Raw genomic sequence first — 247,361 nt, 5'->3', positions numbered from 1 at the left:
AAGGTCAGAAATGGATATTTCTTTATGAACATAGTTGCTTATTAATTAGCAATGAGACCATAAATGGGCTCTTATCAGTGACATGAATGTGTTCAAGATATTTCCATTGGCTTAAGTAATTTGAGAGACTCCCACAGCCTTGCATAATGAACAGGTGTGAGAATCTAGTGAGGCTGAAACTTGACCCCTAAAGAATGGCCCTCAAGGCTCCATCCCTAAATGATCCTATGACCAGCCACTGGTTAGGAAGATGTCTGGTTACATGATGCCATCTTAAAAGGTAACAGAATCCTGGCCTCTGGAATGTTTCCTTCTCTGCCTCAAGTGAACTTTTCATGTGAGGCTGTGGACAAAGCACTTAACAGGACAGACTGCTGGGATTATAGGACAGGCTAAACACTTTTGCTAATAAGTGTTTACTTAATTAACCTCTAGGTGCGTGGCAGAACTTGCTATGAGACTTACTTAATTATAATTTGGCGTCGAGGTTGTCAGAGCTTAGTTAACCTCACCACCTCAAACTTCTTGGGCAGCTAAGAACCTAATGATCAAATTGTCTTAGGTTAATTTGCAATAATCTGCAAATCACGTTTTTCTTTACCCTTTTCTACCTCTTCTCCCTCCAAAAGTCCAGAGTCTACTCCTGCAAAAGCTCTTTATTATGAAGGTCCACCATACTCTGCAATTCTGAACAGGCCAGTCTTCAAAATTGCCTTTTGTGCCTTCATGCCCAACCCACTAACCCAGACTCACAACAGACCCTCAACACATTTAGGAGTTATATACTAAAGATCATCTAAATGGGGAATACTAAAGTTTACACTACATTATCTGGAAAAAGAGGGAGAGGAGGTATGTGACATTCTTTCATCTCTGTTTGACTCCTTTTTCTTTTTCTCTTCCTCCCAGAAGTAGGATTCCTGAATTAGGATAGAGTGCAATGTATAGCTTTCCAAAGTTTCCCCATTTATGAATAGTATTGACACCAAGGTCTTACCTAAGCAAACTTGAGAAGCAGACAAAAGTTCCATGTCAAGGCTCTTATCATCTCTTTAAAAAATACTGCCCAGGTTCCTTCAGTTTACACCAATGCTGCAAAAGTCCTCCTTACCTTAGCGGCCTTTCATACTCCAAAATTATCCTCCCAGCCTCACACACAAGACATCCATTCTTTGAGAGATTAATGAAGGCTCAACTAGAGTTTAGATTAACAGATTAGTGAAATTTACACCAAAAGAGGGGTGGTGACAGTGTCTAAATCCCTCAAGGGATATAGACATGCAACAAAAGAAGCTGTTAGTCTAAACAAATTTCTTTCTCATGGAAAGTACTGGGACCTAATTTCAACATGCATGTATCAGAGGAGAACACCTGGAATTTTTTGTTTTTTGTTTCTGGTCATCAGCCATTCTTTCATCTCTTTAGCAAAAGGAAATCTCAGGCCTGCCAACTACAAGTGAAAAGAGGCTCTTAGAATGTAATCAAGTTTCTTGCCTGGCAGGATGGATAGAAGCCAAGATGTGATCTGTAGAAACCAGATCCCCTCAAAAGAATGGTACATTCCATGTTGACTGAATGGTACCTACCAAAAAAAACTATTATATAACAAAAACTAGAGGGCCCTAGATTAGTATACATGCTACTTTATGGCTTCTAGGAAGTGCTTCTTAATACTAAAATTCAAGAAACTGGCCGGGCGCGGTGGCTCACTCCTGTAATCCTAGCATTTGGGAGCCTGAGGCGGGCGGATCACTGAAGGTCAGGAGTTCGAAACCAGCCTGAGCAAGAGCGAGACCCCCGTCTCTACTATAAATGGAAAGAAATTAATTGGCCAACTAATATATATAGAAAAAATTAGCTGGCCATGGTGGCGCATGCCTGTTAGTCCCAGCTACTCGGGAGGCTGAGGCAGGAGGATTGCTTGAGCCCAGGAGTTTGAGGTTGCTGTGAGCTAGGCTGATGCCATGGCACTCACTCTAGCCTGGACAACAAAGTGAGACTCTGTCTAAAAATAAATAAATAAATAAATAAATAAAATTCAGGGAACTATATATTTCTGAATTTGAATCAATGTTTCATTAATCTGGGTTAAATTGAATTAAATTATTCCATTTTTAATGGAATAATTTTTAATTCCATTTTTAATTATGCTTTTCAACAAGCATAATTTTTTTTTTTTTGAGACAGAGTCTCACTTGGTTGCCCAGGCTAGAGTGAGTGCCATGGCGTCAGCCTAGCTCACAGCAACCTCAAACTCCTGGGCTCAAGCAATCCTCCTGCCTCAGCCTCCCAAGTAGCGGGGACTACAGGCATGCGCCGCCATGCCTGGCTAATTTTTTCTATATATATTAGTTGGCCAATTAATTTCTTTCTATTTATAGTAGAGACAGGGTCTTGCTCTTGCTCAGGCTGGTTTCGAACTCCTGACCTTGAGCAATCCGCCTGCCTCGGCCTCCCAGAGTGCTAGGATTACAGGCTAGAGCCACTGTGCCCAGCCTCAACAAGCATAATTTTAACTATCCATAAGACAGTTCCCAATCTTAAAATCTTTCAATAAAATCTTCACCTTTTCTCTATAACTGTCTTATACTTTGTTGTTACTTATTTCTAGGTACTTTTTATTTTTGATCTATTACAAATGGTAGATTTTTCTTTTACTTTTTTCTTTTTCCTTTAGTTAGTGGTGGATAAGGGCACAATGGTAGATTTTTTTTTTTTTTTTTTTTTTTTTTTTGAGACAGAGTCTCGCTTTCTTGCCCAGGCTAGAATGAGTGCCGTGGTGTCAGCCTAGCTCACAGCAACCTCAAACTCCTGGTCTCAAGCGATCCTCCTGCCTCAGCCTCCCGAGTAGCTGGGACTACAGGCACGAGCCACCATGCCTGGCTGATTTTTATATTATATATATCAGTTGGCCAATTAATTTCTATTTTTATGGTAGAGACGGGGTCTCGCTCAGGCTGGTTTTGAACTCCTGACCTTGAGCAATCCGCCCGCCTCGGCCTCCCAGAGTGCTAGGATTACAGGCGTGAGCCACTGTGCCCGGCCACAATGGTAGATTTTTAAGATTACATTTTCTGTTTGTTGCCAATGTTTAGTATAAATTGACCCTTGCACAGTGATTTTGTACACAGCAAACTTGCTAAATTACTTATTAATTCTAATAGCTTATCATATATTCTTTTGAGTTTCCTGTGTTCTCAAACTTATTTGCAACCAATAATGACAGTTTTTATCTTGCTTTCCAATTCTTATTTTTTTTATTTTTTATTTTTTTGAGACAGAGTCTCACTTTGTTGCCCAGGCTAGAGTGAGTGCCATGGAGTCAGCCTAGCTCACAGCAACCTGAAACTCTTGGGCTTAAGCAATCCTACTGCCTCAGCCTCCTAAGTAGCTGGAACTACAGGCATGTGCCACCATGCCCGGCTAAGTTTTTCTATGTATATTAGGTGGCCAATTAATTTCTTTCTATTTATAGTAGAGACGGGGCCTCACTCTTGCTCAGATTGGTTTTGAACTCCCAACCTCGAGCAATCCTCCCGCCTTGGCCTCCCAGAGTGCTAGGATTACAGGCTTGAGCCACCGCGCACGGCCTGCTTTCCAATTCTTATATCTTTTCTTTTTCTTACTGTACTAACTAGGATCTCTGATTTCAAATTTAAATCAAAGTGGTGGTATTGGGCATCTTTGTGTTTTTCTGATCCTTAAAGGAATGCCTTCAGTATTTCACCACTAAGCATGATTTCTTGCTGCAGGTTTTTGTAGCTACACTTTGTCAGATTAAAGGAGTTCACTCCTAATATACATTTTAAAATTATGAGTTGATATTTTTACTAAATGATTTTTTAATCTATGCAGATACCTGTATAATCTATTAGTACAGTGAATTACAGTGATTTTTAAATTTTACTAACCTTGCATAACCCTATTTGATTGGCATGTACTATCCTTTTTATATATTGCTAGATTTGGTGTGCTAACGATCTGTTTAATAATTGTGCATTTATAATTATGAATGAGATTGTCCTATAATTTTCTCCTTTAATTATTATTTGGTATAATGATTATGTCATGCTCATAATAGAATTTGGGGAATGTTTTCTATATTCTTGAATAGTTTGTGCAGGACTGGAATCGTTTTTTCTTGAATATTTGTAGAACTCATTGGTAGAACTACCATTGCTCTAAATTTCATCCAGGGAATGGGGAAGAACTAGCCCCATAAAATGGGTTAGGACAGAAGGAAACAAAAATAAATTTTCTTTGGTTGTACTCTTCAAGAACTGCTTCGTTTACATAAGATATTGGGGTCCCAATATCTAGAAGTAATGCACAGAGAAAGGTCTTGAAAGAAAGTAGTAACAGTTTCCCTTTGGGATAGGAACTTGGATTGGGATTGGGGAGTATTTCTTTTATCTGAATTGCTGATTTTTTAAATGAGAATGTATTTCTCTATTAACTATGTATTTGAACTTTTTTTTTTTTTTTTTTTGAGACAGAGCCTCACTCTGTTGCCCCAGCTAGAGTGCCTTGGCATCAGCTTAGCTCACAGCAACCTCAAACTCCTGGGTTCAAGCCATCCTTCTGCCTCAGCCTCCCGAGTAGCTGGGACTACAGGCATCAGCCACCATGTCTGGCTATTTTTTTCCATATATTTTTAGTTGGCCAATTAATTTCTATTTTTGGTAGAGAAGGGGTCTCACTCTTGGTCAGGCTGGTTTTTAACTCCTGAGCTCAAAGGATCCGCCTGCCTTGGCCTCCCAGAGCGCTAGGATTACAGGCGTGAGCCACTACGCTGGCCTGAACATTTTTTTTTAAAGACTATGGCCGGGCGTGGTGGCTCACGCCTGTAATCCTAGCACTTTGGGAGGCCGAGGCGGGCGGATTGCTCAAGGTCAGGAGTTCAAAACCAGCCTGAGCGAGACCCTGTCTCTACCAAAAATAGAAATAAGTTAATTGACCAACTAAAGATATATATACAAAAAATTAGCCGGGCATGGTGGTGCATGCCTGTAGTCCCAGCTACTCGGGAGGCTGAGGCAGTAGGATCGCTGAGCCCTGGAGATTGAGGTTGCTGTGAGCCAGGCTGATGCCACGGCACTCACTCTAGCCTGGGCAACAAAGTGAGACTCTGTCTCAAAAAAAAAAAAAAAAAAAAGACTATGATTACAGGGAGATGGGCTCTCTGGAGTGCTGGGAGGTGGGAGAGACACGTAGAATTGCTTTCTCCCCTGTGAGAATGTGGCTTTGCTGATACCGAGTTTGACCCCAAAACCAAAAGAACCCCATGTTTCTGAACAGTCACATTTTTACATTTGAGTTCTTCCAGAATGGTGGGAAAACCTGAGTATAACAGGACAATGATAAGAATTGGGCTTTTCACCTCTGGCAGGCTCTATCTTTGAGGAAAATGACAGTGGCAGCGGCGCCCCCTACAGGAAGCTCAGGGGCCAGGAACAGTCATGAAGGACCATTTGGTCAGGGTCATCTCCGCTCCTGCTCTGGGTGGCTGCCTTGCTTCAGTTACGCTAAATCAATCAATCACTTAATCAGGAATTTATAGCAGGTACTTGTGGTCCCCATCCCACTGATGGAGTACTAAATGTACAACACTGCCAGCTACATTTAAATTTTAGATATGGTTTCATAAACAATGCAAACAATTACATTTCCTCAAAATGAGACCTAGAGTGTTGAAAAGTTGTTTCTTACTAACTCAGAAGAGCTGAAGGGTAGCAGAAAGGCCAGAATTCTAGCTGGGTAATATTGAGCAAGATCTTTAACCACTCTGCCTTTTCCCCTCCTATCTAAAAGCAAGCATAGGCCGGGCGCAGTGGCTCACGCCTGTAATCCTAGCACTCTGGGAGGCCGAGGCAGGCGGATTGGATTGCTCGAGGTCAGGAGTTCGAAACCAGCCTGAGCAAGAGCGAGACCCCCCCCCCCCCGTCTCTACCATAAATAGAAATTAATTGGCCAACTGAAATACATAGAAAAAATTAGCCGGGCATGGTGCCACATGCCTGTAGTCCCAGCTACTCGGGAGGCTGAGGCAGGAGGATCGCCTGAGCCCAGGGGTTTGAGGTTGCTGTGAGCTAGGCTGACGCCATGGCACTCACTCTCTAGCCTGGACAACAAAGCGAGACTCTGTCTCAAAAGAAAAAAAAAAAAAAGTGAGCATAAGGCAGGGTGTGGTGACTCACACCTGTAATCCTAGCACTCTGGGAGGCCGAGGCAGGAGGATCACCTGAGATCAGGAGTTTGAGACCAGCCTGAGCAAGAGCAATATTCTGTCTATACGAAAATAGAAAAAATTAGCTAGATGTCATGGTGCACGCCTGTAGTCCCAGCTACTCTGGAGGATGGGGCAGGAGGATGGCCTGAGCCCAGGAGTGTGAGGCTGCAGTGAGCTATGATTGATGCCACTGTGTCCTGGATTGGAAGAATCAATACTGTTAAAATGCCCATACTCAGGGCCAGGTGTAGTGGCTCATGCCTGTAATTCTAGAACTCTGGGAGGCTGAGGCAGAAGGATCACCTAAGCTCAGGAATTTGAGACCAGTCTGAGCAAGAGTGAGATCCTGTCTGTACTAAAAATAGAAAGAAATTAATTGGCCAACTAAAAATATAGAAAAAAATTAGCTGGGCATGGTGGTGCATGCCTGTAGTCCCAGCTACTCGGGAGGCTGAGGCAGGAGGATCACTTGAGCCCAGGAGTTTGAGGTTACTGTGAGCTAGACTGATGCCAAGGCACTCTAGCCAGGGCAACAAGAGTAAGATTCTGTCTCCAAAAAAAAAAAAAAAAAAAACAGACATACAAATGACCAACAGGTATATGAAACAATGCTCCACATCATTAGCCATCAGAGAAATGCAAATCAAAACTACAATGAGATATCATCTCACCCCAGTTAAAATAGCTTTTATTAAAAAGACAGGCAACAACGAATGCTGGTGAGGATGTGGAGAAAGGTGAACCCTCTACACTAAATTAGTGAAACCCCTAAGGAGAACAGTATGAAGGTTCCTCAAAAAATAAAAATAGAACTACTATATAACTCAGCAATCCCACAGCTGGGCATATATCCAAAGGAGGGGAATTCAGTATATCAAAGAGATATCTGCACTCCCATATTTATTGCAGCACTACTCAAAATAGCCAAGATTTGGAATCAACCTAAGTGTCCATCAGTGGATAAATAAAGAAATTGTGGTACACATACACAATGGAATATTACATAGCCACAAAAGAATGAAATCCTGCCATTTGCAACAACATGGATGGAACTGGAGAACTTTATGTTAAGCGAAATAAGCCAAGCACAGAAAGCCAAATCTCTTATGTTCTCATCCATATGTGAGAGCTAAATATTAAAAATAATGTATCTCAAGGAGACAGAGAGTAGAATGATGGTTATTAGAGGCTGGGAAAGATAATGGGGAGGGAGTTAAAGATGGTTAATGGGTGCAAGAGTATAGTTAGTAAGATAGAATGAACAATATTTGACAGCACAACAAAGTGACTATAATCAACAATAAGGTCGACACTGATCTTGCTGGAAAACAGAAAAAAAGAAAGAAAAGGATAATAAAAAAAGAAAATTACAATTTTTAAAAAAAGAAAAAAAAAACAATAAGGATATACTTTAAAATAACAAAAAGAATAGAATTGTAATGTTCCTAACACAAAGAAATGATAAAAGCCTGAGGTGATGGATACCCCAATTATCCTGATTTCATTAATTCACATTGTATGCCTGTATCAAAACATCACAAAATACCTTATAAAGATATACAACTATTATGTAGTCATAATAATTTTTAAAAGCCCAGCTTTATGAATTCTCAAAAACTTCTATCAGGCCGGGCGCTGTGGCTCACGCCTGTAATCCTAGCTCTTGGGAGGCCGAGGCAGGCGGATTGCTCAAGGTCAGGAGTTCAAAACCAGCCTGAGCGAGACCCCGTCTCTACTATAAATAGAAAGAAATTAATTGGCCAACTGATATATATATAAAAAATTAGCCGGGCATGGTGGCGCATGCCTGTAGTCCCAGCTACTCGGGAGGCTGAGGCAGAAGGATCACTCGAGCCCAGGAGTTTGAGGTTGCTGTGAGCTAGGCTGACGCCACGGCACTCACTCTAGCCTGGGCAACAAAGCGAGACTCTGTCTCAAAAAAAAAAAAAAAAAAAAAAAAAAAAAAAAAAAAAAAAACTTCTATCAATGAGCACACTAGCTAAAGTCATCTTTTTTACATGAGAATCTCCTGGCTGAATTCAGTAAAAATTTAACAATTTGCCTGAATCTCTCAAGAGAAAGAGGAAAAGATTAGTATTGGAGCTATAACTAGTTTGTAGTTGAGAAATGCCAACATTACCTTCCCTTAGGACTCTTTTCATAGCATCTTCTCACAGTCAAACATGTATACCAGAGCCCAGAGATCAATGTGCAAAATTGCACATTATAAAACCTTTGTAAGGCCGGGCGCGGTGGCTCACGCCTGTAATCCTAGCTCTTGGGAGGCTGAGGCGGGCGGATTGCTCAAGGTCAGGAGTTCAAAACCAGCCTGAGCAAGAGCGAGACCCCGTCTCTACTATAAATAGAAAGAAATTAATTGGCCAACTGATATATATATAAAAAAAAAATTAGCCGGGCATGGTGGCTCATGCCTGTAGTCCCAGCTACTCGGGAGGCTGAGGCAGAAGAATCGCTCGAGCCCAGGAGTTTGAGGTTGCTGTGAGCTAGGCTGACGCCACGGCACTCACTCTAGCCTGGACAACAAAGCGAGACTCTGTCTCAAAAAAAAAAAAACAACAAAAAACCTTTGTAAACTAGTGAAGAAACTAAAAAGAGGCAAATAAGAGAACTAATGTACTATTCTTTTTCTGAAAGAGGAAAAACAGGGTACCTTTGCAATGCCTTAAGTCTGACTGCAGGTAGTCATGATAAGCCATGGAAAACTCAAGGGCAAGAAAACTAACTCTTGTTCAATGTCTGTTGTGAGGCATGCATCACTCAATACTGAGAGGTACGTACTCTTTGTACAGATGTGAAAACTACAGTCTCCAAGCATACCAGAAAGCTGAATCCATGTCAACTTCTGTCTGAAGACTGCTTTTTAGTTAAGGGGGGTTTCAGAGGCCACCTTCCTCAGTTCCTAGCCTCCTCATCCCACAGAAGTAGAAAATCATCTTGTTAATAACACAGAATTACACAACTGTTTAAACATTTTTATGTTGAGGAGCAGGAGAGCTTGTTGTATCATAGGGCTATCTTGTTTTATTTTTTTTTTATTTTTTATTTTTTTTTGAGACAGAGTCTCGCTTTCTTGCCCAGGCTAGAGTGAGTGCCGTGGCGTCAGCCTCGCTCACAGCAACCTCAGACTCCTGGGCTCAAGCAATCCTCCTGCTTCAGCCTCCCGAGTAGCTGGGACTACAGGCACGAGCCACCATGCCCGGCTGATTTTATATTATAGATATTAGTTGGCCAATTAATTTCTTTCTATTTTTATGGTAGAGACGGGGTCTCGCTCAGGCTGGTTTTGAACTCCTGACCTTGAGCAATCCGCCCGCCTCGGCCTCCCAGAGTGCTAGGATTACAGGCGTGAGCCACCGCGCCCGGCCTTGTTTTATTTTTTAAGAGCAATAATTTTTATTTTTATTTTTTATATAGAGTCTCGCTTTGTTGCCCAGGCTAGAGTGAGTGCCATGGCGTCAGCTTAGCTCACAGCAACCTCAAACTCCTGGGCTCAAGCAATCCTGGGCTCAGCCTCCCAAGTAGCTGGGACTACAGGCATGCACCACCATGCCTGGCTAATTTTTTCTATATATATTAGTTGGCCAATTAATTTCTTTCTATTTATAGTAGAGACAGGGTCTCGCTCTTGCTCAGGCTGGTGTTGAACTCCTGACCTTGAGCAATCCGCCTGCCTCGGCCTCCCAGAGTGCTAGGATTACAGGCGTGAGCCACTGCGCCCGGCCAGCAATAACTTTTTAAAAATTTTACTTGGATCGGACAGGGCCCAGATTGTTGAGGGGATTTTCAGCCATGCTTTTCAGCCATTTGAAGCAGGAGAGTGAATTGTATCTTAGAAAGATCACTCCCAACAGAAGTGCGGACAGGTTGAAGTATGGTGAGGGAAGAGTAGATATAAAGCTGATGACATAATTATTCACCTTAAAATGCCCACAGCCTGAACTAAAGCACAGAGAGGAGGAAGAGGCTCTAAGAGAGTATTAAGTAGGTAAAATCAATAGAGCTTGCTACTCACCAGATATAGGAGGCAAAAGAAAGGGCATAACCCAGGATGACTCCCAGCCATTGATCTTCTCATACAGAGTGAATGCTAGGACAGATAAGGGATGAGGTGGGACCAGTCTGAACTGTAGTTTGAAGCACCTGTGCTGATGAAGTGCAAGAAAGGTGTAGGCGGAAAATATGTTTGCAAGTCGTCAAGTGATAGACAAAATCATGAAAGTGGATGAGAAGATCCAAAGCCCATGCAAGCTGGGGAACAGCTAATTGGTGGAATCCACAGATGAGGCTGTGAAATGGCCAGAGATGCAAGAGGAAAGCCCAGAGAGAATGGTGCCATAGGAACTGAGGCTCACTTCAAGGAGGTAGTACTAGTGCCAAATGTTACAGAAGTCATTTGGAAGGAATAAAAAGGATCTAGTGAATTCAGTCACTAGAAAGTCATTGGTGATGCTGGCCAGGGTAGTTTCCATGACACATTGAGGGCAGAGGCAATGATGATGAAGAGAAAAAGTTAGTATATTCTCCTCTTTGCAGAAGTTTAGCTGAGAAAAATCAAAACAAGTTTGTTTTAAATGGAAGATTTGTGACCATGCTTTTGTTTTGCAGAGGGTTAGAGAGAAGAAGGAAACAGGAGGCAGGTACAGCAGAGCCAAGATAAGTCAAAGTGACCTGAAGGCCTGGGAGGTAGTGGAATACAGAGAGCAGGTTCCAGTGGGGTTAGCTGCTGAGAGGAAGAACATCTTCCACTGAGCCTGAAAGGACACAGCAAAAGTAGAATGCCAGAAAATTCTGGCAGTAGGGTGGAAGAAAGCTGTGTTGAGATGGTAGGATAAAGAGATCGGGAGTCATGAGGGGTTTGAAGAGAAAGGGAACAGAAACAAGACCTGGGAGCAAAATGAATGACTGCTGGATAGCACCAAGAGCTTAGGCGAGAATTAAGCAAAATCAATGAGTTAAATGAGTATTTGTTCAGTATTGCACTATACTACTGCTATTACATAAATAAAATTAATATGCAAGTATTTACCAAACATTTGTAAAAAGTCTTTGCATAAAAGATAGTTAAAAACAAATTAAGACAGAATCCAGAAAAAATACACATTCTAGAGATTAAAAAAAAATGGAAGAGAGACCTATGTGGCCTTAATGTGTTCCCATCAAATTCATAAGTTAAAGCCCTAACCTCCAGAGTGATGTCATTTGGAGATGGGGCCACCCATTCAATGGGGGCTTTTGGAGGTGAGGTCACGAGGGTGGGCCCTCAGATAGGATCAGTGTCCTTATAAGAGACGCTGGAGCTTGCCCACAAAGAGGTCCTGGGGGCACACAATGAGATGGTGGCCACCTACTAGCCAAGAGGCCTCAGAATGAACCTACTTTGCCAGCATTTTGATTGTAGACTTCCCAGCCTCCAGAATGTATTAAGAAATAAGTTTCTGTTGTTTAAACCACCCAGTCCATGATATTTTGTTATGGCAGACTGAACTAAGACAAGAGCCTTATAATTAATGCCTTAGGCAATGTATTGAAATAGGAACAGAAGGCTATGAAAGGCAGATCAGAAAATAAGAATCAGCTTTTAGAAACTTAGAATAGTCGCCTAGTACTATGGGAGACCAAGTTGGGAAGAATGCTTGAGCCTAGGAGTTCAAGGCTGTAGTGAGCCTTGCACCAATGCACTCCAGTCGAAGTGACAGAGACCCTGTTTCAAAAATAAAATAAAGTTAGATCCTTTGTTAAATACATCAGGATAGGGGCCGGCACAATGACTCATGCCTATAATCCCAGCACTTTGGGAGGTTGAGGCTGGGAGTTTGAGGTCAGCCTAGGCAATACTGAGACCCTATCTATTAAACAAACAAGCAAACAAAAAACTAGCTAGGTGTGGTGGCACACACCTATAGTCCCAGCTACTCAGGAGGCTGAGGTGAGGCAGGAGGATCGCATGAGCCCAGGAGTTTGAGGCTGCAGTGAGTTGTGATGATGCCACTGCAGTCAGAGCAAGAGTCTCAATTAAAACAAACAAAAAACAAAAACGAAATTCAAAAAGGGTCAGAGAGAAACAAAAGGAAATTCTCCCAGAAAGGTAAAAACAAAAGGCAAAGAGATGGAAAGCAAGGGGAAAAGATAAGAAACAAGGGAGATTAATGTGAGAATTCCAGAGAGAAGTAACAGAATAAAACACAAGCAGCAATTTTCAAAGAAATACAAGACAATTTCCCAGTACCGAAGCAAATGAGTCAGTAACCAAGAGTGCCTGCCAAATGGCCAAAGTCAATGAAAACATACACACTATTGCCAAGGTACTTCATGGTAAATTTTCAGAACAACAAAAGTTCCAGAGAGGCAGAAAAATGTGTCACATATAAAGATGTTATCAGAAATGACAGGCTATAAGGTAATGAAGAAATGACTTCAAAATTCTCAAAGATGATTTCCAACCTAAAATCCTATCTTATCAGTTAAACTCGAAACATTTTCAGATATGTACGTTCTTAAACTTTTTACCTCTCATGTATCCTTTTCTCAGGAAGCTAGTGGATAATGTAATTATCCAAAATGAGCGAATAAACTAAGAAAGAAGATAAGGTGTTGAGGAAACAAAGGATCTAACTCAAGAAACAGATAAAGTTGAGTCTTAGATGCCAGAGGTGCATGCAGAAGGCCAGGAGACCAACAGAACCCCAACAGGAGCCCCAACAAAATTTCAAGAAAGAAAAAGGAACGGTTATAAGCTGAGACATTTAATTGTATAGGAAATTGGCTTCAGAGAACTTTTGCAACTTTGTAGTAAGTCTGGAAATTTAATGATAGGAACATAGAAACTTTCAAATGAGGAAACAAAACACAAGAAAATTAACAGGAAAAGCAAAGAGTTGTACAATAAATGGCATGTAGTGATAAGCCACTTGATTCAAAAAAATAGTATTCCCACATAAGGTAAAAACTGATTACTAATCTAATAAACAATTGCCATCTTTTAATTCGGAGACTAAAAGGAGAGGAAATGGGAGAAAGGGATAGTACCCAAATTCTCAACAGCCACAGCAAGAAGTTACTAAAGCAAAAATATAGAAACATCAAGAATTACTTGTATACATATATAATTTAGAAATGTGAAAACATATGCTAAAAACAACTGAAAGAGTTAAAAGTAGATGCCTCAGTGAGAAAGGTTAAACATGGTGGCTGGCACTGTTTATTACAACTCTTTTAAGATTACTTTTTCTTTTTTTAAAAATACAATCTAACTCTGTCACCTGGGCTAGAGTGCAGTGGCATCATCATAGCTCCCTGCAACTTCAAACTCCTGGGCTCAAGTGATCTTTCTCCCTCAGTAGCTGAGACTACAGGTGCATGCCACCATGCCCAACTAATTTTTCTATTTTTTGTAGAGACAATTGCTAGGCTGACGCCATGGCACTCACTTTGGCCTGGGCAAAAAAGCGAGACTCTGTCTCAAAAAAAAAAAAAAAAAAAAGAAAGTCCAATACTGTTGGAATAGTAACCTCAAACCCTGCTGCTAATTCACACATTGGTTGAGATGGATTTGCTTCCACTACAACTTTCAGCTCATTGTTATTCACTGCGGTCTCAGGTCACCCACATGGCTCATTTTCAAAATTAAAATCACCACAATGGAACTTTTCAAACCATTAACATATTGTGCCTTCATTAGCCACATCCTTCTCAAACACTTCAGTAATATTTTGAGCTGTCTGCACTGTATTTGTTCCAAGATTGAATTCATAATTCAAAATTGCTCAAAAAAAAATGTGAAAGATAATCACAAGCAAAAATGTGCTGAGGATGTACCTTCACAACAGGAAAAAATCCAGGAAGTGTCAAAATGAAGTGTCAGAGACATCAATTGTCAAACTTAAAGAAAGAGGACATTTCATACTTAATGACCTAACATGTTACTTTGTTAAAAACCTAGAATAACCTGGCCTAAAATGTTCTCCTTCATTGTTATACTTCTCCTCCTCAAAAGATAAAGCCTATTACATAATTTACCATAAAAAATAATTCCTGAATTTTAAAACACTACAAACATTAAAATAGTATAAAACATGCACTAAGCCCTAGAAATAGAGCTTCTCAAATCAGTCATCTAGGCATTTTAGAACTTTTCTTAGGTAAATGCTTTTACCATTTGCTATAATTAAGGAAAGGTAAATGTTAGGATAGGACTACACAGCTGTATAGTATAAAAATACATGTAAAGCAAGCATTGCCTATACCTCTCACCCAGGCTAAAAAAATGTGTATTTTAGGCTTTTTTATAGTGAACTACTATTATGGCTGTTTTCCATGTTAGGGTACCCAATATTCCAAATTAAATTTGTATAATGAAGTGATACCTTAAAGTATTGTACTCTTGAAGGTTTCTTGGTGCATTTAACACAGAACTTCTCATTAGATTTTTATTATTCCAGCCAGGTAAGCATTAGAATTTCAAGCCAAATTATCGGAGCTGTTCAAACAAATCAGAAATGTTTCCCTGGGTCTGATATAGGAACATTTATAAGAAATTTATTCTGAACCTGATTTAGAAGAGGGAAAGCTCAACCTTACTACCTACAAATTTCCAGAAACTTTCCTAATTTGGACCTTTTAACACATTGAAAATGGTGCCATGACACCATTAAAAGGTTTAAAACATTAAAAAATTGTTGAGAATAAAACATTTATTCTTAAAAACAGAGTGCTCTTTGAAAGTCTAGTAGACATTTAAACACTTGTTCTTTTATGCTATGCTGATCAAAAGAAAGAATGGAAGTTTAGGAAAGGGAAAAATAAACATTAAAAAAAGTTTATTTCTAGCCCTGAAAGAACAAAATTATTGAACAAAGTCATCAAATACAGTAGTTAATGTCAATGTAACAATTAAATAATTGGATGGGATTAAATTAAAAATAAAAGGTATAAAATTTGAAGACAGAACAGAAAAGACAAGCTACTTTCACTTAATTCCATCTCTATCTATCAAAACAAGAAAAAGAAGCCAACACATTCCAACCAAAGATGTTGAATTCCAAATGTAATTGTTTTTCTTAACATAAAATTATAATTTGACAGAATTATCATATATTTCTTTCTGCCTCTTGTCTTGGCAACATTCTAGAATGGTGGAGAAAGACTTCAGTTCTTTCAAGGCCAGGCCAGTGCTTGATTCTTCTTTGTAACTCCATCATCTACCACAGCATCTTTGCCAGAGTGTTCAATAAGTGTGTTGAGTGAAGAAAAAAAATGTGTGTGTATATTTTTCTTACACACACACACACACACACACACACACACACACACACACTATGGAAAAACTGATGTAACTGTTTAAATATTATTCTCTACTGTGGGAGCAGTGGAGATAATTTGCTTTTTATATTACTATGAAATTTCACTTATAAAAAACCCAGAGTATTAATCTGGATTTTAGCTCTAATCTATAATATTTTGACATTTTACTCGATATGGATCTCAGTATATTTTAGTAATTTTAGATTTAAAAACTGATGCAAATTCTTTAAGCACCTATTTTTTCTAATTATAGCTATTACCTTATTACCTGATCAGATCTAAAATTATTCTGGCTAGAATACAGTGTACACAAACAAACATTAAGTGAGCCCTACAAAGAAATATTCATAGGTAGTTTAAAACTGCTTGTTAAAGGCACAGGCTCATTTAGGATTGGTGGTTACTAGGTAAATTTTAAACAGCTTAATATTTATTTGTATGTTGAAGGGAAGAGAATTCATACTATGTGCCAGGCACTCAACACATGAAGATAGAGTTGTGTTAGGCCTGGTATCTCATGCTTCACAATCATTCTACTTATTTACTATTCAGGTAGGATAAAATGCTCAATGTTTTCACGGTTTCCCAGTTTTTACTGTCCCTAAAAGCAGCAAAAGGAAAAAAAAAGGTAACTTTAAGACCACCAGAGAGTCTAAAATACAATAAATAAGTACTATAGTAATATTGTTCTAATAACAAGAGGACTACTAAGATAACTTTTAGATTTAAATGGGAATTTTCATCCTAAGATAAGATAAAAAGGGGGAATACAAAAGGCAACCATTTTAAAAAAATGAATCTTGATTCAGATATAATTGTTCTTTCAACAAGATCTAGACATTTTAATTTAAAATTAACTAATAAATCACAAATCTGTATTGCTTTTAAGATTATTTTGTTTAAAAATGACACATTTCAGAATTAACCAAAGTATATTTCTATTACAGGTTAGTTTGTCCAAGTAAGGAAAGAATAAACCACAGTGTAGCTCCCTTAACCTAGGAGTCGGGTTTTAATGACAAAGTCCGTTGCCAGCAATGGACGTGCAGGTAACCATCAAAGAAGTTGTAAATACAAATCCCAAACTGCTTCTATTAAACTGAAAAGCCCTTTGTTGAGTCACAAACATAAAATGGGGCATTGGCACATATTTAATGAATATGGTGTTTATATGGCCTTAGGATGAAAGTGCCTTCTCAAGTGGTCGTGATGATCAGTCTTATCATCTAGCTGGTTTTCTATTTCATTGGTAGCATCTTCTTTATCATAATCCATCCAGACAACTGTTTAGAAAGAATGTTGAAATCTGGAACTCAAGAGGCACTGTAGCTTTCCGCCAGAAATAAACCAGCTTGTTCCTGTAACTTAGTAATAGCTGTAGAAGGCCAATAGAGTCTAGAGAAAAAGGAAGTCAAGTATTGTACTGAAAGGAGACCATTAAGTGCTCTAAACATAAGTTTCATTAATTATTTTACTCATTTTTTGGAAAAATCTTCCTGTCTTATCCATAAAGAAACAGCCACTTCTCTCCTAATCTTGTATCTTAACACAGATATAATGGGAATAATAGGAAATAAAACCCTACTAATTTCCTCAATGTACTCCAAAATGGCAAAATTATTTTTATTCATGATTTGTACTATTGCAACAAGGCAAGCAGGAGTGAAGTTAATTGGGAGGGCATGGTGGGAATAAAATGCCAGAACCAAACCACACATATTTCTCTTTTATGTGGTTCCAGGTATGTCAGAAAGAACAATACCTACTCAAAAAGCAAAAAAACCCCAAAATAAGGAGAGAGGTAGAGGAAAGAAGTGGAGGGGAGAAAAAAGGGCACTCGAATAATTAATGCTACAGGTCACAGACCTTTTTTTAATCTTTAAAATAAAAAAAGTATTTCTTTCAACAAATACATTTCATCTTTCTTCTTTTCTCCAGTTTTTACATGAATATTCTCTACTTATTTGAGAAAAAAACCCCAGAAAACTAAAGTAACTCAACAGCTCTAATGACTCATGAATTCTTCAAGAAGTACTTAGTCATTTAAGTTCTCACAGATAGTAAAACATTGGTAATGGTTTGGGAGCAACATAACTTATGACGTATCTCTATGGTTTACTAGTCATAAGCTGTTTCTCTGTAATACTGACATTTCTCTTTCGTGAATATAATCTAATCTAGTTATTTTGGAGCTCACCAAGGTTTAAGTCTCTCACTTTGTCGCCGTTAGCCCCAAATATTTTTCTCTTTTAAATGGGATAAAAAAAGTTAACATTTAAATTCAGAAAATTCAATAGTTACTGTATTAGTTGCCACAGGGGGTAGAGATGGTGTGAAATGAGAGAAGGTTAATTAAAAACAAAACAAAAAAAAACCCTAAACCTAAAATTGCAACATATACAAAAATTTATTTCCGAAATGAAGGGGCTGGGTGGGGAAAGAGGGAAGGGAAAAGTCGTGGCACTAACCAAAGTCTTATAAAGCCCAAGTTGGAACAAGAACAAATCACTTTGGTTCCTGAAGCCAAATCTGAAGAGGAAATAGAAAGGAAGATAAAACTGTAACAATGTATATAGTCAATGGGATTCTTTTTCTACCTCAATGATTTAGTTAGTTATAAATATAGATTATTAGTCTTCTCTCTATACATGTAACAAATGCCAAACTCACTACCATGAAATTTCTAAAATTGACTTTTTCACATTTGTTAAAAAAGGTAAAAATCACATACTTTTTCTTCCCTTCCTTCAGGTCAAGTTCTGAACTAAAATATAACATAACAATAGCTGCTCCTAACTTCTATACAAAGTTAAACCATACTGAGCTCCTTTGCCAATATAAGGAGCTACATAATTTCTATCACACCTGTCTTGAATTTAGGCATGAGAAAAACTTCTCAGAGCAACTCAAAAGGAGCAAGTCAAGGAAAAGGAAAGCTAATGAAGGAGAGAAAAAGACGACTAGCAGATGAAACAAATACTCTGAAAAACTCGAATCTGCCATTCAAGTATTGAAAATATCCCAAAAGGGGACAATGAATGGTATCTGTAACAACAAAGTCAGCAAAATAAAATGCAAATCTCAAGCATGATAAATGGCCCTGATAGGTTGTCTGCTGAAAGACATAAGGCTAGTGATTCAGTCCACAATTCCTTTTGGACCCTAAAGAAGGGGTTCGTTTGAAAGTCATAATTTTCTTTTTGTAATTTTCTCCTTGTCCTCAGAGAATAGTAGCTTGCTTTTTTCCCTCCATGTTATGCAGACCATTTCTTTAAACCCCCAAAAGAGTAATAATTTTCATATATTAAAAGACTTCTTTTAGAAAATGGAAAAAAAAAAATGAGGCCAGGGCAATGATGTTAACGGTTACTCTTCATTGCTTCTTTAGCTGCCATGATCAGTGGTGTCAAGCTAGATAATGGTTTGGCCAGTTTCAGGAAGGGATGCTGCCAGAAAGAAGGGAAAAAATAAATGTATAAATGTCCTCAGTCAACTTGGAAACAAAACAATTTCTTTCAATTAAGTCCCAAAGACTACTTATAGATAATTTAATAAACTAAACATGCATCTTTCAATACTGTATAAAGCCAACATAATCAACACATACTTTTATAGTTGAAAACAGTTGTTTTAGTTCTTTTTTTTTTTGAGACAGAGTCTCACTCTGTTTTCTGGGCTAGAGTGCCGTGGCATCAGCCTAGCTCATAGCAACCTCAAACTCCTGGGCTCAAGCAATCCTCCTGCCTCAGCCTCCCAAGTAGCTGGGACTACAGGCATGCACCACTATGCCCAGCTAATTTTTTCTATATATTTTTAGTTGGCCAATTAATTTTTTTGTTGTTGTTTATTTTTCTTTTTTAATTTCTTTCTATTTTTAGTAGAGATGGGGGTCTTGCTCTTGCTCAGGCTGGTTTCGAACTCCTGACCTTGAGCGATCCTCCCATCTTGGCCTCCCAGAGCGCTAGGATTATAGGCGGGAGCCACCGTGCCAGGCCTGTTTTAGTTTTTGTAATATCATAAGATCTACACTTAAATAATCCACAGATATACACATGCCAGCCACAAACAGGTCTGAAAGTTGATAATATGCAAAAACTTAACATTATGGTATTATCAGAATTCTATTTCCAGTAGATGAAACCCTAAAATGCAGCAGCTGCCATACTGCTGGTGATTAATAGTGAAATATGATTATTAACCCTGTGATTGGTTAATAGGGTTACCGTTGATTACTCTAAAAAGTCAACTTTTTCCAAAAATGGAATCCCTCCAAATTTACCTGTAACAATTCTTTGGCTGAACCCCTTTTTTCCACATCCATTTCCAAACATCGATTTAAGAAATCTCGAAATATTGGGGAAAGTTTCTCTGGATTCTGAAGTTCTGGGGTTCCATTAGTTGCTATCAGGTATAAGGCCTAAATAATAGAAAAACACCTTTGACATACTCAAGGTAGAACAACAAAGTGAGAGAGGATTTTATAAAGTTTATGAAACTCTTACTTCTTTAAAGAAAATCAGTATAAATATGTAAATGAGGTTATCATTATCTCTACCCATTTAGATTTAATATTTCCTTTATTTTTAGATGTTACATTTTCCTAAGTTCTTTTTCCAAAATCAGCTCCACATTTTTGGGGTTGTAGTATAAATGCAATACATAATGCCTAAAAAACCAAACCAAGTATAATACTTAAAGGTATAAAGAAAAATGACCACAACCACCATCAACCATCTGGTTTACTGTTCTCAAGCATTTTTCAAGTCATATATATTACTCAAAACAATAGGATTTGTTGAAATATTTTAAAAAATTTATTATATCCCAGCCTCATCATTACTAATAATATCTACACAATTATTTTAATGGCTAACATACATACCATGTTTCCCCAAAAATAAGACCCATAAAATAAGCCCTAGCAGGATTTCTAAGCATTTGCCCAATATAAGCCCTGCCCCGAAAATAAGCCCTAGTGATGGGTGTGGCTACGCAGCATATCTGCACAACCCATGCATTTCATCTTGGAGGAGTAAAGAAGGCGAGCAGCCCTTCTCATCTGACCCATGAGAGCTCTATTGCTTGACATGGGAGATTGGGGCCAATGGTTCTAAAGGAAATAGAGTCGTAAGAAATTCAGGATGGAACTCGGGGTTTGGAGAGTTATGATGATGTTCCAGAAGATGACGACTTAGCTATATTTGAATAAATGTAGATTGTTGTACCGTACTTAAAAAAAAACACACCCTCCAAAAATAAGCCGTAGGGTATCTTCTTGAGGAAAAACAAATATGAGACCCTGTCTTATTTTCAGGGAAACATGGTAGTGCATTATATGGATGTTTCATAATTTAATAAATCCCCTTTAGAAAATCCTTATATTTCTGATTATTTCCTTTAAATTTCTAGAAATGGAATAATTTTTTAATTGACTTTTAAGAGGTTTGAGGTTTACAGAAAACTGAGCAGATTCAGAGTTCCAACAAAAACACCCCCAGTTTCCCTTATTATCAATATCTTACATTATACTATATGGTACACCTGTGACGAACCAATATTAACACATTTCTATTAAACTAAGCCCATAGTTTATATTATGGTTCATTCTTTGTATTACATACTTCTATGAGTTTTTTTGGGTTTTTTTGTTTTTTCTGAGAGGAAGATCTGGCTCTGTTGCCCAGGGTACAGTGTTACAATCATAGCTCATTGCAGCCTTGAACTCCTGGGCTCAAGTGATCCTCTTGCCTCAGCCTCCTGAGTAGCTGGGACTACAGGCTTGTGCCACTATGCCCAGCTACTCTATGGGTTTTGACAGTGAATTGTCATGTATCTACCATTTAATATCATACAAAATAATTTCACTGCCTTCAAGATCCCCAAATTCATCCTCTCCACAACCCACAACCACTGGTTTTTTTTACTCTCTTGAGTTGGAATCATATTAGCATGTAGCCTTTTTAGGCTGGATTCTTTTACTAAGCAATTTGCACTTTTTTTTTTTTTTGAGACAGTCTCACTCTGTTGCCCAGGCTAGAGTGCCGTGGTGTCAGCCTAGCTCACAGCAACCTCAAACTCCTGGGCTCAAGCCATCCTCCTGCCTCAGCCACCCGAGTAGCTGGGACTACAGGCATGCGCCACCATGCCCAGCTAATTTCTTCTACATATTTTTAGTTGGCCAATTAATTTCTTTCTATTTTTAGTAGAGACAGGATCTCACTCTTGCTCAGGCTGGTTCTGAACTCCTGACCTTGAGCAATCCGCCTGCCTTGGCCTCTCAGTGCTAGGATTACAGGCGTGAGCCACCATGCCTGGCCCGCAATTTGCATTTAAAGTTCTTCCAAATTGTGGCATGATAGCTTATTTCCTTTTGTCAATGAATAATATTCCATTGTATGCATGTGCCACAAGCCTATATATTCACTTTTTGAAGGCTATCTTGGTTACTTCTAGTTTTTGGCAATTATGAATAATGCTATAAACATTTGATGCTATAAACATTTGTGTGTAGGTTTTTATGAAGACATAAGTTTTCAACTCATTTAGGTAAATACTAGAAGCATGATTGCTAGGTCACATGGTAAGATTATGTTTAGTTTTGCAGGAAACTGCCAAATTTTCTTCCAGAGTGGTGCATTCTCGCTAGCAATAAATCAGAGTTTCTGTTGCTCCATATCCTTACCTGGCATTTGGTACTGTCAGTTTTTTGAAATTTGACCATTTTAATAGGGTGTGTGATAGTATTCATGGTTGTTTTGTTTTTTGTTTTTTTTGAGACAGAGTCTCACTCTGTTGCCTGGGCTAGAGTGACGTGGCATCAGCCTAGCTCACAGCAACCTCAAACTCCTGGGCTCAAGTGATCTTCCTGCCTCAGCCTCCCGAGTAGCTGGGATTACAGGCATGCATCACCATGCCTGGCTAATTTTTTCTACATATATTTTTAGTTGTACAGCTAATTTCTTCCTATTTTTTAGTAGAGACGGGGGTCTCGCTCTTGTTCAGACTGGTCTCGAACTCCTGAGCTCAAGCGATCCTCCCATCATGGCCTCCTAGAGTGCTAGGATTACAGGCATGAGCCACTACGCCCACCCCACTGCTGTTTTAATTTAGCAATTCCCTAATTACATGATGATGAGCTCTTTTCATATACTTATTTGCCAACTGTGCACCTTCTTTGGTGGGTTGTCTGCTCAGATCTTTTGCCCATTTTTTTTTTTTTTTTTTTTTTTTTTTGAGACAGAGTCTCGCTTTGTTGCCCAGGCTAGAGTGAGTGCCGTGGCATCAGCCTAGCTCACAGCAACCTCAAACTCCTGGGCTCAAGTGATCCTTCTGTCTCAGCCTCCCGGGTAGCTGGGACTACAGGCATGCGCCACCATGCCCGGCTAATTTTTTTATATATATATCAGTTGGCCAATTAATTTCTTTCTATTTATAGTAGAGACGGGGTCTCGCTCTTGCTCAGGCTGGTTTTGAACTCCTGACCTTGAGCAATCCGCCCGCCTCGGCCTCCCAAGAGCTAGGATTACAGGCGTGAGCCACAGCGCCCGGCCATCTTTTGCCCATTTTTAAATTGGGTTGTTTGTTTTACTGTTGAGCTTTAAGAGTTCTTTGTATATTTTGGATACAAGTACTTTTTATCATCTAGGTGTTTTTCAAATATTTTCTTGTAGTCTATGACTTGTCATCTCATTAACAAAGCAGAAGATTTTGACAAAGTCCAATTTATTCTTTCATGGATTATGCTTTTGGTTTTGTATCTAAAAACATCACCAAATTCAAGGTCCAAATTCAAGGTCAACTAGATTTTCTCCTGAATTATTTAAGGTTTCTGCTGCATTGCCAAAATGCCATAAAAAAGGATCCCAATTTACACACAAACAATAAGCGTTTAAGCGTGCCCATTTCCTTGTCACCTAAGTTAACTTCTCTTCACATATTTCTCCCAAATTTCTCATTTAAAAATTTCATTCTAAGAAACTGTCTCTGAGATGGCAGGCATTTCTTCATCCCTCTCCATTCTAACGCTCACAGGACTCTGTTCATTCGCCTTACTTTCATCTACAGTGCTCTCTAGCGGTGGCTTTCTTCTCTTCCACAACTCTGGGCCTGCAGATGAAATAAATGTCCTTTTGGCTCTTCACTGCTCTATGAAATCTCTCTCTCTTCTTCTGTAACTCCCAGCTTTCAAATGCATATCTACCTGTCCTTATTCCAAATAACTACCAAACCCGAGGTCCTCCCCTTACTCCTTCAAGAGAATAAACAGTTCCTTCCACATCCTTATCTCTAACATTACTCCTGTTATACTTTGTGGTGATTTCAATAGCTACATAGATACACATTACAGTTTCTTGACCTCCTCTTCTCTGATGCTCTTGTCTTTTAGCCACACAAACCCATGGTCACACCCTATACCTTGTCAGTAACAACAACCATTACCCTTAAATCTCAGTTGTACTCTACTTCCTATCCTTTTCGTTCCTAGTACCTTAACACCAGCAATTCTCTGACTCTACTGGGACCTAAATCCCATCCATCTTTCCAATGTCCGTCATTCCTTTCACATGATCACTTCCTTGATCCTCTCTCACCTCATAGCATTCACGTAGTTAAATGTGGCTAAAACTCTACCTACTCTTTGCTGGTTACCTATAATAGCTCAGTGGGAGAAAAACATATATCCATGCTAATTGGCATCACATAAAAATTCACATCTACTTATCTCACATGGGCCCTTGATGCTTTCAGCAATTATACTAGATTTCCCTATTTCATTCACTTTCCCATTCTTTTTCTATTCCAGGATACCACATTACATTTAGTTGTCATATCTCACTAGATTCCTCTTGGTTGTAACAATTTCTCAGACTTCCTGAGTATTTGATGACCTTGACAACTCTGACATACTGGTCAGATATTATGTTATATGTAGGATGCCCCTCTACTGGAATTTGATGCTTTTCTCACGATCAGACTGAGATGATGGGTTTTGGGGAGGAAGACCACAGAATTAAGAGTGCCATTTTCATTGCAAGGTATTTCATTGCAAGGATACATACTATCAACATGACTTATGACTGTTGATGATGACCTTACCACGTGGCTAAAGTGGTACCTGTCAGGTTTCTCCACTGTAAAGTTCCCCCCACACTCACCCCCAATACTGTACTCTTTGGAAAGGAGTCACTAGGTGCAGTTCCAAATTAAGGAGTGGGGAGTTAGTTATACTCAAAACTTTATTACACATATTAGAACATCTGAAGTTGTCTCACTGCTCACTGATGCTATTTCATTTTTTAAAATTTCACTGCTGTCCTTTCACTTTGATTTTGGATAGTGTTTATTGCTGCAATGTATAATCTGCCATTAATCCGATCTCAAACATTGGAGTTTCCATATGTAAATCTGCTTTAGGTTTTTAGAAATATACACTTTTCAAATGTCTCTATTTAACTGCTTCAACACCTGGAATGCAGTTGTAAAAAATTGTCTTAGTGGCCTTGTATGCTAATTATTTTATCTGTGTCAGTTCTGGGTTATTTGATTAGTTTTTCTCCTCATTATGGGCTGCAGTTTCCTGCTCCTTTGCCTCCTGGTAAACTTTGGATGCTTGCTGGGTCTTGGCTATTTCTGTATCCCTATAAATAATCTCCCCCCTCCCTCAGGCAGATAAAGTTTTGTTTTATTTGAACGACTGATCTACGTAATTGCCAAGGCTACTACATACAGACTAGAGAGGCAGAGTTTTATTTCTTTGTTTCTTCCTCTTTGGACAGAGTATCGATGACTTCTTCCTTTTTGGCCTTGGAGGCACTCTTCACGGAGCTTGTATACTTTCCTGGTCACAGACCTGTGAGACCCAGTCTGAGCTTCTTGCTGGACTTGTCAGCCTTCAGCTTTGGATATGTTTCCTGAGAATTTGTTTTTGAATACCTTCACCTTCAGGTACAGGTTCTGATATATGTGGTAGTAAATCTTCTTAGATTCACCAAATGTTCTTTTTTTTTTTTCCTTCTTTTTATCAAGAGATAAAGTCTTGCTCTGTCACCCAGGATATAGTGCAGTGGCACGATCACAGCTCAACACTTGAACTGGTGGACTCAAGTGATCCTCCTGTTATAGTCTCCTGAGTAGCTAGGACTATAGGCATGCATCATCATACCTGGCTAATTTTTCTTATTTTTTCAGAGATGAGGTCTTGTTACGTTGCCCAGGCTGGGCTCAAACTCCTAGCTTTGGGCAATTCTCCTGCCTCAGCCTCCTGAGTCACTGGGATTAAAGGCATGAGCCACTGTGTCCGGCAAAGTCATGGTATCTTCTGAGCAACAGAATTCTCATCCTCCTCACCCAGGTTACCTTTTCTGGCACTTGAACATTGGCAGTACCCTTTCACTTACCTATGCCCATAGGCCTGACCTTCCTGTGGGCCAAACTTTTTTTCTGGATTGAGCCTGGCAATGGACAGTCACAGATTGATCACAGATTAGCCCATTTCTGATCCACTTCTGGACCTGTTTGTTGATGGGAGCTGGCATTGGTGATTTCACTGGTCTCACTGGGGTTCAACCAGACCTTTTGCCACAACAGAGGACACTGCAGGTAAGCCTCTTCTGAAGCCTGAGCATACTCATGACTATAGCTGCAGTCCTATAAACATTCTTGAGCTTTGTTCACGGATACAGTTAAGTTACTTGGGAATAGTTCCCTTTGGGTCTTATTTTCTCTCTCACAGACACTCCTTTCAAAATATATCCAGAATCCCATCACTTTTTATCACCTCCACTGTTACTATCCTGGTTTAAACTACCATCATTTCTTGCCTGAATTATTACAACAGCCTCCTAACTGGTCTTCCTGCTTCTGTCTTTGCCTTCCTTGAGAATCTCTTCTCAACAAAGTAGCCAGATAAATCCTATTAAAATGTAAGTAACACCAATTTACTCCTGTGCTCAAACTCTCTAATGGTTTGTCCATTTTACCTAGCGTAAAAGCCAGAATCCTTCTACAGGCCTCACAGGCACTGCATACTTTGGCCTCATTTTTTCATTGATCTACCTTATTTCCTGCTGTTTGTTCAATGCATTCTAGTTGTGCTGGAATCCTTAATGATCTATGAATGCACCACTAATGCTCCTGCTTTGGGACTTTTGTACTTGCTATTTCTTCTGCTTGGAAGGTTCTTTCCCTAGGTAAGAATTACTCTCTTACCTCTTGTGCGCAAATGTTGCCTCAGCGAAGCAAGCACCCTTTTGAAAGCAAATACCCTGATTCTCTCCCTGCCTATCCGAGCACCAGCATTGTTTAATATACTACAAATTATTTATATCTGATTTATTTTATTTATTGTCTCTCTTCTCCCAATAGAATGTAAATTCTATGAGGGCAAGCATTTTTGTTGGTTATAGTGTCTGGCACATGGCAGGTACTCAAGTCAATATTGGCTAAATGACTGAAATTAGACAGTTTTAAAAATTGTTCTGAAAAGTGTTCCAAATTAATTATTACTATAAAAGTACTTTAACTGCTCACTTGAAATGGAAATCTTTGACAATGGGATGGAAAATATCAGGAAAAAGAGCATCAAAATTCAAAGCCATCTGTTGTCTGGTTTCTTTCACTTAGTGTAATACTTTCAAGCTTCAATGTCACAACATGTATCAGTACTTATTTCCTTTCTGTGCCCATATAGTATTCCACTGTTCATCAGGTGAAAAGACACTTGGGCTGGTTCCACATTTTAGCTATCATGAATAATGCTGCTATGAACATTCACGTGTAAGTTTTAATGTGGATGTATGCCTATAATTCTCTTCGATATGTACCGAGCATAGGAACTGCTAGGTCATATGGTAACTCAGTATTAACCTTTTGTGAAATTGTTTTCCAAACCAGCTGCACCATTTTTTATTCCTGCCAGAAATGTATAAGCGTTCCAATTTCTCCACATTCTCACCAACACTTATTATTTTCTTTTTAATTACAACTATTCTAGTAGGTGTGAAGTGGTATCTTGTGGTTTTGATTTGCATTTCTTTAATAACTAATAATGCTTAGCCATATATGGTCACTTAAAAGAAGAAGAAAAAGAGATTTAGAGAAAGAGAGCTAAAGCCAAACTTTATATTTAAAATAAGAAATCATACAGCTTACTTCTATTAACTCTTTACCTAACAAGTTTAACTCACTAACTTAGAAGGCAAATTATTTTTAGATGCAGAGTAAGGACGACAATAGGTTTTATCAACTTTTTCTACCTTAAATTCTTGGCCAGGGCCTGGAACAAGTAAGTCCTAACTAAATGTTTTAAAGAAAAGTATTTTTCTTACAATAGAGTTAGTGTTTAACTGATCTTACCCTCAAGGGATTTTCATTGAGGTATGGAGGCTCTCCTTCTACCATCTCAATAGCCATGATACCCAGAGACCATATGTCAACTTTAGGGCCATAAGCTTTCCGTGTAACCACCTCTGGTGCCATCCAATACGGCGTTCCAACCATGGTACTGCGTTTGCTCTGCTCAGGGGTGATCTGGGCACAGAAACCAAAGTCAGCTATAAAACAAAACAAAACAAAACATCTAGAGTTAAAGGTTTCCATGGATGGTTTTTATCAAGAGAATTCACTTCAGATGACATAATTATGTGTTGACTACTCAGCCTCTTGTTTTTAAGATTTTACTCATAAAATAAACTAGAATGGGGTTTAAAAAAATTTTTTGGCCAGGCGCGGTGGCTCACGCCTGTAATCCTAGCTCTCTGGGAGGCCGAGGCGGGCGGATTGCTCAAGGTCAGGAGTTCGAAACCAGCCTGAGCAAGAGCGAGACCCCGTCTCTACTATAAACAGAAAGAAATTAATTGGCCAACTAATATATATAGAAAAAATTAGCCGGGCATGGTGGTGCATGCCTGTAGTCCCAGCTACTTGGGAGGCTGAGGCAGCAGAATCGCTTGAGCCCAGGAGTTTGAGGTTGCTGTGAGCTAGGCTGACGCCATGGCACTCAATCTAGCCTGGGCAACAAAGTGAGACTCTGTCTCAAAAAAAAAAAAAAAAAAAGAAGACATATAAAAAAAAAAAAAATTTTTTTTAAGAGACAGAGTTTTGTTGTGTTGCCCAAGCTGGCCTTGAACTCCTGGGCTTAAGCTATTCTCCTGCCTCAGCTGGGACTATAGGTGTGCACTACCGTGCCTGACTGAGTGTAAAATATTTTGATGATGTTACATACTCTCACTTTTTTTTTTTTGTTTTTGAGACAGAGTCTCACTCTGTTGCCTGAGCTGGACTGCTGTGGTGTCAGCCTAGCTCATAGCAACCTCAAACTCATGGGCTTAAGCAATCCTGCTGCCTCAGCCTCCCGAGTAGCTAGGACTACAGGCACGCATCACCATCCCCGGCTAATTCTTTCTATATATTTTTGGTTAGCCAATTAATTTCTATTTTTAGTAGAGATGGGGAATCACTCTTGCTCAGGCTGGTTTCGAACTCCTGACCTTGAGGGATCCTCCCGCCTCAGCCTCCCAGAGTGCTAGGATTATAGGCGTGAGCCACCACCTCCAGCCTGGCATGGATCCCTTGTGTAGTATTCAATGTTAATTTGGAGGGAAAGTCAGGATTAGTATTTAGAATTTTTTCCTTCCTTCCACTATTAAACCCATTCTATTCCATATGTAACCACTGTTAACATCTAGATTTATAAACTTTAGACCTTCTGTTATGCATTTATATATGTATGAATAATATCTTTGAATTGTTTGTTTTGTTTTACCCAATTAGGCTATTTTGTAAACTGTTTTTAAAACTTGTTTATTTTTAGAGCTCTTTCCATATTAGTACATAATAATCTGTCTCATTTTAAAAACTGTAAGGCCAGGCGTGGGGCTCACGCCTATAATCCTAGCACTCTGGGAGGCAGAGGCGGGAGGATAGCTCCAGGTCAGGAGTTCGAAACCAGCCTGAGCGAGAGCAAGACCCCCGTCTCTACCAAAAATACAAAGAAATTAATTGGCCAACTAAAAATATATAGAGAAAAAATTAGTGGGGCATGGTGGTGCTTGTAGCCCAGCTACTCGGGAGGCTGAGGCAGGAGGATCACATGAGTCCAGGAGTTTCAAGTTGCTGTGAGCTAGGCTGATACCACGGCACTCTAGCCTGGGCAACAGAGTGAGACTCTGTCTCAAAAAACAAAAACAAAAAGAAAAACAAAAAAACTACAAAATATAAAAATATTTTAATTAACTATTCCCTTATTGCTTAACACTTAAGAAGGTTTTAGTTTTTCTTTACAATGTTGCAGAGAATAACCTTGTACTTACTGTAGTTTTATAAAAGTTCAGTATGTCTAGAGGACAGAATTCTAAAACAATAATTATTTGGTCAAATAATAATATTTATAGCTAAACTGAGTGCTTATAATAGGCCTGGCACTGTTCCAAGTGCCTTATAAGAATTAAGATATCTAATCCTCATTATAACCACATGAGATAGGTACATTATTATAATTATTACAATTTTACAAATGTGGAAACTGAGACATACATATATAAACAACTTAAAGATAACTTACTAAGGTCATACATCTATTAAGTGACAAAACCAGGAAAAAATGTTCAAAAAAGTCTAAATCAGTTTACATGTATATTCACCAAAAATGTATGAGAATTTGTCCACTAAGATTACTTAAAGATTACCAATCTTGGCCGGGTGCTGTGGCTCACCCCTGTAATCCTAGCACTCTGGGAGGCCGAGGTGGGCTAATTGCTTGAGGTCAGGAGGTCAAGACCAGCCTGAGCAAGAGTGAGACCCCGTTTCTACTAAAAATAAAAAGAAATTGGCCAACTTATATATAGAGAAAAAATTAGCCGGGCATGGTGGCGCATGCCTGTAGTCCCAGCTACTCGGGAGGCTGAGGCAGCAAGATTGCTTGAGCCCATGAGACTCTGTCTCAAAAAAAACCTGATTGAATAACTGTGGGAGGATGTAGTTTAAAAATAAAAGAGTTTTTGAAAAAGGAGCCAAATCCTCTAGTGGAACAGAAGAAAGTTTTTTGTTTCTTGATCTAAGAAATTTTTTGAATGTTGCAAAATTGGAGAACCCTCCATAAGGGTTGAGTTGAATCCTCCAGAGGGCATAGTTTGGAAGGAAGCAAGATTAAAGCCAGCAGAGAAAGAGTGGCTCAGGACTTTTTCATGACTCTACCATGTCTGATATAGAAGATAAACACAGAAAGTGGTTTACATGGAATTTTTTTCCTTGTCATCCCAGAAGTCAGGGTCATATAGCCCTCCTCTCATTAGGCCATGCTCTACAGAATTGAAAGGCTGAACAGCATGGTGAGAAGAACAACTTTAACAGATGGCAGAAACAAATTCAAGTTCATCTCTGTAAGACAGCATCAACATTACAATAGTCCCAGGCAGTGTTCCTTAGCACTTAAAAGTTTTAATCCTCCAAAGAGTTCTCTAAGATAGGTATTATTATTTTCCTTATTGAACAAATGAGAAATTAGACACAAAGAGATTAAATAACTTGCCCAAAATTATTCAGCAAGTGTTGTTCTACTATTTAAACCCAGGCTGTCTAGTTAAGAGTCCATATTCTTTACCACCAGATTCCCACCCCTTCATATATTAAATCATAAAAATATTAATAGTAGAAGAGTTTTTGAAAACAAAAGACAGAAAATTATAACAACAAATATTTGTTCATTTGTTACTCACTAAGTTTAACTGATCCTTCCATCCCCAAAAGCACATTGTCACTTTTGATGTCTCTGTGGATTACTTGATTAGCATGTAAAAACTCCAATGCCTGTAAACACTGAAGAGAAGAAAAACACCTATTAATTAAACAGTCCCTGAAAAGTCTAAGGGAGGTGCACATACAGTAGTTATGGCTTGAACACTACCTCTAGTATCCAGCAGAAGACCTTCTAATATTTATATTTATAAAGAAAAAAATCTTCTCATATGCAAAGTTGTGAAAATAAGATGCCTTAATTAGATGTATACCCACTCATCTTGTACATGTGCGATTTTGTTACAACCAGAGACATTATTAAGTAATGTCTTTTTAAAAAAATTTCAGCATATTATGGGAGTACAAAGTCTAGGTTACATCTATTGCTCTTGACCTCCCCCCCACCCAGTCAGAGCTTCGAGCGTGTCCATCCCCCAGACGCTGTGCATCGCACTCATTACGTATGTATCTAGTCTTTTCTCTGCCACTGAAAACTCTGAGAATACAACTCAGTCTTTAATAGTCTCACTTATAAAATGATGGATGGGTCTACATAATTTCTAGGCCTTTTCAGGTTTAAATGCCTAAAGATGTACAGCACTTGGTAAACATGCACAAGCTCTTCTTCTTCAGAAATTTTCTTCTTCAGAAATCATTTCAACAGTAATGAATAAACTTGTGATCATTACCACTTGAATCTGAGAAACTCAGAAGTCTAATTAATGTAAGCCACTGGGAAGTGGGTGAGATTCTGAGTGGCCTGGTTTCATTCAGCTGTTCATCAATGTGATATAAAATGTCTTCTCCATTTCATCTATGGTGGATTTTACATTAAGCTCTATTAACCACAACCTGGACACAAATAATGAAAGAATAATTTTCCTCTTATGCCACATTTCAGAAAGCACTGAGTCAAAAAGTGAGGATAAACTCATCCCTTTTTTAAATACAAGAATGAGATAACATTTCAAAAACCTGCTTGCCCTAGTGTTTTTTAATACAAACTGAGAGCATAAGTTGTAAACCTGGAAAAAGTTAGTTGTGCTTTTATTTCTTACTACCATGACAATACAGCAACTCCCATCAGACTAGAACAAATAAAGTCTGTACATTATTTAAAACAACTAAAAATCTCATTCAAGATCTTCTATTATTTATTAAGGGAAAAACAGATAAACTGGTGTTACTACATTACACTTACTGGCATTAAACAGATCCTTAAAAAGAACAAAGCCCCAGAAATATACTTGCACAAATAAACAAACTTGTCACAATTTAAAAATTTTGGCACATAGAAGAAAACCAAGCAAGTAGCAATTAGAAAATTCCCCAAATTAATTTTTATGTCAATTATAAAAAATGTATTAGAAAAATAAACTTATTATAAATAACTTCATTTATCAGCTTTTAAGTGATCAACATTCTTTGTTAAGAGATATCATATTAATAATTATTAAAGAGTTCTTCTTTCCTTCTTTCAACCAAAAAGGTACTAAAACCTTAGGCAGAACACAATTAACTTGGAATTAAAGTTTTCAAAGAATATTTAACATCTTAATGAAAGCTGAAAAATGAAAAGATATGTATTGTAACATGAACAAAGTTTTAATTCACTTATGTGTCACTGTAGAATTCTTGAAAGCCAAATCACAGAAAACATAACATAATCTGATAAACTTTTCTTTTCTTTTTTTTGCGACAGAGTCTCACTCTGTTGCCCGGGCTAGAGTGCCATGGTATCAGCGTAGCTCACAGAAACCTCAAACTCCTGGGCTCAAGCAATCCTCCTGCCTCAGCCTCCCGAGTAGCTGGGACTACAGGCACATGCCACCATGCCTGGCTAATTTTTTCTATATATTTTTAGTTGGCCAATTAATTTCTCTCTATTTTGGTAGAGACCGCGGTCTCGCTCTTGCTCAGGCTGGTCTCTAACTCCTGAGCTCAAGCAATCCTCCTGCCTCTGCCTCCCAGAGTGCTAGGATTACAGGCATGAGCCACTGCGCCCGGCCTGATAAACATTTATTTGCTTAGATTTGCCTTTTATTTGTTTTTTGTATGTTCATATTTAGGGAATACATGTGTAATTTTGTTACATGCAAAGACTGTGTAGTGGTCAAGTCAGGGCTTTTAGGATATCCATCACCTGATCTTATAAACTTTTAAATTAAACTATCTGCAGAAAAAGATTAGATATAGATAAAAGGGGCCAGGAACAGTTTCTTCAACAACAGTTGCTTCATGTCAGTAAACCCAATAAAGCCAGAAGCAGACTTATTGATACTTAAAGTGAATATGTGTCCTGCTTTTCCCCAAGATGCCCCTAGCCTCCATTGCTGAGTGGTGTATTTTTAATGTTATGCCCTTTTACGCCTGAAAGCGTCCTATTTGGATGGTAAACGATCATGATCACTCTACTAAAATTTACCTGTGAATTCAGCTCTTTAGAGGTCCATAATTCATTTCCAAATTATCTCACATTTGAAAGAAAGAGCTGAAACTCTCATGTAGAATGAAATGGTATGGAGATACAGTAACTTGCAGAGAATGTATACAGAGAAAGTATCTCACACAACAATATTAATAATTACCCTGTGCAGAAAAACTTTCCTTTTTTCACCTCCTGTTAACTATTCACCACTGTGACATATCAAAAGGAGAGCAAACCCACCTCTCTGCATACAGCAGCAATTTGTGCTTCATCCATGCAGGTTTCCGTCACAACATCAGTAAGGGACCCACCAGCAAGGTACTCCATTACCACAAACAATTCATCTCCCACCAGGTAACTAAAAATAGAGCATACAAAATATACTCACATTTTATTTTTTGTGAATGCATAGTATTCTATGTTGAAGAATTCAGATGTTAAACACCCTAATAATAAAACTAGAGAGCTGGTAGCCTGAGAGCTAAGAAGCAAAGTGAAAATGTGCTATGTAACAGCACAGAAAAATAAAACTGAGGGTCATTATGATGCTGAATCATCTTCAAATTAGTTTGCCCACAACTATAGTTTGGGTGTGTACTTAGGTTATTTCAATTAAAATAACCATACAAGGCAGACATTATTAGTCCTGTTATACAAATAAAGTGACAGAGGCTTGGAAAGGTTAAGTAACTCATCCAACTGACAGAACCCTAACCTCAAGCCAAGTATCAATGATTCCAAAGCCTATAGCTTATCCTAACCACCATGGCATACTGACTTGAAACACTATTTCACAAAGTAGGGACATGTACAAGAAAAGTTTATTTCTATAAACATGGTCCCTATAAGTAAAGCTTAAGTCTCAAAATATGTTATTTTCATTATTCTAAACAAATTTAAATACAGAAGCAAGAAAATCATCTATAATCCTCTATCTCCAATACAACCACTATTATTGTTTTCAACTAGTCAGTCATCTTTCATTCATATTATGTGACTGTTTTAAAAACACAGTTGTTTCCAGTAGAAGAGGAGGGTTAAAAATAATACAAATAAATAAATAAAAAATAAATAAAAACACAGTTGTTTTGGCCGGGCGCGGTGGCTCACGCCTGTAATCCTAGCTCTCTGGGAGGCCGAGGCGGGCGGATTGCTCAAGGTCAGGAGTTCAAAACCAGCCTGAGCAAGAGCGAGACCCCGTCTCTACTATAAATAGAAACAAATTAATTGGCCAACTGATATATATATATAAAAAATTAGCCAGGCATGGTGGCGCATGCCTGTAGTCCCAGCTACTCGGGAGGCTGAGGCAGAAGGATCGCTCGAGCCCAGGAATTTGACGTTGCTGTGAGCTAGGCTGACACCACGGCACTCACTCTAGCCTGGACAACAAAGCGAGACTCTGTCTCAAAAAAAAACAAAAAACAAAAAAAACCCACCACAGTTGTTTTGCTGAATTATTACATAAAAATAAATAAAAACACAGGTATAATAATACACATAATTTTCTATTCTGGTTTTTTGTTCCATTATTTAACATAAATTCCTAAGCTAAATGAGATTTTGATAGACATATACAATTTGCCCCTGAAATTGTATCCAAAATAAAAATTGATCTAAAAGTTTAAAAACTATGTGTCCAGTCACCTGTCAGTCAAGACATGAATCACAGCTGGCCATTCCTTAACGTTTTTGCTTTTGATCATTTGCAATGAATATAACATCATCAGCTAGTTCTTTAATTTTACTGCCTTCTCTCACTTGCCAAGTGGTATCTTTGTAGAGAAAGGACTTTCTAAAACTGTAATGTGCTATTTTTACCTCTTCTCTTCCTCCTTAAATTAATTTTACTTCTCAGCATTGTCATTTTACTATAAAGGGGCTAACCTCCCCAAACTGTAAGACTTAAAATTTCCACATTTTTAATCCCAATGTTTAAGAAATACTCATATTTACCTGTCTAAGAAGTTAACTATGTTGGGATTCTTTAATTCTTTCATCACTAGAATTTCATTAATAATCAATTCCTTCTTTGGCTGTTTCTGTAAATTAATCTGTTTGATTGCAACCTATAATGAAAACAGAATGGAAAAAAATCAGAACAGGTTTCCTAGAAAATTACAAACACCAATCAGTTAATAATTTAATTTATTGTACACATATTGTATCACACAGTGAGATTATCGGTACATATATTAATGCTTTGTAATACATAAAGCCTAAATATTTTTAGACTTTTTTTTTTTTGAGACAGTGTCTTGCTCTGCTGCCCAAGCTGGAGTACAGTGGTACGATCATAACTCACTACAACCTCAAATTCGTCATGCCCAGCTAATTTTTCTTATGTTTTATAGAGGTAGGATTTTGCTATGTTGCCCAGACTAGTTTTGAATTCCTGGCCTCAAGTGATCCTCCCAAAGTACAACCAGCCTAGAATTATACTGAAGTTGATTAACAAACCTAAGGTCAGTCCAGCACCAGGAACTAATCCTCTTTACATTTCAAGCTAGGAAAATAATTTTTTAATATTTGTGTATTTATGAAACTGAACTCATGCCTTCTTTGTTCCCTTTAATGAGAGAAGTCCTACAAAATTATATGGAACAATTCTTTCAACATGTTCAACCTAAAAAGAGATTTCTATTGATTATTCTCAGCTCTATCTAGTTTCCTCCTATATGAAAGGCTAATGGTAACATTCAGAAGTATGTAAAAGTAGCTACCTCTTGTCCCAACGCCACATCAGTAGCAGTGAAAACTGTACCAGAAGCCCTGGGAGGAAAAAGACACAACCAGATTTAAAGTTTCTAAATCACTGCAATTTATAATATTCAAAGACTTTATACTTAGAGCAATTGAAAAAGGATTAAGGAGCATTTATGACCTAACATCTTTAAAAGAAGTAAAAGCAAAAACAAAAGGAAATGGAAAAAAAGAAGAAAAAGAGGCAATCCTTGTGGCCAAAACTTATGTTTGAAATATTTCAGATTTACAAAAATATAGGGAAAAATAAGATAAAGAAAAGAAAAAAATATATAACATACACTCATGGATATATTTCCCTGCTAAAGAAACAAAGAACTACAAATAAATTTGAAGATTCTTGTTTGCCCTTTCTGATAGCATCCTCCTTTCTCCCAAAGGTAACCTGTATTTGATGTGTACACATTTCTTTATACTTTTAACTACAAAGGACATAGGTATATATCTCCATAAAATATACTTAGCCTAACTTTTAAACTTCATACAGTTTCATTTTATGTTTTTTTCTGCAATTTGTTTTTATTATTCAACACTGAATTTGTGATGGGCATCCATATGGATAGATATTATGCTTGTTCATTCACTATTATTATTCAGTATACAACTTATCCATTACCATGCTAAAAATTATTAAGATAGTTTTTAATTTTTTGTTATAAAACCAGTGCTGCAATTGAATTTAGCTATTAAAAAGAAATTCATATGAAGTCTTAAAAAAAGGCTTAAATTAAGCTTCCCCCTTTCTAAATTCACAGAAACTTTCCAGAGATTAATAACATTAAAAATTTAAGATGTTCATTTGCTTCCAAACAACAAAAAACGGTTTAGTTAGTGTAGTTTAAGAATATAAATTACTGGACAAAATCAGAAGATCAGTAGACTCAAAGATCAATACTCAATGATATGATTTAAATGCATGTTTTTATTGCCTATAATTCTGCAGCAAATATTCTTATTATCTTTTTTATGGACAATTTTTCCATCTACTGAATTCCTTATCACCAATGGAAAATGACATTTAAGAAACAATGATATAAAGTCATTGCTAACTAGCACAGTTTTTTTAACAGCATCCAGAAATAACTACATTATTTATTTACATAAATCCCCAAGGGTACCAGTCATAGAATACTGTAAGTGCTCAATGTCAGCATGCAAAAGAGATACCATGTTGTATACCTAGGAAGTACTGAATATTATGTTAATATAGTTACAAATACTTACCCCTGTCCAATTTTTTCATATCTTGTATATTTTTTCTTAGGGTCACCTATGCTCACAATAGTTCCTATTTTAAACAAAATCAATAAAAATTTAGAAGCTCAGTCAAACATTTTAAGTGCAAATTAATTTTGATATCACTATTCCTTTCAATAAACTCCAAAGATTTTAGAACAGTAATTTTCAAACATAATACTAAGTTTTGGGGATTTTTTAAAAATTTTTTTTGATACATATTAGTTGGCCAATTAATTCCTTTCTATTTATAGTAGAGATGGGGTCTTGCTCTTGCTCAGGCTGGTTTCGAACCCCTGACCTCGAGCAATCCGCCCGCCTCAGCCTCCCAGAGTGCTAGAATTACAGGTGTGAGCCACTGCGCTAAGTTTTAAAAATAATGTTTCAAACACAAAACACTAAAGAAACTTAAATACATAATAGAAGTTTAAAAGTATCAGAAGTAAGCAGACACATTATTTCCATTAGGTTACACCTTCTAACCACTTTTTCAAAAAAAAAGTGATCTAAAATGATCTAAATGATCTAAAATGATCACATTTTAGAAAGACTAAACTGTCATTCTGAGAGTAATTGGATTCTCAGATGTTCAGATTTAAAACTGGGCAATTCCAGGGTAAACAGCCAAATTGTTTACTTTTCTACTCTACTAAAATGTATTAAATTGGTGACGTTGGCCGGATGCAGTGGCTCATGCCTGCAATCCTAGCACTCTGGGAGGCCGAGGAGGGAGGATCCCTCAAGGTCAGGAGTTTGCAACCAGCCTGAGCAAGAGCGACACCCTGTCTCTACTAAAAATAGAAAGAAATTGGCCGGGCGCTGTGGCTCACGCCTGTAATCCTAGCTCTTGGGAGGCCGAGGCGGGCGGATTGCTCAAGGTCAAGAGTTCAAAACCAGCCTGAGCAAGAGCGAGACCCCGTCTCTACTATAAAAAACAGAAAGAAATTAATTGGCCAACTGATATATATATAAAAAAAAAAATTAGCCGGGCATAGTGGCGCATGCCTGTAGTCCCAGCTACTCGGGAGGCTGAAGCAGAAGGATCACTCGAGCCCAGGAGTTTGAGGTTGCTGTGAGCTAGGCTGACGCCACGGCACTCACTCTAGCCTGGACAACAAAGTAAGACTCTGTCTCAAAAAAAAAAAAAAAAAAAAAAAAAAAAAAAAAAAAAAAAAGAAAGAAATTAATTGATCAACTAAAAATATAGAAAAAAAAAAATTAGCCGGGCATGGTGGCACATGCATGTAGTCCCAGCTACTCGGGAGGCTGAGGCAGAAGGATTGCTTGAGCCTAGGAGTTTGAGGTTGCTATGAACTAGGCTCACGCCATGGCACTCTAGCCCGGGCGACAGAGTGAGACTCTGTCTCAAAAAAAAAAAAAAAAAAAATTGGTGACATTATCAAACTACTTACTATTAGAAAAAATAAATGAATGATATCCAAATGAATAACCCTAAATGGCTTTTCTGACTCTTCCAGTATATCTTCCATTTTTTAATATATTTACTTTACTCTAACAGGAACTAATCACATATCTGTTTTAGGAAAGTTCAAAGTTACAACTAAGAAATAGGTTTTAGAATTAAGAGATCGGACATAAAACTATAACTTATATTTTTGTTACCAGGAAGTCAAAACATAAGAAAAACCACACTGAATTTTCACTTGCTCAAGGTAAAAAAAGACAGGGACATATCAAGGAAATTAACATAAATAAGTTTACATAGGTACCCAACCTCAAGTCAACAAGCACAAGAACAGGATCAACAATAAGAGGCAAAAAGATACCAAAAAGATAAGAGATGTGATAGCTAAAGGTCACAACTGACTGATGAGAATCACTGTTTTAGTTTATTTTTAGTTTTTTTTATTTTGATACAGAGTCTGGCCCTGTTGTCTGGGCTAGAGTGCCATGGCGTCAGTCTAGCTCACAACAACCTCAAATTCCTGGGCTCAAGCTATCCGTCTGCCTCAGCCTCCTGAGTAGCTGCAACTACAGGCATGCGCCACCATGCCTGGCTAATTTTTTCTATATATTTTAGTTGGCCAATTAATTTTCTTTCTATTTTTAGTAGAGATGGGGTCTCGCTCTTGCTCAGGCTGGTTTTTTTTTTTTTTTTTTTTTTTGAGACAGAGTCTCGCTTTGTTGCCCAGGCTAGAGTGAGTGCCGTGGCGTCAGCCTAGCTCACAGCAACCTCAAACTCCTGGGCTCGAGTGATCCTTCTGCCTCAGCCTCCCGGGTAGCTGGGACTACAGGCATGCGCCACCATGCCCGGCTAATTTTTTTTTTTTTATATATATCAGTTGGCCAATTAATTTCTTTCTATTTATAGTAGAGACGGGGTCTCGCTCTTGCTCAGGCTGGTTTCGAACTCCTGACCTTGAGCAATCCGCCCGCCTCGGCCTCCCAAGAGCTAGGATTACAGGCGTGAGCCACAGCGCCCGGCCTGCTCAGGCTGGTTTTAAACCCCTGACCTTGAGCAATCTGCCTGCCTGGCCTCCCAGAGTGCTAGGAGTATAGGCATGAGCCACCTCGCTCAGCCAGTTATTTATTTATTTTTTAAGCAGCAGCTCCTCTACAAGAAGGAGTAGTATATATGTTGATAGAATACCAAAATAAAAACAGGTTTATACTTCAAAGCACTGAGAAATCAAGGGAAAAAAAAAAAACACAGAACATATAAATGTTTAAAACAACCCACCCTTAAAGTACTTTTCCTTTATCTCTCTAGGTCAATGTTCTTTATAACTATAGTTGCTGTAACTTGTGATCAGACATTGCTACCCTCTACACCTGGCACTGTTTATATTATTTCCAATACTTGACATAGGCCAATGATAGTTGACAGATTAAAAGGGAGAAGAGAAAAAAAAAATTTTCCCTGGAATAGATTTTAGGCCTACTATATTTATAGAGAAAAGTTGTTTTGTTTGCTTATTTAAGATGTTTCTGCAGGTTCATATTGAGAAGCTATAGGTATGTATAAATATGTACAAACATCCTTTGACAAGGTTTCCGAATATATCCTTTAGATTTTGCTTTTAGGAAAAAAGTATTGCCCCCAAAGATACTGATTATTGCAGAGACACTACTCATGAATCAACACATTTTTTTTTTTTTTTTTTTTTGAGACAGAGTCTCGCTTTGTTGCCCAGGCTAGAGTGAGTGCCGTGGCGTCAGCCTAGCTCACAGCAACCTCAAACTCCTGGCTCAAGCAATCCTCCTGCCTCAGCCTCCCAAGTAGCTGGGACTACAGGCATTCGCCACCATGCCCGGCTAATTTTTTTTTATATATATTAGTTGGCCAATTAATTTCTTTCTATTTATAGTAGAGACGGGGTCTCGCTCTTGCTCAGGCTGGTTTCGAACTCCTGACCTCGAGCAATCCGCCCACCTCGGCCTCCCAGAGAGCTAGGATTACAGGCGTGAGCCACCGCGCCCGGCCGAATCAACACATTATACCTTTCAAATGCACTAATCAACAGGTAAAGATGGGAATATTATTTTGACTTCACTAAATTTTTATTGAAGCCATTGTTCCTATATGAAAATAATATTCTTTATGCCTTAAGTCAAAATATAAGGTATAAATTAAAATACACATGGGTCAAATGTTTTAAGAACTGTTAATAATTTAAAAATAATGTAAAATGTAGGTAACATACTTAATTTCTCCATAATTTCTTCATCTGTCATCTTGGTCTTCTTTTTCTGTTTGTCTGAAGACTTGGCACCACCATCAACAGCGGAATCACCAACTGGTGCAGGAATAGGGTCAATTACAGACCGTGTGTAAATCTGCAGAGACAGTTCATTACTGAGATTTGAGGAATAATACTTTCAGATATTCTTACTGGTATGGTATTCAGTTCTTTTATTTATTATTATTTTTTAACAGAGATAGGGTTTTGCTCTGTCACCCAGGCTAGAGTTGAGTGGCATGATCATGATTCACTGCAGCCTTGAACTCCTGGGCTCAAACAATCCTCCTGCCTCAGCCTCCAGAGTTGCTGGGACTACAGACATGAGCCACTAAGCCCAGATCCTGATTTTTAACCAAAACTAAGCTGTCTCTTCCATTGTTCTAAACAATATTTTCAGACTGCAAAAGACATGTGACTAAGAAGAATAACCAGTAAACATTTTTCTTTGGCATAGCATGCATATATTTTTAAAGTCTGGCTGGATGCCATGGCTCATGTCTGTAATCCCAGCACTTTGGGAGCTAAAACACGAGGATCATTTGGGGTCAGGAGTTCCATACCAGCCTGGGCAACACTGTCTCTACAAAAAAAAAAAAAAAAATTAGCCAGGCATGGTGGAAAGGGCCTATAGTCCAAGCTACTTGGGAGGATGAGCAGGAGGATGGTTTGAGTCCAGCAGTTCAAGGCTGCAGTGAGCCATGATGGCACTACTGCACTCCACCCTGGGTGACAGACCGAGACTCTGTCTCTTAAGGAAATAAAAAAAAGGTCTGTCTAGCAAAATAGCAGGTTCATGAATGAAATTTGTGTGTGACCAGATCTAAAATGTAGCAAAAGCAGCACAGGTTAAAAATCATGATTTTGCTATTAATGATTAGAAATCTTAATGTTGAAATAACTGTATTAATTCCCATAAATTTTTTTAAACAATTACAATGGCTACCATTTCATTTCAAACAGCCAGTTCTAAGGGATAAAGAAAATAGAGATCATCAGACCAGGATCCATGGCACTCCTCAGGGCTCTGCCTACCAACTATGCTACCACACAGCACCTTCCCTATGCTCTACTTGTCTTAAAACAGGGAGGAGGATAGCAGTTATTGCAGTTATTCCTCTCTTTCAGGCTCCATCTAAGGTCGTAAGTATTGAAATTATCCCTTACCTCCTTAGGAATTTCATTCTCAACTGCCTCTTGAATGACATTAAGTCTTTGAGAGAAATGTAACATGCAAAAAAAATATTCGGTCATTAAATATGAAATGTCTGATCTCAAATCAAAAGCTTAGTTTATTGTATCTCAAACAAGAAGCAGTACAATTAATTAAAGTATGCACCTAAACTATGGACACAGTTTTGCCATTTTAATGGTAGCTTGCTTATGCCAGCAGTGAAGAAGCCTGGAGAGCAAGTGGCGATAAAATTGTGAAAGGCATTTTCCACAGCTTGTTGAGAATTGAATATTTTTCCTCACAAGAAGTGGTTGAAAGCCTGGAAGAAGTGGTAGTCAGTTGGTGCAAGGTCTGGTGAACACGGTAGATGACAGAGAGTTTCTAAGTCCAGCCTCTGTAGTTTGAACAGCATTATTTTTTGCGACATGTGTTCTTACAAGAAGATTGGCCTGTCTCTATTGACCGATCTCGGCTGCTTAATTGTAAGCATCTTCATAATTTCTTCCAACTGGTTGCAGTAGACATCTGCCATAATCAAATGACCAGGTTTCATAAAGCTATAGTGGATGATACCAGCGCTTGACCACCAGACACCAGTAGCTTTTTTGATGAATATCTGGTTTTGGACTGTGTTTCAGCACTTCATCTTTATCCAACCATTTTGCTGAATGCTTGCGATTGTTAAAAAAAAGAATCCACTTTTCATCACAGGTAACAATATGGTGTAGAAACGATTCACCTTTAAGTTATGACAGCAAAGAAAGGCAAGCTTCAAGATGATTTCTCTTTTTTGTGTCTGTGACAGAGTCTTGCTTTATTGCCCAGGCTAGAGTGAGTGCTGTGGCATCAGCCTAGCTCACAGCAACCTCAAACTCCTGGGCTGAAGCAATCCTCCTGCCTTAGCCTCCTGAGTAGCTGGGACTACAGGCATGCGCCACCATGTCCGCCTAATTTTTTCTATATGTACTAGTGGGCCAATTAATTTCTTTCTATTTATAGTAGAGACAGGGTCTCGCTCTTGCTCAGGCTGGTTTTGAACTCCTGACCTTGAGCAATCTGCCCCCCTCGGTCTCCCAGAGTGCTAGGATTACAGGCGTGAGCCACTGCGCCCAGCCTGATTTCTCTTTTGATGCTTGTTTAATTCATGCAGTATCCATCTATCCAGCTTCTTCACCTTGCCAATTTGTTTCAAATGGTCCAATATTGTTGGAAGAGTAACGTCAAACCTTGCTGCTAATGCACATGTAGGTTAAGATGGATTCACTTCCACTACAGCTTTCAGCTGATCATTATCCACCTTGATCTCAGGGCATCTGCATCGCTTATTTTCAAGATTAAAATCACCAGAATGAACTTCTCAAACAGTCAACGTACTGTGCATTCATTAGCCACCTCCTTGGCAAACACTTGATTGATATTTCAGGATGTCTATGCTGCATTAGTTCCACGACAGAACGCATATTCAGAAATAACACCAATTTTTGACTTATCCATGGTTTCACAAAAATTGCTCTAAAACAAATTTGAAAGATAATCACAAACCAAAATGTGCATTTGAAAGAAATGAGGATGTACCTTCACAATAAACAAAAGCACCAATAAGTGTCAAAGTGAAATGTCAGAGATTATCAACTGTCAAACTTAGTACTTAAGAAAATCAGACATTCCATACTTAATAACTTAATACATAATCTAGGTAAGAGGAAATATTTAAGTTTTAGATATAGTTGTTATCTACATTGAGATAAACAGAGAAAGCCAGAAAAATTGATAAATTCTCTGGAAAAGAGGATATAATATAGAAAGAAAAATCCCAGTAAGTATTTTAAGTTTTAATGAAGCTATTATTTTAATTTTTAAAAAAACTAGTTTCTGATGAGTGGTCTTTAGGTGACGATGTCTTAATTTTCTCCATATTGCAAAATTATAAAAATTCAAGGCTTTAAAAAATCAATCATTGTAAGTCCAATGCAGACTACTGTTTTTTAAAAATACACATGCACAGACACACACGGCTCAGTTCACTAATCAAACACTCACTGATTTTGTATGATCTGGTCGTGGGGCAATAACGGGAGGAGCAGTCTCTTCATCATCGTCATCTTCTTCTGTTACTACTGCTGATGTTTCTGAGCCCTTGGCATTCAGCTGCATTTATCACATTAGCAAAGTAAGGAAGACAAGTCAATAAAATAGGTTAAAATGTGACCATCTCTCTTTTTGATATACTTGAAAAAGTTAATTTCTTTAATAGCTCATTTCAAAACCATTAAACCCCACTTGTTCTAGTATAACCATTTAAAAAGTAAAGGTAATTCTATGAATTATGAGAAAGTTCATGAAATAAATGTACCTGTGAATATCAAATATTCTTCATACTTATTTATATGCTTTAAATTGTTGCACAAATGCAATACTCTCAAAGCAAATAATCAATTTGTTTGTTAAGACCAAGACCAAAGATCCTCTGGGCTTTGTATATGTCAGAGTCATTTTGGGACGTTTAAAATAACAAATTCACCAGAAAAAGCTATGGCAAATGAAGCAAAAGGAGAAGGAATTAACCCTTATACAGAGCTTTTTATGTAACAGGTATTTGGTAGGTAGGTATGTTTACATGTTATCTCATTTGGTCCTCATACAACTGAAACTGTTTCCCCCCCAGTTGAGGAAATGAAAATAAAACAGTAACTGTTTCCAGGAGGTAAATATGTTCACACAAAAACATAGACAAAGTTTTGACTCTGAAGAATCTGACAAGTTTCAATTGTTCAGTACATTTCCTTAGTCTACACTACTCAGTAGGAGTCCAGAAGGAGAATTTGGAGTAAGGGAGAAATATGCTAACAAGTTATTTGTATTCATGTTTGTATATGTAAATATTACCAAAAGTAGCTAACCTGTTCTGAAGGTCATTATAAATTTTAATTACTTTAAACATCATATTAAGGAATTTCTACTTACTTAATATATCTTCTTCAACTAATCAAGCGGCTAGCTAAAAACACATATCAAGTATTTATTTACCTCTGGTAGCCGAATTAATTTTAAAAAGCAAAATAAAAACTGAGATCTGTTCTGGGTAACCTAAATTAGAACAAGAGCTATAAGAAATGACATAATTAACTTACTGCTGGTGTTCCAGAAGGGAAGCCATCTTTCTCTGAATATGAAACAAACAAAAAATAATGTTAACAATTTAAGAAATAAAACTTTCATATGATAAAAGAAAAAAAAAGCAGAGCAAGTGAAATGTTCTTAAACTAATTTCATTTTATGTTGAATTAACTTAACTCTCAATAAAAATGACAATACCAGTATTCAAGGAAGAATTTGTAAAGATAGAGCTAATGAATCTCAAATCTTAATGAAACACTGTAAATTTACTTAAAAAATCATTTAATTTACTTATTTTATTATTTTAAAATTTTTTAAATGTTTAATGATTATGGGTACATATGGATTATATATTTTAAATGAGTAAATTTTATTGCATGTAAGTTATACCTCAATGAAGTTATTAAAATGTATTTTAAACTATATTTATCAATCTGTATTTATTAAAACAAAATAAATTTATTCATAAAGATACTTTTTCCAGAAAAGTGCCTACTGAGAAACTTAAGGCAATAATTCAGACAATGGCAACTGTACAAAGTAAAATCTTGGCATAGTTTTGTTTTTTCTTTTTAAAATACATTTTTATATATATATTTAATGGAGACTTTAATATATATTCATATATGTAAATATGATGAAAAAAGCTACTACTTTCTGGTCAAAAATTAATTTTTTTTAAAAAATTACTAATTTACACAGACTTATTAATTGACACAAAAGTTCTACAAACAAATTTGACCTTTTCCTAAGGCTGTACTAGATCTAAAGCAAAAAAGGTCAAGATCACTTGCAAAGAGGCCTTTATTTCTGTGAGGATGCAAACATATTAAGCACAATGAATCAAAACCACATGTATGATTGATTTAAGCTAAGTCATAGTTTTTAAAAAGTACATGTATGACTTCAAAGACAGAGAGACATATTAAATGACACCCTGAGAATGTAATTAGCAAAATCTAAACAGATGGAAACAGCACATATGATCTTGTTTCTTTAACAAATAAATTGCAAGAAAAAGCATAAGAACTAGCATACAGAAGGAGAAAGCTAAATATCAAGAGATTCTAAGAGATATCTACCAACTGTAATGTATGGACTTTATTCTGATCCTTATTTGAACATATAAACTATTTTTACAAATCCACTATATACCAATTCTTACCTGATGATATTCTAATTCTGAGGTATAAATTTTTTTAGTTGTAATCTTGTATTTATATATTTAATAAATTTCAATTTTTGAGTGGACTTAAATATGTTTTACTTCAAAGTCTGTACATTTATATAGAACAAGTTTCTTCCTATCCCACTAAAAATAAATGTATTTGTAGTATGAACATGTCTATAAATAAGCATCCTTCTATCACTGAAAGTTATTCAAAAGCAGTAAGGAGGAAAAAACCAAATAAACAAAAGTTCAAAACATTTATCATCTCCATTTCTGGCAAAGCTATGAAATTAATATAATCCCCAAATCCACATTATGCTTAAAAACTGCCCCATCAGTTTACAAAAGGCAGAATCTATGCAGGGAAAAAATTAGAGATGAAAACCATAGTTTAGCCTTTTATTTTTCCAGAAGTAATCTTTTTTATCTAGAAATGCTTCACATCTCTTCCATTTGATTCAGTCTTTTACCAGTATCTTACCAGGAGGAGTAAAGCTCAGATATTTCTGCTTCACTGTGTTGGAATCATAGAACTTTAAGACATCCAGTACAGCTTGAGGATTCTTCTTTTGCTCTAGTTTGGTGATATTGGAAGTCTGTAACAATCGAGCCCATTGTTCTGGCATGCCCTAACAAAAAGACATTCAGAAATTAGTTGTGGTTTATGCCAGGTGTGGTGGCTCATGCCTGTAATCCTATCACTCTGGGAGGCCAAGTCGGGAGGATTGCTTGAGCTCAGGAGTTCGAGACCAGCCTGAGAAAGAGCGAGACTCCATCTCTACTGTAAATAGAAAGAAATGAGCCAAACAACTAAAAATAGAAAAAATTAGCTGGGAATGGTGGCACGTGCCTGTAGTCCCAGCTACCTGGGAGAATGAGGCAGGAGGATCACTTGAGCTCAGGAGTTTGAGGTTGCTGTGAGCTAGGCTGATGCCACAGCACTCTAGCCCAGGCAAGAAAGTGAGACTCTGTCTCAAAAAAAAAGAAAAAGGAAAAAAGAAAGAAAGAAAAGAAATTAGTTGTGGTTAATAAAACCAATTTCCAGAGATAAATGACAAAATACATAAAACAAACCAATCTACACAATTGTAGGTTCCAGTAAATTTTAAAAAGTCTAGTTTTCAAAAGGTCTATTTTTCTAGATCTATTTTGCATAATTATTATTAATAGGCTCTGCTCTCTCGGAAAAAGAAATATCCAACCACTAATACTTATAAGAAGGGAAAAACAGCAAGAATTCACAGTGAACATATGGATAGAAAAGTTAACTTCAAATTTAATACTAAAGGAAAATGTTTGAGTACTGGTTTAATGTTATAAATGACCCCTGCTAGGATTAACAGACATCCTTATCTTATGTTAAAACATCCCAAGCCTTTATGGGACTGCAGACTAGTACAACCTCTATGAAAAGTAATGCGGAGATACCTCAAAGAGCTACAAGTAGAACTACCATTTGATCCAGCAATCCCATTACTGGGCATCTACCCAAAGGAACAAAAGGCAGTCTATAAAAAAAACATCTTCACTAGAATGCTTATAGCAGCACAATTCACAATTGCAAAGATGTGGAAACAACCCAAGTGCCCATCAATATGAGTGGATTAATAAAATGTAGTAAAAAAAATAAAATAAATGACCCCAACTAGGTAAACTTACAGTGAATTCTCCTGTAACAGCATCAAAACCAACATGGATGGTGTGCTCAAAATCAGATGGAGGAGAAATTTCTGGCCGTTCCTTTTCTTTCTTTTTACTTCCTAGAAGGCATTAAAAAAAAAAAAAAAGAATCAGCCTATTTAAATAAGATTAATATTTAGGCACTTACATGTTTATATTTTTCCTAACATAGATTAGGAACAAAGTTACTCTAGAAAAGTGATTTCCCCTAAAAACACACTGATAGAAAACATGTAAATGAAGTAAAATAACCTATTCTGCCATAAAGCAGGGGTGGGGACAACTGAACAGTGTCCTGACAAAGAGGCACAGGATTGACCAGCACCAAGCCTGAATAAAAGGGCACAAGCAGAAGAGAAATCCCCTTGGAGCACCAGTTCACTCATAAATAAAAGGCAACATCTCAGATACCAAACAATTTGGAAAACAATGCATGTCAAACCCAATTTTCATCTAGCTATATTCATACAGAAAATAAAATTTACATTATTATGACCATGTAGATAATATACACTGTAAAGATAAATAGTTTACAAAGGACAGGTATCTCTTTTCTTATGAAACCCTAATACTTCCTTTTTATTGGCATTATTAACTACTACGTTTAAGAACTATCCAGCTTTTCTAAGGTCTCTTTGTAAGTTATTTTTGCAGTGTTTGTGCCACACACCTATCGATAATATTCTTTGTAAATTCAAACACATCAGTCCCTTTCCCCTGGGCCACCTCCCTCTAGCTCCTCCTGCTCTAACTTGTTGCTGTCCTATAGCATCCTTCATCCTTGCCCTGTGCTAGAATCTATTTTCTGGATCCCATTTTCCTCCTCCTCTTGATTTTACCCCTTTGTTTTAATTGATAGTTCTTAACTATATATATATATATTTAGGTTAAAAATGTGTTTTTCCCCCATACAATTTCTAGGTTGCTATTTAAGAAGGCCAATGCCATTTTGATTCTTATTTTGAACCACTGTTAAAAATCAATTTTCTATTTATGTGAGGATCTATTTCTGGATGCTCTACTGTATTGCAGTGATTTGTTTGTCTACCTTTATACCAATACCAGACTGCCTTGATTATTGCTGCTTTATAATAGGCATTGAAACTACACAATGGAAATCATCTTGTCCTTTTTTCAAAGTTGTTTGGCTATTCCAGGTCTTTTCATATGATTTTATTACATATATATAAATATATATATATATATATTTTTTTACTTTTACCTTGAGACAGGGTCTCGCTCTGTCACCCAGGCTAGAGTGAAGTGGCCCTGTCATAGCTCACTGTAACTTCTACATCTTGGACTCAAGTAATCCTCCTGCCTCAGCCTCTTGAGTAGCTGGGACTACAGGTGTGTACCACCACACTAGCTACTTTTTAGTTTTTTGTAGAGAGAGGGTCTTGCTATGTTGCTCAGGCTGGTTTGAAACTCCTGGCCAATGATTCTCTTGCCGCAGCCCCCCAAAGTGCTAGGATTATAGGCATGAGCCATGGAACCCAGCCTGGTATCAATTTTAGAATAAGCTTGTTCATGTCTATAAAAAGCCTGCTGGATTTTGATGGGGATTGCAGATCTACAGATCAATTAAGGGGAAATTTACTTTTTGATTTCTTAAACAGTGAGTATTCTGATCTACAACTGTGAATCTCTCCATTTATTTAGGTCTTTAAAAATTTCTCTCAGCAACATTTGTAGTTGTCTTAGTCTGTTCTGTGCTGCTATAACAAAATACAGTTTATTTGGTGCGTGGTTCTGGATGCTGGGAAGTCTAAGATCAAGAGGCTGCAGCTGGTAAGGAGGGCCTTCTTGCTATATGATAACACAATGAAAGGCATTACATTGCACAAGAGGGCCAATCTTTCTTTTATTATAATAAACTCACTCCCATTATAATGACATTAACCCATTCATGAGGTCTTCATTACCTCTTCAACGTCTCACTTCTCAGTACTGTTGTACTGAGAGATTAAGTTTCCAACACATGAACTTTGGGGAACACATTCAAAATTACAGCAGTAAAATTATCAGTGTAAAGAGTACAGATCTGTCACTGCTTTTGTCAGATTTCTGCCTTAGTATTTCATAATTTTTGATGCTATTGCAAATGGCACAGTTTAAACCTTCAGTTTCAATCATTCATTGCTGGGATACAAAAACACAACTGACTCGTGAATACCGATCTTACATTCTACAAGCTTTTTGTACTTACTTCCAGTAGTATTTGTATAGATACCATAGGATTTTCTATAAAAATTCAATCATGTTGGTAAATAAAGTCAGGTTTACTTCTTCTCCAATCTGGATTCCTCTTTTTTTTTTGCACTGGCTTACTGCCTTACTCCAGGACATTGTTGAATAAAAATTAGTAAGAAGGGAAATGCTTGCATTTTCCCAGATCTAAGGGGAACAGTCATGCCTTTTACAATTAAAGTCAATGCCAGTGGTAGGTTTTTCAAAGATGTCCTTTATCAAGTTAAGGGCATTCCTTCTATTTCCAAATTTGCTGAACCCATTTAATAGAAACGGATATTGGATTCTGCCAAATGCTTTTTCTATAGTTATTGAGATGAACACATGGCTTATCCTTTTCATCTTGTTAATAGTAAATTACATTGATTGATTTTCAAATGTTAAATCAACCTTGCATTTTTAAACTGAAATCTACTTGGCAGGATGTATAAACCTTTTTGTATACTGTTGGATTCCAAATGCTAAAACATGCTAAGATTTTGCATTTAATGTTCATGAGGAATACTGATACATAGCTTTCATTTCTTATAATGTGTTTGGTTTGGGCATCCAGGTAATGTTGGTCTCATAAAATAAGTTGGGAAGCATTACCACCTATTCAAATTTGTGGAAGTTTGTAGAGAATTGGTAGTATTTCTTCCTTAAATATTTGACAGAATTCACCAGTGAGGCTATTTGTCTGACATTTTGTTGTTGTTGTTGAGAAGGCTTTTAGCTACAAACTAAATTCTAAGAGATACAGGATTTTTAGGTTATCTATTTCTTCTTAAGCTTTAGAAATTTCTCCCTTTTAAGAAAATTCTCCCTGTAATCCTAGCACTCTGGGAGGCTGAGCCAGGCGGATTGCTCGAGGTCAGGAGTTCGAAACCAACCTGAGCAAGAGCGAGACCCTGTCTCTACTATAAATACAAAGAAATTAATTGGCCAATTAATTAGTCGGGCATGGTGGCACATGCCTGTAGTCCCAGCTACTCGGGAGGCTGAGGCAGCAGGATTGCCTGAGCCCACGAGTTTGAGCTTGCTGTGAGCTAGGCTGACGCCATGGCACGCTAGCCAGGGCAACAGAGTGAGACTCTGTCTCAAAAAAAAAAAAGAAAATTCTTATCTGAGAGACCCTTTGTTTTGAAGAAAAAAAAAAAAAAAGAAAATTCTCCATTTTCTCTTACTTAATGGATATATTGGTGCATATTATTGTATTGGTGCATATTGGTGCATTTGTTCATAATATTACCATATCTTTTTAATATATGTAAAACCTGTAGAGATGCCACCTATCTCATTCTCAATATTAGTAATTTGTGTCTTCTCTCTTATTTTCCCAGTCTGGATACAAGTTTATCCATTTTATTGATATTCTCAATGAACCAGTTTTTGGTTTCATTGGCTTTTTTTTTTTTTTTTTTTTTTTTTTTTTGAGACAGTCTCTCTGTTGCCCAGGCTAGAGTGCCATGGCATCAGCCTCACAGCAACCTCCTGGGCTCAAGCAATCCTCCTGCCTCAGCTTCCTGAGTAGCTGGGATTACAGGCACGTGCCACCATGCCCGACTAATTTTTTCTCTATATGTTTTTAGTTGGCCAATTAATTTCTTTCTATTTTTAGTAGAGACAGGGTCTCACTCTTGCTCAGGCTGGTTTTGAACTATGACCTTGAGGGATCCACCCACCTCAGCCTATTAGAGTGCTAGGATTACAGGCAAACGATTACTGGGCTCAAATGATCCTCTCGCCTCACCCTCCCGAGTAGCAGATTACAGGCACAAGTTTCCGCACCCAGCCTTCTTTTCTAATATGGTGTTTAATACTATACATTTTCCTCTAAGTAATGCTTTGGCAGTATCCTACAAATATTGAAGTTTTAAATTTTCATTTAGCTTAATATACTTTCTAAGTATCCTTTTGATTTCTTCATTTATTTGGAAATGTTTTATTTACTTTCCAAATATTTCCAGAGACCTTCTTGTTATTGATTCTAATTTAATTACACCATGGTCACAGAATACCCTTTATATGATTTAAATCCTATGTTTATTAAGACTTTTATGCCCTAGAATATGATCTACCTAGAATATGATCTACCTAGGTAAATGTTTCATGAAAAAAGAATGTGCACTTGCTGTTTGGGTACAGTGTTTTATTATAAGGTAAATGTCCATTAGGTCAAGTTGGTTGATTGTTATGTTCAAATCTACTATATCTTTACCAATTTTCTGCCTACTTGTTCTATCAATTATTGAGAAGTGTACTGAAATTTCCAAATATAACTGGATTTATCTATTTCTCCTTGCAATCCTATTAGTTTTTGCTTCATATATTTTGAAGTTGTTAAGTACATAAATGTTAAGTTTTGTTATATTATCTTAATGAACCAGCTCTGTTATCATTATGAAATAAACTTCCTTATCCCTGATAATATTGTTTAGCCCTAAAATCTAGTTTGGTATTTACACAGCTAGTCCAGGTTTCTTTTCACTGTTAGCACATCTTTCTCTATACTTTTATTTTAACTTATTTTGTGGATTTATGTTCTAAAGATTTCTTACAGGCAGCATATAGTTAGGTCTGCTTTATTAATCTTTTCTGTCCTCTTGTGGATCAACTAAGTATTTTTTGTTATTATATTTTTCTATGTTTTTTTTTAAGCTATAACTCTTTTCATACCATTAAGTTCACCTATTTAAAATGTATGCTCCAATGGGTTTTATTGTAGTTTTATAACTATCACCACAATCATTTTTTATCATCCCCCAAAGAAACCTTGTACCCAATAGCAATCACTCTCCATTCCACTCCCTGCTCCACTCCAAGCCCAACCACTAATCTACTTTCTTTCTCCACAGATTTGCCTATTCTGGCCATTAATATTAATATAAATGAGATCATACAATATGTGGTCTTTTGTGAATGGCTTTCAAAAACTTAGTTTGTTTTTGAGATTCATCTATGTTATAGTGTATATCAGTACCTCATTCCTTAAAAACTCAAATTATCTTTAAAGAGATTTACACAAGAAAGAACATTTATAATCTCTAATGCTTTTCATTCCTTTGTATAGATCCAGATTTCCACCTGACATAATATTCCTTCTGCCTGAGGGACTTGGTTTAACATTTTTGTAGTAATGGGTCTGCTAGTGATAAGTTCTACCAGCTTTCACACATCTAAAAAAGTCTTTGTTTCCCCTTTCGGTTTTTTTTTTTTTTTTTTTTTTTGAGACAGTCTCACTGTGTTTCCTGGAGTAGAGTGCCATGGCATTAGCCTGGCTCACAGCAACCTCAAACTCCTGGGCTCAAGGGATCCTTTTGCCTCAGCTTCCCGAGTAGTTGAAACTACAGGCATGCGCCACCATGCCCGGCTAATTTTTTCTATATATTTTCAGTTGGCCAATTAATTTCTTCCTATTTTTAGTAGAGACGGGGTCTCACTCTTCCTCAGGCTGGTTTCGAACTCCTAACCTTGAGAGATCCTCCTGCCTTGGCCTCCCAGAGAGCTAGGATCCCTTTTCGTTTTTGAAAAATATTTTCACTAGTATAGCATTCTAGGCTGACAGATTTTTTGTTTTCTTTCAATACTTTAAAGATATTGTTCCTTGTCTTCTGGGTTGCACTGTTATTTATATAAAGTCTGCTGTCACTTTTTTTTTTTTTTGAGACAGAGTCTCACTCTGTTGCTCAGGCTAAAGTGCCGTGGCATCAGCCTAGCTCACAGCAAACTCAAACTCAAGCTGTCCTCTACCTTAGCATCCGGAGTAGCTGGGACTACAGGCATGTGCCACCATGCCTGGCTAATTTTTTCTATATATTTTTAGTTGTCCAGATAATTTCTTTCTATTTTTTTTAGTAGAGACGGGGTCTCGCTCTTGCTCAGGCTGATCTCCATCTTGAGCTCCAAGGATCCACCTGCCTCGGCCCCCCAGAATGCTAGGATTACAGGTGTAAGCCACCGTGCTCGGCCTTTCATTTTTATCTTTGACCTCTACATGTCATTTATTTTTCTGGCAGTTTTTAAGATTTTCTCTTTATCACTGATTTTAAACAGTTTGACTACTATATGCTTTGGTGTAGTTTACATGTTACCTGTGCTTGGAATTTGTTAAATTTCTTGAATCTGTGGGTTTATAGTTTTCATTAAATTTGGAAATTATTCAGCCATTTAAAAATATTCTTAAAGTTTCTCTTCTCCTATCTTTAAAGACTTCATCTATAAATACATCAGTCTACCTGAAATTGTCCCATAGCTGTTTACTTGTGTTTCACTCTTTTTTCTGAGTTTCATGTTTTCATGTCATGTTTTCAAATTCAATAATCTTTTCCTCTGCAATGTGTTATCTACTATTAATCCTGTAACTGTTTCTCAACTCAGAAAGATCATCAAATTCCCCCTCCCTGTGCAGCAGCCTAGAAACTCCCCCAGACAGTAAACTGGATCAACTACAGGACTCACCTCGTTTCTCCTCTCCTAGCAATCGTACATCATGTGATGTACAATGTCTTGAAAACTGTTATTTTATACATTCTTCCCCCTATTGTCTTAGTTTTTTCAGATGGGAGGGTAAATCCAATCCCTGTTACTGCATCTTGACAGGAAGTGTAACAGGTGTTACTGTCTTATCTGTGGTGTTACAAAATTTGAGAATGATATGGTCTTCATTAATTCATTTGTTGTACTGAGTACTCAGTGAGCCCCTTCTATATGGAAATCATATTCTTCAGGTCTAGGAAATTTTTTCTATTACTTCTTTGAGTATTTCCCCTACTTTAAAAATGTCATCCCACTCCTGGCCTGTATGGTTTCCGTTGAGAAGTCTGTTGACAGACAAATTGGAGCTCCTTTGTATGCTATGTGTCTCTTTTAGAAACCTCTCTTTGTCCTTGACCTTTCAGTTTATTATATGCCTTGTGGTAGTCTTAATAATAAGAGTCAAATCTGTTTGGGGTGCTCTCTGAGCTTTCTGTACCTGGATATTTATCTTTCTCAAGTTTTAGAAAGTTTTCTGTTATTTCTTTGAATGAGCTTTCTACCTCTTGTTCTTACTCAACTCCCTCTTGAACACCAGTAGTTCTTAGATCTGGTTTTTTGAGGTAATTTTCTATATCATATAGGCAATCTTCATTCCTTTTCTTTTTTTTCCCCATTTGACTGTATTTCCAAATAGTCTGTTTTCTAGCCTACTGATTCTTTCCTCTGTTTTACCCATTGTGCTTTTGAGAGCCTCTAATTTTTTAGTTGAGCAAAGGTATTTCTCAGTTCCAAGATTTCTGCTTGATATTATTATTTCAATCTCTTTTTGCTTTTTTGTGTTACCTTGGAAATTACCAAGCTTCCTTAAAACTGCAATGTTGAATTCTTGGTCAGAGAGTTCAAATATCACAGTAGGGTGAGTCAATGCTTCCTTGATTTGTCCATTTAGGAAGGTTGAGGTTCCCTGTTTGCTATTGTTTCTTGTGGACGTACACCTATGTATTTGCACTGAAGGATTAGTTATTTATAGTTATTTATTGCAGTCTTCTCTGTGTGACTTGTTTTGGTTTTTACTGATATGTTTGCTTAGAGGATGTTTGTAATTTAACTGCTGATTTTGATTTCTTCCCCTGCTAGGTTGTTGCCTCCATTTGACACTAGATGGCACCATAAGCTTAGCTTTGCCTCTGTTCTTGGTAAACAAACAGTGAAGCCCATCCTAAATCTGGGTAGTGCAGGAAGGCTGGTAAGGGGCTAGTGCCCAGGGTACCCATGGAATGAACCTCCCACATTGAGGTACTGCTGAACAGCCACTCTGATTTTGGTATTTCCTTTGGCCAAATTATAGAACAGTGTCTCCAGGGCTGGGGATGGTAGTCCTGTCTCCTCAGGGATGTTTCTCCCTTCAGGCACTCCCAACAGGTGAAGCAGGGACAAGCCTCCTGTCAGGGAACCAAAGATGGTAGTGAAGCTGGTTGTCTCCTTTGATCTCACTTTTTTGGTTGTTGTTGTTTTATTTTGAGACAGAGTTTCACTCTGTTGCCTGGGCTAGAGTGCTGTGGCGTCAGCCTGGCACACAGCAACCTTAATATCCTGGGCTCAAGCAATCCTGCTGCCTCAGCCTCCCAAGTAGCTGGGACTACAGGCATGCGCCACCATGCCCAGCTAATTTTTTCTATGTATTTTTAGTTGGCCAATTAATTTCTTTCTACTTTTAGTAGAGACGGGGTCTCACTCATGCTCAGGGTGATCGCGAACTCCTGACCTTGACTGATCCGCCGCCTCGGCCTTCCAGGGTGCTAGGATTACAGGTGTGAGCCACCGCGCCTGGCCTTGATCTCACTTTTTAAAGAGTAGAAATAGTGACTTGGGAGGGGGAGATTTTCTGCACACTTGGTGTTGGGCAGATTGGGGGAAGGGACATCATGGACTAGAAGCCCGATTCTCTTGTCTAAGCAGAGTTTTTCATTTCTCTGTGGCACCAGGAACTGTTTCCTCCTTCTATTTGCATTCTGGGATATTGCTGGTGATAATCTCGGTGCTATCGGTTTTGGTTTTCTGGGTAGGGTGAGGAGTGAAGCCAGCTTGTTTCTACGCTTCCATTTTGGAACTGTAAGACCCTTAGTTAAATCATTATTAGTTAAAACTTTTCTCTCAGATTTTCCATCTTTATATTTTTGCTTAAGTCTCTAGGGGAATTTTCTTAACTATCTTCTAATCCTCCTCCTATTGATATCTTTTGCTTGTTTTGGTAATTTTAAATGTTCATTTTCAAGAATTATTTCTCATTGTTCTGTGACTATTCTGAGAGCCCTTTTCTTGCTTCATGGATTCAATTTATCTTCTTTCTTTGAAGATTATATAGTGTTTGTGTATTTATAGGCTAGGGTTTTAGGTTTGTTTTCTCCTTACATTGTCTGTTTCTTCTATGTTCTTTTTTTTTTTTTGAGACTGGGTCTCACTGTCCCCTAGGCCCGAGTACAGTGGCATCATCATAGCTCACTGCAACCTCAAACTCCTGGGCTCAAGCCATCCTCTTCCCTTAGCCTCCCAAGTAGCTGGGACTACATGTGCACCTGGCTGATTTTTTTTTTTTCTTTCTTTTTTTTTAAGAGATGGAGGTCCGTCGCTATGTTGCTCAGGTTGGTCTCAAACTCCTGACCTCAAGCAATATTCCTACCTCGGCCTCTGAAAGTGCTAGGATTACAGGCAATGAGTCACCCAGCCTGGCCCTAAATTCCTTTTTTAATTCTCTGTTGTTTTTGGACTCTCTTATGTTTAAGGGTTTTTCACAAATGTCTGGTGATTCTTTGCTGTCTACTCATACAAAATATTAAAAAGTAAACTGGGAAATAAGTCAGTATTTCCACTAAACATGAGGATAGGGTACAGAGTACCTAAAGCACTCCCCCCCCACCCCTAGGCTATTCTTTTTATCCAGAGAAAAGTCTTCCAGTCTCTTGTCTAAGGGCTATGAGTCAGGCTGCAAGTATTCTGAAAGCAGAGCAGAGGAAAGAGTTTAGCGTGTTGACTTTCACTGACTCCATCTTTTTTATTCTGGTACTTCAACTTTTCCCGACTCCCTGACAAGAACAAGGCCCTCTTGGGTTCAATTTCTCCTGGAAATAAATGTAAATAGAGTTTGTTCTTTTTCCTTCTAGAGGATGGAGGTTATATTTCTATGGATGTATGGAGTAAAAGGAGTCCTAAAGGGCCTTTGATAACTTCCTACACAGTTTTTCAACTAATTCCTCGTTTCCAGCATGTGTATCACACCCCTACCACCACACACACAAACACGATATTGTGAGCCTCTAAATTAAAGCCTGCAGGATTTTTACAAGGGAAATTGATGCATTTTTCAGACATTCCCACCTGTAAACATTTAGGTTATGTGTCCCCTTCCTTTGCTTAGCCAGGGGCCACCTCTCCACTACTTCAGTCTTTCAATGTGTATTGAAACCTCTTGTACACTACTGTCTCCTCTCCTATTCTCTTTGCCCTTGTAATATTTTTTAAAAAAACTTACTTCTGTCATCTTAGTTGGGTCTTGGGGGTAGAATAAATAGAAGTATGTAGTTAATATGCTATGTTTAACCAGAAGATTCTCTTAATGTCATAGTTAAAAATCATGCTGTTTGATAGGTCTACACATATAAAGTTAGAAATGTTACTGTATGTCATTCTTTGTTTACAAAGATATACTAATCTAGCATTAGTGGGAAATACAATATTACTTTTTTGACTAGCCGTGACACATATGAGCTTAAATGTCCATCTCCTCTCAAGGCACATATAGCGCGTACTTATAAGATATGGCCATGGTAGGAGTGTAGGGCACACTGGTTGTGGAAAGGAGCCTAAAGTAGTGCAACTGTGAAGCCTGGGTTTCACATCTTTACTAAAACACACAATTACATCTATCTTAAATAACCTCTCATTTTCCACTAGACTTTGAGTAATCTGAGGTTGTGCCCTCTATTGTCTTTATATCTTATCTTCTATCTCAGTATCCTGCATGTAGGAGGAAATATTAGCCAACTGTAAACTAATAGTTTACAATTTCATGTACCATGAAAATATTTGTTTCTTCTTTTTTAAAAATCTGCTCAGCTTCTCATTTCTGAGAAAACTTTCCTCGGCCTTTCTCTATGCATAAAGTTGGGAAAGATATCAATTTCTTATATGACTATGATCAGAGATGACTGGTTCAAGGTGGGCATTTAATTCAAGCCAGGTCACCCAAAGCTCCCACAAACCCTTGGCCAATTGGTTTAGGAGTAAATACTTGAACTAAGCTGGACATGACACTCTGAGAATCAGTCTATCTCCAGCAACTGAAGTTATAAGAAATATAGCCCCAAACTATTGAGGGGTGTATTTCTTCACACACGGGGGGAAAAAAGTCTGAAATAAGAAAAAAATATGAAAACAGATACACAAAAAGGGGAGAGAGAAGGCACATAGCAAGAGAATCCCTGACGCCTGTCGTGTCTAAGGCCCATTCATATTCTTCCACTTGGGAATGTTAAGAGTCTAGAGAGGCCGGGCGCGGTGGCTCACGCCTGTAATCCTAGCACTCTGGGAGGCTGAGGCGGGCGGACTGCTCAAGGTCAGGAGTTCAAAACCAGCCTGAGCGAGACCCCGTCTCTATCATAAAAATAGAAAGAAATCAATTGGCCAACTAATATATATAATATAAAAATCAGCCGGGCATGGTGGCTCGTGCCTGTAGTCCCAGCTACTCGGGAGGCTGAGGCAGGAGGATCGCTTGAGCCCAGGAGTTTGAGGTTGCTGTGAGCTAGGCTGACACCACGGCACTCATTCTAGCCTAGGCAAGAAAGCGAGACTCTGTCTCAAAAAAAAAAAAAAAAAAAAAGAGTTTAGAGAAATACATTAAAAGAAGTTTCATATATGTTAGGGGTATAGAATAAAAAGTTAAAACGAAGAGACATGATACAGTTACATATATTAATCCACTCAAAAGAAAATTACTTGATATCCTAAAAATCTATTTAATTTCATTTGTTTTTACATAACACACACACACAAATACTTCTTATATTTTAGTAGTTCAGTAGGAGAAGAAAGGGATATTAGAAACTATCTAAAATAAAAAGATACTAAAGCATGTCTTAAATCGAACAATGCTAGAAAAATATGCTATATAAATAGAATGTCTTTAATATTGCTATAAAATTCTAGAAGCCAAGAATTAAGGGAATAACAAAAACAATTTTATGTAAACACTTTTGCTTTGGAGAAATCTGAAATCTTTTCATGTTTTATAAAATAGAAGTTCCCACTTCTGCTTTATCAAACACAATCATCTATAGGATGTCCACCAGGCAACTGAATCACTTAATGGAAGTAATGGACCAGGGAAAGAAACTTTTAAAATAAAATACACAACTTACTGGTGTCCTGGGGGAAAGAGATTCTTAGAATCACTTTCCAACTTCATTAGACAACAAAACAGCAAGCAGCAGGCAGGGAGCAACCTTCAGCCAAGAGGCAGAGACCCTGAGTCATACGTTGGCAAAATGTACTTAAAAGAATCCTAACTAGGCTACTGTCATATCCTTTAGGCCACATTTGAGCAACATTCTAAGGCTAAAAAAATCCCTATCTGTTTAAAAGGAATATTTTTCTGTTTCTAGTCTAACAATTAGTGATTACCCCGTTGTTCTTTTGACTTAGAATAGCTTACAATCAGTGAAACCATATTTGTTCCAGTACAAAGAAGGGCATTCTGTAGGAAACAGGCAGAGAAGTACGGGCTCCTGTTATTAATTTTAGAATTTTTAGATTAGAAAGGATGTTTAGGCTGGGCACAGTGGCTCACGCCTGTAATCCTAGTACTCTGGGAGGCCGAGGCGGGCGGATTGCTCGAGGTCAGGAGTTCGAAACCAGCCTGAGCAAGAGCAAGACCCCCGTCTCTACTATAAATAGAAAGAAATTAATGGGCCAACTAATATATATATATAGAAAACATGAGGCGGGCATGGTGGCACATGCCTGTAGTCCCCACTACTTGGGAGGCTGAAGCAGCAGGATTGCTTGAGCCCAGGGGTTTGAGGTTGCTGTGAGCTAGACTGACGCCATGGCACTCACTCTAGCCTGGGCAACAAAGCGAGACTCTGTCCCAAAAAAAAAAAATAGAAAGGATGTTTACAGATTTAAGTCATAACCAACCAGAAATGGATGTGGTTATAGGTTGAATAACTAGATGTGAAAACTGCTTTAGTTAAATAAATACTATACCACTCAACACTCATTATCTGAATAAAGTTTATAAAAATAAGCCAGGACAATGGCTTACTGCCATTTTCATTATTTTTATTTATTTTTATTTTTTTGAGACAGGCTCTCATTCTGTTGCCCAGGCTAGAGTGCCATGGCATCAGCCTAGCTCACAGCAACCTCAAACTCCTGGGCTCAAGCAATCCTTCTGCCTCAGCCTCTCGAGTAGCTGGTACTACAGGCATGTGCCACTATGCCCAGTTAATTTTATATATGTATTTTTAGTTGGCCACTTAATTTCTTTCTATTTTTAATAGAGACAGGGTCTCACTCTTGCTCAGGCTGGTTTTGAACTCCTGACCTTGAGCGATCCTTCTGCCTCTGCCTTCCAGAGAGCTAGGGTTACGGGTGTGAGCCACCACGCCCCGCCAAGGCAAGTGTTTTTTAAAGAGCTTGTAAAATTTTAAGATTAGCACTAAAAAGTTTTCAGATCTTAACTGTAAACGAAAGAAAACAAAGACTTCAGAAATCATCAACAAAAACTAAATGGATATTAATTACAGATATTAAGAACTGATAAACCTGAATGCAACTAAAGCCATCCCTAGGAAACCAGTACTCTCACCCTCCCTTTGTTATGGGGGGAGCTTGAGTTAGTTGTAGTTGATAATTCTGAGAGAAAGGAATGGAAAGAAGGGGTTTAGTAAAGGAGGATAAAACTGGAAGACCCTGAAAATGATCAGAGAGATGGGTATGTTCTTTTGCATTTATGTAAATGCATGTTCAATTTGCTCACAAATCGTTCCATTAACCAAAGTCAAGTACTAGACTGTCTTTTCTCTTTTGTTTTGTTCATTTTATCATCTTCTATTCCCCTTTCCAATGCTGTCCAGGTATATTTTATTCTATTTTAAGGATTCATCTATCTGACCTTGGACTCTGATTCTCCATAGGTAAGTAATTTCAATTCTTTTATCAAGTTCTTCTAGTACTAACCTTCATCATTTTTTTCTAACCTCCATAAGTTTAAATGTAGTGTTTACACTGCCATCTTTAGGTTTTCCCACTTGAAATACACTGATTTACTACTTTGGAAGATAATGGATTTGGTGTTCTCCAATACACTTGTTCACCTTCTTCTCATGCATAATTTTTGGTTTATTGTTTCATCTTCCCCTTTATCCTTTACGTGATCCAGTCCAAGTACATTTTTCATTCTCAGATATGCTAAATACACATCCTACTGCTTCTGTTTATAAATAAACTTTAAAAACATACTTCCATTAGGCTTTTCAGTTACAACTTCACATGAAATCTTAATAAAAGCAAAATTAGGCTCAGGCAGTGGCTCGCGCCTATAATCTAAGCACTTTGAGAGGCTCAGGTGGAAGGCCAGGAGTTTGAGAGCTGCCTGAGCAACATAGAAAGATGTCCATCTCTACAAAAAATAGAAATATTAGCCAGGCCTGGTGGCATGCCTGAGTCTAGGAGTTTGAGGCCACATACAATGAACTATGATTGCACCACTACACTCCAGCCTAGGTGACAGAGATGCTATCTCAAAAAAAAAGCATGAAATCACAAATAAGTGTATTTATTATACTAAAATAAATGAATAGGTTTTCAACTGTTCAATGACTATGTCCTGTCTATAAAATCTGAATTACCCAAGACTTGATTCATTATTAATACTAACCCAAATTTTCACTGATTATATATCATATAATCTCAAATTAAATGTGTATTAAGTATTATTATATACAAAGCACCATTCTTCTTCCACTTAGGTTTACCTTTTCATATAGGAGATATATCTTTATCTCCGCTTATACCTATTACCAGCTATCAGAATCATAATACTATGCTTAATGTGATTCAACAAATGAATTTCTTTTTTTTTTTTTTTTTTTTTTTGAGACAGAGTCTCGCTTGTTGCCCAGGCTTGAGTGAGTGCCGTGGCGTCAGCCTAGCTCACAGCAACCTCAAACTCCTGGGCTCAAGCAATCCTGCTGCCTCAGCCTCCCGAGTAGCTGGGACTACAGGCATGCGCCACCATGCCCGGCTAATTTTTATATATATATTAGTTGGCCAATTAATTTCTTTCTATTTATAGTAGAGACGGGGTCTCGCTCTTGCTCAGGCTGGTTTCGAACTCCTGACCTTGAGCAATCCGCCCGCCTCAGCCTCCCAAAGTGCTAGGATTACAGGCGTGAGCCACCGCGCCCGGCTTGAATTTCTTACTTATTGTAATATCTAATGGTGTTCAATCCCTTATCCAATTCTAAAAATCCAAAAAAATTTGAAAACCAATAGATTTGTCTATTGACACTAAAACTATTTTAGTGACTTCAACTTATACAAGACTATTTATAGTCTTTATCCCTCCTTTGTTTGAATACACTGGTGGTTCTTAACTGGGGGGTGATTTTGCCTCACAGGGGATATCTGGCAATGTCTGGAGACATTTTGGGTTTGTCACAACTGGGTGCAAGGTGCTACTGACATCTAGTGGGTAAAAGCTAGGAATGCTGTTGAATGTCCCATAATGCACAGGTACAACTCCCTGCAACAACAAATTATTTGGCCCCAAAATGTCAATAGTGGGCAGGGCCTGGTGGCTCAGGTCTATAATCCTAGCACTCTGGGAGGCTGAGGTCGGAGGATCGCTTAAGCCCGGGAGTTCAAGACCAGCCTGAGCAAGAGAGAGACCAAGTCTCTATTAAAAACAGAAAAAATTAGCTGGGCGTGGTGGCTAACGCCCACAGTCCCAGCTACTTGGGAGGCTGAGGCAGGAGGATCACCTGAGCCCAGGAATTTGAGGTTGCTCTGAGCTAAGGCACTGTAGCCTGGGTGACAGAGCAAGATTCTGTCTCAAAAAGTCAATAGTGCCGAGGCTGAGAAACCCCAGACTAGACAATATTTTGCTGAAGACACATCAATGTGTTGATTACTAAGGCTTCTTCAAATATGTCTGCAGGCATTATAGAATACAAGATAGAGACAGACAGTATTTATTACTCAAAAGTCAGAAAAAGTCTTAATTCTAAAATACAGCGGGCTCTAGGAATTTCAGACAGGAGACTGTGGATCCTCTATCACCATTCTATTTCATAATAACAGCAGGTCTTCCTCAAATATCTTGTGATTTGTATCCCATTAATGTCAGGAAGCCATAAACTATGACCAAGGTCTCAGAAAATAAAGGAGATGAATACAGAAATTCATTGGCCATAACAAGTAGGATGAGTAACAACTTTACAGTTTTATTCTTTTTTATCACAGTTTAAAATAAACTAGCCTTTTAAATAGTGCCTATATAGTAACATTAGTTATTTTCTTGATTATGTTTTATTGTTCTTACCATAAAAGATATCGACATGGGATACTGTAATATAATAAATCAATACTGGGACTCATAAAACTACAAGAGCTGTTTACCTTTCTCTGTGCCTGAGAATATGGAGATGATTTTATGCCTGGACTTTTTTTCCTCTGGAACAGATGGCAAAGGTTTCAAACTGTGATTGGCTGACAAAGGGTCTTTGCCTCCAGTGCTAAAAATGGTACTGCTCATTCGCACAGGAGGTGCCGGAGGCTTGTCTTCCAGTTCTCCGTTATCAGACATGATTCAGAACTAGGAAATGGCCTGAAACATATAGGCAAAAAAAAAAAAAAAATTAAAAATTAAAAAATACAATTAATAACAAAATAAAGAGTTACAAGCACAAAACAGTAGTAACTACCTCTTGCCACAACTCCAAATTAGAAAATGTTATCCATTTAGAGTAACTAACATTGACAAAATTTGGAAAAATCAATGTGAGATAGATGTAACTGGTTATCAACAAAGGTAAGCTACCCTAATAAAGATGGTAAATGGTTAGATGAGGGAATATTTGAAAAGCCAAGTGGAAAGCATGATCACCCTAATATAGCAAAAGCTATCCACGTAATCAATTGATTCTAAGAGACTGTTCCAACAAAAAGACAGTATAGTATCTTAAAATAAGAGAATTCCAAAGAGGAAGAGTATGTTCTGAGCAGTTAATCACAGGATATCTCTGTGAGGTTTATCTCTAGAGCAGAAATGGATGCCTGGCTGCTAAACCTATTAAACACCATCCCTCTGATTCCTTGCACACCAGCCTTCACATAATCTTTCCTAATGGATTCCTAAAAGAATGTGCTACCAATGCAATATTTGGTCTCTCTGAAAAGTTGACATTCTAATTTACACACATTAGTCTCTTTTGAATTTTGCAGTCATATGAAGCTTGATCAATCTAGGTACACTGACAAAATCAAATCCAGAGCATGGCTGAGAACCAGAGCATCACCACAACCCCCCAAGGTTCTGTGACACTGTAATTCCCTGACCAGGCAACTTCTCTTATCCACATGGTTAACTTAGTGGAAATTTTAACTTTGTTTATACATACTACTTATAGGTATATATTTTATGTCTTTAAAAAAAGTGGCCGGACGCGGTGGCGCGCGCCTGTAGTCCCAGCTACTCGGGAGGCTGAGATGGGAGGATCGCTTGAGCCCAGGAGTTCTGGGCTGTAGTGCGCTATGCCGATCGGGTGTCCGCACTAAGTTCGGCATCAATATGGTGACCTCCCGGGAGCGGGGGACCACCAGGTTGCCTAAGGAGGGGTGAACCGGCCCAGGTCGGAAACGGAGCAGGTCAAAACTCCCGTGCTGATCAGTAGTGGGATCGCGCCTGTGAATAGCCACTGCACTCCAGCCTGGGCAACATAGCGAGACCCCGTCTCTTTAAAAAAAAAAAAAAAAAATTAAAAAAAGTGGATCACCAGGCCAGCGCGGTGGGTCAGGCCTGTAATCCCAGCACTCTGGGAGGCCGAGGCGGGAGGATCGCTCAAGGTCAGGAGTTCGAAACCAGCCTGAGCAAGAGCGAGACCCCATCTCTACTAAAAACAGAAAGAAATTAGCTGGACAACTAAAAATATACATAGAAAAAATTAGCCGGGCATGGTGGCACATGCCTGTAGTCCCAGTTACTCGGGAGGCTGAGGCAGGAGGACCACTGGAGCCCAGGAGTTTGAGGTTGTTGTGAGCTAGGCTGATGCCACGGCACTCTAGCCAGGGCAACAGAGTGAGACTCTGTCTCCAAAAAAAAAAAAAAAAGGATTACCTACACTAAAATCAGTAGTAAAAGGGAGAAGATCCCTAACTTACACATTAGTTCTGATATAAAAGTAAATATATTAGGTAACAACACACTTCCCCACTAAACAACGTTTTGTTGTTTGTTGTTTTTTTCCTTTGAGACAGAGTCTCACTCTATTGCCCGGGTTGAGTGCTGTAGCATCATCACAGCCTCAAAGTGCTGACCTTAATCGATCCTCCTGCCTTGGCCTCCCTGAGTGCTAGGATTACAGGTGTGAGCCACCATGCCCAGCCCTAATCAAAATTTTGATGGGTAATTGTATCTTGATTTGATTATAAGGTTATTTAATGCATCGAAGTAAACAAAACTTTGTGTACATACAAAGAATGTCAACACTTTTTAGAGAAAATTAAATTTTTATTTTACTTTTTAGTTTGAATGCTAATACCTGAAGAAAAGCAGGCTCAATTTGAGAACTAAGGGATGAAGAAATTATTATACCTAATTCTACTCCAAATCTTATAGCTTTTGTTTTCCTCGGTAAGAGTATTTTTGTTATTTTTATTTTTGGTTTTTGGTTAGAGTATGTTATTAGAACTACTATATATTTTATCTGCCAAAATGACAATTATTTTTCAGTCTACAAGAGGAAGAATGAGAGACGGTAAAAGATGAAAAACATACATTTTGGGAGATAACTAGCTGGAAAAAAGCTGGGAAAGGGGAGTAAAAAAGATCTAGATCTGTGTGTGAGAAAGACTGCCTGGTCCAAGGAAGAAAAGAGGGTGGGATCTGAGGTGGTGTAGATAACATGCCATTAGCTGATTCTTCCTAACATCACAGGGGTTTGTTTTAGGGTGAGGTGCAAGCAAGATGCAACTGGCTATTCTTAAGTATGGGCTGCTATCAGTGTGCACTATGAGAGGGGACCTATCTTGCCACAGAAGGAAGAAAGATAAGGCTTAGTAACAATATTGCAAGCATTATTTCATCATTGGCTAAATCAAGACAAATGTTTAGGTGTTAATTGATCATAACACTAAGGCACAGTAGATTATCCCTGGAATAATTCACTTTCATCTTAATCACCAGTTACAACAGAAATTGAGTGCAAAGTTACAACGTTTGCTTTTCAGGTATACCATGAACACATATTAATACTCACTATTTATGTAAATAAGTGAAAAAAATCAGGATAATATAACAAAACTTCAAAATACATTTATAGCATTTATAGAAAAAAATGCATCAAAATATTTTTAAATTTATTTTTTACTCATGTTTTTCACATGAAAATATTTTTTTGCATATTTGTTTTCAGAGACAGAGTCTTGTTCTGTCACTGAGCTCGTGTGCCATGGTGTCACATGGTGTCAGCCTACTTCGCAGCAACCTCAAACTGCGGGGCTTCAGCAATCCTCCTGTCTCAGCCTCCCAAGTAGCTGGGACTACAAGTGTATGCCACCATGCCGGGCTCATTTTGTCTATTTTTAGTAGACACAGGGTCTCTCTCTTGCTCAGGCTGGTCTCGAACTTCTGACCTCAAGCAATACTCCCACCTTTGCCTCCCAGAGTGTCGCATCAGAATGTTAACAGTGGCTATCTGCAGCTAATAAGTAGTTTTTAACTTAATCATTACCATCAGAGAGCTGTGGCTAAAAGATATACATATTTAAAAACACAGTCAGGGCACAATAATTACTTAGTGTAAACAGACTACAAATTCTATCCTTAAGGCTTGCTCATACATAGAACATGACTAGAAACTGTCAATGCACCTTAAATCAAAACAAAACAAACAAAAAACTCAGCTACATGTTGTCCAGTTTTGTGGTTAACAGCATAAGGTCTGGAATCAGACTGCTTTCATTGGAATCCTGGTTCCAAGTGTGTAACTCTGGGCAAATTACTTAACTGTGCCTCAGGGTTCCTTGACTTACCCTTTAAGAAGTATCTGCCCAAACAAACCCAAATTTAATATTAAACACATGAGTCATAGATGTCCTAATGAAATTACTCAAGATGACAAATATGATAGCAACAATTCTAAGTAATATGCCACATAAGTGATAAGATCTTAATAAATATAAGCACAACCCTTGGTACAATACTGATGCCTCTGCCACCAGCTTAGCTGAAGACTTCATCACTTAATTTCAGGATTTCTCTTAGTCTCTTATATCTTCAGTTGTTGTTCAGAGGGAATTAGAATAAACTCTAGCTTCCTAAAGAGTTTCTATGTGTTCTCAGCTGTATCTACTGACTGTAGAAGTAAAAAAAAGAAAAAAGAAAAATTAATAAATTTATAATAAATATATTTTTTAAAAAAAGAGTTTCTATGTGCTCAGTTTTTTGTGTAGAGAAAGAAGTTAGAACTGGTTAAATACACTTTAATCATTATGCAGGAGTTGACTAAAAGTAACACATGATATCACTCTCCCTGGCTACATCTTCCTCAGCAGCTGCCCACAACCTATAGGCTGAGGACTAAACTCTGGCATTTAGGGCCATTTAACTACAAACTGCTGAATTAATCTGATCTCTCATGGATGTACCACACAAATCCTACGCTTCATATTGTCCAAATATACCATGGACTTTTCTGGCCTAAATAATTTTTGTGTATATATTACTACATTCTTAATTTTTCTTCATTCCTTTTATCTACTCAAGCAAATCTTTCAAGGCTCAGTAAAAATTATTTCTATGTAAGGTCATTCCTGTCTATCCCTGCTCAAAATGATCTCTCACATCCTCTGAACTCGAGTTACAAAGGAAAATAAATTTGGAGACTATTAAAATCACAAAGAATTAGAATTCATCTGGCCCATCTCCCTTATTTTATGTGTGAAAAAACGAACCCACTAAAAAGTAAGTGGTTTGCATGAAATCACACAAATCTATTTACAGAACTAAGACTAAAATTTAAGTTTCTAACAATCTCATGTCCTTTTTTCCTTATTTATGCTAATATACCAGACCATTCTTTGGCAATGAATTATAATTATACATCCTTAGTTATTTTATGTTTTTTCCTGCCCAAGACTTCAAGCAATTCAAAGGCAGGGACTATGCACGGATTAGACAACAATGTTTACTGATTCATGGTGCAAGACTGCCCCCAGATGAAATATTATTCTTCTTGAATCTATTAGTTATTTTAAATCAAACAGTATTTCACTAAAAACATACAAACTACCCGATGTTAACAAAAATATCTTTGGAAAGATTTATACTTTTCCCCCCTCACAGCTAAGTCATGGACTTCACTTCTCTTTTCCATAAAGCAGTACATTTTTTAGTGCACTGCTACTGACAGTGTCTAATGCCTGAAAACTGCCAAATGAGGTTGTGATAAGGTTCCTTACACTCACCTTATATTTTAGCCAAAACCAATAATTGAATATAAAACAATTCATGATAAAATACTCATTTACCTTGTTTTTGCTCCACCATTATTCAAAAATGTTTTATAAAAAAAAGAGCAAATGGTAAGTACTGACTCTCTCCAAATTTGTTCAAACACTTTGCTACTTTTCAGTGAAAAACAAGTAGGCGAAACAAAAAGTGTGACCCAAACACACTGTACTCTTCTATCAGGCCCATTGTTGAACTGTGACACGACTCAAACACAAACAATTCCTCAATTGTCTACTGAAGGAGACTAGGGGTAGCTAAAATATACAGCAGAAATGAAAAAAGTAGTGGTGTCTGGAACCAGTCAGCCCAATTAGTAGAAATTACTAAATTTATTACAATCTACTGGGATCAACTAGCAGTGCTCCCCAACCTCTTTGGCACCAAGGACTGGTTTCATGGAAGACAATTTTTCCATGGCGGGTGGGGGGAGCTCTACAGCCAGGCCGTGGACTGGTAAGGCAGCACAGGGGTTGGGGGACACAGAACTATGGTATTCTAAGTATAAACCATATATTACTGAAAAATATGATTAATAAAGCATAAGTTTCCTTTACATTTTATATAAATAACAAATGAGTCTTAATTTTTCAGTACATCATAAATGCTGTAACACAACACTAATTAATCAGACTTCTAACACTCTCTCAATAAGCTGCAAGAGCCCCAATACCAATGATACTCCCCCACATAAAAAGCCTTGAATACCTCTGAGAGCAAAACAACCAATGAAGACATCTCCAAATCACCTGAAGAAACAACATACACTATAAACATAAGGTTCAGAAATCAGAAGGAAAGGATCCCAGCTACCTGGGAGGCTGAGGCAGAAGGCTTGCTTGAGCCCAGGAGTTTGAGGCTGTAGTGAGCTACAATGATGCCATTGCATTCTACCCAGGGCAAGAGAGTGAGACGCTGTCTCAAAAAATATCAGAAGAAAAGTAGTGCTCTCATTTGGTGACAACAACTGTAACATCAGGCCCACTAACAAAGCCAGAAAGAAAAGAGGAAGAGGGCTAGGCGTGGTGGCTCATGCCTGTAATCTTAGCACTCTGGGAGGCTGAGGCAGGCAGATCGTTTGAGCTTAGTTCAAGATTTTAGCCTGAGCAAGAGCAAGACTCCGTCTCTACTAAAAATAGAAAGAAATTAGCTGGACAACTAAAAATATATAGAAAAAAATTAGCCAGGCATGGCGGTGCATGCCTGTAGTCCCAGCTATTCGGGAGGCTGAGGCAGTAGGATCGCTTGAGCCCAGGAGTTTGAGGTTGCTGTGAGCTAGGCTGATGCCATGGACTCTAGCCCAGGCAACAGAGTGAGACTGTGTCTCTCAAAATTTAAAAAAACAAAAGAGGAAGAGGAGGAAAAGAGATGCCGAAAACACAATCAGGGGACTGGTAAAAAATACACAAGGACAATATAATCTTGCTTCAAAGTCAAATAAATAAAGGACTAGATAACACATCAAATCTTTTAAAATGCATTAGGTGAGCTAGTAAAATGAGAGGGATGATTCCATAGAGCCCCAAAACAAAGTGAAATCAGAAACTCAAAAGAGTAAGCAATTTACTAATCCAGTTATTCTTGAAGGATTTTGACTAAATCCTGGAGACCTTATGCTTCTACTTTGTTGGCTGTCACAGAGGACAGGTGATACAACCCAGAGTCTGCCTACGCTGAAGTCTAATAGAAGTCCCTCCCACATGAGGCTAGGACCTAAAAGACTATACTATTTAAAGATAAATCAGGAATAAATCCCTCTGGACAGAAGAACAAGAAAATTTTGAGCTTGGTGATGGCAAGTGGGGAAAAATAAATCTCTGAGAAATCCTAACAACAAAATTTGTGTTTATGATCTGAATTCATGCCATCTAAGAGGTTCACAAAAACCCCAAAGAGATTTAACTAAATGTAGTCCCAAGTTGGTTATACTTTCTGATGAGTGACAGAAGCAAATATAAGGCCTCTATGGGAGAAATCAACTTCAACACAGGTCTCAAAGATAAAGTTCTAAGGGAAAGGAGCACTTCGTGGGTAAGGAAATAAACAAGGAAAACAAGGCACCATGATTAAGAACTAGCCAAAACAGACTGGTAAAATAGATACAGAATAATCTGACATAGAATACATGTAAGAAGCTAGAAAATAAAAGGAGAAAAGCGCAAATATGAAAAACACAATACAGAATTTTCAGTAAGAAAAAATATGATACCCAAAAACTCAACAGGTGAAGTAAAAAGCAGTACACAGTGGAAGAGAGAATTAGTGAACTGGGAGATATTTCTGAAGAAAGTTCCCAGAATATAACACAGAGAAACAAAGAGACAGGAAAAGAGGAAAGAGAAGATGGGTAAGTTGGACAGTCTAACACACATCTATTTGGGAGATTATAGAATGAAGGGACTTATTCACAGAGTAAATTAATAGCTGAGAAATTTCCAGAAATTATAATGAACATGAACATAGATCCATAAGTTAAAGAAGTGTAATGAATCAAAAGCAGGATAAAAAGTAATCTACAGGTAGACATATCACAGTGACTTTAGGAGCATCAAAGACAAGTTCCTAAAATCAGCCAAGGGAAAAAAAAAGACAGACTGCACAGAAACAGTAGTTGGACTGTCAGCTTACTTCTTAATTACAACAACAAAAGCAAGACAACAGTAGAATATCCTCAGCATGTTGAGAGAAAAAGCTGCCAACATAAACTGCAGATCCAACAAAAGTATCTTTCGAGAATGAGGTAAAATAGGCTGGGCACGGTGGCTCACTCCTGCAATCCCAGTGCCCCAGGAGGTAAAAGCAAGAGGATCCCGCGAGGCCAGGAATTCGAGACCAGCCTGGGCAACATAGTGAGACCTGCCTGCTACAAAATATTTTAAAAAATTATCTAGGCATGGTGGCTAATACCTATAATTTCAGCTACGTGGGAGACTGAGGCAGGAGGATCATTTATTCACAATTTAGAAAATCATGTCACCAAGAGTGCTGTGCTCATGCTGGCTGAGTCACTGACAGTGGTCCTACGTATGAGACTATACTCTAGCCAAGTCTATGCATAGATACAAGCCTCTGTCACTTCATAATGACAGTATAGTTGTGATCAGTATTTACAAATGGAAATATATAAATTGTTCTGCGTTTTATTTCTTCTTTCTTTCATAGTTAGGACATTATATTGATTTTTCCCCCCTGAAATTTTGTGAGGGTAGGTTTAATAGTCTGATTTTCATTTCATAGGAAAGTAGTGTAACATAGCATTTAAGAGTAGAGACCCTTTGAGTCAGATATCCTATTTCTTGTAATCTATTCCAAGGATACTCTGGCAAAAATACAAAAAGATATATGCACTAGGATTTTTTAAAAAATTCATATAAACATTAGTTTAGGCAGGTTGTTAGGCAGATTAGATAATCACATTAGACAAAAATCAAAACCAACACATGCCTCTTTAATGATATCTAGCTTATGTTTCTGCATATTTTGTACTAGTCAATTACTTGCAAATCAACTACACTAGTCAATGTGGAAAAAAGCTAAACAATCTTAGATCATCACCAGTCAACTTCATAGGCGCTGACTATATTTTCTTAATGTAGCCACCAACACTCAGCCCCTTTTGGAATTGGGGTCATAAGGCAGAGTAGTCTGTCACCTCTAACGGGGTGCTGTGAAAATTTGAATTTGTAACCAATTTCCATATGAAGTCTTTAATATTAAAATAGCAGACTTTTCTGTTTAAAGGGCAGTTTATAAAAAGTTGTCAAATATGCCCCAAATTTTTCTAGTCATGTGCCAAAGATTCAAACCCTTCAAAAAAGGAAGTCAGTTTACCACTCTTTGCTAATTAAAGGATGCACAATAAGTATTGTCAATGCCCAATAGTGAAGCACAGCTCCTCTTTTTTCCTATAGGAAAATAATGACTAGACTTCTACAAGGTTCTAAAATCAAATATATAAAGAAGATATATTCAGAGAAGTCTAGCTTTTAATTCATTCAGTCCTCTCAATTTTGTTCCCTCCCTCCCAGAGTAATCATAAAAAAAAATTATGGTTCCTCACTCCCCTGCCCTTCCCCCAGGATACAGACATATACACACAAATGGTAACTATGGGTGGTGGTGGATGTGTTAATTAATTTGATAGTGGTAATCATTATACAGTGTGTATGTATATCAAATCATTATGTTGTACACTTTGAATATACACACTTTTGTCAATTATACCTCAATAAAGCTGGGAAAAAATTTTATTTATCCTTCCATTTAAAAAGAATATATAAGCATGTGTATGTGTGCGTATTAATATATCTCCTTTTCCCTACCCCCTTAGGTAACTGGTGGTATGCCATACATATATTTTCCTCTCATCTTGCATTTTCACTTGGCATACCCTGGAGATCACTCCATGACAGTATATATTTTTTCTCATCAGTTTTTATAGCTTCATAATACTTCAATATGTGATGTACTATAGTTAATTCTGTCATTCCCCTATTTGTGGCCATTTGAGTTGCTTGCAGTCTTTTGCTGTTACAGATAATGCTACAATAACATCCTAGTGCATCTAGAGTGACCTGGAAGGTCACTCTACCCAGGCTCTGTCCAAGTGGCACAGGGAAGCATAGGGCTCTGCCCTGTGATGGACCTTTGCAGAATGAACAACACTGCTTGTAATAAAATACCAAAAAGGCCCAATCTAACAATCCATTGCTCACCACCAAAAAAAAAAAAATTCCTTAAACTGTTTACTTTGCAGATAACACATGAACCTCATTTAGCTTTACAATTAAACCAAATGAGACCAAAACACTGAACAGAACTGAGTGTAAACTGGCAGGGGTTGAAAATTCTCATTTTGTTCTATTCCTACATCTTTAGCGATTCAGATATCTACAATAGAAACTTTTTGTATAATATGTATTACACATTTAGCAAATACTCATTAACCAGATTATGACAATGCCTCTATTATTATCTACTATGTATGATGTATCATATTTTTTCTACTGAACTCTCTGCTTTGTGAAATCACAATTTTATAGTTCTTTTTATTCCCCAACAGCACCTAGCAAAGTGTTATATATACATCATGGAAACTCAAAATGTGTTTTTCAAATAAACAATGTTAGCCAGTTTAGGCAAAGAAACTACTGCCACTAATCAAGTTGCATATTGAAAGCCAAATCACTTTTCCTTTTATTTATTTATGTATTTATTTATTTATTTTTGAGACAGAGTCTCACCTTGTTGCCCAGGCTAGAGTGAGTGCCGTGGCGTCAGCCTGGCTCACAGCAACCTCAATCTCCAGGGCTCGAGCAATCCTTCTGCCTCAGCCTCCTGAGTAGCTGGGACTACAGGCATGTGCCACCATGCCTTGCTAATATTTTATATATATTTTTAGTTGGCCAATTAATATCTTCTATTTTTAATGTACAGACGGTGCACCTGCCATGACAAGAAAACATGAAAGATTTATTGCTCAGATAAAAAAATTATTAACAGATCCAGATGCTCTCATTTCTTTTCATTGTATTTTGCATTAGCAAACTCTTTGTGACACTTTGGAACAAGTTTTAAGTATTGTTAATTATATTCCTGCAAATATAACATGGCATAGTCAGTTTCCTAACAAGATGAAGTTGAACCATGAAGTATTCAGTGTGTTCTAAAGTGCTTCAGCTATTGTAGGGACAAGTGTTAGAACACAGAGTTAAATTTTATGAAGAACAGAATCAGCAACATGAATTATTGAAAGATTTATACAGGAATGCAGATCTCTTTGTGATATCATGTCAAATCAAAATGACTTGAATATTTCTTTCAAGGTAAAACTAAGTCTATATATGATACGTGGCCAAAAATCCAAGCATTTTGAAAAAAGATAGCTTTTTTCAAAACACTTCTTCTCCAAACGGAAATTTTAGATGAACATTTTTCCCAGGTAGCAAAGGTCACTGATGAGTAGGATAATGTATGAGAATCATCTGAAGAATACACAGCTGTTATAGACCTATTAATTAGAGAATACAATGAAAGGTTCACTGGCTTTGAGAATCATGACATCACACTCAAATTAGCATTTCAACCTCACCTAGTTGCTATCACTAAGGCACCTAAAGAACTAAAAATGAAATTGACTGAGCTCTCTGTAAATGACATTTTTTGAGACAGTCTTACTGTGTTGTCCGGGCTAGAGTGCCCTGGCATCAGCCTAGCTCACAGCAACCTCAAACTCCTGGGCTCGAGCAATCCTTCTGCCTCAGCCTCCTGAGTAGCTGGGACTACAGGCATGTGCCACCATGCCTTGCTAATATTTTATATATATTTTTAGTTGGCCAATTAATATTTTTCTATTTTTAGTAGAGACAGCATCTCACTCTTGCTAAGGGTGGTCTCAAACTCCTGACCTTGAGCAATCCTCCTGCCTTGGCCTCCCAGAGTGTTAGGATTACAGGCCTGAGCCACCACGCCCACCTGTAGATAACATAAAGTCACTGTTTGATGCAAAGAAACATCCAGTTTAAATATGGAAAACTGCAGTAGAATACCCATGCCTTTGGCAACATACCCAAAATATATTTTCTTGCTTTTCAACCACCTACGAATCTACATTCTCCTACCTAACCCAAATCAAGACGCCCTTAAGGTCACAAATGACTAATACCCAGCTAGAGGATCACCTAAAACTGAGAACCTCCATGCTGCAACCAAATATTCAAATATTTCCAACAAAAAGCAAAGACAACAAAGTCATTAAAAGGTTAGTTAACTTTAAAATTAGCAAATAGTTTTCGTTTTTTGAAATTATTAAGTACCTAGTAGTTAGATTTTTACAAAATAATGTACATTTTTAAGTATATGTAATTGAAGTTCTTGAATGTGGTCTCATTTGATTACAGTTAAATTAATGTGGCCTTCCAACATGAAAAGGCTCACCACCCTTTCTAGCAGATTCCATTTTACACCTTTTACTCTGGCAAAAATTAAGAAGGTTGACCAAAATCAAGTGTTAGCAAGGATGTGACACAAAGAGAATTCTCATACACTGCAGGTAGAGTGTAGACTGGTAAAACCACTTAAGAAAATTTGCTATCAGTTTGTAAAGCTGACAATCTATCTAACCAACATATCCTAAAATCTCAATGGCAACAAAGGCTTATTTCTAATGGATACTAAGCTTGAGGAAGTTAGCTCTTCTCCTTAAGGTGATTTAGGGATCAAGCCTGCTGCCATCTTAAAGTTCCACCATCTTAACACATCACCACCAAAATGTAAGAGAGTGACTGAGGAGGCATATGGGTTCTTTATTGTCTCAGTCCACAGGCCACATGTCTGATTTGCCCTCATAGATCAAAAGAACCTGGAGCATAGTAGACAATCAATACATACCTATTAAATGAATGTATGAGTACAGAGAAGTAAGAGATCACTTTTACCACATCAAAATGATGTGAAAGAACATGACTTTATAAATGACTTAAAGGATAGTTTCCACAGATAAAAAGTAAGTAAAAGGTACTAATTAAAGATCACAAATGGCAAGCAGGCTACTCAAACAGCTACCCTGAATGGTCCTAAGTGGGAGGCTGCCACATCATCCTGTATGCTGTGAAGAAAAAATTCTGAGATTGCATGCCACTTACGGGAGAGTATAAAATGAAATGAAATAATCTGGCAACGAGAGAGAAACAAACAAAAACCTCTCACTTAAAAAAAATATTTCTTTAAAAGGTGAGGAAAGTTTTAAAAATGGATATTCCTTTTTTAAACAGTATCAAATTGCACACAGAGGTTAAAAAAAAGTGAAGACAAAGGTTTCCCTTTACACCTCCTTCCCTCTCCCTTAATTCCAACTGTACTAGTTGCTAAAGACAACAACCATGCTTTATTAATCTTTGTATTTCCAGTACTCGGTACAGAGTTTGGCACACAGTATGTGTTTAACAAATGCTTACTAAAATGAACTGAGATCAGGTATGTAAGTTACAGAAACAAACATCAAGAGGTGTTATGCATTTTTAAAAGATGCCTTAAAAATTTTTCCAGTATCAAATTCAGATACTTTGGGAATACAGAGTGCTACCATGTAGGCAGGCCAATTCTATTTTTTTTTTCTGAGACAGAGTCTCACTCTGTTGCCCAGGCTAGAATGAGTGCCGTGGTGTCAGCCTGGCTCACAGCAACCTCAAACTCCTGGGCTCAAGCGATCCTTCTGCCTCAGCCTCCCGAGTAGCTGGGACTACAGGCATGCGCCACCATGCCCGGCTAATTTTATATATATATATATATATATATATATATATATATATATATATATACACACATTAGTTGGCCAATTAATTATTTTCTATTTATAGTAGAGATGGGGTCTCGCTCTTGCTCAGGTTGGTTTCGAACTCCTGAGCTCAAAGGATCCACCCGCCTCGGCCTCCCAGAGAGCTAGGATTACAGGCGTGAGCCACCGCGCCCGGCCAAGGCAGGCCAATTCTAAATAGGAATTTGCTTTTAAAGTCATTTTCAAATTATTTCTCTACTTTTTATTTCCTTACAAACATACCATTCTGTAACCTGTAGTATCTAACATGAGTGGCCATACTAACTATATATGGCTATTTAAATTACTATTAAATAAAAATAAAAATTCAGTTTCTTAGTTTTTTAAAAATTTTTCCTTTTATTTCATCATATTATGGAGGTACAAATATTGTTAGGGTTACAAATATCACCCCTGCCCCCCCTTCCTCCCCCCGATGTGTCCAATCCCCCAGTGGTGTGCATCACACATGTTATGGAAGCATACACCTCTTTCCTCCTACCCTCTCCTGCCTGCCCACCACCTGATAAAAAGTTTTGTTTTGTTTTACATTTTGGTTACATTGTATATCTTTGCCTCTCCCTAAGAAAGGTTAGAGTTATACCCTTCCCCTCCAAAATGCTCGCCACATCCCTAAGATTGGGCCCCCCCAATCCCTGGTGAGCATTGCCACCATTTGAAAACCATAGTTTTAATCAGTCAGTACCAATTTGATGTCGAGTAGATGTAGGCCCATTTTCCATGTCTTGTGTCGCCTCACTTTGGATAACGGGCTTAAGCTTAATCCAGGATAGCATAAACGGTGCTAGCTCACCGTCATTTCTTAGGATTGAGTAATATTCCATTGTGAGCATATACCACATACCATATATCACATTTCCATTGTGAGCATATACCACATATACCACATTACCTCATGAATTGTTGATGGGTACTTGGGTTGTTTCCATGACTGTGCAATAGTGAACTGTGCTGCTATAAACATTCGGGTGCAGATGTCTTTATAATAGAATGTCTTATGCTCTTTTGGGTAGATGCCGAACAATGGTATTGCAGGGTTGAATGGTATTTCTATTTCTAGCTGCTTGAGGTATCTCCAAATTCTTTTCCACAAAGGTTGCACTAATTTGCAAGTTTCTTAGTCTTATTAGCCACATTTCTAATGCTCAGTAGCCACATGCAGCTAGTGGCTACCATAGTGGACAGTACAGTTGAAGAGCATTTCAATCACTGCAACAAGTTCTAATTGGATAGCACTGCTGTATACGTTACCCAGGTTTCTACACAACTGCTCCTACATAGAGAGTTAGAGGAAGAAGAGTTATTCTTAAGTCAGATATTTCTTTTCTTTTTGTGGGGCAGGGAGGGAAATGGGGTCTCACTCTGTTGCCCAGGCTGCAGTGCAATGGCGCAATCACAGCTCAATGTGACCGTAGAACTCCTGGGCTCAAACGATCTTCCTGTCCTAGCCTCCAGAATAGCCAGGACTACAGCTGTGAGCTAACACTCTCGGTTTTTGTTTTTTTTTATTTCTTGTAGAGACGGGGTTTTGCTATGGTTGATCTTGAACTCCTGCCTTGAACTCCCAAAGTGCTGGGAATACAGATATGAGCCACCATGCCCAGCCTAAATCAGATATTGCTAAGTCAAAAATTGTATATAAACAGATTAAAAACTTACATAAAAGTTTTAATTTTTTCCTTAAATTTGTCAAAATAGGGAAGCAAACAATTCACTTCTGTATCAAGCTGGTTAAAAGGATAACAAGTCAACAAGAACTAGTCTAGATTTAGTAGTATCAGGTATTTCTCTGAAAATGGGCTTGCCATTACACATCCTAACCATTTATTATTTTTTTTCTTTTTTTTTTTTTCAGGGCTTCCTCTTCTTGGTAAATCCTAACCATTTATATAAACCCAGCTATGGGTTAACACCCAAGATTATTTGTTTTCAGCTGGGCATGGCGGCTAACGCCTGTAATCCTAGTACTCTGGGAGGCCAAGGCAGGCGGATCGCTCAAGTTCAGGAGTTTGAAACCAGCGTGAGCAAGAGCGAGACTCCGTCTCCACTATAAATAGAAAGAAATTAATTGGCCAACTAATATATATAGAAAAAATTAGCTGGGCATGGTGGCACATGCCGGTAGTCCCAGCTACTCAGGAGGCTAAGGCAGGAGCATCCCTTGAGCCCAGGAGTTTGAGGTTGCTGTGAGCTAGGCCGACACCACGGCACTCTAGCCCAGGCAACAGTGTGAGACTGTCTCAAAAAAAAAAAAGAGACTTGTTTTCATTCTCTAGAAGCACTATCCAATTTTTAAAATGTAAATGCCAAGAAATAATATGGCATTATAAAGTCTTTCTCTTTCATGAGAAACCTGAAGTCTTTGTTACCTGGAGAAGGATTAATCCCTATACCTAAACAAGGGCAAGATTCAGTTTCCAATTTGCTTTCCCACCCATATTGAGTCTGCCAGAACCCCGTTCCTAAGAGGAGTATCCATATAAAAATCTTTGGACAAAGAAAAGATGGACTCCCAAGATACAATGTACTATCAGAAAATCTTTACCTAAATGGTCACTTGAATAGAACCAAAATGTCTAGTATTGTCTATTTGACTAACTTGTTAAATAAGTTATGCAAATAAACTTCATATAGTTTAAATATCAAAGGTAGACAGTTCCTCAAAGTGTCTTAAAGGTTAGCATTATTACATCTCAAGGCCAATTTTTTCCTATAAACAAAGATATAAAAGCAGCAGCAAGCACTGTCATAGAAAGCTTCCCCTCCTTGCTATATCCACTCAGACATAATTTATCAGCCATTAACACTGGATGTCTTTGTAGACAACAAAAATGTCTATATTAATTATTCTAAAATGAACACGTGCTGTTTTGTAATAAGGAAAAACAGTTAAGTCATCTTCAATTTAAAAAAAAAACACCAAAAAACCTAGGCCAAGTCCAGTGGCTCACACTTGTAATCCTAGCACTCTGGGAGGTCAAGGCAAGAGTTCAAGAAGAGCCCGAGCAACAGCGAGACTCCATCTCTACCAAAAATACAAAAATTAGCCATGCACATTGGTGAGTGCCTGTGGTCCCAGATTCTCCGGAGGCTGAGGCAGAAGGATTGCTTGACCACAAGGGTTTGAGGTTGCAGTGAATCACAATGATGCCATTGCACTCTACTTAGGGCAATGTCTCAAAAAAAAAAAAAAAAAAATATATATATATATATATATATGTATACACACACACACACACACTCATATGCTCTCTCAAATACTACTTCTTCCTTTACTGTTAGAACCTGATAGGATCTCTACTCCTTCTCTAGCTCCTGGAGCAATTAATATAATTAATTCCCATGCTAGTTATTGATTTAGTATCCTCTTAATTTCATGCCTACTCAGGAAATGGAGCTGGGACCTTTAAGTATTTTTCCTTTGCCAGGGGTATGATGTGTTAAGCATTATCAATAGAGGGTGCTAGAGAGACATTATATTAATAGAAGAAAAGAATTTTGTGTCCTGGTTCCAGTTGTCAACCAACTCCTGATGGGTAGGTGGTTCCTCCAGCATCAGGCTCCTACAGGCAAGATAGCAGCAGCAATGGAGCAGCTCAAATTCTATTCCAGCAGCCAGCTGCTCCCCTATCCCCTTCTTGGGCAATTTTGCAGCAGAGTTAATAGCTGTCCCTGGCACCCTAGATGGCAGATCTAACAACTTTGGCCAAGAAATAACCATTATTGGCAATCTTTTCTGCCATTCAGTGATCAATAACCATGCTCTCTCCAACAAGGTCTGGATCTCAGCTCTAGAGGGAGGGAAAGCTTTTCCCTGGGCACTCTATCTCAGTTGCTCCCTACTAGTAATCCCTCATTACTCAATGTCCTTGTTAGTCAATTCTTTTCATGTTCAAACTACTGTATGGTTTCTCTCTCCTGACTGGACCCAGAATGATATAGTCCCATCCTCTGGCAGGGTACTTACACACTTCCTTGAACTCAGTCACTTGGCTTCTAACTTTATTTCTCTTTCTACAAGATTAAACACTGGCTGACAGCCTGGTGCGGTGGCTCACGCCTGTAATCCTAGCACTCTGGGAGGCCGAAGTGGGAAGATTACTTGAGCTCAGGAGTTCAAGACCAGCCTGAGCCAAGACCCTGTATTTTTAGCCAGGCGCTGTGAGGCACACCTGCACTCCCAGCTACTTGGGAGGCTGAGGCAGGAGGATCACTGGAGCCCAGAAGTTTGAGGTTACAGTGAGCTATAATGATGCCACTGCACTCTACCCAGGGAAACAGTGAGACTTTGTCTCAAAAAACAAACAAAAACTGGCGGGCAAGGAACACTTTCTATACCTCGCTGTTATCTATCTGATACTGTTTAACATCATGCCTTTAACACAGAGGTACCAACAAAAGCTTAAACTCCCACTTCAAATAATGATTCATAAATACTCTATATTCCTTCATTAGCTTAAGGCCACTATAAACAAATAAAAACACTTTCTAATGACCCATTTTGTTTCAGAATCTTCACCAGCAAAAAAATAAATAAATAATTTGGATAGCATAAGAATACATCCTTGAGGGTCCCTAGACTCTAAGGTTGAAAAGTCAGGAAACTGGTTGGGCATGGTGGCTCACTCCTGTAATCCCAGTGCTTTGGGGGGCCAAAGCAGGAGAACTGCTTGAGGCCCAGTGTTCAAGACCAGCCTGGGGAACAGAGTAAGACCCTGTCTCTACAACAAATATAAAGCTTAGCCATTATGTTAGCTGGCACTTGTACTACTAGCTACTTGGGAAGCTGAGGCAGGAAGACTGATTGAGCCTAGTAGTTCAAGGTTACAGTGCCACTGCACTCCAGCCTAAGAGACAAAGCAAGACTTTGTCTCTAAAACAAACAAAAGGTCAGAAAACGGGCACCCTTTTGGCTTCCTGGATGCTTAGACCTCCTCCACCTTGCAAAATAGGAGATAATGAACCATTCAGGTTCATAGACAAGTCATGGCTACAGGGTCATAATGGGGCATAAGAATGATGCCTACTTATTAATGGTATAAATGTGAACAATGAGGTAAGAAATTAAGAAATTATGGTCACAATAAGGTTGGCAAATTATTTGCAAACAAATAAGACAATTATGTTGGAGTTTCATGGTGATATGGTTGGAAGTGTTAAAGGCTTTATGGTAAGCCTCCACTCTGCTTTAAACTTTGCAGAAACCCTCCTTCAACAAGCACAATACTACCAACAATGAGAGTTATCACCTATGAGAAAAACAGGGATGCCTGAATGTACCAGAGGCTCCTAGAGCAATTCAAAAAGAAAAGTTCTAAAAATGATTTCAAGAAGAGAAACATCACTTTAATGATAACACAGCCTTCCAGTGGGACTACTTTGAAGGTGACAAAACCATTTAAAGTTATTGTTTTTAATATTTAATATTGTCAAGTTTGCTGTGTTTGGGAAAAGAATAATTTCTAGGACCTCAAAGCAACACCTCCTATATTCTATGCTATTATTCTTCACATCTGGGGGGGAAAAAGTTAATAGTCATCACTTAAAAAAAAAACAAACAAACCTGCTTATTATGAATTCTCTAATAAAATTTCTATCCAGTTGACAGAAAAATACAGAATAAAAATGTGTGGTTTCGCCGGGCGCGGTGGCTCATGCCTGTAATCCTAGCTCTCTGGGAGGCCGAGGCGGGTGGATCGCTCAAGGTCAGGAGTTCGATACCAGCCTGAGTGAGACCCCGTCTCTACTATAAATAGAAAGAAATTAATTGGCCAACTAATACATATAGAAAAAATTAGCCGGGCATGGTGGCGCATGCCTGTGGTCCCAGCTACTTGGGAGGCTGAGGCAGCAGGATTACTTGAGCCCAGGAGTTTGAGGTTGCTGTGAGCTAGGCTGATGCCACGGCACTCATTCTAGCCTGGGGACAAAGCGAGACTCTGTCTCAAAAAAAAAAAAAAAAAAGTGTGGTTTCTGCATTTTTAAGAAATTAATATTCTCAGAGGCAAATAAGTTTTAAAACTCATCTTTTTCAGGATTTCCCACCTGTATAATAATTCCCCAATTCCCAAAACAGCTTCCTCAAAATTTCCAAGTCACTCCAGCTTATGACTTAATTATTATTCTTTATTATCCCTAAGTTTATTCCAGGTCCCTCTCAGTATATCCTACATACCATAGGTAGCAACTTTTAAAAATATTAAACTATCACTTTATTCGCCTACGTAAAACCTTTCAATAGCTCTTAAGATAAAACCCAAAACACACACGCATGATCAGGCCCCTGTCTAACTTTTCAGACTCATCTCTTTTTAGTCTTTCCCTCTACAGATTTTAAGTTTTCCCACTCTTTCAGTTTCTCCAATAGCCATCTTAGGTCTTCACACACAATCTTCCTGGAAGGCTTTTTGTTTGGTGACTAACCACCCAGTTTGCCCAGGAACAAGGGTGTTCCTGCAACATGGGACTTTTAATGTTAAAACCAGGAAATCCTAGGCAAACTAAGGTAAGTTGATCATCCTACATTCTGTGGAACACTTCCACTTGGCAAACACCCACTTCAAGTATTAGCCTAAATGTCACTTTCTCAGGAAACCTCTTCTAACATCTCTTTATTCCCATCCCATGAACACTGGTTTATTTCCTTCTATCTTAACAATCATCACACTGGATTTGCTTTTTTAATGCCTGTCTTCCCTAACTACATTATAAAAACTCTACAAGGATGGATCCAGTGAGTATCTTGTTGACCATTGTATCACTAACACATTGGACATTGTATCTAGTCCAGAGTAGGCGATGAGTCATTATTTGTTGAATGAATAAATCCGTGAATGAAAGGATTTCATCTGTGATAGCATCAGAGTTAAGCAAATGTTTGGGTTTTTTTTCCTTTAGGCTAAGAGACCTGGGAAAAATTGAAGACAAATTCACTATTCTATTTTCTTTAAGGTCAGTAGAAAGCTAAGACAATTAAATGTTTCATTTATCTTGATCTTCATAACTGATAAAAGTGCTCCAGAAACCTCACACCTTAACCACTATATGTTCAGGATGAGAACTCCCAGGACATTAAATAGTCTAAACTCTCACTGCTTAATCTCTAACATTATTACTCAGTATTTACAACAGATCATATTCTTAACCAGAAGATGGAATTCTAAGTAACAGGAACAGTAATAAGTATGATATAACTCATGAGCTAGTAAGGAGATTAGAGGGCATATGGTAGCAAGAAGTGGGAAATAAGACTAGGTTGAGTAAGGCCAGAAAGTCACAGGTGCTGGACAGTAGGGAGCACCTGGATGTCTGAGGGGTTTGGTTTTAATTGTGTTTTTTATTCTTATAAAGTAGTACATGATCATTACAAAAACTTCAAATCAGAAAAAAAAGAGTATCCATAATTCTACTTCCCAGAGATACCTGTTTTTGCTACTTTCACGCTAAAAGTTACTAAGCAGAGAAATTACGAGGTTGGAAAAAAATAAAAATTTGGGGGGCCAGGCACAATAGCTCATGCCTGTAATCCTAGCACTCTGGGAGGCCAAGAGGATTGACTGAGCTCAGGAGTTCCAGACCAGCCTGAGCAAGAGTGACCATATCATATCTCTACTAAAAATAGAAAAATTAGCCAGGCATTGTGGCACACACCTGTAGTCCCAGCTACTTGAGAGGCTAAGGCAAGAGAATCAATTGAGCCCAGGAGTTTGAGGTTGCAGTGAGCTATGACGGATGACCACTGTACTCTAGCCAGGGCGACAGAGCAAGATACTGTGTCTCCAAAAATAAAAAAAGTAAAAAAAAATTCTTAATAAGTGTCTCCTAATTCATTTATTCGAACATTTATTTAGTGCCTAAAATGTGTCAGATCCTAGAGGTCAAAGATTTATTCTCTGTTTGGAGCTCACAAACTTTGAGTCAGTGGGAAAAAACTAACAGATGTCTACTCTGCAATAAATAAGAGCTGATAGGGTCCAATGGAATGCAGTGGAAAAAGAGGACCCACAGTTCCTATTTATGGGACAGTAATTAGGCAAAATATTCAGAATAGGCTTTTGAAGGATGAGAAGGAACTTGTCAGGCAGAGAAAAAGGTCCCTGCATACAGAGGAAACCGGGAGTATAATGAAATTTTGTTTCAGAGATAGGCTTTGTCTAAAATAAAAAAAGAAAAAGAAAAGAAAGTTTGTATTTCTTTCTTTTTTTCTTCTCCCTGGCTTCTACCCAATCACTTTAAATCACTTTACTAAAAAAGTGAAACAATGACTAAGCATTGTTGTAAAGTAGTTGAAGTAAAGTAGTAGTAAGACTCAGAAAATGCTTCAAAAATGCCTGTAAGGGCCGGGCGCTGTGGCTCACGCCTGTAATCCTAGCTCTTGGGAGGCCGAGGCGGGCGGATTCCTCAAGGTCAGGAGTTCAAAACCAGCCTGAGCAAGAGCGAGACCCCGTCTCTACTATAAATAGAAACAAATTAATTGGCCAACTGATATATACATAAAAAATTAGCCGGGCATGGTGGCGCATGCCTGTAGTCCCAGCTACTCGGGAGGCTGAGGCAGAAGGATCACTCAAGCCCAGGAGTTTGAGGTTGCTGTGAGCTAGGCTGACGCCACGGCACTCACTCTAGCCTGGACAACAAAGCGAGACTCTGTCTCAAAAAAAAAAAAAAAAAAAAAAATGCCTGTAAGGTAGGGAATGGGGAGAGAACACAAAAGCAACAACAAAGATTATGGAAAGTTTTCAACTTCACTAGATTTATTAAAGAGATACAAAAATGGAAACACTTTCCTACTATCAAAGTGATAATCCACCAATCTAAGGTAAAATTTTTTACAGAAAAATGAAGGTCAAGACTGATACTACTAAAGTGGTAGTTATCTAGGCTTTAAAAAATTGGAACAGGCTTATTCTAGTAAATAATGGTATCAATCAGAAGTCACCCATGCAGTCTGTCCCAAATCTCCATGAAAAAGATTTATATCAGATCTCTGAAGGATTTCCACTAGACTATAAATTCACTCAATATTAACTGAAAAAAGGTTCATGAACCAGGCATGCTCTGCCTCATAAAATGAGCTAGCTGCCTAAAGAAAATACGAAGACACCCTGTCCCTCTTCACTAGCCATCTCTCTTTTTTTTTTTTTGAGACAGAGTCTCACTTTGTTGCCCAGGCTAGAGTGAGTCCCATGGTGTCAGCCTAGCTCACAGCAACCTCAAACTCCTAGGCTCAAGCAATCCTCCTGCCTCAGCCTCCAAGTAGCTGGGACTACAGGCATGCGCCATCATGCACGGCTCATTTTTTCTATATATATTAGTTGGCCAATTAATTTCTTTCTATAGTAGAGACAGGGTCTTGCTCTTGCTCACACTGGTTTCGAACTCCTGACCTCGAGCAATCCACCCGCCTCTGCCTCCCAGAGTGCTAGGATTACAGCCATCTCTTTAATATTTAGAGACCCAGAGTCTACCTCAAAGAAACAAACTGGTCAGCCACCCCTTGCTATGCAGCAGCAGTTTTTGTGGCGGCCAGAGTTCTTTATCTTCTCCTCTGATCTTTCTACATACATTTAGGAGACTACCATGAAAGTTCCAGAAAACAAACAAGGAAGTGTCTATGTGCCTGTGTGTATGTAAGTTTCATTCGGGTGAAACTATAAAAGGGCAAAAGAACCTGAACTGACATATTGCTTCCCGGGAGGTATAGTCAATTAACAGGTAAAGTGTTATGTTGTGGGTAGAAGGTTGGAATCTGAAAAGCCCTAGCAGCACATGCTAGAAACAGGGCTGTTCCCATATTATATCAGCTCAGAGAGTTAAAACAGTAAACCAGGGTAGAATACCATCCCACTGCTCTAGCCCAGAACTACCACATTAAATGAATGTCTGTTAATCACTGGAAATCAGGCACAGAGATGTGTATTTATTCCTCAGCAACACACCTAGAGGTTTCAAACAGAATCTCAGTCAACAGTAGGGGCAAGGGCAATCCATAAAAATTTCTGACAAATGGACATCAGATTATATGTAACAGTTATTATTCAATCATGAATAAACAGAAAAAATTCCAACACTGATCCCAACAACAAGCACTAGAAAGAGGGAAGATTACCCTTCATATAGAAGCAGAGCTTCACTTACAAGGTAAATTACTTCAGGACACAGAATTAACTTGCAATCACTATTTTGCAAACTCTATGAAACAGGTATATACAGGCAGAAAGAACTAAAATGAAAAGAGAATAATTTAAGAAAAGAGAAGGGCACAGCGGCTCACACCCAACACTTGGGAGGCTAAGGTGGGAGGATCGCTTTAGGCCAGGAGTTGGAGAACAGCCTGAGCAAAAGTATGACCCCCTCCTCAAGCCCATCCTCACCTCTACAAAAAAAAAAAAAAAAAAAATAGAAAAAGGCAGCCAAGCAAGGAGCCCAGGAGTTTGAGGTTGCAGGGAGCTATGATGATGCCACTGCACTTTAGCCTGGGAGACAGAGCAAGACCCTGTCCCCCCAACAAAAAAAAAAAGAACAAAAACAAGAACAAGAAGAAAAGGAGCAAGGTCCTTTAAAAGGGTGCTAGAAATTAAGATTGCAAACAGCAGGCCGGGCGTGGTGGCTCACGCCTGTAATCCTAGCACTTTGGGAGGCCGAGGCGGGCGGATTGCTCAAGGTCAGGAGTTCAAAACCAGCCTGAGTGAGACCCCGTCTCTACCAAAAATAGAAATAAATTAATTGACCAACTAAAAATATATATACAAAAAATTAGCCGGGCATGGTGGCGCATGCCTGTAGTCCCAGCTACTCGGGAGGCTGAGGCAGTAGGATCGCTGAGCTCCGGAGATTGAGGTTGCTGTGAGCCAGGCTGACCGCCACGGCACTCACTCTAGCCTGGGCAACAAAGTGAGACTCTGTCTCAAAAAAAAAACAAACAAACAAACAAAAAAAAGATTGCAAACAGCAGAAATAAAGACAACATACGAGACGAAAAAATCAAATTAGTGATAAAAGGACAACATTTGAGTGGCTTACGCAGAGGACAGAAACGGTGAGCCAACCTAGTAACAAAACCCTTTCAAAAAGGAAAACAGAACAAGTACAACAAGAGTAATAACGGTATTTCCAGAAATAAAAAGCACCTAGTGTGCGAACCATAAGTAATGAAATGTTTCAGACAACATTGGTGAACACGTACGAGATATGATCTGTCAAAATATTTCAGTAAAAAGGAAAATTCCTTCCACTATCGTGGCACAGGAAAAATGGAAGGAGGGCAGGCAAGAGGTCTGAAATGCAGTGATTAATGGAAGACCACACAGAACAATATCGACAGAATTTCTGAGGAAGTTAGTTATCTAACAATCATTAAATGTGGTTTACAGTAATTCCTACTAAAAACATTAGCTAAAAATGTAAGCTAGATAACATACATGATGAATCAATTTAAATGTAAAATTGGAAAAACAATGAGCATTGAATTCATCTAAGTAAAGTTTAATAATTTGTGTTAACACTGAATGTAAGGAGCATGGTGGCTCACGCCTGTAATCCTAGCACTCTGCAAGGCTGAGGCCAGTGGATTGCTCAAGGTCAGGAGTTCGAAACCAGCCTGAGCAAGAGCGAGACCCCATCTCTACTAAAAACAGAAAGAAATTAGCTGGACAACTAAAAACATACATAGAAAAAATTAGCCGGGCATGGTGACGCATGCCTGTAGTCCCAGCTACTCGGGAGGCTGAGGCAGGAGGATCACTTGAGCCCAGGAGTTTGAGGTTGCCATGAGCTAGGCTGATGCCATGGCACTCTAGCCCTGGCAACAGAGTGAGATTATGACTCCAAAAAAAAAAAAAAAAATACTGAATGTAAGAAAAAAGTCTTGAAAGAAGGATAAAGTGAAAGTAAAGAGAAACATTACAGTCTTCAGATACAATGGAATCAAAACAATTTTCTTTTTCACACCGATAAATTAGAATTTTTTTTTTCCAATTTAGACTTAGACTTGAATGCACTTAATCTAGTGGACTTTAAAAACTGAATGTATACATTCCAAACATCTAAGATAAAAGTTGGCTGGGCATGGTGGCTCATGCCTGTAATCCTGGCACTTTGGGAAACCGTGGAGGGAGGACTGCTTGAGATCAGGAGTTCAAGACCTGCCTTAGTAAGAGCAAGACACTATCTCTACAAAAAAATAGAAAAGTTAGCTGGGCATGGTGGCATATACCTGTAGTCCCAGCTACTCAGGAGACTGAGGCAGAAGGATCGCCTGAGCCCAGGAGTTTGAGGTTGCAATGAGCTATGATGACACCACTGAACTCTAGCCAAGGTGACACAGGGAGACTTTGTCTCAAAAAAAAGAAAAAAAATGTAAAGCAAATAAAACTTATAAAGCAAAAAACAGAAAACATGCACAGATGAATAAATAAACAAAATGTGGTATGTCATATAATAGAATATTATTCAGCCTTAAAAAGGAATTAAGTATAACAAGTTGAGTATCTCATGTTTGGGCCCAGAAGTGTTTCATATTTTGGAATATTTGCATATATATAATGAGATATGAGACCCAAGTCTAAAAACAAAACTCATTTAATGTTTCATATACCTTACACATAGCCTGAAAGTAATTTCACGCAATATTTTAAATAATTTTATACATGCAACAAAGTTTGTGTTAAGTAGTTAAGTGTGGAGTTTTCCACTTGTGACATCATGTCAGGGCCCCCAAAATTTCAGATTGTGGAGCATTTCAGATTTTGGATTTATGGATTAGGGATACTCACCCTGTAATATATGCTACAACATAGATAACCCCCCAAAACATTATGCTAACGGAAATAATGAGCCAGACACAAAAGGACAAATAATATATGATTCTATTTATATGAAATATCTAGAAGAGGCAAATTCACAGAGACTGTACACTTAAGAATGGTAAAGATGATAATTTTATGTTACATATATTTTACAACAATTAAAAAATAAAAGGCCGGGCGCGGTGGCTGACGCCTGTAATCCTAGCACTCTGGGAGGCCGAGGCGGGCGGATTGCTTGAGGTCAGGAGTTCGAAACCAGCCTGAGCAAGAGCGAGACCCCGTCTCTACTATAAATAGAAAGAAATCAATTGGCCAACTAATATATATATATAAAAAAAAAAAATTAGCCGGGCATGGTGGCACATGCCTGTAGTCCCAGCTACTCGGGAGGCTGAGGCAGTAGGATCGCATGAGCCCAGGAGTTTGAGGTTGCTGTGAGCTAGGCTGACGTCACGGCACTCACTATAGCCTGGGCAACAAGTGAGACTCTGTCTCAAAAAAAAAAAAAAATAAAAATAAAAAAAAATAAAAGATGCAACAATGAATAATTAAAAGACAGAAAAGAAAGCAGGGTGCCTGGGCATGGTGGCTCACACCTGTAGCCCCAGCACTCTTGGAGGCCTGGACAAGAGTTCAAGACCAACCTGAGAAATACAGCTAGACGTCGACTCTACAAAAAAATAGAAAAATTAGCCAGGTGTGATAGCACATGCCTGTAGTCCCAGCTACTCAGAAGGCTGAGGCAGGAGAATTGCTTGAACCCAGGAGTCTGAGGTTGCTGTGAGCTATGATGATGCCACCGCACTCTAGCTTGGGCAACAGAGAAAGACCCTGTCTCAAAAAACAAAAATATCCCAGAAAGCATTAAATAACAGAAACACCAAGCATTCATTGTAACAATAAATGTTATGTTGTAAGCATTAATTTTAAAGTAAAAAAAAAAGCTACATGCAATTTGAATGAAACTACATGCAATTTAAAAGAGACAATGAAAACAAAACAGCAAAGAAAAGACAAAGTTGAATAATAATTTATTAAACAAAGAAAGTACAGATAGGAATTTAAGATGAGTAAAATTTAAGATGTAAAAATATTAAATAAGACAATCATTTTTACTGATGAGGTATAATTCATAATGAAGATCTTCAGCAGTGTAGAATTTACACATGCACCAAGTAATATTACATCAAAACACATGATAAAAATCATCAGAATGGTGAGAATGAGAAAAAAAGCCATAGACTGGGAGAAAATATTTACAAAAGAAATATCTTATATAACGGATTGTTACCCAAAATATTCAAGTCTTAAAATTCAACAATAGGAAAATGACCTAATTATAAAGTTGGCAAAAGATATGAAGAGAAAGTTCACCAAAGATGATATACAGATGGCAAAGAAACAAACATGTGAAAAGATGACGAGCATTATATATCCTCAAAGAACTGCAAACTAAAAAAACAATGAGATACCACTATACACCTATTAAATGGTTAGCATCCAAAGCAATGGTGACACCACATGCTGGCAAGGATGTGAGGCAACAGGAACTCTCTTTCATTGCTGGTGGGAATGAAAAGGCATATAGCCACTTTGGAAGACAGTTTAGCAGTTTCTTCCAAAACTAAATATACTCTTACCATAAAATCTAGTAATTATGTTCCTTGGTATTTACCCAAATTGGCTGAAAACTTACGTCCACACAAAAATCTACATGTGAAGACTTGAACACACATTTTTCAAAGAAGATATGTAAATGGACAATAAACACATGAAAAGATGTCAACATCACTAAGTCTTAGGGAAATGCAAATCAAAATTACAATGTGATAGTAGTTCACATCCATTAAGATGATTGATTACTAAAAAACAAAACAAAATAACAAGTGTTAGCAAGGATGTGGAGAAATCAGAACCCTATGCATTGTTTGTGAGAATGTAAAATGATATAGCCACTGTGGAAAACAGTATGGCAACTCTTCAATAAAATTAAAAATAGAATTAATTCCAGGGTTGAACGAGAAAAAAAAGAAAAAAAAATAGAATTACTGGCCAGGTGCAGTGGCTCACACCTGTAATCCCAGCACTCTGGGAGGTTGAGGCAAGAGGATTGCTTGAGGCCAGGAGGAATTTGAGACCAGCATGAGCAACCTAGCAAGACTCCATCTCTACAGAAAAATAAAAAATTAGATGGCCATAGTGGTATGGGAGGGAGGGAGGGAGGGAGGGAGGGAGGGAGGGAGGGAGGGAGGGAGGGAGGGAGGGAGGGAGGGAGGGAGGGAGGGAGGAAGGAAGGAAGGAAGGAAGGAAGGAAGGAAGGAAGGAAGGAAGGAAGGAAGGAAGGAAGGAAGGAAGGAAGGAAGGAAGGAAGGAAGGAAGGAAGGAAGGAAGGAAGGAAGGAAGGAAGGAAGGAAGGAAGGAAGGAAGGAAGGAAGGAAGGAAGGGAATTACCATATGATCCAGCAATTCCACTTCTGGATATATGCCCCCCCAAATTAAAAACATAGTCCCAAAGAGGTATTTGTACATCTATGTTCATTGTAGCATTATTTATAGGAGCTAAACCCAAGTGTCCACTTAAGGATAAATGGATAAGCAAAATATGGTATATATACACACAGAGGAATATTATTCAGCCTTGAAACATGAAAGAAATGCTCACATATGCTACAACATGGATGAATCTTTTTTTTTTTTTTTGAGACAGAGTCTCACTCTGTTGCCCGGGCTAGAGTGCTGTGGCGTCAACTTGGCTCACAGCAACCTCAAACTCTTGGGCTCAAGTAATCCTTCTGCCTCAGCCTCCTGAGTAGCTGGGACTACAGGCATGTGCCACCATGCCCGGCTAATTTATATATATATATATATAGTTTTAGGTGTCCAGCTAATTCCTTTTTATCTTTAGTAAAGACGGGGCCTCACTCTTGCTCAGGCTGGTTTCGAACTCCTCACCTTGAGCAATCCTCCCGCCTCAGCCTCCCAGAGTGCTAGGATTACAGGCGTTAGCCACCACGCCCAGCCAACATGGATGAATCTTAAAGACATAATACTAAGTGAAATAAGCCAGTTACAAAAAGGCAAATACTGCATGATTCCACTTACATTAGGTGCTTACAAATAGTCAAAATCATGCAGACAGACAGATGAATGGGGAGATATTGTTTATGGGCATAGAGTTTCACTTAATGGCAAAGAGTTTTAGAGACAGATGGTGATGGTTGCACAACATAATGTATTTAATATCACTGAACTGTATACTTAAAAACAGTTAAGACAAATTTTATGTGTATTTTACATAATAAAAATTGAAGGAAAAAAGACACTACACAGGAATATTTACAACAGCTTTATTCATAATCACCAAACCTGGGAGCAATCAAGATGTTCTTCAATAGATGAAATTAGTAAGTACACTTTGGTACATCCTGGAATATTATTCAGTGCTAAAATGAAATGAGCTACAGTGAAAGAAGCCAAGTTGCAAAGGCTATATACCATATGATTCCAATTATATGACATTCTACAAAAAGCAAAATGATAGAGTCAGTAAAAAGTTGGTTGTTGCCAGGGGTTAGGGGTAAGGGAGAGATGAATAGGCAGAGCAGAGAATTTTATGCCAAGGAAACTATTCTGTGTGATACTATAATAGTAGATACGTGTCCCTATACATTTATCAAAACCCACTGAATATATAACATCAAGAGTTAACTCTAATGTAAACTGTGGACTTTGGGTGGTAATGATGTGTCAATGTTGGTTCATCAATTGTACCAAATGTACTACACTGGTGCAGGATGTTGATGGTAGGAAGGTTTTAAGGGAGGAGGGAGAATAGGATATGTGGGAACTCTGTACTTTATGCTCACTTTTGGTATGAACCTAAAAGTACTATATAAAATAAAGTCCATTAATTAAATAAAAAATATTAAAAATAAAAGAAAGTGACATTCATTCCCCAACACATACTTATTTTACAGCTATTTGTTTGAAGCTCAGTGGAAGAGAATAGTATCAAAGAAATAAAGAAAACAAGTAAATGGAAAAAATAACTTCAGATGGAAGTACCATAAAGAAAATACATACAAGGACAAGAAGTTAGATACTGAGTGGAGGTAGGTAGAGGCTATTTAAGACAGGTGATGAGGGAAAACCTCTTTAAAATATGCCTCAGGCAGAATAAAAATGTAAAGGTCCCAAAGTGAGAATAAGCTTCTTAGTAATAAAGTTACCTCTTAGTTTTTGGCAGATTAAGAAGATTTAAAAGTTAATAAGAACTGACTATTAGTAAGGACTAAGTTCTATAATTAGTAAGAACTATTAGTAAGAAATAGTAACTCAAACAATCTGAATCATTACATGTAATTAATAGGTATATATAAAACTCAAATAATACATTATTAACAGAAAATGTTCTTTTAAGTTTTCACATAACATTTACCAAAATGGATTATCCTTTAAGTCACAAAGAAATTTGCAATAAATTTAAGAGATATTTTAAAGACTATTCACAGACCAAAACAAAATATAGGAGTGAATAGAAGTATCCTAAACACCTCTTGAGTCAAAGAGGAAATCACAACTAGAACTACCATTTGCAAAGTACTGAACAAGATTTATGTAAATTAAAGAATACAGCCAAAGGTGCACTCAAAGCCAAATTAAGAGCATTAAATGCTTTTATTACTAAAAGAAAAAAAGGAACTAAGATTCACTATGTTGGGGGGGGGGGACACCAGGACAGCAAACTACAAAGAAAAAGTAGAAATCAGGGATTCAGAAAACAAAAAAACTAACAGAATAAATAAATCTCGAAAGTAGGCTAGGCATGGTGCCTCATGCCTGTAATCCTACCACTTTGGGAGGCCAAGGCAGGACTGCTTTAGTCTAGGTGTTTGAAGTTACAGTAAGCTATCATTGCACCACTGAACTCCATCCACCATGGGCAATAGAGGGAGATCCTGTCTCTACTATAATAATAATAATAAATAAAAATCTCAAAACTGGTTAAACTAAGTAGACAAACTAAGTAGACAAACATTTGACAAATCAAGAGTAAACTCGCTAATAAAAGATGGAAATGGAAATGAATACCACAGACCTTAATGACAAAATATTATATATGTCTGTATAATAAATTTGAAAATCTAAAAGTATTGATCTAAAAAAATACAAATGGCCAGGCGAGGTGGCTCACGCCTGTAATCCTAGCTCTTTGGGAGGCCGAGGCAGGCGGATCGTTTGAGTTCAAGAGTTCAAAACTAACCTGAGCAAGAGCAAGACCCTGTCTCTACTATAAATAGAAAGAAATTAATTGGCCAACTAATGTATATAGAAAAAATTAGCCGGGCATGGTGGCGCATGCTTGTAGTCCCAGCTACTTGGGAGGCTGAGGCAGCAGGATTGATTGAGCCCAGGAGTTTGAGGTTTCTGTGAGCTAGGCTGACGCCATGGCACTCACTGTAGCCTGGGCAACAAAGTGAGACTCTGTCTCAAAAAAAAAAAAAAAAAAAAAAAGAAGAAGAAGAAAATACAAATGATGTATGATCTAAGAAAATACAAATTATCAAAAGTGACTTATGAATAAATAAGGATTCCTGAGTAGATCAGAAGTAACCACAGACATTACTATATGGTCTATTTGTATTAAACTAATTTATATGAGATTCTCATCTAACCCTTCAATAAATGCTATATACATGACTAATATGAGTGGGGTTTTTGATTCCTCACAATACATGCCTTATGATACCTTTGGTTAAAATCAAATTTACTATTATATATCCTTATCAATAGTTAAAAGAAAAAAATATTATCACCTAAATGGTACAAAAACATTTGAGAAAATTCAGAAGCCATTTCTACTTTTTGTAGAGTAGGAAAAGAATAAAATAATAAAGCAAGCATCTCTCTCTAAAATCAACAGCTGCCATAATTGTAAAAATAACAGAGGCAGGGCTGGGTGCGGTGGCTCACACCTGTAATCCTACCACTCTGGGAGGCCAAGGCACGAGGACTGCTTGAGCTCAGGAGTTAGAGATCAGCTTGAGCAAGAGCGAGACACTGTCTCTACCAAAAACAGAAATTAGCCAAACAACTAAAAATAAAAAAAATTAGCCAGGCACAGTGGCGCGGGCTTGTAGTCCCAGCTACCGGGGAGGCTGAGGCAGGAGGATCGCCTGAGTCCAGGAGTTTCGGGTTGCCTTGAGCCAGGCTGATGCTACAGCACTCTAGCCCAGAGGAGAGAGTGAGACTCTGTCTCAAAAAAATAAAAATAAAAAAATAACAGAGGCATTACAAGACACTGATCACCTCTTATTTAATCGAGTCTTAGAGTTTCAGGCCAATGTAATAAAGACCTAAAATAGAAATAAATACTGAACTGTTATAAATAAAAAGGAGGCTGAAGTTACTATTATTTTCAGATAAAACAATGAATCTGGAGAACAAAAGTAAATGGACTTTAATAACAGTGATCCAGCCTGGGCAACACAGCAAGACACTGTCCCTATCAAAAATTTAAATATTAGTCAGGGGTGGTGGCATGAGCCTATGGTGGGAGGCTGAGCTGAGGAAGGAGGCTCTCTTGAACCCAGGAGTTTGAGGCTGCAGTGAACTATGATCTTACCTGGGCAACAGAGCAAGACCCTGTCTCTTAAAAAAACCCAAACAAACAGTATACATGAAAATCTAGTTAACACAAAAATCTAGTTACTTCTGTGTATCAGTAGGAATAATGGAAATAAATCAAATCTATAAAAACAATTAGTAATAATGTAAAACATGTAAATTAAACCATATTTTTTGTTTGCCAAGGAATAAGCAAGTTTTAATAATTTCATTAAGAATGATGCTTGTTTTGATGAAGACAGCAATAAAACGCCATTAACATTACTAGTGATGGTACACATCAAAACCTTCTGAAGGGTTTTTAAATGTTTATATCCTTTGATTCAGTAATTCCACTTCTAGGAATCTATCCTAAAGTAATAATCAGACATAAACAGAACTTTACACAGAAAGATATTCACTATAGCATTATTTATATTAAAAACTGGAGGCCGGGCGCAGTGGCTCACGCCTGTAATCCTAGCACTCTGGGAGGCCGAGGTGGGCGGATTGCTCGAGGTCAGGAGTTTGAATCTAGCCTGAGCAAGAGCAAGACCCCGTCTCTACTATAAATAGAAAGAAATTAATTGGCCAACTAATATATATAGAAAAAATGAGCCTGGAGTGGTGGCACATGCCTGTAGTCCCAGCTACTCAGGAGGCTAAGGCAGGAGGATCGCTTGAACCCAGGAGTTTGGGGTTACTGTGAGCTAGGCTGATGCTACGGCACTCATTCTAGCCCGGGCAACAAAGTGAGACCCTGTCTCAAAAAAAAAACAACTGGAAAATAAATTACATATCCGCGATAGGAAAATAGCAAAACCACACCACAACAATGGAATGTTAGGCAAACATTAAAAATCATTTTTAAAAGAACTTTTAAGGAGAACAAATGGAAACATTCCAGATTTAATGTTAAGACAGCAAGTTATTCAGAGTATGATTCCAATTCTATAAAAATTAACTACACACACATACATAAAGAAGAAAAAGTACTAATAAGAAACATATCAAAATAACAGCAGTAGTTATCCATAGGTAATGGAATGAGGAGTGTTTTAAAAATTTTATTTTTTCAAACAAATATTTAACCAGGAGGGCAGAAAAGGTTTGGGGTAGAATTTATAATACGGATATCAAACATTTAGCTAATACTTCCACTATTAAGTCTGCCAATGTAACTTATTATTCTTTAATAATTTGCTCTTGAGAGCACCTGAAATTTTGTCTAAATGCTTTACCCATGTCTTATTACTCACACGTTTATTACATAACATTGTTGCTTTATTCATAAGCCTATAAATTACGAAATAATCTCAAAGTTAAAAGGAATAGGAATTTTTTAAAGCTGACATTATACTTTAAAATGTACTTTGGTGTCATGAAATAAATGTGAAACCCAAATTCTCTTGTGAGAATGTATGAAATATTTACATGAAAAATATTACCAATATGATATTCTGATCAGAAAGATGTAAGAAAGAACTCAGTAACACCAGCTGAAAATCCCCTGTATGACCCAGGCCCAGTGGCTCACACCTGTAATCCTAGCACTCTGGGAGGCCGAGGAGGAAAGATTGCTTGAGGTCAGTAGGAGTTCAAGACCAGCCTAAGCAAGAGTGAGACCCCATCTCTACTAAAAATAGAAAAAATTAGCCAGGCATGGCATGTGCCTGTAGTCCTGGAGCCCAGGAGTTTGAGGTTACTGTGAGCTAGGCCGATGGCATGGCACTAGGCACTCTGGTCACAGAGTGAGACTTTGTCTCAAAACAAACAAGCAAAAAGTAACCCATATGCATGTGTCACTTGTAACCGACACTACTGAATTCCTCCTTGCACCTCCCTCTATGATTAGTTTCAAATGACAAAAATTGAGGAATAATTCATTTCCAGATAAGTAGCTCATGCTTTCAGCATACTGCAAAGAAAGACTGTGGGTTAACATAGTAAGAGAATATATAAGAATATCTAAATCATGGTTAAGGATCAAGAAAGACTCCCAAATAAAGTTATACTCAAAAGCTGATATCTGAAAGATGAGTATGAATTAGGTAGATGACAAGTAGGGGTACAAGAGGGGCATTTATTTTCTTTTCAAATGTGATGCGTACAATCAAACCACTCGTATTTCCTCTCCCAATCCATATGTGACTAATTTTCATACCACCATCAAACTCTGAAAATATATATATATATATTTTTTGAGACAGAGTCTCGCTTTGTTGCCCAGGCTAGAGTGAGTGCCGTGGCATCAGCCTCGCTCACAGCAACCTCAAACTCCTGGGCTCAAGGGATCCTCCTGCCTCAGCCTCCCAAGTAGCTGGGACTACAGGCATGTGCCACCATGCCCGGCTAGTTTTTTCTATATATATTAGTTGGCCAATTAATTTCTTTCTATTTATAGTAGAGATGGGGTCTCGCTCTTGCTCAGGCTGGTCTCGAACTCCTGACCTCGAGCAATCCGCCCGCCTCGGCCTCCCAGAGTGCTAGGATTACAGGCGTGAGCCACCGCGCCCAGCCTGAAAATGTTTTTTTTTTACCTATATTTCTGCAGCAAATATTTTATATTTTAAAACTCTCTTACACCCACCAGGCACAAAAAGGATTAAGATTAAAACACAACAATCACAATAAGTACCAGAAGAAAATAAAGAAGAATGTTTATTAGGTCATTAAATATGAAATGTCCGATTTCGGGTCAAAAGCGTAGTTTATCATAGCTCAAAAAAGAAGCAGTACAATTAATCAAAGTATGCACCTAACCTATCGACACAGTTTTGCCTTAACAGTATCTTGTTTATGGTAACAGGAAGGAGTCTGGAGAGTGAGAGGCGATGAAATCTCCAAAGGCATTTTCCACATTTCCACAATTCATTTGAGAATTGAATATTTTTCCTTGCAAGAAGGGGTCCAAAGCCTGGAGCAAGTGGTAGTCAGTTGTGCAAGGTCTGGTGAATTGGGTGGATGACAGAGAGTTTCCAAGTCCAGCTTCTGTAGTTTGAGCAGCATTGTCTGTGTGACATGTGGTTGAGTATTGCCTTACAAAAGGATTGGCCTGTTTCTACTGACCAAATCTCAGCTGCTTAATCAGAAGCATCCTCATCATTTCATCCAACTGGTTGCAGTAGACATCTGCTGTAATTGATTGACCAGGTTTCATAAAGCTATAGTGGATAATAACAGCGTTGGACCACCAAACACACACCAGTAGCTTTTTCTGATGAACATTCGGTTTTGGACTGTGCTCTGGCACTTCATCTTCATCCAACCATTGTGCTGAAGACTTGTGATTGTCAAAAAGAATCCATTTTTCATCACATGTAACAATACAGTGTACAAATGGTTCCCCTGGATGTTGTGACAGCAAAGAAAGGCAAGCTTTGAGAGAATTTCTCTTCTGATGCTCATTTAGTCTATGCAGTACCCAACTATCCAGCTTCTTTTACCTTGCTGATTTGTTTCCAATGTTGCTGGAATAATAACATCAAACCTTGCTGCTAACTCATGCATACGTTGGGATGGATTTGCTTCCACTATAGCTTTCAGCTCATTATTATCCACTTTGGCCTCAGGTCACCCACATGGCTCTCTTTCAAGATTAAAATAACCAGAACAAAACTTACTGATGTACTGTGTGTTCCTTAGCCACATCCTTCCCAAACATTTCGTTGGTATTTCCAGCTGTCTGCACTGCATTGGTTCCACCATGGAACTCATTTTTGAAAATAACACAAATTTTTGATTTATCCATAGTTTCACAAAAATTGTTAAAAAAAAAAAAAATTGAAAAATAATCACAAGCCAAAACATGCATTTGAAAGAATGAGGATGTACCTTCACAATAAAAATAAAACAAGAATTGTCAAAGTGAAATGTCAGAAATATCAACTGTCAAACTTACTATAGAAATAGGACATTTCATACTTAATAACCCAATATTAAATGTGGAATAGGGATAGGGAGATCTTCCTAAACAGAAGGCAATTCATTTTTTTTTTTTGGAGACAGAGTCTCACTGTGTTGCCTGGGCCAGAGTGCCATGGCGTCAGCCTAGCCCACGGCAACCTCAAACTCCCAAGCTCAAGCGCTCCTACTGCCTCAGCCTCCCAAATAGCTGGGACTACAGGCATGCGCCACCATGCCCGGCTAATTTTTTCTATATATGTTTAGTTGTCCAGCTAATTTCTTTCTATTTTTAGTAGAGATGGGGTCTCGCTCTTGCTCAGGCTGGTTTCGAACTCCTGACCTCAAGTAATCCGCCTGTCTCGGCCTCCCAGAGTGCTAAGATTACAGGCGTGAGCCACCGCACTGCGCCCGGCCCTGGCAATGAATATCTATTATGTATAAAGAGCTTCCACAATTCAATAAGGAAATATAGACTGGTAAAGTCTTTTTGGAAAGCAATTTAGCATCTACCAAAATCTAAATGTACACTTAAAAATACTTCCTATGGAACTATTTATATAGATATGCATGTGCACAAAGACATACATATAAGGAAAAGCATTAAGGCTTTAGTTTTAGTTGTTCAAAACTAGGAATAACATAAATGGCCATGAATAATTAAAGTACTACCATTCAACATAATATTTCATGACTTAAAAAAAAAATACAGTGCTACTCTATGTACTGATATGGAAAACTAAATAATGATCAGATTTATTTTAAAATCAATGTATTCCTGTTCTGTATGTTTATGAAAAATAAAATAAAAAAAATAAAAAAAATAAAATCAATGTAAAAACTATAAAATACACAATTAAGTACTTATTTCTAATTCAATGAATAAAACTATTAATAGTGAGTAGATGCCACGAAGGAATGGGACTAGCAAGTAAGAAACGAGTACTTTTCACTTTTTACACTAATTTTTTTTTTGGAGACAAGTTCTTATGCTGTTGCCCAGGCTGGAGTATAGTGGCATGATGATAGCTCACTGCAGCCTCTAATTCCTGGGCTCAAGGGAATTCCTGCCACCTTAGTCTCCTCAGTAGCTAGGACTTTATAGGCCATGTACCACATCACCTGACTAATCTAAAAAATTTTTTAGAGACAGGGGTCTCACTATGTTGCCCAGGATGGTCTTGAACTCCTGGCCTCAAGAGATCCTCCCACTTCAGCCTCCCAAAGCCCTAGGATTACAGGTACAAGCCAACCACACCTGGCTCTAAGTATTTAATGAACTTATTTGAACCTTTTACAATAAGCATGACTGCTTTTAGAATTTAATTTCCCAAAATAAGGGGAAAAAACCCCACCCTTCCAGTCTGTTATGATGGCTATCTCGGCTGGCTGAAAGGTGATTTTTGTCTTAATAGTTTTCTCTACTTTCCAAATTTTCTATGATGAATATGCATACTTCTTAAATCTGAGAACCTGTATTCCAAAAATCTGTATTTTATTTCAGTAGTTAAAGTACTTTATTTTTTTCTCCTGAAAAATTCCATGGCAGACTATTAACTAATGTTTATTAAGCATTGCACTTGCTAAGTACTTTAGCTGCATTCTCTCTCATTTGATTTAAACAGCCTTACATAATTAGTATTATTGTTATTATTATCCCTATCTTACAGATGAGAAAACCTAGTCTTGAAAAGTCTTGTATCTTCCCCAGGGTAAAGGAGAAAAGCCAGAAATCAAACCCAGGACTCCAACTCCTAACCATCTGAGATACATGGAATAAGTACTATCGTACCTCAGAGATAACAGGCTAGACTTCTGAAAATCTGAATGCATTTTCAGACTGACTACTTTTAACCAGGTTGATAATCCTAAGTAAAAAGTAATAAAACTCAATTCTCATCACAGCAGAAAACAAGCAGTATTTCTTGAGGGCAATGGGGGGGCTATTTTATCCTTTACTTTTTTGTTGGGACAAGGCACAAGAAGGATAAAGGAAGAACTCTGAGGCACAATTTTCAAGTAACTTAACACGTTCCCTCTAATTACTCTGAAAATAGTTAACCCTCTAATAACTGGAAGGGCTTATGAGAACAAAGGGATCAAAACCCTGAAGACAACCCAGTTTCAAGTTTTAATCAAAAGAAAATTGAGAAAGACAAAAGAAATGTTATACTCAAATATTATTATAATAACCAATACTGATAGATTGAAGATACAAATAATTTAACAGTAGCTACTATAATTTAAAGTTTATCTTTAGCAACCTGAACAAGTTCTAAGTTCTCTCTTTTAAAAAGTATAATTTAAAAGAAATACAAACTGTTAACCACATTTACCTGGAAACCTGCCTATATCATAAAGATCAGAGAACCATAGGAACCCCTATTCATTTGTTTAGTAGATATATGTCAACTACAAATTTAGGTTACTTCATGAATTTGGGTTTCAGGGTTAGTATTAAATATCACTAAGTCCAGGAGAATAACTTTCTCTCTGAAAGATAGCAAACCATGAATCAAGCCCCTAAGAGATGTGAACTACCCAGGAACTCTTCCTTAATAAAAATATCTGCTTACTGAAAAACAGGCAGAGAAGCTGACATGGACAGACCAATGTTCATACTCCAGCATTTCTACACCTTAATCCCCAAGAGCAATAAGATATCCATTAAGTTAAGGACAATTGATACTACCAAATGATAGTATTGAAGCTGACTATGAAGCCATTTTTTTTTTAGAGCCTGCAGGAGAGAAAGGTAACAAAAAACTATTTAGTGAAAACACAAAATACATCGAATTAGGTCAACCTCCTTCACCAAAATCTAACAGTTGATTTAAGACCTACATATACTATAGGTAAAAAACATGAAGTTCATTTCTCATAATGTAAATGTAAATCAGTGTTCTTTGCTAAATAACAGCTAAATTTAAAAGCTGAAGATAACAAAGTGAAAGAGTTGCCTTAAATCAGTATCTCTAACAGAACATGAAAAAGATCTTCCATATCTATATATACATATATATGAACAAGATGTGTTTTACAAATGCCACAGAGCTTCTGGCAAAGTTGACAAGTTTTAACCTGCTTTAAAAATTACTATTCACTGCCTTCATCCCAATCTAACTTTACTGAATGTTATTCTTTTGGACAACTCTACAAAAACAAAACCCCTAGAGCAAATTCTTCTACATTTCAATATCCTGCCTACTTACAAGAGCGGAAGAGTCAAACACAGCAGGGGAAAAAACGTGACGTACACAACCGTGATCCAAAACACCGCTCTTCGTAATCTAATTTTAGGCCTAACCATTTTGTCTCTTTCTAAAGGTTAAAAAAGAAAAGTAAGAAACTACAGATAACTTGTGAAGTAGTACTGAGATAATATCAATGGGAGTTGGTTATTTATCAAGGGAGAAACAAATCACACTCACACTGTCCAGAGAATATTCCCATTAAAATTTCGATACAAGGATGGGCACAACCTCACACCAACTGACAATGACAATTACTCTGCACACCTCGGTTCCTGGATGACTTTACCTTTAAAAAATGTCAAAAAGTTGAGTCCACCGACGAGTCTGTGGCAACGTTTTGTGTGTATGTTTCAAAGAAAGCCAAACATGGTGAAAAACCAACCTTAAGTTCCCCTAAGTTACCTAAAGAAGCAAATATCCACCTCCTGGCTGAAGATCAAACAAGAACTACGAGAAGGTCTGAAGTTAGTTCTGTTCTTAAGCGGTGGCCCTCAACTCCCCGGAAAACTATACGTTTCTACTAATGCGGAATACGGAAAAGAGGTTACAGACTGGAGTTCAGAAAAGAGTTAAAGGTACTCGAGACTGGGGTGAACAGAAAGCTAGCTAGGAGAGGCTGAGAATCAGCGAAAGCAAAAATCAAGAAACGAAATCTAAGAGGTTTGGTCCGGCATTAAAGCAAACGGAGAAAAGCAAGAGGTTGAAACGCGAGGGAAGGGAAGACAGAGCGCACAGCCGGTGGCGCGGCACAGTTCAGGGCAGGGCTGGGTCCAGGAAGAGTTAGACCTCACCAGTCCAGCAAGCTTCCCATTTCGGGCTAAAGCCGGAGAAGAAAACAGCCCTAGGGAGCAGACAATGAGCCACCGCCCCAGGAGCCGCGGCTCCAAGCGCGCAGGTGGCGGCTTCCCGGCCCTGCGCCGAGTAGGTCGGCTGTTCCGGGCCGCTCCCGCCGGGCCAGGCCTCGGAGGAAAGAGGAAGGAGACGGCCCGCGTCCCGGACGAGCGGGCCTGTGATCATACTTACCCTAGACGAGGAAAGGTCCCCGCCCCAGCGAGGCGCCTGCGTCCGAGCTCCCGGCGGGCTGCGGAGCCGCCCCGGGCTAGCGCGCGGCGCAGGGAGGAGACGGGAGGGAAGGGGAAACGGGGCGGGAAGAGGAACCGCGCTGGAGCGCAGCCGCTGCTACCGCTAGGCCCAGCGGCAGCGGAGCCCTGCGGCCGCCAGGGAGGGGAAGGCAGGGAGCCTTCGGCAATGGCGACGGCCCGGCCGGAGGGGAAGCGGAACAACCGCCGCCGCTGCGCGTGGCCACAACCCTGGGGGAGGGCGACGGCGTGGAGCGGGCGGGGGCGGGGCCAGAACACCGCCCCTCCCCGCCCCAAGCCTGGAGCTCTCCGGGGCGGAGACGAGCACCTCTTCCCAATGGGCGGACTCGCGCACGGCCTGCTGGGAGTTGTAGTTAGTGGTGGGCACTGCTTTTCTTGGGTAGTCTTTGTATTGAGGACAGCCAGTTCCTCATATAATGCAGCATTGTCTCCAGTCAGGTTTTTGCAAACGAAAGATGCTGAGCGATGGCTGTTGTTATACATATCTGCTCCAGGACATTTGTTTCTGGAAATTCATCTATTATCCATTTCGCTTTTTACCTACAAAACTCTTACCATAATTTTGCTAAATTAAGTTCTCCTTGTAAATTAAGGCCTCCCTGTTTTAGCCACAGAGTTCATCAATGCATTCACTTATCTACAAATATTTGAGTGTCCAATATGTACCAAACACTTTTAGGTATCAGGGATACAAGGATGAACACAATTCACCTAGCCTTTGTAAAGCTTACAAATATGAAAACACATGATTTAAGTAGCGCTATGTGGTATCAGGAAAAAAACTGGGCAAGAGTACTTTTGGATAGAGTGGCCAGAGAAGGCCCCTTTAAGGAGGTAACATTTAAGCTAAGAATAGAAAAAAAGAGACTACAATGAGAAACATCCAGGAGAAAGCATTATAGGCAGGAAGAGGAAAAAAGGAGCTTGCTATGGTTAGTTAATAAGAAGGCCTGTGTAGCTGGGGCTTAGTGCAAGAAGGGAGTAACATAAGAAAACACTAGAGCAGACAAGATTCAGTCATGAAGGATCTTGAAATACTATGGTAAGAAAACTGCACTTTCTTTCTTTTTTTTTTGAGACAGAGTCTCACTTTCTTGCCCAAGCTAGAGTGAGTGCCATGGCATCAGCCTGGCTCACAGCAACCTCAATCTCCTGGGCTCAGCAATCCTACTGCCTCAGCCTCCCAAGTAAGTAGCTGAGACTACAGGCATGCACCACCATGCCTGGCTAATTTTTTGTATATATATTTTTTAGTTTGTCAATTAATTTCTTTCTATTTTTGGTAGAGATGGGGTCTCGCTCAGGCTGGTTTTGAACTCCTGACCTTGAGCGATCCTTCCGCCTCTGCCTCCCAGAGTGCTAGGATTACAGGTGTGAGCCACCGTGCCTGGCCTGCACTTTATTTCAAGAAGCCATTAAAGCAGTTTAAGCAGGGAAGTGATGTTACATGGTTTACACTTTGCTATGTGGAGTATGGAGTACAGAAATGCAAGAACAGAATGGAAATAAACTAGAGAGGTAGTAATCATGATGGATACTAGGGAGATAGCAGTGGAAATAAAGAGTTGGCCATATTGTGCTTATCTTTGGATATAGAGCAAAAACTCAATTGATATGGAGGGTATAGTAGAGAAAGGAATGAAGAAGCAATATGGCACATTATTAATCTGAAAAATGCTCCCATTATTAAACACATGTAAACACTGGATAGTTGGGCACAGTGGCTTACACCTGTAATCTCAGTGCTCTGTGAGGCCGAGGCAAGAGGATCGCCTGAGCTCAGGAGTTAGAGACCAGCCCAAGCAAGAGTGAGACCCTATCTCTACTAAAAAATAAAAAAGATTAGCCAGGCATGGTAGTGCATGCCTGTAGACCCAGCTACTCAGGAGGCTGAGACAGGAAGATTGCTTGAGCCCAGGAGTTTAAGGTTGCAGTGAGCTATGATGATGCTACTGCACTCTAGCCCACACAACAGAGATAGACCATATCTCAAAAAACAAAACAAAACAAAAAAAAACCCCACTGGATAAAATAGGACATCCTTTCAAAGGCATAACTAAGCTTGCGAGCACAAAAAGAGAATACCTCTGGTAGTCTTCCAAACTCCACCATCAACCCAAAGAAGCAGCAGAAAACAAGAGTGGCAAGCAGGGCAATGAAGCCATAATTGCATTGAGGGTACCTACTTATCTCAGAAATCTCTAGGCTTTTAATGGCTGCACAGGAGAGAGGAGACTGAAGATAAGGCCTTGGGCCTATAAAAGAAGTTGGGACTGTGATCCTGCATAGAACAGGAAACTCAAATGGCTATACATTCTCAACACTAGGAAAAAACATCCTCTGGAGTAGCCCAGGGAGACATACAGAACATTTGCCTATTCTAGCCTGACTTGGTGTGGAGGGTAAAAGAATTTCCCTTTAGAATTAGAACCTAATTATTAATTATTCTAATTAATAATTAGAATTAATAACCACAAATTTTCCCTCAGAAGGGTTTGAAAGTTCAAATTTGTCAAGGAAGCGGTTCTACTTTCTTGGTGGTACTTGGGGGCCTGGAAGAAACAAATACAAATCCTCACTGCACAGGTGCACCCTTAACCCAGGTCTCAAAGGATTACACAGATAAGCAGAATTCCCAAAGCCCAACATGAGCACTCAAAATATAATTATAATACATTACCTGAGGAAATAAGGCACCATGAGTGAGTCAACAGAAACTATAAAGAAAATAATGGAGCCCATATGGACTTTAAATATTGGAATTACTGGTTACAGAAAATACATTTATTTAAATGATTAAAGAAGACAGGAGCTAGAAAATAAGATATTATTTTTTTTAATGACCAAGACTGAGCATAGTGGCTCATGCCTATAATCCCAGTACTTTGGGAGGCTGAGGCAGGAGGATCCTGTTAGGCCAGGAGTTCAAGACCAGGCTGAGCGAGACCCCATCTCTACAAAAAACAGAAAAAGTAGCTGGGTGCCTACAGTCCTAGCTATTTGGGAGGCTGAGGTGGAAGGATCACTTGAGCCCAGGAGTTTGAGGCTGCAGTAAGCTATGATCTTGCCACTGCACCCTAGCCTGGGTTTTAAAATGGAATAATCAATTTTCATATTAATAATTTCCTAGCTGTTCTACTTTAATGATTTTCTTTGAAACTCTGGAAAAGTAGCTTTAATATTCTTATGAAATTTACATTTAAATAAAATTGATCTTCATCCAAATTATTTTATTCTTATTTATAATGGTGGTTTCAATTTTTAGCTTAAATTGAAAGCTTTCTATTCACAAAATAGGAATAATTTGTTTCCCAGTAAATAAAGAACTCATTTTTCTATCCCAAATGAAGATAAAATCAACTTCTCACAAAATATATATTAATTCAACAGAATTAAGTTTCCTCTATTGCCACTTGATGCTTCAGGATTATCAAGGGTCTACGCAACAGAGCACTAAATTTTGGAATTAGCTGAGAATGATCCAAAATTTCCTCTGGTAAACATAATTTCAGCCATAAATGAAGACAAAAGTAATAAGTAAATTCTAAAAGAACACCTGTAGTCACAAATGACTAGGTCTTATTTAGATTTATAGAAAGCACTTAACTGCATAAAACTTATAGGGAAAAATGGCCATATTTGAAAACAGCTACAAGGATCAAAGTAGAACACAGGATTGTAATGAGCAGAGTTACAGAACATACTAAAGAGGTATGTATGGTCAGTCCCACTGGAACCTGTAGAGTCACATTCTTATATACCTGTGGAGAGAAAGGGATAGAGAAGTTAGAAACATTTAAAATGCATGTCATAAGGTGAGACCACTATTTCCTTGACTTTTAATGTGATAACCTTCTTTCTTTTCTTTTTTTTTTTTAGAGACAAGATCTTCCTATGTTGCCCAGGCTGGTCTTGAACTCCTGGGCTCAAGCAATCCCTCCTGTGTCAGCCTCCCCAGTAGCTAGAATTATAGGTAAAAGCAACTGCACCCAGCTCTTTCTTTTAAATATCTTTTAGCCAATGTTATGCTACATTATTTCAGCCAATGTTACACTACATTATTGTTTGAATGACTCTTTTGTATCCAATATTTCATTTAATGTTACAGAATCAAACTCAATTCCCACTGTAATTCATTAATTCTCATTTGTTCTAACTTCTCCCTTTTACATAAAGTTAAGTATATTATTATAAGAAAAGCTACATCTGAGGCCAGGCGCGGTGGCTTCATGCCTGCAATCCCAGTACTTTGGGAAGCCAAGGCAAGAGGATCCTGTTAGGCCAGGAATTCGAGACCAGCCTGGGCAACATAGTGAGAACTGGCCTCTACAAAAAATTTTAAAAATTAGCCAGAAGTGTCCTAGCTACTTAGGAGGATAAGGCAGGAGAATAGCTAGGCCAAGAGTTTGAGGTTACAGTGAGCTATGATCACACCACTGCACTCCAGCCTGGGCAATATAGCAAGCAAGACCCTGTCAAACAGGAAAAGGGAAAGAGAAAGGGAAAAGGAAAGGGAGAAAAGAAGGGGAAGGGGAATATATAAGGAGGAAAGAAAAAAGGAGAAAAGGAAAAGCTATATCCCTGAGGTCCCCAACCCCCAGTCCCCTGGATTGGTCCAGTCTGTGGCCTCTTAGGAACCAGGCCATAAAGCTGGAGATGAGTAGTGGATGGGGGGAGGGGGGATGAGCGAGTGAAGAAGTGAAGCTTCATCTGTATTTATAGCAGCTCCCCATTGCTTGCATCACCACCTGAGCTCCGCCTCCTGTCAGATCTACAGCATTAGATTCTGCATTATAGTGAGTTGTATAATTATTTCATTATATATTGCAATGCAATAATATAGAAATAAAGTGCACAATAAATGTAATGTGCTTGAATCATCCCAAAACCATCCCTGCCCCCCGCCCTGTGGAAAAATTGTCTTTCATGAAACTGGCCCCTGGTGCCAAAAAGGTTGAGGACTGCTGCTACATTCTAATGTTACCTCTGTAATCAATATAAACATTTACTTCCTCTTACTATGTTTCAAACTCGAACATAGAATTCTAAGTTGAAGCCCTAGAGGAAAAACATTAAAACAATAATAAAACTAAGTTATCCTTTTATTCCTGTTTTGCGTTCTCTCCCCAAATAGCTTTTAAAAGCTTGTTACTCACAAATTGAACCACTGAATGTGACCTTTGCCATGACTAGCAACGCAATAGTTCCCTTATGTTCAACTTAGTTTCTATTTTCTATTTGGTTTTGAAGATAAAGGGGTTCAACTAGAAACTCTGGGAAAGTTTATGGTTTAAAAATAAGTTTTAAAAACATTAAAATTTAGGTAACTTGGGAATACTTTTATTTTTGGTTTCTTACTATAAATACTTGAATTATAATGTCACACCTCAAAAAATTAAAGTTACCAACCCAACCTGTAGCAAAGTGCTTTCTGAAAAACATCTTTCAAAAACTGACACCTTCAACAAACCTGAGCATAGAACACCACCTTAGTAATTGGTCACCTATTTTTCTGGTATATGTAAAGAATAAATATAATACAAAATTAAAAAATATATTTTAAGTGCCTTATCATGACCTCTTATTTCAAGTTACTTTTAAGGAAAGCTGAATTCAAAATGTTTTAATAGGGTCATTACTTATTTTGTAGCAATGTATATTACTAATTTTCTAAGTCAAGAAATCATAAACAAACACTAAGCATACTCTTCATTCACATACAAAAATCAAGTGCAGTTCTCCAGATGTATTTTAGAGTTTGAAAAAAATTCAGGTACCATATGGCAATGGCTACATTGCATAAGATATCTGCATAGTTATCCATCTTCCAACTGTCTGTTCAAAGAAGTCCTCCAATACAAAACAGTACTTTGTAGTAAGCACTGCTGTTGTTTTAAAGTTGTTGTTTTCTGAGCTAGCAGGTAGACATCTAAGCAATCACAAGGAAATTACTTTAAATCTAAATATCCACAATAGAACATGTGAATAAATCTGCCTTATGGTCATTTAATTGACAGCTATGGTGTCTACTGGTTTAAATTTTAAATTTATTCTATTTTTGTTGCAAACTCATTTGACTCCTTATAAAAGTAAGTTGTAAAAATGATGACACAGATTGTGCTGTTCAACCAAGGAAAGCAGGCCTTAAACAGAATTAGGAACAAGGAGAAACATATACAATAAACTACACACATCAGTTAAAAGGCAGCTCATAAAAGAGGAACAAGAGATAAAAAAGAGAGAGAGAGAAAGTGATACACTGTACAAAGACTTAGCACTCTGAAGAGAGGAAAGAAGTAGACTATATAAACTGAAGTATTAAATATTAATACTATACCCAATTTAATAACTGAAAACAAGCTGGGGAGATTAAAACTACTAAAATGGCCTGAAACAGCCTACATTTATATGTAAAATAGCAATACAGCTGTCTAGAAACTTTATCATAGTTGAAATGATACTTTTGAGTTTTATGTTCCTTTTCCCATTATATGTAATATAATGAAGTTTATTTTGTTGTTCAAAAATTAATGAAAAGCTCTAAATAAAAATAAAATTGTATTGATAAAGGAAAACTAGATGAACATGATACTGTTTTCCTTTGCCATTTCATACCTTTAAAAAGCATATCAGCTATATTTATGCTCTGGACCAATGAGGCATAGGACTAACCCTAAATCTCCAGCCCCAAAATTAAGTAATTCTGTGATTTTACCCAAATAAGGAAATACTGTTATCATCAGAAGCAAAGAAACATTAAAAACAAACAAAAAACAACTTTATATGTTAGAATATAAATGCTAATCCATTAAATGTGGCAAAAACATAGAAGGAGTTTTAAATGAGGCAGCATGATCTAAATGCAACATAAAATATTAGCTTACTGATTTATACTTCATATTGTTCCACTGGCAGATATCCCTATTCTTCAAAGCACAAGGAGCTGCCACTTCTGACTGTGCCCAGCATTTCAAAATTGGGAACTCTGAAAAAAGTGATAGAAAATGATGTTAGAAAACCTTTATTAGGACTCAAATCTAGGCTTCTATTAAATCTCAATAGGAGTCTTTTATGTTAGGATAAAAATATTCAAATATTTTAATATATTACATACATCATTTGGACCCATCTATCACATACTGTTATTTTAGCATCCTTTTTTAGTATATGCCTAAGAATTATAAAATTATAAAGGTTTTGCAGAAGTTGAACACAACTTCTTAACAAATCCCAGTATATTCAAATTAGGGGCTACTCTTCTAAAAATTTAATGTAAACTTTTTTGTGACATATAATATACATTCAGAAAAGTGAAAGACATCAATAAATTTCCATATGAAACAAACCCATAGAAGAGCATTCAAATAAAAAAACAGAACGATACCAAAACCCCTGATGTGCTCTCAGGTGGGTACCATTAATAGAAACAGAAAACTAGGTTGGATGAGCAAAGCTAATATAGCTAAACACTTTTTAGTTTTCTCATCATGGTGCTTGCTTCAGCAGCACATATACTAAAATTTTCTCATCATGAAAGGTACGATGGTAGCAAATGTACCAGTAAAAACTTCCCATCTCCAGGTTTTAGTAACAGTGCTACTAACTTTTATAAATATTCTAAGTCAGCCCAAATTTGGAGACAGAAAGAACCAAAATCTGAAAGGGGCTGTTTTTTGGGTTTTTTTGTATAATTTATTTCAGAGTTCTACTTGATGAAAGGGGCTTCTTAAACTAAAGAAAAAGTCTTGATTCTGAGAAGACTGCAAGGCAAAAATATAGTTTTTTTATATTTACCCCAATCCCCACATAAAAAGAGAAAGAACAATTATACAGCAAAACCAAAAACTCATAATAGATAAAATTTGCTATAACATCAGTGATAAAGTATCCACTCAAACACCAAAATACATGCAAATGGAAACAAAACGCCAAAACCACAAGTCCTGCAATACCAGAATGAAGAAGCAGCAGCAAAGGGGCAATGTAAATCAATGTTACAAAAAAAAAGCACATATTATATGACTACTTATATGACTACTGATAAAAGAACATAGCACCACCTATAGTCTTGTCAAAGGAATCAAACCTGAGTCTGATCATACCTCTGCAGTCAGCTGCCAATTTCAAGAAAATAAAGAAGTCAGAGGAACATGATCAACTGCATTGCATCATTAGTACAATCAGCAAAACCCCAACTATGAGAAACTCTACTTTCAATAGATTAGTTTTGAAGAAAGGAAAGAGATAGAGGGAAATCTGTAAATTAAAAGACTTAATGGAAATAACAGATTTTTATAAATGGAAAAGACTAAGGTAAAATATTTAAGAATGTCCATCTTTAACAAAAGTATAAAGAAACAAGGAAGTTATTAAAAGCCAGTATAGTGAATTAGTCTTAGAGGGAAGAAGGTGGTTGATTGGGACAGAATCCATGAAGTTGCTGCTAGAGTAGCTGGTAAAGTTCTATTTTTTTACCTTGGTGGTAGTTACAAAGGTATTTGCCTTATAATAATTCACTGAACTATGTATTTGTATAGTTTTTCTATATCTGTGCTTTATTTTACAATCAAAAAGTTAAAAAGAAAAAAGTAACATGCTTTTGCCATCCTTGTACTAAACTGCAGAATTGCCACCATACCTTTATTCTTATTTTCAACTCTCAGAAAAGACTTGTAACCCTCACCTTGGTCACAATACATCAACAAATCTGGGTTATTGACTATGACAAAGGTTTCTCCATCTTTACTATGTGGCCGATGATAGCGGTAGTGCACAGGCAAAAAGGCTTGGAAACAATCAATGCACTGTGAATCTTGTCTAGCATAAATGAGAACTTCAGTTTCCTTGGACAAATAATTAGGAGCTTCTATATTAAAATTTTCTGAAACCATCACTGCCTGTCAAAAAGAAAACAAATATTAATTTAAAAAAAGAAATGAATGAGGAAGATTAAAAAAACAAAACTAAAACCAGAAGACTGCTATACAGATACACCAAATTTACCTTCCTTATAAACAATCTCCATTCCCCTTCCATCCTCAATTTTAAAGTAGAAAACATAGGATCTCACCTGTATTTAATAAAAATTTGCTTACTAAAAAAAAACTAGGGAAATTATACTCTGGGGTGCTAAATTTCCCGATAATAAAAATTATTTCTGAGAAATTTCCTTATTAGTCTCTGTTTAAGTGACAAGAAAGGTACCAATACATTTTTTTGTGAATAAATATAGCATTATTCAGTAAGTATGAAAACTATTATGACAAAAACAGTTAAACTTATATTGAGTTAAAATGATTGGTATCATTTTGATAATTTCCTGTTCTTCAGAGAAGCAAGTGAGATGACAGTGAGTAAGATAGAGCACTGTGGTCAGGAAGTCAAAGCAAATGTCAGCACTCTATACAGTGAGTATAAAAAGTTAATGGAAAAAACAGTTAATGAGTTTTAAAAAAATAGTATTATAAAAACCATTTTAAAATAAGTACAGTATTTTACACCAAAAGTGAAAATACATATGGCAGAAATTAGTTCTGAGTTATAATGTGTGTATTTATTATACATATGTATCCATATATACATACATATTTATGTACACACATATATGTGTATATACATAAAGGCAGTATATAATCTATGTGTGCATGTATGGACATGCATATACACACACATACAACTGTCCTTTAGATTCTCTATGTGAAGCCCTGATATACCTTAGAGAAACAACCAGCATTAACTCCTTCCCATCACATCGAGCATCCTAATTTTCCTATCTGACAGTGACACCAAGTGCTACATTTTTTTTCACATGTTGTTCCTTTTCATTTAATCACCGGAGTAACAGACCTCACTGGCAAAAGTCAAGGAATTCTATAATCTCATGAGTCATAAGGACCTCAGCAGTAATTAAATTAAACCACTAACAAAGGTATTTTTCAGGTATCTAGTCACTGCTTGACTACTTTCAATAACTGTAGAGAGCTCATTACTTTGAGTCATCTCAATTTATCTACTTTTTTTTTTTTTTGAGACAGAGTCTCACTTTGTTGCTCAGGCTAGGGTGAGTGCTGTGGTGTCAGCCTCGCTCACAGAAACCTCAAACTCGTGGGCTCAGGCAATCCTGCTGCCTCAGCCTCCCAAGTAGCTGGGACTACAGACATGCGCCACCATGCCTGGCTAATTTTTTCTATATATATGTTAGTTGGCCAATTAATTTCTTTCTATTTATAGTAGAGATGGGGTCTCACTTTTGCTCAGGCTGGTTTCAAACTCCTGACCTCGAGCAATCTGCCCGCCTCGGCCTCCCAGAAGTGCTAGGATTACAGGCGTGAGCCACCACGCCTGGCCACAATCTATCTACTTTTAAAAGTTATTTATTTTTCATGAGTAGAAACTTTATGTGCTGGCCTATAACACTCACCACTTCTTGCTTACAATGTCTGCAACAAGTCTGTTGTTTATTCCATTAAAGGTCCTTCAACCATCAAAAGGCAACTATATTACCATCACTAAGTCTTCTCCTAACCAGGGAAATATTCATAGTTCTCTTGGTTTCTTATGACATGGTTTCCAAATCATTCATCATATTAGTTTCCTTTTAAAATACTCATATAGGCTGGGCACGGTGGCTCACGCCTGTAATCCTAGCACTCTGGGAAGCTGAGGTGGGAGGATTGCTCAAGGTCAGGAGTTCGAAACCAGCCTGAGCGAGACCCCGTCTCTATTAAAAATAGAAAGAAACTAATTGACCAACTAAAAACATATATACAAAAAATTAGCCGGCATGGTGGCGCATGCCTGTAGTCCCAGCTACTTGGGAGGTTGAGGCAGAAGGATTGCTTGAGCCCAGGAGATTGAGGTTGCTGTGAGCTAGGCTAACGCCTCGGCACTCACTCTAGCTGGGCAACAAAGTGAAACTCTGTCTCAAAAAAAATAAAAATAAATAAAATACTCATATAGTAGCAATACTACCTTCTTTAGGCAAAACTACAGTAGCTTTTTGGTAGCCTTATCTCAGTATGCTATCTATCTATATTTTTTAAATGAATAGACTAATTTTTAGGGCAGTTTTAGGTGTATAGAAAAACTGAGCAGTATGTTCACAGTTCTCATATACCTCCTCACCACTCCCCACATACATAGTTCCTCCTATTATTAACATCTTGTATTATTGTGATACATCTATTACTATTAATGAATCAATATTGACACATTATTAAAGTCTGTAGTTTACAATAGGGTTCACTTTTTATGTTGCTTATTCTATGGATTTTGACAAAGGTAAAATGACATGTATCCAACATTACAGTAACATACAGAATAGTTTAACCTAAAAACCCGGTGTTCCACCTATTCATTCCTATACTTTTCATTTGAACTTTTTGCAGAAAACTTTAAGTAACACTCATCCTATTTTTAAGTGATTGACTTTTTTATTAATTAAATTCAGGGCTTTGAATTTACCTCTATTAAATTTTAACTCTCTAGCTATAGTACATTTTTACAGGTTGTTGAGATTTTATTAAAATCCCAATCTGCCAACCAACAGCTATGTAACACTTATAAATTTGATAATCATGTCTTCTGTATTTTTATTTAAGCTCAAAATCCATTTATTTAAGGATAAAAACGTTAACCAGCAGGGTCAAGAGCAGAGTCCTAAGGAAGACTACTAGTGACCTTATGCTAGAAATATATCAATGAATTCACTTTGGGTATAATTAGATAAAAAACAAAATAATGTGTAGCCAATGTTTTCTTTTTTTTCTCCTTTTTTCTTTTATAGACAGGATCTTGCTATGTTGTCCAGGCTGGCCTCAAACTCCTGGGCTCAAGAGATACTCCTGCCTCAGCATCCCAAGTAGCTGGGACTACAGGCATGTGCCACTGAACTTGGCTAGTCCCAATTTTTCTCTCTCATAAACAGGTATGTGTGTGTGTATATATACATATATGACCTGGTACTAATAAAGGTACCTTTCTCTGAGCACCTACTATGTGCCAGGTATTTCACCAAGTGGTTTATAAACATTAACTCCTTTAACTTTTGTAAGAACCCTATCAGGTAGAACCAATATAGCCCCATTATATAACTGAGCAAACAAAGTAACAGAATAGTTAAACAATACAGCTAATAAGTGGAGGCGCCAAGATTCAAAGGCAGGTCAAACTGATTCCACTATTCAATTAGGTTAAATAATATAAAATAGACAATATTTGACCAGTTGAAAATTAAATATAAGTGAAACTAGCATAAAGTATATTCTTGATTGTGCTATTTAGAACTGATGATGAATTGTGATCTTCAATTTCTCTAATTATTGGGGGGTTTTTCGAGATGGGGTCTTGCTCTATCACCCAGACTGGAGTACAGTGGCACAATCATAACTCGCTGCAGCCTCAAACTCCTGGGCTCACGCATTCTCCCACCTCAGCTTCCCAAGTAGCTGGGACTACAGGTACATGCCACCAAACTTGGCTAATTTTTCTTATTTTTTGTAGAAATGAGATCTTACTGTGTCGCTCAGGTTGGTCTTGAACTCTTGGGCTCAAACAATCATCCAGCTCCGGCCTCCCAAAGTACTGGGATTACAAGTGGGAGCCACTGTACCTGGCCTTTTTTTTTTTTTTTTGGCCATAGAAATAAAAATATGGTAAAATTGAGAATACTGTTTTATATGAATTTAAACTGTGATATAATAAGGCAGGTAGAAACAGCAATTTGGCCTTCAGAGAGGGTTCTGATGACAAAAGAGTTATTTGGTGATGGTTCAAAAAATTTCACTTTGGGTACTGAATAAAAAATGAGCTTAGGCCGGGCGCTGTGGCTCACGCCTGTAATCCTAGCTCTTGGGAGGCCGAGGCGGGCGGATTGCTCAAGGTCAGGAGTTCAAAACCAGCCTGAGCAAGAGCGAGACCCCGTCTCTACTATAAATAGAAAGAAATTAATTGGCCAACTGATATATATATAAAAAAAAAATTAGCCGGGCATGGTGGCGCATGCCTGTAGTCCCAGCTACCCGGGAGGCTGAGGCAGAAGGATCACTGGAGCCCAGGAGTTTGAGGTTGCTGTGAGCTAGGCTGACGCCATGGCACTCACTCTAGCCTGGACAACAAAGCGAGACTCTGTCTCCAAAAAAAAAAAAAAAAAAAAAATGAGCTTAATAATCGGTTTCATTTAGAAATGGTGAAAATGGTGCTGGAATGAAACAGAATGATGGCTATCCAACTTTGTGAAGGTACTAAAAACTAACTAAATTGTACGCTTCAATAGGGTGATTTTTTTTTTTGAGAAAGAGTCTCACTCTATTGTTCAGAATGGAGTACAGTGGCACGATCATAGCTCACTGTGACCTCCAAAACTCCCGGGCTCATGTAATTCTTTTGCCTCTGCCTCAGTAGCTAGGACTACAGATACTCACCACCACACTCAGCTAATTTTTAAATCTTTTGTAGAGACAGGATCTCACTATATTGCCCAGGCTGTCTCAAACTCCTGGCCTCAAGCAACCCTACTGCCTCAGCCTCCCAAAGTGCTGGGATTGTATACAGGCATGAGGCACTGTTCTCACGCAGGGTGAATTTTATATGTAAACTATATATCAATTTTTAAATAAGAAAATTATTTTTATAAAATAAACATCAATGGAGACCCAAATTTATTTTAAAACAAGATCAATTAAGACCCAGCAGAAGCTAACCCACAAAAAGTTTCAGGTCTTTTAGCAGACTTAGGAGTTTCAGCAATGAGTTTCTTAAGACCTAGTTATGAAAAGGAAGAGAAAAATTTTTCAAGTGGGTACTACATCAATTGACAGACGATCAAAAAAGCTGAAGGTGTGCATATCACTTTAAATTTAAAACAACAGAAATACATTTTTTTTTTTTTTTGAGACAGAGTCTTGCTTTGTTGCCCAGGCTAGAGTGAGTGCCGTGGCATCAGCCTAGCTCACAGCAACGTCAAACTCTTGGGCTCAAGCAATCCTGCTGCCTCAGCCTCCTGAGTAGCTGGGACTACAGGCATGTGCCACCATGCCCGGCTAGTTTTTTCTATATATATTAGTTAGCCAATTAATTTCTTTCTATTTATAGTAGAGACGGGGTCTCCCTGTTGCTTAGGCCGGTTTCGAACTCCTAACCTCGAGCAATCCACCTGCCTCGGCCTCCCAGAGTGCTAGGATTACAGGCGTGAGCCACCGCGCCTGGCCCAGAAATGAATTTTTGAAGAGGATCATAACCTGACAATCAAAGTGATCTGGACAATAGCTAGATATTGGTTAATCTCCTAAACATGTACAAAACCATCAATTCAACCACAGAAAGTCCAGTGACTATACATGCTGATCTGTAAAAATTAATTCATTATACCATAGCTAAAACAATAGTTTATTATTAAGAAATTGAAATTATGCATCAAAAATTAATCTCAAAGCAACCTGCATTGGTTAACAGACATGGATCCCATATTTTTCCATGACAACATTCAACTACACATCACAAACAACCACAGCAAAGCTAAATGAATTAAGCTTTGAAATTGTGCCACATCTACATTTACCAGATCTTTCTCCCATGGACTAAAGCTCTTTCGAAAAACCAAAATATCTCCCAATTAAGACATAGTGATTGGTGCCTTTGAAGAATTTATACATTCTAAAAATGTAAAACTTCATAAAAATGAAATGTATATTATAAAACTTATCTCACACTAGGATGTTACTTCTAACGATAGATCCTTTTTAATGATCAGTCTGGCTAAAGATTTATCAATTTTATTCATCTCAAAGAAACAGCTTTTGGTTTCACTGGTTTTCCCTATGGTGTTTCTGTTTTCTATTCCATTGATTTCTGCTATAATCCTATTTCCATTCTACTTACTTTGGTTTTATATGCTCTTTATCTAGTTCTTAAGGAGGCTTAACTGAGGTCATTGATATGAGACCTTTCTTCTTTCTACTAGAGATATTTACTGCTATAAATTTCCTCCTAAGCATAGTTTTAGCAACATCCCAATAATATATTGTTTTCATTTTCATTCAATTCAAAATACTTTCTTATTTTCCTTTTGATTCCTTCTTTGACCCATAAACTACTGAGAAGTATGTTATTTAGTTCCCAAATATTTGAGGCTTTTCCAGAGATCTTTCTGTTATTGATTTCTAATTTAATTCTATTGTGGTCAAAGAATATACTTAGTAAAACTTGAATTCCTCTAAATTTACTGAGATTTGTTCTAAGGCCTAGAATATGATCGGTCTTTTCTTTTCTTTTTTTTTTTGAGACACAGTCTCACTCTGTTGTTCAGGCTAGAGTGCTGTGGCATCAGTCTAGCTCACAGCAACAAGCAATCCTTCTGCCTCAGCCTCCCGAGTAGCTGGGACTACAGGCATGTGCCACCATGCCCGGCTAATTTTTTCTATATATTTTTAGTTGCCCAGTTAGTTTCTTTCTATTTTTTTGGTACAGATGGGGTCTTGCTCTTGCTCAGGGTGGTCTCAAACTCCTGAGCTTAAATGATTCACCCACCTCGGCCTACCAGAGTGCTAGGATTAAGGCGTGAGCCACCGTGCATGACTCTAACTTGTATTTTTAAATTTAAAGTACACTTTTTATAAGAACATAGAATTTGGTCATGCTTTCTTATCCAATCTGATTTCTGTTTTTTTGTTTGTTTGTTTGTTTTTTGAGACAGAGTCTCACTTTTGTTGTCCTGGCTAGAGTGAGTGCCGTGGCGTCAGCCTAGCTCACAGCAACCTCAAACTCCTGGGCTCAAGCGATCCTCCTGCCTCAGCCTCCCGAGTAGCTGGGACTACAGGCATGCACCACCATGCTCGGCTAATTTTTTGTATATATATTTTTAGTTGGTCAATTAATTTCTTTCTATTTTTAGTAGAGACGGGGTCTCGCTCAGGATGGTTTCAAACTCCCAACCTCGAGCAATCCGCCCGCCTCGGCCTCCTAGAGTGCTAGGATTACAGGCGTGAGCCACCGCACCCGGTCTGATTTCTGTTTTTTAATGGCCTATTTAGACATTTCCACTTAATGCAATTACTGATATAGTTAAATTTATATCATCTTATCTGTTTTTTTTTTATTTATAACATCTGTAATTTGTTCCCTTTACCTTCTTTTTCTGCCTTCCATTGGATTAACTATTTTTTATAATTCCATTTTTATCTACTCTGCTGGTATATTAGCTATAACTTTTTATTATTTTTGTGGTTGTTTTAGGGTTTACATCTTTCACATATCATAGTCTACCTTCTAGTGCTGTATCTTCAATATATCAATATCTATATCTTCAATATCTTTGATATGCCATTAATCTCATCCAACATATTTTTTTTTTTATTTTTTTTTTGAGACAGAGTCTCGCTTTGTTGTCCAGGCTAGAGTGAGTGCCGTGGCGTCAGCCTAGCTCACAGCAACCTCAAACTCCTGGGCTTGAGTGATCCTTCTGCCTCAGCCTCCCGAGTAGCTGGGACTACAGGCATGCGCCACCATGCCTGGCTAATTTTTTATATGTATATCAGTTGGCCAATTAATTTCTTTCTATTTATAGTAGAGACGGGGTCTCGCTCTTGCTCAGGCTGGTTTTGAACTCCTGACCTTGAGCAATCCGCCCGCCTCAGCCTCCCAAGAGCTAGGATTACAGGCGTGAGCCACAGCGCCTGGCCTCATCCAACATATTTTTCATCTCACACACAGTAGTTTTAATCTTTAGAAGTTCGATGCTGACCTTTTTAATATCTTCCATGTCTCTACTTAACTTTTGAACATATGGCATACAATTATAATAACTGTCTTAATAGCCTGTTAGTTGTAACATCTGGGTCAATTCTGGGTTGATTTTAATTGATTGATTCATCTCCTCATTAGAGGTCATTTTCCTCTACATCCTTGCATACTTGCTAATTTTTTATTAGAGCCAAGACATTGTGAAGTTGCTGGATGTTTCTGTATTCCTATAAATATTCTTGAGCTTTATTTAGGATAAAGATAAGTCACCTGGAAACAGTCTGATTTTTTGAAGGTCTTACTTATAAGATTTGTTATGCAGGACTGAAGTAAGGTTCAGTTCAGGGCAAAGTATTCCCCACTACTGAGTAAAAGTTCTTCTGTTTACTCTAGCCACTTCACAATAAATTTTAAGGATTTTCTCAGCCTGGTTGGTGGGAAGAGGTACTACTCCTGGGCCTGTGTGAGTGCCAGAGAGTGTTACCTCTAATTTTGTCAGCTGGATCCTTCCCTGGCATCAGGTGGTTTCCTAAAATACATACACTGATCAATACTTAGCTACATACTTGAGGGGGACCTTCTGTGGATCTCTGGAGTTTTCTCCTCTATGAAGAAGTTCTCTCCTCTCTGCTATACTGTCTTGTGAATTCTCATGACCCTGGGCTCCCCATAATCTCAACTTTTTCTGCTTAACTCAAGTCTACCAGGCTCTGCTTGGGTTCCTCCTTCCTGCACTACAGCCTGAAAAATCTCTAGAGGAAATAAACTGGGACAATCTTTGAGCTCACCTTGCTTATTTCACTTCTCTCAATATCACTGCCCTTCACTGCCTATTTTATTTCACTTATTTTGTATATTTCTTGCTTGTTTCAAGCAGGAGACTAAATCTGTTACCTGTTCTCCAACTTGTCCAGAAACCAAAGTATTATCACTACATATTTTGATTGAATTAAACTTAAGGTTTCAAAAACATAATGTTTCAATTTTGATCTACAAAACAGCAATCTCCTATGTTTCAATCTATTATTACATGGTTTTTAAAGAATGTGAGAGACTTTTGATTTAAAAATCTAATAACTCTACCTAAAAAATGAAATGATGTTTATTCGGTGTGCCTTATCCTTGGTGATACTATTTAAGGCTTGTATTAATTTTCAAATTATTCACAAACCATTGCAAACTCCTTACAAAGCATTTTGTTGCCACACTACCCACTTGATTTGGACCCACAGTTCCATTTGCTGCAGCCAAAGATTTTATCTCCTGGAACAGAATTAAGATCTTTAATCCAGGTATATAAGCATCAATCAATCTCTACATATAAATTTCCTCCTACCCGGTTAAATTCGTCATATAATACACTTCTCATGACACAGTTTCTCTTTTTTTTTTCCCAAATGGAGTAATCTTTGTAAAACAAAATTTCTTTGCACAAGGAATGGGGCCACAGTCTCAACAGAGCTAGGCAGGAGGAAACAGCATCTAATATATCAAGAAATCAACTCGTGGCTGGGCGTGGTGGCTCACGCTTGTAATCCTAGCACTCTGGGAGGCCGAGGCGGGCGGATTGCTCAAGGTCAGGAGTTCAAAACCAGCCTGAGCAAGACCCTGTCTCTACTATAAAAATAGAAAGAAATTAATTGGCCAACTAATATATATATATAAAATTAGCCGGGCATGGTGGCGCATGCCTGTAGTCCCAGCTACTCGGGAGGCTGAGGCAGGAGGATCGCTTGAGCCCAGGAGTTGGAGGTTGCTGTGAGCTAGGCTGACACCACGGCACTCACTCTAGCCTGGGCAACAAGCGAGACTCTGTCTCAAAAAAAAAAAACAAAAAAAAAAAAACAAAAAAAAGAAATCAACTCGTGACTATCTTTATGTCATAAATGTGACACCTATTTTTGTAGAAATTTCTATCATCGTTTTTAATTCTAATTTTTATTTTTTTCTTCTTTATCTACAAGTTCCTTGGTGACATAGAAATTTCTAAAATAAGGAAATAAATACACTCGTAAGACTTATATTAATGATTAGGTTAGAAGATTAGGAAGCAGAAAATCAGTACCATAGCATGATGGTGGATGAAGCAAAAAAAGAAAAAGAAAAAAGAAAGAAAGAAAGAAAATCAGTATCAGTATATAAACTTGTCAATTAATCTATAATGGCAAACTTTACCTACCACCTGCTCTTGTAAAAGTCAACCCGCAAATATTCAAATATCATTCCAACCAAAGGTGTGATTTTTTGGGGGGGCGTACCTCTACCAAAAAAATTCTGTTTTCTTAGAACATGGTAGGGGATTTTATTAAGTAGATTTAAATATGATTCCAACCTTAGTCATTACAAGCCAAAAAATTATTGAAATTTGACACCTATTATTTTAAATTTGAAAAGTCTCAGAATTCATAATTCAGGTCAGGGACAGTGGCTCATGCCTGTAATCCTAGCACTCTGGGAGGCCATGGTGGGAGGATTGCTTGAGGTCAGGAGTTCGAGACCAGCCTGAGCAAAAGCGAGACCCCGTCTCTACCAAAAATAGAAAAATTAGCTGGGCATGGTGGTGCGTGCCTGTTGTCCCAGCTACTCGGGAGGCTGAGGCAGGAGAATACCTTGAGCCCAGGAGTTCGAGGTTGCCAGGGGCTATGATGACACCACTGCACTCTAGCCTAGGCAACAGAGTGAGACCCTGTCTCCAAAAAAAAAAGAATTCATAATTCAGTGAAGAAAAGAAACAAATGAGGTCCTTGCATAACTGTATGTGTTTCTAAACTGCCATATATACACAAAAAACTGAAAACACAAAAAGAAATTTGGTGACTATGGGTTGAGATAGGTGGAAGCTTATCACTATATACCTTTTTTATATTTCCTGAATTTTGAATCATGAAAATTATCTATTTAAAAATTAAAATAAATGAAACAAGAAACTGACTTAAACCACAATTAGAAATAAGCTACATAACAAATAACTATACTGTATCTATTTTACATTTTAAAAAATTCACATGTAGATTAATATTATGAACTAAGACAGTATCTTCCAAATTTTCTTTCTCTCTCTCTCTCTTTTTTTTTTAACCCAGGAGCGTAGATTCAAGGTGCCCTGAATATATAGTCCTCCAAAATGTCTTAATGAAATCATTTGGGTTGTTAAAAACAGATTTGGGAGCACAACCTAGACCTATAAAATCAAGTTTTCCCAGGAAGACAATAATCTGTATGAAAAGTATCCCCAGGTGAACCTTACCAAAATTGGGGAAACTCTTAACTAAGGGGTAATGTAAGGTTCACATCTGGGAAGAGCAATAACTTTGGAACTAGACAACCCTGGATTCATTTCTTGGCTCTACTATTTTCCTATATGATCTTGGATCAGTTACTTAGCCTCATTCTGCCTTACCTGTAAAATGAAGATACTACCTCCAGTATTGTTATAAAGTTTAATTTATGTAAAGGGTGTGGGACACAATCTTTCTTTAATGCTTAAGTTTACCTCGTTTCCTCTGAAAAAATGAAGATATCTGGCACATAGATATCTAATAAATAGACATCACATACCAAAATTATGCAGATGTCTATCCAATTAACAAAGTTGCTGCTGAGGCACTATCTACTAACCATTACTGTTCTCAAGACTTATACACACACACATAATTGTCTTAGTCACTAAACTATGAACCATCCTGCCAAAAAGCATTTAACTAACTCAATTTACTTGGCTTATGCCTGACAAGTATCACTTACTTGCTAAAGAATATTACCATTCTACCTCTAAAAATGTCACTTTATACACTTTAACAAAATGGAAAAAAAAATACTACAGTGTTGTCTTAGCTACTGTTTTTCCTTAATCTAAATTATGGCATCCTAAATTATTTTCTCTCAAAAAAATCCCCTAATAACTGTACCTCTGTTATGTTTCTCTCTCGTAATGAAGCCAACTCATATGGATCCACAAAAAGTCCTGCTGGGATGTACTGTTTAATTAAGAGTCGGCAGGTCTGTAAGTCCTCAATGCTTTCTCCAAATTTCACTTTGATTAAAAGGTCTCTGTAAGACAAGTACATTCACAGTAAATCTCTTTACTCAATTCTTAAATGAGATAATATAACATTATATTCATATTAGTGGAAACACTATATTTCACATTCATTTTCCAAAAGTAGATTATAAAGTCCAATGAAATATTTATAGTATGTCAGAATCAGCCATTAGATCTTTCATAAGTCATATCATTAGCCACAGTATAGCATTAGTGTGAAAATAGACAAAGATCAGTGGGAAGGAAGGAAGTCCAAAAATAGTCACAAATGTATTTTCAATAAAGGTAGCAACATAATTTAATGGGGAAAGGTTAGTCTTTTCAATAAATGATACTGGAACAACTGGATATTTATATAGACAAAAATAAACATTGATCTCTACCTCATCCCATATAAAAAAATCAATTTAAATAGGTAATAAACCTAAATGTATCACTGTCCCAGCCTTCCATCTGGAGGCAGATCTGAAACAGTGCAGGGAATGAGATGCAAAGCATAGCACAACGTTTTTGCTTATACAAGGAAACAGAGATACAAGTTTAGGAAGATTAAAGGCTTGTAAGTCAAAGTAGTAAATTCCAGAGAGAAACCTGTAGAAAAAAAATTCCAAAAATCCAAATAGAAATCCCTGGAGTTTCTGCTGAATACTAAGATAAGCATGAGTAAGGTATAACTCCATAAGAGTGGGCAAAAAATGACAAGGAAACTGGAAATTGAAAAATTCCAAAATTTCACATAAGATAGGAAGACATTCAAGTTCCAACCAACCAGAAGACACAGACTGAAGCACTCAGCAGAGACCACAATATAGTATAGCCTTGGTAGATAAATTAGCCTTAAAGGCCACTTTAACATTATTTTTTATTTATTTATTTATTTTTAGAGATGTTGCCCAGGCTAGAGTATAGTGGCATGATCATGATCATAGCTTACTGTGGTGTCAAACTCCTGGGCTCCAGGGATCCTCCTGCCTTGGCTTCCTAGAGTGCTGGGACTATAGGCATGAGCCACCACACCTAGCAACTTTAGAACTATACAAGAAAAGGTTAATAGGATCAAGCTGATAAAAAAAGACTGACATTTTTTAAAGAAAGATCACAAAATCTACCCTCAACAATGTTCATATTCAAAACACTCACAATGTTCAGCATCCAATCAAATGTTACTAAACATGAAAAGCAGGGAAATGTGACCAATAAAGAAGAAAATATCAGTCAACAGAAACCGACCTAGAAATGACAGAAGTGACAAAAATAACAAAAGACATTGAAACAGTCATTATAAATAAGTCAAACATGTTCAAGTATTTCAAGAAAAACTTGAACATTATAACGGAAAAAGAAGATTTTCTAAAAAACATAACTGTAACTTCAGGAGATGAAAAATATTATTTCTAAAATAAAAAGTTACCTAGATGTGATTAGAAGCAATTAGATACTGAAGAAGAAAAGAACAGTGATTGGAGGCAGAGCAAGAGAAACAAACCCCAAGCAGGATAAATCTAGAATTTTATATTCAGAAGGAAAATCCTTCAAAAATAAAAGCAAAATAAAGACTAAGATGAACACAAAGAGAATTTATCACTGCAAGAAATAGTAAAAGTTCAGGGAGAAAGAAAATGCTACCAGATGGAAACATAAATCTATAACAAAGATAGAAACAGAAGAGCATCACAGGCCGGGCACGGTGGCTCACGCTTGTAATCCTAGCACTCTGGGAGGCCGAGGCGGGCGGATTGCTCAAGGTCAGGAGTTCAAAACCAGCTTGAGCGAGACCCCGTCTCTACTATAAAAATAGAAAGAAATTAATTGGCCAACATATATATATATATATATATATATATAATTAGCCGGGCATGGTGGCTCGTGCCTGTAGTCCCAGCAACTTGGGAGGCTGAAGCAGTAGGATTGCTTAAGCCCAGGAGTTTGAGGTTGCTGTGAGCTAGGCTGACTCCACGGCACTCACTCTAGCCTAGGCAAGAAAGCGAGACTCTGTCGCAAAAAAAAAAAAAAAAAAAAGAGCATCACAGGGCAAGGTGTGGTGGCTCATGTCTGTGATCCTAGCACTCTGGGAGGTGGAGACGGGAGGATCACTTGAGATCTGGCATTCGAGATCAGTCTCAGCAAGAGCAAGATCCCTGTCTCTACTAAAAATGGAAAGAAATTAACTGGACAACTAAAAATAAAAAAAATCAGCCAGGCATGGTGGCACATGCATGTAGTCCCAGCTACTCGAGAGGCTGAGGCAGAAGGATTGCTTGAGCCTAGGAGTTTGAGGTTGCTGTGAGCTAGGCTGATGCCATGGCACTCTAGCCCAGGCAGCAGAGCGAGATGCTGTCTCAAAAAACAAACAGAAGAACATCAGAAATGGCTGGGAACAGTGGCTCATGCCTATAATCCTACCGCGTTAGGAAGCCAAGGCAGGAGGACTACTGGCACCCAGCAGTTTGAAGTTGCAGTGAGCTATGATTGCACTACTGCACTCCAGCCTGGGCAACATAGACCCTGTTGTGGGAGGAAAAAAGGTAAAGATATGGGTGAATATGAAAGACCTTTTTCTCATGTTTTATTTCTGACATATGCTACAACATGAATAAACTTTGAGAACATTATGCTACGTGAAATAAGAAAGTCACAAATAGGCCGGGCGCGGTGGCTCACGCCTGTAATCCTAGCTCTCTGGGAGGCCGAGGCGGGCGGATTGCTCGAGGTCGGGAGTTCAAAACCAGCCTGAGCAAGAGCGAGACCCCGTCTCTACTATAAATAGAAAGAAACTAATTGGCCAACTAATATATATAGAAAAAAATTAGCCGGGCATGGTGGCGCATGCCTGTAGTCCCAGCTACTTGGGAGGCTGAGACAGAAGGATCGCTTGAGCCCAGGAGTCTGAGGTTGCTGTGAGCTAGGCTGACGCCACGGCACTCACTCTAGCCTGGGGAACAAAGTGAGACTCTGTCTCAAAAAAAAAAAAAAAAAAAAAAAAGAAAGTCACAAATAGCATGTGATTCCACTTACATGAGCTATCTAGAATAGTCAAATTCATAGAGACAGAAAGTAGAATGGTGATTGCCAGGGGCCAGCAGGGAAGGGAGAATGTATAGTTATTGTTTAATATGTATAGAGTTTCCAGTTTACAAAACAAATAGAGTTCTATGAATGTACAGTGTTGATGGCAAAAGAACAATGTGAATGTCCTTAATGTCATCAAAGTATAGATGGTGAATTTCATATTATGGGTATTTTATCACAATTAAAATAAATTTTAAAAATCTGATTGTTTAAAGCAAAACTAATAACAATATATTCTGGGGTTTATAACACAAGTAAAATGTAAAGTAAAATGTATGACAATAATAGCATAAAAGAGAAGAGAAGGAAATGCAACTATTCTGATAAAAGATTCATATAGTATTTGGGATGTAGAATAATATTATTTGAAGGTACACTATGACAGGTAACAATTGCACATTATAAATCCTAAAGCAACCAATTAAAAAAGAAAGATAACAGTTAATAAGCCAAAAATGAAATGCTCAAAAAATACTCAACGTACTTAAAATAAGGCAAGAAAAAAGAGAAAAGACTAGATGGAACAAATAGAAAAAACATAGCAAGATGGATAGATTTAAATCAAACCAATCATATCAATAGTTACATTAAAAATTAATGGTCTAAGGCCGGGCGCTGTGGCTCACGCCTGTAATCCTAGCTCTTGGGAGGCCGAGGCGGGCGGATTGCTCAAGGTCAGGAGTTCAAAACCAGCCTGAGCAAGAGTGAGACCCCGTCTCTACTATAAATAGAAAGAAATTAATTGGTCAACTGATATATATATAAAAAATTAGCCGGGCATGGTGGCGCATGCCTGTAGTCCCAGCTACCCGGGAGGCTGAGGCAGAAGGATCACTTGAGCCCAGGAGTTTGAGGTTGCTGTGAGCTAGGCTGACGCCACGGCACTCACTCTAGCCTGGGCAACAAAGCGAGACTCTGTCTCAAAAAAAAAAAAAAAAAATTAATGGTCTAATCGCCCCAATTGGAATGCAGAGAATGACACACTGGATAAAATTGCAACACCTAACAATATGCTGTCTATAAGAAACATACTGAATATGAAAACACAGATAAAAGTGAAAAGAATGGAAAAGATATGCAAATCTTAATAATAATAAATATGAGATGGCTATATTAATATTAGAAAAACTAGACTTCAGGGAGAAATACAAGGATAAAAAGACAAATCCAGGCTGGGTGTGGTGGCTCATGCCTGTTATTCCAGCACTTTGGGAGGATAAGGCGGGAGGATCACTTGAGACCAGGAGTTGGACACCAGCCTGAGCAATATAATGAAACTCTGTCTCTACAAAAAATAGAAAAATTAACCAGGCATAGTGGCATGTGCCTATAGTCCCAGCTATGCAGGAGGCTGAGGCAGGAGGATCACTCAAGCCCAGGAGTTTGGGACTGCAGTGAGCTACGATTGGGCCATTGAACTCTATCTAGCCTGGGTGGCATAGAGAGACCCCATGTCTACAAAAAAATTTTTTTTTAAATTAGCCAGGTATGCTGGCATGCACCTGTAGTGCCAGCTACATGGGAGGCTGAGGCAGAAGGACTATTTGAGCCAAAGATTTGGAGGCTACAGTGAGCTATGATCATGCTACTACACTCTAGCCTGGGTGACTACAAGAGCCTGTCTACAAAAAAAAGAAAAGAAAATATACTGAAGTAAATGAAATGAAAACAAATATGGCATAATTTGCAGGATGCAGCTAAAGCCCTGCATCTTAGAGGGAAACTTATAGCTTTAAATGCAAATATATTTACATTAGAAAAGAAAAAAGTCTAAAAACCATCGATTTAAAAAAAACTAAAAAGAGGAAAGTAAATTCAGTAAAAAGGAAGAAAATAATAGAGCATAAATCCATGAAATAGAGTGGACAAATAACAGAGAAAAATCAATGAAATGCTTTCTTTGCAAAGATCAGTAAAATTGATAAATCTCTCAACTGATCACAAAAAAAAAGAGAAAAAGCACAGATTACCAATATCAAGAATGAAAAAGGTCAGCATCACCTTTCTTTCCAAAAAAAAAAAAAAAAAAAAAAAAAAAAAAAAAGAATGAAAAAGGAACATTACTATAAAACCTCTCCATAGGCCATAGGCCGGGCGCGGTGGCTCACGCCTGTAATCCTAGCTCTCTGGGAGGCCGAGGCGGGCGGATTGCTCAAGGTCAGGAGTTCAAAACCAGCCTGAGCAAGAGTGAGACCCTGTCTCTACTATAAATAGAAAGAAACTAATTGGCCAACTGATATATATATAAAAAAATTAGCCGGGCATGGTGGCACATGCCTGTAGTCCCAGCTACTTGGGAGGCTGAGGCAGAAGGATTGCTTGAGCCCTGGAGTTTGAGGTTGCTGTGAGCTAGGCTGACGCCATGGCACTCACTCTAGCCTGAGCAACAAAGCAAGACTCTGTCTCAAAAAAAAAAAAAAAAAAAAAACCTCTCCATATTAACAATGCAATAAGGGAATACTATGAATAATTTTATTCCAATTAAACAACTTAAATAAAATAGACAAATTCCTGGAAAGAAAAAATTACTAAAGTGACACAATAGAGTATCTGAATAGCTGTATATCTTGAATTTCTAATAAAAAATTTATCTTTGCTGTGAAATATAAAAATGTTTTAAAAACTAAAAAAATATTTAAAGCCTTACCATAAAGAAAACCTCAAGCTCAGATGGTTTCACTGTTGAATCTATTAAATACTTAAAGAATAAATAATACCAATGATATATAATATAATCAGAAAATAGAGGGGGAAATATTTCCCAACTTATTTTATAAAGCCAGCAATGCCCTGACACCAAAACCAGAATAAGACATCACAACAAAAGAAATGTATAGGCCGGGCTCACGCCTGTAATCCTAGCTCTCTGGGAGGCCAAGGCAGGCGGATTGCTCAAGGTCAGGAGTTCGAGACCAGCCTGAGCAAGAGCAAGACCCCGTCGCTACTATAAATAGAAAGAAATTAATTGGCCAACTAATATATATAGAAAAAATGAGCAGGGCATGGTGGCACATGCCTGTAGTCCCAGCTACTTGGGAGGCTGAGGCAGAAGGATTGCTTGAGCCCAGGAGTTTGAGGTTACTGTGAGCTAGGCTGACGCCATGGCACTCACTCTAGCCTAGGCAACAAAGCAAGACTCTGTCTCAAAAAAAAAAAAAAAAAAAAAGAAATGTATAGACCCAAAGCCCTCATGAACACAGAAGTAAAAATCCTTAACAAGTTATTAGCAAATCAAATCCACTAATATTTCAAGAAGATAATGTATCTTGATCAAGTCGTAGGTTTATTATTGGAAACATCAATGAGCTTCACCATATTAACAGAATAATTGATGATCTTCTCTTAATAGATGAAGAAAAGGTATTTGACAAAATTTAACAACCATGAAAAAAAACTCTCAGGAACTAGGGACATAAGAGAGTATCATCAACTGATAAAGGCTATCTGCAAAAAAAATACTAACACAAATATCATACTTCATGGTGAAAGACTTAGACTCTTCCCTTTAAGATTAGGAACAAGACAAGAATGTCTATTCTAACCACTTTTATTCAACATTGTATTAGAGAGCCTACCCAGTTAAAAAAGGTAAAAAAAGAAATAAAAATAGACAGATTGTCTTTACTTGCAAACCCATGATCATCTATGTGTACTATCCTAAGGAACTGACAAAAAATCTATAGGCATTGATAAGGGATTTCAGCAAAGACTCAGGGTCAATATACAAACGTCAATTGTATTTCTATTACTAGCAACAAACTAAAAATGAAATTTTTAAAACAATACCTCTTACATCAAAAAAGTATGGATTACATAGGAATACATTTAACAAAATACATGTAAGACCTATGCTCTGAAAGCTACACTGTTAAGATAAACTGGAAAAAAAACCTAAATAAATGGAGATGCCATATTCATGGATTAGAACACTCATTAATTAATATTAACATATCAATTCTCTCCAAACTGATCCAGAGTTTCAACAATCTCAGTCAAAATTTCATGAAGCATTTTTAAAGAAATCATCAAGCTGATTCTAAAATTTAGGTAGAAATGCAAAGGATCTAGAATAACCAAAACAATTTTGAAAAAAACCCAAAGTTGGTGGATTCATACTTCCTGGTTTCAAGACAAACTACCAAGCTACAGTTATCAAGATAGTATAGATATACAAGTGGCCAATAAGCACATGAAAAGATGCTCAATATTAGCCATCAGAGAAATGTTATTATTGGCCTATGGATAGATGTATATAGATCAGGGGTTGGCAAACTTTTTCTACAAAGAGCTTGACAGTAACTATTTTAGGTTTTGCACACCACATAAAGTCTCTGTTGCATATTTTTCTTTGCTTTTGATTTTTAACCTTTAAAAATATAAAAGTTGTTTTTAGCTTAAATCCATATAAAACAAGGCCATTTGGCCTGTAAGCCGTAGTTTGAATAAAAAGCAGAAATACATCCACGCATATATGGTAATTAATTTTCAACAAATATGTCAAGGTAATTTGCTCAGAAAAAAAAAACAGTCCTTTTAACAAATGATGCTGGATCAACTGGACATCCATATGGAAAAAATTAACTTCAACCTTTACTAAAAATATATACAAAAATTAATTCACAATGGATCATATCCCATATAACACTTATAAAAGAAAATTTCCATGATCTTGAAATAGGCATAGATTTCTTACACAGGACGTAAAAACAATGACCCATAAAAGAAAAATGTAATAAATAGGACTCCAACAAAATTAGAAATTTCTACTCTTTGAAAGATATCAGTAAGAAAATGAAATGGCAAGCCATAGACTAGGAGAAAATATTCTCAATGCATGTATCTGCCAAAGGACTTATATCAAAAGTATATATATAAAGAACTCTTACATTTGCTTCCTGAATTATAGTGAAAGGAAAGTAGAAAATTATATGAAAAAAAATTTTCTTAAGATTAAATTGTTTCTTTCTTTCTTTCTTTTTTTTTTTTTTTGAGACAGAGTCTCACTTTGTTGCCCAGGCTAGAGTGAGTGCCATGCCGTCAGCCTAGCTCACAGCAACCTCAAACTCCTGGGCTCAAGCAATCCTTCTGCCTCAGCCTCCCAGAGTGCTAGGATTACAGGCGTGAGCCACCACACCCGGCCTAAATTGTTTTAATATATATAAAAAAAGAACTCTTGCAATAACCCACTTTAAAAATAGATGAAACATTTAAGCAGACACTTCACAAAGAAAGATATACAATGGCAATAAGCTCATGAAAAGAGGCTCAACATTATTAGTCATCAGAGAAACGCAAATTAAAACCACAAGGAGGCCGGGCGCGGTGGCTCACACCTGTAATCCTAGCTCTCTGGGAGGCTGAGGCGGGTGGATTGCTCGAGGTCAGGAGTTCGAAACCAGCCTGAGCAAGAGCGAGACCCCGTCTCTACTATAAATAGAAAGAAACTAATAGGCCAACTAATATATACAGAAAAATTAGCCGGGCATAGTGGCTCATGCCTGTAGTCCCAGCTACTCAGGAGGCTGAGACAGAAGGATCGCTTGAGCCCAGGAGTTTGAGGTTGCTGTGAGCTAGGCTGACGCCATGGCACTCACTCTAGCCTAGGCAACAAAGCGAGACTCTGTCTCAAAAAAAAAAAAACCACAAGGAGATACCACTACATAGCCATTAAAATGTCTAAAATTAAAAAGACTAACCATACCAAGAGTTGTCAAGGAAGTGGCAGAAACAGAACTCTCATACACTGCTGGTGGAAATTTAAAATAGTATAACCACTTTGGAAAACAGTATGGCAGTTTCTTAAAAGGTTCAACATATATCTATCATATATCCAGCAATTCTACTCATCAATATCTATCCAAGAGAAATGGAAACATGTTCACACAAAGACTTGTACACAGATGTTCATTGCAGCTTTATTTAAAATAATAGCCCAACACTGGAAACAACGCTAAACAAATTTTAGTACTTATCAACAAAAAAGAACTACTGCTACACAGAACATGGATCAATCTCAATGATACAACGCTGAGTGAAAGAAGCCAGATATTAAAAAAGCACATATTGTATGATTTCATTCACATAAAATTCTAGAATATCTATGATGTCAGAAAGCAGATCAGTGGATGGATGAAGTGGGTAGCACATGAGTGATTTTAATGATGATAAAATGTTCTATATTTTGATTGTGGTAGTAGTTACATGGGTGTATATATTTGTCAAAACTGAATGAAGATTTTTTTTAAACTATGAACTAGTACTATTAAGTTCTATTTTACTTGTAAGAAAACCAAAGCGCTGAGAGGATAAGTAACTTATCCAAGAGCTAAGATTAAAATTCTGGTAGTTTTACTCTAAAGCCCACATTTCTAGCCACTATTTCACTATGCCTCTATAAAGGTGGACTACATCTATAATCTCTTCTCTTTTGGACACTATATATGCATTTATGAACAGGTAATACTTTTATAATCAGAAAAAAAATAACTTTTAAAAGACAGAAACTCTTTAGGAACTCCAAGATGACATTCGATCCGTTAATCACAACATGGGTGTATATGTTTTTGTTTTTTTGAGACAGAGTCTCACTTGGTTGCCTGGGCTAGAGTGCCATGGCATTAGCCTAGCTCACAGCAACCTCAAATTCCTGGGCTCAAGCAATCCTCCTGCCTCAGCCTCCCAAGTAGCTGGGACTACAGGCATACACCACCATGCCCAGCTAATTTTTTGTATATATATTTTTTAGTTGGTCAATTAATTTCTTTCTATTTTTGGTAGAGACGGTGTCTCGCTCAGGCTGGTTTCACACTCCTGACCTTGAGCGATCCGCCTGCCTCGGCCTCCCAGGATGCTAGGATTACAGGCGTGAGCCACCACGCCCGGCCCCAGCTGATTTTTTATACATATGTTTTTAGTTGGCCAATTAATTTCTTTCTATTTATAGTAGAGACGGGGTCTTGCTCTCGCTCAGGCTGGTTTAGAACTCCAGACCTTGAGCAATCCTCCTGCCTAGGCCTCCCAGAGTGCTAGGATTACAGACATGAGCACCGGGCCTGGCCATGGGTTTATATGTTAATTTTTATGAAGTCATTTATTTACCTGTATTATCTTCCAGTCCACATTTCTTCATCTTGTTCACAAATATAACATGTGAAACTTCATCAAAAGTCTTCCAGAAAATCAGATATACTATAACTATAGAATTTCCCTGATTCACCTATCAAGTAACTCTACACAGGAAATATTTGTAATAAATTCATGCCAGTTTCCAGAGACCACCACTTCTGTGTTCACATACCATCCTTTTAATAATGTGGTCTAGAATTTTGCCTGGAATCTACATCAACATCAATATTCTATAGTTCTCCCTAACTCCCAGGTCATCCAAAGACTGCAACCACTAGCTTAGCAATCTTTCTCCTACTGTAATGAGATATAGTTCACCAGGGAGGGGAGATCCTGAACTCATTTACAGTACTTAGGCCCTTTTGTATAATTCCTTTACATATTCTGCACTTCAGCTCCCTCCTACCATTATTTTCGTGGACCTTCCCAGAGTGAAGTAACTCAAATAAGAGGAGCTAGAGCTCTACTTTCCATTATCTGTTAAATCCTTTATCCTCCCCAGCAGCAAGACTAACTACACCTGCTCTAAACACAACTAAAAAAAAGCCTTTTTAAAAAAATGATTACTGGCATTTTCTGAAGGTCTCAAACAATTCTGGGATTTCTATTTTCTGAAGATGTTCTTATAGGTTTTGTCACTCTTTGTTTTTAAGAGACAAGGTCTCACTGTCACCCAGGCTGGAATGCAATGCCACAATCATAGCTCACGGCAGCCTTGAACTCCTAAGCTCAAGGGATTCTCCTTCCTCAGCCTCCTGAGTAAAAGGTAATTTCTTTTTGGAAACAGCTTGGTCATTTGGAACCAAGTCTAGTAAATAAGAAACAGTGATTTAGAGTACTGTATCATAGTACTTCAGAGCATGACTTTGAAGTATAACGGTATTAAATTTGAACCAGAGCTCTATCACCGAATTTCTACCAAATTATTTAAATTCTCTGAAACCTAGAATCCTCATCAGAAAAGTAATAAAGATATCATCCATTTCACAACCATTGTGAAGATTAAATGGAATACTGTATATATAGCTGCTAGCTATATATATAAAATATATACCATACATGAGAGTATGTGCATAGGTTATATACAAATACTACACCATTTAATATAAGGGACTGGAGCATCTGAGGATTTTGGTTTCCTCAGGGGGTCCTGGAACCAATTCCCTTCAGATAGCAAAGGATGACTACACATGGGGAACAATATGTTTGTTTTCTTCTTCTTTTCTCCACTTAGTGATTATAACCATTACTTCAAAGTGTGAACCACATATACTAAATCTGTCACTGGTAAACTTTAAGAAGGCAAGTGATTTTTCAGTTTATCCATGGTTCAACTACTCACATTTTGCTTCAAATTATTGAAGACTTTTTTTTTTTGAGACAAGGTCTCTCTCTGTCACCCAGACTAGTGTGCATGATCATAGCCTCAAACTCAAGCAAGACAGTATTTTAATGTAAGTAGAAATCAATGGGCAACTTACCTATGGAATCCATCTTTCAAAACTTCTTGCCTCAAAATAATTTCAGAACAAGTGGCCCTTATGCCTGTAAGAACCGAAAAATCTTTCTTTAAAAGCACTCAATGAAATGATATTTAAATAATTAGAAAATAATTATTTCAATAGGCTTTACTTGCCTGGAAAATCTAATCAACTTAAAAACTTTTAAAATTTAAACAATTTGAGCTACATATAAATCTATTTCCAGTATAGCATAGTGGTTAAGAACGTTGACTTAGGAGTTAGATTGTCTGATTTCAAATCACAGTTTGTCACTTAATAGCTCTGTGGCTTTGGACAACATAGTTTCTCTGCTAGCTGTCACAAGGATTTAATACATGTAGAAGCACACAGTAAGTACTTCACATAAATGTTTGTTATTATTAATAATATTACTTTATTCAGGTGATAAAGGATATCCAGGACACCAAAAAGGAACAGAATGACTAAAGAGCCAGGAAATCTGAGTTTTAATCCTAGCTCACCAAAACTGTGTATCAGATACATACCGGCAACTTCTATATTCTAATATCCATGCCTACAAAATAGGAAGATGGTATATTTATGCCTTGTGGAGGTATTGGGAGAGATAAAAAAAAAAAAAAAAAGCAAAACTAGAGGCACTTAAAGGTTCAAAGGGGACCTTTATAAATTTACTTTAGAACAACTGAAAACCTCACCATATTGACTCCGTGCAGAATTAAGACATCAAAATTATTACTCAATGTAAGAATCCTAAGACTACAAATTCTGACCACCAACTCTACCAGGCACCTTGCTAGAGAACTTTGCCCCATTTCAAAAGCTGTAAGCCTATGGGAAGAACATTAAAACAAACAGAAAACCATAAATTATTGATGTTGCTGAATCCATTAGATATATTCCTAAAAAGATGAATTAAGAAAAATAACATGAAGGTGAAAACACTTGAAGGAAAAAAAGAATAGAAAAAAATGACATTTGTTAAATAATATCTGTATGCCAGATCCTCTACTTGGGGCTTTCATATGTGTTTTAACTTTCACAACCTAGCAAAATAGGCAAAATTACTGCCCTTTGTACACAGGCAAAAACACAGACTTACAAGGATTAGTAACTGGCTCAGGATCATAAAAGTAAGTAAGTGACTGTCTAGAAGCAAAGTTTGCCTGGCTTTTAAAGCCTAAGCCTACTTCCACTCACCCAGCTATTTGAAGAAATCATATTTGAAGAAGCATATAGTATTTTCCCAAATAAACATATATGTATGTATCTCTTGTACAAATCCAGATTTTTCTTCATTTTTAATTTTAATGGGGGTAGAATGGGGAATAAGGGCTAATAGCTAGCTATAAATTAAATTACAACAAAAAAATCAGATTAATAGTCTCAACATCATTAGTCATCTGAGAAATGCAAAGCAAAACTACAAAGAGATGTCATCTCACTCCACTTAAAATGGCTTTTATCAAAAAAACAGGCAATAATGAATGCTGGTGAGGATGTGGAGAAAGGGGAACCCTTGTACACTATTGGTGGGAATGTAAATTAGCACAACCACTGTGGAAAACAGTATGGAGATTCCTTAAAAAACTACCATATGACCCCGAAATCCACTGCTGGGTATATATCCAAACGAGGGGAAATCAATATATCAAAAAGATATCTGCACTCCCATGTTTACTGCAACACTATTCACATTAGCCAAGATTTGGAATCAACTGAAGTGTCCATCAACAGATGAACAGATAAACAGAGTGGTACAAATACACGACAGCATATTATATAGCCACAAAAGAATGAAGTCCTGTCATTTGCAACATGGATGGAACCAGAGAACATTATGCTAACTGAAATACGCCCAGTACAGAAGGACAAATCTTACACATTCTGACTCATATGTAGGAGTTAAACATTAAAAACAATTGATCTCATGGAGACAGAGAGTAGAATGGTTATCAGAAACTGGGAAGGGTAGCAGGAAGGAGGGGATATAGTGGGGATGGTTAACAGGTGCAAAACTATAGTCAGATAGATAGAATGAACAATATTCAATAAAGTAACAAAGTAAAAAAATTAGGCTTACATTCTATTGTAATGTACACTAGAGAGTACTAAGTCACTTATCTTCGGATGGTAGAAAAGCTACTTTACAAACAGTACAGCACATACTAGATTATTTATGACTTTTAGGGCAAAAGTACCATTTTCAAAAAGAATTTGTTGTATCTGAATTCACCTTTAAGATTTTTCCTCTTAAATATTACTTTATTTGTCTACCACAGTGCCTCACACCTGTAATCCTAGCACTTTGGGAGGCCCACGCTGGAGGGGAGGATCGCTAGAGCCCAGGAGATTCAGGCTGCAGTGAGCTATGCGGATGACACCACTACACTCTAGCCCAGGCAGCATAGCCAGCCCTGTCTCAAAAAAAAAAAAAAAATTTACTTTATTTGATTGTGGTGGCCTGAACTGGCTCTGGATATCAACCCCTTTTTAATTATAAAATGCCAATGGAAGACCCTTTAGAGATCACCAAGTCCAGCTATTAAAAAAAATTTTTTGGCCTCATAAATGCTTTCTTAAAATGAATCTGGAGGCCGGGCACGGTGGCTCACGCCTAAAATCCTAGCTCTCTGGGAGGCCGAGGCGGGCGGACTGCTAGAGGTCAGGAGTTGGAAACCAGCCTGAGCAAGAGTGAGACCCTGTCTCTACTATAAATAGAAAGAAATTAATTGGCCAACTAATTTATATAGAAAAAATTAGCCGGGCATGGTGGCGCTTGCCTGTAGTCCCAGCTACGTGGGAGGCTGAGGCAGGAGGATTGCTTGAGCCCAGGAGTTTGAGGTTGCTGTGAGCTAGCCTGACGCCACGGCACTCACCCTAGCCAACAAAGCGAGACTCTGTCTCAAAAAATAAATAAATAAATAAAATGAATCTGGAAACCTAATATGTAAGCACAAAAACAGCACTGACTGACAGATACTGGTCTGACATCCTCATTTTACAGTTGGAGAAAGTCACCGGGTTTGTACTGACTTTCCTTCCCCTATCAAACGTTATCACATTATTTTAATCTCTCCTGCACGCGTCTGTTTCCCTCACTACATCACAAGTTCCACCGCGGCGGGGGCCGCGTCTGGCTCTGGGCCGGATCCACAGCGCTTCGCTTGCCCAACCCAGAGTCACTAAAAAAAAAACAACTCAGCCCAATCTGGTCTATTATCAAAGGTATAGATAAAACTAGTCGTTTCCCCAGTCTGTATATTCAGTTTGGGGATTCTCACACTTCATAGAGCGCCAAGGCCTCCCTTACTGGCCCCTTGGTGGTCAGAAGCTTCATGCACTACAAGATCATCCTAAGACACTTCACGGCTGTACTTCCTTTTCAATACTTTAGTAACAGTACGGCCAGTCTCGCCTCGACCAACAAAGCCCGACTCTCCAGAAACCCAGGATCGGCCACAAGCGAAGACACCGGAGGGAAGGCGGGAAGGAGGAGGAAAGCACGCGGCCTTTGTTTTTAACCTCCTCCAGAGCACCCTACCATTCCAGGGTCCCATGCTGGTTACCCGAAAGCCCTCTGCAACCCTCGGAGCTGGAGGGGACCCGGGAGTCCGGGCTGCTCCCCACCCCCGGGGCCCCCAAACCCCGCCTGCACTCGCGCAGCCCCGCCCCTCCCTTTACCAGGGTCAGAAGGGGCGGTGAAAGCCGTGGCGGGCCAGCGGGTGCGCCCAGTCACCGCCCAGAGGAGCAGCCAGGCTACTGCCCGGACAGCCACGGCGCAAGCAGCCAGGACGCCGGCGTGCGGGGACCAGATGCGGACGCAGAAGGGGGCCTGCACACGCTTCCCGCCGCTCCTAGAGCGCGCTGCCGCGGTCTTAGGGACTGGGGCCGAGGGCTCTGTGCGTGCCCCGCCGTACCCCCTCTACCTGCAGCCCTGGTCAGCAAAAGTTCCGGCGCCGCGTGAGGCGGCAGGCCGCGTCCCCTCGCCGCCCCGCCCCTCGCCGTCCAGGCCGGGGGCGGGGCGAGGAGCGGCGCAAGCGCGGTGGCGTGCGCCCGGGCTGTTGCTGTGGGAACCGCTCGACAAGCGCCCTGCGGGAATGTGAGCCCCGGCACCCTGTTGTGGGTGCCGGCTTGTTGACACCTGATCCGGCCTCCACTTCCGCTTCCAGGTGTTTGCGGAGTTCAGGCCTCCTGCTGAGGAGTTCGCTCCACAGTCACGTCTGCTGGGCTGTGGCTGTCGCCTCTTCCTGCAGCGCCTGTCGACCGCCCTCAGTCGACTTAAGTGCTCCTCTATGCGCTGCGGTTGGATGGAAACAACCCCCTCCCGGCGGTTTAGACGTTGGCCTGCGGGAGAAGATGCACTTTCTGTATTTCTCTAAGGGTAAGAAAGTCAGCCTTGGACTACTGGGATTGTGGGTGGGAAAAGGATCATCTAGCCCCGGGGGAACTCCGTATCCTCCTTAGGTGCTGTGGGGGATAATTACGATTATGGGCAGTCCCTTATCTCTGGGAAAAGTGTATTCAAATCCAGCAAGAATAATTAGGTAAATGGACTGTGGGTCTTTCTGAACTGAATGGAATCTGTAAGCAGGCCTAGAGAGTATCCAGTGCAGATTGAAGCAGAACAGAGGGCTCTAAGGGCCTCAAAGTGAGTGTCTCAAAAAGGAAAGAGAATGTATGTCAAAAATACTGTCTAAAATTGAGAATAGCAGTATACTCATGTTGTTAAGAAATACAGAGATAAATTTTGGAAGACATAGCTTTAAAAATTGAAACTGGTTCCCTATGAAAAGTAGGGCAGAGAACAATAGTTTTTTGTTCTCTCATAGAATTATTTTACATTCCAAACAGAGTACAAAAGTGTTTTAGTAAAAATTAAATTTTAAAAAGAAAGGATTCTGTAGTCAAACTACGTTTTGAGTATCAGTTGCATACATCATTCACGAGTACAGCCATTTGCTTGAATGTGTGGAGTTTATATTGTGCTCTATGGGATCTCCTAGAAAGTTTACTAACAGAATTTTAGCCAGGTGAACTGGGAGTAGTGTTGATTTAAAAAAAAAAAAAAAGACAGAAAAGAAAAGGAAGTAGAGTGGGGGAGGATCAACGCATCAATTTCCAGGCTGTGAACTAAAATAAAATTTTAAGGCTCACCCCCCCACCGGCTGACTAAATGGACCCCCCTTGTGGCCAAAGGAATGTCCTAAAACTAAATTGCCTGCCAGGAGGAAGGAGGTCAGACTTGCTTTGTCATGCCCCTCTCCCTTCTAGGGGACATCCTTTGTAACCCATTAACAAGCCTAAGGGTATGCAAGACAAACCTGCAGTTCCTCAATTTACACGCAAATCTATGTCCGGTGGCTTTTGTTGAAACATTCCAAGCCTCTAGACAAAGGTCAGGTCTTTAGCCAATTACAAGTCAAAGAATTTTTAGACCCACCTATAACCTGTAAGCCCCTCCTTTGAGATGGCCCACCTTTTCCAGCCAAACCTATGTATTCCTCCCTTGTGTTGATTTATGACTTTACCTGTAACCCCTGTCTCCCTGACATGTATAAAACCAAACTGTAACCCAACCATAACGAGTCCACTTACTCAAGGCTTCTTGGAGTGGCTCCGGGTCATGGTCCTCAAATTTGGCTCAGAGTAAATCTCTTTCAAATTATTTTACAGAGTTTGGCTTTTTTTTTCCGTTGACAAAGCAGCGCACAAGAATTTGAAAAAGCAGTTCTTTATATATTTTAATTTCATAAGAGTAAACATTCTCATGTCCAACAATAAGTGGTGACTAATACAGATTATGGTACATTCATAAAACAAAACACTTGGCAGTCATAAAATATTGCATTTTAGTAAAATATTTAATGACAAAATAACCACATAGGTTGTTAAATTTAAGTCGGGAAATAGTATGTATGATATTAAAAAATGTTATACTTTAAAAATATATATATACCTAGTAAAAGAGTGGAAGTAATCAAGGGTGATTATTTTATATATGTTTCCTAACCCCCTCCTTTGCCCCAGTTTTCTACAATGAACATGTATAATCACTGTTAAGTATTTTTAAAATGGCTATGTTCCTATAGTGATTCTTAATAGAACTGAATTTATGAAGATATCTCACACTAAGCCACTTTACCTCAGATGTTTCTCCCCTCCCCTTCCCTATTGTTTTTTTAAGAGACAGGGTCTGGCTCTGTCTCCCAGGCTAGAGTGCAGTGGTACTGTCTTAGCTCATTGCAGCCTAGAACTCCTGGGCTCAAGCAATCATCCTACCTCAGCCTCCCTAGTAGCTGGAACTGCAGGAACACACCACCATGCCTAATTTTTTAAAAAGTTTTTTTGTAGAGATAAGGTCTCCCTCTGTTCCCAGGCTGGTCTTGAACTTTTGGGCTCAAGTGATCTTCCTACCTCAGCCTGCCAAAGTGCTGGGATTACAGTTCTAGCCACCATGCCCAGCACTTCAAGGTTTCTTAACATTTGCAATCTTGAGAATGTCATAGCCACATCTAAAGCAGTTCACATAATTAAGTGTCTTTTGGCATTGAGGGTAGAGAAGAGAGAATAAAAATATAAACAATCAAATAGCTATGTTTCTTATAACTGGAAAAATACCATATAGTGAAACAAATAAGCTGAAATAAAAGCCATGTAGGCCAGGCGCAGTGGCTCATGCCTGTAATCCTAGCAGTCTGGGGGGCCAAGGTGGGAGGATCGCTGAAGGTCAGGAGTTCGAAACCAGCCTGAGCAAGAGCAAGACCCTGTCTCTACTAAAAATAGAAAGAAATTAGATGACTAAAAATATATGGAAAAGATTAGCTGGGCATGGTGGCGCATGCCTGTAGTCCCAGCTACTCAGGAGGCTGAGGCAGGAGGATCGCTTGAGCCCAGGAGTTTGAGGTTGCTGTGAGCTAGGCTGATGCCACGGCACTCTGGCCTGGGCAACAGAGTGAGATTATTGTTTTGTATGTGAAGAGACTAATTCTGTGTCAGGTCTGCCTTTTTTTTTTTTGTTTTGTTTTTTTTTTGTTTTTTCCATCCTAGTTTGTCCTATGGTCTGCCTTTTTGATCAGACTTCCAGACTGTAAATACTTAGAGGATATACAGGGGCTATCTTATATTAACACATAGCATTAAACAAATATTTATGAAATGCCTACTAAGTTCCAGGTATTGTGCTGAGATGTGAAAAATGGATATGCTCCCCACTTTCAAGTAGCATATAGAGTAGAAGGAAAGATAGATGATCAAATAAGTAATTGGAAAAAGCTCAATGAGTAAAATAATTGGAAAAATACAAGGTAGGCAGCTTTGGTCTAATGAATCACTCAGGACAAAAAACTCATAGTACCTTGAGGGTGCTTGATACATACTTTTTTGTTTGTTTCAGCATATTATGGAGGTATAAATGTTAAGGTTATGTATATTGCCCTTACTCCCCCTCCCCCCTCGAGTCAGAGCTTCAAGCGTGTCTGTCCCCCAGAGGGTGCACATCAGCACTCATTATGATACATACTTTCTTAATTGATAAATAGTAAAGACCCTACCATTCAGTTGTTGGGCTGACTCAGAGGTTCATGTACAGTCTTTGATAAGAGTGCAGGACACTTAGAGTTCCAAACTGAATTGCAATCCCAGGCTCACATGTGAACCAACTTACATCCTTCAATGAACCAGAGAATCTTAGGGATCCAACAGACTGAAGCTACTAACCCAAGGTAAAACTGACCTTTCAGGCCCTTGAAGGAGTGAGCTTCATAGGCTGAGCATATGTCTCCAGAACTGGACTAGAGCCAGATCAACCAGGGAGGAGAGAGGAGGGCAGTGAGATTTATCTAATACCTAATTGTTTTTTTTCCTTTTTCCTTTAGCAGGAAGTCATTATGCAACTAACACATTTTCATCAGATTTCCTCTGATTTACCCTGAAGTGTATGTGAGAATAATGTACACTGCCAAGAAATGTGGGATTAAATTCCAGCCTCCAGCTATTATCTTAATCTATGAGAATGAAATCAAGGGGAAAAGTCGCCAGCGAATTATGCCAGTCCGAAACTTTTCAAAGTTTTCAGGTACCTCATGTTTTATCTTGCCTCCTTTTTAAAATATTCTCTAAATCACTTAACAAGAATAATTTGAGTCACATGCAATGGAGTGACATGGCTTTTAGAGTTAGACAGAGCTAGGTTCAAATCACAGCACAGGAACTAGCTGTATGACACTGGCTAAATTACTATCAGTGCGCTTCCATTTCCTAATCTGTAGAAGGAAATTGATAATTTTTTTCCAGTTTTATAATTGATAATTTAATCCTTTGGGGATTATTATATGGGTTGAAGGAGATAGCATTATTCCATAATATTAATTCCCTTCTCTTACTCCAAATGTTTATTTAGAATCTTGATTTTTATTAGTATCACTACTGCTATCTAAAAGCTATGATACCACTTTTTCTTCTTATTTTCTCCAGTTGAAAGTATTTAACATCTCCACAAAATGATTTTAAGTTGAGGAGGTAAAAAATACATCCTTCCCCCACCATATTCAAAGTTCAATGTAAAGAATGGTTGTATATAATAATTCATTCTTATAAAGCCATGTAGCTACTTGGCTATAATGGAGATAATGCTTTCAGGGTTCTGAGTTTTTTGTTCTGTTTTGGCTCTTGAAGTAGTTTGTAGTGCATCAGTTGTTTGTGTATATATGATGTATGTAGTATACAGGGTTTTTTCTCCCTCCTAGATTGCTCCAGAGCTGCTGAACAATTAAAGAATAATCCACGACACAAGAGTTACCTGGAACAAGTATCCCTGAGGCAGCTGGAGAAATTATTCAGCCTTTTACGAGGTTACTTGTGGGGACAGAGTTTGGCAGAAACAATGGAACAAATTCGACGGGAAACAACCATTGATCCTGAGGAAGACCTGAACAAACTAGATGACAAGGAACTTGCCAAAAGGAAGAGCATCATGGATGAACTTTTTGAGAAAAATCAGAAGAAGAAGGATGATCCAAATTTTGTTTATGATGTTGAGGTTGAGTTCCCACAGGATGAACAACTGCAGTCCTGTAGCTGGGACACAGAGTCAGCTGATGAATTCTGATACCAGACACTCAAAAAAGTTACTGGGCTAGCCAAATATCCATATTTATACAAAGTACATAAATTGATTCTAGAAAAAAATCTTTAAAGAACACTAAATGTATATGTTGGTCATAATTAGAATGACCATGTTACTTTTCAAAACCAGGATATTTAGAACATCTACTATGTAGGTGCACGAGAAATATAGGAAAAAGAGAATAAAGGAATCTGCCTTTGAGGAGCTTACAGTTTAATTGGAAGATAAGTCAAAAACCTGTGAAAAGCTAATTTACAGTATTAGGCAGTGAAAAGATTAGAGCCAGATGCTTAAATAAAGGCTAAAAAAGGTTAGAGCCTAGATTATCATAGGGTAGAATAGTAGGGGAAGACTTTGTCCTTTAGTGGGAAGACAGGACTTTGCATAGTCCTTGAAATGGTAATATTTGGATAGAAGCTTGTGTAGGATTCCAGATGAGAACAACTAGAAAGAAGAGTGGAGGGGAGAAGGTAGTAAAACAACAAGAAATAGAAATTTGTATTTGATTAGCATCTGAAGTGGGCAGAAAAAAAAGAAATTTGTATTTGAGAAACAGTAAGCAAATTATAGTTTGACAAGATTGGAGGGCATATATGGTATAGGGAATTATCCTGTATGCATTGTCTTTATATGTGTTTGACTATAGTGGAAGAGTGCCCTGTAAAATGCCCTGCAGCTGCAAGTAGATGTCATTTGATGGACAACAGGGGAATTCTGCCCCTCTGGTATCATATCAGGAAATATATACCAAAGATATTCTGAAACCCTGAAACTCTTCCCATAAGAGGTTTGTTTATAAAATGGGAAATCCACCCATAATAAATGAACAATAAGTGCTGCCAGTTTAGACCTATTCATGATTTGGATCTACAAGAGAGGATCTTTGTTTAACAAGGTTGTCTGTGTATAGATACATTTATTACTAAAATATTATTTAGATGATAGAAATTCCATGTTTTCTATGAGGAAATTAGTATTCATTAAATAAAACTGTAAAAATAATTATTCACTTCTTCTACTTGTCCATCACTAACTAGTCTCTTTACCATTAAATGCCCCATTAATGGAATCATTCTTGTAGTGTTATCATCAGGATCTTAAGATAGTCATCTCTCATATGTATATTTGCCAAAGGTAGCAAAAGAATTTTCAGAATTAGATCTGAAATCAGAACAGATCTTTCTGTATCTACTGTATCATAGTATTCAATTTATTCCATTGTGTAGATGTAGTTAATTTATTTTTAAAGTTGACCTTGAGTGGTCTTCTTTCATTACTACATACAGTGCTACAGCCAATAACCTTGTACATTCTCCATTTTGCACATGTGTGATGTGAGCATATCTATAGGATAAATGCCTAAAGAGAAATTGCTGGGTATGTGCAATCTAACATTTAATAGATACTGTTAAGTGGTCCTCTGTAGAGGTTCACTCATTCAGTATTTGTACTTAATGAGCACCTACTACATTCTAAGCACATACTATTCTAGGTTTGGGAATACAGCAGTATACATAACAAAGTCCTTGCTTTTAAAGCATTTATAGTCTAGTTGGAGAATAGAGACAATGAACATAAATACATAGAATAATGTCAGATGATAGATACTGTGAAGAAAAAGCAGGGTAAAAGAATGGTAGAACAGGTGGGAGCAATTGTTTTAGATCAGGTAACTGAAGAAGTAATGTTTGAACAAAGGCCTGAAGGAGGTAAGGAAAAATTGATATGTATTTCAGCATTAGTGGTAAAAGGCAAGTGCACAGGCCCTGGGGCTGGAGTGTACATATTTCAGGAAACACAGAAGGTCAATATAGCTAATATAGATTGGGCAAAAGAGAAAATGGTAGGAGATAAAGTTGGAGTGTATTTTACCATTACATAGATAGTACTTATCGTGAATGTTGTACCAACTTAAACTGTCAGCAATACATGAGAGTATACCTTTTCCCTATATTTATCAATAGAGTGTTAATCAAGCTATAAATATATACATATATATATATATATATATATATATATATATATATATACATTTTTTTTTTGAGACAGGGTCTCCTGCTGCCCAGGCTAGAATGCAGTGTCATCATAGCTCACTGTAACCTCGAACAAAGTTCAAGCAATCCTCCTGCCTCAGCCTTCTGAGTAGCTAAGACTAGAGGCGCATGCCACCTACCTGGTTAATTTTTTTAAATTTTGTATAGAGACGAGATCTCACTATTGCCCAGGCTGGTCTCGAACTCCTGGCCTCAAATAATGTTCCTGCATCAACGTCCCAAAGTGCTAGGATTACAGGTGTGAGCCACCATGCCTGGCCAAATTTTATAATTTAAATGTGGTACCTCACAGTTTGTGTTTCTCTTATTTGAGTGGGACTGAGTATTATCACATATTTAAGAGCCATTTTTTTGTGTGAAATAACTGTTATGTCCTTTTCTCATTTTGCTATTGGGTTGCTAGTCTTTTTCTTACAGATTTATAAAAGTTATTTATTAAGGAAATTAGTCCTTGGTCTATGATGAACTGCAAGTATTTCCTTCCACCTTGTCAATATTTTAAAAATTTTTTTATAATTTTCTAGCCAGAATTTTTTAAATGTGATTAAATTTAATCATATTTTTTCTATACTTCTACATTTCCAGTCATATAGAAAGGCATTCCTCACTCCAAGATTATTTTTTAAAAAATTTTTTCTATATATGAGTTTATTTTGCTCTAAGATGTGAAGTGAAACATGAATCCAACTTGATTTTTCTCCAGATGCCCATCCAATTGTCCCACACCACTATCTATTAAATTATGTATCTTTACCCCATTGATTTGAAATGTCACCTTTATCATATACTAAATTCCCATATGTAGCAGAATATTTATCTTTTGATGATAATGTCATCTGTAGCACACTTCCCAATTCACGTTTTTTGATGTTTATTGAGCACATCTCATTTGTCTTCTAGGTTAGAAGTTTTAGAAAGATACAAAATAGTCCATAACTTTTGCCTTTGAGATGTTACATGTTTAGCCAAAGCAACAAAATTAGCACATATGCAATAGAGGTACTGACTATAACTAGAGCAGAAGGGGGAGATCATGTGAGTTGAGCAGTTTGGGGGATCTTTTCTCCATGTGTCTTGTTCTGTCCAAAGTTAATTTCTCTGCTGAGCTCTTTGAAATGTTTTTTCCATTTTAAAATTAATACATATTCATTATTTTAAAAATTTAAACAATTACCAGAGTATAAAAGTAAAATGGGATAGTTCTCCCCCCACTTTCTCCCCCACAATTCCTACTCTGCAGAGAAATTGGTTACCTTAAGTGCTCTGGATCCTTCCTCTTGTGACCTTGCTTCATCAATTATTCTTTCTCTGTGTCCCCTTCTCTCTCATTTTCAGCTTCATTCTTTTGCTAGCTCATTCTGTGCAGTCTGTAAACATATGCAAGCCTCTTCCATATTAAAACATAAAACACTTGACTTTGCCTTAAGTCTTTCTGTACCTAATATTGTATCTAACCAAAGTCTAATTCATCTCAATATTACAGAACTCTAACATTCCCTCTAACCTCCACTTTTTAGAGCAGATCTAGCTATAGTCCAGTTCTGGAGACACATGGTCAGCCTACAAAGCTCAATCCTTCAAGGACTGCCCTGAAAGTTCAGTTTTGCCTTAGGTTATCCTCAGTCTGTTGAGTCCTAAGATTCCCTGCTTCATTGAAGGGTATAAATTTGTTCACATGTGAGCCTGGGATTCCAATTCCATTTGGACTTCTAAGTGTCCTGCATTCTTACCAGAGACTGTATATGAACCCCTGAGTCAGCCCAACAACTGACCTACAGAATCTTTTCTATTTATCAATTAAGAAAGTATATATCAAGTACCCTCTGTGTCAAGGTACAGTGAGTTTTTTAACCTTAAATATTTTGTCCTGGGAGATTCACAAGACCAGATCTGTCTACCTGTACTTTCCCAATTATTTTACTCATTAAGGTTTTGTCATTATTTAATCACCTATCTAATATTTTTACAAAAGTAGTAATGGATGAAAATTGAGGAAAAGCCACTAGATTTGGCAACTAGGTCTCTGTTAATATTCAGTAATGAAGCTTGAAATATTCAATAATGAAGCTTGAAGGGAGTGATTAGGATAGAAATTGCAAGATAATAAAAAGGAAACAGGATCATAGACTTAAATGAAGAAGTTAAAACTACAACTTTTAGAAGAAAATAAAGGAAAAAAATCTTCATAATCTTAGGTTAGGCAAAGAGTTCTTAGAATTGGCACCAGAAATACAATCTATAGAAGAAAAAATTGATATATTGGATTTCATTAAAATTTTTAAATCTTGCACTTCCAAGATAACATTGAGAACATAAAAAGTCAATCCACAGACTAAGAGGAAACATCTGCAAACCAAATATCTGAAAAAGGACTTATACCCAGCATATATAAAGGACACTTACAACTCAAGAAGAGAAAGAACACAATTTAAAAATGGTCAAAAGATTTACATAGATATTTCACCAAAGAAATACGCCATGTGCATGCAAAGCACATGAATGGATGTTGAACAGCATGAGCAATTGGGGAAAGGCAAATTAAAGCCACAATAAGATACTACTTCATACCCACTAGAATGTCCATAAAAAAAAAAAAAGACATAATAACAAGTGTTGATGAGGATGTGGAGAAACTGGAACCTTCATACATTGCTAGTGGTAACGTAAAATGTTAGAGCAACTTTGGAAAACAGTTTGGCAATTTCTTAAAAGTTACACAGAAACTCATTACACAGGTTCACAGCATCCCAAATCTGAAAATTTGAAATCTGAAATGCTCCAAAATCCAAAACTTTTTGAGTGCCAACATGATGCTAAAAGGAAATAATCATTGGAACATTTCAGATTTTGGATTTTTGGATTAGGGTTGCTGAACTAGTAAGTATAAGGCAAAAATTTCAAAATTTTTTCAAAATCCAAAATTTGATACACTTCTGGTCCCAAGCATTTAGGGTAGGCGTCCTCAAACTACGGCCCCGGGGCCACATAAGGGTATTTTTGCCCATTTGTTTTTTTACTTCAAAAAACGATATGTGGAGTGTGCATAGGAATTTGTTCATAGTTTTTTTTAAACTATAGTCTGGCCCTCCAATGGTCTGAGGGACAGTGAACTGGTTCCCCCTGCCTAAAAAGTTTGAGGACCCCTGATTTAGGGTAAGGAATACTCAAACTGTACCACCCAGAAATTCCACCCATAGAATTCTACCTAAGAGAAATGAAAGTATTTGTCATGCAAACACTTGTATGTAACTGTTCATAACAGCATTATTCATAATAGCCAAAAAGTGAAAATGATACAAATGTCCATCAATTGCTGGATGCAGAAACAAAATGTGGAATATCCATAAAATAGAATATAATGCAGCAATAAAAAGAAACTAAGTAGTGTAGTGATGCATGCTACAAAGGATGATCCTTGAACACATAATGAGAGAAGCCAGATAGTAAAGACTACATATTATGTGGCCTATTTAATGAAATATTTTTTAAATGAAATATTTTTTAAAAGGCAACCTTATAGAGACAGAATGCAGATTATCACTTGCCCAGGGCTGAGGCTAAGGAATGGGAATTGACTGTAAATGGGTATAAGAGAGATTTTAGGGGTGATGGAAACACTTTAAAACTGTATTGTGTTTTGTTTAAACAATTCTATAAATTCACTAAAAATCATTGATCTGTGCACTTAAAAACAGGTGAATTATATGGTATTAATATATATTGAAGTATATAAATTATATCTCAATAAAGCTGTTAGAAAATAAGAAGAAAATGTCTGCAGACCGGTGTTCTAAGACCAAGCAAGAAGGGCCAAAGATACGTATAAAACTTCCTTGGCCCTGCATAGAGGTGGAGATGGAAAAAGATTGGAGAGGCCGGGCGTGGTGGCTCATGCCTGTAATCCTAGCACTCTGAGAGGCCGAGGCAGGAGGATCCCTCAAGGTCAGGAGTTCAAGACCAGCCTGAGCAAGAGTGAGACCTTATCTCTACTAAAAATAGAAAGAAATTAGCTGGACAACTAGACATATATAGAAAAAATTAGCTGGGCATGGTGGGACATGCCTGTAGTCCCAGCTACATGGGAGGCTGAGGCAGGAGGATCACTTGAGCCCAGGAGTTTGAGGTTGCTGTGAGCTAGGCTGATGCCACGGCAACAGAGCAAGACTCTGTCTCAAAAAAAAAAAAAAAAAGATTGGAGAAGGGACAGAATAAATACATTCATTCAATAAAGCACTTTTTGAGTATTTATTCTGTGGAAACTCCCCAGGATGTCTAGAAATAAACAGCTTTAAAGGAGAGGGAAGAAGAAGACAGAAGACTGATGTAGGCCAGTTATGATGCCAGGGGCTCAGTGAGGTTAATAGTTTCAGTTTTCTCTTTAATGGACTAAGCAGAGACATGTTATTAGAGTGACACTGGGGAGGAGCAATGGGAAAGAATGAGTCATAAGGGTGAAAATGGGAGGTGACCAGAAGACCTTTTTTCAGGTAGAAAGCTGAGGTTGAATGTGTTCGACATAGATGGAGATAGTAGATTGTGGGAAGGGGGGGTCAAACAAAAATGAATAATCCATCTCTCCCCAAAAAACAAAATAGCTTCCCATGGTCAAATCTACAAGAAGAGAATGTTAATGGTTTAATTAACAATCAACCTTCAAACTCAAAAATGTTTACTTTTATGGTTATAAAGCCCTTGTCTCAATGGTTCACCATTTCACACTATAGCAGATACTGTAGGGATTTTTTTGTTTGTTTGTTTTTTGGTGAGACAGGGTCTTGCTCTGTCTCCCCGGCTAGAGTGCAGTGGCATCATCATACCTCACTGCGACCTCAAACTCCCAGGCTCAAGTGATCCTCTTGTCTCAGACTCCCAAATAGCTGGGACTACAGGCACTTGGCACCACGCCAGGCTAATTTTTCTATATTTTGTAGAGATGGGAGTCTCGCTCTTACTCAGGCTAGTCTTGAACTCCTGGCCTCAAGCAATCCTCCTGCCTCAGCCTCCCAAAGTGCTAGGATTACAGGCATGAGCCACTGTGCCCAGTCACAGATACTATTAATTACCTATTCAACATCCTTAATCTCCTTCATTGCCAGCAGAGGCCCAATTTTGTTTGTTCTGGTATAAGCGTCCCACACAAGTCTCAGATCCAAAGACAAATCCTGATTGGTCTAAATAAATGCCAGTCCTCTCATTCCAGCGTTTATGATTTGTTTAGAGATGGCCATGTTACCTCCTGGTTCTGACCAATGAGATGTGAAGGGGAGGTCTATCGGGACTTATGAGAAAGGTGTTATATATTTATTGGAGAAAAGAAAAGGCCCTCCATTTCTCTAAACACGGTTGTGTCTGAATGTGATATCTGGAAATACTGTAGTCATTTTGTGGCCAGCCTGAGCATGACATTAACCATTGATGAGGGCAGAACAAACAGAATCACAGAAAGACGGACCCAGATCCGTGAAATATTGCTCCTGGAGACTACCCTACCTTTCGACATATTGCTAAATGAAACGATAAATTGCCAATTTTAGGGCGGGGTATGGTGGCTCATACCCGGTTTGTAATCTCAGTGTTTGTAATCTTGTAATCTCAGTGCTTTGGGAGGCTGAGGTGGGAGGATAACTTGAGGCCAGAAGTTTGAGACCAGCCTGAGTAACATAGTGAGATGCTCCCATACCTCTACCCACCTGCCACAAAAAATTTAAAAAGTAGCCCAGCATGGTGGCATGTACCTGTTGTCCTAGCTACTTGAGAGGCTGAGGTGTGAAGCTGAGGCAGGAGTTCAAGGCTGCAGTAAGCTATGATCATGCCACTGTGCTCCAGCCTTAGTGACAGAGTAAAACCCTGTCTCTAAAAAAAGTAAATAAAATAAAAAATAAATTTCCCATTTAAAATGGTTTTTCAGTTTCTTGCAGCCAAAAACTCCTGTTAACAAAAGAACAAGCCTCCTCCATTTTTGGATCCCAAAGGGCCATCTGTGTCTCAGAGGCCTCTGGGAAGAGATTGATACAGTGAACTGAGCAGGAATAAGGGACTCAGGAATTGGCAGGGGTGGAACAAAGCAGCAGACCTTGGAATCTAAGCCTGGTGGAGTCCTGTGCAGCCAGCAGGCAGCTGAGTAAAATGGGAGGGGCTGAGCAATCAAGAGTACCAGGAAGGAGCACCAGGGCAGGGTTAGCAAGTTGGGGCAGGTAAGCTTGGGAGAAAACAGATAAAGCAATAGAGTCAGAGAAGGGGAATGCTGAGTTAAGAGATTAAAGAAGTTTAACAAATTCTGGCACTAATAAGATCCAGCATCTGCAGGGTCCAGACCAAGACAAATAGAGAGGGAAGTCCATAAAATCAAGAAAGTTATGGAGTCTTGTGAAATCAAGGAGTCTGAGGGAGCAACAGCTCAGATGTTGAAAGATCTTAGGAACACTGATGAGGAACAAAAGGGAGAAGAGAATCAGCTGGACCTTAAAGTCATTTGGGTAGGTATAAAATGCTTACTATGGTTTTGGCAACTGTACCAATAATTTGAAGAAGAAAATGTAAAAAGGTGGAATTATATAGTAGATGTTTAGGAAAGGGGAAAGAAAAAGTGCAGAAGACAGAAGTGATGAAAAATTAGGGGGGTTTGATTTAAATATGTATAGTTTTAAAATGTATAATCAGAATATAAATACATATGTGTATATGTAGATATCAGAAAAATATTTCTATACATGCTCTACCAAAAGCAAATAAACCAAAAAACAAAAATCCCCAAAAGTTGGTAGTATGTGTTCAAGACAGACAGGGTATTCTTCAAATTGAATGAACGCTCCTTGTTCCTAACTTAAACATAGACATCTGATCTAGGAACCTTTCAATTTCTAGTGAGAGAATCTTAGGTCAGAAAATTCCATTAGGGCTGCATTCTTCACCACCTTTGATCTTGTTAATTGTAGTCTTGTGTAGTTGGGCCAGCAAGATTACCATATGCCTCTCTCCTTAGAAGGAAATGTTAACCTGAGCCAAGAGATGTCATCACTAGTATTATATTAAATATTTCTTGATTTCATTGTCTCTCTTCCCTGTTATTATATACTGGATACTAGATAACTTTCACATTTTTGTTCAGATGCATTCTCTATCCTCAGGAAACTTAAAGTTGTCTGTTACTTCTGATAATGAATCACAGAAATAGAATGAATAAATTAAAATCCATTAAGGTTTATTTTATCAAAAACTTTTAATCTCTTCCCTCACTTTTCCTGTTTTCTCCCCATCCTGAAATTAGAATTATCAACTAATAGCAAAAGAATTTTTGAGAAATTTATATTTTCTCTCTCTTATATCTGCTATTCACTATTTGAGAAGTAATAACACACTCCAAAACAGGGAAAGACTAAAAGAAGAAGATAAGACCTTGAAAAATAGCTAAGTATGTTTATTATCCAAAACCTACAAATAAGGCAAAGGATGAAGGCCACACATGTTTTCAATGTCATATTGTGGCATTGTTTAAAAGCTTGCCCAAGGATTATTTAAATTTCTAGAACAATGTAACTGTGTTTGACTTTGCTGTTTATTAGTTGATTAAAGCCTAAACACTGTGTAGTTACATGTTAACTTGAAGATTTCTGTCTAGTAAAAAAGATAACCATGAAAGTTATGGTTTATTTCCCTATACAACATTAATCACTTTTGTATCTAACCTAGCAATTTTATTTTAACATCCCCTTGTGTGAATGCCTGCAAATTCTTAGTTCTTCAAAATACTCTTTGAACCAGCTTTACCATCTTAGTGGTCCCCTACGCCAGTGAGTTAATAAGTCTTAAACATATATGCAGTTTATAGTTATGTGAGAATTATGTTTCTTAAATTTTAAAAATTATACTTTGACACAGATAGCCCATACGATAAAGAGATTAACATCTTTTTAGCCTTTTGATGCAATGGGCTAACATACTTTACTTAGATTTTCTACATTTCCAACTATGAGAGGAGCTGAGAACAGGAAGCAAGCAAGAGCAGAAACCTGGAGGCAAAAAAGGAAAGAGGCCAAGTTGAGAAGCCAGACATATAAAGGACAATTGCCATATTAAGGGTCACCCCCCTCTAGGTCACCCCAGATGGCTCATGCAAGCAAAGTTGTGTCACTATTGTCCTGACAGCATTTCTGCACAGGCCAACCCTAGCACAGCCAAGTTAACCAATAGGAAGCTAGAATTTCTATATAAGAGAGGCTGGTGGGGCAGCAATCTAGTTGGAAAAGTTGGAGTGTGGGTGTAGGCTAGGAGAATTATATTGAATGTATATAGCAAGCACATTGTGCATATTAAACCCCCTCCCAATGGCTCTGCCATTGCATGAAGTTGTAGGTTGATTTTAAGGAAACCAGGATGTTTATTGCTGCTGAAATTAAAAATAGGGGAAAAAAAGAAAACCCTGTACCATCAGAGGGCAGTATTTGTTCTTTAGATTATGAAAAGGTAGCTTTGGCTTGGCAAAAGATGTTAGCAGTATTTTCTTTTTCTTTTTTTTTTTTTTTTTTTGAGACAGAGTCTCGCTTTGTTGTCCAGGCTAGAGTGAGTGCCATGCCGTCAGCCTAGCTCACAGCAACCTCAAACTCCTGGGCTCGAGCGATCCTTCCGCCTCAGCCTCCCGAGTAGCTGGGACTACAGGCATGCGCCACCATGCCCAGCTAATTTTATATATATATATCAGTTGACCAATTAATTTCTTTCTATTTATAGTAGAGACGGGGTCTCGCTCTTGCTCAGGCTGGTTTTGAACTCCTGACCTTGAGCAATCCGCCTGCCTCAGCCTCCCAGAGAGCTAGGATTACAGGCGTGAGCCACGGCGCCCGGCCAGTATTTTCTTAAAATGTAAGCTGTGTGCCTATATCCAGGGTGAACCTTGCTCAGCCTTTATATTGCTTTTAAACCTTGTGTGTGAGAGAGAGTGTGTGTGTGTGTGTGTGTGTGCATGAGAGAGAGAGAGAGAGAGAGAGAGAGAGAGAGAGAGAGAGAAATGATCCTTTATTGAAATATTTTCCTTTGTACTTCTTAGCTAGCTGGGCATTCCACTGCACCACTGTTGATGTCATCTATGATGTCACGAGGGTGGTGGCTATCAATATTGATTGCAGCCCACAGACTGGGCAGACCCAGGATCTCTTTAATGGTTCCAGAGAGTTCTCTGGCTTTAATATCGGTGCCGCATCTGTCTGGCAATGTTGACAATCTCATCAAAATTGATATTTCCAGAGTGTTTAATGTTTTTCTGTTTCTTTTTGTCTCTTGGTGGTTCCTTGAGGGCTTCGATGATCAGGGCAGAGGCAGAAGGTACCACTTCAATCTGGGCCTGTCTGTTCTGAATAGTCAGTTTCACCGTAATCCTCAGACCCTTCCAGTCTGTGGTCCCCAAACCCCAGGCCAAGGCCCAGTACCAGTGGCCTGTTAGGAACTAGGAACCGGCTGCCGCATCACCGTGGCCTGAGCTCCGTCTCGCCCATCCCCCCCCCGGGAAAAATTGTCTTCCAGACTGCACAGAAGGAGGTGAGCGGTGGCTCAGCAAAGGAAGCTTGATCTGTATGTATTTACAGCCACTCCCCATCGTTTGCATGACCACCTGAGCTCCGCCTTCCCCTCCTCCTCGTGTCCCCTCACTCCTGTGTGTGGAAAAAATTGTCTTCCATGAAAAGGGTCCCTGGTGCCAAAAAGGATGGGGGCCCTTGCTTCCAGTCACCAATTGCCTTGGCAATGTCATCACCAATCTTTTTTGGAACAGGGGGTCGATCTTGGGGACCAGGGCAGACGTGGCACCAACTTCGCCACTAGTGCACCTCAGGAACATGATTTTTATCTCGTTGAGGTTGAACTTAGGCGGCATGGTGGAGGTGGCTGGTGTCTGATGAACCCGAAGAAAGTTGCACCTTGGCTTCCTCCAAGCCAAAACCGCAATGTTAAGTCTTTTTAAAATGTAGATTGTGTATGCCATATTTACAGTCATTATTTGTTCATCTAAGGTATGTCATGCATTTAATGTATGCCAGGTACTATTCTAGGGAATAGGGATACAGAGGAGAACAAGGCAGCCAGGACTTTGCTCTCACGGAGCTCATAACTCAATGGGGGAGAAATAATCAATAAGAAAAATATCAAATGGTCATGAATGCTGTGCAGATAAAGTAGGGTCGTGTGGGCTTAACCCTTCACTTAATCATCATTCCCTCCTGTAGAACCTAAACAGGAAATCAAGGAAAAACAATTATATTAGTCTGATAAAGCCACTATGCAACTTCCAACATCATGTAACAGATACCTGTATGACCAAGTCACATTTTATAGCATTATTTACCAATAAGCTTTATTTTTAAAATCCAGCTTTATCTGTATTTATTTATCGTCCATTCCTACACCTGACCTCACTTTCTTGAAAAGGTTGAAAAGATGTCACCCTACAGAGAAGGAAGGAGGAGTAAGTTTTCTTCTGTTCTCTCTCCCTCCCATTCGAGGCTTTCATCCACTGGTGGGGCTCAAATGGCTGCAGGTGTAGGAACATCTGCATGCTCAGTCATCACTGAGACTGACAGCCGAAACCCCTCAGAGAACAGGATACCCTTATCTTTGTCCCTTCCTCTCAGTTTCCTCATTTGTAAAATAGGATATTAATACCTGTTTTCACTGGGCTAGTATAAGGATGAAATAAGACAGTGTACGCATAGCACAGTAGCTGACATGGAGTAAGTACCTAATATGTGGAAATTTTTTTTAAAATCTCTTGCCTCCACCTCTCCTGAGCTCCAGATATGTCGTCTTCCAAGTGTACAGAATTAATGTTTATTAGAATTCGAGACAACTAAGCCTGGGAAGTAATTGAAAAACAAGGTCAAGCTTATATAATATTTTGAGTGACTGGACTAACACTAACAGGATGAGATATTATGGAGATAAAAGTAAAGTCCAGCACTTACATTAAGAAATATCAGGCCGGGCGCTGTGGCTCACGCCTGTAATCCTAGCTCTTGGGAGGCCGAGGCGGGCGGATAGCTCAAGGTCAGGAGTTCAAAACCAGCCTGAGCAAGAGCGAGAACCCGTCTCTACTATAAATAGAAAGAAATTAATTGGCCAACTGATATATATATAAAAAATTAGCCGGGCAAGGTGGCGCATGCCTGTAGTCCCAGCTACTCGGGAGGCTGAGGCAGAAGGATCACTCAAGCCCAGGAGTTTGAGGTTGCTGTGAGCTAGGCTGACGCCACGGCACTCACTCTAGCCTGGACAACAAAGCGAGACTCTGTCTCAAAAAAAAAAAAAAAAAAAAAAAAAAAAAAAAAAAAGAAATATCAACCGCAAAAGCACAGGATAGGAAAGAATTAACTTAATAGCAATTGATGGGAAACACACAGAGGGCGTTTAATTGACAGCAGATGCAATAAGAACACACTGTGGAGTGGCTGCCAAGGAAGCTTATGCAAACCTACGCTGCCCTAATTGAGCTTCAGTGTCCAGATCAAGGAAAAGAATGGCTCCATTTTACAGGGTGGGATCTAGGAATCTTATTCGTAACAAGCTTACTCAGGGGACTCCTTTTGGGAGCCACTGGTCCCTATCGCTCACATTGGCAGTGAGGCCATCTTATCTTGTATAACTATTGCCTTATTTATGCATTCTGTTTTCTCTTAAAAGACCACATGTCACTTGGATTTGTTTCCCTATTTCCTGCTGCCTAGTCCAGAATCCAGCAGGTGCTCAATAATATTTGTAGCTGACTTGGATGCAGCAAGAGCAACACCTGCAGCCCTCTCTACTTGCTTTCTTCACACCTTCTGTGACTTGTGGTTGCTAAAGTCTCTACTTTGCTGGAGATCCAAACTCAGAGTCTGTACTCAAACTGGTGGTTCTCAGACTTCAAGGTGCATCGAAGTCTCCTGCAGGATTCATTTTAACACAGATTGCTGGACTCCACACCTAGACTTTCTGATTCAGTAGGTCTGGGGTGGGACCCAAGAATTTGCATTTCTAACAAGCCCCCCAGACCACACTTTGAGAAATATTATGCTAGATTTTTGCTTTCCTTCTTTTTTTGTTGTGGGTGTTGTGCTTTCCAACCTGTAAGTCCCTTTTGTTTATATTAACTCCAATATGTTCCATTGTGTCTCTGTTTATAGGTCACTTATAGTAACTTTATTTCTATGGAATTTAGGTAGATTGTGGTCTTCTATTTTAAACCTTCTGCAACCACTGGCTCTGTGGTCCAGGGGTTCATCCTTACCCAGAGGCTATGCACTTAGAAGGCATTCTTGTCGAAGAAATTCAGCAGAGGGAAGAGTTAGTGTCGGCTGGAGCAACTGGGAAAGCTTCACAAAAGGGGTTGGATTTGATTGCATCCTCAAAGGGAGATTTGTTTATTTAGAAGGGAGAAGAAAGAACATTCCCAACAAGGGAATCATATGCACAGTGACCCCTGAGCACAGGAGTATGTACTGGGATGACACTGAGGCACAGAGTCACACTGGAGCACACATCTCTGCAGTGAGGGGGTGAAATCACTGTGAGAAGGAACCTGTCTGTTGCCAGAACTATTATGCCCTATTAAGTGCCATCAGCCACGCTGGAGCCAAAGTGATGTTGATTTTGTTGTAGCAGGTTATTAAGCTGTCCTGGAGCCTCAGGGGCAGGGTGCTGTGTGGGCAGCACTATCGCGGGACTGGGTGTGTTTACTCCTAAGGCCCAGGACAGATCATTCTACTTCTTCTTTCTGTAGAAAAAGCTCCCACCCCTGCAGGGTGTAGCAAGAGCTGACCTGAGGAAGAAGCTTTGCTCAATAGGAAATGAGCTACCATGGTGAAATAAGGAAGCCCTGCTGGGCTTCAGCTTGATGGTTTTGAATTATGAAAAGAATACATAAAAAGTGAACATGATAGCAGAAAACTGGAAACAACCCCAATACCCATCAACAAGACATTGGTGAAATAAACTGTGGAATATGCTGTAGCATATTATGAAGCCCATAGGAAAAAGTGGGTAGAACTAGATGTAGTGACCCAGAAATTACTCCTAGTTACAGGGTTAAGTGAGAAAAACAAGCTGGTAGAATACGGAGTATATTATATTTCCATGATTCTAAAAATAAATCATGGGGGATGGACATGCTTGAAGCTCTGACTGGGGGGGGTGCAAGGGCAACATATGTACCCTAAACATTTGTACCCCCATAATATGCAGAAATTAAAAAAAATAAATCAGTTAAAAACTCTTGAAGGATGTTTACAAGGTGACTGCTAACAGTTGGCCAGTGGAAAGGGGAGTGAGGTTAAAGTGGGAGGTAGAGGGCTTAAGTGGAGTTTTTTTAGTTTTAAAATTAAATTTCTGAATGATTTAAATTTTTTCAAGCATGCAATTGTAATAAATCCTAGCTAATGCTTACTAAGTGCCAGACACTATTCCAAGTGTTTTAGACCCATTAACTTATTTATTCAATCCTCCCAACAAATCTCTGTAGATACTATTAATTTCCCCTATTTTACAGATAAGGAAACTGAGGCCCAGAACAGTTCAATAGCCTGCTCAAGGACACACAGGTAATAAATGGAAGAGCTGGGATTTGAACCCAAGTCATCTGGCTTAAGAATTTTTACATTTTCTCTCACTGGTATGTCTCTCAGTGGACCACGTTGGTCCACTGGATGCTGTGACTGTAATATGATTCCAGTTTTTTAAAAAACCTTTGTGCATAGAAGAAAAAAATGGAAGTCTCTAAAGCTGTCCCTTTAAAACATTGATCCAAAGTTTCACACTGAATTCCGCTCAGATGGGATAATTCAGACATTAAATACAGTGGAAAGCCTTGCTTCTCTCTCCTACCCCAAACTGTCAGTTAACATTTCTTGAACAAGGACTAAATCTTTTTACCACCCAAATAGAGATGACACTTAATATGCAAATATCTCGCTCAGAGCAGGGGGCCTGAAGAATGGCTCTTCTGTTTACAACACACCCAACAGGAATCTCGGGACACTGTCATGAGGGACACAAAACTTGTGGCCTCCCTATGAACAAATGCCCTACATGTGAAGAAAAGAAAAAATATATATATATGCAAATATCTCTGGACAAATTGTAATTATCTCAGATTTAACCATATAAATCTCTGATTTAATATCATTATACTAAGGTGTAGATAGCGGTTATATACAAAGAGCAGCTTGTGATAGGAGAGGGGAAAGACAGGGAGGAGGGAGCCTGAGAGCACCATAGGCTTCACATGGGGAAGGCTGGAGGCAGCAGGTTGTCATGCACTGGTTATCAGTGACACCCCCTTATGGTGATACAAGCCTTACCTTTCATAAGCACTTGCCCACATATTTACACATTTGATCTTTACAACTTTTTATGAGCTCGAGAAGACAGACATATCCATTTTATAGATAAGGAAAGCAAGGATCCAGGAGGCTGATGACTTGGTAAATTACTAAGCTGGAACCCAAAACTCCTTCCAGAATTCTTGATTCGCACCCAGACACCTCAGCCGCATCACAACCTTGCCCAGGGCTGGGCCTGAGGTAGCATCAGTGGAACAATGTGTGTAGCAGGTAGAAGCTCCACATGTGAAGGGTGGGGATGGGACTCTGGCCAGGACACACTGAAGGATTTCCAGGTGGGACAACAGAGCAAGAGCCTGCTCAACCTAGAGGCAACAAGAAGCTGCCAAGGCCACAGATTGTGGGAAAGACCCTACTGCGGACACCAAGCCGCTAAGGAACAGGGCAAGAGTTTTGATTTTAGCATCTGTATGCCAGGACTTTGCTCCCATCCCTTCCCCTAAATTGTCCCCATTTCTAGAATCTTCCTCGTACTTCTTTCCCTTCACTCTTTTTTCCCCTCTTCCACTCCAACTCCAAACTCACAGTTACAGTTGTGAAAAGGGGGGAAATGCGTGATTTTTTAAAGTGAAAGTTGTCTTACCAATGGGCTTTCGTTTGTAATCCTATTCCCTTGAGTTCAATTCAATTTTGCATATCTCTGATGGCTTGTTTTGACTCTGTGATAACATCTCCTGAAAAGGTCATGCTAATGACATGAAAACATGGATGTGCTCCACAAATCCATGCTCTCTAGAGGAAAAAGAAAATTAAAAATGAAAACAAATACTGTATACAATTCCTCTGGGGAAAGTGGATGACTCCTGAAACTTCCTGCAGTGTGTGTTTGGACTACTGAGAGTAATAGGAGGGAGAGAGGAGGCAGGAAAATTAATTCAAATGCTGCTGTGCATTACAAGGAAGGCAACTCATGGTTTTTGCTTTACAGCTTCCACATTTTATTTTTGCTTTCCCCACGGCCCACATAGTTCTGAAAATTGCCACCAGGGGGCAGGAGTGTGCCAATGTCAGGTGTCTGCCAGGTTTGGGCTTTCAGTTTCCTCACAGAGGCATTTCTGATCCTATTGTACACATTAAGAAACTAAGGTGAGCAGTGAAGTAAATAGTAGGCAACCTAGCATTTTGTGAGCGGCAGAGGTAGGATTCAACACTAGTTTGGGTAATCCATGGGCTGAACTCTCTTATAGCTATGATTTCCACATTTAAAAAATGTTTTCAACCCCCTTTTATGAAAAGCAATACATTAAGAAAGTTTCAAGCACCATTACTGTAACTCTTTTTTTTTCATGACCCCCACCCAACTTATTCCTAATTTTTTTCATTCATAATCCTTTCATCTCCGTTCCAGTTGTCAAAGAGAGAGCCTCATCCCCTTTCACCAACCTTGACTTTGTATCCCTCTGTTGGGAAGTCATTTCTGTGACGGCTTCTGTTTTACTGTCTGTAGTTTAAAAGACTTCAGCAGAATGACCTCTAACATAAACATGTGTCACCAAGATTGGCTCTACAAGCTAGGGCTGGCTAGAAGCCCTGTGCCGGAGCACCCACTAGGCGTGGTTAGCAAAGCCCCCACCAAGGGCTTCAGATGGCTGTGTCCAGTCACATGGGAGGATTCGTTAACCAGCACCATGGATGTTAGAGGGGTTTCACTGGCAAAGTCAGTTTCCCAGATGTGTAGAATCTTGGAAATATTGAAGAGCATTCCTTGCCATTGAGGCAGGGGCAGCCACACAGGCCCCGTGGCCCACACCCTGTAGAACAACACTCTCAGCTTGACTCCTAAATGGTCCTCTGATCTCTTCAGAGAAGAAACTTGGGCAAGTTGAGTCTGACAAGATGGTAGCTGAATCCTCATGGGAGACGAACCTTTCATTTGTTTCCTGTGAAATGGAGTAGTACCTAAAAGGACAGAGACCTGGGTCTTCCTCGAGTCTACAGAGAAGTTCCAAGACTCTGTACCTGCCTAATAAACCTTATGTGTGTGTGGCTGAATTTGGGCTAAGATTTGCTTTCACTGTGGCCATGATGTGGGTCAGGAGACCTGTAGACCTTATCTGTTATCTACCAAATAGATGCTAATAATTACAAACAGACAAATTCCCTTGGTTTGGTTGGTTCATAATATCTTTTTTTTTTTTTTTTTTTTTGAGACAGAGTCTCACTTTGTTGTCCAGGCTAGAGTGAGTGCCGTGGCGTCAGCCTAGCTCACAGCAACCTCAATCTCCTGGGCTTGAGTGATCCTTCTGCCTCAGCCTCCCGAGTAGCTGGGACTACAGGCATGCGCCACCATGCCCGGCTAATTTTTTTATATATATATCAGTTGGCCAATTAATTTCTTTCTATTTATAGTAGAGACGGGGTCTCACTCTTGCTCAGGCTGGTTTTGAACTCCTGACCTTGAGCAATCCGCCCGCCTCGGCCTCCCAAGAGCTAGGATTACAGGCGTGAGCCACAGCGCCCGGCCCATAATATCTTTTTTATTCACACAAAATCCCCTCAGCAAATATATCTGCATCTCTTTCCTTTTTCCATGAGGGAAAAGACCAGGGTGGGGAGGATGAGGGGAAGGATAGTCACCTACATTCTCTCTCCATGTGTTGCCTACTGGCTGGAGGAAGCATATTTCTCTCCTTTCTGTTATTTACAAGCTTGTTTCCTGCAGCTCCTTTTTTGCTTTCTCACAGGGAGTAGCATGTTTTCTACACAATGTGTGTTCATTAATTAACAAGCCCTTTGGCAAGTTTTTCTAAGCTAGGTTGTAACACTTCAGCAATTTACTTTTAAAAAACTGTTTATATCAAATGTTTAAAGCAACAGTGTCCTTTAAAATATAACCTATTAATAAAATTGCAGAAAAAATAAATTTATTTTATCATTACACTTATCTTTCCTTCCAAGGAGATGTCTTTGTTGATTCTAAGTCCTGAAGAGTCCATCTCAGAAACCACGACCCACTCTGCCACACACAGGCTCCCATTTCCACATTTATTGCTTTGGTCCAGGCTTTTATCATCTGTTGTCTTTGTTGTTATCATTGTCTAGATTGGTTACTATTGTTCCATAGTTCGTTTTATTTAATGGAGGTAAAGTTCACCAATTTAAAATGTACAGTTCAATGAATGTTTACATGTGTATACACCCCTGTGATCACCAGCCAGATAGAGGTACACCACATCTCCTGCACCCCTGAAAGGCTCATCCCCTTCCTTGTCAATCCCGAATCCCCAAAAACTAACAACTAACTACTTCCATCACAGATTATTTTCATCTTTTTTTTTTTTTTTTTCTGTATCTCTGTCACTCAGGGTACAGTGAGTGCAGTGGCTCAATCATAGCTACACTGCAACCTCAAACTCCTGGGCTCAAGCAATCCCCCTGCTCAGCCTCCCAATAGCTGGGGCTACAAGTGCATGCCACTATACACTATGCCTGGCTATTTTTTTTTTTTTTTTTTGGTAGAGACAGGATCTCATTATATTTCCCAGCTGGTCTTGAACTCCTGGCCTCAAGTGATCCTTCCGCCTCAGCCTCCCCAATTGCTGGGATTACAGGCATAAGCTACCTTGCCCAGCACATCTTTTCTTGAACATAATTGAATCAAACAGTATATACTCTTTGGTATCTGGTGTCTTTTTTTCTTTTTTCATCATTTTTCTTTATTCTCTTATCCTTCAACTTTCCCAAGGCATTGGTTTCTTTGCTAAACGTCGAGCAATGAGATTTATTCCCTGTGTGGCATGCAACAGTAATTTACGCTTTTATATTGCTGTGTGGCATTCCATTATATGAATATATCACAATTTGGTTATCCAGCTATGCATTGATGGATTTTTAGGTTGTTGCCAGGTTTTGGTTATTGTGAATAAAGCTGTTAAAAATGTTCTTATACATGTCTTTTGGTAGACTCATTTTCCTCGAATGGAATTCCTAGGAATGGAATTGCTGGGTTATAGGAGACACATATGATTAGCTTTTGTAGATACTATGCTACAATTTCTCAAATTTGTATCATTGTACATTCCTACCGGCAATGGATAGAGTTCAGTTGTTCTATATCCTCATCCACAGTTGGTATTATCAGTAATTTTAAGATGAGCCATTCTGGTAGATGTGTATTAGTAAATTATTATGGTTTTAATTTGCATTTTTCTGATTTGAGCACCCTATTTATGTGCTTATTTATCCATTTGGATATCCTTTTGTGAAACACTATGATTTACCCATTTTTCAAATTTAGGTTGTTCTTCTTTTTCCTATTGATTTGTAAAATTTCTTTATATATTCAGATAATAAGTCTTTTGTTGGATACACATATTATGAAAATCTCCCAATATAAGACTTGTCTTTTCATTCTCTTAATAGTGACTTTGATAAATAATTTGCATTTTAACCCATCTAACTCATCATTTTTTCCCTTTTGTGTATGGCCTATGTGTCATGCCTAAATAATCTTTGTGTATCCTAATGTCATGAAGATATGCTCTTATTTTCTTCTAGAAACTTTGTTTTAACAATTAGGTTTATGATCCATTTCAAATGAAATTTTGAGTATGATGAGAAGTGAAGGATCAAGGTTCTTTTTTTTCTCCATAAGAATATCAAGTTGGGCCAAATGCGGTGTCTCATGCCTGTAATGCTAGCACTCTGGGAGGCCAAGGCAGGAGGATCACTTCAGGTCAAGAGTCTGAGACCAGCCTGAGCAAAAGCGAGACCCCCATCTCTACTAAAAAATAGAAAAACTAGTCGGGCAACTAAAAAAAATAGAAAAAATTAGCGGGGTGTGGTGGGACATGCCTGTAGTCCCAGCTACTTGGGAGGCTGAGGCAGAAGGATCTCTTGAGCCCAGGAGTTTGAGGTTGCTGTGAGCTAGACTGACGCCATAGTACTCTTGCCCTGGCAACTCACTGAGACTCTGTCTCAAAAAATCAAAAAATATATCGAGTTACTCTAACCCTACCTATTGACAAGACTATCTTTTTTCCCATTGAATTTCAGTGGTGTGCCTTTGTCATGCATACATCCAGTGATTATATGTGTGTTGAGTTTATTTCTGAACTCTCTATCCTCTTCCATGTATATATTTGTCTGTCTTTACCCATTTATAATGCTGTCTGAATCATAGCTTTATACTAAGTCTTGAAAACTGGTAGTGTAACTCCTCCAACTTTGTTCTTGAAGATGTCTTGACTCTCATCCTTTGCATTTCCATATAAATCTTAGAATTCTCTTATCAATTTCTACAAAAAACTTTGCTGGAATCTTGTTTGGGATTGCACTGAATCTACAGATCAATTTGTGAGATTTGACATCTTAGCAATACTAACTCTTTCCATGAACATGATATGTTTCTCTATTTATATTTTCTTTAATTTCTCTTAGCAATGTTTTATAGTTTTCAGTGTAGGGCTCTTGTACATCCTTCATTATTAGATTTATTCTAAGACGTTCAATGGGTTTTTCATGTTATTATAAATGGTGTTTTACAGATTTTTATTTGCTAATTGACTGTAGAAGCATATAGAAATACAGTTGGTTTTTGTATATTGACTTCCTATCTACTGGTAACAACCTTGCTAAATTCATTTACGGGTTCTAATAGTTAATTTGCAGATTCATCAGATTTTCTACATGTGTCATCATGTAATCTCTGAATAATGACCATTTTTGTTTTTATTTCCAATTTGTATTCCTTTTCTCTCTTGCTTTATACTAATGGCTAGAATCTCCAGTACACTGTTGAGTATTGGTAATGATAGTGTATATCACTGTCATGTTTCTGATGTTAGTGTTCAATGTTTCAACATTAAGTTTGATGACACCTATAGGTTTTTTGTAGGTGGATACCATTTATTGGATTAAAGAAATTTTTCTCTATTGTTAGTTTTCTGAGTGTTATTATATTAACAACTTTTGAATTCTGTCAAATGCTTTTTTTGTATATTGAGATGATTATATGTTATTATCCTTTAGTCTGCAAATGTAAGATTCATGTCGATTGATCTTCAAATGTTATATTAGTCTTGTATTACTGGTTTAAACCTGGCATTACTGATAAAGATAGGATGTCTTTTTCTGTATATTGTTGGGGTTTATTAATATTTTGTTTAGATATTTATATCCAATCTTATTAAAGATATTATCCAATAATTTTCTCCTTTTGCATTGTCTTTTTCAGGTCTTGATATCAGGATTATGCTGGCCTCATAAAATAAGTTGAAAAGTATTCTCTTTTTCCCTATTTTTAAAAATTATTTGAAGATTTTTAAAATATATTTTATTTTATTTTTATTTATCTATTGTTTTAGAGACACTATGCTGCCCAGGCTGGACTTGAACTCCTGGGCTCAAGTGATTCACCTCAGCCTCTCAATTTGAAGAATATTAATATTTTTCTTTCTTAAACATTTTTAGTAATTCACTGTTAAAGCCATCTAGACATGGAGTTTTCTTTGTGGGAAGGTTCCTGTTATAGATTCAATTTATAGGACTATTTATATTTTTTTCTTTATTCTTGTATCAGTTGTATTTACTTGTATTTTCCAAATAATTTGCTAATTTAATCTAAATTGTTCAACTTATTACACAAAGATAGTTATAGCATTTTACTATCTTATTAATGTTGCAGGATCTGTAGCAATGGTCTCTTTTTTATTCCTAATATTGGTAATTCATGTTTTTTCCTTTTGATAATGTTGCTAGGAATTTTTTTAAATAGCCATTTTACTTTGGAATAATTTTAGCATTATAGAAAAGTTGCGAAAGTAGTATAGAAAGTTCCCATATACCTTTCACCCAATTTGTTTAACTAGGAAACCAACGCTGATATGTTACTATTAATTAAACTCCAGACTTTACTCATATTTCACCAGATATCCTCATTAATGATCTTTTTCTATTCTAGGAGCTAATCCAGAATACTACATTGTATTTAGTTATTAGTTTTTCAGTCTTTCCTTATTTTTCATGATCTTGACAGTTTTGAGGAGTACTGGTCAGATGCTTTGTAGAATATACCTCAGATTGGGTTTGTCTTATGATTGGACTAGGGTTATGGGTTTTTCAAAGGAATACCACAGAGACGATGGGCCCATCTCATCACATTGTATCAAGGGGTATATGATATTCTCATGATATCATTGGTAATATTCACCTTGATCGCTTAAAGTGGTATCTGCCAGGTTGCTTCACTGTAAAGTTACTGTTTTTCACTCTATATTTTAGTGTTTGCAAGTGAGTCACTAAGTTGGGGGAAAGAGAGGGAGGAGGTTAAGCTTCATCTCCTAGAGTGAAGAGTATCTACATGCATTATTTGGAATTCTTCTTCAACAAAGATTTATCTCTTTTTCCCCAGTTATTTATTTCTTCAATCATTTATTTATATAGGCATGGGTGGATCCAGAGCAAAGCAGGGAAGGGTGAAGAACAGATCTTAAAGTAAAGGGACAGTTGACTGTCACCAGGGCTAAGCCAATATTACTTAATATTACTTGATTTCCACTTTCTTTGAGATTCTGAGATCAGAGTCTGGACTAATATGTCTGTTGGATAATTGGATCTTTGGCAAATTGATGTTCTCTGTCACCCAGCTTTGGAACCAAGAATAGAAAGGGACTATTGTGTTGTATTATGTGGCAAACGTGTGGTTAACACAGGAACAGAAACTGATTCCCTTTTTGGGAGCACATTAAATTACGAAAACTGAAGACACAGAAAAGAGCTTATATTACACACCCTGCTTGCCACTGCCCAAATATAGCACGGAGTACCTTGGCCCAGTACTAACCAGAGTAGTTCAGTACTCAGCTCTCAAGGATACAGAGGAGAGTCGAGAGACTGGGAGATGGACGTACAAAAAGTACTTTATCTTCAAAACCAGCCTGAGCAAGAGCGAGACCCCGTTTCTACTATAAATAGAAAGAAATTAATTGGCCAACTGATATATATATAAAAACAATTAGCCGGGCATGGTGGCGCATGCCTGTAGTCCCAGCTACCCGGGAGGCTGAGGCAGAAGGATCACTCGAGCCCAGGAGTTTGAGGTTGCTGTGAGCTAGGCTGACGCCACGGCACTCACTCTAGCCTGGACAACAAAGCGAGACTCTGTCTCAAAAAAAAAAAAAAAAAAAAAAAAAAAGTACTTTATCAATGACAACCAATGAGAACAAAAAATAGCTTTGTATGTAACCCCAGAGCTGAGTAGTACCTGGCACAGATCAGGAGCTCAATGAATATTTGCTGAATGAATAAATGTCTTAGAGATTTGTGCCCATTTCCTCACTGTAGAACACAGAGGGGCATAGGATAAGGAGTAAGATTTCTGTGCATTTGGACTTGAAATAAACCCCAAGCAAATAAAAGCACATTCCTAAACATTAACAGACTTAAAAGGTTTATGATGTTGAAAGCACAGGGAAGACACTTAGTTGCAATTCCCTGGTTAGGGCATCAGATTTGAGGTTGGGGGTGGGGTGGAGCGATGAAGCTGTTTCTTTAAAGCTCTAGTGACTGATACCAAGAAACCCGTGGGCAGTTCTCCAGCAGAGTACCCTCTGCCATGCTCAGTCATTTCTAACCTTCCTCTTGCCATGTCGCCTCAGTTGCTCTCAAATGGTTTGGGGGGGGGGGATTCCAACCTATTCTAGGGGCATTAAGAGGGAGATTCCTGGTCAGTATCCCAAAAGCAGATCCTGAAACCTGGCTGAGAAAGGTAGAGCTGAGACATACCAGTCTCAGAGGGTTACTGGACTTTTCAGATATGAGTTATCTAAGACCCTTATGGACAATAAACAAAAAAATCCACATACGTGTTCTTGCAGATCTAGAAGCTCACAGTTACACACAATAAGATAAAAGTGGCTGGGAAGGAAAGACTGCTTCATGATCATCTTTGGGCAATTGCAAGCCAAACACCTCTGCATTGCTTCGTTTCTTTTCTTTTTCTTTTTCTTTTTCTTTTTTTTTTTTTTTTTTTTTGAGACAGAGTCTCACTTTGTTGCCCAGGCTAGAGTGAGTGCCATTCCTTCAGCCTAGCTCACAGCAACCTCAATCTCCTGGGCTCAAGCAATTCTTCTGCCTCAGCCTCTCGAGTAGCTGGGACTACAGGCATGCACCACCATGCCCTGTTAACTTTTTCTATATATATTAGTTGGCCAATTAATTTCTTTCTATTTATAGTAGAGACGGGGTCTCGCTCTTGCTCAGGCTGGTTTCAAACTCCTGACCTTGGGCAATCCGCCTGCCTCGGCCTCCCAGAAGTGCTAGGATTACAGGTGTGAGCCACCCCACCCAGCCTGCTCCGTTTCTTAACTAAGCTTACTCCTCCCATTCTTTCTAATTTTGTTTATAATAGATATTTTATTTATAATATTTGCCTAATTCACCCAGATAATCTAACAGGAAGCTCTTAGAATCGCAGAGTGTTAGATTTGCAGGAAACTGTAGAAATTGTCTAGTTCTACCTCCTTATTTTGTAGGCGGGGAAAGTGAAGTCCAGAAGGGCAATGCCTGCTGAAGGGTACACATCTAGTTAGAAGCCAATCTCGGACTGTAACCTCAGCCATAACTCCCAGTCAAAGGCTCTTTCTGCTGTACTGGTGTTGCTCCTCTACCTTGAGTCAACTCAGAGTGGATTCAAAAGCCAGACCCAAGACTATCCTTTCTCTCTACCATTCCCTCACTGTAGCACTACAAAGGACATGGAACAAGGAGTGAGATTTCTGTGCACTGGGGCTTGAAATAAGCCCCAATCAGGAAGTGACAGTGGAAAAATTTATCACCAAATGGTTGATTTTTAAAAAAATCATCTTTCAAGAAAAGGGCTGCTTGGGATTAGGAAAAACAATATGTTTCATTAAAAGATGGAAATTGTTAGCCGCCGATGACACAGAGGGTTGGTACCGTTTAACCAGGGACACTCCTTCACTTGATACAAGTCCCCAAAAGAGGCTATACTCAATCATCCCCAAAACGGTGATGAGCGCTGTCATCCACTACCAGAAATTAAGCAGGATCTAGAATGTAATATTGAAACCCAGTAATATGGCAACCTAGTAGTTTCAGCTAGCAATTCAAAATTAAAGTGTCCTCTGAGAAAGAACAAACCTCACAATGTCAAAGTCCGGGTACCACTTGAGTCTTAACAAATAAGCCATGGAGGTCACCATCTTAGTTACCATGCGACAGGAATACAGCTCCTTATGTGATACAGTGATTGAAACAACAAACAAACTACAAAAGTAAACAGTAAGTGCAAAAACATTCTGGAAGGGCTACAGAGACATTCACCAGCAAATAAATCAACACTGGAAAACTAAGCTCCCCCAAAAGAAATAAAATATGGTCGTGAACTCACAGAAGTATACCAGGGAAGAGCGCCTGAAAGTGAAATTAAAAGGTAGTTACTGGATGCAAATTGGGGGAGAAAAAGATTAAATAAATCAGGAAGGGTGAAGATGGTAAGTTCAGGGTGAGCCAATTGGATTCCATGCCAGGCACCAGAGGCTGAGCTTCTCAGAGAAGTACTAATATTGTCTCTTTTCTTCCTTTGAAGCCTGAGAAATAAATTATACCTATTTACAAGATTTTAAATGCCATAAAGTGGGAAGTACTCAAGTTAATAGCATGCAGAAGAAAAGAAAGTCAAGTTGTTAAAAGGGTTCACTGTTGGTCAGAGTAAACTTCAAAAGTTTACTCAGAACAGTGATGTTCTACCTCCCGGGTGCTGGGGCTGGGCTGGGAAGGAGGGGAGCGGGAGACCCAAAAACCCATAGGAAGTTGAATAGCTGCAGAACTACACCCTCCATGGGAACCACAGTAAAAGCACCAGTGGTCAAAAGTAAATAAAGTACATTTTAAAAAGACTTTGTATTTTCCTTCCTTTCACACACAGTATTATATTTCAGACACTGAATTCATAAAAGTCAATCTCTTGTTTGCTTCCACACATCCTTTGTGGAAGCAGTTCTTTCATTTCTAAATGTAACTGTCTTTACAAACAAATATTTTTACTTTTTACCTTTTTTTCTATTATATAATATGCCCTATTGACAATATATCTACTGAACTATTTCATACTTTTCTATATTTTGAATTTCCACTGTACTACTAAGCTTTTATTTTAAAAATGATGGGACATGTTTGGACAATTTTTTTAAATGTGTGATTTGTCTTTCATTTATGCTTACATACATACCCAAACACCATTAATATTCATGTGAAACTGGAAATTAGGGAAGGGTCTATATTTCTTTGCCTTATGCTGAGCAATTATTTTCTCTAGATCCATTAACCAGTTCCATTCTCTAGATCCATTAAATAGATTGATTTTCCTTAGCCATATGACATGCCTCCTATGGCGCATAGTGCTTTCATTTCCACTCAATCCACATAATGTTAAATCTGTTGCTGTATCATGGTCATTTTCAACTCCTCAGTTATATCTGTGTGGTCTCCCTTTCTTAATGAACATTTGCATTGTATCTGATCTAATTAATACCAAAATAGAATTTGTAAGCATTTTTGTAACTAGTGACAGGTTTGTTGTTGTTTTTTCTCCAATAGCAAAAAGGAAAAAAGAAAACTTAATTCAAATCTGCATCACTATGTTCCCCACTACCAAGAGTGCCAGCTGATAGGGGCAAGCAGCTCTCTCCATAGACCTCCTGCACTTCGGGTTGTTACTAGACACAAATGTAAAGTCATTCCTCTGGGATCCGATACATATTGTGGAATATCTGAAAATCTTACATAAAAAGAAAACATGGTTGGAACTTATGGCAAAGAAGAGTAGGAAAACATTATCTTTAGAAACAAACCTGGATGTAATTAAAAAACAAACCAAGCTAAGGTTACGACAGCAACAAAGGTGGCTGAGCCTCTTTGCTTTTGTCCCCACCCGCGGGGCAGTCTGTACTTGCCTGTTAGGAAAATTGTAGGAAATGGAATTGGGGAAGCATTTCAAAAGGCAAGCATGACATTTTTAATAAGTCAGAAAATTGGGGGGAGTTTCGTTTTCTAATCAACCATTATGATCAAAGTGGAATTTTTGTTGTTGTTATCTCTCTTTCAGAGGAAGGATGTTCTATGAAGTGAAACACAGGCAATAGAGGAAGATGATATTATTTAAGAACTCTAGTTCAAGAAAGTCAGGGTTGGCTTGACAATTTAAGCAAGAAGTTTCTTGCATAATCTCAAGATTTTAGAAGAAGTGGCATTAGCAGGTGGCAGTTTGAAAACAGTCCTCCCCACAGATCTCCCGAAGACTTTATCTAAGATGAGGGCATGGCGAACACACATGGCCAAACAAACTTTTAATGGGGATAATATTGGCTTTTTGAAGAACAGAAAAAAAAAGTTTGTCAGTAAAACGCAAGCCAACGAGAGGCTATATTTTGGTGAATGGTAAGCTGTATGGTTGTACTAAAAATAAATTTATTTATATGGATTATGGTGATATAAATAAATAAATATATAAATACACAGTGACCTGTCAGCACCACCTGCATACTCCACCCTGGAAGCCAAGATGTCATTCCCACTAAATCTCACAAAGTATTGTGTAGCAGCAAAACAATAAAACAAAATCTGATATTAAAATGATCCTCTCAAACCCTGCAAAACTTTGGGGTAAAGACTCACAGGATGGGAAGATTTTAAGGGCATTAAGCAGAGAATAGGTGTATTTCTTTGGCAGTATACATATCTCCTTATTCTTCCTTTTAAGATCTTCAACTTTGTTGTCTATTATGTTGTTTTTCAAAATATCTTTTTTATATAGACATTATTTTCTGGATTTAATTGATTTGAGAAACAACCAACATCTGAGATGTACCTCTTCCTGTATGTCTCCAGGAAAAAGTGAGCCGAGTTTCCTCCTAAAGGCTGGCATTCCTGAGCCAGCCAGGAGAACTTCCTATTTTTTTTTCCCTTTTCCTCTTTTTTCTTTATTTCTATCTTGCATTTTGCAGCACTGGTAAGATAACAGGAAACGCTGGGCTTCCTCTCCAGGGCATGAAGCTGAAGGGATGTGCTCACCCCATTGAAAACAGTAGCCGGAAAAGAGACACCCACCCTGCAGAAAGCATGACCTTCTCCCCGTCCTCATCACGGCCCGGCCCCACTCCCCCCTCGGAGCCTGGGAGGGCCCAGTGGGGCTGCGCTGCTCCAGCCACTCCAGTGTTCATGCCCGCTCTCTCTCCATTGGAATTTGGTTTGGCCATGTACCTTCCCCACCCCCTCCTCTTAGACAAAGTTTTTTGGAGATCTGTGGTAAAGACTGTTTTCAAACTGTGATCTGCTAACATCATCTATCTCTCTTAAGATTTTGAGATGATGCAAGAAACATCTCTCAGTGTCAGCAACGTGTAAGATACTGTTTCGTAAAGTTGCTAAAGGTCAGTCATTGGGACACAGACTCCTTTGGTGTCAGAATCTGCATGTTCTTATATGTAAAATGGTTTATTGTGTTACCCTTTATAAGCTAAAAATGTTTTAAATAAGCAAAGGGTTGTTTGTTTATTATTGGTTACAAATTCATTGTGTCCAGGGGTAAGAGTTTTAAATATGATGGAAGTTTGGAATCTAGTTTTCATATTTACATATGAAGGGATTTGGAGGTAGTAGGAGTGCAGGACTGAGTGCCTGAAGAATGATCACAGGACCAAGCGCAGCCAAAAGGCTGCTGAGGATGGTCATTGCACCTGCATGAAGATGGGACAATTAAAAGCCATGTCTAGGATGAGTGAAAGACATGGTGGCTCTGGGGAGCAATCACTAAAGAAGACTGTTTTTATTTTTTTATTTTTTCCATTTTATTTATTTTTGAGATAGAGTTTTGCTCTGTCACCCCGGCTAGAGTGCAGTGGCATTATCATAGCTCTCTGCAACCTCAAACTCCTGGGCTCAAGTGATCCTCCTGCCTCAGCCTCTTGAGTAGCTGGGACTAAAGGGGCACACTACCACGCTCAGCTAATTTTTTCCTGTTTTTTGCAACAGAGATGGGGTCTCACTCTTACTCAGGCTGGTTTCAAACTCCTGAGCTCAAGCGATCCTCCCGCCTTGGCCTCCCACACTAGGATTATAGGCGTGAGACACCACACCCAGCCAGAAGACTGTTTTTAAAGAGCCCTGAAAAGTATAATTTGAGAGAGAGCCCATCTGGGGTGTCAAGACCTGTGCATTGCAACCCTCCTCAAGCCTTTCCTGGGGTTAGCCAGCCCTCATCTGACATCTACCATCCTTGGTAATGCTGAGAACCAAGAACTAACTGTCTGAGCACTCAGAGATCCTGGAGTCAATGGGTCAGTGTTTTACCAACTCTAGTTTCTGAGTAAGTATTCTGTCTACTGGTATTTAACCTAATCTTTCTTCTCTGAGAAATCACACCTACCAAAGTTGGGTTCTACATTAAAAAATCTTGGATCAAGTGACTATCCCAGAAACAATCTTCTCCCTGGCAAGATGGTTTCCCTAATCAGTGGCCATGCCCACAACGAACCTTTAAAATTATGGCAAAAACCAGAGTACTCTTATGTCAGCCTTTTGTCCTGATTGTTCAGCAGGAAGATGTTGCACAGCTGAAGGAGGAAGGAACGGAGTGAGATTCCTCAATTGTATTAATAAATTACTTCCAAACCGTGCTGCTGCCTGCCGAACAGCTTCGTTTGAAGTGAATGATCTTCACCCACTCTGGGCTTCCTCACCTTTGCCCCATATGAACCTTCTCCAGGTTTGCCATTTAATCAGAAAATATGTGCCGTTCAGCAACCACTAACCACCCATCAGCTGACAGTTTGATAGACTTGATAAGATGGCAATTTGCTGGAGCTGCTTTTTCTTCTGTAGTATAATGCTCACAGCTTCACGGCAGTTCTATGTGACCTTAGGAAATGCAAACTGCTTTCAGCCTAGGGATTTCCCTGAGATTAAGTGAAATTATCCATATAAAGCACTTAGCACAAAATAAGTGCTTGGTAATTATTGATGAGGATAGAGTAGAAGATGACTGGTTAGTGAGGAATAGAGGAATATATTTTTATAACACTTTTTTCTTCCTACCATCATCTGTTTGCGTTGGCCATTACAACACCTACACTCCTTTAAAGAAGGTCTCCAGGGCTGGAAACTTCTCCCATTCTAATTTGGGTAAAATATGACGACATTTGTCATACAATGAGGTACGCCATCTTCCTCACGTCCACCGCCTCCCTCACGTCCTCCCACAGTGAGTCAGAGGGATGCTGCCTTCCGGGCACGTGCTTCCCTAGCCCTGGTGCACCCAGCATCCTGTGGCTCCCTGATACCAGTGTCACTATGTGGACAACAACTGCATCACTCAGGGTCCCCACAGGAAGCAAACGGCACATTAAACAAGGACAACTCAAGGAGGTTTTACAAAGGGACTGTTTACAAAGGGGTGGGGAGGGAAAGGCAAACCACAGGACAGCACAATTACATGGGGCTGGTGAGGCAGAGCTGTCACCCATCCCAGGCTCAGAGCAGAGGGACCTGTGGAGTGAATAGTTCCTAGAACCCCAAGGCACAGATTTGTGTGTGAAGGGCCACCTTGAAAAGAGCAAAAGGAGCGTGACCTTTGGTTAATAAGTGCAGCCAGTTTGAGATAAAGCCACAGGGAGGAGTCTGGAGAATAAATAGTTGGACCTCATTCTCCTCTTCCTTTCTAACTTGCCAAGGCTTCTTCTCAGCCAAATACAACTGGAAGCCAAGGGGCAAGGGAGCCCACTGAGGTCTGCCTCCTGGGGCAGGGCGGAAAAGGGTGGAAAGTGGATCGGGAGGGGCAAATGGAAGTTGCCTGGCACATCAATAAATTAAGTGGGCCATGCATGCATCAGTGAGGACCAAAGGAGACCAGAGATACGAACCAAGGATTAGTTTGTCCAATTACTTGCAACTGGGGTCCTTTAAAAAAAGTCAGTTGACTCCTAAGTTATATTCCTCTAGAAAAACCTTACACTTTTGTTTTATGACTGGATTTTCAAAATCTGAATTACTGTTAACTCATGTTCATAGACTAGTCTGTGACATTATTTATCTGTGATTCTGAATATTCTCCTGTCTGAATATTCTGGCATGTGGTAACTGAGGGTGGCCCCCCCACTTCCTACCCACTGAGGGAGAACCACTTGGGGCCCAGTTGGGCTGTATGGGAGATCTTAGGCAGATAGCATATCTGGTCCCCCCAGCGAACTCTGGTAGCAGGCTCTGTGGTTCCTTCCTTCTCCAGTACTCTTTGAGTGGACACTAGAGTGGACCTGCAGGTAGAGGTAGGGGGAAGTAGGGTAAGAGTACAGAATTTGCTGGAGAATCCATAGCTCAGGACTGGAGGCAGAAAGCTACCTGTCCTATCTAACCTCCCACCATACTGAAAAAAAAACCTAGGAGATCACCTTTGGATCCTAGCACTGGCACAAACTGGTAAAGAAGCCCACAGTCTTCTGAAGTTGCTGCCACAGGCAGGGCTAGGGCTCTGTCTTAGCTTCTCAATTTGTCCTTCTGCCAGGCCGGACCCTAAGAACAGGAAGAATGGCAGCTGTAACTTGCTGTAACTTGAGGGGCTTCAAAAGGCATGCTGGATCCCAAACTGTTTCCCCTGCTGGCCTGAGGTTCTGTCTGGAGTTGCCATCATTCAAGTCATTCATTTATGCTAAGAATTTGCTTCCAGAAGTCATCTGCTAAAATGTGCGTGCTGTCTAAAAGGGCATGGTACTTACTTAACATTCTTCTTGTCTGCTCAGCGTGTCACTTCCCTTCCTACATTTTGAAAACTCTGCCCCTTATGAGTATTTGGAGGAAACAGAGCCTGTCTTCTGCCACAGGCACCTCACCAAAAGGCACAGCATTTGCTTTCCCAGTCCTGCTTGTGGCCAGGACAGGACACAGGACCGAAGGTCAACCAGCCATGCACTTGCTCCAGACTGTGAATCAGGAGCCAGTGGCAGAATTGGGGGAGTGTTTTCTTCAGCAGTGGTGGCAGCAGTGGCAGTGATCCCATGGCAGTGTCAGCAGTGCCACATGATATCCCGTATTAAGGGGTGGCTGCATTCATGTTCTCACAGTAGTTCATGGCATGGTTTGGGCCGTGGTCCCAACTGCTGTATAGTATCCCTGTTTCTTTTTTTTTTATTTATTTTTCTTTCCTTTTCTTTTCTATTTTTCTCTTTTCTTTCTTTCTTTCTTTCTTTTTTTTTTTTTTTTGAGACAGAGTCTTCTCTGTTGCCCAGGCTAGAGTGTCATAGCATCAGCCTAGCTCACAGCAACCTCAAACTCCTGGGCTCAAGGGATCCTCCTGCCTCAGCCTCCCAAGTAGCTGGGACTACAGGTGTGTGCTACCATGCTCAGCTAATTTTTTCTATTTTTTAGTTGCCTAGCTCATTTTTTTTCTATTTTTGGTAGAGATGGAGTTTGCTCTAGCTCAGGCTAGGCTTCCCATTTTCCAAGCCTGTTTTTCAGCCTTCCCAGAGAGTCTAGAGCTTCCCAATATCCTTTTCTAAATTCTCATGATGTTTAAATCAGACAGAATTATGTTCAGTTGCAAGAAACTAAGGATACTGACCAATACACAGGTGAGACATGAACTCAAGAGAAGCCATAAATGTACCAGCCACAGATAGGTCCATTTGTCTAATTGGGAAGCAGGAGGATCCCAGGGAAAGGTTTTGTTGATGGAGAGGGGAAATCAGGAGACTCTGGTCTGATGGGCATCAGCTGTTTGGGCTTGCCCAGAAGGACTAGACAGAGGTTTCAAGGCAATCTGAGAGACATCCCAGGCACTAGGTGGGAGCAGTGTGGAAAAGTGGGGTTATAATAAGGGCAAAATCTAACATGGCCTGCTATTAATGCTACCAAATGTGGAGCCTCACTGAAATGGCCTTTTCATACCCCTGTAGAGCATCCAAGGGAAGTTTCTGCTTTGTCAAAGTAAGACCACTGATTTTATCTCTTTGATTTGCCTAACATTTCTGCTGACATTTAGTCTGCATGGTAATAGCAATCAGTTGGTTGGATTTCCAGCCTCTCTCCACTCTCCTCCCACCCCCAACGCATTTAATCCCTTTTTATGATTTAGTAAGCAGGGATAAAAAGTTCAAAGAGTGTAAATTCTAAACTACCAAAGGACAGGGGCAGAGTCTTTGTTACCTGTTCCCCCAGAGAGGAGCACAGAAATTGCTGACTACTCATCGAGGGAGAAAGGAAACTGGACTCTAGTGAATACAGACACTGAACATCGGCTAAGAAGTTGTGATTTCTTTGTGAAGAGTTAGGAGGGTCCACAAGTTAGCAGAATTCACTCCTCTCTGCCTTCCTCTTTACTCTCCCTTGGAAAATGGCTGCATCTGGTTTTTACTGAATGGATAAACTCAGGGCCCAGTTATTGTTCTCTTAGTTTTTCCATGGATGAGTCATGTCTGTCTGCCAGAGACTCCAGGTATGGATCCAGGGCACCTAGAGAGGGCTCCGCCACAGGCCCATCCTGACTGCGGTGGCAATGCAGGCCAGCCAGGCAGGAGGGGAGAGACAGTGACACTCACCTCCCTGGGACATGCTCTTGGAGTATTTTTTGCTGTAGGCTAGCACTGAACTTTAGCTCCACCCTTTTAGCTCCATGGATGTCACCAAGAGTAGGACCCTAAAAAGCAATCTAAGTGCAACCACTAATAAACATTAAAAAAAGAAAAGACACAAACTGCGTTTGATTTAAAAAATATTTATGAGATATGTTGTCTTTTATTTTTAAAGACTGTCACTTAATAAATATTTTACCAGGATGATGAGGAGAACTCACAATGATGGAGGAAGGACTTGGGGGTGGCTAAGGGATGGAAACATTTCAAATTTTAATTTAAACTTCAATTCATCAGACTAGGCCTCTGCATAAGATCTTGAAATGTAGCCAAGAAAGTGTCCTTATGCAGATCAAATTTCTAACCTTGGCACACAGCCACGTCAGTATATGGAGGACCAGTGGCAACGGCTCTTGATGACCTGAAGCAAAGGCTTCTTGAAAGTGAGGAAGATGATGGTGCAGGCCACCAGCAGGGTGAGGCAGCTGGGGAGAATGAGCACGAGGTAGAGCAGGCCCATGTCCAGCCGCTCCCACTTACAGTCCTGTGGCACGCCCCCAGGCAGCTCCATCACACGGATGACCTTGGAGGAGAGGTTGCAGGTGACCGAGGCCCAGTCGGCCACGGACTGCAGACGCTGCAGGTCCCCCCAGCCCTCCACCCCGCAGCAGTCGTATGGATTCTGACTGAGGTAGATGGTCCGCAGACCTCTCAAGAGCTGCTCAGACACGGCCCTCTGGGGAAGGGCCGTGAGCGAGTTTCTGCGGAGGTCCAGGGTCTTCAGGGCCAGGCCGTCCCTGAACCTTGGGAAGCTGGTCAAGGAATTTCCTGACAGATCCAGGTCCCTCAGATTCCCAAACCCAGAGAAGTCCAACTCCATAAAGCTGGAACGGAGGCCCACGTTCCTGAGAGAAAGGACCTGTAACATGGGGGCAATGTCTTGGAGAGGGGCGATGCTTCCGTTCAGAACGCCCCAGTTGCTGGACAGGTCTAAGTGAGTGAGGGAGGTGCCCTGGAACGGGCAGTCTGGTAAAGCCACCAGCCCACAGCCCTCCAGAGAGAGGCTCCTCAAAGACGCCATATTCCTGAAATCCACACAGCTGGGGGCGCCCACCTCCTCCGAGGGAGCTGGCTGGGGACAAAGTGAGATCTGGTTGTGGCTCATGTCAAGTGTAGTGATATTACTGGCGTTGGCGAGGAGGCCGGAGGGGACACCTAGAAGCTGGTTGGAGCTCAGGTTGAACAAGCGGAGGCTCCGCAGGCAGCCGGTGAGCCCCGGAGCCAAGTGCAGCTCCGACAGCTGGTTGTGGCTCAGGTCCAGCTCCGTGAGCGCCCCTGGGGGCTCGTGCTCCCGGATGTGGAGCGTCATCAGGCAGTTCTGGTTGAGGTTCAGGTGGGAGAGGGACGGCATTTTCTTCAGGAAGCCGTCTGGCAGGTACTGGAACTGGTTCTGGCTCATGTCCAGGAAGTGGAGATCTGAGAGGTCGCTAGAGGAAAACTCTTCCCAGAGGTTGACAGTGGTGATGTTGGTCACGTTGCCGTCCACAAGGAGGAACTGGGCCACCATCTCCCGCGGTGAGGAGGCATTGTACAGGTCCCTGTAGAAGCCCATGTTGTTGTCCCGCAGCAGGAGGGTACGCAGCTTGCTGTACTGGGGCAGGAGCGGGAAGAACAGCAGCTGATTGTGAGACAGGTCCAGAGTCTCCAGCTCAAAGACAGCCTCTCCCCCAGACGCCAGGAACCACTCCAGGTCGTTGTAGCTGATGTTGAGAAACCGCAGCTGTGTGAGGCCGAAGTCCACAATGCAGGGGAGGTTGTTATAGGCCAGGTTGAGGTGTCTCAGCTCAGTCAAGCTGTCAAAAGCACCACCCTCAATCTCAAAGATGTAGTTCCTCTGCAAATCCAGCTCCCTGAGGTGCTCCAGGCCCTCAAAGACAGAGTCATCCAGCCTCATGACAATGTTCCTGGCCAGGGACACAGACTCGAGTGAGGAGAGGTTCTGGAGCATGAGGGCCACCATGTCCTCCGTCAAGGAGTTTCCGGACAAGTCCAGCCTCTGCAGACCTCGCAGGGTGTGGAGAGCAGCTGCCGTCTCCTTGTAGTTCTCCGAGAGGCGGTTGTCAGCCAGGGCCAGGCTGCGCAGGTGGCCTTGCTCCTGGAAGGCGCCGAGGCCGATGCGTTCCAGGTGGCAGCTGTGCAGGCTGAGGCTCTCCAGGAGAGGGTAAGGCTGCAGGGAATGATTCCACAGGGTCTTGAGAGGGTTGGCATCCAGGATGAGCATCCGGGAGTGGGGTGGGAGGCTGCTGGGCACGGAGGAAAGGCTCTGCCCTCGGCAGTCAGCGGCTCCACCCACCTAGGTCCAAAAACACACTGGTCAGCCGGGAGGAGGCCCTGAGGCAGAACTTTATGCACAGAAATTTAGTCCATCCATTGGACTGTCCATGTAACCACTGGAAATGGCGCTAGAGACTATACTTTTAAAATGGGATAGGAAAATGTTCTTTACTGTCACACTTAAATAGTCAGCTGGCAGCCAAGTTCCAGGCCTCCCTTAAAACACATTTATTTCCTATGTGACCTTGGGCAAATAATTTAGTCTAAGTCTGTTATTTCCTATGAAAAATGGAGATAAGAACAGTACCTACTTTGAAGGATTGTTGTGAAATTAAACCAGCAGCTGCTCTTGAAGAACTTAGAACAGTACGTGGCAGGCAGTCGGTGCTTGGTAAATTGTCACCATTACATTGTTATCACTATTGCATAACACCTGGGTGTCTGACAGAGCCACTGACAATCGACAATACTGTGGCATCTTCATTTCACCTAAAGTAATTTTGCATGGGAGGCACCCCTATATTCTGGATTGATAAATATTACCACTTAAAAGGACTTGGGAGCTCATCACTGCTCTGAATTGTACAAAAAGTCAGGTGAGTCTGCAGGGAGCAGTGAGGAGCCAAGGAAGTGCTGGGGCCCAAGCCCAGGGCTCTGAATGCCCAAGTCAGTGCAGTGTACAGAGGCAGAGGGAGAGGCGACCCTGGTCTCGCTGCAAAGATCACACAAGCCAGGATACTTTAATTCAGACCTATGTTTTGCAAAATTGGCAAAAAACAACCAACTGTAGGATGTCAGTTAGGTATCCAGGAAAAATGTTTTAAGTGACAAGACAGAAGAGCAATGTCATTCCTTCCTACAGGTTGGTCAGTAGACAAGGCCAGTGATTACCTAAAATTGTCCAATCCTAGTGGACAAATAGAGTAGTGGGTCAGAGGAGGAAAATCCTAAGAGAGGAACCAGCACAGATTTGGAAAGACAACAGACTCCAGTCTGAATCTCGTCTCTGCCACTTATTAGCTTTGGACCCCGGGTGGGGAACTAACCTCTTAAAGCCTCAAGTTCTTTATCTGATCATTACAATAAAACCGTCCAATAATTAAAAATTTATACTGTATTGACATATAGAAAACCAAAGTCTTCAGTAATCTCAGACTTCCAGAAAAACGCCACTAACCTTTTGCCAGATCTCCTTCGGGTTTTTTCCTAATATATTACGTACCTCTTTCTCTTAAAAATGAAACCATACTCTACAAACTGTTTAGTAACCTACGTTTTTCCCCTCAATGATGTGCGATAGACATATTGCCTTGGCAGTAAAAATAAATTTGGTCACATCCTTTTTAGGAACTCTATCATTTCACTGCATGAATAGCACAGTGGTTAAAAGCGAGAGTTCTAGGGCCGGCCTATCTTGGTTCTGTTTTTTATCAAATGGGTGATGTTGGGCTGGTTACCTAACCAGAGGAGACCTCCATTACCCTGCCTGTAAAATGGAAATTATACTTGTAATTTTTTCATGGGTTTTTTTTTTTTGAGGATTAAGTGTGATTATTTACATAAAACACATTTATTATGCTTAATAAATGTTAGCTAGAAATTATTATTATGATCTAATTAATCAATATCCTATTACTGAGCATTTAAGTTGTTCTAATTTCAGATGAACATTACAAATGAATGTCAAATTCCTTCCACATGTCCCTTCCCCAAAAAAAGTCTTAGGAATTTTGATTGAGATTGCATTACAAACATGAATTAATTTTGAGGAGAACTTACATCTTTACAAAATTGGATCTCCCTATCCGGAGACAAGGTGTATTTCTTTATTTGAGCAAGTGTTGGTCTCCCCCCTCCACAGGGACTCTCTGGAGACTGTTGTGGTTAGGGGATTTCCTCAAACTCTGAGACCCTATTCCACACAACTATGCAGTCACGGGGTGGGGGGGAGGTGGGGGGGTCACACCTCTGCAATTCCCCGTGGCCCCACTGAAGTGCTGCAAAAGGACCATGTGGCCACATCAGAGCCCCAGACAACCTTCCCACATCCATCAAATGGCTGAAGTAATGAGGGGCAATGGAGGGTAGCTGGCACTGGAACTCTCAGTCTTCGATTCCCACAGGAAACCCACTCTTTGTGCTCCCTGGCAGGCTACCCCTGCCTCAAGGCCAGAGAGGGTCAGGCAGGGCGTCTAGCCTAAACTCTGAAAGGCTGTCAAAGAATTCACGTTTATCCCTTCCTCTTTGTGGGCCGGGTAACTCCTGAGGAGCAACTGTGAGTTGATCTGTTACTGCCTCTGTCCTCTGTAAGGGAATGGTGGAGGGCATATGTAGCTGAGATTAACAATAATAAAATTAATGATAATAGAACACATGGCATTAACTATACACCAGGCACTGTCCTGAGTGCTTTACATGTATTAACTCATTTAATCATCACAACAACTCAGTGTTATGGTATTATTAGTAGATATTATTATCACCACTATATTTTACAGATGAGGGAACTTTGGCACAGGGTGGCCCCAGTGTCACCAGCTAATGGGTGGTGGGGCTGGGTTTTAAACCTGGTCGGTCTGGCTCGTAACCCCTACACCATATTGGAGTACACGCTAGTATAGTGGTTAGAGGTTACTGAAGTGGTTAAGAATGATGACAGCTGGGTTTGTAAGATTAATCAGCTTTAAGAACACATTCTTAAATGTAAGTATTAGCCTGACATCCAATTCGCCTTCCCAGTACCTAAAATGTAATAGGGCTCAAGGAATATTTATTAAATGTGTGTTTCCTGAGCAGATTTTTGATACCATTGAGTTATAGGCAAAGGAGAATATTGCTAGAAATGTGCTCAATTGTGATGCACATCTGTTTACATATACAGGCTAAAAGCCCCAGAGAGGACAACCATCCAGGTTCAGGTAACCACCTTCTGGGTCTTCTTAAGCCTCAGGGAGATTAAAGATGTGGTTCTGCAGTGCAGCACGGCAGCATGCTCTGCAAGGCTGCGGAAGCCTTTGCTGTTGGCTCATACAGAAGCTCCAAGCAGGGCTTCTCCAGCTTTAACGTGCCTCACGCAGAGATCCTAATACCATTAGTGGATTAAACCATACAGATGTTTAACAAGGTATTCTTCTTCCAGGATGCTGATCTAGGCCTGTCTCTGGGACCTCCCGTCTTCAGCAGGTATGAAAAGGCTTTTCCCAGGCATCATCTTAAAAACCTGTGGTTAAAGAGCAGCTTGCACGTGGCATTGAGCTTGGCAGGCACAGAGTAATTCAGACTCATTCATTCCCTGCCCTTCTTTATTGACAATACATCCGCTTTCCAGAAGGACTCATACTGGTCAGGACAGGAGCAACAGACAAAGTTCAAGGGAAAACTCACCAATTTGCATCCTGCTTGGGCAGCTGCTGTGGCCGTTCCACTTCCGTTCCTCCACTCCACTGTCAGGAGGTGAAAACCCAGGCAGAGCCAAAGGGGCAGCAGCTCCATCTCAAGCGCAGCCCTGCGGAGAAGGCAGGTGTGAGAAGGACAGCCCCGAGCGCTGCTTTGCATGCTCGGTGGAAGGACCCAGTCCCCCGTTATGTCTGGTCTTGGGGGCCCACAGCTCCTCTACAGAGGTGGAACGCACGGGTTATTCAAATCCTTAATTTATCCAACCCTGTCACCTTTCGCTAAAACTGTTGAAAAAGACTCATTTTTGTTTGCCTCTACCATCTGATGGACAGGACGGCTGAACGCTAAATTTGAATGAGTCCAGCACAGCAGGCAGAAGCAAAGGGTTTGAGAAACCAGGTCTCAAGTCACCTGGAGTTTCCGGGGTGTTGCAGTTCTGCTGAAATCCCCCCCCCCTTGCAGCTCAAATCTGCCCGATGCATCACATGAGCTCAATAAATATTTGCTGAGAGAATGAGTGAACAAATGAAGGGCAAGCTGGGATTGAAATGCTAATTGCAGCCTGTCCTCCCCTAGAGTTACTAAGTGTCTTGCTGACTTGAGGCTTTTAGAAAAGTCTCTGTTTCATTGGTTAACTCATTTGAATATAGCCCTTTGAAAAGTGTTTTGATGGTTTGCCTGGATAGGGGTAAACACTGAGGGGAAAATGGAAAAGCAATCTTCAGATGTAATAAAGATCATTGATAAAGAGTGCTAACCGGCCCTCTTGCCTGGCCAGTGTACACAAAACGGCAGTCATGAGAAGGCTTGAAATTAGGCATATACCAATAGAATTTTAGAATTTAGAGGAACCATGAAGAACTGTAATATATCCCACCCCCTGGAATTTGTCAGATGAACAAAGGTCCAGGGATCGTAATGGCTTATTCATGGCTCCAGATCGCCTCAGTGGCAGGGCTCAGACCAGCCCCCAGGTCTCCCTCCCTGAGCTCCAGGATAAGTCACCAGGGGCATTCCTCCCCCGCCAGAGGTGCTGCACAGACTGCGGCTCTGCCTGGAGAGTTCAAGCCCAGTGGCATGCCCTCCCAGCTCTGCGTCCCCCAGAATCAAAGGAAGGGTCTAGCCCCAGCGTGGCAGCTGCCCCGCACTTGACACCGACCTGGGAAAGCCCCAGCGTCTGCCTTCCTGTCTTCTGGGCCAGCGGCACCAAAGCTCACATGTGCCTCCTCACCTGTTCCAGCCACTCACTGACCTTTCTGCCTGACACATCTAGACGCTCTTTCACTCCTGCCTCCTCACTTACTTCAAATGAGTTTACACATCTCAAAGGCTAAGTTTAAGTTTGTGGTCAGATTTGAATGCTCACCCGCTAAGTGAGACCAGGTAAATCAGCATTAACCTTCACTTCAGGCCAGGCCCACTCTCCTCACCACAGAGAGAACCTCCAATTCAATTCACCAGTACTTGGCGGACACTGGGACTCCTTCCAGCCCCTGCTGCTGCTTCTGCACCTGTGCAGGAATTACTACCTGATGGCCTGCACAGGCACAGATGGCGCGAGCAGAGCCATATGGGTTCCTGTCCTCGGTATCCTCCCTCGCCCTTCCCCCACCCCCGCCCCTGAAACCTTGAGAGAAGTTTGCAGAATTTGTCAGATTTAGCAAATTACAAGACACCATTTGAATGTCAGATACATACTTATACTGACCAATTGTTTATCTGACGTTCAAGTTTCACTGGGTGTCCTTTGCTTTACTGGGGAGAGATGGAGAGATGAGAACAGTGGACATACTCCCTCCCTATCTTCATCTCTCCCTTCTTCTGTCATCGGTACATGGTGCTGTGATTCTGATCTTTCTAGAACAGCCAGCCCTGCATATTGAAATTCTGAATCTCGATGTGTAAAGGGCAAGAGTACAGTCTCTTCAGGGAGATTGTAATTCTTCAGACCGGAATGCTAGATGGGCCAGGTATCACACCGAAGAGTAAAATTTTAATTTCTAGGTCACCAAGAATTGTGCAAGTTTAAAATGTACCATCTTCTTCCTTCTATACTCACCCAACTAGCCCAGAAAAACTCTCGCTGTGCCCCCCAGGCAACTCCTTCTGGCAGGAAGCAGCAGAAGATCATGGGGAAATTACGGAATTTGGAACCAGACAGCCCGAAGTTTGCATTCTGCCTCTGTTGGTTGTTTTCTGTCCTTGAGCAATTCACATAAAATCTCCAAAACTCAGATAATCCTTCTATAAAATGGGAATAATAATGACTATTTACAGAATTTTATCAGAATAAAATAGTACCATGTATGTGAAAGTGCTTCATTAACTGTGAAGGTAGTTATTAATAATAACATAATTATTATTTATGAGTTTAAAACACCAATGAGCTGGTGGAGCACTTGTTAATCCTATGTGTAATCTCCAAGGTAATTCAACAGCTCACAAAGCAGGAAAAAAGGAGTGAATAACCTGGCTGGAAGGATGAATATATTATTATCATAATATTATCTAAATGTGTAAAAGGTGTGCAGCAAAGTTGAATTAAAAATCCTACATTAATAGGCACAGTGGCTCACGCCTGTAATCCTAGCGCTCTGGGAGGCCAAGGCGGGTGGATTGCTCAAGGTCAGGAGTTCGAAACCAGCCTGAGCAAGAGTGAGACCCCATCTCTCCTATAAATAGAAAGAAATTAATTGGCCAACTAATATATATATTTAAAAAAACATTAGCCAGGCATGGTGGCACATGCCTGTGGTCCCAGCTACTTGGGAGGCTGAGACAGGAGGATTGCTTGAGTCTTGGAGTTTGAGGTTGCTGTGAGCTAGGCTGACCCCACGGCACTCACTCTAGCCTGGGCAACAAAGCGAGACTCTGTTTCAAAAAAAAAAAATCTACATTAATAAATGCCAGAACAAGGCTAATCCCAGGAACAGACTTATTGGTTGAGATCTGCTTGTCCTCAGAGCCATGCCTTCCCTTCCCTGCTCTGCCCTGGATGGCAGGGGGCAGACTTCTGAAGGCTGTTTCCCAAGCTCTGTTGGCCCGCAGCTGGTTTGCCAATGGGCGGCACTACAGGGAGGTTAGAGGCTGGTGGAAAGAATCCAGGGTATCTCTGTCTTGGACAGAGACATCCTTGTTCTTCTGATGAGCCCATATCTCTAGTAACACCACCTGCTCCTTTTAGCTCCTGAAGTTGCTAATCCATGGGCTGACTGTTTCTTTCTTGTTTGGCAGCTCAGCGTCTTCTATCACGCGTTGCCAATTTCCTCCTTTACGTGTCCTCTGTTTTAAATAATCTGGGTGGTTTCTGTTTCCTGGTCAGACCCTGATACAATGATTTGAGAATGGCCATGAAGCAGCAATAAATTTTAAAAGTCTGCAATGACCCTGAAAAGAAATTAAGACTCTCACAATAATAACCTTCAGGTGAGAAACACTTCCTAGAGTGTGTAGCCGTGGAAGCTTTCTCAGAGCCATGGCACTACAAACAGTCTAATTGTCTGGATGCCATATCTCACTGGAAAATTCCATGCCTCTCCCTTGTGTGCACACAACGCCTTCCCCTCCCCCCACCTTACCCTCAGTGGGTGAGGGCCGCTCAGCAGTGCCTCCAGCTGTAAGATGCTGTCCTACGCTTGAGTGTGCCCAGAATGCAGAAACAAATGCCATAGCCCAGCAGCTTCCTGAGGGGGCTGTGAGTCGGTGAGTGCTCCTGGGCCCCCAAGCTGCCTGTTGCTCCTGTCTTGACAAGGTTTGTCCCATTTGGAAAGCTGATGCACTCTAATTGGTATCATGAAAACCTGTGATTCAACCCCTAGCCATCCCTTGTCTATTAAGAGTTGGTGTTCCCTTTTAGGCAGAACAACAACAGCTTTTGGCCTGTCTTTCTCCCCCTAGACCTGGTCCTAATAAATAAGTGGTGCGAACAGATCCATTCATGACAACAACACGAATCGAGACTGTATTCTGAAACAGGAAAACACGACCAATGAGGAAGAAGAATGTACACCAGCTGTGAAGATTCCCTTTTGTTGTAGAAATTGTGCTTGTTTGCCATTTCCACAAAATAATAGGGTTTGCCTCAATGACCCAAGTAGGGTAAAAGAGTATGATCAGATGGCCCCATGGACTGTGTGAAACAAGAGAAGGGATGGGGACATTTACCCCTTTGGGAAAGGGCATCCCTGATCCTGTTGGCTTGGCCGCAAGCTGGGGCAACACTTCCATTCCCATCCCCACGATCATGTCATATTGGGGCTCAAGATTGCTTGGACGGATGAACATGGCCACATGCAGGCCAAGGAGTGGCTTCAGTGCAGGGGACGTATGGATGCTGCTTACTTTTGCAGTGGACAGGAAATAAAGGATGTGTGAAATCTTCCAAATGGTCTCTGTTTCTTGAAGTCCTCAAGTGTCCCTGTCATCCCTAAAATCACAATGGTTCAGAAGCAGAGCAGCATCACTGTTTTGTCAGTCTCTCTGACACTTACATATGTATATGACTTTTTTTCCAATAGAGGTCAATTTTCCCATATTAATGAAATATGCCTTTTCTTTTTTAAAGGTTATTAATTCTATTAATAAGCAGCTTTATATTGTTATCTAATGTCTTAATCAGCTGATAATAGAGCACAGCTGCCATCAAGTGGGGGCCAATCTGCTGGTATTTTTGACCATAAAAAAGCCTCCTCATACTCAAAAGTATGGGAATACTATGGACTAACTCAGACCTGAGCTTTCTTGTTGTGTTGTTTGTTTTGTTTCTAGGAAAGGATGCTGGATTTCTAATATTTGGGGCACCCTGGATATCAGAAATATTCAGGCCAGAGCAGTTGGCTCTTCTTGCTCGGGCTGCTCTAGACCCCTCCCCACGCCCCAGTTCCCACCCCACCCCTCTGCTACTACAGAGCAGCCGCTGCCAGAGCTGGGACCGTAACCTCTTTGCTAAAGGAACTGTTAGCAAGCGTTGTACATATATTGCCACGTAATTGAAAATTTCCTCCTCAAAATAATGACAGAAGCTGAAAAAGCTTTAAAGAATGAGGTCTGATGGAGAAAGTGGGCATCACAGGCATTCTGTGCTAGAAACACATATTTCCAGACGGGTCTGGAGGAGGGAACGGGTGGGTGTGCAGACGAGTGACAGAGAGCCCATGACACACACAGGGCACTGGGCGGCCAATGGCAGGCTCCACAGGACAGGGAGTCTGCCTTTGTGCACAAGGGAAGGAGCCAATCCCATGTGGGACCTGGGAGAATGGGAAGGGCAGCTGATGACGGGCACAGAGAACAGATGACACAGAACAGAACCTCCAGCCTGTGGCCACTTCACATGGTTCCTTCCACCAGGAAGCATTTGAGGGCCTCAGGCAAGCTGCTTTGGTCTCTCTGATTCTTAACACAAAATCAGGGTGACCTCAACCTTCACCAAATGTTCAAACTTGGCATCCCCTATAGTGGGTCCTCTTGACATTCTAAGCCTCTGAGTGTGACGGGTTGGGAATCACAGATACCATCCCGGTGGACCCCTTGCCAAGATGTTTGCCCCGAATCCAGTCGTGAGGAGACAATCTGACAGACCTAGGCTGCAAGAGGTCCTGCAAGGTAGCTGGCTCGGACTCTTCAAGGGTCAATGTCTTCTGAAACAAAGAAAGGCTGGGGTGGGTGTGGGCGTGGGTGTGGTGTCTGGTTTAGATCACAAGTAACTAAGAAGCATAATAACCAGGTGCAATACATGAACCTTGAGTGGATCTGGGATTTTTAAAAGTCACTAAAGGAAAAATTTTAGACAATTGGAGAAATTTAAATATGTTCTAAATGATGTGTTTTCAGATGTACAGGTGATATGATCAGACTATTGATAATTTTCGTAGCTATGATAATGATGCTGTGGTTATATAGGAAAGTGCCCTCGTTTTGGGGAAATGCATGCTGAAGTATTCAGGGGAGAAGTTTCATGATGTCTATAACTTATGTAACCTACCTTCAAATGCCTCAATGGAGAGAGTGAAATATCAGCAATTGGTAAATCTAGCATTGTAATTTCTTCTAGCTTTTCTGTAAATTTCAAAATTTTCAAAATTAAAAAAATGAGGAAATAAAATAAATGCTGAAGTTTCTAAAGGGGAAGGCAAAATTATGGTAACCTTTTTGTTCCAAAATTCCCAGGAATTTTTATCACACCTATTTCAAACATTCTTCTCAGAAAGGTGCTCAGTGAATACTTGTTAAGTTAAAAATGCATATACACACAAACCTTAAAACATCCTGAAAATCCCAAAATTTTGACATTCAAACTAGAGCTGCCAGATTATTTCTCATATCTGAGAGGAGCACAGAAGTGATAGCTCACGCATCCCGACTGTAGTTCAGGACATAAGGCCGATGTGCTAACAACTTCCAGGTCCAAGCTGTGTCCACCACACCCACAGCCCCCTGGAGGGCAGCCCTTGGGAGAATCCCACGACCTCATCACTGCCTGCACCACCAGCAAACTGACGGAATCTGGGGGAAGTACCTGACCAACGGGGGTCAGTCCTTACATGCTGCCAGCGCCATGTGGGTGATCCTGGTGTGGAGACAGGGAGAGAATGAGGTAATTAGCTGTGCACATTGGAGCTACAAGGCACACAGAGAGAAGGCACAGATGAATTCTTTAGGGATCTCACCATGGGGAAGCAGCAGCTAAGATGAGGACAGCAAGGCACATGAACAGAAAAGAATAGAACACTCAACAGAGGGCAGGGATCAGAGAAGTTGGAATAGGGTGGACCAAGCAGGCTGAGAGAGGGTGGAGAGAATGGGCTCTAAGGCTGCCTCTCATGGTTCCTGATGGCCCAGCAGGGGTCCTCAAACTACAGCCCACGGGCCACATGCAGCCCGCCTAGGACATTTATCCAGCCCACTGGGTGTTTTTGCCACCGCTACCTGTCCTGCTTAGCAGCTGACTCATCCCGGGCCCACAGTGCGCATATGTGGAATGTGCGCTGCACTCTCCAATGGCCCTCCAACAGTGAACTGGCCCCCTGTTTAAAAAGTTTGAGGACCCCTGGCCTAAAAATGCTCTCACCAAGGCCAAGTCTGTTTCCAAGGTTCACGTTTTCTTATAACCATCGTCTGCGCCCCCCCCCCCCCACAGCCACTCCTAGTGGCTGGCTCAGATGTTACATCTTGGCAACAAAAGAACCTAACTAAAACAGGGCTTGGGCTCTTTAACAGACCTAAAGGCAAAGGACAAAACTGTACACATTAAGAAATATTTCCAAGAACACAAGCTATCTTTATAATGCTACCTTAAAATTTAGAGAAAGTGGCTTAAATGTGTTCCAGGAATGTCTTTTTTAAGTGTATCCTGCAGATAAGTATCATCAAGAGATGCAAGAAATTAAAAAAAAAAAAGTCAAAATTTGTTGGGAAACAACATATTAATATTGTTTTAAAGTATCTCCCTACAAGTTACTTTTTAATTTTACAAAGGCCAAAATGGCAACTTTATAGTGGAAAAAACAGCAGATTCCTCAACCAAATGACCAAATTATTATGACGGACATTACCGGAGCACTTCTGAATATTTTCAAAATTTGATTTTGAATATTTCACCTGGGCAAAAGCTGAATACAGACTGGGAAAGAAATACTAGTGTTGAATCAATGTTAACTTTCCAGATTTACAATCATTGTTCTTACAAAATACACACTGAAAAAATTATATACACATGTATGTGTGCCTATATATACATAGAGAGACAGAAAGCAAAACTGACACAAAATGTCAACGATTGTTAAATTGGGGGAAAAGTTTATGGGAATCACTTGTATTATTTTGGTAACTTTTCTATAAGTATGAAATTTCATTTTTAAAAAGTTAACACACTGGCTGGGGGAGGTGGCTCATGCCTGTAATCCTAGCACTCTGGGAGGCTGAGGCAGGAGGATCGTTTAAACTCAGGAGTTCAACACCAGCCTGAGCAAGAGCGAGATCCCATTTCTACTAAAAAATTAAAAAATTAGCTGGGCATCATGGCATGGGTCTGTAGTCCCTGCTACTTGGTAGGCTGAAGCAAGAAGATCATTTAAGCCCAGGAATTTGAGGTTGCAGTGAACTACGATGATGCCACTGCACTCTACCTAGGGTGACAGAGTGAGACTCTGTCTTAAAAAAAAAAAAATTAAAATTAAACACAAAGAACAAACTGTTTTTCAAAATGTATTCTAATACTAATTAGATTTATGTAACATAGGAAAAATGACTTGAATATTGACAAATTATTATGTTTTTAAGAATCTATGCATAAAACTATTTTTACTTGCAAGCAATTTTGCTTGAAGAAATCATACTTACACCAAACAAATAGTTTAGCAAATACATTTATTGCTTAAAACATTACCTGGTAAAGGTAAAGAATGAAGACAGGGGAGGATGGAGGAGAAAGGCAGAGTGGCATTTTTGCCCAAACTTTAAATTTAATATGATAACTATTCAACTTTTGATAAGTAAATTTAGGATTACTTCAATAACTAGCTATCGAATCTAAGGGAGATGTTTAAAACTTTTAAAAAGATACCACACATTCCCTTTCCCTTAATATAAGCTATGTATATACTTTTTAAAAATTGAGATATAATTATGATTTTGAAATTACATGTAAAAGAAAATGAAGAACAGTTTTAAAAGCAAAGAATTGGTTGCATGTTTTAGTGAATTAACACATTCTTGGCCGGGTGCGGTGGCTCACACCTATAATCCTAGCACTCTGGGAGGCCAAGGCAGGTGGATTGCTCGAGGTCAGGAGTCCAAAACCAGCCTGAGCAAGAGCGAGACCCTGTCTCTACTATAAAAATAGAAAGAAATTAATTGGCCAACTAATATATATAGAAAAAAGTAGCTGGGCATGGTGGTGCATGCCTGTAGTCCCAGCTACTCGGGAGGCTGAGGCAGGAGGATTGCTTGAGCCCAGGAGATTGAGGTTGCTGTGAGCTAGGCTGACGCCATGGCACTCACTCTAGCCTGGGCAACAAAGTGAGACTCTGTCTCAAAAAAACCCGCACTCTTATATTTTGAAAAAAATCAATATTCAAATGGTGGGTGCATTAGAAAAGAACTTGCAAATTGAGGATTGGGGCAACAGAGCATTTAGGATTGTGATGTATGAATTCAGATCTCCAGATTTCCTTCTCTGGCTTCTCTTAATAATGAATTTGTTAAAATATAGGCAACGCAATGGCTTTTTTGTTTCTTCTCCTCTTAGAACTGTCTCATACCCTCCAGGTGGAGGAGCAAATTGGCACACTTTTTCTGAAGGACAATTTAGCACAATTTATCAAAGACCTTGAAAGCATTGGGTTTTTATGATTCAATGATTCCATTTCTAGGAATTTTTCCTATGGAATTACAATGTATATTAAAAATTTTAAAGGAATATTCATCCAACATTAGTAATAATAATGAAAAGTGGATATCCTCAAAAGTCCAACAATGGAAGAATTGGTTAAATAAATTGTGATACAACTATGTAATACAAACAATGTGTGGCAATAAAAAATGCTTTGGGAGCAATATATTTATTGACATGGAAGGATATTCATAATAAAATAACATTAAAGAAAAAAAGAAAGTCCAAAGCAGAACATATAGTATAATCCTCAAGTCTGTTAAAAGAATATGCATGCATCTGTATGTGCATACAAAATACTTGAAAGCGTACACATCAGAATTTCAATGGGGGGAGAAATACACCCTGATATTTACTTTCTCTATATCTATATTTTTGCTTCTTTGTGTTTTCTAATTTTCCAAAAATCAACTTCAATTGCTGTACTAAGTCAAGTTTTGAAAGGATAGAATCAATCTATTATAACTTCAAAATTAAAATATACATCATAATCAGAGCCTGATAAATATCACTGAAATAGAGAATTTCTTATAGGTACTTAGAATTGAAATTATTGTGATTGTGCTTTAAATGATCATGTCTGGAATTCATGGGGAAAATATTATTGACTAATAATTAAAATAAGTTTCATTATGGACATCACCTTTCTTTTTCATGGCCAAGGGAATTTAGATTTGTGGTTGCATGTTCATAGCCCAGGCCCAGGAATGGTGGCTGTAAGGGGTGAAAGAAGAGCCCAGGCTAAAGGGACAGATGGACAGATTCAAAGCCTAGCTCTGACCTTGGGCCTCACTTTCCTCCCCAGTAAAATGGGAATTAATAATGCCTGTTTTGTGGGCTGCTACTGTATTAAGAAAAGTTTTACAAGAATATTCAAAAAGTATTCTTTTTTTTTTTTTTTTTTGAGACAGAGTCTCGCTTGTTGCCCAGGCTAGAGTGAGTGCCGTGGCGTCAGCCTAGCTCACAGCAACCTCAAACTCCTGGGCTCAAGCAATCCTTCTGCCTCAGCCTCCCGAGTAGCTGGGACTACAGGCATGCGCCACCATGCCCGGCTAATTTTATATATATATATACATTAGTTGGCCAATTAATTTCTTTCTATTTATAGTAGAGACGGGGTCTTGCTCTTGCTCAGGCTGGTTTCGAACTCCTGACCTCGAGCAATCCGCCCGCCTCAGCCTCCCAGAGTGCTAGGATTACAGGCGTGAGCCACCGCGCCTGGCTCAAAAAGTATTCTTCATCATCATTACAATGTCCCTGCACGTTGTCAACCTCCCAGGGTGGGAGATCACTCCTTTGTAAGCAGTTGATTGTACTACTGGGAGGCCCCTTCACATTGGCCTCTAGGACTTGGGTCCCCCTCTAAGCCTAGACAAATTAAGTGAGGAGCTGTAGCATTAGAATTGGTTGCAGTTCTTGAATGTGTGGTCCTGAGAATGTGTGTGAGAGAGGACAGTTCTGTTGCATGTGACTCTTATGGCAAATGTACAGATTCAAATTTAGTACTGACCACCCTTCTGAGAAGAACTACAGCATTTCTGAAGGGACTCCCCACCCACCGCCATTTGGAGGTGAGAACACTCAGCCAGGGAGATGAAATTATATGGACAAGCAGCTCAGGAGTGAGTGCAGCGGTTCCCAAGCACTGTTGAAATACAGATCCCTGGTTCCCACCCAGCCTTGCACTTCTGGTCAGCCAAGCCTCCACCAGTGCTTGTGAGAAGAGACTTTCTCTAGGAATGAGTGAGGCTCTGCTTCTACCTGGAGGGAGGTTTAAAGGCCACTCAACCCTTCTTTTGGGCTCTTCCTGGGGCGACTCCAGGCAATGTGTGTGTGGAGCCCACTTTGAGCACTTCCTACTCAGACTTTATTTCCTCAGGGCCACAAATGATTCAACTGGCTTCCCTATGTGGTCAGCGTCAGCCCATTAGAACCAACAGAGGTCAGTTCACTCTGTCCTGTTCCATGGCCATGGGCTGCATCGGGCCACAGGTATTTAAAAAAATGCAAATCTGCTCCCACTGTAAGATAACACCTTCCTCTTGCATGTCTGGTGGTGGCTTGTCAGGGTCACCTTTGTATATGAGAGACTCACACAATCTCTGTGGATAGACACCCAACCCCTAATGTTGCAGCATCTCAGTTCCTTTCAGTATCCCAGGTTTGTTCTCTCTGGTCACTTCTGCGGGTGTGACTACCTGCCACCATCCTCGGTAAGAGGAAGCAGGTGAGACCTGTGTAGAGGAAAGGACCCTGGACTGGGCCGAAGTCCGGGCCGTGCACACTGGTGGGGACCATGGTGACAGCACCTGCCTTGCTGACTTCACAGAATCATGTCAAGACTGAACATGAGAATGTGTGTGAAAAAGCTTTGTTGACACAAGAGAATGTTGTGGACTTCATTTCAAGTTCAGGAGGGGGACCCTCACCAATTCCTGCAAGGCCTGCAGGAGGACACCCCCACGCCCAGGGCAGACCTTTTCTGTAGTGAGACAAGGCAGTGTCGGTGTGAAAGGGAAAGCAGAGTTCCTCTGTGCAAACGGGGAGCTGGTGTTGAAATAAACACAAGGAAGGAGTTGCAGTACCTTCTCCCGTCCATGTGAGTGGCAGAGTGTGGCCCTTGGGACATCAGGGGAGGTGAGACCACCCAGTGTCTGTGGGAGACTCTGGGCAGGGATTGTAGGCGATAACAGAGATTTAGCGCCCAGAATGGAATGAAAATGAAAACTTCCCCCCTCCCCACTTGGTTTCCTAGAGAAAGAATACAACTGCTGGATGAGATGTTACGGATTCCTGACAATTGACCAATTCAATGGGACCGTATTCAAGGTCTGCATAACAGCCCCCAGATTCCTTCCGGGTTCTTAGCTGTCATAGCTCACGTTATTTGAGTTCTCACCTTGGATTAAGTGATATGCAAAATGCTTTAATATAATAATTATCACAAAATCGTAGTATGTAAATGTTATCATCCCCATTTTACACATGGTAAATGGAGGCTCACGAAGGTTTAGGCCATACAGCTAGAGAGTGTTAGAGCTGCAATTCAAACCAGGTCTGTGACTGCTGTATCAACTCAACCTCAATACCACACGCCCCAGCCATCCTGGGACACTTGTTATCCTTGACTAAATCACACATGTTCACATGCTGTTTCCTCTGTGGGAAAGATACCTTCTCAGATCTTCTTCACTTGCCAAACTCCTATTTATCCCGCAAGGCCCAGTGCATGTGTCATCTCTTTATCACGGCCTAATAGTTCAGCTGAGTAATAATCTAATAACCCATATAAAATAGTTGCATATTGCAGGTAGTTATGGCTCCTGTGGAAGCTTTTGGGTTTTTTATTATAGGATTTTTATATTTATGAAAAGGAATGTGAATAATTACTAGGTATTGTTAGTAATTTAACTTTTTCACAACATTTCATTATGAAAAAATTTTAACATGCAGAAAAATAGAAAACATTGGACAGTGATCATTGGTATATGCACCACCTAGATGCTGCCCTTAACATTTTACTATACTTGCTTTATCATATAATCATCCATCTATCCTTCCATCCATCCTTTAATTCATCTTATTTTTTGATGTATTTCAAAATAGATTGCAGTCACCAGTACACTTTCCTCTAAATACTTCAGAATTCACATCAAGTGATTTAACTTTGAAGAAAAATTTCTTCTACTTTTTTAATCTTCTGGGTCATTTCAATTGAAGGGCATCCTGAGATTGCAAAGTCAGATATTATATTAATATTTGGGAAAAATATTTCTATATTGTTAAAAAAGAAAAAAATTGATAACCACTGCCTTATATTCCTAACACACCATAAAGTGTGAATAACTGATATCCTCTATAATGCACTGCTTTTCTTTCTTTTTTTAATAGGCAGGTTCTTGCTCTGTCACTCCAGATAGAGTGCAAATGGCACAATCATAGCTCATTGCAACCTCGAGCTCATTGGCTCAACCGATCCTCCCACCTCAGCCTCTTGAACAGCTGGGAATACAGACTCATGCCAGCATGCCTGGCTAATTATTTTTTGTAGAGATGGGGATCTCACTCTGTTGCCCAGGCTGGTCTTGAACTCCTGGCCTCAAGTGATCCTTCTGCCTCGGCTTTCCGAAGTGCTGGGGTTACTGGCATGAGCCGCTACACCCCACCTGCATTGCTCTTTAATGGGTATTTTTATATGTAATGATGAAAAATAATAAAGTTTTCATGGTGTAGTTTCAAGATTATGAGGGAGATCATTTTGTCCTTTTCAAAATCTTCCAAATAATACTGGCAAGCTGTTCTAAGCTGATTTTTTTTTTCATTAGAACTTATTTGAATTCACAGAGGAATAGGAGTAATGTGATTTTTATAAAATTCCCTCCCTAAAAAATAAAAATGATTTTTAGGGAATTCTTGGATGAAGCCAAGAAAATTGGATTATAACTTAATGATCTTGGTCAATAATAATACTAGCACTTGAGGTTGCAAAGGCTTCTTACAGACATTTGACCTCATTTAATATTGTGCTATTTAATAGGCATTATTTCCATTATGTATTACGATAAAATGTAAATGAAATTTACCATTTTAACCCTTTTTGAATGTGCAATTCAGTAACATTTAGTAAATTCACATTGTTGCATAACCAACTTTTCTGTCCCAAAGACAGAAAGTGAGTCTCTGTACCTTAAACAATCACTGCCGTTCCGCCTCCTCCCCAGCCCCTCTGGGGACCACTGTTCTTTCTTTCTCTATGAATTCACCTATTCTAAGTATTCATATAAGTGGAATTATGTAATATTTGTCCTTTTGTGTCTGGCTTATTTCACTTAACTAACGTTTTCAAGGTTCATCCATGTCATAGCATGTATCAGAATCTCATTCCTTTTTTAAACTGAATAATATTCCATTACACATACATACCACATTTTGTTTATCCACTCATCCCTTGATGGGCATTTAGTTTGTTTCCACCTTTTGGTTATTAGTGTGTCTTGGTGTGCAAGTACCTGTTCAAGTCCCTGCTTATTAATTTCCATTTTACAGATAAGAAATCCAAGACTCAAAAAGGCCAAAGTGAATTGCTCAAGTCACACAGCTTGTATTCAGTGAAACCAAACCAGAACTGAGTTCAGGCCCAGGTAGGAGGTACTGGGTGTTCACCTGCCTGGGAGAAGTGTGTCAGGTGAGTGGTCACCTGGGGTGCACAGGTATGTATTTGTTGGTAAATAGGTATCCCATGAGCCCCCACCCCAGCTGCCTGCCCCCTCTCTTGGTACTCCCCGGGCCCCCACCATGCTTCAGCAGCCAAAGAGGTAACACCTGAGCCAGCAGAGCCCCCTCAGCCCCTCCTCCTAATGACAATGTCGTTCTGATTGGTCAGTGCCTGTGCCATGTGCTGTTTGATATTCTGAATAGCACCCCTGAGTGTGTCATGGGGTCATGGCCTTCTGTGGGGATGGGTAAGATGTGGGCCTGTTAGATGTCTTCAAAAGTAGCTAGGGAGCCTAGAAAAAACTGAAGACTTAGAAGGAGATAAGAAGCCAAATGAAAGCTCCAGTGTAAGGACCTGAGGCAGGGCCCAATCACCCAGAACAAGAGAAAGGCCACTGGGGAGTCCCGTGAAGTGGTCTCGGTACCAGGCTGGGCAGTAATAGGGAGACCTGAAGGAGGTGGCCCAGGGCCAGAGAGAGAAAGACTGATGCCCCACTGACCCTGCAGGCTGAGAGCTCAGCCTTGGGTCCCAGTGGGACCATGGAGAGGAGACCCTGGAAAGGCAGGAGGGATCCCAGAGATGGGGGCTGGACCAGAAGAAGAGTGAGTGACAGCAGGGGGTCAAGAGGCCAGAGTGTCCAGGCTGGCATCCTAAATGGAGTGACATGAGGCTACTGGGAGGACATGGTGTGCACCCCAAGATGAGTGATGAGCCCCTGCCAGCACTGCAGGTGCTGGGCTGCCTCAGACACTGGTCCTGGTTGGGCAGAGCCAGGGTGAAAAGACAGAGCCTCTAGGCTGGCCGTGGTGGCTCACGCCTGTAATCCTAGCACTCTGGGAGGCTCAAGGTCAGGAGTTTGAAACCAGCCTGAGCAACAGTGAGACCCCGTCTCTACTATAATTAGAAAGAAATTAATTGGCCAACTAAAAACATATAGAAAAAATTAGCTGGGCATGGTGGCGCATGCCTGTAGTCCCAGCTACTCGGGAGGCTGAGGCAGAAGGATCGCTTGAGCCCAGGAGTTTGAGGTTACTGTGAGCAAGGCTGACACCAGGGCACTCTAGCCCAGGTGACAGAGTGATACTCTGTCTCAAAAAAAAGAAAGAAAGAAAAGACAGAGCCCCCAGGGCTATGTCCTGAGTAGAAATCCCCTCCGAATTCTTATCTTTCCTAGAGGTGGCAGCAGAAAGTTGCTTGGGGCACATGGCCCAGCACCTGACCTAGGCGAGCTTTAGGCGTGGGGCTGGAGGGAGTCCCCTGACCTCACCCGGCTTTACGGCCACCCTCACTGCGCCCATGACTGGTACCAGCCCTGCTCCTCACACCCACCTCGCCGTGAGAACCATGGCAGAGTCTGCTTCCTCCTTCAGTCCCTCTGTGGATTCTGAAGTCACTCACACATCAAAGTGAGAAAAGACACGTGGTTGGTCTCAGCACCTGACTCCATTTGCTCTCAAAATTGGTTGGTTTTGCCTACCCACATTCCTTTCTCCTGGTAACCATTTCTCCTCAATTTCTCTTTGAGAAAACCACCCCCTTTATTTCTTTTAAAAAATTTTAATTGTGGTTAAAGTACACGTAACATATAAGTTATCACAGTATACTTCACTGTTTTTAAGTGTACAGTTCAGTAGTGTTAACTACATTTACATTGCTGCACAACCAACCCCTTCCTTTCTTAAAAAGTCCATGTTTTTTGGGTCTGATCCCAACTCCTGGTTCCAGGGTGGGGCCTGTGAATAAGGCTGGCCCATCAGAGCACCCCATTTCCCTAACTGCAGTGACCGGATTACAACAGGCACGTCCCAGAAGCCAAGCCCGTGAGAATCAATGCAAAGATAGTTACTAGAAGTAACGGGAAAGAGGCTTTCTCTTTCTGCTTCAGAGGCCACACTGGTGCCACCAACAGCCATCTCTGCCACCAACTCAGGACCTGCTTGCGGGTGACGCCTACACAGGAGAAAGCAGAGCTGAGGTGGAGGCAGATGGATTCCTGGCAATGCTGCTCAAACATTTGGACCCAGCCATGCCTGACGCTATTGCCCACAGACTTTTCAGTTATTTGAAATAATAAATCTTCTTTTTTAGCTGAAGCCAATTTGAGCTGGGTTTTGTCATTTGCAACTAAAAGAATCCTACCTAATAATCTGATCCCTACACTCAGGTTAAGAGTTGTGCGTGAGGCTTTAGAAGATCCACAGGTCAGTATCCTTTTTGCTTCTTCTCACTTCTCTGAGATTTCAGAAATCATCACCCAACCTACCTCAGAGCACCCCTCAAACAGAGCATATGACACTCATTCCATGATAAAGTTAAGAAGAATGGTGGGGCAGGGGGAGGGATGAGTATAATAAAGAAGCTCTACCAAGTCAAAAAAACAATATATAAACATTCGTCACTGATGAGCAATGACACATCAATGAGTACCAGTGAGCAGAGACACCTGTAAGTATGTTACAGACAAGCGTGTCCTGAGAAAGTGTTTTTCAGTCATGCTTGAAAGCCCACCCTCCCCTAACTTATGTGGCCACCAAGCGGATCTGAGCATGACATAAGGCCCATTAGTTGTCCGTACAAGAGTCCAGTCTACACGTGGCAGCGTGGACGCAGTGGTGATCGGTGGTGCCCGCAGTGCTCTTCCAAACCAGTCAGCAAGGCCGGAGACAGACAGGCCAATGCATTCCTAATGCAGACCTCAGAACAGAGACAACAGAGCCTGCTCTCTGGGAAGTGCCTGCTCTTGGATGATGGGCTTACAGACCATGGAGGATCATATTTATACCGGTTTTCATGAAGTTTCCATGAGGGCAACAATTAGATGAAAGCTGGGTTTTTGTTTTTTTAACCTAAAGGCAGGTATTGTTTTTTCCTGGGCCCTGTTCTATAAACCCCTCTAGGAACTCTCAGGCATACATATAGCTATGGGTGTGTGAGGAAAATAAATAAGTCTCAGAGCTATAAAGTCCAGCAACCAGCACCGTCCATGGGAACAGACTGTGTCACAGCCAACAGGTAAAATGGGCATAGGAGATCGTGGCGGGCCAGCTCTGTAAACTCTGTTTCTACCATGCAGACTCCGGGCTGTACCCTGATGGGAGAAACCTCCAGTGAGGTCCCCTCTCTGCCCTGGGAGCGGACACCCCGCGGCCAGCCCTGTCCGGAGCCTCCATGCTTGGGACCCTGCCTCAGCCTCCTCTAGTCCCAGCCATGACGGGGCACGTGTCCACCTTCCCTCAGGGGTGAAGCAGAGCTGCAGCCAGTTCTGGGGGCAGCATGGAGCCACACTAGCAGCTCCTGGCTTTTTGCTGTCCAGTCTCTGGGTACGTGAGGATATATGTTGACCCCTTCGGAATCCCGCCCACATGTAGAGGCCATGAGGGCTTCGCAAGAGCACTGGGCAAGGGGTCAGAAGGGCCTGAGCTCTAGCCTCCCTCTGCCACTTACTAGCTGTGGATCCAAGTGACAGAAACCTAGTGCATCTCCCAGGGAAAAATGCTTTGTGGGATAAGGGGCTCTGCACGTCTCCTTTATAGCTGTCTCCGGGCCATGGGCACCCTGGCACGTGGAAGACATCCATAACATATGCATAAATATAGCTGCCATTAACAAGTCTCAGTATCTCCATCTATGAGAGTGATTCTCCCTCCATGCTGTTGGGTAGGAAAGGAGATCCAAGTGCCCAGCATGGTGAGTGTTCACAGTGTAGTCTCATTATATCCAGTCACCCAGCCCACGGAAGGAACATTATTGCTCCCATTTTGCAGATGAGAAAAACCAAGGCTCAGAAATGTTTACTGACTGCTCACATTCTCCCTGTAGAACCAGGAATCAAACCCACGACTGATTCTGAAGCTCTCGTTGTTCCCACTACACCACACCACCGTTTTCAGCTCTAAGTGCTCTTACAGGGAGTTATTTCCACCTGTCCCCAGACCTGTGGCCTCCAAACCCAGCGCAGAGGCGGCAAAGCTTCGATGCAGCAGGCCACAGCTTCCCCTGTCAGCCCTGAGCTACAGACCACGGTCGCTGACCTCCTACCACCCAACCTCGCCCCAGCCCACCCACCTCGAGAAGGGCCGCAGCTGCCCACGGGGAGGCCCCGCGCAGGAAATACTCACGGCTCCCGCAGGCCCAGGCGGCTCCGTGGGGCGCATCCTCTCCAGGGACTCTGGCCTCCTCGAGAGCAGCCAAACGCGGGGCTGGGCTGCCTCCTTTCTCTGGGGCATCAGATTATTTTAGCACTTGCGGAAGGAACAGACGGAAACTGAAGTCACATGGAGAGCGAGCTGCTCAGCGACTCAGCACTCAGGCGCACACAGATAGGCATCTTAGAGGGAACTGCAGCGCGCTGGCGCGGGGGATGGGAGCAGGCCTGGCGCGAAAGCAGTGGCCCCTTGGAATACCTGCCAGGTTTAGCCACGGAAGAGGTGGGATGCTTTAATGATCTCCGGAAATGGTTACCAAGCTCCCCACGCTTTCTTGCCATTTGAGGGTTGGGGGTTGGGGCGGGCAGCTGGGGGTTCTTGCCTGTGAGGTCTGCTGACCCAGAAACTCTTCAACATCCTATCCAAGGACCAAGCTGGCAGGCTTCGGGAATGGGCAACAAATGCTTTCCAATTGTAAAGGGGGAGAATCTACCCCTTTGGGGTAAATGACCCATATGGAAGGGTCATCCATTCAACTAGTCTGTTTTTATCCACTTAACTAGCTGTTATTAATAATCTCCTTTTATGGGCCGAGCACTGTGCAAAGAAAAAGAGAAAAAGAAAAAGAAATTGCTTTGTGGCAGACTGTCAGAGAGTGCCATGAGATTCTTGGTCATAGACTGCATGGATAGGTTTTTTTGTTTGTTTGTTTTTTGAGACAGAGTCTCACTCTGTTGCCCATGCTAGAGTGCCATAGTGTCAGCCTAGCTCACAGCAACCTCAAACTCCTGGGCTCAAGTGATCCTCCTGCCTCAGCCTCCCAAGTAGCTGGGAGTACAGGCATGCGCCACTGTGCCCAGCTAATTTTTTCTATATATTTTTAGTTGTCCAGCTAATTTCTTTCTATTTTTAGTAGAGACAGGGTCTCGCTCTTGCTCAGGCTGATCTTGAACTCCTGAGCTCAAACGATCCTCCCGCCTTGGCCTCCCAGAGTGCTAGGATTACAGGCATGAGCCACCGCGCCCGGCCTGGATAGATTTTTTAATACCTCACGTGTACAAAGTTCCTTGCTAGCTGTTGCCAAGAATTCGAAAGAATAAGGAGAATTAACCAGAGAGCCACCACTGAAGAGGTGCCAGGCACTGTGCAAGGAGCTTTATGGCATTATCTCAAAACTCCTGTACTCAAGGGCTCCCCGTCTAGTGGAGAAGGCAGAACATTTAGTGTCTGCTGCAATCCTGAGCGAGTAGTGTGGACCACCATACTAGGCTCAGAGAAGGGGCCTCCAGTTCTGATCTCTCATTTCCCATCAAATCTGGAGAGTCGAAGTGTCCCGCAGGGTGGGGTCACCTCTCTTGTAGCCTGGTGACTTATGATGCTGGATAGCATTATTATCCTTGACATGTCTGCCCTATGAGAACAGAAGCAGGTCCTTTCTGCTCCAAACATCCAGCAAATTGCTGCTGCTCTCTGAAATATTCACATGTAATTACAATGAAATCAATGAAAAAACTAAATAAAGATCAAGTTGTTACAAATCAAAATTTCCAATTCAGGCCTTTTTCTTCTCACTTATATGCACATTCTCTGCCCCATGTCTTCTGTGCCTACCAATATGTTGATTTCTCCCAAATTTTAATTTTAGTTCCAACATTCTCTTCCGAGAGAAGATTCAGACCTGTATTTTTAACTGTCTACCAGTCAGTCAACTCCTAGATGACCCAGAGTTACCGTAACACAATGTATCCCAAACTGAACTCACTTCCTTTGTCGCAGCTAATCTCCCTCCCTGTGTGGCTGTCACCATTTATGGCATGCTTCAACCCAGGCAGTCCAGCACTCATAGACTCCACCCTTCATACCCAACTGTCACCAATTCCTGCTGATTCTAACTTGGAAATGTTTCTTGAATCCAACCCTACTCTTCATCCTTGGGCCAGTGCCCTGGGCCTAGACCTCATCAACTTCCATCTGGCATTTTAATAGCCTCCTTAAACTGGCTCCCTGTTCCTAATCTTGTCCCTCTCCAATGTAGACTCCATCTAGCAGCCACGGGGATCTTTCTAAAATGTATATTGGATTGTCTCACTTCCTGTATAAAGCCCTTTAATGGCTGGCCCTAGCATCCTTTACCTGGGTCGGTAGTTTAAAACCAGGTCCGGCAGGTTCAGGGATTCCTCACTAAGAACTGGATGCCTGAGGACTGGCTGGGTGGGACTCCAGGTACTCCATCCCCTCTTTGCCCCAAGAATTTCCACTTTTAAATGTTTTATATGTTGGGGTTCTCTATAGGATTTCTTTTGAGAAAGGAAGCTGCTATGCCTCAAAATATTTAGTAAAACAATGGTCTTGATGGCCAACAAGCCAGCTGGTTGGCAAGTAATGCCAACAGCTATCCTCTAGTCTAGCAGCAAGCTGGCTCAGCAGGTGGGACGGTGAGACTTCCAGCTGAAACTAAAGCAGATTAGCAGCTGAAAACAGAGCATTCCTCATGCCAGCAAGGCTCTAAGCCTGACCCCACAGCTCAGCGTTCTCCAACTTGGTTGGATGCTCTGTGCTCCCGCCCAACTATGCTGTTCAAGGCAGAGGGGACTAAAGCACTTCCTTTCAAACACAGCCATGGTGCATTCAGCCCCACCTGTCCTGGCCAACCACACCCCTCTACCCAATGGTGACAGTCTTAGAGACTATGTGCTTCTTTCTTTTTTCTTTTCTTTTTCTTTTTTTTAGAGACAGGGTCTTGCTCCATTCCCCTGGCTGGAGTGCAGTGGCGTGAGCCTAGCTCACTGCCACCTTGAACTCCAGGGCTCAAGTGATCCTCCTGCCTCAGCCTCCTGAGTAGCTAGGGCTATAGGCGTGCACCACCATGCCCAGCTATTTTTAAAATTTTTTGCAGAGATGGGGAAATCACTATGTTTCCCAGGCTGATCTCAAACTCCTGGCCTCAAGCAATCCTCCTGCCTTGGCTTCCTAAAGCACTGGGATTATAGATGTGAGCCACCATGCGTGGTTAGTGTCTCTTTCTTTGCACCTGCTCCCTGTATTGTGGTGTTTGTACCTGCTCCCTGCTCGACAGTAATAAAGCAAGTTTAGTAACAAGCAGCACACCTGGATCTCTGAGAGATCTGAGGTAAAAGCAAGAAAGCAGGCAGTTTCCAGCCGGAGGAGAAAGTCCAGATGCCTCATTCGGCCTGAGCCTGCCTCCAGCCTCTCTTCACGATTACCACCCACGCATAACACATGGTCTGCGAGGGGCTTTCACCCAGTCTGGGCAGCTCACTATTCCCCTAAAGACAGAAAAATGCTCCCCAACTCTGTACTCTGTCAGAGAGTTTCCTTGCTTGGAATGGCCTCTCCTCTGCCCACCTCAAGCCTCCTCATCCCAAAGGCACAGCTTGGGCTCCCCCTCCTCCAGGAAGCCTTCCCCACTGCAACTCCCACCTCTTCCTCAGAACATACAGTACCCACGACATACAGTGTCCACAACAGCCAGTGGACATCTCTTGTCATGATTTCATATTTTGGATTTCTGTCTTATTTCCCCAACTACACTATGAACCTTTGAGGGCAGGGCTCATGTGTCATTCTAGAAAATACACTGTCGAATGCACATGAAAGGGCTTGGTAAAGAGTTGCTCAAAGAAGGAAGGAGGAAAGGAAGGAACAGAGAAAAAGAAGAAATTAAAGCAATAAACCTACCATGTCTGTAAGTCTCTAGCTATTGCCTTCTGAGGGTTTGGGATTTTTTTTCTTTCTTAAACTAAGCTTCATATGAGTTTGGCACTTGAGAGACTAGTTAGTGTCCTGAAGAGATCAAAGGGAACTTTGGCTTCTTCCCTCCCCTCCTGCTGCTTCCCCAGGTGATAACCAGACACTGTTGGGGGTCAGGGGTTGGGGGTGACAGCAGAGACCATGAAGGGAGACTCCTCCGACGAGGGGCAGACGGTGCCAGGGATGCAGCGGGAGAAACAGGGCTTCCCTCCTCCAGCGGCCCTGAGGGCGCGGCCCCGGGGCCTTGCACACAGCGATGGCAGAGCGTAGGGAAGCAGGGCCGGCAACTCCCGCAGGCAAGATCGTGGTCCTCTTGCTCTTGCTTCTGGCGTTGCCACAGCCAGGGCAGCCCTTCCGTCCTGCTCTTCCCCTTGGTGACCAGGCCCGGCCGGCAGTGAGCTGGTCCTTCCCCTCTTCTCCTGGCCTCAGCACATGACAGGGAGGGGGTTTCCTTTCGGGCCTTAACTGGGAATTGTTCTCCTGCCCAGTGTCAGCTGGCTGCGGGGGAAGATTCTTCAGTAGTTTCATTTCCCTCATTTGGAATGAAGTTTTTAAGAACCAAAAATGAAAACCGGAAGGAGGAGAGGCCACCGCCCACATTGGTACCACTCAACCCCTAATGACGTTGGTCCTGGAAACGCTTAGGGGTCAAGGCAAAGACTGAGTGCACTGTGTGTGTGGGGGGGGGGCACAGGGGGTGGGTGGCCGAGGGCCCTTCCTGGCATGGTTTAATCATGGGGGATCTCAGACCCTGGTGTCAGCTCCTCTTGCTCCTGCTGCCCACAGCCTGCCTTGGTGACCAACTCTAGTGACTGACCCCTGCGGAGGGACACTGCCTCTTCCTTTTCTGGAAACACCGGCAGTATCAATATAGGGCCAAAGGTTTCATGCTGTGCAAAGGTAACAAGATGCGAGGGGAGCTACCTGTCAGTGCCCAAGTGTGGCTGGCAGCAGGAAAGCCAGGAGAAGGGGCACATGCAACAGGACAGCCAGGAGAAGGGGCACATGCAGCAGGACAGCCAGGAGAAGGGGCACATGCAGCAGGACAACCAGGAGAAGGGGCACATGCAGCAGGACAGCCAGGAGAAGGGGCACATGCAGCAGGACAGCCAGGAGAAGGGGCACATGCAGCAGGACAGCCAGGAGAAGGGGCACATGCAGCAGGACAGCCAGGAGAAGGGGCACATGCAGCAGGACAGCCAGGAGAAGGGGCACATGCAATGGATCATGGTTCAGTCAGGGACAACAGTAACCGGGTGCTGGACGGTCATGGGAGGAAGTAAGCGCAAAGGGCACAACTGCTGGGAGGATCTGAATGGGACCCTCACAGGACTGGACTGGGCATGGGGTTGGACACTGAATAAGAGATAAGGAAGACGATGGGTCGAGATGAGACCAGTCAAGGAGGAGACAGTAGGAAAGATGGTGGCATCTCTCTGTGCCTCCAAAGGATGGTGTTCGTGGCTCTGTGCAGTGCCTCCCGTGGGGCAGCATGCTCAGCTGTGACAGTTCTGCCTGTCCCTGGGCAGTGAGCTCTGGTGGGCAGAGACTAGGGTTTGTTCCCAAGCAATACTCAGCCTAGCATCTTGTAGGTGCTCAGCAAAGGTTTTATAAATGAATGAAAGTTAAAGTGTCATTTGCTCTAGAGCAGCTGGAGAGGTTGAGGACTTGGAAAGTCATTTGTTGGTCATCGAGAAGTCCTTTTTCATCATTCACAAACATAAATCCCAGAGTCCTTACCATGGGTTCAAGACCCTGCATGATTCAGTCCCCTGTCCACTGCTTCTGACTCCACGCCCTCCCACCCTGCACTCAAGCATGAAGTTCTGCGGCTGCTTGTTCAGGCCAAGCAGACTTCTGTCTCAGGGCTCTCCTCATTGCTATCTCCTAGGTCTGGAATGTTACGCTCTGCCCCCAGATACCCAAACAAAGGTAAAACATGTGGTGGTAGATTCCTGGAAAAGGGCCAGGTGTGGTGGCTCACACCTGTAATCCTAGCACTCTGGGAGGCCAGGGTGGGAGGATTGCTTGAGGTCAGGAGATCGAGACCAGCATGAGCAAGAGTGAGACCCCCCCATCTCTACTTTAAAAAATAGAAAAAACAAAAAGAAGATGCCTGGAAAAGAGAGGGTTTGGGCTTAGGGGTCAGCTGCAGGGTCCTGAGAAGTGTAGGAATGCACAGGAGAGGAGGAAGTGTCCGTGACAGACAACAGGGACTTGGCAGTGCTGCAAGGTGCAAACTGCCACAAAGCGGGGTCCAAAGCTCTCCAGTTCATTTCATACCCACCTACCCCCAGAAGGTCTACATGCCAAGGATAAGACCACCAGAGGGGTCCCTACTGGGCCTGCTGAGACCTGGAGAGGAAGCAGGGCGGAAGGCTTAGAAGCAGCTCGCTTGGGAGGGTCACACCCTTGTTGATTTCATGGAGGCCTGGGGCGATGGGCCTGTTCTTCCTGTGTCAAGTGTGGTTTGCTGTCAAGTGGTAGCAGGTTCAGCCACAGGGGAGGTGGGAAGGAGAGGCCCCCCGAGAGACAGCCGCCCTGCAGTGGATGCCCTGAATCTGGAAGGTGATTTGCTAGAGCCACTTTCAGCTGCGGAGCAGAATGAATGGCGGGGCCTGGGTCTCTGCGTGGTACGAGGCATGCTGGGAAGTGTGGGTTTGAGCTGGCAGTTGGGCAGTTTAGCCACAAGCTGGGGCAGGGTGGGGCCAGCAGAGGAGGGGAGGCTGGTGAGGCGGAAACAGGGAGGAGTAATTTTTTTTTTTCACACCGCAAACAGAGGAAGATTAACCTACCAGAACCAATTATCATCAGCCCAGTACTGCGCTAAAAGGCTGAATGTAGACCCTTTGCCCTCTGATGAAGACCCTTCCTCTTCATTGCTTCTCACCATAGTTTACGAAGGATGCATTTCCCATTCATCCTGCAAATTCCCTTCTGAAGACCTAGTGTTCAGACGCCCCTCGCTGCTCCCCTCCCTTGGAATCTCTCCTCTCTGCCAGGTCCTTACCATTGCTTTGAAAATTTTACTAAAGACTCACTTCCCCAAAACCTGCCCCAATTAGTCCCACCCTATTCAACATACTATTTCTATGTATGAACAAGACTAACTAATTCTTCCAGAAATCAGATTCCTGGCAACTACAATTAACTAAAACACTGCAGAAAACTGTCTCAAATCCCAGGCACCTCATTCATGGGAGAAGCTGAGTTACCCCTTGGCCCTTGGCCTTTACCTAGGGCGACAGTAAATATTTAGAGCTGTGAGAACAAGTGATGATAGCCAAGAGAGAGGAAGAAAAAAGATATGCACAAGTATATGAGGACTTACCTTTATAACTGCTTCTCTGTTCTCCCTGACAGCATCGCGTTGTTGAATATAGGGCACCCTGCCAAGGCTCCATGAGAGCCCCTCTGTGTCACTGTGAACCTGTCACTGAAGCTCAAAAGAAGACTCTATGTCATCAAGGACAGCCTAACTTCTATAAAGAATTCTTACAACTCAATAATAAACAAATAACCCCATTTTGGAATGGGCAAAGGATGTTAACACACGTCTGCAGCATGTATACAAATGGCCAATTAGCACATGAAAAGATGCTCAACATCATTCGTTATCAGGGAAATGCAAATCAAAATTATAATGAGATACTGCTTTGTATTTACTAGGATGGCTAGAATCAAAAAGTCAGATAATAACAAGTACTGGCAAAGATGTGGGGAAATTGGGACCCTTATATGCTGCCAGTGGGAAAGTAAGATGATGCAGAACTTTGGAAAACAGAGTCTGTTTAACCTCGAAAGTTAAACATCACGTTATCATATGACTCACCAATTCCATTTCTAGGGACCCAAAAGAAATGAAAATGTATATCTATACAAAACCCTGTACATGGATATTCACAGCAGCATTATTTACGATAGCCAAAAAAGTGGAAACAACCCAGATGTACATCAGCTGACAAATGGATACAATACAGTATATCCATGCAATGGAATATTATCCAGCCATGAAAAGAATGAAGTACTGCTACACGCTACGACATGGACAAACTGACAACACTATGCTAAATGAAGAAAGTCAGCCACAAAAGATCACGTATTATATGATTCCATTTGTATGAATTGTCCAGAATAGGCAAATATATAGTGACAGAAAGATCAGTGGCTCCCTAGGTCTGGGGGTTGGGGAAAAAATGGAGAGTGACAGCTAATGGGTATGGCGTTTCCTTTTGAGGTGATGAAAATGCTCTAAAATTGTGGTGATGGTTTCACAACTCTGTGAATATGCTTAAAAAATTGCCTTGCTCACTTTAAATGTGTGAACTGTATGGTATGTGAGTTATATCTCGATAAAGCTGTCATATAAAAATAAATAAAATAAAACCAGAAAAAAAGAATAGACTCACATAGACTCAGTGTCATGAATATAAGAAAGGGAAGTGTATGATTTGTTTAAAAAATTTTTTTAAATCAGAATGAAAAATATTAGTGTTTAAATCGATACTCTCCAGTTATCTGGAAAACACATTTATGTGAAACATCTTGTTTCCTATTATAATCCAAATTAGATGGGGTATTAGAGCAACTAACAACATCTTAAAGCTAGTTGAACAGAATGACAGCATTTTAACTATACTATTTTAAAGTGCAGAGTTTCTCTTGGTATAATTGCTGCTGCGTGTTTCATGAATATATATTTGGCATCTGAAAGTAAAAATATTTCACTGCTTGGCTGGGTGCGGTGGCTCACACCTGTAATCCTAGCACTCTGGGGGACTGAGGCAGGAGGATTGCTTGAGCCCAGGAGTTTGAGGCCAGCCTAAGCAAGAGCAAGACCCCATCTCTAGAAAAAATAGAAAAATTAGCCGGGTGTTGTGGCATGCACCTCAGGAGGCTGAGGCAGGAGGATCACTGGAGCCCAGGACTTTGAGGTTGCTGTGAGCTAGGCTGATGCCACTGCACTCTAGATGGGCGACACAGTGAGACTCTGTTTCAAAAAAAAAAAAAAAATACTGTTATTGAACTCTCCCTTTAACATCTGGTTTTTTTTTTTTTGAGACAGAGTCTCACTTTGTTGCCCAGGCTAGAGTGCCATGGCATCAGCCTAGCTCACAGCAACCTCAAACTCCTGGGCTCAAGCGATCCTACTGCCTCAGCCTCCCAAGTAGCTGGGACTACAGGCATGCCCACCATGCCTGGCTAATTTTTTGTATGTATATTTTTAGTTGGTCAATTAATTTCTTTCTATTTTTAGTAGAGACAGGGTCCCTCTCAGGCTGGTTTTGGACTCCTGACCTCGAGCAATCCGCCCACCTCGCCCTCCCAGAGTGCTGGGATTACAGGTGTGAGCCACCATGCCCGGCCCAACATCTGTTTAAATGTTTTTTTTTTTTTTTTTTTGAGACAGAGTCTCGCTTTGTGCCCAGGCTAGAGTGAGTGCCGTGGCGTCAGCCTAGCTCACAGCAACCTCAAACTCCTGGGCTCCAGTGATCCTTCTGCCTCAGCCTCCCAAGTAGCTGGGACTACAGGCATGCGCCACCATGCCCGGCTAATTTTTTATATATATATCAATTGGCCAATTAATTTCTTTCTATTTATAGTAGAGACGGGGTCTCGCTCTTGCTCAGGCTGGTTTTGAACTCCTGACCTTGAGCAATCCGCCCGCCTCGGCCTCCCAAGAGCTAGGATTACAGGCGTGAGCCACAGCGCCCGGCCTGTTTAAATGTTTTTAAATGTTATGTTTTGAAGATTTTTAAAGCCAAGATTTCTTATTTAAAATATAATTATCCTAAATCCTATATTGGAGATGATTACTAAGAAGATTATGAATATACATGAATTATATTATATTAATAAACTATATTATATTAGTATAATATATTAAATATAATTATATAAAGGCAATAAATATAAATACAAACATATTTACAAATTTAAATGATTTAAGTATAGAAATAAATTGTATATTATTATAGATCAGAAAAGTGCGGGAAGTTGATATTCCTTATTAAGGACCAAGGGGCACTCATCATTTTGAGAGCAGAAATGACTCCATTCTATTGGGAGTAAGAGGATTATGCATCTCAGGCTGGGATGTAGAATAGTCGATATTTGTGGGGGCTGTTTTTGAGGAGTACTCAGCATCTAAACCCTTCTCCTGTTAAGGGGAACCTTACCTTCTGTAGTCTTGCTTGGAAACAGAACCCTATCCCTTGGAAGTTAGAGTGTGGTTTGTGATCCAGGCTCAACCACCTGAATGTGTGCCGAGAACCATGGGTCTGGAGCAAGTGACATGAAGAAGCTGCCTGGCTCCAGAGATGACAGCAGTAGCCTCTGATGTCTCAGGCAGTGGTGGCAGCAGTGGCAGGGAAAGTGTTCAGCAGCCACAGCGATAGAGCCTTCCAACCATGGAGCGACCATGGCTGTGGGTACAGCCACCCACTGCCCTTGGTACGTATGCCAGTTGCTATCTGCATTTCTAGCCTTTACATCGACATCTACCCGCTATCCTTCCAATCAATTCCTCTCCCGCTCAAGTGAGCCAGAATCAGTTTCTATTGTTTCCAGTCGAGAACCCTGACCATTCTCCAAGAAGGGAAAAAAATACAAATAAACCCCCTCCAAGTTGAGAGAAGTGATGGGGGAAGGAGAGGAGATGAAGGAAGAAAGAAGGTACTGGGATTAAGAAAGGTAAAATAATGTTTTTCCTGCAATTAGCAGAAAGCAATGATAGCTACAAGTCTTGCTAGAGTAAAACCACACTCTCTGCAGCTACGTGCACAGCTGCTGGATTCCCAGGGAAACTGGCGCTGAGATTCAGTCAGCAAAGGTCAAAAATGACAGTCCTCCACCCTACAGGGAACTGAGGCACTTGAGGAATAGAGTGATAGGATTGTTTTCAGAGACAGTAGTGTCTGATACTCTGAAATGGTGTTTCTTGGTGGTTGTACTTTAGGGTAAGTTAGGCCTCGTACATCTAAAAGAACAGGAGTTAAATGTTAGCCAAAACTGCATAATAATATAGAAAGAACTGAAATATTTGAAACATGCTTAATGTTTCTGTTAGCAGAAACATTAATAGACAATAAATATACATACGTAAAGTAATCTCAGACCAAACTTAAACATAATAATTGGTAGAACTGACTTACAATTGGTTATGTGCTAGGAATATTGCAGCTTGGGCTATAATTACTATTTAAGCTATTCTGAAATTACAAATCTGTATCATTATAATAACAGCCATGATAATTGGAATTATTGATAGGAAAAGAATACTTTCTAAGTTTATAGTGGTTTATAGGCTAAATTTGGTAACACTGAATTTAAAATCATTTCATTGAAATGATACTTCTTTCCATCTAGGATCCCCTCAATCACATGGATTGGCTGAAAATTATTAATAGAAAGTTTGTATAAGAAACATTCATATAGACTTTTCTATTTTAGGCCCAAACTGGATGATTATCAGAGAAATGACCTGCTCTGTAGTTGTGTGGCCTTCCTGTCTGTGCCTCAGTTTCCACATTTGTAAAACATTGATAATAATAGCACCTACTTCTTAGAATTGTTGTGAAAAATTAAATGTTACTACTGTAAGCCCTAAGAACAGCGCCTGACACATATTAAGAGCTCAATTAGTGTCAGTCATCCTTATTATGATGGGGGGAGGTTATTACTGGGGTAAAGTGAGACGTGCTCTCAATGACTGGAAGGGAAAGCAGCCTTGGGCAGGAATTTGGCTGAAACACAATTATTTGGCCGGTGCAGTGGCTCACACCTGTAATCCCAGCACTTTGGGAGACCAAAGCAGAAGGATTGCTTGAGGCTGGGAGTTCGAGACCGCACTGAGATTTGGTCGTGTCACTAAACTCCAGCCTGGGCAACAGAGCAAGACTTTCTCTCTTAAAGAAAAAAAAAATTACTTAAGAAACTCAAGAATTGGCTGGGCGTGGTGGCTCACGCCTATAATCCTAGCACTCTGGGAGGCCAAGGCAGACGGATTGCTCAAGGTCAGGAGTTTGAATCTAGCCTGAGCAAGAGCAAGACCCCGTCTCTACTATAAATAGAAAGAAATTAATTGGCCAACTAATATATAGAGAAAAAAAATTAGCCGGGCATGGTGGCGCATGCCTGTAGTCCCAGCTACTCAGGAGGCTGAGGCTGTAGGATTGCTTGAGCCCAGGAGTTTGAGGTTTCTGTGAGCTAGGCTGACGCCACGGCACTCACTCTAGCCTGGGCAACAAAGTGAGACACTGTCTCAAAAAAAAAAAAGAAAAAAGAAAAAGAAAAGAAACTCAAGAATTGTGACATTCCCAAAACTTATCAAAATTTAGGGGAGGAAAAGCAGAACCTTTTAGAGAGGGATCCATACAGAATAACCGTTCTACTTGGGAACCTACCTCTAATCAACCGGTCCCCAGAGGTGCGCCACCTTTGTCTTTCTGCCTGCCGTGTCTGTAATGAATGCAAGAAGGTCCATGGGCAGGAGGGAACAAAGGTGTTTAAGAAAAGCCTTTCTGCATGAATTGCCAGGGGAGAAAATGAAAACATCCAGCGAAGTAACCAAGGAAACCCTGTTGGGAGTGGAGGGTGTGCGGGTTGTGGGTCACAGGATAGAAAGCTGAGGGTGGAAGGAGAAGAGAGGTCCCAGCGGGATGCTGCGGTGGGAATTCCCACAGCTCCCACAGCGGGACGCAGGAAAGGGACCTCGGCCCCTCCATATCACAAAGGGGGCCCAGAGGCAGGGAGACGCTGATGGGAGGCCACCTGGAAGTCCACCCAGCTGACACCAGACCATATGACAGGCACCTACGGCAAAAGGCAGGACTTGGGCTCTGCTGTCAGAGCCTGGTTCTGGCGCCCACGCTCCAGCCAGACGGATGAACTTGAGCAAGACACTTCGCTTCTCTGTGCTGCCGTCTCCTCATAGTAAAGGCGCCTTTCACACAGTAAGAACTCAAGAGATGTAGATATTATTGCTTGCTGACAATTTTATCTTCCAAGGAGTAGAGGAAGTAATAAGGGGAACTGCCACCCTGAACCTAAATTTGGCCAAAAGGAGGAATTGGTTGGCAGAGTGGAAATGACAGGAAGCTTGGGAGAAAGGAACTGTGTCTTCTGCAAGTTTGTGATAGTAGGAGAAATGGCAGGCACAGTTAGATGTGTTCCCTAGATTTTAACAATTAAAACAAAACACCATTGCTTGAGATGTTAAAAGATTCTCAAGAACTTAGTAACTTAAGAACATTCATGGCCGGGTGCAGCAGCTCACGCCTGTATCCTCGCACTCTGGGAGGCTGAGGAGGGAGGCCTGCTTATGTCCACAGGTGAATGGAATAAGTGAAATGTCTAATGTACCTCTGAGAAAGTGAAAGCTTCACATGAATTGAGGCCTGTAAAAGGCTCCATAAAGTCATATTCAGGCCAGGCGCGGTGGCTCACGCCTGTAATCCTAGCACGCTGGGAAGCCGAGGTGGGAGGATCTCTTGAGCTCAGGAGTCCCAGACCAGCCTGAGCAAGAGCGAGACCCTGTCTCTACTAAAAATAGAAAAATTAGCCAGACATGGTGGCACGTGCCTGTAGTTCCAGTTACTTGGGAGGCTGAGGCAGGAGGATCGCTTGAGCCCAGGAGTTTGAGGTTGCTGTGAGCTAGGCTGATGCCAGGGCACTCTAGCCCATGCAACAGAGCAAGACTGTCTCAAAAAAAAAAAAAAAAAAAAAAAAGTCATATTCAAAGCAAAAAAGGGATACGTTGTTTGTGGTCAATGTTGTCATGTTGGTGGGTGACAAAGAGAAAGCAGAACTCCTCAGTTTGTATTTTGCTTCTGTTTTCTCTGTCAAAGGGAATGTTCTTAGAGTCGAAACGCCCAAAGGAAACGTTAACCCAAGATGGGAGAAAAAATTGCAAGAGACTCCTCCAGTGTCAGGGCTATAGTTTCAGCACTTCCAGAGGCTGAGGCAGGAGGACCCCTTGAGGCCAGGAGTTTGGAACCAGCCTTGGCAACATAGTGAGACCCCGATCTCTACAAAAAAGTTAGCCGGGCATTGTGGCACATGCCTATAGTTCCCAGCTACTGGGGAGGCTGAGGCAGGAGGATCACTTGAGCTCAGGAGTTGGAGGCTGCCGTGAGCTATGATGATGCCTAGGTGACAGAGTGAGAACTTGTCTTAAAAAAAAAAATTTTTGGCCGGGCGTGGTGGCTCACGCCTGTAATCCTAGTACTCTGGGAGGCCAACGTGGGCGGATTGCTTGAGGTCAGGCGTTCGAAACCAGCCTGAGCAAGAGCAAGACCCCGTCTCTACTATAAATCGAAAGAAATTAATTGGCCAACTAATATATATAGAAAAAATTAGCCGGGCATGGTGGCGCATGTCTGTAGTCTCAGCTACTCGGGAGGCTGAGGCAGGAGGATTGCTTGAGCCCAGGAGTCTGAGGTTGCTGTGAGCAAGGCTGATGCCATGGCACTCACTCTAGCCTGGGCAACAAAGCGAGACTCTGTCTCAAAAAAAGATTTTACTTTTTTTAATTTTTAGCTAAAAACAAATTTTAAAATATTTTAGTTTAAGTGGTTGTCAGTTTTATTTTCTGTTGATTATGTCTACCAAGGATATTCATTATGAATTAGATTAAAAGACTAAAGATAGTTAATGACTATTTCTTGGCTAATCCATGAGGATATTATGATGTATTAATGAGCAGACAGAAAGGGGAGAGAGACTGTTGTAGGCACAATTTAAGAACTAAATGCAGGAAGGGAGGGTGAGCTCAAAACACCAGTGGGAGTGAGACATAGTGTTTGGGGTTGGGCATAGACTAGGTAACTATTCAGAACTTCAGAACCCCCCAACGCTGAGGCTTTCATTATGCAAAGGTTAAATTGCACCGTGAACCATCTGGGGAAGGATTAGCTACTAGGTAGGCAGCATCACCAGCGCCCCGCTATGCGATGCCTGTGTGTGAGACAGAAAAGGCGCCCCTCCAGCCGGACGCAGCCCACAGGCACAGGGTGTGGTGAGTAAAATAGAAGCTAAGTTTCAGCCTCCACTTCTGCCCTCTGCTGAGAGCTCTTGTGCAAGGATCCAGCACAACTGTATGATGTGGTCCTCAGCTTGGCAGATGCTTGGCCCCTGGGCCGAGTGACTAGGAGCCCAAGCTGAGGGATCCAAAGTCTTGAGGTCCACCAGTCTGGGCTGAGAAGGGTTACATACTGAGGACAAAGCAATGACAGGTGGAGTGGGCTGGCTCAGGGCTGTGTAGCTTCTGAAGTGCGGGGTAAGGGTGAAGAGGCCCAGGCATCGTCAGTCTGATGGTCCCAGGTGTGTCCAGTGCTACAGAATGGGATCCGAAAATGGAACCAAGGACACAGTCATGTTAGAGCAAGCAAGGAAGGGAAGTGACTACGGTGCTCTGCCCAGAAGACAGCTCCCATAGCTCATCCTTCCTAACCAGGCCCTTGGCATGTGAAGGCCCCTTACTAGTTTCTGACCCAGTTCTGTCCTTGGTGTCCTCTGCAACCAGACCAAGGACTAGGAAGTGCCCTGGTAACCAGGATTCTTGCAAGAGTTTGAGGCCAGGCAGAGCCCTTCTCTGTTACACACTGGGAAACCCAGATGGCTGGTTCGGTCCACAAGGGAATCTTAGACCCTGTGCCACACACCCCTCTGGTGGTCTGGCAAAGCCTTTGGACTCCTCAGAACCATGTTTGTAAATGTAAAAAATGAAATATATAGGAGTATAGAGGAAATAAACTATATTGAAACATAACTGCGCACAGACCCCTTGAGTCCATGGACCCTGGGTTCAAAAGTCTTGAGGAGGCCGGGCGCGGTGGCTCACGCCTGTAATCCTAGCACTCTGGGAGGCCGAGGCGGGCGGATCGCTCAAGGTCAGGAGTTCAAAACCAGCCTGAGCGAGACCCCGTCTCTACCATAAAAATAGAAAGAAATTAATTGGCCAACTAATATATATAATATAAAAATCAGCCGGGCATGGTGGCTCGTGCCTGTAGTCCCAGCTACTCGGGAGGCTGGGGCAGGAGGATCGCTTGAGCCCGGGAGTTTGAGGTTGCTGTGAGCTAGGCTGACACCACGGCACTCACTCTAGCCTGGGCAAGAAAGCGAGACTCTGTCTCAAAAAAACAAACAAACAAACAAACAAACAAACAAAAAAAAAAACAAAAGTCTTGAGGAAACAGTAGATAGTAGTTTAGAATTCAAACAAAAGGATTAAGTGTGTTATATAAGATATATGTTTTCAGAAAGGTCTACTAAGGTGGAAAATGAAAAGCCCTCTTCGGACTAAGTTTTGTTTATGTTCAAAATTTTATTTTACTATTAGACATAAGAATTGTCTGGTCAGCTCTGTTTCAGCCAGCCCATTTCCCTTTCTCTCATCTTGATATTAACCTCAAAATTCAAGTTTTCCTTGGTGACTTGAAATTCCTTCATTTGGGCCAGGTGCGGTGGCTCATGCCTGTAATCCTAGCACTCTGGGAGGCCGAAGCAGGTGGATCGTTTGAGCTCAGGAGTTCGAGACCAATGTGAGCAAGAGCGAGACCCCGTCTCTACTAAAAAAAAAAATAGAAAGAAATTAGTTAGACAATTAAAAATACATAGAAAAAATTAGTCAGACTTGGTGGCAGTCCCAGCTACTTGGGATGCTGAGGCAGGATAGCTTGAGTCCAGGAGTTAGAGGTTGCTGTGAGGTAGGCTGACGCCACAGCACTCTAGCCCGGGCAACAGAGTGAGACTCTGTCTCAAAAAAACCCTACATTTTGTTTGTTTAAAATATATCTTCAGGCCAGGCGAGGCGGCTCACACCTGTAATCCTAGCACTTTGAGAGGCTGAGGTGGGAGGATCACTTAAAGACAAGAGTTCAAGACCAGCCTGAGCAAGAGTGAGATCCTGTTTCTACAAAAAATAGAAAAATTAGCTGGTTGCGGTGGTGCGTGCCTATAATCCCAGCTACTCAAGAGGCTGAGGCAGGAGGATCACTTGAGCCCAGGAGTTTGAGGCTGCTGTGAGCTATGATGACACCATTATACTCTAGTCTGGGTAACAGAGGCAGGCCTTGTTTCTAAAAAAAAAGAAAAAAAAGCATATCTTCAAGTTCAAGATGTGGTGCTCTCAACATGAATATTTCATTTTATTATCAAATCTATAAGTTGTTCATGTAAATATTTTATGCTTAGGCATCACATTTTGATCAGACCATTCTCTCACTCCTGGCTTCTTGATCACTTCGGTTCTTCTCATTTAGACTTTTTCTACCTTGCATCTACTTTTCTTGAAGCTCAGCAGTCAAAATCAGATGCAATTTTCCAAGTGTGGACATAGGATGTGTATTACAACACATTGTGTCATAACAGAGGGAAGAGTTGGCACAGGCAAATTTGGCAATTTAAAGAGTGTTTAATAAGGGGATTAGTATGAAGATGTGGTCATGGCAGTGCAGGAACCCAGGACTTGCCACAAAGGGCTGAGGGGAGGCAACAATGATCAGAATCCAGAAGGTGAAAGTCCAGAAGTGACGTGGAGATGGCTCCATAAGAAGTTCTGTGACTTCTCATCTAGAGAAGCGGCCTCCCTGAGCAGACCCTGTTTGGAGGCAACCAGGGGGCCAAATACCCCAACCGTTCTCTCCTTCCTGCCTCTAATGTCCTGCTAGGGCTTTCCGTTAGGGATTCCAGCCAGGAACCAGAGGACACAGAAACAGTTGATGTAGTCAACACAGTCTACTGTCCTGAGCAGAGAGCAGGGGCAGAGGGGGATTCCCTTTGATCCGGAAGGTTAAAGGGAATAAATCTGGCACACTGTGGTTCCACATAACAGTGGGGCAAATCATGTTACCTCTTACAGCAACAGTAGCATCTTCACACAATATGTTCTTTTATTTTTGTTTTTGTTTTTGTTTTTCTAAGTCTTGTCTGGAAACTGCCAAATATGTTCTGAAGAGCTTTTAATGACTCTCATTCTTTGCCTTGCAACTTGTCCTACTAGAAACAGAATTAAAATTATTGTTTCCTGAATGTGTTACCGTCATTTGCTTACACCAAACTTAACAGTCACTTTTCCTACGGCTCACATGGTTTCACACAGTTTCCCTGCAGAAGTGTTCCCATCAGTCTCACTTTTTAATACCTAAAAAGATCTAATATCATCTCTCTATTTGCCCCTTATTTGTATGCCTTCCTCCAGGTAATTTATACAAGTCATCTTAAAGTACAATGTTGAATAATTATGACTCTTAATTATTAGTGATAGAAACCCAACTCAAACTGGTTTAGCAAAAGGGGAATTTATTGGCTCATGTAACTAAAAAGTCTGACAAGAGGCAAGACTGCATCCAGGTACTAAAACAATGCTGGCAGAAATCACGTTTCTCTAGCCCGAAGCCCTACTCTCCTCTGTGTGGCAGACTCTTCCCAGGTGGTACCCAGGATGTTTCTGGCAGTTGCAGGCCAATGGCCTAATAGTTTAGCAATTCTAAGGGAAACATGGCCTCTTTTGAAACAATCCAGCAAAAGGCCCAAGATTGAGTCTCCTTGCTGTGACCTGGGGCCTAGGGCCTCTTCCCTAATTAGTCACTCTAGTTGGGGATATGGGATGTGCTGACTTTTCTGGACTGAGTCACAGGCCTACTCCTGAAGCTCCACTCAAACTACATGAACTAAATGTGGAGGAGGAGTGGTACCCTAAAGAAAATTAGGGTGCTTTTCAGAAGAAGAAGAGTAGAGGCAGATAAAAATTATGGCCATTCTCTCTACAAGTTTAGTACTGATTCCTTACAGCTACTAGTTACACATCATTCATGGAAGCCTGATGGTCTCCACCCCCTTATTCCTGGCTTCTCAGCAAGCAGCCCTCACAATCCCAGAATATTTGTAGTTGCTTTTAGAAGATAAAAGGGTTTTGGATATGTAAATAGGTTACCTATGACAAAAACATGCATATTTCCCCATAATGGAGGGTTTTCTTTCTTTCTTTCTTTCTTTCTTTCTTTCTTTCTTTCTTTCTTTCTTTCTTTCTTTCTTTCTTTCTTTCCTTTTCTTTTTTTTTTTGAGATAGGGTCTCAATCTGTCACCCAGGCTAGAGTGTAGTGGCATTGTCATAGCTCACTGTAGCCTCAAACTCCTGGGCTCAAGTGATCCTCTTGCCTCAGCCTCCAAAGTAGCTGGGACTATGGGTGTGTGCCACCACACCCAACTAACTTTTTAAAAAAAATTTTGTAGAGATAGGGTCTTGCTGTGTTGCCCAGGTGGGTCTCCAACTCCTGGCCTCAAGCCATCCTCCCACTTCGGTCTCTCAAAGGGCTACATTATAGGATAAACCACCATGTCCTGCCTTTACTACAAATTTTTTTAAAAAGAAGAAGTTTAAAACTGGAAGGAACCTTAGAGATTTTTTAGTCCAAGCCCTTTATTTTACAGAGAGAAAAACTGAGGCCCTGAGTGTCAAATGATTTACACAAGGACAGAACATAGTAGCAGAGATGGAAACTTCATCTATCTCAGCCCTGCTGTGATATGTTAATTTTATTAAAACATATCAACTTGGCTGGACCACAATGCCCTGATATGTGGTGGAACATTATTCTGGATGTTTCTGTGAGGATGTTTTTGTATGAGATTAACACTTAACTCAGTGTACTTTAAGCAAAGCTCAAAGCTCAATGCTCATCCACTGACTCATCCAATCACTGGAAAGCCTAAATAAAACAAAAAGACTGACCTCTCTGGAGCAAGAAGAAATTCTCCGGCCTGCTAGCTCACCCTGCAGATTTTGGACTTGCCAGCCTCCATGTGAGCCAATCCCTAAAATAAATCTCTTTCTAGATATACATGTCCTGTTGGTTCTATTTCCCTGGAGAATCCTAATACACCTGCCTTGTCTTTTTCTGATCAATTGTGACTTTAAAATGCACATCACTTAACATTCGTATGATGCTACAGCAATCACACAGATTTCTTTCTGGTCAAGAGGGAGAAAAAGCACATAATGAAGGGGTCAAGCTGTCAACACCTAGTCTAGGGGGTTAATCTTAGCATCACTGGTGACAGAACAGCCAGATATGTCTCCCGACGTGATGCCATATGAAGTACCCAACATCACCCTGGACAGATCCTTGCTAAATATGTTTAACTTGAGTTGAACCTTAACATGTAACTTAGTATATATAGGAAATGAAGGGCATAGAAGAGCCAGCTAGAAGAACACTACAATAATTAAACACTATTAATACTTAGCAGTGTAATAAATAAAAGAGCTGTGAGTGCCATAACAACCAGATGCCGTGCACAGTCCAGGATTGGATCCTGGTTTGAACAAAACAGCAGTAAAGGACATTTTGGGGACAATTGGAGAAGTTCTGAATATGGATTAGGTATTAAATAATGTTGGGAAATTTTAGTTAATTTTGTTGGGTACTATATTTTGATTTTGGCTATGCAGAAAGATGTTCTTATGTTTTAAAGATGCAAGCCACCAGAAATGCTTTCTAATTATCATTTGCAACTAGAACTGTAATCAGAAAGAAATTTTGTATTTTTGTATAACTTGATTGTGTGCCATTTTATATAACAGGTCCTATTTTACAAATAAATTTTGTTTTACTAGAAAAATAAATAAATAAAGATACATACTGAAGCATTTAGGAGTGCAATGTCATGATGCTTTTAAATATACTTTTAGATATTTTATGAAAAATTAATAAAGTGAGCTAAACAGGAAAAAATCTCTTCCCATAAGGCACTAGGCCCAGAGGAGGAGAAAAAAAGTATTAATATATTGAGGTTGCAGTAAACATCAAGGTAAAACCAGCACATGTATCTCCTTGGCAAGGAAAGGCCCCGAATGGCATTGTTTTCAGCTTTTCCTTCCTGCTTAGGCTCCCTTCCTGACTCCCTTTGGGTTCGAAAGTTTCTGAGAAACTCATGCCTCTACCAAGGGACCCCCCTGGGGGGTTAGCCTGGAGACCAAGGCATCTGAAGGGCTGTCCGTGGAGAAGAGAGGCCCCGGGAGTCAGTGGGGAACCCTGGAGGAGGCAGATTTCATATGGGTAAAAGGCAAAACAGAGCTGATTCCTTGGAGAAGCAGCAAAATTGCCATCCTTGGAAGTGTCAAGCACGGGCTGGAAGACTTGTTGGGAGTGACTGAGAGAGGAGGGAGGCTGGCCTTGATGGACGACTCAGTCCCTGTCAGCCTCAGAGGCCTGACCAGAAAAAGGTGGGCGAGGCTAGAGGTGGTGCAGACAAGACAGAGAGGCAGGAGAGGAGTCCCCAGGGACGGACTGAGCTGGCTTTGAGCTGATTCTCTGGTCGCCAGCTTCCCGCCCCGGACCCTGCTCCTCAGTGCTGCTTCCTGTCTCTTGCAATCCAGAGAAGACAATTTCCTTTGGTGGCTGATTTCATTTGATAAGGAAAGGGAGGGGAGCTAAAGCCATCTTGGGGACTGTCCTTGAGCAGAAACAGGAGCTCAGTCTTTACACTTCCTACCCCTATCCCAACCACCCCGAAGGGAGGGAGATTTAGGGGAGAGACCACAAGCCAAATCATTGCAAGGTTTGTTTTGAACTTTGCAAATACTGTGTTTAAAGCGGACAAAGAACAGCGACCAGCGCATTTCCTAGCTCCAGAGAGGACAGAACAATGCAGTTGAGGTCAACAAACTGGACCCTAGGGCCACTTTGTCCTGGGCTTGGACAGGATATAAACATGAATAGACGTTTTCCCTGCCCTCAAAGCATTTGTAACTTTCAATTGCAGCCAAAGGGCTAAAAGTTAAATATAAAGAACTCACTGTAAAACATGCTTAGTCCTGACTAGCCCGGAGAGAATATGGACTTTCTAGAAACATTTCACAAACAGACGATATGCTGTATTGTCTCTTATCCATCTAGGGTGGTTTAGATGCAGCCTTAGGTGCGGGGCAAGGAAATGGCCTAAAACAAATGACCCTTTGGTGGTCTCATCCAGACCCAGGAACCTAGGAGTAGACCTCCCTATTAGTCTCTCCTGGCCCCAGGGAAAGAAAGAAACCCCCTTTCCAGACAAAGGCTAGGGGCCAAACCCCTAGAAATAACCTCACTCAGTTCTGTCCTGTCTTTCCTCTTAATAGCCTTGGAGCCCTCAAGAATCCACTTTGTCCCAACATCTCATTCTTTGGCTTTGACTCCATCAGCATACCCCTGCAACAAAGGCCAAAGTGCTCTTGAGAAGGAACTGGCAATGATCAACAATGTTTTAAAGCACGCTATCATATGCGAAACCTTTTCATACCATTATCTTACTTGAGTGTCTCAATTCTGCGAAGTAGTTATGAAAGGCATTATTAGTACACATTTACAGATAAGAAAACTGAAACTCAGAGAAGGCAAGTGGTCTGTGACCTAGTCCCACCATGCCCAAGATGATAAAGTCTCCATGTACTTTCTACTACATCACACTGTCCCTACCGTGGTCTGCAGGGGCATGGAGATAGCATGAAGGCATGTAACAGTGGATTTGAAGGAGAAGCCATGAGGAGATCCTAGGATCACATTCTGTGGGGATTCCTGCGAAACTACTCCTCGCCACTGTGCTTTGATCCCCAACTCCACATGTTCTGTCCCCAGGCATTCCTCCTCCACGTGACATGCAGGTGTGGACAGAGCTGTAGACCAGATGGCAGGTGGCTGCCGTGTTCTCATCCTGTCTGGGCAAAGGATCCAGCAGGTGAGTGGGAACACAGAGATATGTAAGAAGTTGTGACAGGCCTTTGCCTTCCAGGCGATTACAGTCTTGTAGAGAAATGTGATGCCTCTGAGCAGGCCAGAACCTAGGGGAGCTGGCCAGCTCCGCCCCTCCTTCAAGCCGTTTCTTCTTTGCAGAGTGACTAGAGGGTAATTATTTGGTTTGATCCATACTCCTGGCAATGGGAAAAATGTTCAAAATGAAAGAAAGGGAAGAGGAGAAGGAGAGGAACTAGAACTTTTATTGCCAAACAGAGGATAATGAATTAGGATAAAGGAAAAAAACAAAAAACCAGGTCCTCAAAAGTATTCAGTGCATCATCCTCTTCCTTCCAAAAGAAGACCGTCAGCTTTAGAAAAAACATTTGTGGCTCAACTCACCACAGGGTGTGGGTTTGACTCTGAAGTAGGACTGAGGAACTAGTTTACTTTTTCCACTCTATGGGTTTCCTCCTGCAAGCTCCTCCCCACAGGGCACCCCTCAGCACCCCACCCCACCCTGAACACCTGAAGTGTGCCACTGCTGCCCCCTGCTGGGAGAACAAGACCCAAGGGAGAGATTCCTTTTGAGAGCAGCCACACTGCACATCAGGGGCAGAAGGGGAACTCTAAGGGGTAGGCAATAAACAGAGTGTTTAAACAGAGCCAGACAGGCCGAGCGTGGTGGCTCATGCCTGTAATCCTAGCACTCTGGGAGCCCGAGGCGGGCGGATTGCTCGAGGTCAGGAGTTCAAAACCAGCCTGAGCAAGAGTGAGACCCTGTCTCTACCATAATAATTGGCCAACTAATATGTATAGAAAAAATTAGCCGGGCATGGTGGTGCATGCCTGTAGTCCCAGCTACTCGGGAGGCTGAGGTAGAAGGATCACTTGAGCCCAGGAGTGTGAGGTTGTTGTGAGCTAGGCTGACGCCATGGCACTCACTCTAGCCTGGGCAACAAAGTGAGACTCTGTCTCAAAAACAAACAAACAAACAAAAAAAAAAAAAAAAAAAAAAAAAAAACAGAGCCAGACACTACGATAAATCTTTGCAGAAATGTCTGAAACATCTGGCTTATAATCAGCATACAGGCCTGTTAAAGGGAGTCAGGGAGGAGCAAGGAAGAGGGTACCCACCTGAGATGGAAGGCTTTTAATGAGGCCCAGACTACCCATCCCCTCCCTTTGGTCAATCTGAAGCATATTACCCTTCTCAAAGCACAATGTTTATTATGTGGGAGAAAAAAATCTTCAAAGACTACAAGGCTAAGAGAATAATCAAACTCTTCAACAGTCCTTTCCTCCCCTCTTATTCCAAAGTCCACAGACTGACCACAACCTATCTCTTTTTTTTTTTGTTTGTTTAGTGGTTTTTTATTTTTTTTTAATTTTAGCATATTATGGGGGTACAAATGTTACGGTTATATATATTGCCCATGCCCCCCACAACCTACCTCTTTCGCCTTGCCTCCCACTGTTCTTCCTTGCACAGGCTGTGCACCTGTGTTCTCTCCCACCCACCCTCTCCAACACTTATAGCACCATGAATACATGCATTATACAGGTACAAAATTATGAAACAAAAATTGACAAAAATGAAACAAGAACAGGTAACTTTTTTAAAGCCAATAACTTCTTCAATACATTTTGTATCTTTTGAATTTTGTACTATATGATGATATTTCATATTCAAAAATAATAAATGTATCAAATAGTTCATTTTTTTTCTTTTTTTTTTTTAGTGAAGTCATTTGGAGTGGAAAAATAGTTCATTTTTAATTAAAAAAATTTATTAAATAGTACAGAAAAATAGATTAGAAATCTTGGGAACATAATATATATTCAGTGATTTTAAAAATTCAGTAAGCAGAATAAATTACAGACTGAACACAAAGAAAATATTTCTAAATTAAAATGACAGAGAAGGCCAGGTGTGATGGCTCATGCCTGCAATCATCCTAGCACTCTGGGAGGCCAAGGCAGGAGGATTGCTTGATCTCAGGAGTTTGAGACCAGCCTAAGCAAGAGCGAGATCCCGTCTCTACTAGAAATAGAAAGAAATTAGCCAAACAACTAAAAATAGAAAAAATTAGCTGAGCATGATGGTGCATGCCTGTAGACCCAGCTACTCGGGAGGCTGAGGCAGGAGGATCCCTTGAGCCCAGGAGTTTGAGGTTGCTGTGAGCTAGGCTGATGCCATGGCACTCTAGCCCAGGCAACAGAGTGAGACTTTGTCTCAAAAAAAGAAAGAAAAAATGACAGAGAAGTAAACACTATAAAGAAAAATTTTAAAGTAAAAAATATGTGACAGCAGCTAAGTGACATAGAGAACAGATTGAGTCTCTATTCTCTTTTAGAAGCCTCAGAAGAAAAGAATGGAAAGAATGAAGAAGGAATGATCGAAAAGATAGTTCAAGGCCAAGCACGGTGGCTCACACCTGTAATCCCAGCACTTTGGGAGGCCAAGGTGGGAAGATCACTTCAGCCCAGCAGTTTGAGAAAAGTGTGGGCAACATAGCAAGGCACCATCCTCACAAGTAATTTTAAAAAATTAGCTGAGTATGCTGGCCTGTGCCTGTAGTCCCAGCTAGCTACTCAAAAGGCTGAGGCAGGAGGATTCCTTGAGCCCAGGAGTTTGAGGTTGCTGTGAGCTATGATCATGCTACTGCACTCCAGCCTGAATGACAGAGCAAGACCCTGTGTTTAACAAAAGAAAAAGAGATAATTCACCTGAATATCCACATACAAGAGAATGAAGTTGAACCCCTACTTCACACCACAAACAAAAATTAATTCTAAATTATCATAGACCTAAATATAAGAGCTAAAACTACAAAATTCTTAGCAGAAAACAAAGGAGTAAATCTTTGTGACTTTGAATTAGGCAACGGTTTCTTAGCTATGACAATAAAAGCCCAACTGACAAAAGAAGAAATAAATAAATCGGACTTCTTCAAAATTAAAAAGTTTTGCACTCCAAAAGGACACCATAATTCTAGAATATATAAAGAAGTTCTACAAATCAACAATAAAAAACAAATTCTCTCATTTTAAAAATGGATAAAGGATTTGAATAGACATTTCTCCAAAGAAGATGTACAAATGGCCGATAGACCATAAAAAGATGTTCAATATCATTTAAAACCACAATGAAGTACTACTTCATACCCACTAGGATGGCTAGAATTTAAAAAAAACAAACAGAAAATAACAAGTATTGGTGAGGAGGTGGAGAAATTGGAACTCTTACGCATTGTTGGTAGAAATGTAAAATGGCACATCTATAAAATGTTTAGCCATTCCTTGAAAAGTTAAACATAGAGTTACTATATGACCCAGCATTCTACACTTAGAAAATTGTACCCAAAGGAATTGAAACTTTATGTTCATACAAAAACTTGTACACAGCCGGGCGTGGTGGCTCACGCCTGTAATCCTAGCACTCTGGGAGGCCAAGGCAGGAGGATCACTCAAGGTCAGAAGTTCAGAACTAGCCTGAGCAAGAGCGAGACCCCGTCTCTACTAAAAATAGAAAGAAATTAATTGGCCAACTAAAAATATATAGAAAAATTAGCTAGGCATGCTGGCACATGCCTGTAGTCCCAGCTACTTGGGAGGCTGAGGCAGCAGGATCACCTGAGCCCAGGAGTTTGAGGTTGCTGTGAGCTAGGCTAACGTCACAGCACTCTAGCCCAGGCAACAGAGCAAAACTCTGTCTCAGGAAAAACAAAAAACAAAAAAACTTATACACAAATGTTTATAGCAGCATTATTCATAATACCAAAAATTAGAAACAACCCAAATGTCCATTAATTGATGAATGGATAGAGAAAATGTGGTATACACACATAATAGAATATTATTTAGTTATAAAAAGGAATAAAGTATTGATTGACACATTCCATAACAGGGATGGACACTGAAAACAATTACACTTAGTGAAAGAAGCCAGATGCAAAAGGTCATATATTATATGATTCCATTTACATGAAATGTTCAAAATAGGCAAATCTATTAATACAGAAAGTAGGTTAGTGGTTGCCAGGGGATGAGGGAAAGAGAGATGTGGAGTGACTACTAATGGGTATGAGGTTTTCTTTTTGCTGTGATTAAAATTTTCTGAAATTAGATCATGGCAATGGTTGCACAGCTTTGTGAATTTACTAATAACCACCGAATTGTACATTTTAAAATGGTAATTTTATGCTATGTGAATTATATCTCAATGAAGCTGTGAAAAATAAAATAGTTACAATTTTTCTGGAATTGAAGAAAAACATGAGTCTTCTCATAGAAGTACTACATAGAAAGTACATGCTGAGTACCAAACAGAATAAATACAAATAAATCATACCTTTGCACACTGAAGTAAAATTGTGGAACTATTGGATAAAGAAAACATCTTAATAACCATCAGAGAAAAAAAGATTAACTGCAGAGAAGTGATATCTGGACAACAGACTTCTTTTCACCAACCATCTATGACAGAAGATAATGGAATAATATTTTCAAAGTGCTGAATGCAAGGAACTGTTAACTTTGGGTATGTCATCAGCCAAATCATTATTTTAGAGTGAAGGCAAAGTGAAAGCATTTTCTAAACACTCAAAAACTAACAGAGTCTTACTAGAAAATATACATCAGATGCCCAGATCTTGGTTTCTAAATAGCCTTCTCCCGTGAAAGGAAACAGGGCTCATCAGTAAAACAATTGATTCCAGGTCTGGAACAGGATAAGTGCAACATGAATCTAGGACATCTTGTTGTACTACATATTTATACTACCTGTGAAACAACGTATGTACAAGGTTATTCACTGTGCTGCACATGTAATGAGAAAAGACTGGGAGTCACGTGTGGTGGCTCAGGCCTGTAATCCTAGCACTCTGGGAGGCTGAGGTGAGCGGATCGCCTGAGCTCAGGAGTTCGAAACCAGCCTGAGCAAGAGCAAGACCCCCATCTCTACTAAAAATAGAAAAAAATTGGCTGGGCGTGGTGGTGTGTGCCTGTAGTCCCAGCTACCTGGGAGGCTAAGGGAGGAAGATCACTTGAGCCTAGGAGTTGGAGGTTGCACTGAGCTATCATGATGCCACTGCAACTCTACCCAGGGTGATAAAGTAAGATTATGTCTCAAAAAGAAAAAAAGAAAAAGAAAGAAAACTGAACCTCCCTTCCTTACTTCTCCCCTTCATATTACAAAAAAAAATATTTTTAAAGATGACAATTCTTCCCAAGTCTATTGATTCAACATATATATTTATTTATATTTTCCATTTTCAGTTAAAATACCCACAAAATTTCCAAGTAACGTGACAAGCTAGGTCTAAAATCCACATAGAAGAGCAAAGGGCTAATAACCAAAACAATGTTTTAAAATCACAAGGGTGACGGACTTGCTCTTTCAAAAATGAAAACTGATTATAAAGTGAGAACAACTAAGAGTATATGGTATTAGCCTATGTGTAGACAAAGAGATCAAAGGAATCAAGCAGAGAGCCCAGAAACTGGCCCATGTATGGATGATAAGTGACAAGGAGGCAGTGCAAATCAATAGAAGAAAGTATGAACTATTCAATAAATAGAACTGGGATAATGTACTTAACTGTATTTTTAAAAATAATGAAATTTCTACTTTCTCCATTACAAAAATAAATTCTAGATAGATTAAAGACCTATATTAAATCATTTTAAACACTGTTTCTCCCTTTGTATTATAGATATGGACAAGAAGCCCCAAATACCTTTTATGCTTTTCATAGCCCATGATACAATGTTTCACCTCCTTGTCACAATGTTGTCAACTAATACATGCCCTAGGTCGGAAAGCCTGTTTAATAAATCCCCAGGGCCAGAGGTGTAGAGAGAAACCAGTTTGTCAACTGAATGGCTCTTGTGAGTTTCTTTCAGGTTTCCTAGCAATGAGCTGGCTCTTCAGGGAGGGCTGCAAAATCTCTAATGTATTGACTCCCTGGATTATTGGGTTGTTTCTAACATATTTCTCATGCCAGGAGGCTGACACCTTAATCACAAAGCCTGCTTGGTCAGGTGATCTCTGACCCCTCCATACTCCTTTATAAATGTGTGAGGCAACAGGGAATTTGTAGTCCCTCTTCTTGAACACAACACTTGGTATATCCAACTCATGAAATGGTAAGATCCTGAAATGAAATGGTAAGATCCTGAGGTACGACATGCATCCCCTCATTCCTGCAGGTTGAAACATGGCTGTACCATGTATTACCTGTGGTGTTTGCCTTTGATCCTTGCTCCTTGCTTAATAAAAAGAAATATTGCTGGTGAGGGTAAATTGGTCCAAATACTGTGATGAACAATTAGGCAATAACTAACAAAGGTCAAGATGAGCATAACTTACAACCCAAGAATGCTACTTCTCATAATATATTATAAAGACATAGCTTATACATAGAGTATTCATTCCAGTTTTGTTTGTAATAATATCAAATTGGAAACAATCTAAATAACCAACAGAAGAATAGATAGATTATAGTATATTGGTAAAATGGAATACTATACAGCAATTAAAAATGAATTAACAGTTCTATGTTTAAGTATGGATAAATCATAGAACACAGTGTTACAGGAGGACATAAATGGTACAGACATACACATGCATATATGTATATAGACTTTATATAGTTTGGAAATACACAAAACAATGCTAACCCTTCTTTATGGAATCATGCATATATTGAAAAGCATAAAAACAAACATGGTAATGACATGTGTCAAATTCTGGAGAGGGAGGGAAAGGAAAGGAATCAAATCATGGGCATATGAATACAGGAGGCTTCAACTGCATCTGTTATATTCTGGTTCTGAGAAAAAATTATCTGAAGCAAACATGGCAAAATGTTAAGATTTATTAAAGCCGAACAGTGGGCAAATGGGAGTTTGTTGTTATTTTCTTTATTCTTCTGCTTATTTCAAAGATGTCAAAATTTAAAAAGAACAGTCACTGACTTAGCATGACAGAGAAAACTTCAAGCATGTTTCTACTGAGGGAGACACCTGTGAGAATGAAGCCAGTGCAGTCACAGAATCCCAAGGAGGCAGCAAAATGGATTCAAAATTGGGTGGAAGGGAGAAATCAACATTATGACATTTTTGACATGAACATAACCTTAAATTTTAAAAAATAAATAAACAGACTGAATATTTGGAAATCTTGGTGAAAAATAAATTACTATAAATTCTATACATTGTTTAAGGGAATAAAGTTTTAGTGCACAAAATTGGTAAATTGCTATTACTAAATGTGTGTTTGTGAATTTATTTGGCAAATTGATACATGTTTAAATGCTATTTATCCTTTGAGGTTCTGCTCAAACAACACCTCCTCCACAAAACTACTTGGGTTGAACCCCTCCTCACCCCAAAATGCCCTCACATAGCATTCCTTCTGCACCTCCCTTGGGCATTATTGTTTTCTGCTTTATGTGACAACTAAGGTCTTGGCTTCCTTGTTGGGTCTTGAGATCCTTGAGGGCAAAGTTTTACTTGTTTTTCCTGCCTGATAGCATAGTGCTCACAGCTGATAGCTTAGTGCTCACCGTAGGTCCTTAGCAAATTTCTGAAAAAGGGAAAGGAGAAAGAGGAACCTGGAACCCTAACTAAGGAAAGGATCAAATAACTAAAAATGTTTGCTTCTTCCAGCCCGCAAAGTGTCGGATACCTATCACACTCTGTGCTTTGAGTCTAGGCCACAAACCTTTGCTGTTTCAACATTTTCTCTTGAGCCATTTCTTTTGAGATGAAATTATGCCAAATTCTACCTTCAGGCTCAGGCTACAGTGCCGACCTGCCAGCGTGTTGCCAAGGAGGTGCTCTTAGAGGAACCACAGCAAGAGAATATGATGAAACCTTTCTTTGCAGCAGCCCTGGCCCCAGCTCTCATGCTGGGTCATGTGGAGCAGCAAATGAGGAGTGGCTGGGTGGGGACCAGGAGCTCAGAGCCAGGGTGTGACACAGAAAAGGCAAGGGTTACACTGTGGGAGGCTGAGTTGGGTGGATCGCTCAAGGTCAGGAGTTCGAAACCAGCCTGAGCAAGAGTGAGACCCCGTCTCTACTATAAATAGAAAGAAATTAATTTGCCAACTAAAAATACATAGAAAAAATTAGCCGGGCGTGGTGGTGCATGCCTGTAGTCCCAGCCACTCGGGAGGCTGAGGCAGCAGGATTGCTTGAGTCCAGGACTTTGAGGTTGCTGTGAGCTAGGCTGACGCCACAGCACTCTAGCCCAGGTGACAGAGTGAGACTCTGTCTCAAAAAAAAAAAAAAAAGAAAGAAAGAAAGAAAGAAAGAAAGAAAGAAAGAAAGAAAGAAAGAAAGAAAGAAAGAAAGAAAGAAAGAAAGAAAGAAAAAAAGAAAAGGCAAGGGTTAGGTAGGTAAGGTGTTAACAGGGCCAGGTAAGAGGACTCTGGCTGGGTTTTAGGGTTGCTATATTTAGCAAATAAAAATATACAATACTCTCACCTCGTACCCATTAGGATGGCTATTTTCAAAAAAGCAGAAAATAACAAGTGTTGGCAAGGATGCAGAGAAATGGGAATCCTTGTGCACTGTTGGTGGGAGCATAAAATTGTACAGCCATTATGGAAAAAAGTACAGCAGTTCCTCAAAAAATTAAACATAGAATTACTATATGATCCAGAAATTTCATTTCTGGGCATATACCCTAAATAATTGAAAGCAGCATCTCAAAGAGATATTTGTACATGCATGCTCATAATAGCATTATTCACAATAGCTAAAATACAGAAGCATCCCAAGTGTCCATCAATGAATGAGTGGATAAGAAAAGTGTGGTACATGCACACAATGGAATATTATTCAGTCTTAAAGAGGAACGAAATTCTGATACAGGCTACCTTGAGGACATTATGCTAACTGAAATAAGCCAGTCACAAAAAGACAAATACTATATGGATTCCACTTATATGAGATATTCAGAGGGGTCAACATCATAAAAGCAGAAAGTGGTTGCTGGAGGTTGAGTGTGGAAGAAATGAGGATTGCTGTTTAAGGGGTATAGAATTTCAGTTTTACAAGATGAAAGAAATCTTGAGATGGTCAGTGGTGACGGTTCCACACATTAGGAATGTATTAATATTTAATACCATTGAACTGTACGCTTAAAGATGGTTAAGATGGTAAATCTGGACTGTGTAGAAGAGAAAGTTTAGGAAAATAATGAAGAGATGTCTCAGGAACAAGGAAGAGGTGGTACTCTTGGGCTCTGATGGCTCTCTAATGCTTTGTCTAAGTTCCTTATGAAGTCCAACTGCATTCCTGCCACTGACCTCTGTGAGCTCCTCCTGTAATGCTCACATCGCTTTTTAAAGTAGATAGCACTACTCCCCCCCCATTTTACATGTATGTTAACACAATAAAATATTGGAAAAAAATACAGGGCACCCATTGAAATTTGGATTTCAGATAAACAATGAATAATTTTTTTTTAAGACAGAGTCTCACTCTGTTGCCCTAGCTAGAGTGCCATGGCATCAGCCTAGCTCACAGCAACCTCAAACTCCTGGGCTCAGGAGATCCTCCTGCCTCAGCCTCCCAAGTAGCTAGGACTACAGGCATGCGCCACCATGCCCGGCTAATTTTTTTCTAGATATTTTTAGTTGGCCGATTAATTTCTATTTTTTTAGTAGAGATGGGGTCTTGCTCTTGCTCAGGCTGGTCTCAAACTCCTGACCTCAAACAATCCGCCTGCCTTGGCCTCCCGAAGTGCTAGAATTACAGGCATGAGTCACCACGCCAGGCCCCTACAACGAATAATTCTTTAGCATCATTATGTCTCATGCAACATTGGGGACATACTTATACAAAAAAATTATTCATTTATCTGACATTTCATTGGACAGCCTATATTTTATCCAACAACACAGACGCAGGACAGGGTGATCATAATTAATAGGTAGGCCAAGGGAGCAGCTCACAAAAGTGTGAAGAGGCCGGGCGCAGTAGCTCACGTCTGTAATCCTAGCTCTCTGGGAGCCCGAGGTGGGCGGATGGTTTGAGTTCAGGAGTTCGAAACCAACCTGAGCAAGAGCGAGGCCCCGTCTCTACTATAAATAGAAAGAAATTAATTGGCCAACTAATATATATACAAAAAAATTAGCCGGGCATGGTGGCACATGCCTGTAGTCCCAGCTACTCGGGAGGCTGAGGCAGCAGGATTGCTTGAGTCCAGGAGTTTGAGGTTGCTGTGAGCTAGGCTGATGCCACGGCACTCACTCTAGCCTGGGCAACAAAGTGAGACTCTATCTCAAAAAAAAAAAAAAAAAAGTGTGAAGAGAAGCAGAGAGGAGCTAGCCTTGAGGACAGAGAATAGGTGCCATTCCCATCTGTCTCCCAGTCCTGGTGATAGAACAGCTATCAGAGCATCTCTGCTGACTCTCCAGGCAAGCCGCCACCTAACCACTACTTGTGTTTACCTCTTCCAGAGCACATACCTTGTTATTGGACATTTATCTGTTGACACGTCCATCTCCCCCTTGAAGGGAAAGTGACCAAACTTGTGAGTTCTGGTTCAGAGCTCTGGTTCAAATGCAGACTTTGAAACTTAAAGCTGGGTGACTTTAGCAGGTGATTTCTCCTCCGTGAGCCTCAGTGTTCTCTCCCATAAAACATGAATACCATTGAGGTGTTGTGATAAATAAATGAGATCATGTAGGTAAAGCACAACACGCTTGAAGCCCCGGAGTGCAAGGACATGGTGCTAACAGTGCCAGCACTGTGTAGGCTACGGAGGAGGCACTCAGTGGCTGCTGGGAAGATACATGAACAATCAAAGTAAGGAATGTGAGCTCTATATTGATTGTCTAGACTGGAGGCTCTTAATATTTTATTCTTGATGCTAGTCATGATGCCAATGGAAAAAGAGATAAGAAGACTTCAATTATAAATTTTCCACCAGCCACCTCTGATAAGGCCCTGGAAGAGAGAAGCACAGAAGACAAGGCCTTGCGATACCCTTTTCCTTTACTATCCCCTGTGTTTCCGCATGGGCAGGGCAGCTGCAGGGAAGAGCCTCCTAACTCATGAAGGTCCCTAAGTGAGAGACTTGCCAGTGACTTCATGACTGGTTGTCATGACTGAGGACACACAAGCTTGCATGGGGAGAGAAGGCCTGAGGGTGCAGTAGGTCCTCTTAAGCCTCCTCAGGGCCCAGTTTCATACAAGAAATCCATTTTACCTCTAAATCTATAGCTCTAAGTTTCACTCGGTGAAAAGCAGAACATTTCACTGGGTTGACACAGTAGAGGATTTTAACTCCTTTGCCATCATTTTCCTAAAGTACTTCTTCCTTTCACCTCATCACCACACTCCCTTCCAGACTATGACCTTCGATTCACTTTAGTGCCCCAAAAGCAACCAGAACTAAGCCCTGAGGTCTCCAGGAAGGAGTCCAGTGAAAGATGTGAGCATAAGAGAGAGAACAACTTATTAACAATGCAATTACCCTCATTTTTAATGCTCAAAATAAATAGCCAGTGAGCTGCTGAGTGCAAATGTTCCAATATCAACCAAACAAAAAGCAGATCGCTGAGCTGGTTTCCTCTGAGTTTCAAACCTTACCATTCTTTAGTCTCTCTCTTAAGACAGAGAAGGATGAGGTAGGAAGTATGGTTTCTTTCTTCAAGCTCTAAGAGACCTAAGCTTCTTATTCTTGCCCTTGATTTAGCACACCAGCTCCTGCTAAGACAGCCCCTGATGGCCCAGGCAGCGTCTGTGGCCTCTCAGAGCAGGCTTGGCAAGGCACTGTCCTGAGTCTCACACTGACACTGTTCCTCCCCTCTGGGTGGCTGTCTTGCTGTGAATCTCCACCAGTTTATGAGGTCGCCTTGCTCTCCCCCTCTATTTTTCTCCTCACTCCTTTTAGCCTTGTCTTTTTTCTTTTGGATCCCCTGAATGTGCTATTCTTTATATGGCCAAATTTGGGGAGTGAGAAAGAGCAAGCTTGTTAGTGTCTTTGTGCAGTATCCCATTCTCTCTTCTTTGCAACCGCTTCCCACCTGCCTGCCCTCCCTCCTCATCCCCCAGCCATCGGGTCACAGGGCTGGGACTCTATAGGTGTGTGAACCCACTCCCCATCCCATGTCCACGGCTAATTGGACTAACAGTGGGAATTGGAGTTCCTATCTTGGACCCTGAGTTGATCTCTTGAGTGGAGGAGAGAGATATGGCCATTTTTTACAATGTGGATTATGTGGAAAAGAAAGTTTAGGAAAAGAATGAAGAGATGTCTCAGGAACAAGGAACAGGTGGTACTCCTGGGCTTCTGATGGCTCACTATTGCTTTGTCTAAGTTCCTTGCAAAGTCCAACTGCACTCCTGCCACTGACCTCTGTAAGCTCCCCATGTAATGCTCACATCACCTTTTAAAGTAGGTGCCACTCCTCCCCCCATTTTATAGACAAGGGTCCTGAGACACAGAGATCAAATGTCCTGCCCAAAGTTACAGAGCTAATGAGTGTTTGAACTGGGGTTTGAATTCTGGCAGTCTTGATTCCAGAATCCATGTCCTTAACCACTACACTACATACTTTACAAACACTGAGTTACAAATGCAACCTGACAAAAGACCTTCCAACAAATCTAAAACATTCCTGAAACTGTTCCTGGTCTTACCCCTCGTTCTAGTGAACAACCAAACACAGTTCTGAATGGCTATCTCCTAGTTTAGGGGAGAATTACTTTAAAAAAAAAATTTTTTTTTTAAAAAGAAAAAGAAAGCACTAGGCCAGGCATGGTGGCTTATGCCTGTAATCCCAGCACTCTGGAAGGCCGAGGCAGGAGGATCCCTTGAGTCCAGGAATTGAGGTTGTTGTGAACTAGGCTAACACCACGGCACTCTAGCCCGGGTTACAGAGCAAGCCTCTGTCTCAGGAAAAAAAATAAAAAGGTACTGATACTGATGCCTAAGTCCACCCCTCTACCACACAGAATTTAATTAACCCAGGCATCTTATCTTTAAAAGCTCTCCAGTGTGAGACAAAGCAACAAAACTTAAGAAGCCATGTGTGCTTATTTCTGCTTGCCAGCATAACTTCACAGAGCCCCTGACTCTGAGTGCAGCATTCTGGGAAGATGCTTTGAAGACAAAACAGGAGAGAGCACATGGCCCTCAACCTCTCTTGCCTGAGACACTATATTCCTTAGAAGATAAATGGCCCTGATCCTTGCTTTTCTTACATACACAATAATGCCTGCTGAGGTTAGCAATGATGCTTCTACAGTTTATAACCAAATGTCCTGTAGTAATTTATAACCAAATATACTCCCGCATACAAACCTTCATGAAATTCTGCTTTAATGTAACTTCTGAGCAAGTTTGGTATGATTTTCATGTGTTAAAACCCCACCACCTTTATATAAGCATGAAAAGTGGGATGGGATGAAATATTGTGCCAGAGGGATCCAACAGAACCTCTCTGAAAGACTCCTCCCAAAGTATAGGACTTGTCTATAGTCCTCAGTAAGACATCTGAATAAAACTAATTTTAATTACTTAAAAGCTTGACTTTTTTGTCCTTCAATCAACATCAGGTATCTTTATTATCTTTATCATGATGGATGCATACATACATCCCAACTTACCAAATTATACTCTTTAAATATGGGTAGCTTATTGTATCTCAATTGTATCTCGGTAAAGCTGAGATATAAATAAAAAGCTTCCCAGGTGATTTTTGTGGGCATCTGAAATGAGAACCATTGAGTTAGGTCAATCTCATTTTAGCAGATAAAGAAACAGCTCCAGAGAGGAAGAAATATGCTTAAGAATCAATTACACTAGCAGCACCTCCAAGACTTAGAACCTGTGAGTTTGAAGTATGAACAACTAATCCAGTGGTTTTACCTTAAAACCAGAATTATAGAAAATTACTGAGCTCCTCAAAATATTAAAAAGAGGCACTTGAAAATTGAAATGCCACGATTGTTACTCAGAGGTGTGGGGGGCATGGGAGCAAAAATGAAACAAACAAAAACACCACCCGCCTTTAATTGGCAGAGTCACAACTTGAGGGCTGTGGTCCTTTCGCTGTACTCCGGGCATACCTTCCCTCACTCTGTCTGCTGGACTGGGGAGCCTGCAGTCGATGAGGAAAGAAAGCTCTCAGCACTTCTCTCATTCAGTGGACAGTTGCCTGCCTATCTCCTTAACTCCAAACTTACTAGTTCCAAATGCCTTTTGAGTATTTCTACTTCAGATTCAACATGTGCGAAATTGAACTCATCACCTCCAACCCCAATCTATTCCTCCTTTTCAATGCCGTTTCTTCATAAAGAGGTCCATTATTCTCTATGCCAAAAAAAGTCCTCACCAAAAAATGTACCTCAATCTTGACATACAAATGGTGTCCACTTATCTCCCTGAATATCTCTTAAATACATTCCTCCTCCATCCTTAGTCACCTTAGTTTAGGTCCTCATCATTTTCTGCCTAAACCTTCTGACTCCCACCTTTATGTTACTGCTTTTTTGCAGCTGAAGTAATTATGTCCTGCTGAAAACCTCTGAATGGCTTACCCATGAAATATGGGACAAAACCCAAACTCCCTAGTATGACAATGATCTAGACCCAATTTCCTTGTTCCATACCCTTTCCTACTTCTTCAATATGCACCTTGATTCCAGACATCCTGATCTACCTATGCCTTTGTATCACAGCACATACTATTCCATCTGCCTAGATGGATCTATCTTCACCAATTCCAGTTTAAGCTGAATTTTCCCTCTTCTATGCCACTGGACCTCATACTAAATACATAACTTCATTAAGGGGATTATTCCACTGTTTCAAGATAGTCTGTTTCCACATTTGCTTTCACACTAGCTTATGAACAACTTCAGAACAGACCATATTTTTGGTTTTTTTCTCATCTCTACATCACTAGTACCTGGTAAGAGCCTGATACATGATAGGTGTTAGAAATTTTTGTTTTTTTTGAGACAGGGTCTTGCTCTGTCACCCAGGCTGGAGTGCAGTGGTGTGATCATAGTTCACTATAACCTTGAACTCCTAGGCTCAAGTGATCCTGCCTCAGTCTCCCAAGTGGCTGCGACTACAAGCAAATGCTACCAGACCTGGCTAATTTTTTTCCTTTTTTTTTTGAGACAGAGTCTCACTCTCTTGCCCGGGCTAGAGTGCTGTGGCATCAGCCTAGTTCACAGTAACTCAAACTCCTGGGCTCAAGCAATCCTCCTGCCTCAGCCTCCCGAGTAGCTGGGACTACAGGTGTGCACCAACACACCTGGCTGATTTGTCCCAGTAATTTTTATTTTTAGTAGAGATGGGGGTCTCACTCTTGCTCAGTCTGGTCTTGAACTCCTGACCTCAACCACCCTCCCGCCTCAGCCTCCCAGAGTGCTAGGATTATAGGCGTGAGCCACACTGCGCCTGACCTGGCTGATTTTTCTATCGGGGTCTTGCTCTTGTTCAAGCTGTTTTCAAATTCCTAGGCTCAAATTATCTTCTCACCTTGGCCTCCCAAAGTGCTAGGATTACATTACAGGTATGAGCCACTCTGCCCAGGCAGGAGTTTGAAAATTTTTAATGAATTATTATTTTTTTTTCATTCTTTCTAAATTACTGAGTGGGCAACTAGTAGCTGGTAAGCAGGGAGACCCTTCACAATTTCAGAAGATATGGCTCAACTACTATGGCCACATAATACCCAGAGTGGCCTAAGGAGTCACCATTAGTTCCATGTGATTCCATAGGCACTTGAGTTTACTACTCCTATTGCTGTGCTTAAAGGGTGGATTGCGTTTGGCTCTGCTACCAGTCTCTGCTCAATGCAGCCAGTCTCTGCTACCAACATGACTTTCAGTCCAGGCCCTCTATTACTCTGGGCAATTTGGCCATGAACTGTACCACTCTTTGGCCTATTGAGGGGAGAAAATGTCATTGACAATTCCCATTCTAACATTAAGCCTCCTTTCCTTCAAAGGTGAAGGTGGCCAACAAAGCAGCAAAGATGTATAATATGCCCTTTAAACATTGGTTAGGAAAAGTGAACAAGTTAGCTACATTAAAATAAACAAAGATATCTTGCCTCTTCCCATTATAATATGCCTCTAATTAATCTAATTTGGGACACTAGCATTTTAATAAATTATTTCAGAGAGCCTTTCTCAAGGAAGATAGGACCTTAAAACTATTCCTGTTACTTGATTTTACCCTCCACTGATAAAGAAAAGGGAGCAGAAATAGAATATGACTTACTAAGTATCATACCATAGAATAGACAAGACTTCACTTCCTTAACCTTTTTCTCATATGTTTTCCTGTTTTAAAAGAAACAGAAATTAAGCCCTGTCAACAGGGTGACCTAAGGAAACACTCTAAATCAGAGGTCCTCAAACTTTTTAAACAGGGGACCAGTTCACTGTCCCTCAGACCGCTGGAGGGCCAGAATATAGCTTAAAAAAACTATGAACAAATTCCTATGAACACTGCACATCTCGTTTTGAAGTAAAAAAACAAACGGGCAAAAACACTGGCATGTGGCCCACAGGCCGTAGTTTGAGGACACCTGCTCTAAATGATTCTTACTTCTTGAGTCACTCATCGTGAAATCCTATATACAAAATCTGAATGACAATCTTAAATCCTGAGGGGCTACTTCTTTTGACAAATTATATTCTGAAGACTAGAGAACATGTTGTAGTCAACGATAATCTAATGAATACATTAAATAAAAAGCAAACGGTTTGGGGGAGGATCTAAAAAGAAATTAGAATAGACTAGCAAAGCTGTCTCTGGTGTCTCTTTCCACTAAACAAAAAGATAAATATAGAAATCTTATACCTACTTTTTAGAAAATTAAAACTCTTTGTATAAATTTTTTTTTTTTTTTGAGACAGAGTCTCACTTTGTTGCCCAGGCTAGAGTGAGTGCCATGGCGTCAGCCTAGCTCACAGCAACCTCAAACTCCTGGACTCAAGCAATCCTGCTGCCTCAGCCTCCCGAGTAGCTGGGACTACAGGCATGCGCCACCATGCCCGGCTAATTTTTTCTATATATATATTAGTTGGCCAATTAATTTCTTTCTATTTATAGTAGAGACGGGTCTCGCTCTTGCTCAGGCTGGTTTCAAACTCTTGACCTTGAGCAATCCACCCGCCTCGGCCTCCCAGACAGCTAGGATTACAGGCGTGAACCACCGCGCCTGGCCTCTTTGTATAAATTTTAACATTAATAAATTAAGCAATTTTTAGCAATATGATCAACTGATTGTTTCTTTTAAACTTTTGGATCAAAGGCACCATTTGTTCAGTCAGTTCAGGAATAGCATGCCTGCCTATTATAACTCTTGGCAAATAACTGCATTATCAAACAACTGTTAGCCAGGAGTAGTAGCAGCAGGGGAAGAGGACCCTAGTGAATTAATGTTCCCTGTCCACATTCCATCCTAAATATGGGAAATGTGGATTCTATTAGTAAAGCCATGGAATTTACAGGTAAATTCCATCACCACCTTTGGCTACTGAAGCACCCCAATTTTTCTTTCTAACCAATGTGTAAAAAATTTCTTTTATATGTAAGCAATCACAGGTGGTTAATGATGGTTTTAACTTTTTATTAAGAAACTAAGGCAAAACAACAGAATTCCAAAAAATTAAAATACAGAATTCTAATTTTAATTTGAAACAAATATAAAATCTACACCAAGAACTAAATCAAAGTTCAAACTAAATCAAAGTTCACCAACATTCATGAATAAAGG

The 247,361-nt window shown here is 40.0% G+C and overlaps 4 protein-coding genes, 1 non-coding gene and 1 pseudogene across 8 annotated transcripts; 2 read left to right on the top strand and 4 right to left on the bottom strand.

The window, feature by feature from the left end:
- Nucleotides 1-16,364: 16,364 nt before the first annotated feature.
- PAK2 (p21 (RAC1) activated kinase 2) lies at nucleotides 16,365-112,972 on the bottom strand. 2 transcript variants are annotated; one of them, XM_012780328.3, is made up of 16 exons: nucleotides 112,940-112,972; nucleotides 109,760-109,816; nucleotides 64,942-65,149; nucleotides 48,532-48,632; nucleotides 47,354-47,501; nucleotides 45,716-45,747; nucleotides 44,625-44,732; nucleotides 41,375-41,507; nucleotides 37,698-37,761; nucleotides 36,434-36,482; nucleotides 35,667-35,779; nucleotides 33,951-34,068; nucleotides 31,264-31,363; nucleotides 27,905-28,101; nucleotides 19,830-19,967; nucleotides 16,365-18,996 (listed from the first exon to the last, which is right to left on the bottom strand). In XM_012780328.3, exons 3-16 carry the CDS (start codon nucleotides 65,126-65,128, stop codon nucleotides 18,910-18,912), a joined length of 1,575 nt encoding a protein of 524 aa, XP_012635782.1. In that variant the 5' UTR covers nucleotides 65,129-65,149; nucleotides 109,760-109,816; nucleotides 112,940-112,972; the 3' UTR covers nucleotides 16,365-18,909. The 2 variants fall into 2 exon arrangements, with proteins under 2 accessions (XP_012635782.1, XP_012635781.1); XM_012780327.3 differs by lacking the exons at nucleotides 109,760-109,816; nucleotides 112,940-112,972 and adding an exon at nucleotides 105,979-106,288.
- Nucleotides 108,818-143,468, bottom strand: PIGX (phosphatidylinositol glycan anchor biosynthesis class X). The gene is made up of 8 exons (XM_076000135.1): nucleotides 143,448-143,468; nucleotides 142,654-142,887; nucleotides 142,194-142,434; nucleotides 138,510-138,573; nucleotides 126,701-126,842; nucleotides 114,739-114,952; nucleotides 112,940-113,040; nucleotides 108,818-109,816 (listed from the first exon to the last, which is right to left on the bottom strand). Exons 1-8 carry the CDS (start codon nucleotides 143,466-143,468, stop codon nucleotides 109,673-109,675), a joined length of 1,161 nt encoding a protein of 386 aa, XP_075856250.1. The 3' UTR covers nucleotides 108,818-109,672.
- CEP19 (centrosomal protein 19) lies at nucleotides 142,562-151,105 on the top strand. Of its 2 annotated transcripts, none has more exons than XM_012780332.3 (3): nucleotides 142,562-142,893; nucleotides 146,390-146,586; nucleotides 147,257-151,105. In XM_012780332.3, exons 2-3 carry the CDS (start codon nucleotides 146,460-146,462, stop codon nucleotides 147,616-147,618), a joined length of 489 nt encoding a protein of 162 aa, XP_012635786.1. In that variant the 5' UTR covers nucleotides 142,562-142,893; nucleotides 146,390-146,459; the 3' UTR covers nucleotides 147,619-151,105. The 2 variants fall into 2 exon arrangements, with proteins under 2 accessions (XP_012635786.1, XP_012635785.1); XM_012780331.3 differs by having other exon boundaries at nucleotides 146,387-146,586.
- Nucleotides 151,106-158,205: 7,100 nt separating this feature from the next.
- On the bottom strand, nucleotides 158,206-159,627 carry LOC105879811 (large ribosomal subunit protein uL11-like; annotated as a pseudogene).
- A 3,990-nt stretch (nucleotides 159,628-163,617) lies between these two features.
- LOC142875469 (small nucleolar RNA SNORA11) lies at nucleotides 163,618-163,740 on the top strand. Its single transcript, XR_012922823.1, has one exon. It is a non-coding gene; the product is annotated as a small nucleolar RNA SNORA11 (small nucleolar RNA).
- A 19,015-nt stretch (nucleotides 163,741-182,755) lies between these two features.
- Nucleotides 182,756-207,716, bottom strand: NRROS (negative regulator of reactive oxygen species). 2 transcript variants are annotated; one of them, XM_012780333.2, is made up of 3 exons: nucleotides 207,030-207,716; nucleotides 188,347-188,467; nucleotides 182,756-184,981 (listed from the first exon to the last, which is right to left on the bottom strand). In XM_012780333.2, exons 1-3 carry the CDS (start codon nucleotides 207,188-207,190, stop codon nucleotides 183,011-183,013), a joined length of 2,253 nt encoding a protein of 750 aa, XP_012635787.2. In that variant the 5' UTR covers nucleotides 207,191-207,716; the 3' UTR covers nucleotides 182,756-183,010. The 2 variants fall into 2 exon arrangements, with proteins under 2 accessions (XP_012635787.2, XP_012635789.2); XM_012780335.2 differs by having other exon boundaries at nucleotides 207,083-207,716.
- Between the last annotated feature and the right edge of the window lie 39,645 nt (nucleotides 207,717-247,361).

The sequence above is a fragment of the Microcebus murinus genome, chromosome 1, assembly GCF_040939455.1.
Source record: "Microcebus murinus isolate Inina chromosome 1, M.murinus_Inina_mat1.0, whole genome shotgun sequence".
NCBI classification, from domain to species: domain Eukaryota; kingdom Metazoa; phylum Chordata; class Mammalia; order Primates; family Cheirogaleidae; genus Microcebus; species Microcebus murinus.
Note: the sequence above shows the minus strand (reverse complement) of the source record. Positions and strands in the feature narration are given on the sequence as shown.

Bases quoted from the DNA above. Each gene is read 5' to 3' on its own strand.
- PAK2 (XM_012780328.3), bottom strand. From the start codon at position 65,128: ATGTCTGATAACGGAGAACTGGAAGACAAGCCTCCGGCACCTCCTGTG. The intron at 34,069-35,666 runs GTAAATATGAGT...CTCTATTTTTAG, and splicing joins ATAGTTAACTTCTTAGACAG to TTACCTGGTGGGAGATGAAT. The intron at 28,102-31,263 runs GTGAGTAACAAA...TTTGTTTTATAG, and splicing joins GGAAGGATCAGTTAAACTTA to CTGACTTTGGTTTCTGTGCC.
- CEP19 (XM_012780332.3), top strand. From the start codon at position 146,460: ATGTACACTGCCAAGAAATGTGGGATTAAATTCCAGCCTCCAGCTATT. The intron at 146,587-147,256 runs GTACCTCATGTT...TCTCCCTCCTAG, and splicing joins AAACTTTTCAAAGTTTTCAG to ATTGCTCCAGAGCTGCTGAA.
- PIGX (XM_076000135.1), bottom strand. From the start codon at position 143,468: ATGGCTGTACTCGTGAATGAT. The intron at 142,435-142,653 runs GTGTCAACAAGC...GGCTGCAGGTAG, and splicing joins GGAAGTGGAGGCCGGATCAG to AGGGGGTACGGCGGGGCACG. The intron at 138,574-142,193 runs GTAAAGGGAGGG...CGGTTCTTACAG, and splicing joins CACCGCCCCTTCTGACCCTG to GCATAAGGGCCACTTGTTCT.
- NRROS (XM_012780333.2), bottom strand. From the start codon at position 207,190: ATGCCCCAGAGAAAGGAGGCAGCCCAGCCCCGCGTTTGGCTGCTCTCG. The intron at 188,468-207,029 runs GTGGGTGGGCTG...CCTTCTCCGCAG, and splicing joins CAGCTGCGGCCCTTCTCGAG to GGCTGCGCTTGAGATGGAGC. The intron at 184,982-188,346 runs GTGAGTTTTCCC...TTTTGGACCTAG, and splicing joins CCCAAGCAGGATGCAAATTG to GTGGGTGGAGCCGCTGACTG.